Source organism: Molossus molossus, unplaced genomic scaffold (genome assembly GCF_014108415.1).
Source record: "Molossus molossus isolate mMolMol1 unplaced genomic scaffold, mMolMol1.p scaffold_m16_p_11, whole genome shotgun sequence".
Taxonomy (NCBI): domain Eukaryota; kingdom Metazoa; phylum Chordata; class Mammalia; order Chiroptera; family Molossidae; genus Molossus; species Molossus molossus.
The window spans coordinates 54347730-54636087 of NW_023425346.1; the positions used below are offsets into that span (position 1 = coordinate 54347730).

Below are 288358 nucleotides of genomic sequence, written 5' to 3' on the forward strand. Positions count from 1 at the left end.
AATAAGGTTATTTGTGTTGGATTCCAAATCTAAGGGAAACAAAGGGGATCATTATAGGTGGTGTGATGAAGTTAGTGGCAGGTCTGCAGCTTCCCGGGGCCGGGAACCTGCATCGAGGGTGGGGACATGGACACTGTCCCGGGGGCTGCAGGTGGAGGGCAGGAAGGAACAGTAGAGGTGCACACACCACATAGCAAGTACTGCCAGCAACATGGCCCAGGCCTCTGAGTCCTGGGTCCCAAGTCAACGTCAGGGGAGGAGAAGAGCCTGAGACACCTTGACACTATCTCCCTGTTACTTTTTGAGGGACAAAGAAGTGAAGGGGGTGCTTCCAAAAGTGGCAGAGGGGTGGTGGAGAGGGGAAGTAAAAGTGGGCAACTAGAGAGCAGAGGGAGGAAAGTCCAGGAGAGCAGGTTGGAAGTCTGTCTCATATCCCTGTCCCAACTCTCAGACCCTCTGCTCCTTTTGATGGAGTGCCTGATGTCAGCATATTCCTGGAAGCCCTTAAAGTGTTACACTCCAATTGTCTGAGGTTTCCAATGATGACAAATTAGAAAAACTCTCAGGCTGCAGTCTGGCACCTAAATCCGAGTTGGGGGAGGGGGCACTACTGGAAGCACAACTGGGGAGGAGAGACTAGCCTCTCCCACTATTTCTACCGTTAAAACTGCTGGGTGTGGATGAGGGTGGATGGGGAACTATGGCCTGGAGCTTTGGAGTGCTTCGGAAACTGGGAAGTGGGATGTCTCTCCTGGCTCCTTAGCTAAGGGCCACCAGCAGCGCTCTGGGTGTTCAGCCTTTCCTGTCCTTACCTGGAAGGCTTGGGTCTTGCCCAAAGACAGAGTGGAGGGACAAGCAGGGCAACAAGCTCTAAGGGGAGCTCACCGACCAGGTCTAGGCTGGTGTAGGAGGACAACAGCGTCTGTCCCCAGCCTGGCTGGCCAACAGGGGCCCTACACGTGTAAGATGTGATTCTATTTGACTGTCCAAATCAAAACGCATTAATTGGGGGCCCAGAGAGTTCAAGGCGCATAACTGTCTTAATTAAATCTGCTATAGACAGACAAATCTCTTCTCTTGCACACAGAGCTTTGGGAGATTGCACAAGGTCTGGCAGAAGCCAGGCTTGGGGGATGCTGTGTGTTTTTTGTTTTTTAAAGGAGTGTGAATGAGGCAGAGAGTGGAGTTTCCACGACCTCAGAAAACAGCTTAACTGAAACCAAAACATGAGATAGCAGGGGGGTGCATAAAAGCTAGGGGACAACCTGAGTTCACAGAACAGCTTCCTCAGGAACACACGCTGGCATGGGACCTTCAGTGGAAGGTCAAGGAGGGAAAGGGAGGACCTGGTTTGTTTGGGGGACTGAGGTGCACATCCCAGTTGCCCTCAGCCCTGAACTTTCTTTCCCAATCCTTTCATCTTTCTCAGCCACTGTATTTGACTTCCAGGCACTCAGAGAGCAGCGCAGGAGCACACGTCCTTAATGCTGCCAGTTTAGGGGACAAGGGTACAATGAGTGCCCCAGCACGTGGTCCCTGCTACGGGGGCTAGGAGCCTGGTGGTGTCAAGAGGTGGGAGCAGGAGCTTAGCCAGGAGCAGGTGGGAAGGAAAGTTGTCTGAAACCCTCCGAGAAAGCAGGAAACGGGGACTATACACTCACAGCTCAGGGTTCCTACCCTCTTCAGCCAAATGCCAACATCCGGCAGGCCAGGCTGCTCTCGAGAAGGGAGCCGAGGGTAAGCACTCCGGTATCCTTAGCCCGCGGATGCCGCAGCAGCGAGGTTGGGGAAGTGGTGGCGCTCAGGAAGGTGGCAGAACGCGGTTCTCCGCCCGCACTGCACAGAGGGCTGGGTCTATCTCCAAATAACTCGGCCTCCGGAAGTCACCTGGCAGAAGGCAACTCTCGGCTGACTGGGACTCACCGCCTGAAAACGAGACGCACTAAAGAAAATTCATCAATTTTCTAACTGAAAGTGTAAAGGAGAAGTTCTGCATATATGTAAACAAAAAATAAGAGCGCACAGGTTTGGGCGTGTTCCTGGGAACTTCCGTTCCGGTTTCTTCCTCCCCTCTTGGTTTGCAAACTTGAATTCTCATCATTTTTTATTGACTAGCTTCTGACCCCAACAACAATCTGATTTAAAAATATTCTTCATTTCGTTAGGTTGATAATAGCAAACACTAGCTATGTTGTATTTGGTATAGAATTTAAGTTCTGGGAAATTTTATCATAACGCTTTTCTAAAAAGCCCTTTAAAAGATGTGTTTACTTTCATACAACAGAAATGACAAAATATATATCACTATGACTGGAGAGAGAAACATGCTTAGATAGCCTTTACAGTCCTGAGACTTTGTATAGTCTCCAATTCTGCGGACACTAACGAATGGGCTATTTGCAGTCATTATTCATGAAAGGTCTTTTATATTTTTAAATTGAGGTATGGTTCCCAGGTGGAAAAATTTTTTACAACTAAAGCCATACTTTCAAGAGGATCAGTAAATAAAGGCAAACATTAAGAATGCATTATAGTATAGAAGTCTCTACTGAATACAACAAATATCACTGCAATCTAGGAGTGGAAGTAAAAATGTAGTGAAAATTAATTAAAATGCCAACTATTAGGGACGCACTACATATGGACTTTATCACATCCGAAAGGAAAAATCTTTAGATACCCCCTCTTATATACCTGTATTGTGAGGCTTGAATTGTTGTCAACATTTTCCTCCTCTGAAATAACAACAGTTCACCCTTCAAAACTCTTAACTACAGAACGACAATGATGATTGCTCTCCAGCCAAAGGACTTTTGAAACAAACAACGTCTTTCACACGCTCACACTTGCACACCACACACAGTCACACACACAGTCGCCGGTTTTTTAAAAAACGTTGCTTCTGAATGAGAGATAGATGAGGAGGGAGGGAGGAAAAGAGAGGAGAGAGAGAGAGAGAGAAGAGGGAGCAAGACTGGGAAATTCGAGTTTAGGTAACCAACAAACCCAATTACTAGGCTTTATTGATACTAAAAGGAAAAGTTGCCCTCGTAAAATTTCTCTAAGCTTATTAATTATTTAAATCAGTCCCAGGGCTGGACGAGCGACGCCACAGGCACCCGCTATCGGCTCCTGGAGGTGAGCAGACGGCGTCCGCTCGGTACTGGGCACTGGGCACCCGGGGCCGATACCGGCGCAGCGCGCGAAGGTGAGCCACTTGGCAGGGGAGTCGGGCCTGGCTCGCTTGGAGAAAGCTCCGCGTGGCCTACGGGTATTGGAATTTAGAAACAAACAGGTCACAGCCAATGACAAGGATGTAGGTGAACAGGCCAGGCGGACAGCGAGCGTCGGAAATCAGCGGGAAGGCTACATTGCTCCCTCCAGGGCTCGCGACAAACCGGTCGCCCTGCAAGAGTGTGGCCACTGTCCACTGGGCGGAGGACCGCTCAGGCGTCCAGGACTCGCTCCTGTTTTGTGTGGGGCTGGGAACTTTGTAACTGAGTGGACCCCAGGTGAATTTACACCTTTCTGGGTCGTTGTCCCTTTCAATAGCTGACAGTCCCAAAATGTGTGTGTGTGTGTGGTGGGGCGTGGGCGCCCGTGTAAACAGTGGATTTATTTAAAATAAACCCCCAATCTACCTACTGAAGTACTCTAAGCCCGACGTGGGGGCTCTCGAGTCCTGAAGTAGCGCCGGAGCAGCGCGAGGTGATGCCTAGTTCAGCAGAGCTTGACCGCAGGGCCTGGAGGCCAGGCACCGTGGGGTGGGGCAAGACTCAGCCCCAGGACACTGTTGTCACAGCCACCTGGGCCTTAGCCCGAGGGTCAAACCTTGACGGACTAAGAGGGTGTGGCGGGGCTTCGTGAGACCGAGAGAACAGGCGAGTCGCAAGCCTAGGAAGACCTTTATGTTCCCCGCCACTCCGGACGGGTTTAACCGCCGAACAGACCAACAACCTGCTTCGTCTTCGGTCCCAGTAAGTGCCTGCGACCTTGGGTCCCACCGCAGGCTTTCTCGCTCTCTCGGGCGCGGTTCTAGGCTAGCGCTGGCCCAGAGTCGCAAAGCGGCTTAAGCTCGGGCCGCTTCGGACCCGGCTTTTTGGGCTCTCTGGTCGCTGCTAGGGTTGGGCGCAGAATTCGTCAGGCAGGCTGGCCTGTCTGGAGTTTGGGGTGCGGATGAGGTGCCGTGGCCTGGATTTCCAGGTGTACTTTTTACTGCAAGGGGTTGGGGCAAACTGAGGGCGCCGACGTTTTGTCTGCCCCGCACATTTTTGTGTTGGATGGTCTGGTTGTGTCCTAGGTCAGGGACCTGCCCATCCCCCGCCGCATGCTTCTCCCAAAGACTGGAGGCTACGCGGAAGGGTCGGCTCCGGGACTCAGCGGACTGAACAGGAGCCGCGGGGTTGGGCCGCAGCCCACGCGGTGGCGCTGTCGGGAGAAGACGCCTCTGCTCGGGTCTGGGACCCCGGCAGTGACCCGGGCTCGGGGGTGACAGAGCCGTGACGACGAGTCGAGGCCGTGGGGTTCCTCGGCACCATCTTGGGCCCGGGGATTGGAGATGGGACTGGTCCCTCTCCACCTTGCTCAGTGTTTCCTGACAGAAAACGCAGCGGATCTGGAGCGTGACTCCGGTTCCTACCCGGTCGCCCGAGTTGGGGGCGGGGAGGCAGCGGCCGCTTCTTTGGCGTTTCGTTTTCTTTCCCACTTTGCCTCCTTATTCTGGCCGTTTAAAAGTCGATCTCTATTTGTAAAAAACTAGTTTAGCAGTCATTCTGTCGGTGCGCTGCTGCAGAAGGAGATCTAGCTATTAAACTCCTGACACTTGAAAGATTGAAGGGACCCGGGAGTCCCGTGGGCGTTATTCTGTGTCGCTGGAGTTGTGCTCGGAGCCCGCAGGCACTCCGCCTTCCCGGGCCTCGCAGCCCGCGGCCGCGGCGAAGCACTTCCACACCTTAGACCCAAAGGCTCCCCTAGCTCCGAAACCTGTCCCTTCCTTTCCTCGCTCAGGCAGGCAGTGCTCATCCTCGACGCTCTCTCATCCCCTCCATCTGGGACTCCGAAGACCGACCCTTCGCGCGTCCCCTCTCGCCCTCTGGGCCTCTGCCTTGTCTGTTCCCCTGACTCCCTGGGTCCTTTGGCCTCCTGAGTGCTCGGCTCACAGTCTAACTGGGATTAATTGCCCACCACCCCCTCCCCAATTAATCGTCTGCCTGGGATTGATCTCTGTCCAGGCCGCAGGGCTCGTTCTTTTGAAGACAGGAGGAGGACCTCCACCGCCCCTACCTTAGGCGGCCCGACGGCTTCTCACCGCTCCGCCCCCGCCCAGGCCCGCTGAGCCGCTGCGGGAGCCAGGAGTAATTTATCTTTGCCTGGCGCGGGTTGGGATTTGTCCAGCTCTGATGCCAACGAGGAAAGCGTGCGGATAACGAAGTAAGTGTCCCCCGCCCCCTGCGCTCAGGTCAGTCCCCAGACACCCCACCGCAGTCTGGGAAAGGGCTCGAGCCCACCCTAGTCGATCTGGCCTTTTAGGCTTGTTCTCCTCGGGTCCTTCTGGCCCCAGGCCCTCGTCCACTTGGCGCATCCAATTGCCAATCCAGGCCCCGCGCAGTTAAGTGGTCTGCGAAAATGTTGGTCGCCCAACTCTCCCCAGACAGTTCTCGGCGGAAATTGGCTTCAGAGCTGGCGTTGGGTTCGTGTGAATGAAATAGTTCCCTCCCGCCCTTCTCTTGCCCCCCTTCCGTCCCCCCCCCCCCCAGCAGAGCAAGCCCTGGGCGGGGTGGTGGTGTGGGAGTGGGGTAGAGACAGGCGGGTGTGGGTACCTAGGAACCGTCGAAGGGTTTTGATGCTGACGGATCTCATACTCCCCCTCCCCTCCCCACCCCAACCAGCGTGCTTGCGGGAGTAGTGGGGAAACGCGGCACAACTTTCCTGTGTTCTCTAAGAGGCAGCACAGGGCCGGGAGGGCCTCTTTGCCTGATGACCCGACTTGAAATCTAGAGAGCCTGGTTACGGATGCTGGACCTCCAGAGGCCCACGTGGCTTAGCAGAGAGCAGGAGTCGTACGCTTGGCACTGGCGCCTTTTGCCCGGACGTTTGGGCCTAGGCCGTCGGGTTCGGGCACTGGGGAAAGAAGGATGGCCAGAGTCGTGAGCTACCACGGCTAAACTTCAGTGTCAGGAGACAGAAATCAAGAAATGTTGTCATTAAAAAATGCAGGCCATAAAAGAAAGGAGAAGGCCTGAAAAGAGCTAGAGAGAAAAGGGGAGAACGTGGAAATAAGAAAAAACATGCATATTTAAGCCCAGCGTATAAAGATCCGTTGATTTTTTAAAATAACAAATCTCAGTGATTATGAAAGACTGGCGACCTTTGACTAAATGACATGAAAAAAATTGGGGGTGGAAGGAGGGGGGACTGAGTAGATTTCAGACAAAAACGTCAGTGAGAAGCAAGCTGAGAGATAAAAATGTCCCTCCTAATGTGAACTTTATGCTTTGAGTACTGCAGCAAACTGTCAGATAATGCACAAAAAAATGCATTTTGGGTCAAATAAAATTTTTCAAAGTAATTGAAACCAATTCTTTCCTTTACTATGATTTTGTTTTTAAACTGTTCGGAAATAAATCACTTGAGGAATACGAAATGAAACCAAACAAAACTTTTGAATCATCATAATTTATTTACTGTTTTAAAAAGTAGAAAATCCTAGTGAAAGGTAAAAATATTATTTAAAATTTCTTATTGTCAAAATTAAACATGCTGAAAATAATTGCTCACTTCGGCTGAAATGAGGTCAATATGAAAATTGTGCAGTAAAAAGCTTATGCAATTGGAAACATAAAAGCTTTTATTAGGGACAGAAAAAAACACACACGGGGCATATATCACAAAACTTCTTAAGAGAGTACTCCTTTTTAAAATCAAAATAAATTTGTAAAATGTGTTACTAAATATAAGTCTACATTCAAAATACATTTCTGGTAATAATTCATACTATTCAACATTTCCCTCTGTGTTAAATGTAATTTCAAATATTTTGAGCTCTTTTGCCTAAAATAATAGATTTGTTCACTATCAAAAACGGACAGGAACCTCCAATAAAGAGAAAATCAATGAATTTAAAGGGTGTGCAATCTGAAAAAACAAACTAGCCACAATGTACATTTAATTGTACTTAATTGTATATTTTATTTAAATCGCCCTTCTCGGAGGTTTAATAATTTAGAATCAATAGTTCCCTTCAAAAACATAATAAAATATTTACACTTTATAAAATATTAACCGATTAACAATACGGCTGTGTTGTTTATGAAAGTGTAACTGAAGTACTATAATCGTGCTGTTGACATAGCCTGTGAGGCTAGAGAAGTGATCCTTCGAAAAATGTAAATGATCTTCAAACAGTGGTGTTTATAAAATAGCTCATTAATGACTTAAGACTGAATAGCTCCAACCATTCGCATCATCAGATATAATAATAGTGACGAATCAGACAGGAAAGATCCTGGCTAAACCACTTGCATTTTTTCCCCCCAGAAGTACTGCAGACCTAATACCACCAATTCTTCTAAGTTCCCTGGACATTGATCCGGAGGAGGATTCTGCAGTTCAATACCAAGGTAAGGAAAGAAATAGCATTATTATCGTTGTTGAGATAGTAAGAAGAAATGCGCCTTTCCCCATTTTGAAAACGGGCTCAAACTTTGACAGTGGAGGGTGGTTTCTGCAACATCCCCTTCCCATTCCGATGTGATAGCATATATAAAGAAGAAAGTTTGTCGATCAAACTTACAGTTTGTTTCTTTGCAGCCAAAAAACCCTTTCAGCTACCACGAGTTGATTTACTTGAGCCACTTTTTTTCTCACAGACTTGAATTGTACATTTTCTCTAACTGGTTCATGGGGGGTGAGGGGGCGGGAGCAGGAGGGGGTTTCAGGAATAAAATTCAGAGAAAAGAAAATGCTGTCTAAAACTCCCTGGGTGGCTCCCCGAAGGTTTACTGTTCGGCGGTCTTCCTTTCTCCGCTGGGCTTCGATCGCCTCCGGAGTCACCCGGCTTTTTTGAAACTTGGTAGGAAGCGCCTGGGTGCGGGGTTCTCCGGAATCTGGGCGCTGAGACTCAGGCCAGGGGCAAGTTTCACTACTAGGACCCTTTCTGCTCCAGAGGACCCCCCGCCTCCCAGGCCCCTACTTTTTAGGGGATGGCCACGCACACGCCGCCCACCGGATGGGTCCGATGAGTGGACTTCGGCTTGGCCCAGGACTAGGCTGACACGACTTCCCGCTGCGGTTGCACCCGTTCAGAATTTCCAGAACTGCCCCATGAAAGCGTTTCCCGAAACCGAATTTAGTTTGGCCCTCTGGCGCCGCCGTACAGTCAACACTTCTTAAGGGGGACCCGCGGCTCTGGCTGTGAGGTGGTGGGGAGTCCTCAGGGTCCTGGGGATAAGGAAGGAGAGCGAAGGTGTGCAGGAGGGACTGGAGGTTCGGCCAGCTGAGGGGGCTTCACCGGCCTCAAGGCAAGCGGGGACGCGTCCACATTTTCCGCCCCAGATCGCGACCGCAAGTGTCAGCCGGCGCACTAGGCGTCTTGCGGGGGCCGCGGTTCCTGTCCACGTGCTTTTCTTTAAGGAGGTCGCGCGCCCAAGTGGGACCCCACGGACAAAAGCGCGGTCGGAGCCTGGCCTGCTCGGCGAATGCCCGTGCCACCTTAAATGAACACCGCGGCCGGAGCCGGGCTACGGCCCGCTGCTGCCGCGGGAGTCGGCAAAAGTTTGTGGCTCAGTTGCGTCTTCACTGGACCTGCTGGAGACGCCCCCACGCGGCCCCCCAGGGACAGAGAGGCTAGGTCCTCACCGCACAACTCTGCCGGCGCTCGCAGCCCAGGGACTGAGCCGTTTGGGGTCCCAGGAGTCCCAGCCCCGCAGCCGAAGGACAGGCAGTCCCACCGCCCTCGCCGCCACCTCGGCACGGCCTCCAGGCGGCTCAGGCTGCACTGCTGGAGATGTCGCCGGCGCTGCGAGCGCTCCAGGGACTTCATCCAGGGATGCTGCCCGCTCTGCGCCCCGCACACAGCTCTCTCTCCTGTGCCACCCAAAGATCCGCAGGCAGTGCTGGTGCTCCTGCTATTTGGGGCACCCGGGCTATTGTTCTGGACCCGCGATCGTGCCAGCTCTAAGGGAGAAGCGGCCTTCCCCGCGCGTGCAGCGGTGCGGCGGTGCGGCGGGCCCGGACGGCCAGCTTCGCGCGGAGGGGGAGCTCGCAGGCACCGAGAAAAGTTGTTCCGAGGGGCGGAGGCGGTGGGTGGTGGGCGGAGGCGGTGGGTGGGGGAGGCGATAGCCCTCCTATCTCCAGAGTCGAAAGTACTCGGCGCAGTTAGCAGAGCCCGGAGCCTAGGCAGCCGAGGCTGCGTCCTGCGCGCGCGCGCGGGTCTGAGCCTCGGGAAGACCAGGCAACCTAGCGCCAGCCTTGTCGCTGTCGCCCCAGCGCCGGGACGAGTGCGCCTAGGGGTGGGCGAGGCGACCGCACCCTGGACCCGCCGCGAGGAGGAAGAGGAGGAGCAGACCTCGGGCCCCGGCGCCCGCTGGCACCCGGGAGCACCGACCGCTCGCGCGGCACTCGGTTCTCTGTCATAGGTCTTCCATATCCCCCCGCGCGCGGTCCTCGCCACACCGCTTTCCCACCGCAGACTCTCCTTTTCCTCCTTCTCCCTCTTCCCTGCCTCCCACCCGCCTCTCGCCAGTCCCTCTACCTCCTCCGCAGCCCCGCCGCTGTTGGGTCGCCCGGCTCACAGCGATTGATTGATTGATGTTTAATTTCCTGCCAGGCGGGGCCCCCCTCCCCCGACAACCTCCCCAGCCCTCCTCCCCGCCCCCCACTCTCCTTCTTCACTGCGGTGGACCAGTCTGGCTTGGGTTTAGATCTTTCCCCCCCAACTCCCATCCCGAAATAATACAGAGATTTCCCCTACCCCCACCCAAAATTATTATTTTGAAGGCGCTAGATCTGGGGACGGAAAGGGGGAGGGGGAGAAATCGGAAACCGAGGACAACCCAAAAGGACTCACTTTGCCTGATGACTCAACGCAACTAATAATCATCTCCCTCTCAGTGTGTCTCTCTCTGCGGCTTGTCAGTGAGTCTGGCTCCGGCTGCTGGCGGCGGCGGCCTAGAGGGGAGAGGCTGGAGGTGACAGCTTGGGCGGCCGCCGCGTTCTCTCCAGCGCGCGGTCCGGGGTCCCTGCGCCTTCTCGGCTCTGGGTGGCACCGGCCGTACGACTCCGGCTGCGCCTCCTCGCGAGCTAGCAGCCTTGCGAAGCGGCAGCCCCGACCTGCCTCCTCTGCCTTCCAGTTCTCAGCCCTTTCTCTCCAGAACGGGTCTCCTTCCCGAAGGTGTGAAGAAGGGCTTTTTTCTGCCTCCTCTCTTCTCCCCTCCTCTGCTGTCCCCTCCCCCGCTCGCTCGAGTGCCCCTTTGGAGGAGCCCTCCTTTCCCTCTACTCCTCCCCCTCCCCCTTCCCCCCCAATCATCATCATCATAACAACCATCTCCGCACTAGAAGACACCCTGACCCAGGACCGTAAACGTTAGGACCTGGGGAAGAGGAAAGGGGAAGAAGTAAAGAGAAAGGAAGACTAGGCGAACACTGCAAAGCAAAGCACCAGAAACTTTCCACCCTGGATTCTCTACTTTTGCTCCATGGACAGAGCCCCAGCCAGCCAAGTTACAGACAGACCGTGAGCAGTAAGTACGTAGGGCGAGGGCTTCCGCGCTGCGCTCGGGAGTTAGGGGAAACCCCGGGTCCGGCTAAATTCTCTCCCTGCAGCTTTCACCGTCCGGGGCAGCCGAGCCGGGGGAGTGCGGGCAAAATCTTTGCCCACGGTCCTCCGGTTCTGTCTTGCGTCTCTTGCATCTCTTCTCTCACCTCCTCACTGCCACCCCCACCTTTTCTTCTTGAGCCGTGGAGAAGCAGCTTCTCCCCTGGCGAGAGCGCCGGAGAGGATTCCCAGCGCACTTTGTTGTGCCGGGCTCCTGCTTCTCCGGGATGTTAGTGACAGAGTGAGTGCCTTTTCATCAGGTGTTTCCCCGTCCTCTGCCGCCCCCCAGAAATCCAGGGGTGCTGAGATCTGCGGGTTCCACGAGGAGAGCGCTGCCAGCCAAGCGACCCAGAGGAAAACTTTTAGGAGATATTTAAAAATTGGGTTTGATAAAGGCTACTGCTGCACCAAATGATTTAAATGCTTTTTTTATTTTTTGTTTTTTGGGTTTTATGCTGAAGAGCTTAAAAAACCACTTAGGATCATATGAAGATAAGAACGTCCCAAAATAAAAACAAGTGTAGCCCCCGCCCTTGTGATGAAGGTTATTCTGGAGGTTATTCTGATGAATACCTCCAAATAGTTCTGGATGCTTATTACTGTGAATTAGCGTCGATTTTGTGCAAAGTATGTGTGTGCCTCAAGACCAGCTAAATAAAGGTAAAACGCAGGGATTCAACGGGTCCTTTTGCCAGGCCTTTGGCTCATGCCCCGCCATTAACAGCGCATTCATCTTGTGGTTCATTTGGTTTCTTGTAGACTTGTGTTCATCCCTCACCCCTTCCTTGAGTCAGTGAGATGTTCTTTTATGAAGTTCACGTCTTCCACAACCCAGACCCCCAGACGGTGAAGCTGTCGCACCCGGGAATAGTTCAGGCCAACCTGTTCCAATGGACCTGCCACTTCTGGGTGCTCCTGGGTGCGGGGCTCCGACGTTGTCACTGAGGGCTAATTCCTGGGGTCAGCGACTGGGTAGAGTCGCAGCACTCCACGCTTTGGGCTTCCTTTGGGCAGCTCGGTGTAAGGTTGGGACCGTCTTCTCGGCTCGGGCCCCTCGGGCAGCGTGGGAGGAAGTTTGTGTGGCTGTGGTGCGTCGCTTTGCCACTGGCCTGAACGTCTATCACGTGTGTGAGCGGTTTTCCCTCTTTTTTTCTTCCCTCCCCTTTCCCTCCCCCCCACCCCCTCCCTAGGTCCCTGCGCGTTTTATTGCGACCTGCCGGTGGGAACTTTGTCTCCGAGTCGGAGCAGCATGGAGCGGCGGAGCGAAAGCCCGTGTCTGCGGGACAGCCCCGACCGGCGCAGCGGCAGCCCCGACGTCAAGGGGCCTCCCCCGGTGAAGGTGGCTCGGCTGGAGCAGAACGGCAGCCCCATGGGAGCCCGCGGGAGGCCCAACGGCGCCGTGGCCAAGGCCGTGGGAGGTAACAGCCCCCAGCAAGGAGGCGCGCGCAGCCCGCGGCCCGGTGATAATGGCCCGGGTGTCAGAGTTCAGGTTGATTAGGCTCTGCGCGGTGTAGGATTACAGGAAGTGAATTCCAGGTTGCCAAATAATGCCCCCGTCGCCTCTCATCTGTAACTGGTAGCTTCATCTCGAGTTAAAACAAGAAAGTGGTTTACCCAGAGGGTGGCATTTTTTGGGCACTTTGCCACTGTGTGCTGAGGTGTTGGCAGGTTTATGTCACAGCCAGCTAACTGTTTCTAGATTTTCCTAGAGAGCTTTTTAGTGATTTAACTCTTTTGCATTGACTCAGAGTATCTGGTGTAGGGATGAAGTTCAGGTGCGTTCGCTTTTGTGGACTAGTTAATTCAATGATCGGTCTAGTACAGGAGCAAGAAGGTTGTTACTTTGTAGTTAGGATAGTGCTTTGAGACAAATGACTAACAACTGGGAATATTTCCTGCCACATTTCAAGTGTGAAATAAAGAATCATGAATCTATCAGGCCCTTAGAGGCTTTAATGCTACTGTTTCCTGAAGAGTTTAAAGTCATATGGGTTTGTAACTTTGTTAGAAATTATAGCACAACAGGTAAAAATAGCATAGTAGCCTTATTGGCTGCTATGCTGTTTTCCTCCCCAAGAATTTAATATTATTTAAAGATAATCTTTTATAGTTTCTCTTTTTTCCTACTTAAACAACTACTTTCTTTTAAAGTGGTTAGGAAAAGCAATTTTATAAAATGAAATGCAAGAAATTGAAACATTATTCAAATGTTTATATACCTTTTGCCAGTTTTTAAAAATTTTTTTAGAAATAAACTGTATAATTCTACATGGTATGCAGTTAAATTGTGTTTGGGATAAATCACTAGTTTAACTTTTTTTGCCTCTAAAGTTTTTCTTTGTCCTAAAAATTTCAGCAGTAGCCTATTTAATTCTTTACATTAGCCTGCCTGTAATGATACAAAACCCTAGCGAAATAGTGATAAGCTCCAACCCCACGTTCTAAATAGCCTAGTATGTGTTTTGAAGTAAATACTTAACATGTCCACTTCCTTTTAAAGAATTAAAAACCGGCATTTTATAAAGTAACACGCTTTTATTTTAACTTATTTTCCTATTACTGTCTTTATGGTAGACATTCAGGATGATTTGCTTTAGTTCTATATATTAATCATCGCCCTTGAGAATCACTCATTCTACCAGTTTTTAAAGCTTTAAGAAATTACTTGGCTATAGAGTGTAGCTTATATATCTTTCTTTTTAGGGGCTTGAAGACAGACTTTAGTGAAGCAAAAGAAAACTTGCTAGTTCTTTTAAAAATGGTATTTATTAATGTGGTATCTTGAAACTGGAGCAATAACTTTAGAAGTTTCATATCCTTTTTTAGTATATGCATGTAAGAAAGAAAAATATAGAGTGAATATGTTGGAACTAAATGTGAGATGATATGATATGTACTAATAATGTTTGATTAAAATACCTTTAGAAATCCTTGAAGGAGATGTGTTCTTAAAGTGGCCTTACACATAAAGAAAATACTTAGACTTGAAAGTTTGATTTCTTCCTGAAAACCTAATAAAATTCACTAAATTGAGAAAAATTTCTAAGTCTATTAGAATATAATTGTTAACAATCTTGCTTCCCTAAAACAAGTTTTATTTATATCATACTGAACTAGGAAAGAAACTGCTCAGTTTTGATGACCAGGGCTATCTTTAGTGTGAAATAGTTGCTTTTCATATTTTCTGGGACTATAATTCACATTTGACTACTTATGATAAATTTGATATAAACTAAAATTATTAAGTCTCGGTAATGAATAATAGATTTGTTTCAACAAACTACTTTTGCCACTTTTTTGTAGCTTTAACCTCATTTAGTAATAGCAAAGGTCTTATTAGCTGCTTCCCAAACTGAAAATAAAGATGACATTATATTGTTTCAACAATTACCATTTATAATACTTAATAGTAAAGTGGTTAAAATAGTTTACACATGGTGGATTTTTAAAGATTTTTTTTTAAAAGAAATGTTTTACTCTATATAGCATAATAGGTTGGAAAGATTTTAATTTAGAAAGCTTTAAAATGTAACAACTGAGAACATAAAATTTTGATAATACAAAGTTTTCTTATTGAATGTAAATGATTACATTGGGGATTTAAGTTTATATACAGTAGTTTCCAAACATGCATTGAAATATTAATAATTTTATTTTTTGATAACTTTTAATCATGCATAGATTGGAGAAAAGCAAAGCTTTTAAAAGTGCACATTCTAAAATTTAAAAAATGTTTAAAATATATTTCTAGTTAGCAGTTTTTCATACTTGACTTTTTTTTGGAACATAGGGTAAATAAAAAATAGATTATATTCCTATCACCCTACCTCTTTTTGTTTAAATTTTCTTTATGAAGCAATATAATAGGCATAGACAACTACAAAAATATTTATAGCTCTGCATTTTAATGACCTTTTCAGACATATTACAGTCTTACAAATGTTGAAAAGATTGCTGTAATAATGACCATAATAATGTGTTTTAAAATTAGATCTCAAAATTTGGGAGGATGAATTTGTTAATCTTTAGTGATTTTAGGGGGCGCTCCCCCCTAAAAATAGCAGAAATTATTAAGTGAATTGGTTGCTCGATAAAATGGCAGTTTATCTTACTGTTTTTGTTAAACAGTGAGTGGAATAAATGTTTCTGAATGCATTGGTTGCAATAGTAAATTTTTTTGCTGTTCTACTTTTTTTAGAGAGAGGGTTTATTTTAGTGTCTGGATTTAACTCGTTGAGGTGGCAGATACACTGTCATAGTCTTCCAGGTTGAGTTTTAATAGGGGACTTAAAAGTTAGTGCATTGTTTACAATGTGGTTAGTTTTAGACAACTATAAGAAAGAGGTCAAATTTGCTTTATCTTTCCAACACTTTCTAGGATGTTTTTGCTCTTATCTAAGCAGAGCTTTAAAGCATGTATGTAATATAATATAAGTGCTCAGATGTGTATGACAGTCAACTTTTATAGGAGGTCCTCGGGGGAAAAAAAAGGCTAATATCTCTTTAAAAAACATATGAAGGCTGGGAGAGAGTTTAGAGCAAGCAAGAGCACTGTGGTGTTGACAGCTTTATATCCCTGCTGGGTAACATTCACTTACTAGAATTGGCGTCCCCTGTCAGCTAGTAATTCACTCCATAAGGATTTTGAAAAAGGATGATTAATGGTGGGGAAATTTATATTTGTAAAATTGGTGATTAAAATTTACAGATCTATTTGAAGATTTAGAAAAAGAAAAGATTATTAAAGATGACGAAAATAAGAATCAGATGATTCTTTTTACCACCATTAGCATAAGTACCTAAAATGTTCTGCTACATGTAATACTTCAGCCATGCAACCTACAGCATAAAATGAAAGTGATGCCAATCAAGTTTCCAGAGGAAGCAAGGCGTTCTGCTTTTCTCCTGGACTGCTGAAAGTCACTGGCCATTTGTGCTCTAATAGCAATAAATTATTGTGCTTCATTCATTGTTAACAGGAGCAGTTTCATTTTTTAATGTTTGGTTTAATGAAGAACTTTCAGACAGCTTTATTTAAACTGAATGAACAGTACTTGAGTATACCAGATGGTGTATTTGCTGATAGGAGGCATTAAACATCAGAAATCTTTTAGATATTTTTCATTTTACTGTGAATTTTGATGATTTTATTCGTGTTAAATGTTCTAGAGTTTAGGGGAAAATGTTTAAACACTGGGAATATCTTTTAGAGATCTTTGCTTTGGGGGGGGCAGCGAGTTACTTTAAAAAATAATTTAATTTTGTTAAAGAATCATCTGTTAAAGTTATCTTATGATTAGTTGACCAGAGGTAGACCTATTCTTCTTGCTATCAGGCTGCCCTTAAGAGAATGTAACTGTCTTGTTGCAAGGAGGAAAAAAAAAAGTATTTAATACACATTGATGTATCCATATAGGAAAGCAAATGTGATCATGATTGTTGGGCAGGGCCTCGTTTAGAGCTGAATATTGTCTACAACAACAGTTAGTCTAATTGTCTACATGTGGAACTTTTCCTTTTCCATTGAAAGTGAAGACATGCAGTTCAGGTTAGGTATAGTGAGCGTATTAGCAGTTGTAGAGAGACATTTTCCTTTTTGAAAGGAGTGCAGATATGAAAGAGTATAGAATACATATTGAAATGTATTAAATATTTGGAAATTTAGGAACATAGTGTCAACAAGGGAAAAATGGAGAAAACATTAAATTCATTTTAGCCAAGGGGTAAACACTATTATGTTTGTAGGGAAGACTCATGCTATTTCTTCAAAAGAGAAGAGATTGTATTTCTCTCTTCCACTCCACTTTTGTTTTTTTAAAAGAAGGGTTTAAGATCTTATAAATAGAATGAACTTAGGCTTTGGGGTCATCCAACAATCTAGCATGTCCTCTGTAGTTTTGCTGAGGTAGAAAAATAGCCCTTCTCTAAAGTGTTTTTAGTCCTTGGCCTGTTATTAAAATAAAGATATACTTGGTTAAAAAAAATATATGCAATGGAACATACACATTAAACAGAACATAGGGTATCCACCCCTCAAAGTCCTGAGCATAATTTGATGTTTCGAGTAATTTTGGAAGCCTTATGTTCCATCAGCAGAAACCCACTGACCATTACACATTCAAGATCATCCGTAGTGAGATGTGTGTGCGTGCTGAAACTGCATCGATGTCCCTTAAGGCATTTCGGTTCTTAGCCCCTGCAGAAAATAACATTATCATCCTTTCCCAGGGGTTGTGACTAGCAGAATCAGTCTCTACATCTTAGGTAGCCTGTGTTAAGTCTTCTTTCCTTTTTTGAACATATCTGTGGAGAAGGAAACAGACTGATCATCATTTATTAGATATCTAAGAATGTGAACGGATTATTTTAAGAATATGGAAATCTGTTTTATTGCAGGTAATTATTTGGTATATCTGGTAAGCAGTAAGTTTGGTGGTTACACTTTGATAATTTAAAACCCTTCTTTTAAAAAAAATAATGTAGTGTAGAAAGAGTTTATATGCATATATCAAAAAAGACATTAAATTAATAGGGCTAGGTGAATTTCAAATTTTATTATTTTCTTTGGTCTTTTTAGAGATTTTAGGTTTCTGTTGAGATGAAACTGACCCGTTTTCTCACCATTAAAAAAGTTTCTTACAACTAATAATTTCACATTTGGTGCATACAATATGTATATAGTTTGTTATATTTCAGGAAGCCAAACTTTATCCTACATAGCGTGTAAATATATAAAAAGTTCTTTATATTCTTTTATCTAATAAGTAGTCTTCTTAAAAACCTATAGAACTACGGTATGGTAACATAGACGTTTTTACTATCTTCCTTATATGAATGCTGAGATACAATGGCATTTTGGAACATATTTAAAGATGAAGCACTTGACAAAAGTTGTATGTGTAACAGTTTGTCAGTGAAAAGTGACAAGTGGGAAATGACAAATGAAATGTTGGCATCATCACTCTTTATTTTGATAAAAATGTCTCAATTTGCAGTGATATAATACTGTTTCATATTATTTCATGAGTTGTGTGAGATGCATAAGGGAAATTTAGATTTTGTGAACGGAAAATTAGCAGCCCAAACTCTCTTTTCAGAGGCTTTGGCAGCAAATTCCTCCTCCCCCAGCTCCCCAAGAATAAGAACAGCAGTGAAATGTTGGATCTAACCCATACATTTTAACTCATTATTCTGAGAAAGAAAGAAGAGAAAGAAAAGGAAGGAAGGAAGGAAGGAAGGAAGGAAGGAAGGAAGGAAGGAAGGAAGGAAGGAAGGAAGGAAGGAAAGGGAATGGTTTCACATAGGAGACCTTCATGCTTAGCTGGAAAAATGAATAAGAGAATTTGTCTTTTAGTTTTCATTCTTTGTAGCAATTTTAACACGAGTGATTTCTTTCTGCTGGCTTGGCTTGTATGGGCCTTTCTCACTTCCAATCACCACTGCTCTTTGGCATTTATTTAAGTTGCCAGTAAGGAGAGCTGTGCATTCCTTTTATCTTAAAGTGCAATAGAGATTTGAAAATGTCTATGTGTTAAAAATGGATTTTTATATACAAAGGATTCATCATCCTACTACTTACGGGTAATATGATAGATATTTCAAAGTCAAAGTAGACGGCCCTGAGTGGAATTGAGGTAGGAGTTAAAACAAAAGCCAGTTGAGGACTTACAGATTTCCAAAAAAGCACAGACGCAGCCTCTGTAGTGTGTTATTTTCCATTTTCTGAGGTCACATTGCTTCCCTTATTGTCAGTGATCAACCAAACATTTATTTTCTTCTTTTACATGAAAAAAGCCCCACAAGCACGTCATGCTGCACAGTGTTTATGTAAAAATGTTCCATGGTGGAGTTTCAGAATCATGGAATACTATATAGTTTTCTTTTGTTTTAAAGGATGGTATTGTTTTGCTGTTTACTAGCAAGGGACTTAAACACTGTGATAAAATCAGTATCATGAGTGGCAGGGAAAGGTTACATCAGAAATGATTTTTTACAACTGGTGTCTTTTGCTTCTCATTTGCAAAGTTTTACTTATTCCAGATTTTTAAAAATGTAGATAAAAATTACTATATATGGAGCAAAAGTGCCTTAGATATACCATTATGTCAATTGGGTTTATGGCATATATTTTTTCCATTTTAAGTGATGTGTATATGTAAAGTAAATTAGAGAGTGTAATAGTTACTAGTTTGACAAATGCTTAAAATAAAGAAAAAAGCATTAATAGAAATTTCAAGAATTTGAACCTTGAAATGAAGTTATCCACAAATTATGCCAGTCTTATACTGTAGTAAGAATAATCTTTACTTGTGGTTATGACACCTTAGGACAATAAAACTCTGCGGGAAGTCCTATATTTCAATTTTAATTGCTCCCGGTATTATTACCATTTGCTAGTGTGTAAGGCAAATTTGGTTCTGGCCTTAACTAGTTGCCTTATCATTAGGACGGAGTTCTATCTTACCACAGTTATTAAACTAGCATGACATAACAACAAAGATAAAGTGAAGGGGAAATACTGCAAGCTACTATTTATGAAAAGGGATGCATTTCCCATCAGACTGCTTGGTGTTTCCTGGTGGTTGCACAGTTATAGAGATGTTAGTGACTTTCTTTGTTTTGTTGAAGATTTGCACAGGTATGAAACATATTCATAGAGACTCTAGTTAGAGCAAATGTTTTCCAAAGCACTGATCTGACACAGATGATTTATATTGTTTATAGGAACAATTTGAATTTCATCGTATTAAGCACAGACATCTTTTTCTTTTTAAATATCTTTGATTTGTTTTTGTATTTGGTTGGAAAGTCAAGTGTATCAGGTTTTTTATTTTTATTTTTAAATAACTGAATAAGATTGATTTTCAAATTTTCTTATTATTTCTTGTATTAAAATTACACTTTGATTGAATTTGTTCCAATTATTTATACATGTAAAGAAAGGCAAAACTGATAGCTTAGTAGGAAAATGCATTCATCTCAAAACTCTTCAAAGAGCAGTGTTTTCAAAACATTTTTTTTTTTTTTTTTTTTGGTTAACAGAACCAGAACTTTTCTTTGTCGTAACCCAAAGATGCTAAGAGAGCAGCATGATAAATGTCTCTCTAAGTGTTGTAGTAAAAGAAAATGACTTGCCTTCTGAGGCAGGGGAGAGATTATGTTGTTTTGGACCCATTTCCCAAGCAGTGATCGAAAACAGATTACAATAACAATTATACAGTCAGGAGATGCAATATCCATTTCTGTTTTAATTGAGTGAAAGAATAATAAAAACATCATTAAGAAAAATGAGGTGGACCTGTCACACAATGTACACATTTTTAGCCTTGAAGAAGATGCAGAATGACTGAAGTGCTTTTCACTCACTTTGTTGTGTTTATTAGCTAAGATCGGTTTTGGGGAAGGACCATTTGGTTCTTGCCCCTCCCTGGGAAGTTCAGAGAGGAGCCCTTGGAAGGTGGTTGCTTAGGAGACATTAAAAGCGCTCACTGATTTTTGTCTTCATATACAGTTTGAGACGGGATATCACTTTTCTTATGTTCTACCTGAGGGGTAACTGTCTCCTTTTTTATTTTTTAACCTATGGGAATGGAAGTCAAAAGTACTCAATGTTCCTCTTGTTATAGAGCCCTGCCAAGGAAAGGGTTAGGTGTGGTCCCTGCGCCTGCTGTTCTTCCTCTGGAAGTCATAACCAGGCTGAAGGGGAGGGAGAGGTGAAGGTGAACACTAAGCACCCTTATTACTTCTCGGCAAACATGGGGTTGTGTGGGACCCCGCGTTTCCACGCGCACCTATCACAGGACACTCACTCAGGTACATAGACTCTCACCTGAGGAGCACAGGCTCTGGGCTCCATCTGCAATCACCGGAACCACTGCATGGATCACCCTTCCCTTTGCGGAGCCTCCAGCCCTCATTCCCCAGGGATGAGCTTTCAGCAACTTGGAGGCAGCCAGCCGGCAGCAGCCAAAATCAGTGGCTAGTGTTCTTTCATTGAGGCTGTATTTCTTACTCTGTCCATAGAAACTGTGAGCTCCTGAAACTTGGGTGATGACAGTGGAGTTCGCCCAGATAGTGGAGTTCACCTCGCTCATGGTGGGGTTCCCCAAACCGCAAATAATACGGGCGGTCAGGGCAGCAGCAGCCCAAGGTTGCTGCTGTTGACAGAGTCATTGGAGAATATTTCTGTCATCTGTAGCTAAGAGTTGTCTTGGGTCAGCATTTTAAAACCTTTCTGAGGGTGACAAAAGGAAAAGAAAAGATAGTCAGGAAACCCTTCCCAAACCGTCCCAAGTATAACCCACTTCGGAGTGGGGTTTCTGTCAAACAGCTTACAAAAAATTCAGTTCAGAGAGTCTAGTTAATAGTGCTTTCATTAAAATACTTTTGTCAGCAAAGCGTTTTTCAGTTTTAACATTTACATAACCTAACAGCATTGACGAATGCCACGAGCTTTAAGGGTCTTTTATTGGTTCTGTTTTTTCTGGACTTTATAATTTAAACCTAAACATTAATTCTGGGTGGAACTTGGCATAACGTCTTCTTGCCTTGGAGGGAATTTTTGTTGTACAATAAAAATAAAGTTTTTTTTTTTTTTTTTCATACAGTCACCTTCTCCGTGTCTCCCCCACCTCCAAGTAAATAGCAGTTAAATAGTCAAGGTTTTAAAAGGGCTTATTTAATTCAAAAAAGGAGTGATTATTTTAGGGGAATTTAACAGTTTTCCATTAGTTCACATTACAAACTAGTGCTTTTGATATTAACAAAAAAGATCTGTGAGGCTGACAATGCAATGAAAATATTTTTCCTATCTCTTCTTTTTACTCATATACTAAAGTCACATGGTAAACTTTTTAATAAAATTATGTTTTTGATGACCTGTGAAACTCATAAATCAGTTACTTGTCTTCTTTATTAGAAGCTGAGAGACATAAAAATTATTTTATGTCATCTGAAATTACAACATTGACTGAAGGAAAGAGGTTGGAATCTCACTTTTAAGTAATAAAGTGACTATATTTCCCAGTATTAGTTATTTGGAAAAACATAAGCTAGGATTCTTAACATGATCTTTTCTGTGGATCAATATTATGTTAAATTATTATAGGAATCTGATTACAAGGTAATTGTGAAATTAAGAAACAAGTGAAGAAACTCGGTAATGATAAATTGTCATCATTTGATAACCAGAAGGTGCTGAGAATTCAAGTGGAAGTATATGCCTGGAGAAAAGCATTCATGGAGAATGGGGGACTCCTGAAGCTTTGCCTGGCTGTCAACTTACGACACTCCATTCAGACACGATTTTGTCCTATAGATTTGGCAGATGTGGTATTAGAAGACCAAACACCCTTTATTATTATTGAGGGTGTATAAGAGGAGCAAATTGTTCTCTGGAAGGGAAGTTATTACACATTTAAGACCCAAGTAAATGTACTTTACAAGGGTAAATAAGGTGATCCTGATTTTTTTTTTTTTCTTTTCAAATGAATCTCCAGGTAACATTCAGGGAAACTAACTCCATTTACAGGCTCATTCATATAGTAAGTTTGAGCCTTAAGCACATTTTTACAGCTAACTTATAAATCTCCCAAACTGGAGCTTACCACTGAACGCCTGCCAATACTGTCACAAATGGTCATTAGTTCCCAAGAGAGTTTAAGGAGAAAAAGAACTATCGGAAAATGCCGCGACTTTAGTAAGAACCATTTCGTTGCACGTGGATTTTGTTGCCGCCATGGCAAAACTGTCTGGGGGCCCACCTGCACGTTCGGGATTGATACTGCACGTTCTCCCATGGAAATGTATAGAATTCCAATTAGCACAGGGTCAGAGTATAAATGTACCTCTTTTCACACTGTTCCAAGTGGTTAGTGGAAAACAAGCTGCAAAGTAATTCCCTTGGCCCCCCAATAAAAAGATTTATAGCAAAATAATTCTCAGCTTCATAATGGGACTGTTGTAGGTTGGTGTTTGATATTTATAAGACTGAAATACAGACCATGTACCCAAACTAAGCATTTATTGTAAACAAGTTAACTGCCAAGAGCTTATATTCTGTCAAACATAATTATATCGAAGATTGATGTATAGCTTGAAAGCAAGTTTGAGGGAGACAGTGCTTTCTCACCAAGGAGAGCTGAGATACAGCTCCCTTCTTCCTCTGATAGGACTCCTACAGTTGGCTTGCTCTCAGTCAGCCTCTGAACGCAGGCTTGTTCTTTGACAGCATATCTGTTTGTGAGCCTACTTCTGTTACCAAATTACCAAAATAAAGAAATGAACGTACAGTCATGGAAACTGTTAGGTATAGTTTCTTTTACCATCTTTATCCAGATCTGGGCTGGGATGGAGCTGAGATAAAACAGCCTCTCTCACCTGGGACAGGCGAAGCCCCCTTGGTGGCCCCAAACCTGGAGTTCACACACAAACCTATGTTGTACCCCAGAGGAAACTCCTTTCTCCTCTAATATGGAGTTTGAAAGAGAGTCTTTGACCTGTCTTTCTGTTATTTTGAGTTGAGCTTGTGAGATTAGACCTATTTTGAAACTATTGCTTTTTGGGGAGAGGGGGAGAATTTACACTAATATGCTTTATTTTGTGGCTCAGAAATTATTATAGAATTAAATAATTTATGAATCCAGAGACTCTAAGGGGAGTGAAATTTTTTTAAAATCGACATGTTTTATATCTGGGATTACCCCAAATTTAAAATGGTGTGGTACTTTTTTAAGGCTTTTTTTTTTTTTTTTGCTTTAAGGAAGATAAAAATTTTTTAAAAAAATATTTAGATTTATTACCTTTTTTTTTTAGGAGACAGACTTTGGTGACACTTCTCAAAGACAGTTAAAAGTGGAATAACATTCCTCCTCCTTTGGCTGGGTGGTATCCTTTGGATAGTATTAAGGATGAATATAAGATTTTCATTGGATTTATATGGCTTAAGTGGTCTCTTAGTTTTTTTTAATACTAAATTTAGTATTTTCTTTTGGAAATTATATAAATTATAAAGTGGATGTCTTAAAATGAAAAAAATAATACACTAGTTTTGTCTTTTCTGTTTTTCTTATTTAAGTAATTGCTATAAATTACACAGGTACATATATACTTAAAATATCTTGTCTGGGGTGTAGTCCATCGGTGGGGACTTGATTTCCACACTCTCAAGCCGGGTTTTATTAACTTCATCTCAGTCACAACAATAATATCCTATGTATTGCAATCCCGAGGTCTCAGTGCACCCTCAGGGAACTGCAGAACACACACTATGATTTTCACTTTCTCGCTCTCTCTTCCTGTTCTTGTCTTTTTCTCCTCTTAGTGTGTGCCATTTCGAGAGCTCGGTTGCTATTGCATCTCGGTGGAGGCATTTGTTGGGCACACGAACGAGAGTGGCTTTTAGTGGCTGGGAGAGGGTGGCGCCGCCGCCTCTCAGCCTGGCTTTGCGAAATCTGCATTCACTCCCACAGTGACAGTTTTTACACATCTATTAAGTATCTGTACATGTTTTGCGATTTGAACCCTAAACATAGATGGTAAGATTTCCTTTTGTAAGGGAGAAAGCCTTTTATTCTTCACTATAAAAATTTTACCTTTTCAGGGTTTTATTTGATAAAAACCTCTCCACTCTAGTATGATTTCCTTTGGGACTTTGCACCAGTGTTTGATCTCAATTTTTAATAATTTTGGTGAGTTAAACTCCCCAAAGAAAACATGCTTGTGCTATGAAATATTCCCACTAGAAGTCTGGGTAGTCTTGTCTTATTGAGAGCCGAGTGCTTGATTCCTTGATTAATTCCTTGCTAGAGAACCTCAGTACAGTTAACCTTTCCTTAACACTACACTTGAGAAATTAATCGAGCGTTTTTCATTTTAATTGTTAAATTAGATAAAATAACATTTAGGTGGAGCTCAAAACCTGAGGTGATGAAGCAAATGATTGGATAAAGACCATTTTATTAACTCCTTTTTGACTTACGGGACTCTGGTTTGCAAATTGCTTTTCCAGAGAGGAAGGTGAAAACGAGGCAAGTGGCAACTGCATCTTCACTGAAACCTTATTTAAAAGATTGTCTTCTGAGAATCCTCCAGAAAATGGCTTTTTTTTTTTTTTTAACTTAATGGAGGACGGAAATCCTGATATTGATAAATTATGGTATAGTCCGTTTAACACGCCACTGAATCTCAACACTTATTAACATATGCATTTGTTTGTAACCCACTGTGAAAAGACCTCAAGAATTCAATGTTGAACTAGGGGTTACTTAAACAATATGCTACATGTTTGAATTCTTCTGTGATATATACACTGGCCTAGTCCACGTTTTCCCTTAAAACAAAATTTATTTATTTTTGCATCTGGGATCAGTAAACATTTGGTCTCTCTCTCTGTGGTTATTAAATTTAGAAAACATGCTGCAGTCCTTCCAAGTTGATGCTGGGTGGGATGGCAGGTGAGACCCGCAGGGCCCCAGGGTGCGCACAGGCACAGGGCGCTGTGCTGCTGGCCGCCTGAGCTGTACACCAGTCCTGTACACCAGTCCCCTGCGGTGCCTTCCAGGTGAGGAACCAACAGTTTCTCTCGCCAGTGGCCGAGCACAGCCCTGTGGTCTGGTGCTCTTCCCCTAGAGAACGTGGGGCAGGCTCCTGAATCCACTTGTGTGGATCATGGCTTGGAAGGGTGTCCTTGTCTGCTGATGCTGAATGCAGTGCAGGAGGCCCACAGTGGGCCGGCACTACCTATTAATGGTGGTTATTAATGTCCAACGAGAATTAGCATTTTGTTAAACTGAGCCAACATTTATTTTGGGCCTGCAATAGGTCAGGCTCAGGAGTGGGAGGAGAGTGGGGACTGAAGAAGACTTCTCTAAGTCCACCTATGCTGGGAAAAAGGCGGCCCTCTCTCCCTCACTGGGCCTTTCTGCCATCAGGGAATGTAGTTCCTTGGGTCGGGCTTGCTATGGCCCAGTTCCCAGGTGGAGCTCAGACACACACTGCGCCTCCTGTGTGCCCGTGAAATCCTGTTCGCACATTGCCAGGCCAGCTTGATCCTGCCACCACATTTCTGGAACTGAAGAGTATTGAGAGACCTGGAGTTTATCCTTCAGGGCTGACTTTAGGTTGAATTGGGATCACTCAGTTTGGGGACAGGCCTGGCATGACATTTCTGGAATACAGGATCATCTTTCTGCTCCACTGCTTTCTCCTCAGTTTGAGCCTTTGGGGTAATAAGTGAGAAGAGGACTGGAGGTCACCCCGCCAACCCCACCCTTAGTCTGTTTTTGTTCTTATTTTCCAAAGTTAAGATCTACCTCAGGGGCTGCAAAGTAGCATCTGATTGCAGTAGAGGGAACCATGAGAATAAAATATTTTTTGACGATCTTATTCCTTCCACATCCCACCTCCCGACTGGGGGAGCCTTGTTGTTGAAACTTGAGTTGGAGCTCTAATCTTGAGATACAATCAACTGGGTCATGGATGAACATGAAATCCAATCTCTGCATATATGGCTCAGTTTGTCCCTTAGAGTGATTTTAAGCAAAATGTGCCTTCTCCATAATTGACTGTTTCTCCACCTGTGAATGACCCAGGTCTTCAGCTGTCTCACTTCTGTCTGGGCTCCTGCCTCCTCCTCAGTGAGAGTTAAAGACAGGACCACAACAGAAACAAATGAACCGATCCCTCATTGAATGCGTAGTTCACAAGCAAAGGATGCAGAGGAACTTTGGAAAGTGGAGCAGTTTAGGGGAGCCTAGAGGATCTCTGGTCCACCTGTGGGTGGCTCCCTTGCCCCCCCAGAATTGTTACTCTTCCCCATCCCAAGACTGATTGTAACAAGTCTTTCTTAATTTCATTACCTGAAATTCTTTTCATTAGAAGTTAGTGTGGGACACCATGTGCTTCTTTTACAATGAAAATGTATCTAAGGAGATTAAGGCCTGACAGACAAGGTTGAGCATTTTTTATCTCTGGAATTTTTGAGCTCAGCCCGGGGGAATGGGCCCTTGGAGTAGAATGGAAGAATTTGGAGCCTCTGGCTCCCCGCTCAGGAGGTTGGGTGCCTGGGAGGACAGCAGGGGCCAGAGAGAGGAGAGGGAGACAGATATGGTTTGAAATCTTGCCTGGGACCCCAGGGAGGAGGTGAGGGCCTCTAACCTTATTCTTTTTGTTTGTTTCTGGTTACAATTCTTGGTGCTCAAATTTGCTTTTATTGCTTTAGGGTGGAAAGAAGTGTCTATAGATTAATACTGGCTAGTTATTTATCTTGTTATCTGTATGAATGTGATTGTGTGTGTTGGGGGGGGGGAGAAAATATGTGGTTTTAGAGCAATTAAGTGGTTGTTTTATTTTTCTAGTAAATTTGCAACAAGAAATGATAGTTGCCACCCCTCACCCCTTTCCCTCCCAGTCCCCCGGAAGACCCTGTATTCTACACTTGGTGAAGTTGGTGGGATTTGTGTTTCATTGGTGCTATGATTTGTTGATTGTGGTGATTGCTGAGCATGGAGCTTTACTCCAGGTTCAGTCTTATACAAAGAATTGGCATGAGCAGCTGTGCCCTGGAGCCGTGGTAATCTTCAGTTGGCCCGGGACCTTCTCCGTGCCAGAACCAGATCTACTGGCAGCCACAGGGAAGGGAGTGGGCCTGTTGCCTTCCTTCTTTAAACGGTTGGCTTCAGGAGCCCTTTGAAAGAGGGGAGGAGAAGGGCCAGCCTCCTATCATCTCAGAGTGGCTCCTGTCATTTGGGGGTGGCCCAAGAATGAGGGTGGGCCCAGGATCCAAAGGGGCTGGGTAGGAGGCTGGAGACCGTATTCACCCACATTACAGTATGACCCTGTGTTAGGAACTGTGTCTGGTTCCTCCTCTGGGCCTCGCACTGCCTGATGTGGAAGGCCCCAAGGAGGTGAATTCACTGATAAGCAATGCATGTGACCCATTGGACAGAGCAAGTGTGATGGGTCCTTTGCTAAAAGCCCAAGCCTTTAGACTTCTGTGGGTGTGAGTTTGGGAGTGTTATTTTTGACCCCCAAGAAAACAGAATGCTTGGAGTTTAGAGTTTTCTAACCTGAACTGCTCTTCCTTTGCCTCACTGGGTTTCTCTGGGCATGTCACTTAATTTCTCGCAGTTTTAATTTCCTCGTTCATTAAATGAGAATAAGAATAACCCTCTCACAGGGTACATGTGGAGAGAAAGTGAAGGTAGGAAGGTATGTTAGAGTACTTGCTGCGTTCAGCAGTGCTCTGCAAAGGAGGGGTGGTTTGTGTCCTCCCTGTGCGGAAGGCCTGGAATCCTGGCTCCCAGGCCCGGCGGCCGGGCTTTCTGTCATCCCTCACTGTGACGTCAGACGCCGCAGGACTGAGGAATGCTTGTTCCTCTGGCCGCTTTCATCGCAGTGTGGTGGTGTTTCTGGGAAGCTGGGATTGTTCTTCAGAATGAAGAAAAGGTCTTTCCCTTTTAAAGGAGTAGGATTAATCTAGTTAGGAATAAAACAATAGCTTACAGTTTGCTTGCTGATACAGAGAAGACCTGGTGCTCAGTTTTGGAGTTTCACCCACAGCACGCCTGTCCTCAGGTCTCCTAAGATCGGCAACACAGGGACCGGATAACTGAGGAGCATGCAGGAATGCTCAGGACAGTCGTTCAGTTGTCTTAGTTACCATTTTCTGATGAATTTATCCTGTGTCAGAAAAACATATGCTGGTGTTTGGCAGATTGCTTAGAGCAGCTCTGTCTGATGAAAAGAAAATGCGAGACACATGTATAATTTTACATATTCTAGTAGCTTCATTTTAAAAAACGTTCACGAAACAAGTGAAAATAATTTAATAATATTTTATTTAACTCAGTGTATTCAGAATATTATTTCAACATCAGTTAATTAAAAAAAAACTATTCAGGGTACATTTAGTTTTCTTTCTTTTTTGGTTTTAAATCATTGAAATTAAGTATGTGTTTTATACTCGCAGCACATCTCGGTTCAGGATGAGCCATGTTGCCAGTGCTCTGTGTCCACGTGTGGCGAGTGGCTACTGTACTGGACAGGCAGTTTCAAAGTATGGTGCTTTGCCATTTTTTGCTATAGGCCATATTGAACATTTTAGGCCTTTATTCTTTGCATCTTATAAAATCAGGACACTCAGTGATTACTAGTAACATTTCTATGATGGAGAAATGCTTTTTAGTAAGTATCACGAGCACTGATTATGGGACTCTGAAAAAAAAAAATTATCGGTCTCTTTTTTTTCCTCTCTAAAATTGCATTAATACTGCTTTTCAAAGAAGAAAAACAAATAGGTTCCATTGTGTGAGGGCTTTGTGTCAGACAGCTTAACTAGGTTCCATTGTTCAATCCTTACAACTCTGTGAAGGAGATATTATTATTTGCATTTTGCCTAGGAGGGATTTGAGCCTCAGGGTGGCCAAATAAGAATCTGAGGTCATTCCCTCAGGTAAGGATGCCAGGGTTAGGACTTGAATCAAGAGTTGCCTGCCCCTGATGGGAATTTAGTCACCACCATCTGTAACCACCTCCCTCCACACCTCTGTTCTCATGGCTGTGGTGGTGAAGATCAGGTTAACTCTTTATAATTACATACAGTTCAGAAATCATGTCATAATGAAATGACAATTTGAGCAGCATAACTAATGACAGTTGGGAAAGCGTTTTTCTAGTAGAGAGAGTCTCATGCTTATCTTGCCTCTGTGACAACAGAATTTACCATTTATCCCAATTGTCAGAACAACGCGTAATTTTTGCAGATGGCTGAGGCTCTGTGCCTGTCCTCTACATTGAACTACCTGCGTACCTCCCACAATTGTAAAAGGCTTAGTGAGGCTTCAATCAAAAGGTTCAAAGTTCTGCACTTGCTCATCTGGAATGGGTCTGCGCTAGGATCAGAACAGTGATGCCACAAGCTGCCGGTATAGGGCTAGAACAAGAGTTTCTTTTTTCTTCGTAATTATTTCTAAATTTATTGTAAATGCATTTTAGTTTTACATTGCCATTCTTTTATTGGGGCTTATCTTCAATTATTCCCGGTCTTAAATTATTTTTTGAAGTCCTTTCCAAACACTCTCCCTGTATTTTCATCCATTGTCACATTTGTCTTTCTTGTTTTTTTCTTTTTCTCTCTTTTCGCCTGGGGAGAGTAAGGGGAACCAAATGGATAAATGTATCTTTTTTGGCATATATTTCTACACATCCTTTTATTGTTTTCCTCCTCAATGGAGTTTCTCTTTTTATAGCCCTTAAGAACCCATTAATTTTCTTCTCCCCCACACTTGACCTTAATTGTACTTTTGTAACAATTGCATTTCATCGTAAACATTTCATAATTGTTTAGGCTGATGAAATTCTAGTAAAGAGGTCTATTTTTCTAGGGATTAAATATAAGCTGTTTATGGTATTTTTTGGTATCTTATATATATGAGCTTTCAGAACAAACCTATTTACCATAGGTCAATCTTCTGGTTAATATTGCTTTATTTTATAAAAGACCTCAAAGTCCCTTTTTCCCCCCATCTTTTTTGAAAAGTAGGTGATACATCTGAGGGATGGGTGTTTGCTTTTTGACTGTAAGGAGTTATGGTTATCATTTCACGTAGCAATAGCTTCGTTCGATCACTGAACTAAAATGTTTAGGAAAGATTTCAGTCATTGACACTTTCGAAATATAAGGCCCTACCTGGGGTAGACCCCTGTACTTTAATGTTGCATTTCATATCTAACTCATTGAACCGTTCATATTGTTTTTAAGAATGAATAGGGTCTTGAGTTTTTTCAATTGACCATACACTTCAGGAGGATTTATGGTTCCGAAGTAATGGAGATGTAATAGCTGATGGAGCAACTGCATTCATTTAAAGGTCTTATCTGTGATTCCCAGATGTGTGACACTCAGGTGTTGGCATTGGGAACTGCACATGGATTTTGAGCATCGAAACTTATGTACACACAGGTATTAGTGATGAAGTAGCTTATGGCACCACTGACTACATGGCACTGTATATGCGTATATTTAAATCATTAAAAATAGAAATCCACCTGCTCCCTCAGACAGATTATATCTTAGTATGTAAGAGTTAAAAGGTCTAAATGGGGGCTATTCCCTGCTGGGAAGGACTGTCAGGAACGGGTCCTATAAATGTCATTATGCTTACTTAGGAAGATTTTATAGCACCTGCAACTGCATCAAGGGCGGAGCCACATCGGATTTGTCACTTGTGTCCCTGGTGCCGCGGGGATACCTGGCACACAGTAGGTGTTCAGGGAATAAAAATGAATACATGAATGACCACAGAGATCATTTGGAGGAAATCTAATTTTTAGTATTTATTACATGTCTTATATACATTTGGGAATAAACTAGGCATAAAGAAATAAGCATTTGATATGCTTATCAGTACTGGTCACAATTAAAAAAAATACTTTGCACGGCACCATGTGGTCAGGCTAAATTCTCTTCTTTGTCTAAAGCAGTCTGCTCCACTCTTATTTCCTATTTTCCATAAACCTATACTGTAGGTAGTGTATTTGCTATAAACAATAATGCTGCTTTGTTGTTCCTAAGAGTGAGCACTGAGTCAATGGCTGTCCCAGGTATGATATGGTATGACTTGTTAGAGTGTTGTGCAGGCTTAATAATAACTACCATGATCTTTAATGATAACAGTTCTTAATGAGTATTATTATTGTTAATAATGATTATATTTAATAATTACACCCAATACTTATTATCTTTAATAATAATAATTAGCACATGGGAACCAGTTGTACCATTGTATTATCTTTAGAACAAAAATCTAAATCTGTGACCTGGTAGTTTGCAGAGTGTCTACTCCCACCCTCTTCTTTCCAGATCAGAGTGAGTCAGGAGGCTTCTGGGGTCTGGGCAACAAGGAGTGACCTCTAGAAAAACGCCTATGCATTCTGTGTGTCCTTTTACACAGAGGTGTGATTTTTATTGTGCAGTGCCTTCACAGTGACCAGCGCCCCTCCCCTCCCCCATCTCTCTGTCTGCCCATCCATCCCCCATAACTTTTGACTTTTCTTGCACAAAGAGAAAACCTAGATCATTATTCCATAACACACTAATTTGTGCAAACTGCATAGGACAGAGTCCATGTTTATTACTTATATGTTGGTAAAACTTTGATCTTCTTATGCCTTGCCTTGGCTATGTTTAGATTTAAGTGCCTGTACAACTTTTTTTTTTTTTTGAAAAAAATAAAAAAACAGTTTATAAAAAATCTTTGGCGAATTAAACATTTTTTAGCTTTTCACACTTTGATACAAAGCAGAGAAATATTTCAGTGACAACAGATTTCAACAGATTTCAACTAGACTAATTTGCTTTATTCTTTAGGGTAGTTTACTTCTTTTCTCTGAAAACACAAGAAGAGACAAACCCTTTCCAGTGGTAATGGGTGTGAATGTATGAAATAATAACTTAAAAAAACACAGTTTTTTATTTTGATGTATATTGTGATGTAAGCTAAACATCAGTTAGGACTTTCATGAACAGGCTAATTGATGACCTATTTATCAGGATTTAGAAAAATAAAATATGCAGGACAAACTTCTTTTAAATGCCTTTTTGACTTTTTCTTAGCATAGATAGCATAGACCCTGAAGTCAAACCTGCCATCCTACTAGGTAATTACAACATTTTCAGACAAAAGCAGATCCGATCTGAAAATACTAGCTCTGATCTGACAATACTGATTGATAGTTAATGATAAAACCATAGACACGAAGGGTGCAAGGGTCCAGAAGGTCGCCTTGACCTCAGCTCTGTGCCACCTGTACAGTCGAGGTCTCTCAGTCAGAATTCCTCTGATTGGTGCACTCTACTTCTTAATGACTAGAATCTGAGGGCTTCAGCCATGGCCCAGGGCAATTCTGCTGCAGTCTGATAGTAATAATGGAGGGGGAAAAATCCACAGCTTTCCCATTAGGCCCATCTGACTAAGAGGCTTGTTTAATCTAAACCACTGTCGATCACAGATGAGTGACTTTTATAACTGTCTCTTCCCTTCTCATCATGGTGACTGAGATTTGCTTTGTAATGTTTGTGTTTTGCTCTTAAATTTTGTCCCTTCAGGTTTGATGATTCCTGTCTTTTGTGTGGTGGAGCAGTTGGACGGCTCTCTTGAATATGACAACAGAGAAGAACACGCCGAGTTCGTCCTGGTTAGAAAAGACGTGCTTTTTAGCCAGCTGGTGGAGACCGCGCTGCTAGCCCTGGGGTACTCGCACAGCTCCGCCGCACAGGCACAAGGTATTGATGCGTCTCTCTCTCCTCCTCATGCCTTTTGTCTGTCCTGATTGGAGGAATAATGTGTTCCTTGAAATGATTTTCCAAACAAGGGTTGGAGGAGGATGGTCACTGCATCTTTCCCAAACAGTGAGCAGCAGAGTATTTTTTGCAGAGTTTGTTTTCTGGTTGCTTTAGGGAATATTTGACCAGCACCTCTAGAGCCACCAAAATCATCACCTTGCATTGAAAGTGATCATCACAGGTGTTTTTATTTTTTTATATATTGATAAGTCTGTCATTTCCTCTAAGTTGCCAAATTGCTATTTTTTGAGCTGGTGCTGAGATGTTTATTCTTAACTTACCAAACTTTAATATACAATTTATAAGCATTTGGTTTTTACAATAGATTTACTCAAGCTTCTGCACTTCATAATCAGCATTTAATTAAATAGAAAAAAAAAAAAAATGGATGCATCTTACCGTACTTCTTTATCTTTGAAAACGGCTCTGTAGTTTTGATGTAATCCATTCATGAAACAAACAAACAAGAAAACAGAACTCAGTGTTTTTGTGATCAATTCTTCTTACCTATTTAATGAGATATTAAAATTGCATCATTATTTCAGCGTGTTTTGTGCAGTGCTGGGGAGCTCATTGTGAGCTTGGGTTGCTGCGTTCTACAGCACAGCCCATTGTTCTTTCTGCCAAAGAACTGACAAAACAAATAACAACAAAAATACTCCCCAAACCTTGAAGAGTGGAAAACATTTTTTGACCCAATGGAATGATTTTTCCTGTTTTTCAGCTGAAATGATTGAATTATATAGTTTATGATAATAGTTATAGCTGGAGGAGAGAAACATGTGACTTCCAGGTTTTGTTTCATGTATTAATTTTCTATGTATATTCCTGTAAATTACCACCTTAACATGTGTGTGTGTGTCAAGGATCTTTGCTCCTCTTTTAATGGATTCCCCTTTACATCATTCCTGAGAACGGTCAGTTAGAGCACCTTTTTATTCAGATAAGGAAACCAGGAGAGATGAAGCGATTTATGCAAAGTAACAATATGGTGACCAAAGACATGGGATTGAAATGATCAAGCTCTGGACTTTGATTCTGTAAGCAGATCATTGCTTTAAAAAATGCTATAATTAAGTATTTAAATTATATCTTAGTTCTATCAAGAAAGCAATCCATCTGAAACCAGGGAGTCAGGAGTGTTTTCCCAGGGCAGGTAGTGCTCCCCAGATGACTGAGTCCACGTGCGTTCCGAGCCTTGCGCTGGCCCATCCGGTGCCTGTGCAGCTGAATCGCCTGTCCACTGCTTTCAAAGCAGCGTAATAAAGGATGATTCACTTCCTTTCTCTGAGGACTTTCCTTCTTGTGTGAAGGATTCCAGATTTGATCTCAAGCAAATTGCACACTGGCACCATTGCTTTTATTTTGTGCTATGTGCTTACACGAAATAAAAGAACCCCCCTCCCCTTTCCCCCGTAAACTTTTCATGCCATTTTAGGGAGATTTTTCTCTGAATGTAAAGGTCATTGTATCCCACTGCTTGCATCCTGGTGCGCCAGCTTCCTGTTTGACAGGGCTATCCATCTCAGTTAGCACCGCTGCTCAACGCGCCTGAGCTCACATGTGGAGCACAGAGCACTAAGTGGCCAAGATTTGATTCTTGGCACAGGCTCAGGGAAGGGGCGCTCAGGAAGTGTGCACGAGGGAGCCACACTGTTCCATTCAGTGATGTGGACCGAGAGCTCTGCACACCCAAGTGAGATGCACGAGCAAGCCATTTCGTCCACAGTGGAGGATTACACAGTGGAAAAACTAAAAGCGAATATTTGCTTCCTTAAAGTTTTTGAAAACCGTGGTTAAAAAACACTAAATATTACACTTTTAAAATGTTGAGTTAACGTTCTGAAGGCGCTCTAGATCACAGATATACTTTATTTTGTATGCAAGCAAAGGTTCTATCGCTAGATCCTATCCTGTAATCTCACAGAGGAAAACAGAAATCACAGTTTGTTTATTTTGTTTTAAATTAGGCCACTGATCTCTGATTTGGGTAAATAGAAAAAACTTAAAATTGTTTACTTTGAAATGAATGCATTAGATCTTTGTTGTCATTGAGATCATCAAATGTGTGCAGTTTGCTGCATGTGTTTTGGAACAAACAGAATGCACGATGAGACAGGTGGTTCACGTGCTGGCCGAACAGCAGAGTGGGGGGAAGCTAGAAGCCGTAGAACAGAATATGACTACATATCCAAGGCCTGAGGTCTCACGTCTCTGGTTTTCTGTTGTGTTTTGTGTTGGCTTTGTTTGTTAGTGTTTAGGTAATTCTTCCAACGTGGGGAAGTCATGGGCAAATCCATTTGCAGCATAGAAACTGAGTCTACCTGAACCTCTTCTTCCTAGGCTGGAAGTTGGGCAGTGCCAAGCTGCAAGGATAGCAGACTGCTTGAGACTATTTTAAAAACTGAGGCTCTTGAAACATGAGTTTTCATTTTGACATGACCAGAAAACAGTTTCAATAATTGAATTGGAATAGTATTCAGATTGCCTTTGAAAAAGAAAATATATTAGCAGTGTCATTATTTAGGAGTGATACTCAAGTCCTGATAACTGGGCCGTGGACCCATGTTCTTGTGAATGTGGGATAGTCCATTTCTCCCCCACCCCCACCCCCAGATTGTAATCAGGCATTTATATGTAGTCTAATTTTGTGGAACTGTTGTTGGGGACAGAATAAAAAGAAACTGATAATGGATTTTATTTATTCTTCTATATTTATTTACTTTGTTTTTATTGTTGACACTATTATAGATGTCCCCATCCCCACTCTTTACACCCCCTCCCTGTTTCCAGGATTCTCTGAGAGGGCATTTCCTCCAGGTGAGCGGAAGAGATTCGATTAATAAAGACTATTTGCTTCTAAAGGATGATAGAAGTTTCACTAAAATGGAATTCAGGGATTTCTAACTCCCACGCCTAACCCCCTTTTTAATAGTAACCTCTTTATTTTAAACCAGATATTGACCCAAGAGAGATAAAGGCACAAGGTACTGTCATAAATCTTGGGCACTATGCTTCCAGCTCACCCAAATCCTGCACTTCCCAGCACACACACCAGGAACTGTGACTGGCGAGGAGAGAGGTGCAGGATTCATCTATCTGCTGTTTTGCATATGAAAATGCTGAAAGATGGCAGGCTTTTTGCTGTTCCCAGAATAGGTAGGCTAAGCTGTAATGAACAGGAAGTACATTTTATGTTACACTGTAGACTGTGAGTCCATGTCTCTGAATCAAAGTCTTCTCGTCTCTTGGAAGAGGAGTGAACCCAGGGTACTGCTTTGCAGAGCCCCCCACCTCCCTTCTCAACTCAATGCATCACTCCCTTTCTTCTTCTTTCTTCTTTTCTTTTCATCCTCTCAGTTCTGCTCCATAAGGCTTTTGGTAACAGCCATAGACCTCTCCACTTTCTGAGAGGGTTCTTGATCCTACTGCGTAAGTAGCCATTGGTACTTGCCAGCGTGGATGGACTTGGGAAGCTGGAGGGAGGGCACTGGGTTTCCTCACTGTGCACGTTTGACTTAATTTGTACGTGGGCACCTTATCGTCCCCCTGATTTCTATAAAATTTAGAATAACTTTTAAATTTTATTTCAAAACAAATATGCCTAACAGTAAATAAGCAAAAATCTTTTTGGTGGCTTATTTTTGGGATCATGAGTATACAAAAATTATGGGTTTAAGAGGAGATATACTAGTCACCATAATTTCTTATTTATGTTGAAATAGTTAAATTTAAATAAAATTTAAATGAAAACAATTAAATTTATGCAGTTATTTAAAATATCTTTTAAAAAAGAAACAAAAATGCATTTACTATAATGTTATGTGAATCCATCAGGGTGCCTGATATAGTCTTAATTATATAAGATTTTACATATATGCATAGAAAAAAAGACAGGAAATATTTTATGTCAACAGGGTGGGTGGGGGGATTAAGTAGGATTTTTCTCCTTTTTCTAATCAGAAAATGATATTTAAGTATGAAATTCTACTTCCTCCATGAATTCTTCTCTGAGAAAGCAGGAAGTTATTTCCATCTTATTCCCAAATTTGGTTATCAGTTAACTTTTCTACTAGTTTATCTGTAATGTGAGACATGTACACAGTACAGATGCATTTCTGTTGCTTCAGATAAGATGAAAAAAGAGTCAGTAGGTTACTAATGAGCCCCTATGACATGTAAACCAAGGGATTTCAGAGTTTTAACAGTGCTAGTTAACATTAATTGAGCAATTACTCTATGTCAGACACTATTCTAGAGATTTACAATTACTAAGTCATTGAATTCTCACAACAGCTCTTGACGTAAATTGTTTCACATTCCACAGATGAGGAAACTGAGGCAAATAAAGAGGGGAAGTAACTTTCCCAGTGGTGCAAGGCTAGTGGGCGAAAGAGCTGAGCTCTAAGCCCAGTGATCCACTTCCAGAGTCAGGTCCTTCACCGCACGGCTGACCTGTGAGAGCCATGATCCCTGGGAGTTCAGAGTTGGGGGAGGAGTCAATTTTTATATAATGCTTGGCTTCTACTTTTTGACCTAAGCCCCAAAATGAAGGGCTTTTGTGTATGTGCTGCTGAAGCAAGCACAAATTAGAACTTTTTTGGATTGGGTGCTTACTGAATACTTAGTAATTGTATTTATTTGATAATGATAAATTACACATATTTCATTTCCATGCTGAAATACATAGAGATACTTTTTCAAGGTGAGACAGACCTCATTAAAAACAAATATGTAAACAAAAAATCAAACCTCACAGAATTATTGTCTATTGAAGGTAGAGTAAATCAAATATACAATTCTTGCTTAGGAGGTCAAAGTGATTTCCTGATATGAAAATAAAGCATGTTGCTTAGTGATTCTGATCTCCAAAATAATTAATTCAGCAGTATTAAGTGCCTCCCAAGTGCCGGTCACTATTGTAAGTTCTGGGGATAAAAAACAAACAAAAATCTTGCATTGCCCTGGCCAGTTTGGCTCAATGGTTAGAGTGTTGGCCCACAGACCAAAGAGTCACGGGTTTGATTCTAGTCAAGGGCATGTACCTCAGTTGTGGTTTGGTTCCCGGCTCTGTTGGGGTCGTGCAGGAGGCAACCAATCGGTGTGTCTCTCTCACATCAGTGTTTCTCTCTCCCTCTCTCTCCCCCTCCCACTCTATCTGAAGATAGATGGGGAAAAAAATCTTGCATTCATGGAGCTTACATTTGGTTGTTTAGTGACACATGAAGAGTTCAGTGTGTAGAGACTTTTGACCCTCTGAGTTCAGAAATATTGAATACTGAGGTTCACAGAATAAAAATACATATAAAATTTGTTTATAATTTTGGTACTGATTTATAATTAAATGTTCATTTTATTCCTGAAAAATACTTAAGAATTCTTTGTCCTCTTGTTACTTTTCAAAAGTATAGACGATAAGATAGGAAATATGTATTAACATTTCTAGGAAATCCTTGCTTTGCCTCATTGAAGGAAAGTTATTATTACCCTTTCTGTCCATTGTTGTCTCCAAGTTAAAAATAGGCCTGCCACCCTAGCTGGTTTGGCTCAGTGATTAGAGTGTCGGCCTGTAGACCAGAGAGTCCCAGGTTCGGTTCCCTCTAAGGGCACGTACCTTGGTTGCAGTTTGTCCTGGGCCCCAGTTGGGGTCGTGTGGGTGACAGCCACTCTATGTGTCTCTCTCACATCGATGTTTTTCTCTTTCTCTTCCTCCCTCTCTCCCTCCTGCTCTATCTGAAGATAAATGCAAAAATGTCCTCTGGTGAGGATAAAAAAAAATAAAAATAGCACTGTTACCCTGGCCAGTTTGGCTCAGTGATTAGAGTGTCAGACTGCAGACCAAAGGGTCTCAGGTTCAATTCCTGGTCAAGGGCAGGTACCTGGGTTGCAGGTTCGATCCCAGTCCTGGCTGAGGATGTGCAGAAGGCAACTAATTGATGTGTCACTCTCACATTAATGTTCCTGTCTCTCTACCCCTCCCTCTCTCACTCTTATCTAGAAAATCAGTGGAAAAATATCCTTGGGTGAGGATTAAAAAACAAGTAAATAAAAGTAGGCCCGTCATTGCCTTTGATATTCATTGGTGAAACTCTTCTGCTCTTAGAGGACCATATCTTCAGATTATTCCTTAAGAATTGCGATCTTCAAAATAGTGAATTCAGCAGTATAAATGCCTACCTTGTGCCAGTCACTGTTCTAGGTTCTGGGGATAAAGAACTGAAAAAAATAAATCTTGCTTTTATGGACTTCCAAGCACTTGTGGGAGGCCTCCATTCAGTGTTGAGAGAATGAATAAATAAACTTGATATTATTTATTACCCTGGAGAAATAGTATATGCCTTCCAAAAAGTACCAGTTTAATTTCTTTAAAAAAAAATGGTTTTATTTATTTTCTAGAGAGGGAGGAAGGGAGAGTTAGAAACATTGATGAGAGAGAAACATTGATTGGCTGCCTCCTGCATGCCCCCCAGTAGGGATCGAGCTGAAACCCAGGCATGTGCTCTGACCAGGAATCAAACTGGGACCTCTCACTCCATGGGATAATGCTCAGTCCACTGAGCCACACCGGCTGGGCCAGTTTACTTTCTTTAATCATTAGATTTGCACTCAAGAACAGGAAACGATTTTATTCCCTTGCCTTATTACAGAGCGATACATAACACAATGTGAAGTCTATAAGAATTCAGTAAATGTTTGTTGACTGAATGAAAACAGTTTGCTAAACTTTATCCATGAAGAATTTTTTTCTTGACGTCACTGTGGAATTGGCCCTCGTTTATGAATTTGCAATTTTTATCAGAATTGAAATATAATTTAACTCTTTATTGATCATCTATTACCATTTCCATCACACGATTATTCCATGTCATCATTCTGTACTCAATGGCTATGCTTATGGTGGCAAAGTACTCTAATAATAACTTTAGAATCATAAGAGGCAATAATTCAGAAGGTACTTATGAGATAGCTGGGATCCATATTCTTCTGATCAAAACTTAGAGATATTTTGTCAGTGTTTATCTTGACTTCATCCGTTAAAAGGCGTTGTATGTAGGGAGAATAGTTTCTAGTTCATAGAAACACCAATAAGAATAAATAGATAGCTCTGGCCGGAGTGGCTCAGTTGGTTGGAGCATCTTCCAGTACACCAAAAGGTGGCAGGTTCGATTCACAGGGCACATACCCACGTTGCTGGTTTGATCCGCCGTTGGGTGTGTTTGGGAGGCAACAGATGGATGTTTCTCTCTCACATCGATGCTTTTCCCTCTTTCTTCCTTCCTCTCTCTGAAACAGCAATTAAAAAAACTTAAAAAAAAAAACACAAATAAATTGAATAAGATTTAAAACCAAAGTAATAAAGATATTTATATTAAAAAGGAGTGGCTTAATTATTTCTTACTTATTATTTTATATAGTATTAATTTATTATAAACTCTCCAGTAAACTTGCTTTTTACAACATTTTCTTTTTGAATTTTTTTTATTTTTATTTTTTAAATTTTTTTATCCTCACCCGAGGACATTTTTCCATTTTTTGTTCAGATAGAGTGGGAGGGAGAGAGAGAGAGAGAGAAATATCGATGTGAAAGGGACACATCGAGTGGTCACCACCCGCACGACCAACCAGGGCCAGGGGCAAACTGCAACCGAGGTACGCACTCCTAGTAGGAACCGAACCCGGGTCTCTATGGACTGCAGGCCGACACTCTAACCACTGAGCCAAACTGGCCAGGGCTTTTTTACAACATTTTATTGGGAGGAACTTTAGATAGAAGTTACTTTTAAAATAAATTTTAACATTAGAAATGGATATACTTTTATTTTAAATTGTTCAGTGCTTGAAATGCTCTGTTCTTAAATTAATTCACTAAAATGTTTTATTATGGAAACATGCAAAATATTTAAAGTAGAGACTAGTGTATTAAAGGCTCATGAACTTATCCTCTAGGGTTGACAATAAACAAGTTATGGTCAATCTTATTTCGTCACCGCCTCCAGCCATTTCTCACCTATGCCCCAATGCATTGTTTTAAAGCTCATTCTAGACCTCATTTTTATCTGCACATATTTTACTAAGTATCTCTTAAAGATAAAGCTTACTTTATTTTTATTTGTTTATCTATTTTATCCTCACCCAAGGATGTTTTTATTGACTTTTTAGAGAGGGAGGGAGGGAGAGAAACATCCACTGGTTGCCTCCCGAAGGCTCCTCAATTTGGGATTGAACGCGAAAGCTAGGTATCTGCCCTGATTGAGAATCGAACCTGCAACCTTTTTAGTGTATGGGATGATGCTCCAACCAACGGAGCCACCTGGCCAGGTTAAAATATGGCTTATTTTAAAAAAACCACAATGCCATCATGATTCTTAGAAACAAAAATAGTTTCTTTTTTTTTTTTTAATCCTCATTCGAGGACATTTTTCCATTTTTTGTACAGACAGAGTGGGAGGGAGAGAGAGGAAGAGAGAGAGAGGGAAACATCGATGTGAAAGGGACACATCGAGTGGTCGCCACCCGCACGACCAACCAGGGCCGGGGACAAACTGCAACAGAGGTACATGCCCTTAGCGGGAACCGAACCCGGGTCTCTCCGGACCGCAGGCCGACGCTCTAACCGCAGAGCCAAACTGGCCAGGGCCAAAAATAGTTTCTTAAGATCATGATATATCCAGTCAAGGTTCTAAGTTTTGCAATTGTTTTATAAATTTTTTTAATGTTTACTAAATCAGGAGCCAAACATGTAAATATTGTACTTAGTTCATGTATCTATTACACCTTTGAATCTATGGGTTTCCCATTCTCTTAAAAAAATTTTTTTGAACTTATGTTTACTGCAAATTAATGCAAAATTATTTTTGTTTTGCTAAACATAATGGCAGTTATAATCCTATAAATACTGCAAATACTGTGGTCTGAAACAAACAATTAGTAAGCTCAATCATAACCTTGGAAAGGAGTTCAGAAAAATCACACTGTTTTTCTGAGGTAGGATGGTTAGAAGACCTATGTTGTCTGGAGCTGAGTTTTTAATGCTCTGAAAGTTTGACATTCTCCCTATTGTCAATGTTTAAAATGATCCCTTGCCTTGTCACTTTGGCATGCGCTCTCTCTCTCTCTCTCTTTCACTTTTCCTTCTTTAATTAAGCGCTCATGTTTGGGACACTCTTGGCAGTTTTTTCTTTATAAGGGCAATGTTGAAAAAAGGTGCATATTTAGAAATTTTAGGCCTTGGAGCAAACTTTTAACAAACAAGCTGCTTTAAAAAAAATTCTGTGGCTCTCAAAAGAGAGCTAAAAAAGCTACCCAAAATTGCTGCTAACCATGTTTCAGCCCTCATTAGAGCCGGATGGGCCAAAATGTGGAACACGGCTGGGTCGACACAAATCTCCAGCAGGCCCTGTATCCTTCCCTCCTTCACCGCACACGCCAACATTCAGATTTGTGTGTGAGCACGTATTGTCTGTTCATTCACACACCACACCACCCGAAACACTGCTGCCAAGGGAAGAAGAAGGCTTAATCTTACTTCTTTGTCTAATAAATACTTAAGGAAATATCAATACAAATAAATGTTTATAATTCTGTGGTTTTTATATTTGTTTATATTCTTTTTTTTTTTTTATCCTCACCCGAGGACATTTTTTCATTTTTTTTTGTTCAGCTAGAGTGGGAGGGAGAGAGAGAGAGAGAAACATCGATGTGAAAGGGACACATCGAGTGGCTGCCACCCGCACAACCCAACCAGGGCCGGGGACAAACTGCAACCGAGGTACGTGCCCTTAGCGGGAACCGAACCCGGGTCTCTCTGGACCGCAGGCTGACGCTCTAACCGCTGAGCCAAACCGGCCAGGGCTTGTTTATATTCTTAACACATATAGATATGTAATCATGGCTCACAGGAGGGTCAGCTGATGGAATTTTTGTCTCCATAACTTTTTGGAGGGTGAAGACCCTATCTGACTTGATATGCTGGATGCCTGGTAGTTAAGTAGGAGTATTTAATCAAAACTGCTAAGGGCAGTGAACAAAAATATTAATCTGATCTCACTTTACCTCTGGCCTTGCAATTTCTACCTACCCATTAAAAAAAAAAAAATCACATCATTGGAAATAATTCATTAAAAAAATATAGCTCATTATTTCTTCCACGATGAGAGAAGTGTTTAGCAATGTTTTCAGTTAGATGTTTTGTTTGAGGCAATTGGCCATGGTGGTAATTAGCTTTGGTATATTTTTTAAGCTGCTTAAAATCCTTCTCGGAGTTTAGGCATGCATGCCTATGACTTGGAGGGGACTGATCATTTAAGTGCTATGTTTTGTCATTCATATAGAATAATCCAGGTTAAACAGCTTGACTCATAGTGACATGCAACTTTTATTTACTATTTAGAGTCTGTCCTATTAAAAATGTATAGCTTTGTGGAGCAGTAGAAAATGGACAATCTAAAATTGGTGATGCTCTGATATAACTGTCTTTCACTAGTGTATAGATTTTAAATGCAAGGTAGAGTAAAATGCTGCAGACCTTGGTCTTTTGTGTTTTAAGAAGATGTAGTACAGATTCCATTCAAGGAACTCATTTGGTAAAAAAAAAGCACATTCATTAAAACACTTATAAATGCTACAATAGGGAGTGCTGTTACCTTTCTGGTAGATTCTTTATATGTAAAGCACTCCATTGATACAACTCTCAGTCTTGGTGGTATACCATCATATTCCAACTCTAAATAAAGTCCATGTTGACATTCACGATAGTAAAAATATTCTTGGCCATAGAGCATTTCGTAATATTAAAATGTTGTTTTTTTAAAACTCGACGCTTAAAAAAAAGTATGAATAAGAGCTTTGTCATCTAAATCTTATCATTTGAGTTACTTTGTGAAATTGTAAAATTTCACAATTGTACTTCTTTCCCTTTTTATTTTAGTGTATATTTTACGTTTATATTTTGTCCAAATTTTCTCAGATATATTATTGTATTTTAAAATTCTTATGGGATCTTAATGCCATAATAACTCATCTGCATCCTATCAGTTAGTAGGAGGTTATTACTTATTTGTGTAGCTTGGCATACGGAAGGGAAACCTGAGATGCCGGGGGCCTCTCCTGCGTGTGTTGTGACACAGGACAAGCTCAGGGGTGAAAAGCCAGGACTCAGCTGCCGTTTGTTCCCTCATGGGCACCTCGGTTTGAGGTGTTAGATAGACTTCACGTGATTGTGACGAGCGTCTCAAACCTAGTGCTTTGAAAAGCAGAGTTTTATTCTGTTTTTTTTTTATGGTAGCTTTGAGAGCGCTCAGGAGTCAGCCAAGGCTCCAGAGTGCATTCCTTTTGTTTGCTCAGAAGTAGTACTTGGCCAGAAGTAGTACTTTGTGTGTCAGTGAGAAAAATAAAAGCCACAAAGGTTTTCCTCTATCTGTCTGCTTCTATTTGGTTTGGAGAAATGAGTATCTGTCACCCGGGACAGAACAGCAAATCTGCCCTCTGGTTTACACGCTCCTTGCTCAGGTTGAGAGGATCGCTGTAGGGTATATGCAAATGACAGCACCCAGGTTTCTCCCCTCCGCCAGGCAGGGAGATACATCAGACTTCTTTCTGTCAATTTTATAAATCAAAGGAGAAGCTGGAAAGCTCACTGCTCAGTCAAAAGTCTGTCCCCAATGATAATCTCCCAGATAAAATCTGGGCCCACCATCCTGGGAGGAGGTAAGGCAGTCTGTTCTAGATCAAGAGCTCTGACCAGTTTTAACAATTTCAGATGATGTTTTTTAAAAAATATATGCTCCAGAACCACAGTGATAAATAACAGTGTGAAATGTCATGTTTTATTATTATGAATACAGTGATTCCTTGGGATGGAGGGGAGGATTCTTTGCAAGGGGGCCTGGTTTAGATCCTTTGCAACAGAAGATATGTCAAAATTATTTGGAAAGAAAACACTTTAGCCTTTTGGGCACTGTTGGAAGAAATGTGGTTGAGTTTTATTGTTCCATTTTATGGAGAAGAAAACTACAAAGGAAAATTGTAAAGATTACACCTTAATTCTCTGGTTCTCCCACACATCATTTTATTTACTCATTTAACAAATATTTATTGAGTGCCTAGTGTGTGTCAGGCATTGTTCTAGGCGTTGGGGACACAGCAAAGGACCAAATATATAGTGCCGCTGCCCTCAAGATACTTACATTCCAGTAGGGGACATAGAAGATAAATCATAGATCTGTAATAAGATGTTAGGTAGGACCTGGCATTATATTATGCATATATTGGCCCTGTTCTCTCCATCTTTTCTAAATTTGGCAAATATAGGCTTCTATGAAGTAGCTGCTTAGCCAGAACAAAGTTGAAGGTTTTGAGGATTAAAAATATATGATGTAGGCACTTAAAAGGTTAAGTTTTGGCTTTCTGAAAAATTTACCTGTGTTGACTAACTCAGGTTTGGAATAGGGTAGATGTAACATCAGAATTAGCGTATATTAAGCCGTGGTTTAGATTTTAAAAAGGCCACTGAAATTTTTACATAATAAGCTATGGCTATATTTAATAGAATTAATATTAATTGATTAATATTAAGAACAAATATTTATTTAGTGCCTAGCAGGCATTGTTCTAGGTGCTTAACATTCAATCCTCATCATAACCCCATGGAGCATATACTATTATTGTCCACATTTTACCAATGATTAAACTGAGGTAAACAGCTTTTTGACTGACTCCAGAGAATATGTACTTAACCGGTGTCCCATTTAGTGGCAGTGTATTTCTAGTCTGTCAATTTCATGTACAGTTCAAACTAATAGTAACTATATTTTATAGACATAAACCAAAAACTGACATTTTGGAATTGGCAACTGAATATATATATATACACACACACACACATATATGTATATATATGTATGTATATATATGTGTATATATGTATATAAATATATATATAAAAATATACTAAAAATATATGCATATATATATAAATATATATATAAATATATATATATATATATATTTTTTTTTTGGTATGTGCCCCTAGCGGGAACTGAACCTGGGACTCTCTGGTCCGCAGGCCGATGCTCCAACTGCTGAGCCAAACTGGCCAGGGCTGAACATCTATATTTTTAAACTGAGTGGGGAGTTTGTTTTGAGTTTAAATAACAAAATTGAACTTGTTGTTTCGAGATGACATTTTATGAGAGCTTATTTTATTAGACCCCATTTTTGTATGTCTAAGATCCTTATAAATTAAAAAACCCATTTCTAATTAAAAAAATTAATGTTTGTTAGTTATAGAAAACTTAAAAAATACAGAAAAAATGAAAAGAAAACAAAACCCCCCATGGACCAGCCACCTAGAGATAACAGTAGGCAACATTATAGGTCATTCTTTTTTTCTTTATTGATTTTAGAAAGAGGAAGGGAGAGGGAGAGAGAGATAGAAACATTGACGAGAGAGAACCAATTGGCCGCCTCCTGCATGTCCCCCACTGGGGATCGGGTCCACAACCTGGGCATGTGCCCTGACCAGGAATCGAATTAGCGACCTCTTGATGCACAGGTCAGTGCTCAGTGAGTCACACTGGCTGGGCTAGGCCATTCTTTTTTAGTTAGAGTTTTAGGTATTCTTTTACATTGTTGAGGTCATATATAGGCAATATATATTTTTTTTACTTAATATTATGATGTATAATTCACATATTCTTTATAATCATCCTCTAATACTACATAATAGTGAAGCTTTTGGTTTTCAAATCAAATGTGAAACATTAGCTTTCTATCTAGAAAGATTTAGGAGGGACCAATAAATTAGCAGGTCAGACTCTGTGCCTAGCCCACAATGCACACTCAGAGTGACTTACTCCAACATTTGTGTGAGTGTATTTCTTCCAGTTGGTTTATTGCAGGTGAAAGGCCAATTATTGTTATTATTATTTTTAATTTGACATTGACCTGCTTTCTTTCTTATTCTGCCTGTGGTAAAGAGTTAAGTCCTTTAATGTGGGAGAAGAATAAAAAGACATTGTGTCATTCAGGAAACTTTAGTTAATTGATTTCATATTTTGTTTTTATAATAGTTTTATTCTTACCCACATTTTGGTCTTTCTCCTGTTTAAAGGACACATAACACAGCATTGTGCGGGCTAGTTACTTAGTGCTTACTAGTTTCACAATGACAGTTCCATGTTAAAGATGTCCCAGAAATTAGCAACTGATGACAGTTTGGCTGTATTTTAGCCTCTGGTTTTTGCTATGTGCAATAGCATGGAGATTTTATGAAAGAATCACTGGGGAAAACTCTTAGGGAAGGTTTTTCCTGTGTTTAAATTGATTGAGGACAGCCCACTAATGGGTAGGGAGTTTGTCAAACAAATCATAAAAGCTCCTGCTTGAAGAGGTAATGGGTTGTAATCCCTTTTGGTGGTTTGTTTGTCCCTGACCTTGGATCCTCTGGGTATGGAAAGAGATGAGCATCTCTCTGTCTCCCTTCTGTATTTTAGAGTTCTGAGATTGCCCCAATAGCATAGCAGGTGTGAGATGGACCTAGTTAGAACTCAGATGTACTTGGCCGCTCATCCTGCACCCTTTCCCAGTATGGTCATTGGCACCATTCCCGTTGTCTCCCTTCTGCGCGCTTTCTGGCGTCATTCAGCTCCGCTGAGGTCTGTCCTTCGAGGTAGGGATCATTCTTTTCCTGTGTAATTATGTTAGTGGCCGTTGGATAGAGAGAAATATTTTCTTTTAATAACTATTCAGGTGGGTTTTATAACAGACATAGCAAGGATTGGTCAGGATTTCTGTAACTCGGATGATCTATTAACATACACTCATGTTACTAAAGATAATCAATTTATAATGAAAGACGAGTTTAAATTATGAAACCAATGTTTTATCAAGTACACACATCAGAGATATGTAACATATTAAGTTATAATTTGCTACTATGTTCCTTTTTTACTTGTAACCCCCAGTGGATATTAAAATGTACCCATTTGCAGTTTAAACTCATGGAATTAGGATCAACAATTGCTTATCTGTGTTACTAAGGGTAAATATCCTGTTGTGACTTATGATAAGATTATGAATTTGTTGTGGACTCTAGGCAGATATTAATTTAACCAGGTAAATTAAAAAAAAAAAAAAAAAGACCCACTCTGTTGTAAATCAGGGGCATTAAAAGACTTGTAGGAATGGAATATTTTCCCAGGGGACTGAGGTGTCATTTAGTACTTAACAAGGGATCTTGGTGGCACCGTCTAGAAGTTTACTAAAATTACCAATTTATCACCCACTTAAGGACCCATCAATAGTATATTTTCCTCTTCTCTCCCCCATTGGAATGCCTAAGTATTAGTAAGGTGCAGTCTTATGTTTTGATTTGTGTTTAGTCCTTAAACAAAAAAAGAATGGCTTATCTATGGTTGCCAGTTATGATGCTGGTGAACACAGAGCTTTCCATGTGCCAGGCACTGTTCATTGTTATCTGTGTTAACTCCCTAAGTGCTCACAAACCATGTGTGACATAGGTACAGTTATCTGTATTGTACAGCTGAGGAAACTGAGGCACAGAGAGGTTAAATAAGTTACGCAAGGACACACAGCAAGTGAATGATGGAATCAGATTCAAATGTTCAAACCCAGTTATTTTTCTTGAAGCAATGGCTTACCACTATACCCTTGCTTCTCTATGGCATGACCAGGTATTAGTGTGATAGTGGGTTATTATTAAGAATATAAATAAAGGCACCTATACGGCCTGACCTAATATAACTAGACCAGCTTATTAAAATGCTACATATTTCCCCCTATTTATTTATTTATTTCTTCTGGGAGTAGATTGGGGGAAGAGAACTTCAAAGACATTACGAGTGCACTCTACTTAATCTGAAATATTTTGATGCTTGTGGAAAAGTGAGATGATTTAATTTCACATATAATTGCATGAGGAATTATAAATTATGTTTTCTAAAATACCTATGACACTAAACCACAAAATGAACAGACAAAACTGATTTGTTCTCTGACAAATCAAGATATATGGCTGCGTTTTTATTAGGAGCCCGCTGGCGGGTGGCGGGGATGGAGCACTGGGTGTGCTACAGTCTGACAGGAGCTTCCCAGGCGACACTGCTCGGCAGGGCATCCCCAGGTCATTTCCACCCATACGCACAGTGTTTTAAAACAGGCTGTTATGCAAAGCCCAGGTTGAACTCCTAAAGTCATAGAATACAGATGTAGTTTTCTAATAGAACTTCTTTAGCATGCACTTACCCTTCAGAAAGGACTTGTTTTATCCTGTGGGGAGAATGGACCATTTTCAGGGCACTGGGGGGGGAGCATTTAGAAAAGTCTCTCTTAAGTACATTTAATAGTTTCCTGGAAGGTATGTGTTGACTTCTTCTGGAGGGTAATTTATTCATAGGAAGACTGAGCAAGAATTCTTTTTTCTTCCCACTGGACTGAAAACAGAGTATGTTTAGGTCTCCGTGGTGGTGGAAGGCTAAAACTCAAAATTTGGATGTTGTGAGTTTAAGCACTTCTCAAAGGACCTGTGTCCCCAAGCTGCCACAGTCATTTGCTTGTCCTGAATTTTAAAAAGGCTTTACATGTGTGGAACCAAAATAGTTCTGTTTGTAGCACTAGGGATTCTGGGAAAGGGAAACCTTCGTCTGTCTTCTGAGTGATAATGGGTTGCTTGCCAGTGGCCTTGGTTTTGCTGGGTGGAGATAGAGTTTTCACCCGAGTTTGCCAGAATTGCTCACCTGGTCCCCTTTGTGATCCATGATGGCTGATTTGTGATGGGTGGATAGGAATAGGGGTAAAGACCAGTTTTTGAGGTCAAATTGAAAAGCAGAACTCCCTAAGGCAGATACTGGTCTGTTTTGCCTCAAGCTATAGCCTGATACATTCAGACACACAGGAGGGGTTAGTCCATACAATAGGGACTTTCAATGCTTTATGTAATTTTTTGTTGTTGTTGTTGTTGTTAATCCTCACCTGAGAATATTTTTACATTGATTTTACAGAGAGAGTGGAAGGGAGGGCGGGAGGGAGAGAGAGAGAGAGAGAGAGAGAGAGAAACACTAGTGTGAAAGAGACACATCAATTGGTTGCCTCCTGCACTACCCCAACTGGGGTTGCGGATTGAACCCACAACCCAGGTACATGCCCTTGACCTGAATCGAACCTGTGACCCTTTGTTCTGCAGGCTGAGGCTCTAACTGCTGAGCCAAACTGGCCAGGACTGTTTTCTTCTCAGGTACATTTTCTATTATGTGTAACAAGAAGTTGGTTGAAAATGGTTATCCAATTTAGATGTTAGAATTTTTATTTATTTAAAAAAATTTTTTTTCCTTTATTGATTTTAGAGAGGAAGTGAGAGGTAGAGAGAGATGGAAACATCAATGAGAGGGAACATTGATTGGCTGCCTCCTGCATGCCCCACACTGGGGATCAGGCCCACAACCTGGGCATGTGCCCTGCCCGGGAATCGAACCGGCGACCTCTCGGTGCATGGGTCGATGCTCAACCACTGAGCCACACTGGACTAGATGTTAGAATTTTTAAACAAACCGAATCAAACAAAAATAGTATTGTACAACATTGTGAGGACGTAGTACTAAACCAGGCTAAGATTTGAAAGTAAAAGTCGCTGATAAAGATTCACAGTTGTACGTTAGTTTTTTAAAAACATATTTAATTTCCGACGTAATGAATATACATGGTTGAAAGCATGTTGATTTGCTAGTTTCTTTTCTCTAAGGCACTGTAGGGAATGGCTCATGGTGAACAGTTGATTGTCATGGCTTAGCTCATCTGTCAGTTCAGCCGGAAGCTGTCTAATGCAGTGGAAGGGCCTCAGGTCTCCAATTCGGTGTCTTCTAGAATCTTGTTCTAGACAGGAGACTAGAGTGTGGTGGTTAGTTGTGGATTTAGGAGTCTAACTGCTGGCCTTTTAAAAAAAGTTTTTTATTTATTGATTTTAGAGAGAGAGAGGAAGGAAGGAAGAAGAGAGGCAGACAGAGAGAAAGAGAAACATTGATTTGTTGTTCCACGTCTTTATGCATTCATTGATTTCTTCTTATATGTGCCCTGACCTGGGATTGAAACCTGCAAGCTTGGCTTATTAGGATGATGCTCTAACAACAGAGCTATCCGGACAGCACTGACTGCTGGGCTTGTAATCTTGGTACTACTACTTCCCAGCTCTGTGCCTCTCTGCCTCAGTTTCCTCATAAAATAGGGGTAACAATAATACCTTCCTCCTCGGATTGTTAGAAATATTGAATGAAACAAGTCATGTAAAGTGTATTAAACAGGGTAAGGGTTGGGTACATGTTAATTACTGTTATAATTACTATTGTTATTACTCTGTAGAAGCCAGATATAATATGTTAATTTCTTTTGTTTTCTGTAGCTTTCAATTAAAAAAACCCTTCATTCTGAAATACTGGATGAGAATTACCAGTATTGTTTTCTTAATCTCTTTCGTTTCTTATGATATAAGAATAATCAATCCTCTGATATTCATGTCTTTTGATCAACAAAATCCAGAGTTAATATATTCTGTAAAATATTGTCTCTTTCCATTTTTTTCCCAAGTATTTAATATATATTTCATATATTCTGACACTATAAGGAAACTTCCCGCTAAAAATTATCTGGTTGAAATCGTGTATTTAAAAAATGTAGTAGCTTTCATTAATGACAAAAGAAAATTTAATGTTCACCCATGGCTTTGTAATCAAACGAGGAGCTAGCTCTTTAGTCAGATGACAAATAGTTCGCATCTGTGCAGTCTTCTTCTTCTGGTGGGTGCTAAATAGCCAGTTACCCAAGTACAGGTGCCACCTGACTACAGCGAAGCCATCTTACTAGCATCACTTTTTTTTCACAATTGTGCTGAAACACAGGTAATTTTTGCTTCCATTCCTCCTCCAAAATAGTTGCTTATATCTTTTCTCTTTTCTGACGCAATTCCACTTGTGGAACTGCCTCAAAGCCGGTGTGGGACTGTGTGGAGCGGAAGGAATGTAAATGTTTCCCCCTGGGGGCACGTTGTCAGCAGGTATTTGTATCCTGGCTAATTTGAATGTAATGTCACCTTTGAATCCTGGCTCCTTCTTTCCCTTCCCCTCCCCGGAGCATCTCACGGGATACAGGTTCAGGCGAATCCTGCTGCTGTGGTACACTTCAACCTGGCTAAATGATCATGGCTTGAAAAAAAAGTAAAATAGTGGCATTTGTGTGACTAAAGAGCCTAATTGATAAAGACATTAGGTTCTGTTATATTATATTCAGTTACATTGTTACTGCATAATGCAATTAGCTTGCAAACAGGGTAATAAATGAAATGGTGGTTAACTCCAAAGCAGTAGTTTTTTATTCTGATTTACCGACTTCTTTTCCCTCACCCTGCAGTCTTTTCCGTTCTTACTATTTCTCTCCCTTCGCTTAGTATTTAAAATATTTCTGTCTCCCCATCCCTGCCCTTTATTGAGCAGTATTCTATTCTTAAAAAAAGAAAATTAAGCACGAATTACTTGTGGGAAAACATACCATTTGAAGACCTTATTTCTGCCAGCTAGTACATGTGTGGTCCCACTGTGTTTTGGTGTGTGTTTATTTTAGTATTAGAATTACCAACTGAAAGCTAATAATACTCTAAGAAAAGTATAATTATGAAGGTAAATCTGTATCAAAAATTGCATGGTGTACCTCAAAGTCAAGTATAATTATTAGTGGATAGTCTATTTGATAATTATCCATTCATAGATTTGTACATAAAGTAGTGCTTTTAAAATTGTGTATTTTAAAAATTTATTTATTTTCCCACAAAGTATAATCCACTAGATCATAGGCAAAATAACCCAGTTTGTTGTAAAAGAATAATGACACCTATATGGAAATAACTGAAACACACTAAAATAGAAATACAGTGTTACTTCTGCCAAATATTATAGTGTGACTGCTGCCAAGTGTTGGTGCCCACTCCCTCTGGATCCAGTTGTCCTATTTTTAACTTTCCCAGGTACTCACCCCTGACCAGGCCTGTGCATATGACAGCCACCTTTTGACGCTGTGGCCATTTACAGTAGCAGTGGGGGCAGTGGTGATGCTACATGTTGTCAGGCAGGCTCAGGAGGGCTGGGAGCAGTAGGTGGGGCTGGGCCCAGGGGCTGCCCTCAGAGGCCTTGGAGAGCAGACAGAAGCATCATGTCAAGAAGAGGAGGGGCTGGACCAGCTCAGTGCTGGGCTCGCTCAAAGTACAGTGCAAGCAGCACAGGTCTGGTTTCTAATTATAAAGGTTTGCATGACCACAGCAGACCTGGGGAGGGGGGGCATTAGAGAGGTGATGGGCCACTGGGCATCCAGCAAACACAGTCTCATTGGGAATATGAGGGACTCATTCATTTAATCAAATTTCTCATGACTGAAGTATTCACCTTCCCATCAATTTAAATAACTTATCTACAGTTTTTTTTAATGTGATTTTGATATCCATTGATGTTATTTTCTTAACTTTCACTCATTTGTTTTTTAACCAGCACACATCATTAGTATTAAATGCTTGTTAAAGCAATATTATTTTTAATTATAGTATACATAGTAGCTAATAAATTGAAACAATACTATATAGTACTTTCAGTGATTCATATAGCTACTTATTAGCAACCCTTCTCAGAGACTTATAGTAGTGTTGATGATTTAGTTGCTATTTCAATTAATTATATATATTACAGTTACTTAGTTTTAGCTCATTTTGAACAGATATTTATTTGAGACCTTGGCTGTTGGGCTGTTGACAAACTTTGAACTATTCCATTACTGAAGATATCTACAAGTCTTTGGGAACTTACAGTCATGGGCCGTGTACTTGTCATGAGCCTGTTCTGTGGAGGAGGACAGCATGTGCCTCATTTCAGGCCCTATATTTTAATATGTAAATTTTATGGCTCTCATTCTTATTTGAGTTACTTTGTTTTTTAGATTGTATTCAAATAGCACCATCTCTCATCCTGTAGATTTTTCCTCCTTTTCTTATTCCCAGCTTTTTGCAATCTGACCTGGATGTGAATGCTTGCTAAGAATTGCTGTAGGGTGGCCTCTAGTGAGGGAGAAGACCGCTGTCCTGCCCTGTCACTGCTTCCTCTCCGCAGCATCCTGCTCCGCCGCCCCTCCCTCACACGGGCCAGGGATCATTCCTGGAGGGACAGGTGTGTGCCAGCCATCCCGGTGACACCCCGCTCATGCTGGACTCATTCTGTTTCGTGATCCCCTGGGAGAGGAGTGACCAGCCACAGGCTTTCCTTAAGCAGAAGCTACATGGTATTTCCAAAGGAAAGGCTTTTGCAGACTGGGGCTTGTGACAGGCAGGAGGAGGCTGGCACAAGAGTCTTGAGTGAGCGCTTTGACACACCGAGTAACAGCCCATTATCACTTGAGCTGGTGTCAAAACAATGCAGCAGTTGAGCTGCAGCTCAGCGTACTCCTGCTGTCACACATGCTCCCTAGTAAGTCATTAGAGTGTTGGCGTGGACTCTTTCCGGGATCAGCAGAGATGCCTTAGGAGAGGGGGCAGTGTTTATTCATCATCTGCTGTGCGTTGGGCGCTGTGCCGCGGGTGGGGGTGGGGCCTCCACATCAGAATAACAAGGTCCTGCCCTCACGGTGCTCCTTGCCTGATGACTGTCATGAAGAGAACACAGGGGAGGGGCAAACAAAAATTGCTTTGAGCTTTAACAGGAAGAAATCTCATCAGGTTGGAGGGATCCATTTAGACCAGTGAGGGAGGAGATGTGTGGAAGGGGCCTTGACAAGTCTGTAGGACTTTGATGGGCAGAGGTGAGGTGAGAGAGACATTGGCAGGGAGTTCTGCTTGGCTGGTATGCAGGGTATGTTTAAGAGGCATCAGTGTCAAGACTGTTGTAAAGAGCCTTGGATGTCAGGCTAAAGAGTTAATATTTGACTTTGTGGCCTCCTGTTTGAGGCTCCACAGAAAGGTTTTGAGTCCGGGGAGTGATATGTTGAGACTGTGTCATTGTATAGGTGATGTTAGTTTAGATGTTAATCAGTTAAGATTGCAAATGACTATATATATGTATAGCAGAAACTACAACAGTGGTTTAACCAAGTAGGGGTTTTATTTGTCTCATGTAGGTGACCAAAACTAATCAGTCCAATAAAAATACTAATTGACCAATACAAATACTAATACAGTGTTTGTCAGTGCCTCTGGGGACATGGGCTCTGGCTCTCTCCCTGGCTTCTCGTCTTATGGCTGCTGTACCTCCAGAGCTTTAGTTCAGATTCCAGGCAGAAGGTGGAGAAAGGGCCAAAGGCCAAACACCTCTTCTCATGAAGCTCTGTCTTTATTATTCTGGAAGGGACATTGTCCCCCAAGACGTTGTCATTGATCTCAGTATCGAGTCTAGAGAGCCTGGGAAATCAACTCTTTTATTTGATACAATGATGCTCAGAAAAAAGATTGGGATTCTTGCCTTGGCCGGTTTGGTTCAGCGGTTAGAGCGTCGGCCTGCGGTCCAGAGAGACCTGGGTTCGGTTGTAGTTTGTCTCCGGTCCTGGTTGGGTCATGCGAAAGGCAGCCACTCGATGTGTCCCTTTTACATCGATGTTTCTCTCTCTCTCTCTCTCTCTCTCTCTCTCTCTCTCTCTCTCTCTCCCTCCTTCCCTCCCACTCTAAAAAAAAAAAAAAAGACTGGGATTCTTTAGGAAGAAAGGGCAGAGTGAATATTGGGTAGAAAAGTAGCTGTGTTGGCTGCAGTGTGTGTGTGTCTATCGTGGGAAATCAGGGGAGACGGAGAGCAGAGGGGCAGAAAGCGAACCTCGCCAGCAAGGGCTTCTGATTAGATTCAGAGAGAACAACTAGTTTCCATTTTAGGTTTGTTTAATGAAAGAACATGGGACAATGAGTTAGAAAACTAGGCTCTAAATCTGGCATCATTGTTAAGCACGCATGCATTTGAAGAAGTCACTTCTGGGAACCTCAGATTTCTCATCTGTAAAACTGGGGACCTCGAAACACGTAAGCCAAAATGCGATGCGAAGAAATGATTGCGTAGGTGCTTTTGAATACTGTTGTCAGATTAAACACTACACCATACAAATAAACATACAGACTATAAGAAAATACAAATTTTATTTTAAAATGTTTTCTTCTAATTTGAGGAACTAAAGAGCTTACAAAAGTATTTTATGTATTAATTTAGAAAATATTTTAAAAAACAGCACTACTACTTCGCACCGGTGTTTTCTGTTACCTACTGCACTTGCGTTTGGTTACTGTCTGGGAAGCGGGAGGTAACAGACTCACTCTGGAGCCCCTGCTCCAACAGGATTATTTATAATGTGACTACTTATTACACTCTTTTCCTGATAAACAGCTCAGTTATGTTCTCCATGTATTTTCCAGTTCCATCTGTGGCAGCTCATACCATACGAAGTGAAGATACAGTTTCTGTTTTTCATCAGTGACTTGTCCCCTTTAGGGGAGGTGTTGCCTCTTTTGCTATATCTCTTATTTCTTCCTCTAACTACCATGATAAAGCACATTTAACTAGCTCACAAATGGTTACATTGTTTTGAGTATGGAGGGAGATACAAAGAAATATAAAACGTGGCCCCTCCCCTTGGGGACCTGTTACCCAGTTGGGAAGAGAGGACAAAGACACAGAGAGCATCCAGGGACCAGCACAAAAGAAAATACTTGTGCTGAATCGGGCTCTCATCTTTGGGCGCTGCTCATGTTAGTACGGGCATGCACCTATACGAGGGGTCCTTTTGCCTGTCCAGGGCTATCCTGTCTCCTTGCTCACTCAAGCACTGACTCATCTATTTGGGGACCATGCTTCATCATTTGTCCCCAGAGTTATTGCATGTTCTATTTCTCCTTCTCCATTGGCTCTTTCTTTTTGGTCTACAGAAATGCTCAATCAAGACAACCCCAAATGAAAGCAGAAACTCTCAATATTTATTCCCTGAGTCAGGCTACCGCCATGTTTTACTTTTTTCCTTATTTAAACATATTTAGCCCTTGCTGGGTAGCTCAGTTGGTTAGAGCGTTGTTCCACTCTGCCAAGGTTGTGGGTTCTAGCCCTGGTCAGGGCATATATAAGAATTAATCACTGAATGCATAAATAAGTGGAACAACAAATCGATGTTTCTCTCTCTCTCCCCCCTCTTCCTCTTTCCCTAAAAATAAATAAATAAAAAATTTAAATGTATTCAAAGTTTGCATTATTCCATCCTTACAATCTAGCTCCCATCCATCGCAAATCGCCTTTTCTCTTTGAGATCAATAGTGTTTTTCTAGTGACCACATGCAGGGGCCCTGCAATATGGCCTAAGTCTTCCTTTTTCAGCCCGTTCCAACCATGGGACTGCTTGCTTTTTCTACCCTCATTCAGAGGTGAATTTCTCATTGTTCCTCAGCTGCACCATATTTTTTTCATGGATTCCTGTCCTTTTGCATTTTGTGAGGTGCTTGTCCCCTCTGCAGTTCTCCCCCAACACTGAGACCCAGTTAGAGTTGGACTTGCCATCCTAGGGGGCTCATCCCACTGTCCTTCGCCAGGCAGTCTTCGTTGTGTTTTCCTCGGTGCTCCTGTAGCACTAAGCTTTGCAACAACATTGAACACAATGGATTATAGTCTATCTGTTTACTTGTCTGTTTTTCGCCTGGTCTGTGAGTCATTCCAGTCTAGGGAGCAGGTCCTGTCTGCACCTACTGCTTGCCATATCGTCTGTGTAGCAAAGCTCACGGCTGAAGTACTGGCTTCAGAGTTGCAGTGCAGGAGTTCGTTCACTCTACTGCTTGGTTGTGACAGTGAGTAAGTGTGTAAACCTCCATGAACCTGTTTCTCTGTCATTAAAAGTAATACCTGCCTTCATTATGTTGTGAGGATAAAGTGACATCCAGCTAATGTTCTTAACATAGTGCCTGGAACCTGGTAGATATTCACATTAAAAAACTATTTTTTTTTTTTTTTTTACAAATATATTAAGAAAATCATTCTTCTTTGACTTCTTGTTTGAGTATAAAAATAAGCAAGGAAACCTGAAGGTGGTTGTGTCATTCATACATATCTGGATAATGAATTCTACTCTACTCATTAAAGATGGAGTAAAGTTTTAAGTGAGACTGAGATGACAAAGATGGGAAGAAAAACCGCGTGTTTGCAGACATAGAGTGCCGGGGAAGGGAGTCTTTCCATGGGTGGCAAGGAAGCATTGTAGAGAAGGGAAGGCGAATGCATGTGGCAGAGCAGGGCAAATAATTCAATGTCATTTGAATTTGATACATAGTATGTGGCCCAAATGAGATCTTTATCCTAAGAAGAGAGAAACTACCCACGATCAATAAATGCGATTTATTAGCAATTGCTATTTGGTCTGCTTTAATTAGAAAAAAAGTCTCCAGGCATCTAAGACCACTAATGGAGCTTTAGAAGTAAGAGGCAAAAAGGACTTTTATGGCTTCTTAAAAAAAACTTTTTATTTTTGTATTTGCAGAGGTGAATGCAAATGTTTCACCAGATCCTAAGCGTATGTTCTGATCTACTTTTACACTTATTAACTGCTTAGTTATAGTAGGAAAATTCATCATAGGTTTTAACACTTGCTTTTATGATAGCCTCATGATGTCATTCCTGTGTAGTGCGTTGCATTAAAAAATAGAGTGACCACCCTGAGCTGTTGGTTAAATAATGGAGCATTCATTCTTCTTGAACTGTAGCCCAAAATATTCCATGGTTAAAGTTATAGCAACTTTTGTGGGGAGGTCAGTTTTTCAGAGTTGTAATCTCACTTCAAGATTGGTGATGGATAAAGATGATAATTGCCAGAATTCTTTATTCTATTCTTTGGGAAGATGCTAAATTTACAGATTATACAGGAAAATATTGAGTTTTAATAAATGAGGCATTAAGAGGGTCCTATTCTGATTGTCAAACTATCTGCCCCGCGGAGCCGGTGATCAGTAATGGCAGTTTGACTCAAATACCATTGAGATGAGAATACTCCGCCCAAGGAACAATGACTCGTTTTACAATGTGGCAGCAAAATTCAGCAGGGTTGATCTCAGCTGCCTCAAATATCATTAAACTAATCTCAGAGCCTAGGATTAGGTTTGGCTGACCAAGAGTCCTTTCAGGTCAGAGTTCAAGGAGTCCTGGTTTAGTTTCAGGGAGCAAGGAAGACAACCTGCTCTTGATATTTCTTTTAAACAAAGGTTTTGTTCTATAGTGTTTTGAAACTCTCTCAAATAGCTTTAACTACTAAACTAACCCTTGGAGAGAGGCAATCTCATTATTTCTATAACAGTCTGTTTGCACAGATTATTAATGACTCTGGCCTATGGAGTGTATACAAACCAAAAAAAAAAAAAAAGAAAAGAAAAGGTGGTAAAAGGGGATGTGGCAGTGATGGAGAGAGAGGGCATGCTGACAAACTTCCTCCCTCCCTCATTCTTTGTGCACTTGCAATTAAACCCAGTCTTAGCAGAAGTATCATTACATGGTGAAGATGAACTAGAGACTCTTTTGAAGTTGAATTTCTTAACATTACCCCCTGCAGTAGAAAGGGCATTCACTCTGCGACCCATCTTTAAAGACAAAACAATGCCAAACAGCATGCATATTCTGAGCAAAATTCCTCTTTCATAAAAACTTGACATTTGTTGCAGGTGGTGTTATGACACCATGGCATAGACAAATCTAGTCTTGATTTTTAAAGTAAGGTTTTGAAAATGTAAAGTAGGCACAGTTGTAGGGCACAGATTAATTTAGCCATGATAAATGTGTTAATTCACCATCTTGTCCATGGAAAAAGCTATTTCTCAGGGAAATGGCATTAACTATGCAATGTTTTATAGCCAGATATTTCTCTAAAATGTTGGGAGTTTGCACATGATCTAAATTCAGCTTTCTAAGTATTATTTTAATTAATACCCTTTGTATATCAATACATTTAATGTAAATTTACTCCCCTCCAGTGCAGTGTAGATCACTATTGAATAACAGAGCCGAGCAGTGTATAGGGCTGGCTGTAAAGAGAAAAACTGGAATGGACCATTGGGATTATAGTTAAGTCATAAAACATAATTAAAGATCATCTCTTTCTGCTCCCCACCATATTCAGGAATCTCCACGAATTGTTGGGTATTATCTAGACTGCACTTGGCTTCTTCTACGGCTGGGGGACTCATTTTTTTGTGAGGCTTTAGATGTCACCAGTTGGTCTGGTTTTATCATTCCTGAGGATTATAATGGACATAGTCTTCAGACAAAGTATACTTCGTAGGACAACTCAGGTATTTGGAAAGTAAGGACCATGCTCTAAGACTTTTTATAGACTTAACCAACCACAGAAGTCTGTTTGTACCTCTGATCCCTTTTCTGTCCTTTTACGCTCTGTATCGCCCTTGTATCTGGATGCTCTCTGGCTGTGTGTGACCCCTTAAAGTAGCTCATGTCCTCACCTTACATGTGACCTTTGTTCTCCGTAAATGCATTAATTATTTTTGCATTTCCATAATACTGGCTCATATTGTTACCTTATTATACTCAAGTTGAGGATTTTTTGTTTGTTTTCCCACAAATATTTAGATAAGGTAAAAATTTATATATATATATATATATACAGGGTGGGGCAAAAGTAGATTTACAGTTGTGAGTATGTGAAACAGTTTATTAATTATTGTATTATTTTTCATATGGACAATTGTAACACCCTGCATATGTATATATACATACGTGTGTGTATACATATAAAAAGACTTTAATGTATTCATTCTTGTTAAATTTTATTTCATGTTATCTAGTCAAGTGTTAATAACCCACTAATATAATTTTTTAAATGAATTTTATTTATTTATTTATTTATTTATTTATTTTTGGTATGTGCCCCAGTGGGAACCAAACCCAGGACTCTCTGGTCCACAGGCTGACGCTCCAACCGCTGAGCCAAACTGCCCAGGGCTTCATTGATTTTTTTAGAGAGAGAGGAAGGAAGAGAGAGAGAGAAATATTGATGTGAGAGAGAAACATCTATCAGCTGCCTCCTGCATGCCTCCTACTGGGGATCGAACCACAACCTGTGCATGTGCCCTGACCGAGAATTGAACCAGGACCACTCAGTTTATGGGATGATGTTCAGTCAACTGAGCCATACCGGCCAGGCTCACTAATGTAATTTTGAATCTAAATTATGTTATCAACTACATTGGCTTTTGTGAACTCTACAGATTTTATAAGTATCTTTATCCAAATCAATGGGAAAATGTTGAATGAGCAGAGAGAATGCTGGGTAATAACCTGGAACACCACCCTGAAGGCTGACTGTTTACTTTGAGATTAGTCCTTATTCGACAAAGCACAAATAATCTACCTGCACTGTCTATCATGTCCACTAAGGTGTAATGAAAGATTTTCTCAAATATTTCTGCCATACCTGTACCCTGTTTCAAAAGGACATGATCTCAGTTTGGCATTACACTTTCTTTGTGGACTGAACATTTGCTTTTCAAATTTTGAACTTTGAGTTAAAATTTGACTTGTTCTGGAATTCTTTTGTTTTTTTTTCATGAATATGAGTGTGTGTGTGTGTGTGTGTGTGTGTGTGTGAGACACTTCTACAAATGTCCTAGTGCCTGGGACCTGAATTCCTGGGCCAGGATACTTATGCTCATGCCCAGCAGCCTGATGTCCTTTTATTACTTTATTTCCTGTATTCGCGTTGAGGGCTTTCTCAGCTATTGTTCTAGCATCTCCAGTTTGAAACTTCTTTTGCTTTAGCAGATGGAGATAGGTGGGCAGCTGTGTAGTTTTGCCTTTCATGATATCATCTCCTTTAAACAGTTGTCCTGTCTTTTCATAGATCATCATTTGGTCCTTGACTTCCCTTAAAACCTTTGTTAAAATGAGCAGGGTTCTCTGTCTCAGGTCTTTCAGAACTGTGGCCCCTTTGTTAAATAAGATTCTTAGAGATTCCTGCTATTTCTCTGCTCCAATTTTCACAATTTTTATGAAATCTTAAAAATTTAAGCTCATGGGAGAACCGTGTAAGTAGCCACACAGAGGTTTTTCAGTACCATGCCCAAATCTGGTTCATTCCTTCCTAGGGCATCTGACTTTAGGAGAGTTATTTAATATCTCTATACTTCATCTATAAAATGGGTTAAAGCCCTGGCCGGTTTGGTTCAGCGGTTAGAGCGTTGGCCTGCGGTCCAGAGAGATCCGGGTTTGGTTCCTGTTAAGGGCACGTACCTTGGTTGCAGTTTGTCCCCGGCCCTGGTTGGGTTGTGCGGGAGGCAGCCACTCGATGTGTTCCTTTCACATCGATGTTTCTCTCTCTCTCTCTCTCCCACCCTATCTGAATAAAAAATAGAAAAATATCCTTGGGTGAGGCAAAAATAAATAAATAAAATAAAATGGGTTAAAAGCCCTCCTTACTTTAGGACTGTTTTAAGGATTAAGTGAGATACTATTTTAATGACCAAAATGTGACATTGTGCTCAGTGAATGTCAGTCTCATTATGACTCTTTCTCATGGTGATACTCACTCATATTCTTTCACATTTTTGTAATCATACAACTGTTTTCACAGCCTCATGCTAATCTCTTAAACTGTCTCCTCCAAAACAACTGTATTCATAGAATCACACCTATATTTTCTTTCCTCTTTTTGATGTCTGCTTTTCGAAACTGTAGACATACCTCTTCTAAGAATGCTATTGTGTAACTATTGAAAGCTTCAGGAGACGCAGGCTTTTGTACCTTCAGGACTCCTATGGCTTCATATCTCTCAAGTCTGTTCTTCCGATTTAAGCTTAGCAAAGTTCACCTTCAGAAAGGTGTTCATTATGTCTTCCGTGGTGAGTACCATAAGCCAGATGACTTAAGACTGCCTACAGCGCTCAAGATGCTAAGCTCTCAGAGGGCTCTGTGCAAACCTCTGTTCTTTGCGGGGGTGGGTGGGTGGGGGGGTTGTCAGCTGAAGGTGTTGATGTTTCACCGGGTTCTCACAAAGAACCGTACATCGTGAAAATGAAACATATTATTAGCATGTAGAGCTTGGGATTTAATGGGCTTAGGGAAAAATAAGTGAGAATTGTGGAAACATAATCACGAAAATAAAGGGTTTCACTCTGCTTACATTTTAACTTTCTACCTCGTCATTAGGTGTGTTAATTTTAAATACTCTGCCTGTTTTTTTATATGCAGTCTGCAGAGAATAAGAAATAGTACTAACCATAGACTATGCAGTATTCATCTAATGAAGCATTCCTAAATTTTTGGAATTCCTAAGTAAGAAAGATTTGAGAGAGTTTGGCCCTGAGAGCTTTTTTTTTTTTCTTTCTTTCTTCATTTTTTCCTTTTTAAGAATAACTAGAAATAAGCATGTGGAGTTTGATTTCTTTACCATGAATAATTGTACTAAAATATTTCTAGGCCATGTTCTAAGTTTGTAGTTATATGTGTGAATGTTCAGAGAACACTTTTGAGGAAATTTCTCTTCTCTGAAAAAATAATAGTGATGGAGTTACCCCCCACCCCAAATGTGGCTCCCCTCTCCCCTCCATGATTCTGTTTTCCCTCTGGCCTCCCTCCCCTCCCCTCAGTAACATGTCCTATTCTGTGCCCCCCCTCCCCCCCCGGCCCCCACATGGGTTGTGAGGTGTTTATAGGAGTGTAGTTTCCTATCATCGAGACCTGGTCCAGGGAGTCCTTTGGTGGCACTCCAGAATCCTCATTTATGGGTGAGGGTCTCATGTCCCCAAGTTTTGAGAACCACTGCTATAGTCCAATTGTCATTGGCTTCTGTTATGTCAGATGAAACTAACATTATGCAGTGTTTCTTCTGAAGTGCTTTGTTGTGGAAGAACAGGCTGCTGGTGGGCCAGAACAGATTGTCTCCATGTAAATGGGGAGTCAAGGGACATGATTTTATGGGCTCACACCTATCTCTCAGCCAAAGACATTTCAGGTTAGTCGTGTGCCTGCACTGGTAAAGGAATATAGTCTCATTTGAACTGGGACAACCCTAGTTCTGGGTACATTCTGTGGTATTATATTTGCCAACTCTCATTCAGCCCATGCATTTATAATTACTCAACTGCTTCCATGCATTGAGTCAGTGCAGAAAAGCCGCTTCTTTGTAGAACCTTATTAAGATTTCAGCTGCTAACAGATTTTATTTTACAGTTCCAGCTTTCATGATATTAAGATATGGAGATTTGGGCTTCTGGGAGGGGTTATTTACAAGTTTAAAGCTCTTAGCTCTGTGAGCATCACAGTTATTTTAAGGGCATAACCAAAAAGGGGGTGGGGGTGGGAAAGGTTAGGCCAGTATTCTAATCAACGAAATATAATAATTTGCAGGCAAAAATATAGAATGCCAAATGACTTAATAAAATTATTTGTTTGGAATTTGCATGATTTTATTTAAAATGCCATTTAATTTAAAGCAGTGTTTTTATAAATGGTATTTATTTAGAGAGCCTAAAGTGACTCACACAGCATTAAAGCAATATTCACAGTGTTCATATTTTTTAAATGAATATACCTTCTTTAATGCTAAGTATACATGGTAAATGAATAATCTCTGGCTTAAATGACATATTTTTCTTTTGTGGTTGCATCCAAAATTATACTGAGCCATTTTATATCCTGTATTGCTCTTTCCTATGGTATTTTAAAACTTTCTTTTAAATAATGTGCACTATTTTAATTAAGGTGAGTAACCATTAACTACAAGTTATTGGTTATGTCAATTAGAGCTGCCACTTATATTTTGTCTTCTGTCTATTAACATGATAATCATTCCTTAGGCAGTCCGCGAGGGGAGGGAGGGAGCGAAACCAGAGCACGCAGGTCCCCGTCAGGAATCAGGAGCTAGCTTTTGAGATGGTCGTTTTTGTGTGGAAGTTCTTGCTCCTGTTTTGTCATGGTGCCTACATGGCTTTCACTGAGTAGGCACTGGCTGCCTGTCCAGTTGAGCCATCCTCGTCAGTGTTTGGGAAGGGGAAGTCTTACCAGCTCAGCTTCTCAGTACAGCGTTCCCAGGTGCTTCTTCCCCTCACTTTGCCTTCCCTGGCATCTGCAGGGCGATCCTTGACTGTTTGCTGATTTGTCCTTCGTGTTCTGGTATTACCTGCTGTTTCTGTAGCCAGGCGATAAGGAACCTGTTGTTGACAGAGGTTGTCTTCTCATTCCTTGGGTCTCCCTGTGGTTTGGTATCCTGCCAGCCCAGAAGGCACTAAGTCGATGTTGGCTAAATAAATGATGAAGAATAGGTGATTTCTGCTAACTGGTCAGATTGATTTAACTTGTGGGTGTTTCTATCCAGTCACTTTGAATGTCAGGCCTCTCTTGGTTAATATTCTTTTAGGCAACATTGTAAGTGTATTTCTATCTAAAGGTCTCTAAATTGAAGGGTTTCTCATCTGAAAATAGTCAAGAATTTATAAAAGAATAGAAATTTCTGAATGCAAGTAGCTTCCTTTTTGTGTGTAGGTTGCTTTGCTTAATAATTTGCTAGGAAAGTACAGCAATTTTATAGTAATAAAGTGCCCATTGTAGAAAATTTGAAAATACAAAGCAGTGTGAAGGATAAAGTAAAATTCTCCTTTGACATCACCTGTAGTGTTGAAGATATTTTTTGTCTTAAAAATTTTACTGATAGCCCGGGCTGCTGTGGCTCAATTGGTTGGGCACCATCCAGTGCACGGAGAGGTTACTGGTTCAATTGCCGGTTGATTCCTGGTCAGGGCACATGCCCGGGGTTGCAGGCTTGATCCCCAGTAGGGGTGTGTGTGCAGGAGGCAGCCGATTCATGTTTCTCTCTCACATCTATGTTTCTCTCTCCCTCTCCCTTCCTCTCTCTCTAAAAATCAATAAAGAATCTTAAAAAAAAATTTACTGATAAGGTCTTTTCCACATTTCTCATAATCTCTTTTTCCTTCACATAGGCAATGGAATATATCTCTATATAACAATTTTTTTTTACTTAATATAACACGTTTTTATGACATTAATTTTTAATGACTTTCTAATGGTTGATGGTATGAGTATACCATAATTTATTTAACCATACCATTTGTTTTGACATTTAGAGTTTTAGGTTGTTTAGAGTTTTTTATTTTTACAGATAACTCTTTAACAAATATCTTTGTACTTGATTATCGTTCTGTGTGTATGCTTAATTGAGGTTATAGCCAATAATTTTTAAAATGTTGGATTCCATTTCCAATTGACTAATTTATGATTAATTTTTACTAATATCTAAGATGTTGCATTGACAAAGTTTAGGTTTTAAGTTGAACTTACAGTTTTCTTGTTATTACAGTTAATCTGGAATTAGAAAATCCCTGTTTCGTTAGAATTTGGGCTGGTGAAGAGCTTCATTGTCATGATTAAGGGTCAAACTGAAGAATTTATAAAGTATGCCCGAAATTACAAGACATCTGAGTATTCTGAAATAATAGCAGTCATTTAAAATCTGCATTGATAATCTAAATGTTTTATTATGAAATATGCAATGCTTACACAGAAATATAAACAATGTATAATTTAACACTAAAAAATACAACCACCTCCCTCCCCCCAAACAAGAAGAAGATCCTTCTACTCACTGCACTGCTTAGGAAATAGAACATTCCCAGTACCTTTGAAACTCCTCCCTCGTGTGTTCCTCATGTGCGGCTTTTTGTTTTGTTTTTGCCAAAGAGCTCAGTGGTACTACGTTGAGGAGGATTTGGAAATATCTGATTTTTTTCCACGTCACCGCTGCTTCCTGCTGTCCAGTCTACAGTCCCTTCTTACCTGCCTCGTTGCCACAGCCTCCTAAATGGCTTCTCTGCTTTTTGCTTCAGATCCGCTGTAGTTTAGACACCCAGTAGCTTGAGTGATGGCTTAAATACATTAACTGAATAATGCCATTCATCTGCCAAAACCCTTCCCCAGTTTTCGGTTTAATTTAGAGTAAAATGCAAATACTTGCTGTGACCTGCGAAGCTCTGTCTAATCTGTCCTGGCCTGCCTCCTTAACCACTTACCCCCCATCCCTGCTTCCAGCACACTGGCCTGCTTTCTGGTTCTCAGTCCGGGCCAGCCTTTCCCGCTGCATGCCCAGCACACATTCTTTCCCCAAATTTTGCTCAGCAAGGCGTCCCTTGGGCCATTTTCCCTGACTATCTGATTATTCTTTCTCAAAGCATCCTATCATTTTCATGCCTAACATTTGTTAAACTTTTATTGCTTGTTGGTTAGACCTAGTAGACTCTAAGTTTCATGAGTGTAGGCACCATGCCTATCTTGTTCATCACCTTCCCCTTCTAGTACTTGGGTAGCCACTCTGTAAATGTTAAAACAAATGAATGAGTGAAAAAATGCATTTGGAAGAGAATAGTAATATTACACAGCTTTTATATTTGAAAGCAAAATCTGGTATTCTGGGTCCAACAGAATACAGTTGATTCAGTCAATTGTTTCAGACCTTCATCCCACACACCCTGCCACCCCCTGCTTTGACCTGCATAGCTGTTATTTTTAATTCTGTCTGACCTGGTTATTAGATGTGACCAGTTTAGGTTAAATAGTCCATTAGAGATTTATTATCTTAAGTGCTTATCTCCGGTATTTAAAATAGAAAGATTTAGGCAACATAACCTCGTAGAAGGGATCTTGATATAGTGGAAAGAATGTGGGCTTTGGAGTCATAAAAACCAGAGTTTAAATTGCTTGTTCACTGTGTAATCTTGGGAAGTTACTTAACCTTTTTGTCCCCTGGTGTTCTCATCTGCAGAATGTGATAAAATCTATCTCATAGGTTTGTTGTGAAGATCAAAGGGGATAGTATATATTAAATCCTAACACTGCGCTTGCCACAAAACAGGCACTTATATTATTATTATCATTATTATGTGAAGCTCTGTGCCTATGGTAAATTGCTTAATATTTTTCTGTTATTATTTCTTAATCTGTAAAATGAGGATAATTTTTATTTATAAGAATATTTTGAGGATTAAATTACGTCATATATTTTATACTTATACATTATTACACATTTTATAATACACAGTCAGTTTGCACATAGTTATAATTGTTATGCATAATGTAACAATGCGTAAGTGAGCTGAAGTAGGATCCCTACAGCAACTCTGCCTGGCTCAGACTTGACCTTCAATACATGGGTGAGGGTGGTTAATATAAAGAACATAATGAAAGAGTCAGGATCAAGTTACTTTCTGGCAGTTTGGAGTCTTTAAATCCTGTTGATTCATTCAGTACATTTAACTGTGAACCTGTTTTATGCCAGGTGCTCAGCTCAGTGATGGAGCTACAAGGATGACTGAGATGGAGCTCTACTGAGCAGCCTACAGTTGAGTGGGGAAAGGGGATGTCAGTGAACTGTATAGTTATTTAACCTCCTGGATAAATGCAAATGCAGCGAGATTAATTCTGTTGGAAGAAATAGAAAAAGTGCTATTTTCTCTGGAATATTGTTTTCATCGGACCCCAATACTAAGCTGGAGTTCTCCAGAGGGTAAGAGGTGCCATGATGGGGGGTAAAACTATGAACTTTGGAGTCAGGTAAACTGGGCTTCTAGTCTCTGCCATTTAGTTAGTATATTTGTGGCCTCCGGCAAGTTATCTTGCCCAATCTAAAATGGAGACACTCATAACTGTGTCATAGGATTTTTGCAAAAATTAATACAATGAGAAAGTGTTAAACTCATGGGAAGAACTTATAAAAGTGTTATTTTGCAATCACCTGGAATTTTGTCCTTTTCTCTGTCTACAAGAAATTATAAAATAGCCTCCACTCCCAAGAATTCATCTACAGCTTTACCTGCTCAAACATGCTTTTTTTTTAACTTGGCTAAATCTTATCTATATCTTTGTCTTTAAAAGTTCAAAGACTGGCTATCCATCAGCCTTCCAACTCCGTTTGCTGGAACATTTACTCAGCTCATAGGAGTTTCACCTTCACCTGCTGCCAGAGAAAATAATGTCCTCCTTTTCTAAAATTCTAAAACAAGACATTAGCCATTTGAAACTCTTTGTTATTGTGTTTACTCCTATAACATCAACAACAATAACAGCTTACTTTTGGTTAGTAGTTTAGACTTTCCATGAGCAGTTTATTCTTTCCAGAGACCCCGAATTCATAGTAGTTCATTTAATGACCCCAAACGCCCTGGAGACAGAGGACACTACCGTCTGGTCACCGGGAGGAGATGGAGAGGCACTGAGAGTTGGGTGACTGGTCTTCTGATTCTAATCCAGTTCTTTTTACTTTTATATCATACAGGCCTTTCTGTTACACCTGTTTTCTGTTTTTCTTTCCAAGGTTGCCAGCATTCACTTTTTTGTTTTACTCTAGACTACAATAGTCTGTTTAGTTTCTATATGGCCCACATTATGCAACAGTCTCTTTTGACCTAGATTCTGTATCTCTGGGAAAGCTCTTGTCTGCCTTTTGTTGATATTGATAGATTGGTATTTCTGAACGTTTCTCAGTGGTCTATAGTGGCTTCAAGAAGCTGTGAAGCAACTTCAAGATCTTATATTCTTGTGCAAACCACAAGGCAGTCCCTATTCCTGGGCCCTCATTTCACCAGCTTGCCAAGGTACGGAATATACTGAAGATACGGCTTCTGTGAGGTGAAACCATTTTACTTGTAACATCCATGTGCTCCCTAGCACCCTGCTAAGCATCTTCTGTTTTTCTAAAGCAACAGAAACCAGATTTTTAAAAATCATGGCTATCTTGAGACTTTCATGTTAACTTCATTAAAAAAAAATGATCTGATATACTTACAGAGGTGTGTTTATTCTTCTTTTCCAGATTTTTTGTTTATTACTTTACTCACATTTATTTTTGCTGATTCACCCAGGCTTGAATTGAGTGACTTAGATGACAAATTCCTTGAAAATTAGGAGCACTGTCACTTTAAATTATTTTGTGAGCAGCATAAGTCATTGTTGAGATAAGGGTGACACTTGATATAACGTTTTTCTCTATTAGACAGATCGTAGGTTTACAAATAGTTATTAGTCTTGGAATTTCTGCTAGCTACAGCCTATATTCCAAATTTGGGGTGTGTTTTCATTTACTTGTCTTCACAAAATATAAAAATACTAAATTCAAATTCAAACTGATTTAAAATTGTACCATAGAGGATTGTGAAGACCTATTAAAAGATATAAGATGTTGTTTTATCATTTGCGATCTCTTCCTACTCCTTTTCCTTTCCTCTGTTATCTTTGTTTCAGTAAATAGCCATTCAGGAAGGTGGTTTGTACAAAAAGAATGAAAATAAAGGCGTGAAGGAAAATGTATGCACTACCATCTTCTTGGCTTCCCTCTGAGATTTTATGTATGCTCGGCTTCAAAAACCAGTTTAAAAATAAAAAAGATGAGGGCGGTTGCAATCTGCTTCATTTTATGCAGATTAGGTATGGCCCTCAGGCACCTGCCAAATTGCTAATATGGCCTTCCGTTGGGTCTGATTAGTGTGAATCCAGATCTTCTTTTCCATTAAAACAGGAATGTGTTTGCTGGGAATAAGTTAACAACAGAGGTGATATTTTCACTAATAACCATGGGTCAGGTCACACTTGGGCAGTTTCTCAGTGTGGACGAGGCAGACTAGCCCAGGCAATGATGATTTCCTCTGCTCTCACTTGGCTTCTCCCTGGGGACTTTGAGGTTTCCAGAGATTAGTGGGACTGTGACTTCCCTTTGTGCTGTGGCGACTTTGAAAGGTCATTTTCCTCTGCATTCCAAATGCAAATGTTATTGTCATTTTTGTAAAACACATCTGTAGGCCTTCCATTTGCAAAAGCAAATACCTTAAATGGTCCAGAATGAATGTTTGGATAAGGATATCCACTCTGGGCAATTTTATTGCAACAGTTATTTTGAATGCCTTGGGGTGAAGCATTAATTGTCTTCCAAAAAAGATAATAGAGACAGCAAATATGGAAATCTCAAGCATCTCTTATGACTCTATTAGAGCAGATTTTAAGAAAATATTTTGATTCTAATAATTGCATTTTATGGGAAAATAGTAAAAGGTTTGTATGAACCCAGCAGGAGCTGGATGTTCAGGGAGACAAAGTTGGGTCCCTTCCTCCAGGTTTGGGTGAATAAACTGTTATAGTCTAAATCCAGCCCTTTTTGAAAATTGCTAGATATTTAATATGAGCCATATGTCATGTGAAGTCATTTTGCAACCCAAATTATTTCTTGCCAACAAGGAGCAAGAAACATACTAAACAGTTGACATCGTCTACGTTGTCATGAATAGAGCAGCGAGAGAAGTTTCTGTGCGTCAAATACCGTAACCAGTCCTTTACGTGGGTTTGCTTTACGTGGAGTGGTTTGTGGATGAATACAAGAGTGTGGTTTATTATGAGCATGTTATATGTACCACCCAACCCAATATTTTGTGTCATCAAATAATTAGGTAGGTAGCAGAGGCAAAAAGTGCAGAGCTCTTGCTTCTTATTTATTTTACTTGGCAAAATACAACAAAATGCTAAAATTGTATGTCATATAGATGTGATTGGGGGAGAAATTTGCAGTCATTTTTGGACTTATAGTTCTTAGAATGTAATAATGTTTCAATATTATATTATTCAAGCACGATTGTTGGGGCTCTACTAAGTGGCAGTCACTAGGCTAGGACACTAAGGTGAATGAAATAGTTCCTGATTGATTACAACTGGTTTTGAGATGTTTTAAGTGTTCGAAGAACCACAGATTGATACATAAACATCCACAGGCATTTTAATATAAATAAGTTTAACTTAATGTGAATCATACTAAAACATTTAAATCAGAATGGAGAAATTAGCAGCTTATTCTTTGTTTCTGGTGTGAATTAATTTTAATGTGATATTAGATAATGTGATATTAGATAATTTATTATCTAATTCATATTAAATAATAAAGCTAACTACTTTCTTCTAGTTTAGCAACATAGCAATACCATGAGAAGCATATAAGAAATGCCCAGGTTCTTGCTGGATCATTATAAAATGAATGTGGTAATACTTTATTGAACAACTATAAATGAGTATGAGAAGAAAATTTGGGCCTGTTGAGGTACATGCAACTCATCATCATATAAAGATCAGATATGAAGAAAATAAGTCTTGTTGTAATCTGTGTTCCTCTCATGTATTGTAGACTATATATGTTAAAACAACAAATAACAAAAAGTGAAATAAACTGAAAATTTTTTTTTTTTGACTTAGTGACTAGAGTGACCACATGTTTTTGAGATTTGTCTTTCCTCTTTTTAGAGGGGGAAAGTTGATGGTGGCATGATAATAGAATCAAACACCACTCAAGTTATTTCAAAGATGTTTGAATTAAAAAAAAAAAATCTGGTATAACCCTTGGGGCTCCTCTCCAGTCTTTTTTCTAATGGAACACAATAGAAATTTATAGTATTGGCTCTCATATAATTTACCTGTCTGCTCATCTTCCTTACCAGTTTTTATTTTTGAAAGCCCTGAATAGAAAGTAAGTCTTGTTTACATTTTCAGGGTCTCATATGTCAGTGATGCCTAGGAAATTTCTTCATATTTTATAATTAGAGAACTTTGAGATTTCAGTACCCTGATCTTAATTTTTGGCATCATACTTCCTGAATGAATTAGATTTATTTACTTATGTGGGTTATGCTAGGGGCTTTATTTGGCTACGTACAAATATATCTTTAAGGAAATGAAATTACTTATTTAGGAAGGCATATAAACAATTTATTTCTTCTATTTGGTGTGATGGAAATGCAAGATTGATCTGAGAGAACCTTACTTGTTTAAATAATTGTGTTATAGTGTTTCATTAACATAAAAGAATCCCTGGGAAAGTCACACTTAGCTAATACTTTGAATAATGAACACAATTGTGTTTACTCAGGTAGTAGTCCATTTAGAAGTCTGTGGGCAGCTGCGTGGCTATTTGAGTAAGAAGTGCAGTTGGCAGAATGATACTCAGTTAATAAAATCCTGATTGAGCTGTTTCCTTTTGTGGTCGATATGAAAGCCATTGTTGTTTTGCTCACCAACTGGCAGGCCTTCAGTTATCCTGAATTTAGAAGTTGTTTACTATACTCTGAAAGTTTAAAAATGAGCTCTCGCAGAGAAGCAAAGAGCTGGGTTCTTGCCTTTTTTTTTTTTTTATAGAAAAGTAGAATTTTAATGAAAGAAAAGTCAATCTACTAATTCAATGTTGAGTTTATTTTCGGTTTTGAAGGCTTAAGTGTTTTTGACATGAGAGTGATCAAAACTTTCAGTACTGGGTCCCAGAGTATTCGGACAGTGTTGTGATGTAGATGTCAGAGCAGCGAGGGGTAGATGATCGGTACAGCTCTGGGGATGGCGTGGATTCCGTGAGAAGGTTTGGTTTGCGGTTTCGTCTCCTCAGGCCTTTTTCTGTGCCCTCGGCAGCTGTCTGGAGTATCTCTTGTGCTGGTCTTCCTGGATGTCCAGGGTGCCAAGAGTATGGGAGCTGTTTTCTATTTGTTGGAGGCTAGCAGGGTGCTGGGGACAGAGTCTGGAGAGCATCAAATGAACCTGCAAAGTGAGCTGGTGTTGCCCATGGGCCATGGCAGAGTGCTCCTCCCTCCCTCCTTCCCTCCCTCCCTCTTTCCCTCCTTCCATCTGCCAGGCACTGTGCTCTTGTGGAACTTCCAGTCTAGTGAGGAATAGACATGAGCATTCACAGATGCTGAAGGTCTCTGTGCTGCGTTGCCGAGAGAGCAGGTGGTGAGATGCCTCTCGGCTGTTGGCCTCCTACAGGTGATGGTGGAGGCGCAGAGAGATGGAGGGACTTGCCCCAGTTATGAGATAGAGGAAACTTCCGAGCCCATGTTCTTCTGACTACATCAGATGACTTGCCGTGTTAGCCAGTGACATTTTAGAAGCTTCACATTTTTTGCTTAAGTAAAGGAAACTTTCCCTTAAAAACATTCTAAAAAATGTTATGCTTACCTTTCTGTGTTATGATTTATGAATGCCAGCATATGTTTACCCAGCGCTTTATAATTTTCAGTGCAGTTTAGCTTATGTATTTTATTATACTTACCATTATGTGAGTCAGATGGGAGGGATTTTTTTGTTTGTTTGTTCGTTTTTGGTGGTGTTGGTGTTGCTCTGTTTTTGCTTTTATTTTTATTAAAAATTTTATTTTTCAATTACAGTTTATATTTAATATTATTTTATATTAGTATAGTATAGTGGGTAGACAATCATGTACTTTACAGGTAGTTCCCCTGGTATTTCAAGTACCCACCTGGCACCGTGTTTGGTTATTTCAGTATTATTGACTCTATTCCCTGTGCTGTGCTTGACATCCCTGTGACTATTTTGTGACTACCAATTTGTTGTTCTTGATCCTTTTACCCTTCTTCACCCAATCCCCCCAAATACCGCCCCCCGCAACCATCAGTCTGCTCTTTGTGTATATGAGTCTGTTTCTATTTAGTTTGTTTATTTATTTTGCTCATTAGATTCCACATGTAAATATAATCATATAGTATTTGTCTTTTTCTGTCTGACTTATTTCACTTAGCTTAATACCCTCTAGGTCCATTCATGATGTTGCAAATGGTAAAATCTTTCTTTCTCTTTCTTTCTTTCTTTCTCTCTCTCTCCCTCCCCCCTCTTTCTTTATTTCCTTTCTCTCTTTCGAGTAATATTCTGTTGTATATATGTACCACCTCTTTTTAATCCATTCATCTATTGATGGACACTTGGATTGCTTCCATATCTTGTAAATAATGCTGCAATGAACTTTGTTTTTGCTTTTAAATACCTATTTTATAAAAGAGAAAATAGGGGCCCGGAGAGGTGAAGTGAGTTGCCCGCAAGGGCAGAGCTGTAGCATTGAAGACCAGACCTAGATACCGTGATCCCATCTGCTGCTGTTTTAAAGTGGCTTTCTTGTTACTTGATCGTCACATGCTCACTGTGTCTTAGGCATCCTCATGCTTATTAGTGAGGGTTGTGTAAAACAGCTAAACTGACATGATTCTTGCCCTCTGGAAGTTTGTAGTCTAAATAAGGTTAAAGAGTTTCTGAAGTTTATGCATACAAAGGAAACCATTTTTTTTTTCTGGCCTTTACCTATTCAGTTTATATAAAATCCTGCAAACTAATGAAAATATCTAATTCAGTGACAGTGCTCTCCTAACCCCATTTGTCTTCTCATATGACCTAACTTTTCCTTTCTCTTTGCTTATCCTACTTGACGCAATGAGAATATTAGCTGGTAAGTTGGAAAAAATGGCATCTGGGAATCTTTGGTCTCCTGCCCTTCTTCTGAAGAAATTAAACGGATTGATGTCCATGCTCCAGGTCCTCATTGTTACCAGGCAGCCTGGGCAGTGCTTGTCACAGCTGGCTGTCCTCCCTGTCTCCTGGGTCTGTCTCTCCTTTGAGCTTTTGTTTCAGAAGCCAGGTTGGGTGGGGAGCAGAGCGTGGCTGCAGACATGACTAGGGATGAACTGGGAACACATTCACGTAATGTGACCACTTTCAACAGCAAAATCCTCACTAAAGATTCCTGGAATGGGGAGAAGAATAATTCATTTCTGACGTTCCCCTACCCTCCAGATCATCTCCAACTACTTAGCTACCAAGGATAGCCAGGCATCTTGTCAGGAATAATTGCTAAGTCTCTATCACAGTTCAGTTGCCCATTGATTCTATATGGCATTTTTTCTGACATGGCTAAATATTTTAGGGGACTCAAATAGACCATTCTCATTATTCATCACCAATTATGTAGTGACTGCAGATCTACCTTAGAGTCAATTCAAGAAACATTTGTCTAATGAGAGAGCCCCTCCTATGTATCAGGCCCTTAGCATCTTAATTATAGCCATTAAAATGGTAATGCCATATTTAAAAGTTAGGTACCAAAACAAACAAAACAGGATGCAAGATACTTCATTAATAAATTTCATACTGATTACATGTTGGAATGATACTTTGGGTATATTGAGTTAAATACAATTTATCATTAAATTTTTTTTAAACTTGAAAAAGTTGGGTTTGCTGCCTTTAAATATAACATTTAAAAATGGAAATAGCCCTGGCCGGTTTGGCTCAGCGGTTAGAGCGTCGGCCTGCGGTCCGGAGAGACCCGGTTCGGTTCCCGCTAAGGGCACGTACTTCGGTTGCAGTTTGTCCCCGGCCCTGGTTGGTCGTGCGGGTGGCAGCCACTAGATGTGTCTCTCTCTCTCCCTTCCTCTCTCTCCCTCCCACTCTATCTGTACAAGAAATGGAAAAATGTCCTCGGGTGAGGATTAAAAAAAAAAAAAAAAGGAAATAAAAAGAACTGCCAGAATTTTTTTGAATGTAAAATATCTGACAGGAAGATGTACTGGAAGTGAAAATTATTAAAATGTTCTTAAAGAACCAAAAAATAAAATAAACAAAAAAAAACCAAAACCCCACTAAACCAAAAGCAGTTACCATTTTGTAATAGTTACAGCCATATTTGCATCCCTGTCTTATAGTTTCTTAACAAATTACTGTGAAATCAGGGTAGTTGAAACATGAATAAAAATGTACAACATAAATAAGTATACTTTTTGCCTTCATATTATATGGCAACATTTTCTTTGATAATCGACATGCCATTATAACATTGCTCTTAAGGTCGTGTATTATGTAATCCTACATTACTGTAGGGAACAGAATGAGCCTGGAGGATGCTTCTGGAATATGTAATTGGCAGCATGCAGTTGATAGGGTTTCCAAGGGTGTTGAGCCTGAGATGAAGCACCTGGAAAGCTAGGTCCTCAGGAAAACTGGTTGCATCACTGCAGCTCCCATCTGAAAAGAACACACGTAATTCATTAGGATGGGAACTATGTGTGTAACTGTATTTTTAGAACTTCAGTGGCTACTACTAACCCCAGGTGGTGCAGAAACTCAGGCTAGAATAGCATCTGCTGGACTGTAGCAAAGTCTGTTTAAAGAGAATACTTTCCCCCTGTGAAGGTACTTCAGGGGGACAAATACTAAAGGGAAATCTTTTCATGTAAATGTATTTCGGAATAGAAAAGAGGAAAAAGGGAGGTTTGTTTGTGTTACCTGCTAGAATTAATGCTTTAATCCCAGACTTTTAGATAATGATGAAACTATTAGACCGAGAACAATAATAAAATATGTACCAGATGAAATAGTTTTTACCCATGACAGGAGCTTAGAACTGATCCCAAATAATTTTTATACCCCCCCCTTTTTTTTCTCATTTGTCTTATTCTCCCATGTAATGATTTTAAATGGCACTCTTATGAAATAAATAACCAAACACCAACCATATTTTTTTCATATCCTGACCAATATTTTGGCTGTTTTTCAGAAGAATCGGAATTTTCAAAATTAAATAAAGGTTTCTAAAATACCAGCTTCAGAAAGTTTTATTTAATTTGTGGAATAATTTTGTTCACTCACTCACTCTCTTTTTTTTTTTTTTTTCAACAGGGTCTTTATTAATTTAGTCTAGTTACTTAGTGCTTATATTAAATAATCTAATAAAACTCAGAGTTATAACATAACGTTTCCCAAATGTGAAGCAGCATCTATTACATGAGACAAAATCTTTGTGCTGCAAAATGTAAAAACCATGTATAGAATTACTAGGCACCAAAGCGTACTGTACATGTTTTTTCAGTAGAACATTTCTATAGCGTAAGGGGGTAGTCGGCTGGAGAAAAGATTGACAGACAGCTGTATATCACTATAGTTTATTCAGAAAGTGGTCTGATTTTATATTTCAGTTTGTTTTTACTACTAATGATGTTCCTGGTGATATATTTTCCTGAAAGATATAGATATGATTTAAGAATAAATGTTAGTATTCTTAAAGAGTAAAAAACTACCTCATTTGTGCTTGTCAATAGTAGCCAAATTGATGCAGATAGTGGAGCTGCCTGTGGAGATAGTACATTCACTGTCTGTGTGTGTGTGTGTACGCATGCGTGCACGTGCGTTGATTTTAGATAATTTATATAACAATATAGCCTCAACATTTATTCTGAATCATTGAATTATTTATTTTTGTCTGGTGTTTTCTTTTGTATTGTTATCAATACCAGATTAAGTGTATTGTAGGTTTCCAGACAAGTACGTTGTGAGGTTTTATTAATTTGTGTAAGTTATAATGGCACTTATATAATGTAAAATGCTGGAAGAATGCTATTTTGTTTTCCATTTACTTTCCCCCAGAGCAGGACATTTGAAATATAGATAGATTTTATAATCAAAGTAGAAGGTGTAGCAGACTCACAGAAAGCTGTATTGGGGCTAAGCTGTGCATTGAAAAGGAAAATATGTACACTTCAAAAATCACTTTTGTTTTGCCTTTTAACTCTTTTCTCATTGAAAAGTCTTTCCCACCACAGGCTTAACAATAATAACTACAATTTATACCTTTATGCTGCTACAATTTGATGATATACCACAGTCGGCCACAGGTTAGAAACAGGCCGAATTATTATATACTGCTGGATAGTGATTTCCCATAAGCTGATTTATGGATAAATAATCCTATGTTGTTATTATATAGGATAGACAGTTTTTAATTTCTTTAACAAAGCATAGCTGTACAACAGAAAATTATATGCTGCAGCATAGGGACACGGCCACTCTGAGGAGGATAAACAGGTGCAATCATGTCATGAGTTCTTCTATTTTTACAAGGGTCCTCATCAGCAGTCGGTGTATTGTGGAAATAATACCAGGGACCAGAAGCCCCAAGGCTTAGTTACTCTGAGGCTGGGTTTTTATTGATACTCTTTTGCTGAGATCTTTCCCAGGGAGTAATGAGATATGGAAACCCCAGCCTTTAGATATTAAAGCTAATGTCTCATTTTTTTCCCAGGCTGAGTTTTCACTTTGCTTTGAAAATCAATGGTAAAATGTACCTGGAATAAAAGAAAATTATTCATTGAATGGCATTATAAAAATACTGCTGATATCTTGAAGGGTTCCTATATCTGTCTCACAGATTGGTTGGTGGATTTTATTCTACAATATATCCATCTTATCACTATCTATCTCTTTGCCACTGCACACCGTGAGAATTACTTTTGTGTATTTTACAGGGTATCTGGTGAAGTAAATGTTTCTCATATTTGAAGTACAGGGGATAAATGCTATCATTTTGGTTTATTTTAAGAGCGGTTTCACTTAGCTATGTGTTCAGCAACAATAAGCTTCTCTTCTTAGTTGTGAGCTCCATAATGTCAGGGATAGGGTGTATTGGGTTATCTGTGCATCTTTGTAATTTATGCTGGACACAAGAGAAAAATCTGTTGAATGAATAATTGCTGCTTAATACAAGCTCTTCTGATGTCCTATTGATTATGTTGTATTATGACCACATTTTATTTAATTCTCAGAAGTGATCAGCTTTCTAAAAAAGTTAAATATTGATGAACCATGTGTATTATTACCACTCTTATTTTTACATAGAGGTAAATAATACTAATGATATGAATTATGCATTTACTGAGAAGAGTGTTTGATTTCTCTGAGATAGATTACAAACTGAAAAAATAACAAAAGCATATTAACACACACACAACAAAAACTATTGATATTTCTTTTTATGAAATGTCAACTCTTTGACAGAATACTGCATTGAGAGAGTGAAAACTGGTTTCCGTTATTGCATCTTTTTAATTTTAGACAACGATCGCCTCCATTCCCAACCTAATTTTATGTCACTAATGGGAAATTTACCTACAATTGCATTTTGTCATTTGGTCTAAAGGCATTGCACAGAGAGCAGATTGGGTCTCTGTATTTTAGTGCACAGATTTGTTGGGTATAAACAATTTTATTTATATTGTGCTCAATTCAGTCATGTTAACATTTGTATGAATTTCAACCCCAAAATAAAGGCCCATAATTTGAGACTCAAAGACCTTGAAACTGCATCTGTAATAGTCCTCAACACCAGGCATTTTCTAAATGTTTGCAGATGATAAATTCCTTAGAAATGGGAAATACGATTTTGGAAACAATGTTTATTTCTGAAATGGCACTGTTGTGGGAGACAGTTTTTTTCCAGAGAAGTTCCAAGTATAGCTGGCTTTTCTGGGCTGGTTACCTCTTTGTTCATTGGTCTCATTTGCTCCTTTGTTAAACATTAAACGTCAAGACACTGCCTGATATGTGACCGTGGATGAGCTATGGTCCAGCCTTCATGGGCCTGTTGTGTGTTTGTGGATTGGCACGTGGGCAGAACTAAGTGGAAAGGGTATTATTGGTCCCATAGTTAGAAAAATTGTCAGCTGAAGCTCAGGGTCTAGTCTTCACTAACCCACTAGTGTCCTTGAGAAGTGGCTCATCTCTGATCTTCAGTTCACTTCCACTTAGAATGCCAACCCTTTGCTGTGCTCATGAGCACGAACTAATGAATGGAGAGAAACACTTTGCAAACTGTAAAGTAACGTAAAGGGATATTGTGATAAAGTTGTCTCTTACAAGAGACACAAACCAACCAAGACAAGTTATTGTGTAACTGTGTAGAGAAAGGATTATTTTAGGATGGATTGTTCAGGGTTAGAATTATTCTTGGGGCAGAATTTGAAGAAGGTATATGATTTCTAAGAGTGCATATTGGAGATCAGTACTCCAGAGAGAATGAGGGTGTGATATATATTCAGAAAAGCAATGGGAATTGGTATCTATTGAGCATTTACTGTGTGCCTGGCTGGGATCGAGGGTGTGTGTGTGTGCGCGCGCGCATGTAAGTACTATCTAATTTAATTATAAATAGTTTTTCTCATTTTCCAGATTGGGGTTACCAGACCTGTTCGTAGAGTGAGCACACTGGAGATGATATCTGTATATTTACAGTCAGGCTGCCTTTACTGGGATTTCCCCAGTGCTGTCTCCAGTGGCCACACAGCCTGCTGTCCTTCCTTTGTCCTCCTTCACGGCACCATGCAGTTGGTGGGGTTGGTGGCCCTCCTTACAGAGAGCCAGGAAGAAGCTGATACATTTGTAATTAGACACCCCTAACTATATTATTGCAGTTCTGTTTTCTTCCCTCAAAATGCTTCCTTCGGTTAATCCACCTGTATTCCAGTATAGGTTGATTTTTCTAAATTACATCTACACCCGAAAACTTTCAAGGATCTACTTTCCCCTGACGTTTACTGAGCACTTACTATGTGCCAACTCCAGTGCTAAATTCTAATTCTTATTTAAAGCCTCATGACAGCCCTAAAGGGTCAGTGTGGTTATTATCTCTATTTTACATATAAGGAAAACTGAGACTCTGTGAGACTAAGCAACCTGTTCCAGAGGCTCACAGATGAAAGCAGATGAGATGGGACCTAAACTGACCTGTCTCCAGGCTGTACTCCTGACCTCTGACCTGTACACTGTGCTGTTGGGTCAGGCATTCAAGGACTTGAAGACCTGGAACCAAGCTCCTTCTCCCAGTGTTTTCTTCTGATGTACCTCACACACGAACCAGTGTCACTTACGGGGTACTGAGAAGAGCAAGAATATGGTAGCTGAAGGGAATCTGGACTCTTCCTTCAGGTTAACCCAACCCTTTGGAACCTCCGTTTCCCATGGCAAGTGTTCACACTGGAAATCTGGGGAGAAGGTAGATGGAGAAATTGGGGGTGCACTTTCCATGCATTCGGTGGTGCAGAAAAATGAGAGACTGAGGGGAAAGGGGTTGCTGGAGTGTTGGTCAGAGAAGGGAGACCTGAGTCACTTCTGTGTGAAAGGAAAGGAGTCCTGAGGAGTCAGGATGGAAGACATGGGGGGGGGGACTAGGAGGAGGGACACGATTGAGGAGTAGCCCTCCTTTGTGATTTATGGTAACAAGGGCCTTGGACAGGCACCTCACCGCATTAAAGATTGAAAGATAATGAAGTCATAAAAATATCCTGAGTCGATTTTTAAAAAATAAATGGGCTATATCTTCTTTCTAAGAAATATTAAAAACATCTAAATAGTGACTGTAAGTAATTGTTAAGATTAATTATGTCCAGGCTCTGTGCTAACGACTTTACATTTAATCTGCACTATATTCCTATGGGTCAGTACTTTTATTCCATTTTGCAGATGAGAAGATTGAGGTATGGAGAAATGAAGTAACTTGCTAAGCCTACATAGTTAGTAGGTTGGGGAGCCTGGACGTGAACAGGGGCAGTTTGAGTTGGAAGCTGTGTTCTTAGTCCCTTTGGGTACTGCTTCCCGATTTGACTTTCTCAGTTAACACTTGACTCCTAGTCCAAGTAATATTTTTGTCTTTTTTTTTTTTTTTTTTGGTATGTGTCCCTAGCGGGAACCGAACCCAGGACTCTCTGGTCCACAGGCCAATGCTCCAACCGCTGAGCCAAACTGGCCAGGGCATATTTTTGTCTTTTTTATATCAGAGGAGGAGGACTGCAGCAAAGGAATGTGCTTCCAGAGGGTTAATACAGTAGTCAGAGACCCTGTTGGGAGGAAAGTCTTACTGCAGGGAGTCACTCCAGGTACCTGCCTGGCTGGAGGAGAGCAGCCTTCTGGACGTAGCTCTCCGAGCAGATCTTGCACCTGCAGACCCTGGTGCATAGTTGAGCAAAAGACATGCCTTCCAAGACTGTGCAGGTTAGTAGATAGGGTGCAAAAAGGAAGGAGCACACACCACGCCCACTGCCTGAAAATAGCTCTCTTCCGTCAGCAGCTCTCTCCAAGAGGTAGAAGCCAACCTGCGGCAGCTGCTCTCGGTGGAGGTATTAAGTGTTGTGGAGACACCTGTGTGTGTCTAATTCCAGCCCAAACAAGTCTCCTTCTGGCTCATCAGTGTGGGGACAGAATTTACCTAAAGGGAGGTTACTATTTTCAGTAGAGTGATTTGTCTATCATTTCCTGTATAGAGATTCCTCCTCCTTCACCTTTTTTTGAGGTAAAATTTACCTACAACAAAATGTATGCATACTGTTTGGTTTTTATGAAATTTGATAATTTTTATACCTATGCAACCACCAGCCAAAACAAGAAAATTCTCTTATGTCTCTTTCCGGTCATTTGTCCCTGCCATCCAAAGGCAACCAATTTCTGAGTTGCAGCTCCATAGATTAGTCTTGCCTGTTTTTGCATTTACATATATGAAATCACACAAATATTCTGTTGTTTCTGGCTGCACTGTGGTATATTCTCATAGTGGCACACTACTCAACAAAAAAGGAATGGACAATGCCACACAACAGATGCATTTTCTCTAGGGCTGTACATCTAAGTTTGCAGGATTCGTTTGCTTCATATTATCTTTGCATTCTTAGTAGCCTAAGTGACCCACAAAACCGGCTTCTTCTACTTGCCTCTCATAGTGCACAATTGCCAACTGCATTTTTAAATCTCCCTCCAACCTCTGATAATGAAACATCATGTCTTTAGAACATGGTCAATTTATACTCAACTAATGGGCTATCACGATGATGATTTTTAAAGGAATTTAAAATTGTGGAGTGGTTTTTGGAAAAAGGAACTACATTAGACATGTTACATGATATCCTTTTGGTATTTTCAAACATCAGAAGGAGTAAAAGAAGCAAGGAAGCAGACCCAGCCCCTGGTGGGTGGCTGTCCAGCGGGCCCTGGATGTTCATTTCATGACTACCACATGCTGTGTGCTGTGCACTTTTCATTGTCATGAGAGTGAATGTTAGGAAAACTATCCCCACAAGAAAACAGCTTTTCTTGGCAAGTGAAATATGACTTAAGGAGCCAGAGCTGGAGACATACGGTACTATGAATGAGAGCTGTGTTACTTTATTGGATCCGAGTCCAGGCACTATTTATACTGCAGCATATTCAGCACCAGATTGTTAAATCTTAATACTGAAACAGTGCATCATTTTAATATTTTTGTTCTGTTGATTCCCTGTTTTCAAGCATTATGTCAAGCATTGCGCTTTCATTTCTCTCATTTTGGACAGGACATGGCCTGACCAGAGAGTTCATTTTCTGTGATTGAAATTTCACCCTATAGGTATAAAGCATCATTTTGTAAAGCTTTTAAAAGTTCACTTGGGTATGTAGGTGTCCTTTCTCTTTGATGATAAAAATATATTTTTTGAAAGAACAGTGTAGTTGGACTTACCTATATTGTCAAAAATAAAAATGCTGTTTTTCTTCTATCACTAACACATGCTGTGTGTGTGTGTGTGTGTGTGTGTGTGTGTGTGTGTGACAATATCCGACATCCTGGGGACCATTCAGTTTTTTATAGCACACAAATAAAATGTTTGTTAGTCTGTGTTGTTTGTGAAATGAGTTTCTCCTTATTTTTCTCCATCTATGTTATATATGCCCAGATAAGATGGGTCCATCTGAAGAATAAGTTAGCATTTTCACAACTTATTGTTGCAGAAGCTGTCTCGTGAATCTTCCTGTGACAATGGTTTCCTGAAATCGCTGCTCTACGTAGCCAACGTTTGACCAGGATTTTGATTCTCTCTCCATTGTCATGTGTTTGCCATACGCCGCAGGAACCCACAGGGAAAGGGTACCATTGTCGCTCTGGAAAGAGCTGAGGAGTTAGGAAAAAAGGAAGTTGAAGGCATGTGTTAGTTCTTTTCTGGGGTCAGTCACCGTGCTGTTGGAGAATGAGCCCTCTGCCTGGTGGAGTGTGACTGGCCGTGAGCTCCCCCAGCTCCCCCAGCTCCCCCAGCTCCCCCAGCTCCCCGCGCTGTCCACGGGGTCCCACCCCTCCAGAATGCGACGCGGTGTGTGCCGAGCCCCTCACAGGACTTTTCCTGTACAATTCAAAACCAAATCTTATATTTACTTAAGGCTTGCTTTGCCTTTTTTTTTGGTCTATGAAATCAGCAGTCTGGTATATTTAGCATCAGTCTTAAGTTAGAGTGTGAATCAAGACTTTGGGGGAAGGAAGTGTCCTTATGGTTTTCTAAGTAATTTAAGAAACAGGAAAACATAAAATAACTGATTGTCCGTGATTGAACCTCATCCCTTTATTCTCATCTTCCTGTCTAGTTAACTCACTCAATTGTCAGCCAGAAAGAAAAAGAAATAGGTTATTGCACTGGGCTATAAAATTTCTCTGCGTGGGCCTTGAATGTTGACTGTTGAGTGACCTTCCTAACATTGAACAAACAGTGAGAAGGTCTAATAAATAGCAGATATGTGTTTATTATGTTTTTCTTCCCTGCGCAGGAATAATCAAGCTGGGGCGGTGGAGCCCTCTCCCCCTCAGCTCTGTGACGGATGCGCCCGACGCGACAGTGGCCGACATGCTGCAAGACGTCTATCATGTCGTGACGCTGAAAATCCAGTTGCAGAGGTGGGTGTCTGAGCGCGGCCCTGTGCTCCAGCAGCGTCGCAGCTCATCCAGGGTCCTGGGGGCACCCGCGCGGCCCGTCTCTTAGTTTCTAGACTTGGGGTGAAGTGAAGAAAAGGAGCAAGAGAAGGGCAGGAGGGGCGTCGCCAGGCATCTTTATAGTCCACATTCCAACTGTTTTATGTTTTGTTTTCAGAAGCAGTGAAGTGGTAACCTAGGGGAAGCTTGATAAATCATTAAAAATCTGCAGCCCATAAAGGGGAACTTTCCACAGCCCCTTCTTTAATGGGTCCTCTGCTTAAATGCTTAGCACATAGTATTTGAAGAAGAAACACCTCTGCTGTTTCAGTTGTGTTGTGAGGGATGAGTGTCCGGCCCGCGGAGCAGACTCACTAGGAAGGTGCCGGCAGGGGACACCTATGTCTCCCTCTCTGAGGACCAGCAGAGGCCCTGGGAATCGTTTCTGCCCCCCCGCCCCCCAGCATCCAGAACAGATTATTCCTCTTTTAAAGAATCTCTGCAGAGTCCGGGATTGTGAATGCCTACAAGTCATGTGATTTAAACCTTGTCCTTTAGTGTAAAGGTTTCGAATTTGCCCCTTTCAGAGAATTTGTACTTCAATAGGAACACAACATTTGTATCCTTGTCTGGGAATGCTTGGTGTCTTCTCTTAAAAGTTACTTTTCGGTTAGGAAAATCACATCTCTGAATTCTTTGGCAAAAGGTTGAGACTTTAAACTTCAGATCTGATGGAACATTTTTCTACATTTAACCTTAGGAGTGTCCGATAATTAAATTTGTACTGTGGACGTGTATCATCACACTGCCATGCCATTTCCATCAGCAGATTAGAGAAATCTCATTTTTTAAAATTAGCCATTTTTTTTTTCTGTAGCCACAGTGACGATTTTTCTCAGGCTAGTGTGACAACCAACTTAAGGTGACCATTGGGCGCTGTCAAGGTCCCGGAGAAGCAGTGTTTTGCTCCCTTCCCCTCATTTGGGGCGCACATCGATCCTGTTCTTTAGCAGTTTTCCTCGGGCCGACATGGGACCGGGGTGAGGGCTGCACCCCACCCCTGTGCAGTCAGGCTCTTCGTGCAGGTTTGCGTGTTGCTCACTCCTGCTGTTTTCCAGTTGCTCGAAGTTGGAAGACTTGCCCGCCGAGCAGTGGAACCACGCCACAGTCCGCAATGCCTTAAAGGAACTGCTCAAAGAGATGAACCAGAGCACATTAGCCAAAGAATGCCCTCTCTCCCAGGTCAGTATCTCCAGGAGGGTTCTGGGAACGGCCGCTGGTGGGCTCGCTGGCAGGAGGGCACACCCGCTCAGACAGCTGTATTTTATTTACGGCGTCACACTACATTTTAGGTGGAAAAAATACGAGATCGTGGTGCTTTTTGTTGTAGCACAGAAGATACCAGTTACTGAAAGCTTTGATGCAATGGGAGTGTATTAAAACCTTTTACATGGACAATCTTTAGCTTTCCACTTGCATTACAAGAAGTAGGTATCAGTGTCTCCATTTTAGGGATCAAGAAATCCAGGGAGAAGCACTTTACCTGCCTAAGCTTACTGAGCTGGTTAAGGGACTGGCTGAGACCCTAATCCAGAGCTCACCTGCCCAAGCTCAGGTTCCACATCATTACGTTCCTTGATCAAACCCAACTTTATTTATTTATATGTATTTATTGAGCCTTTCCTTCATCTAGCAGAGAGAGATGATCTTTGCATTGTACCCATTTGCAGAGATTTTGTAGTGAATTCACCAGGCGGAAATGCGTCGGGACAAACGTGACACTCCATTTTCAGTGAGCTGGTCATGAGCAAGTTAGGAGCCTGTGCTTGTGACAGCTTCCACCCTGGCCACTTCGGTACCCACCCGGAGGGAAGTGTGCAGGTGCCAGGGCTGTGGCCAGCGTTTTGATTTATTCCATTGTGATTGCTCATGAAGTTGTAAAAATAAATATTTTGAATTATTCTCATCATATACAATTTAGGAAAAACACTTTCAGTCATTTATCCTGAATTTCACCATTAATCACAATGAATTGTCTTTTGGATTTATTTACATAGAAGTCAAAATGGGTTTTGCCTGGAAGTGGACAAGCTCCTGACTTCATATCACCAGTTCAGAATTTTACCCAAGGCTTTCAAGGGCTGTGGAAATTTGGTTCAAACTGATCTATTGTGGTGATCAGGTTTGATTATAACTACAAAATGTGACTAGAGAAAGGGCTTAGTGGAAAGAACCCAAATCAGATGCTGGGAGCCGTGAGGTCTAATGTCAGGTTTTTTATGCTGGCCGTGTGGTCCCGGACAAGGTGTCCACTCTCCGAGCCTCGTTAAGCTCGTCTGTAAATGGGACGATTGTGTTTATATTTTTCATAGTTTACAGGGTTGTCTTGAGGTTCAGATGCGAGCATCTTATTCCTACCGTAAAACACCTTCCTCTCCCACTCTCTGTGCTCATCGCTTGCCCAGCTAGCTGCCCGACCTAAACAGATTCTTCTCTGCCACTCTCATGTTTGGTCCTATGGGTTCCTCACCTCCACATCTAAAATCCTCCTCCTCTGTGCCGTTGCCTTGTCCAGATTGCCATCACCTCGCATCTGAAATACGTTCAGTTGTCATGCGTCACGATGTTCCTCTTGTCCCTGCTTCTCCAGCCCGAATGGATGCCATCTCCTCTCCTGTAACCCTCCAGTGCCCCCCACCCCCCCGGCTGTAGGAAGTACGGACTCCACAGGCTGTGGCCTTTAAGAACCATCACGGTGACACTGTCCAGCCTGAGTTCCCACCAGAGCCACCTTCTCTTGCACCTGCACCCACTGTGTGCTCCAGACACATGGAATTCATTATTTGGAACATTTGCCATTGTTTAAGCTTTTCCAAAATATTCCTGAGGTGGGAGAAATCTAACTAGTACCCTTGTACCCTTAGTACTATAAATTTGACAAAGTGGTTCTTGAATTATTTAAAAATTCATGCCAAGTTTATAGTCTACTCACTATACCTGTGTTTTTGATATTTTACAAAATGCCATGAAAATCACTTTACCTGTTAAATTATTAAGCACCCCGCTTGCTCATGAAACTGGCCCTTTAGGGAGATGCAGCATGTTAATCTCTGTCCTTGGCGGCCCTTGCACACAATGCTGATGGCCCTGGAGTCCTTCAGCTCGATGCCTGCTTGCTTTGGCTGGTGATTCCCCAGCACGCACGGCTCTCCTACCCGATGAAGTCATCTTTCAAGTTCCAGCTGCAAGTCACTGCTGGCGAAGTGCTCTGACCTCCGGGTTAAAGTGGCTGCTGCTTCTGCTCTTCATAGCCTTCTGTACACACCTCTTGCACAGCACTTACCACAGCCTGTTGTCATGTTATCTGTCTGTTCCTGTCACTCGATGGATTGCCCACGATAGCAGAAGCCGACTCTGGTTCTTCTGTGTGTTCTCCACGTTCGGCACAGTGTCTGTCTTCCACGGAGTTGTTGCTCTAATACAGGATTTCTCAACCTTGGTCCTAGTAACCTGGGCTGGATCAGTCTGCGTGGTGGGGGCTGTTCTGTGCATTGTAGGATGTCAGCAGCATCCCTGTCCTTCACCCACTAGATGCCAATAGCGCCACCATCTCCCCTCCCCCCAGTTGTGACAACCAAAATGTCTCCAGACATCACCAATTGTCCTGAGGGGAGCAAAGTCACTTTCAGTTGAGAACCACTGCTCTAACATGTTTAAAGGGTTACAAATAAAAATGTTTTAGAAAGTGCTGTAAAAATGTAAAGTTTTATTAATGTCACAGTGTTCTTGGCAGCTCTAAAATGTTTTGAACCAGAAACAGTGACTACAACACCTTGGTAGTTGATGCGCAGCACAGTTTTAGTCAAAGGGCTTGGTTCTGTTGTTAGATTTTGGAGAGATTTGATTTAGGCTTCCGGTATGCTTGTGATTGTGCGACATCATGGCGTGGTCCTCAGCCAGCATGGGCATGTAACGTGGACCCCATTATTAGTCCTTCAGTTACTGCCCTCCAGCACTCCTAGTCATTCACCTGCATCACACAGCTAGGTTGCATTTTGGTGTGGAGACAAGCACACTTACTTTGTGGGTGGTTGCAGTAGAAGAGGTGCATACGTTTTTTGAAGTTCAAACTACCTAATGTGAAGAAGAATGCATTTTTGTTCTACGAAGGTGAAACACCAATTCAACAGTGTATTCCACCAGCATTACTGGTTAAGAGTCAGGCACTTGACAATGGGCTGGGATATAGTGGTGAAGATGAGTGACTTAAGTCTTCAAGCTGGGGAGAAGAGGGTGAAGCACCCGATGCTAGTTACTGCGTAGGAGAGAGGTAGGTTATTGGGCTATTCAAAGAGACTCAGCTCATGAGCATAAGATGTCTGTTTTTATTTATTTACTTTTAAAATACGTTTTTATTGATTTTTTTTAGAGAGAGAGGAAGGGAGAGAGAGAAACATTCATTGGCTGCCTCCTGCATGCCCCACCTACTGGGGATCGAGCCTGCAACCCGGCATGTGCCAGGTAGGGAATCGGACTGGGACCTCTCAGTCCATGGGACAGTGCTCAATCCACTGAGCCATACTGGCCGGGCAAAGGTGTCTGTTTTTAAAATAATTCTTCCTATTACCTCAAATAAAACCATATTAGATAGTTTCTGACTCAAATTGCGCAATTGCATAAAGGAATGATTTCATAGCTAGTGTATGCTTTCTTGAATATCCCAGTGGGTTGCAGTTCGAAAGAGCACCCTTGATAGCAAAGGAAGAGTGGAAAAGTTTATACGAGGGTGACAATTGTAGCCTGAGGCATACATACATATTTAGAGGAAGGGAAGTCATGGTTTAGTTATTCTCTGTCTGGCCACGTACTTGGAAAGTATAGGTTGTGTTTGTGTGTCTGTGTATTTATTTTTGATTTCACCTTTCAAAATGTGTTTAAGTGCAGACAGGCCCTTCTTTTTCCTCTGATGTCCCCTGAGTCACCACTTCCAGCCCCTTCAGCCACAAGGTCAGCCCCAAGCAGCCTCATTTATCATACCTTAGGCACAGGTCTCCCTTATTAACTCGTCTTACCCCACTGTTCCACTTTGGAAACGTTATGAACACATCTTTTTGTGGCTCACTTATTCTTAATTGAGGAAGAGTTAAACAATAACACCCCAGTTCGCAGGGTTTTGATCCATTAAAATTAGTAGAGCTAACAGTACCTGCCTTGTTGACCTCACAGGTTATTGTGATGATCAAATGGAATGGCTAAAAAGACCATCATGCTAACTGAAAGTTGCATTCAAAGAACAAATAATTTGTAAATGAAGGCACCTTCCAATGTCCTTCTGCCCCCATATGTTCTCTGTGACTTCTAGATACGCTTAAAATTTTGGGGGTTTTTTTTTTGTGGTAAAATATACATGACATGAAGTTTATCTTTTAAACCATTTTAAGCTTATGATTTAGTGTCATTAATTACATTCACATTGTTGTGCAACCACCACCCCTGTCTACTTCCAAACTCTTCACCATCCCAAACAGAAAGTCTGTAACCTTTAGGTCAGATTCCCCATCCCCCTCTTCTCCACAGCCCCATTGTAACCTCTATTTTCCATGTCCATGAATATGCTTCTTTTGGTACCTCATAAAGTGAAATCACAGACTATTTGTCCTTTTGTGTTGGCTTATTGCAAGCATGTAGATATGTTTCCAAAGCTCTGTCCCATGTCCCTACTTGAGGTCTTGCTGTTAAATATTTGAGGAACAAAATGACTGACTGAAGTTATTCAACTGTGAAAATGTCACTAGATTTTCAGTATGATGGTGAAATTGTATTTGTGGTCTTTTTTAGAAGTAGACTGTAAGGTCACTATTTCTGTCATCCCAAGCAAGCCTTGTCCATTTGGGGATCATTAAAGGACTAACTTAATGGACAATATGCCAAAATAATCGGGCAGCGAAATCAGGCAGCCAGGTGGGTCAGTAGAAGAAAACAAATTAATCATGTCTCATCCACAGACACGTGGATGATAACTGCTGGACCAGTCTTGTGCTAACCAGTTGCCAGTTGTCTGTTTAATTTAATCTTAAGTTCATGTATGAAGTAAGGATGCACCCTGTCTCATGTTAACCAGTTACCAGCTGTCCCTTTAAGTTATTTTCATGCCTGGTTATTTTAGTTCATGGCCCAACCTCATGAAATCGGGTTGAAGGAGGCTCCACAGTGATGGCCTGAAAGGATCCCTAACTGGGTGGTTGAGACAACTGGATGAAATGGATGCATGGAGGGGAGAGAGCTGCCGTTCACTGAGCCCCCATCTTGTGTTAGCACTTTTCCACAAATCTCCCCTGAACCCTTCCAGCCCTCGGAGGAGGCGTCAGTATCCCCGTTTCACAGACGAGGGGCTACCATGAGATAAGCCAGCCATCCAGCCGCTGTTCAGGCAGGCTCTCCGGTGGTCTTTATGCCCCACAGCCCAGAGGAAGTGTTTCTTTCAACTGGAATGGTGGAAGTTTTCAGTTCTGATAGGATAGCTCAGAAATGGGGCTAGAAAGGGATAGTGGAAGGCTGCCAAATGACAGAAAATGAATTTTTCATGACAAAGTAACTCCTCCAAATCAGGTTTTTTTCTTTACCGTACTTAATTGAAGCATCATTATAATCTCATGTTCGGTATGTTATTTAGCATATCGTAGAGCGGAATGAAGAAGCCAGAAATGAGCATGCATGCATGCATGTATTATTTATTGCCTGCTTCATGCGTTATCCTTTGTGTTAACATGGAAAAGGAGGCCATGAGATGCAGCTCCTCCCCCCACCCTGACACTCTTCTTGCTAAACAGGGCATTTTTACTTGCAGAATGTCTAACCATTCACTTTGGTTTTAAATGCTCTTTTTTATAGCAACTGTATTATGTGTCTGCAGGTTGGCTACTCTTCCTATAACGTTTCGGTTCAAACAAATCTTACTAAGCCAAGGGGAAGGCGGAGAAGAATATACAATTATTGTATCTTTTTTGGGTGGGGGGGTGAAGAAAGGATACGCAGATCTCTGTCTTTCTAAGTCTATTGTACACACTTAATTCATGTTTATTGTTTTGCTTTTCCTATTAAGTTTTAAATGACTTTTAGATTCCTTAGTTTTCTCTGATTGTGAACTCAGTTAACTCATAGAAGGGGCCTGAGTCACACTGTTGTTTTGTTTTCTGTCACCTTGTTTCTTGCTTTGTCTAAAGAATTGGTCGCAGGATCTAGCGTTGAGCTTGTGCTAGCACACGGAGGTGATGGGGAACATCTCCTTCCTTTCATTAACCAGCTTCCCTTCCTAGGAGACCCATGCAATGATGTGTCTCTGTGGTGCTTTCCACTGCTGTTGGACTTGGGGCAAGATGTTTCAGTCTGAGCTTCTGGGCCCTCGGTTTGAAAATTGGAACCATACTTATAATCACAGGTGACAGCTACTCTCTGGCCTAGTAAAAAACAAACAAGTGAGTTTGTAATTTGTCTGAGGAACCTAAAAGAAAATTTCTTTTTAGATAAGGCAATCTACTTACGGCTAATAAGTATGAAGAACAGTATTAAAATATGCTCTACAGTTCGGCGTAGACTGTACACCTTAGAGCAAATTCAAATGAGCTAGTAAACGTTGGAATAGCTAATTCTGATATATTTTGATTTCTCAAATATTTTATTTACTTAAATATATATATTTTTATTTTTAGAGAGAGAGGAAGGGAGAGGGACAGAGAGAGAAACATCAGTCAGTTGCCCCTCGTATGCACTCTGACCAGGGATGGAACCCCCAACCTGGGCACGTGCCCTGACTGGGAATCCAAGTGGTGACCTTTTGGTGCACGGGATGCCGCTCAGCCAACTGAACTGGATTGACCAGGGCCTTATTTTATTAAAAAACAACAACAACAAACTTACAAATATAAGTGGCAAATGATGTGTCAGAGTGAGTGCAAATGAGGAAACTTCAATTTTATGCTCCCATCTAGAATCTTCATATTTAAAATCTCATGATTAATCACAAAGATGTCTGAAGCTTCCAGAACATTTCTGTAGTTGGGAAGACGTGCTAAGCCTTCCAATTGATTTTAATCCATAGTATTGTTTTCATAAAATGGCTGTGTCTGTAACACTGTCCATGTGGTCTTAGTGGCTGTGACTAAGTATCTGAAGAGCTGCCTTGGTTTCCCTTGGTGTGTGTGTCCTCCCCATTTCTTCTCACAGCCTACACCATGCGGAGCGACATGAGCTTAGTACATGCAAAGCCACTGTAATGTAACCTTCCATGTCCCTTTGTTTAAGTATTACAAATAACGATACATGTATCTTTGGGGTTGTGTCAGCATGGCTTTATATTGACAGGGACATTCTGGATTGAAAAGGATCCTGTTCATGTATCAAAAAGGTATGCGGATCCTGAAAGTTCTGTGGTTGCTGTACAATGATTGGAAAACATAAAAGAGCAGCATAAACTATGAAATTATATACGTAGTTGAAAAAGCAGTAAATGGAAATTAGATCTTTTTGGCAGGGTAGGAGGTGGGAGAGATTTTGATCATTACTCATTCCATTTGCAGCAACTGTATCTCATCAGGTCGAACATGCTACTGATTGTAAGATGCGTCCCAGTTTCAGTGACTAAATTAAAGTATTTAAAAAATGTGGCTGGAAAGTGGATGAAATGTAGTAAATGCAGATTCTCTGTGCCCAGGACCTCTGGAGATTATTACCCCTCTGAGAGTAAAGGTCAGCATGGGCTGCGTCTGTGTTAGCCCCTGTCAATTTTGTTTATAAGGAATTGTTTTGGTTTTTAAAAAATTGACATTAAGATGACCTTGTAGTGTGTGTCCAGATTATTCTAGTGAGGCCTAGTAGTTCCAACTCTGGCTATGAGAATACAGCAGTCTAATTTAGGGTTAGGGGTCATGTTGGAAACTAAAATAATAAGACATCACATGACCTTGCATTTAAAATGGCCCCGAGATGTACCGCTTCTATTTTTATTTTTATTTATATATTTATTTATTATTTATTTATTTTATCCTCACCCGAGGACATTTTTTGATATTTTGTTCAGATAGAGTGGGAGGGAGAGAGAGAGAGAAACATCGATGTGAAAGGGACACATCGAATGGCTGCCACCCGCACGACCAACCAGGGCCGGGGACAGACTGCAACCGAGGTACGTGCCCTTAGTGGGAACCGAACCTGGGTCTCTCTGGACCGCAGGCCGACGCTCTAACCGCTGAGCCAAAGCGGCCAGGGCCCGCTTCTGTTTTTAAAGCTCTCAAGTTGAATTATAAAAATGTGTATCAGTAGAACTTTTTTGAGTGTCAGCTATGTAAAAACCCGGAGAGAATGAATTTAAACCATATTTGTCACAAATTTGAAGAGATCTTTCTAGTGACTATTCTCAATATCTAGGAAACTCTATTTACTATCCATAGTTCCTTATGGCCCAGTTCATAATTTTACCCTATTTATTTTTGGTTCTGTGATCAGTAGAGATAAAAACTAATTTACAATAATCTGGGGAAGAGAACAGATTTGATTGAATCTCTGGGTAGCGACCTCCGTTTTGAATGAATATGAGTGTGACTGTCGCCCAGGACCTGACAGGAGAGCCACTGGACGCCAGGTATTCGTGTCCTTGCCACGTAGATCGACACTGGCCTTGTGCTGTGTAAGACGATGCATCTGGAGGGAAGACTAAGTAGGAAGGCCAGGAGCGAGGGACACGTGGGTGACCGGGCCAGAGCAGTACGGGTTTGTGGTCTGGTCTTGAGGGCCAGGGAGAGCTGAGATGCAGCTCCAGGCAGTGCTTGAGACACGTTCCCCTTTAGTCTTTGTAGTCTGCAGTTGGAAACGGAACAGAAACATCTGAAAGGCATTATTTGGATGACGGATGCTGGAGCTTCTGATCTCACCTTTTGCTCTGGATGTTAAATCACTTTGCAATAGAAGGTTTTGCTCTGACTCCCACGATGGCTAAAGAGCCTGTGCCTTTCCAGAGATCACATTCATACAAACAATGTAGAGAGATGACAGGTACATTTGCCATTATTCACATACACCAGCGTGGCTGGTGCGTCTATTACTAGGCTGCTTTCATGTTAAATTTTTCTTTATTATGACATTTCAGTTTGGCATTTTAAAATTTCATCTCTGTCCCTTTTCATCTGTTAGATTTCAGTGACTCAGATATCCCACATCAGAACTGCGTTAGACATGAGGGAGAAAAAAATGGAAACGGATATTGTCACTGTCCTCCAGGGTCTCAGACGAGGACAGAGAGAACAGCTCAGCTAGCCAGAGACTCCTTTACCCCCCTGTTAATAGTACACAAAGCAGACCCTGCCTCCAGAAGCTTAGGGTTCCACTGATCCTCCAAGGAGCCGGCGAGCCTCCGAAAGCCCCGTGCTACACTCAGGTGATACTGGCTCTTCGCGTTCCTGGGGTTGTGTTCAGATCCTTAGATTAAAAGAGTTCTTATTATCTCTCCTTGGAGAACAGAATTGTCATTTAGAGATCAGTAACTGGGGGAGGATAGCCATCTGCTATGTAGAAAGGGCCAAAGAGGTTTCTGTGAATTGAATTAGGACCCCCTCCCCCACCAGTACTGCTTACTGATTAAAAAAGAGGGAGACTGTGGGCCCACAGAGGGAATTGTTTCCAGTGGGCGGCTGTGCAGGACTGTTTGCTGGCGTTTCAAACTCCTGGTAAATAACTTGCCATCACCTTGATTTATTGTTATCCTTTTAATCTCAGCTGCTCTGTAGAAATGCTATTAGAAGTTCTAAAAGTTTGCTCTACTGCTGCGTATCTGGGGGACCTTTTTAAAAGAAAGATGAGATTTCAAGGCAGGATATAAAACCTTACGTGGGTCATTTGGATCTCTTGAATTGTTTATGTCCATTTGTTTTTAGACAGAACTTGCAGCAATAAAATCTATTTATAAAACATACGCATATACTATCACAGTCATTCAGGTATAAGTTAACATCTGCCGCAAAGGCTGGTCCAGACATGCCATATTGACTGAAAACATGTCTGTAGAAAATTTAATTCGAGGTGTGTGATTATAATTTTAATTTTTCAGTGGTAAATCAGGTTATGCTCCCCTTCTCTTTTTTTTCTACCAAAATTGCAAACAAATCAACTGAGGGATGCAGCCGAGGGGCGCAGCTGAGGGGCAGAGGGAGAGAGGAGGAAGAAGGAATCAAGTGCTCAGCACTCAGAAAATTTTAGCTTAGATTCATTTTTGGTTGCAACGCAGTACAAGTGTTATGCTTGGTTTCCCTGCTCTAAAATAGCACTGTTAATTTTTTCATTTGGTGAATTTTCACACAAGTGCTAATCACACGTTTCTATAAATTATATTAATTTAACTTATTTCCCTAAATGTTGTTCTGCAGTGTGTAGCACGGATGTTCTCTGAGTCTTGGCTCTCTCAGCCTGTTGCAGTTGGAAACGGAACAGACACATCTGAAAGGCATTATTTGGATGACGGATGCTGGAGCGTCTAATCTCACCTTTTGCTCTGGTTCCTAAATCACAACTGTTTTTTCCTGTGCATCTCATGTATGTGCACTGCCCCCCCATCTTTGACACTGTCCCTGGGTTGGTGTTTTGGAGAAACCATTGTGATCATATAAGTTAAGGGGATAGTAAATTTAGGTAATCATACTTAATGTTTAATAGTTTAGGTTGCAGGAGGGTGACTCCTTCAGATTTAAAAGACAAAGGAGATCGGTGTGGCCATCGTGGGCCCTTTCTTGTCCCTAAACAGGAGTACTCATATTTATGAAACGTAACTGTTCTTTTCTTTACAGAGTATGATTTCATCCATTGTAAATAGCACATATTATGCCAACGTGTCAGCAACCAAGTGCCAGGAGTTTGGGCGATGGTATAAGAAGTATAAGAAAATTAAAGGTAAACTTTTTATTTTCGAAGCCTATTTTCAGTTTCTTAGGCCGATGAGTTTTTGAGTCTCTGGAATTGATTCTGATTTTGGGTATAATTTTAAAATATAATTTTATGTAATTTTTATAAAGATAAACTTCTTAATATTTTCATCAAGAGATCCAAATTGGCTTCCTTAAAACTAAGATGGTATTAGAAGCAAAAGTAAAATTCTTAGCATAATATATGAAGATTATAGTTTTCCTAAGATGTGCTTGTGGAGGTGGAGATCTTTCAAAATGTTTTGAAATGGTTTATTTCACATAGGCATGTTTACTTGAAGAGCTAATCAATGAATCATTTCCACCAATCCATTCATGGAAATGTAAAAGCAGTCATTCTAGGTTAAATCAGCACTTGTTTAAGTACCAATTACATATTAGGACTATTGTGGAATCAGGAAGTCTTGGGTCAGAAATGGAGCTTTGCAGTTGTTTTTATTTGGAGACAATTCTAGAGCATTGGTTACAACAAAGGGACTTGTGCTCAGATCTTTGTCTTCCATGTGCTAGCTGTGTGAGCTCCAACAAATTGTTTAACTTCACCAAGAGTCATTCTCCTTGTCTGAAAATTGAAATAATAAAAGTATCTAAGCCACTGCCTAACTGTGAGGACTAAATAAGTTAATACTAGCACAAAGCAATCTCTTAAGTAATAGCTATCATACTATAACAATACTTAATAGTAGTAGTTGTACTAGTAGTAATATCTTATATATGGAATTATGTCTGGTCCCGAACATACAATTCTCTTACATAATAAATGTCTTGCGATTTAGACCATCCAGTCCTTTAAATGTACTTGTGATGTTTTGCCTCTGCAAATATGTCGATGTTGGAAAAATTATGTTCTCACCCCAGTTCAAATGCTGTTCAGTTCAAATGCTACCAGTCTCTGTGGAGATTTGGGGAATTTTTGGTAACCAAAGAGGTTGATGTTCATAGGCATTTGTCCCTAATTTGCATAATTATGACATCATTTATCACATTTATTTATAAGTCCTCATAGCCTTGCTGTCAATTCACTGCCCCCATCTGAGGGCCCGGTGACATTTATGGTGGGTAGGTAAAAGTAAAGGATGGGTTTATTTGTTTTACTACCAGCAGGTTTCCTGTGGTGATTCAGTGTGAAGTAATGCTCGCTGGTTGTTGAGTATCTGGGAGCTGTTTACAAAGTTGCCTTTTGAGGAAATGAGCTTCACATTCATTGGTGGCACATTTCTGATTACAAAGGAATGGGAGCATTTTATGATAGACACTTTATAAAGAAAGTCAAGATGTTGAACTACCCAGGAGAAAGTCAATTCACTGAAAATTGAGTTAAGATCTCTTTCTTTGCAACATCTTCTAAAATTCTTAGGACCCTCTAGATTCTGGTTTGGGCACTTGCTTTAGAATATTATTAGTATTAACTCTTATGTGGGAGCTGATGAATAAACTCCTCTTTATAAGGCATGATTGTGTGGTTCAGAGGGTTTCTTTTCTGTAAGTGTTGTCTCCAGGATTTTCTTTTAAAATAAGATTGTTAAAGTGCTTGAACATACCCTCTTTGGCTAAAAATCAAAAGAATCACTCAGCTTCAAGGTCATTTGTTAAATCCCATTTGCTTGCTATTGTAAGAGACAGGAAGAGAGTGTCCTCTTGTAGTAGTCTGGAGTGTAATTCCGGATTCAGAAAGACTGGAAACTCTTCACTCTAGTGTTTTCAGAATTGCCACTACAGAATGTGTGTGTCAGTGTGTATCTGTTCACACACACATTAACACTTATGGCTTCTACTTTTCTCTTTCCTTTCGTAGAAATCCAATTCTTCAAGTTCTTTTTTTTTTTTCAAGATAGTAAATGCACAGTTAAATCTTTAAGTGCCGTAAAAGCAGACTGAGACCTTGATTTCAATCAGGAGGTCAAGGATCCCCACACCTGAAGAGGCTGCCAGACACCGTGTACACACGCTGTTCAAAGGGATGGAGCTAGTCATCCCTGTCGGAAAGTGTGTGTGTGCGTGTGTGTCGGTAGGAGGAGAAAAGGGAAGGTTAAGGTATGTGTGAAGTAAACACAAGCTGCCGTAAAACAGTTCAAGTGGTGTTGATTCATCAACCAAGGGAGTGGGAGGAAAAACAAAGCTTCATGACAGGTATAGTGGTGTGCAGAAAATCAACACCCAGAGAAGTGTTTTATTAACTTTCGACCCCCAGAGAACAGCCAGTGTGGGACCTACCCAGGCTCGCTTCCTTTGATAGAAGCTTTGTGCTATGAATAGGTGTTGCTGTAGGAGTTCCTATCTAGTAGAATCCATTTCTCATGAAAACGTAATGATTTTGTTTGTAAAATTTCTGTGTGTGTCCATCCATTTTCAAAATGAAAAAAAAGAAGGAAATGAGTAGCTGAAAAACCAGAATTCTACATTAGGGCTCTTCCTGAGAGCTCAGAGCCAGAGTTCCATGTCCCTCCTTCTGGTCTGCCTCCCTTCGACCCCTCCCACGTGGCTTTCAGCCTGAAGTTACCTATTGACATGTACCATGGCCGATAGTCAGTATAGAAGAAAACCTTAAGCTAACTTACTGATGTTCCAAACTAAACACAGGCTACATTGTTAAATATGTTTCCTATTATCTGCTAATGTCTGTTTTAATAAAACAGTGGGAACTAAATGGTTGCTTCTTAATCAAAACCATGATTTCCTAAACATAAGCTATGTGATTCTGTTACAAATTGCCACATATAGATCTCCTAGGTCAAAATTTTTTTCTCTTCTCATAGAAATAAATAAACAGTAAAATAATTATATACTCTGAAAGATCAAAGTAAATATGACTAAAACCTGGCAAAAATAAAAGTCTACTGGAAGAATTAAAAAAAAAAAAAGATCAGATTGCAAATTCTATAGTTAATGCTTAAATAAATATGAGAAAAATGAACAATCAATAATTTGATATCATTAAAAACATATGTATAAACTATATACAAATGGAATTGTCTAAATTTTGAAGTAAACATTTTAATGTGCATTTTTTGAATTTGTTGTTCTTAAAGCTAAACTATTTACACTTATTTCTTAAAAAGTCCTAAGTTGGTTTGGCTTAGCATGTTAACTTTATTTTCCCCAGTGATCACAGTGAAGCACATTCTGTTTACCTTTTCTCTTTAATTTCAAAGACAATCACGGTTGACACAGACATATTTGAGTTAACATTAGTGTTAATTCAGGGTAGATGGGGAGACAAAATTTGTATACTGTGATTTCAAGGTCCAAAACCATGAACCTGTGTCCTAACAGTTCTTGGTATTGAAGAAAATGAAGTGGTAGATGGGGGGGTGGGGGGGGTGGGTAGGTTGGTTTAGACAGCATTTTTTAATTTTTATTGCTGTTCATCTCATACTATAATTGTTTCGGGCCTACATTTTTACAATGTAGAGCTCATAAGCTTCAAAGTATAAGAAAAAAATGCATATTTTTTGTAAAAGTAGAAAAAAGACCACTATTGACAGTTGTTTAATGTGTAGGAGTTTCAGTATTGCATACAAGGATAGTCGACAAGGACATAAAAATATTCACGCTATTATAACATTATTTTCAAGAATTCATTGGACTGTGAGATTTACTCAGTTTTTCTTTTATGAGTTCTATACATTTCAATAAAACACTTATTTTTTAACCTAATTCTTCTTTCGTATTATTTTTTGACAAAAACTTTTCCTGCCATTTCTGTGAGACTCGGTGGAATTGTGCCTGTCATAGCATTCGAGATGATACTCTGACGGCGGTCTACTTGGCCGGGGATTTAATAAGAATGAGATAGTGCCTTAACAGAGAAGGGCTCGTATATTTTAAGTATTTGCTAATTAAAAGTTAATAAATTAAAAGAAAATAATTTTATATCTGAAGTGCTTTTCATCTGGCACCAAAGCAGAGTGAGCTGTTGTCTTTGGTTAGGTCGATCTCAAGGATTTAATATGTAACAAGAATTAAGGGGTCATTGAAAGTTCACATAAATACTAGTGGATATTATGACATTATTTGTGTCATAAAATAATACCACTAGAATGAATGGACCTAACCAAACCCCATAGTTTGTTCAAAAAGCAAAATTATCCCCATCACTTTCTTTTTCTCAGTCATTGCTCAAGAACCCCCTGATTGCTAGTTGTCTTAATTTTATTTGTTTATTTGAGCTTATTTTGCAAAATATTAAAATGCTGGGAGAAATGAGGATTTTGAAAATCAGTGCTACTTCCCCAAGCCTGGTTTATTCTAGTAATCAGTATTTTATCTGACCCTGTCTGATCTAGTCTTGCAAGATCAAACGTCCAGGCCAGCAAGCAGACAGTAAACACAGCCCGTGAAGGGTTTCAGTAAACACAAAGATTAGATGTTGAATGAAAATTAAACTCCTTGAACTAGTCCTCTGTACTAAAGTGGTTAAGTGGGTTGTGATTAAAAGAAATAAGTAATTATGATCATTATAGCTGAAATGATATAATGTTACCACATTTAAAGCACCTCTTGTACCCCAAAATGATTGTGTCATTTACAAAGTGGTGCCTCGCAGTTGAATAGAGAAATCAATGTCCTCTGCCCCGGTTCCATAAGGCAGCCCTTGCTTAGCCATGGTGGCATCGGTGGTCAGGACAATGCCTTTAATCAACTGCCGGTACTTCTGCCTCTGCTGTTGTTTAGCTCTGATGAGGTACAAGTAACTTACTGTTGTCTACCTAATTCTTCCAAGTTATGAAACAAATTTGCTTTCAGCTTTGGATCTCAATCAAGGTGTTTGGCAAGGAGGTTTGTCTGTCCTCTGCTTCTATGGTACCTTGCTTAAAGCAATGCCAACATCAAATCCTTGAATTTTATATAAATATTGGATTCTTGAAAATTGAAACATCACTCTCACAATCAACCACTTTTTATCTCACTGCTTTTCCAACATTTGGAAGAGCCTTGTACATTTCCACTGTGACAGTCACTGGTGAACATGGGTGCTCGTCCGTCAGTCACCTTACCCTCCCTGGCCTCCTTATTAGCAGCTTGTCGGTAGTGTCAGCGCGGAACGTGGAGAATGCCCTGGACCCTAAGCTCAGATGTGGGCTGACTTCTTACTTGGATCTCAAGAAGCTCATTTCTGCTGTACTGGCAGCTGCTTCTTCAGCCTGAATATGTTTATTCATTAATGTCGAAGTAAAAATAATTATTTGTCAACAAGTAGTTTATAGATTAAAAGAAACAAACTTGCTCTCTGCTCATATTTATACTATTTATAAGCCATTTTAGACATGTTTAAAAAGGATAGAAAAGGAAAAAGGATTTGCTTTCCTAACTTCCTCCTTTCCCCATCCATCCATCCATCCATCCATCCATCCATCCATCCTCTATACTTACTATTTGAAAGAAGTATAAGACACAGATCCTGGTTTCAGAAAGTCTACATTCTGTATGAAATAATTGATAATATAACACATACTTTGTCATTTTAAAATAAATTTGAGCATCTGTTTTATATACCAGGCAGGATTCTAAATGGGGACCATTACATAGTCCCTCCTTGCAAGAAAATTACAGTCACAATTAAATAACTAATTTTAATTAACCAAGTGTTTAGTGGGTGCCTCTGCTGTAGGCCACATTCAGTGTTAGAAGCGGTGAGAGGTATCCAGAAACACATAAGATGTGGTTCCTACCTCTAGTTGTGTCACGCTCAACCTAGCAGGTGAAGCAGCCCTATAAATACATACATATATAAATATATATATATATATAGCAGTGATATAAACTAGTGGAATGGTAGCACGGAGAAAGGTCCATAAATTCTACTTGCTGAGAGTCATGTTTGGGGGGGAGCAGGAATTTTAGAAGAAGTAGCCCATGATTTACACCCTAAGGAGAGGTAAAGTTTTGCAACGAGGAAAAGAGAAGGAAGACTGTTTCAGGCAACTGCAAGTTCATTATATAAATTCAGAGGTGCAAAAGAGCATGGTGTGTTTAGAAAATGATGATGCTGGCCCCGATTGTCTAGAATGGCAGTGCATTTATCACGATACATCATTGAACAGATGAGCAGAATGGCTAAGATTTTTAATTGGTGAGAAGGAATAGAATGTGGGCTCAGTGGTGGCACCAAACATTGGTGAACATGCAGAAATGTTTGGCACCTGTCTACGGGGAGCCCCTCTGTATTATAGTGATGAAAAATAAGGTGGAGAGGTGGTGAACACACCTTAGGGAACTCTGAAAGCCCAGTGGAGGCATTTCGAGAATCATTGAAGGATTTTAGCATGGAAGTGACATTATGAAAATTGTCGTTAAAAAAATTATTCTAGAATCCATCTAAAACTGTGTATGATTTGAGCTGTGTGTGGCAGGAGGGGAGGCAGCTGGGAGGGAGAAGAAGCAACATGCACACCCTGGAGGAAGTGGACAGGTAGGATCTCCTGCGGTGATCTGTAGGAGTGAGGGAGGCGAGGTTGACTTTGGGTGGCAGCAGAGGAAGGGAGAAGTGACCAATGTGATATATGTCTGGGAAAGAGAAAGAGAAATCAGAGGAGAAGCCGAGGTTTTGAGCTTGAGTGACTTTTGATGGTCTTGACAGAAATAGAACAACATATATTGGGAGGAAGTTGCTGATACTTAGGGAGAGGTGGTGAACCAGGTAGAGCTATCCATCGAGCTGTTCAAGACAGAGTGCCAGCTGACCAGAAGACAGGACTAGAGAATATTTTGGGGAGCTCAGTGTTTGGATGTGATCGTTAAAATGATACCAAAGGACCATTCTGAAAGGAGAGGGTGTGATCAGGAGGGGTTTGGGAGCGGTGAGAGGAAAAGGACCATGGTTTAAGAAGAAGACATGCTTAGGAAGAAAGGGAGGTTTCATGGAAGGCAAGAGAAGATGGGTTACTAGTGGAGAAATGGTATTAAGGGTGCCAGGAGGAGAAGGAGAAGAGGTCATTGTAGACTTTTAGCTTTGGCAAAAAGGAGACCATATTGACCTGGAGAGAGCTACTGTCTGCCACGCGAGAATGAAGGTAGCATTTATGCATCCAAGAAGGGAAGGAGGCAAGAAAGTGAGAGCAGAGGTTGGCTTAGGAAATGATACGAAGCACCTAGCTGCAGCACTAGGGTTAAGGAGAACACACACTCTTCCCAACTTCGTACTGTGGTCCTCGGGAGGGAGACGATGGAGCCAGACTCTGAAGAGGAAGAGGGGGATGAGCTAAAGTTCACAGACTAGGAAGGGGTGGGATCTGAGGCACAGATGATGCTTTGCCTTTGAAAGAAAAAGCAGCAGCTATGCCTTCAGAACCTGGAGGAAAAGGAAAGGAGATAAGGAGACAGGCTTTGAAGATGGAGTGAGCGGTAAAGACAGATGTAGCTCACGCCATCTGGCGTTGGTCGGGGTGATGTGACGGTGGAGCAGTGGAGAGAGCGGTTGGGTCTGGCCTTGGTAGAGGAGGATACGGAAATAGATTCTGGATCAGCCATGTTTGGGAAACAGAGAGAGAAGAAGGGAGTTGAAGTGACAGTTCAGGATTTATAGTGACACAGGTCTCTTTAATGCTTAGCATTTAGCTACAGTGTGCCTTTGATTTCCCATAGTTGCAGATTTCTGCTTGTCCTGCCCAAAAACACAATTAAAAGTTCAAAACCAAAGATAGATCTGGTGGTGGCTGATGAAGAATGTAGAGCTGTGAAATGAGAATTTTTATATGTAGACCAGGAAATGTCCTGCTTATTTAAAATCCGGTATGATTGTAGTGCTGTCCTCTAATTTCGGTTGAAATCAGAGAATTCTCTTGGTTTCTTGATCAATTAAATAAAAATTATTTTCTCCAGGCAATTTATGATAAAAGCTGAAAAGCACTTCAGTTTGCACGGTGCTCGAAGCTCTTCGATGCAAGTGCTGTGTCAGATGCTAGACTAACATGGCAGTTGCCTGTGGTGGACAGTTTAGCTGTTTGATGATAGATCTTCATTTTAACCTTTGCAAGAGTCTGAGATTATCTGACCTTGGAGTCCTGAACTCCCAAGGGGATGGACATGAATCTAGAATCATCTGGAATACCAGCCAGGCCATGAGTGCTAACATTGGGCCTTTCAAACTATCAACTTTCTAAGTTCTATGTTCCAGAGTAGTTTTGATTCTTGAATGATCCCTACTAAACCAAAAGCTCTTTGAAAAAACATCTGGTGGACTCATCTATTCTGTGATTTCCTCAGAGACCTGTGAATATAGGACTTTGAACATTGTAGGTACTTAGTAACTAGTAATAAAATTAAATTATATAGATGTGCTTATTTGAACATACATGCACTTAGAACAGTTTTATTTTTGCACATACTGTATTGTGACTTATCTTATTTACTCTCTGATTTCTCAGTTGAGAGAAAAAAGAAAATACTTGGTTGTTTAAATCATTTACAAATGTCCTTAGCAAATTAGTAATTGGTTAGAATCATTCTCTTTTTCTACTAATTAGTTATTGAGCTAAAGATTTAGTAATAGTCAATTCTACTGAAAGAGACAGTAACAGCTTTATTGAGTAAAAATTAGGAATCATTTATGTAGCCTAAGAAAAACATCCCTTTGAGGTTTTTCCAGCTAGTTTATTGAGTATTTTTCTTAAAAAATGGCTGAAGACATTTAAATTCTGTAAAATCAGAGAAAAAAAGAATGAATCATGGGTTGATTGTTTCCTTGGTTAGTTTTTCTTCAATAGATTGAACTAAAGAATTAATACACATAGAATGCTAACAGTCAAAGGCAGAACGCTCCTGAATGATAATACTAAGTTTCTGAAATGTGTTTTGTCTATCGTGTGAATTCACATTTGAAATGATAGTTTCAGATTAAAATAAAGATGAAGAATATAGGTACTATTAGATATAAGTAGCTTTATCCTATACAGAAAGTTATGGGAATACTTGAAATGATCAGTGATTATTCAGACTATGATAAAACATTATTTAAAACCCAGAGGGACATAATGTTCAGATGCAGTACTGGTAAAGGTGGATAATGCTCACTTTTTCCATGGAACATAATGGGGTCCTATGAGCTTTTATTGCCAAAAAACAGAGGTGTCCAGATTCAGGTTGCTTTATGGTAGACATATATGTTTTTGTGGATCTTAATATGATGGAAAAAGGAAGTTGATAATAAGGGGAAAATACACCTAAGACCAGTCACACAGTATTATCACAGTGCCGGCTGGTACACTTCACTTATGGGGCTGGAAGCATTTTCCTTCCAAACCTTGTTTTATTAGGAGTTAACAAGTTGGCTCTGAATATCTTGCTCCAGGCAGAGACTTTGCAAGCAAGTTCTCAACCCAGAGACAGATTCTCTTTAACAAATTTAGAGAAAAAAAATCTTTAGGTTTTGTAGTCCTAAAAGACTTAGCTTTTTTTTCCCCCCTTTTCTTTTGCCCTTCAGCCCTTTCAGATGCTTAATATTTTCTTTAATTATTTTTAGTGAACTCGTCTGGTAATAGTTCTTCCATTCAATGGTGTGGGATTTATGTCTGTTATATGTGGGATATTAGCTTTAGCTCTTGAAATCGTGTCTGTCTCTGTGTTAACAGAGAATGTTTTTATATATCAAATTGACTTTGTACCTACCATTATTGAATAGGGGAGAGTACATCAGCAGTGTTTTCTGTTAGTGGACAGATTCAGTATTGGCAGATGGGATACTGTTCTGGGTTTTCAGGGAATTTAGTGTTGTATTTACATTTTTAAAAGAACCCAACTCTGTGAAAGACTTTGGGTGAACAGTAGGGTTGTTTAGCATTAATGTGTGGTCCAGAGAGAGGAGTCATCATAACTATCAGGTAGAACCATATGAAGTTGCCATTTTTGCAGGTCAAACTGTCGAATGTCACCCATTTCATGAATTTCTTGTGATTGCTCAAGATTCTCAGATTATGACCATGTTATGTGAGTGTGCATACCCGTTTTATTTCTTGTTGGCTACCTGTTTCAAAGAAGCACTTCATATTTACCAAGTTTATAATGAATAATTGCTCAGGTTTTCTGTTGTGGAATTCATGTCTTCATCAGTCAGGTGGGAATTCATGTTGATGACACTCATTTTGGGACAAAGATTTTTTGGCCACAAGAAAAAAAAAAAAGGGATAGGGAGGGATTCATGGGAAGAAATATGATGAGTGTGAATTTATATTAGATGACTGGAATGAACTGATAATAAATGACAAGATAGTGCTCCAAAGGGACTGTATTTTATTATCAAATAGAAAGGCATCTTATTTTTATTTTATTTATTTTATACTCACCCGAGGATACTTTTTCTATCTATCTTCAGAGAGGGAGGGAGGGAAAGAAAGGGAGAGAGAAACATCGATGTGATAGAGCCACATTGACTGGTTGCCTCCCGCTGACCCGACCAGGGCCGGGGCTGAGCCACAACCGAGGTACGTGCCCTCGGTTGGAACGAAACCTGTGACTCAATGGTCCGCAGGCTGATGCTCTAACCGCTGAGCAAAACTGACCAGGGCTAGAACAGCATTTTAAATCATAGGTAGATATTACATCTCTGTGTACCAAACAGCTCAATTGTCTGAAACAAATCTGTAGGTGGGGTTTTTTTTGAAGCTAATATTATTCAGTGTTGTATCTATCTCTAGGGGCTGACATCATTCCTAGCATGCCACAGTTGATGAATAAATATTTATCATATGGATTAAAACAATAAGCAAATGTGAATGATCTTATTTTATTGATTTGCCAATTCAGTTTTTGAGGAATCATTGATTTCATCACTTTTTAGAACTGACCAGCTTCTTGAGTCTGTCACCTCAGGGAGGCTCACAGGACATTAGTGGAGACGTGAAGTGGGACATTCACGTGGTGCATCCATGTGTCAGGCCACCCATGCGCACACACACATACAGATAGACAGCAGGACCTGACTGTGGGAACGCTGATTAGTCCTGACTCAAACCCTAAAATTAATAATAGTCACATGCTCCAAGTTGGGCCGTTAACGTAATCAGTGGAACAAAAGCTTTAAGGTCATGAAGACATAGGCTTGAATTCTGATTCTTCCTTTAATAGGTTTGTGAGATTACTTTTTCTGAGCTTCTCCTTCAATAAAGTGGGCAGAATCATCTCTGTGTCATACAGTCGTACGAAGTAACTGATGATAATGTGTAAGGAGTTTAGCTCAGTGCCTCGGCTATTATGTATGTAGCAGGGCCTGATGTTATCTGCAGTGTCAACATCTTTTAAAAGAGGCATATTAGCATGATATGAAAATTTCAGCACTTATAATAACAGCATTTTTCTCTAAAGGAAATCCATTAAAAAGTACTTGTGAAACGTTTAGGCCCTAAGAACTTGACTTTGGGTTATGCAGAGAAAGAGAATAAAGGTAGTTTTCACTGGTTATGTGGTTTGTATATTGTGCTTATGAGGCTAGAGCTTAGCCCTGAACCTTTTGAATATTCCTAAATATTTATCTACATTTAGACAGCTCTTGACCTTGAACAAGTTGTCTGACTTCACTGGTATTAGACAGGATCACTGTGTTGAAAATTTGACACCAAGCCCTGGCTGATTTTGCTCAGCGGTTAGAGCATCAGCCCCCGTCTGAAGAGTCTCAGGTTTGATTCCCAGTCAAGGACATGTACCTGGGTTGTAGGTTCAGTCACCGGCCCTAGTCAGGTTCTTGCAGGAGGCAACCATTCCATGTGAGAGAAACACATCGATGTTTTTCTCTCTTTCTCTCTCTCCCTTCCACTCTTTCTAAAAATCAGTGGAAAAATATCCTCGGGTAAGGATTAACAACAGCAACAAAAACAATACAATTGGACCCCAAGGTTTTGGGGCTAGGGCTAGGGGAGCAGGGGACTTTGGATGGAAGTTTGGAACCAAGGCAGTGATGTGCTCATAGATCCTTTCTCTGTGCTCAGAAGTTTGGGTACCCATTTGAAATGATCAGTTTCACTGGCAGTTTTTCTACCAAGATTACCAGAGGCAAGCCTATGTCTTATCTTTGTAGAATCACGCCCAGAATACTTTCTGCGGCCAAGAGTCATGGATAAATTTACCATTCTTTGACAGTGTGGCTTATATTGTTCCATCTGGGGTTCCAGGAGATATTACAGGAGGATACGAGAGTGTCATCGCACTCATTCATACTAATCTGTTTGCGTTTTCATGAGCACCTTAATGATTAAGGAAGAATCCATAGACTGGGAATTCTAGAACTTTCTCAGTGCAAAACTTTCTACCCAATTCATTGTTTTTCACTAATTATAACTGTGGGCAGACCCCAGGGGTTATTTCACAACTGAAGTGTCTTAAGGTTTGCATTGCAACCCTAGGGTCTTAGTTCTGGAAAAGTCTTCAGTCTTTACATAGTGGATAGATAAACTTGCGAGGGCAATACGACAACGACCACTACTACCACTGTATAAACTACCAATATGCTTGTTGCTGTGTGGAGTTTTACAAAGAGAGATGTCTTAGGAAAGTCTTAACCTCTTGCCAAAGAGTCAAAAAGCAGAAGCAGGTGTTCTGAGAAAGGGAATTGTTTGAAAATCCTAGCAGCAATACTCTCTAAGATGCTAGTAGGTAAGTAACCTGGAAGGTTGATTCAAAACCAGTTTACAGGTCATCCTCTTCATTTTATAGGCAATCCCAAAATCACCCAACTAGTTACAACTCAGGCCTTAAAAGTGCCAGTTTGCCCCTCCCCACCTGTCCTGCCAATTGACAGGTTGGAAGCCCCTGTGCCTCTCAGATGCGTGTCCTGTTGCTGCTCACAAATCCTCTGAAAGTACACCTGAGGGCACTTAGTCACTGGAATATGTATTTTTGATGATGATTATTTTTTTAAAGTTAGAACATGTTGATATTTACTTGTTCTCTAAAAAAATAAAAGCAAGCCATTAAGCATTTGCTTTTAAAAAATACTGTAGGACGCTTTCCTTTCTTCTCCTGGTGGATGTAAACGGGACACTGTACAGGCTGTAGCTCAGAGGTCGGCAGGCTTGGGCCCGGCCGCCGCAGTAAGCGAATCACCACCAGGCAAGTCACAGGCATTTTTCGGTTTTCCAGTGCATATAACAGTTACGTTTACACTGTGCTGTAGTTTATTAAGTGTGCAATAGCATCATGTCTCAAAGAACAATATACATATCTTTAAAAAATGTTTTATTGCTAAAAGTTGCTAACCATTAACTGAGTCTTCAGCAAGTCATATCGTTTTGCTGGTGGAGGTCTGGCCTTGATGTTGATGCCTAGTGATTGAGCCCAGATCACCACAACACATATAATAACAATGAGAAAGTTTGAAATATTGTGAAAATGACCGAAATGTGACACGGAGTGAGCAAGTGCTGTTGGGACAATGGCGCCAGTAGGCTTGCTTGTCACAGGGCTGCCGCACACTATCGACTTGCAGAAAGAGCTGCATCTGTGAAGCGCAGTGAAGCCAAGTGTAGCAAAGCGAGGTTGCCTGCACCGTGAAAGCATATTTTATTCTTAAGTTTCCCCCCATTTTTTCATTCTTAATAATTTTTGAAATGTAAAGCTGTGTTTGTGTAGCAGTCCTGTAAATTTAATATCGAGTTGTGAGACTGTCATTTTACTTTCCATCTATTCTTCTGCCTCCTAATTCATAAGTCAGAGAATGAGCTATGAAGCCTCAGTTGGAGAAGAGGAATAGCAACATTTCCCTGCTCGTACCAAGAAGCACGTGATTCTGTATTGATGATGAGCTCTTTTGAACTGTAGGGATTCGTTTTTAAACTTGGTCTGATGTAACTTGGCATAGTTTCTTGAAACCAAAGAACAGATTGCCGTTCTTTTGATGACCTCTAGGAAATAGCAGATATTGGCCACAATGTCCTGATCAGGAGAGTTTGAAATGAGAAACCTTAGCTGTTAATCATAATTATACAGATATTTTTTCTGAAATTTATAAATTTACTTTAACATAGATCTTTTACATAGACCATGTAAATTTTACTCTTACAATTCTGAGATAATAAGCATCTGGTATAATCTCAAAAGACAATAAGTAAAAGCAAAGGTAATATAGACATTGATTCTTAAACTTCAGTGTACATAAGAATTATTGGAACTCGAAGAGATTCGGAATTGGCCCCATGAGTTTATATTTCTAATAGTCTTCCAGGTGACATGGATATTAATGGTGAAAGGACCATATTCTGAGTATCTCTGAAACAGCAGAGACCTCAAATGTACAACGTTCATTCATCTCTCTAAACACACACACACACACACACACACACACACACACACACACGACAAGACAAATACAATAGTAGTGGTAAACAATGCATAGTGCCAGGTATTGTTCTAAGTGTCACCAAATAGTAACTCATTTAATCCACACAATAATCCTTCATGGTAGGTACAATTATTAGCCCACATTAAAGAAACAGAGATAGCTGAGGCACAGGGAAGTAAAGTGACCTGCCCAAGGTTACACATCTACCAAGTGGTAGAGCTGAGATTTAAATCCCAGCAGTGGAGCTTAGGAGTCTCTACTTATAATTATTATATCATACATTTTCCCTAACAGATGAAAATATATTTACCCAAAATTTCAGTAAAGAAATTACCCAAAAGTGTCAGATAGGAATGTAAGATACGATGTGTCACACATATACAATAATGAAAATGTTCTTGCAACCACCCAGAATATAAATATCAGGGATTTGCAATAATTAAAATAAATACTTGACTTCCTGGATGTACTATAAATTGCTTGAAATAAAATGAGGTTTTTGAAACAAATATTTTCTAATTGTAATGCAGTTAAATCTCTTGGGAGGAGTGAAACCTTCTGAGGCATGAACAGCTTGCCATAGCCAGCAGTCGTGGGCGTTGAATAGCTAGTGGTCTGGTCAGATGGTGCTCTTGGTTAGACCATCACCTGTGAACTTGGGAAGGTTCAGGAGGCCCTGGAATTCTAATAAAGGGCTATAAAGGCCTCTCCTACTTTGGAGTTAAATAGAATCCCAGATGCTCAGAGGGTGGTTAGATAATGGTTTCTCATTCCCTGTAGTTTTCACTGAGTCCCATAAAGCTCATAGGACTCAGAAAGCTCACAGGTCCTCCTGGACCTGTGAGTGTCTCAGTGACCTTAGCAGATTCCTGATCTGTGTTGTGTGCCCTGGACTGGAATTCTTCCCCAAAGTTTAGAATAGCTACAGAAAGCCCATCAGCTACTGAAAGTGTGTCAGCCCCACTTGTTCAATAGTTCTTCAAGCCACATCCTGTCTGCGGACTTGCACTTGGAGCTGGGGACAGCATTCCTTCCCAGTCCCTCTCCACTCCATAGATCACCTTCAGGACTTCAGCAGCAGCAGTCGAATAAAATTCACAGTGAATTGAGTTTCGCTCCTACTATAAAGCCCTGGAAGCACTTGTGTTTCTAATGTCTCTTCAGTAAGTAAGCATTTTGGCTTCATGGAGAATATGCTCTGTTGTAATGTGGACGTTGCTCCCGTCATCAGGCAGGACTGCCTTTAGTCTTCACTTCTTTTTCTGATCCAAGGCTGCATGTTGCAGAGGTAAGATGACCCTTCAGAGCCCAGGTGTTGTCTTTGGTCGTGATTTAGTGTACGACAGACTTAACAGGATGTTTTCTGTCAGAGTGGAAAAAGCAAAGCACAGAATCAGGCACTTCTGCTTGGTCTGCATTTTCATTCATTGTTTACTTTCAAATAATTTTAAAAGAAAGGGAGGAAGACGTGGAGGCAGAGAGAAAAGAAGAGAAGGAAGAAAGGGTGGAAGGGAGGGAGAGAAAGAGGGAGGAAGGATAGAAAGAAAAAGAAATAGAAATAATGAATATCCAAATTCAGTTTTTACATGGAGTCTGGCACATTGTGACGTTCCTCTGATTTTTTTTTTAAACATTGTTATTTCACCTGCTGTGACTGAAGAGGCTAAATATTATTCTGATATTACTTTTTGTAAGAGTGGCAGCAGAAAAAAGAGAAAAGTTTTTTAAATTTGGCAAAATCTGTGCAAACCATTACTGAAGTTGTGCATTGCTTTGGTCGGTGGAAATGCAGCCTGTTGATGAGCTCTTTTTTAGGCATTTATAAAGTTGGGATGATGATCCCCGTCCCCCCTTCATTTTTAGGAGCAAGGAACTTGGCTTTTATTGGTAGAACTGTCAGGGGCTGGAAAACATTGACAAAAATCCTTTGCTTGACCGAACTTTAGACAGGCTCCCGAACCTTCTCCCAGGCCCATGTGTGCACTTCCTGGTCCATTCAGTTTTAGCAAGAACCCTGCTAAGTCAGTTTGGCCAGAACCCCCTATATGCTTGGTAGCTGATCGCCCTGATATCTCCCCTCCACTCTTCCCTAGGTGATGTCTCATTACCTGGCCTGCCTTCAGCAAAGAATCCTGTTGGGTCAGTTTAGCCAGAATCCCCCTTACTTTTGATATTTCCTCTTAGTAATTTTCCATCCACTGACCCTTACCCTGTCCTTGACTATGGACTCCCACTCGTCCATGCTGTGTTTTGAGCTGGGCCCAGACTCTCTCCCCACTGTACAGTCCCGTCGTCGTGTCCGTCTGTCTGTGGCAGTGGTCCTGGATAAGGTCTGTCTTACCATCTTTGACGAGTGTTGCTGGATATTTTTTTCTTTAACAACACAGGGGGTATCTTTAGTCTTATAGGCACAGATTTAAGACTGGCTGTCCTTGGGCAGCATCTGGTTTTCAGAAATGTTTTATTTGGCTTTTATTGCATTTTGAAAATGGAATTAGTTGTCCGCACTTAAAAATTAAGAGCTATTATGTAAAAATCCAGATTTTTCATTTTCTTGGAAAAAAAAATCTGAGGAATTGACAATACGAGGAAGACAGAAACTGGCTGATGCACGCTGGGGCTGCTTCTTTGGGCTGGGCAGACGCCCCCGTGCTCGCCTCGTCCCCTGCAGCGGCCTGCTCCGGCTGTCCTGGCCTGTGTGGAGGCATTCGCACTGTGATTCCTCACTGTGGTTTACCAAGCAGTTCCTGCTTCATGGTGTTCCCACGTTGCTAAGGGTACTTCTTCCCGCACTGTTCTTAACTCTATGAACTTATAAGGATCTGGGAACTCGTAAGAATTACTGTGTATCATCTTAAAGGAATAAGGATTGACATTATTCTGATTCATATTACACCAATTCATGTAGGTTTCATGGAACTCTGATATTCAGGCTTAACTCTGTGCCTCATTCTGACTAGATATGTGAATGGAGTGTTATTTTATTGATGATGTGATTTAGATATATCTTGAGAAAGTAACTCACTCAAATGTAATTAAGTCATCGGAAAATGAACATGCTAAAATTTAGGGAAATTAGGTTTTGGTCAAAGAATCACGCTATGGGAGAATGGATCTATGTTTTTTAAGTAGAAAAAGAAACGGATAAAACTTTCGCTTAAGTACCTGAAAACATAATTTACTATTTGAATGTATCTTTACTTTGGCTGAATTAAAAAGCAAATAAACAAATAAAAGTGAATAAAATGTCCTCCCGAGGCCAAACATTTCTGCCTGTAAAGCACAGCTTTGCTCTGGAAGCTTCTCTGGTCTCTCCTGCCTCTCTCAGGGAGGAAACTGTACTAGTGATGTGTGTGGGTTAGATTTCCTTATTTGAAGGCTCTTAACTATTTGCTTGGTTTGGTTTTAAGAATGTATTCCTTAAAGTTTAATTAATACAATGACTGAAAAATGCTTGCTTTTAAGAGGATAAGATTAAAATCATTTGTTCACCTTGAACCTCATGCAGGAAAGGTGAATGCAACCCAAATGAATTACACTGGAAGGATTAACTTAAACCTGGAACACTTAGAGAAGTTTGAAGTAAACTTTTGACTTATTTGGGGTTCATAAGAAAGTTAGACAGTCATTCTGTTTTTTTAAAAGCAAAAACTGCTATATATGTCTGAATATAATGTGAACCCGAGATATGGGTGTATATTTCCCCATTGAGAAGTTTTGAATTTATAAAACCTCTAGACATGCAGATAAAATGGTCTAATTTCTACTTACATTTGTATGTATTAATTTACTTTCTCATATGTATTTTAAAATCACATATTGCATAAAATATTAATTTAGAACTATGACTTCTCCCCACCTTTAGAGTTCATTAACTAGTTATTCAAATTCTTCACTAGCTTCTTCAGCCAAAGTAAAGACATCACTGTTTTGAGTCATCTTAGGCAGTCTCGCAGCACACGTCACTTCTGCCCAGACTTCTGGGGACCCAGTGCTTTCTCGATTCAAACATTATTCCGTCGCTGTTAACCATTTGCCAAACTGTAGGCACCATGATAATGGTACAGAAGAGGGGGACATTTAAAAATTGTTTCCTCTAGGTGAATACTTTGGATTTTCCAGCTTGTAGCCCCCAGAGTAGTGTTTCTTGAAGTTATCTTGTGGGCTTTTGCACAATCATATCCAACATTTGCAATTTTAAGAAATAATTATCAAATCTGTTTGGAATTTTTGTTTAAGAAACAGATTTTGTAGATTACATCTATAAGCATTTAGAGCTATTAACGACGGAGGTTTTTTTTTAGCCTAATGTGTTTTCTCCAAATAAACCTTTGTTTTACGTAATCAAGTAACACAGAGATTTAGATAAGGATTTGACTATGAGGTGACTCACTCTTTCTTGAGAAATATTCTTGGGAAAAGAAAAAAAATCTGCCTCATGTTTGAACATATAGGATACTGTCTTTTTCTTCTCCCTTTCTAGGCTCTTCCTTAAATTTTTACTGAAGTGCAATAGAATGTAGAAAGGTAGATAACGTGGAAGGGGAAACATTTAATGGCAGGTCATGGTGAGCTTTCTTATCCTAGTGTTTATTACAATCATTAAAATATCAATTCTTAAATATTTCCATAACAAAGATAGCGAGTAGAGAAAAGGATATACTATGTATTAGACATTTTCTATGATTGTTTCCATAGTTGTATAATAGTAGTTATGTGGATTTTATTAGGTGGTGTAGTTAATTTGGCGGAGATGTTGTTCTTATCATTTCCTGATGACCATGAGCTCCAGAGACCATTAACCGCGAACTGCAGAGGATGAAAACAGCTAGTGTTTTGTAACAAAGGGTGATGAAGGAAATGCTAGAGCTTGGAAATATGGGAGGATTTAGAATTTATATATAATGGCTAGTGGTTTCTGGCTTGGCTATTCAATAAAATTCTCACTTTTAAGAATTTTGAAAATTGAAGTGGCAAATATTACTACTTTCATATTACTTATGAAAAATATTCTAACATTTCACAGGAAAAGATAACTTTCTTTTACTTTGGGGCTTCCAGTTTTATATAAAAAATGTCTATGTCAATTATTTACCAAAAATGTGATAAAACTGTTATATGTTATATATATATATTAGTAATAAACTATGCCAGTGAAAATAATGATAATTACCAATTTATCTCTTAACAGTGGAAAGAGTGGAACGAGAAAACCTTTCAGACTATTGTGTTCTGGGCCAGCGTCCAATGCATTTACCAAATATGAATCAGCTGGCATCCTTGGGGAAAACCAACGAACAGTCTCCTCATAGCCAAATCCACCACAGTACTCCAATCCGAAACCAAGTGCCCGCGTTACAACCCATCATGAGCCCTGGGCTTCTTTCTCCCCAGCTTAGTCCACAGCTTGTCAGGCAACAAATAGCCATGGCCCATTTGATAAACCAACAGATCGCTGTCAGCCGCCTCCTGGCTCACCAGCACCCTCAAGCCATCAACCAGCAGTTCCTGAACCATCCACCCATTCCCAGAGCAGTTAAGCCAGAGCCAACCAACTCTTCTGTGGAAGTCTCTCCAGATATCTACCAGCAAGTCAGAGATGAACTGAAGAGGGCCAGTGTGTCCCAGGCTGTCTTTGCAAGAGTGGCATTCAACCGCACACAGGTACGGTTATCATTGAACATGACAACTCAACTAGTCGTTAAGAATAATACTAGAGATGGAATTGGGACACATTTTCTTTTTTAATCTCTTAAATTTTTTTTATGGAGCTCAGATCACATAGAATGAGATTAATTAATAATGCTTAGTTTATGCACTACTATCATGATTGATTCATGCATAGCTATAACTAATTAGTCGATATTAGCAATGTAATAAACATATCTGAACTCACCAACTCAGGATGTTACTGGTGACTTGGTCTATGTGTTCCTCTCCTCCCTCACCTTCTTATCTGCTTTTCTTCAGATGTAACCCTGATCTTGAATTTTGTGGTTAATGTTACTTTTTCTTTTAAAATTTATTTTTATTGTTGAAAGTATTATAGATGTCTCTCCTTCCCCCCCCCCCGTTGACACTCCCCCACCACCACCCTCACCACACTGTTGTCTGTGTCCATTGGTTGTGCATATGGTTCCTTGGTTTATCTCTTCCCACCCCCCAGCCCCCGCCTTCTGAGGTTTGTCAGTCTGTTCCCTACTTCCATATCTCTGGATCTATTTTGTTTTTCATCTTATTTTGTTACTTTGTTTTTAAATTTATAAAAAGAATATTATTATACGTTATAATTTCTATAATTAATTTATAAGCCTTTCAAAATTTGCAAGTTAGATTTAAGATATTGATAAAGTGGCGATAGATAATTTATTCATATTTTTAATGTTCTAGGGGAATTTTATGCCAATATAATATTAAATGCTAAAAAGACAAATAGCTTATTAATGTATGTCTTATTTATTGAGAGTGCTTATGAGTAAGACATTCTTTTCCATCAGTGGTTCTTAGACTTCAGGTGTATCAGCGGCACCTGGAAGGCTGTTAAAACACAGATTGCTGGGCCTCATCCTCGTTTCTGATTCAATAGGTTTGGGGGTGGGACCCAGAAGTTTGCATTCCTAATAAGGTGATGCTGATGCTACTGGTCTGGGGGCCATACTTTGAAAACCACTAATCTAACCCTTATTTGAGTAACAAAAAAGTGAAATTGCTAATCTCAAGGAGCTAAGGACCTTGTAGTGACAAAAAAATGAATGTGCCCAAATACGTAAAGTAGAATGTGAAGTGTGGTGAATAGTATAGGAACGTGTACAGTGGTTGTAGGAGGTGCTCAGGAGGAGATGGGGATGAGGAAGACTTACAGCAGAATGACTAGGAATGAATATTGTTTAAGAGGACAGTGGGTTTAAGGTTAGCCACCTGCAAAATGCGAGGCAGGAATCGAAGCTCTGTGCAAGTGCAAAAATAAAGAAGACCATGGGCCAGCATATACATAAACAACTGGCTTGAGTAATAGGTTGCTGGGGAGTTAGACTTTGAAGGATAAGTAAAATTAAACAGGCAAAGATGTAGAAGAAGGATGTTTTAGTTATACTAAAGGAATTCATGAGAAAAGAGTTGAGTTAAAAACATGGGAATAGTTGGTAGTTGATAGCAAAGCTAGATATTAACCTTTGATCTGGAGGAACAAATCAAAAAAGCTCTTTGGGCCTTACTAAGAACTTTGAACTTTCTTTAATAGGCACTGGAAACCACTGAGAATTTTATGTAGGAAGGTACTATAATCCAATAATCAGAACTGGATTTTAGGAAGATTTCTTTTCCCCTCATCATAGCAAAAGGTAGGGCCAGCATTTAGAAGGCTGCCCCATGTCCACTGCAGTGAGTAAGAGTTGGGAATTTGGCTGATGGCAAGGCAGTAGTGAAGAACCACTGGAGAAGTCAAGTGGACAGAAAACGCAACCACTTGAATGGGTGGAGAGAAAAGAAGAAAAGATCACGCCAAGGTGTGGCCTGGTGATTGGGAATAAAGCTATAATTAGAGAATCAGGAGGATATTGAAAGCGATGGTTGGGGTGGAGTTAAAGTGATCATTTTGGATTGGGCCATTTTGACTTGGAGGTGCAGGCAGATTTCTCACGTGAAGAGGTGTAGCAGTCAATGAAAATGTGAGCTTAGTGCTGAGAAGAGCAGTCGGGGCTGGAGAAAGAGATTTGACATTTATTTACAGAGCCTGGGATTGAAAGAGTCGGGGGAATGAAGGGAAGAAACCATCACCACTACCCCCACCAGGAAGAGACAGAGAAACGCCAGGAGAGACAGGGTTAGGTAGAGACAGAAAAATGGGGAGGTGGGTAGAAGACATGAGTAGGGTTCCCAGGAGGTTTGTTTATTGTGGAAACCTAAGAAGTCTGGGATGGAGAAGCTTGAAACCATGCCATGAAATTGGGTGATTGGTTGGTAGAGATCTTTGCAAACATTGAAGTATAATTTCATTAGAGTAGTGAGGGCAGGAGCCAGAATTCAGGAGTCGAGGAGTGATTAACTATTGAGGATGCAGAAACAGGGCTGCAAGTGACTGTTTCCAAAATTTGGTGTCGAAAGGGAGGCCCGAAGTGGGCCGACGGTTTGAACGGGATAGGGAGTCCGTTTAAGACAGAAGGATTTGTGAGGCAGTTTGGGCCTCAGCTGGGGTGAAACAGCACGCACTGGTGATAGAACCACCGCTGTGGTTTGGTACGAGTGTTCAGCAATGCTGCAACAGCGGGAGCGGGAGCGGGGAAGAAACACAGTGGGATTGTTTGAGGTTTCGTGCTGACAGATTAAGGATGGCAGGAGACCCAGAGAGGTGCAATTGCTTGCTCCCTTGACTCTTAGCGAATTTATACATTCTGTTATTGACAGAGTCTGTTTACATCATTTGAAAATGAGTGCGGAGGTTCGCCGAGGTCTGCACATGTTCCAAACATCGCTCCGTCACTTTTCTCTTGTGGCTCAAAGTCCTCAGGCAGCATTCAGTGCTCCGCGATTATATGGACTGTGGTTATACAAACTCTGGCCCTTTGGAGCATGCCTGTTGAATACTGTTGCAAAATACAAAGTAGAAGGATGCATCGTTTAGTCTGTATTTGCAGTTCTGCGTGTGTGTGTGTGCGTGCGTGCGCGCGCATGTGTGCGTGCGTGCGCGTGTGCGCTTTCATCTATCATTCATGTGCATGAATAGGCATTTCATGGCTAGCCAACATTTTATTGTCTGGTTCTATATACAGCTCCTTTGGCTAAGGATAAAATTGAAAGCATGGTTGTATTACTTTGGATTTAAAACTAAATACAGTATACCTTTTGTCCAAATAGCATGAAGCATGAGAGAAGACTCACAATGAGGCTAGACAAAAGACAGACCGTGCTGGTGTGAGAGAATGCCCTGCCAAGGCCCTGGAGGTCTGTCTTCTCCTGCACAGTCCTTTTTGTCTATTTTTATGGATTAATGATTTTTCTTTGGCATTGCCATCTTTCAAGTGCCAAGTTATAAAAGGTCTAATTGAAGCATGGAACACATTTTATTTTTTTCCTCCTGCCATTAAATTTGTAAGATGGCTACACCCAGAAAGAAACATTCACTTTCAATCAACATGAGCTGGAGTTCATGGGCCAGCCTTGAGGATATCAAATGGAAACTGCATAGGAATGTATGAGTATTTCCTTTTAAAATTCTGCTTTTAATTTGGGAAAGCTTTTCATCCCTCTGGGATCATAACCTGTTGTGTATAAAGCCCAACCTAATCAAGGTAGATGGTATTGACAGAATGACATAGTTTGAACTTAAGCCGGAGGTCAGCAGGCAGATTGTTTTCGCTGTGTATACTGTAGTCACTAATAGCAAGGTTGGACAGCTGGGTTTCACCAGCAGCATTGTTAGGTGGGAAAATGGCGTACTATGCCCTATGAAACCAACCATGGATTTTCCAAATGTTTGGCTTTTTTGAGTGGAATTAGACATTTATGGGTGATATAATAATTTGCCAGCTATAATCAAATAAAAATTAACTTTTATAGATAATAACAAATGAATTTGTTAATCTTTGGACAGAAAAGAATCTCAACAGTTTTTTAATCAAAGCAAACAGAATCGGCACTGTTAGTTTAGATGGACACCTAAACCCAGTATCAGTCTTGTACTCAGTTGCTTTACTGATATGTAGCATATCCTCAGTCCGCTGAGTATTTTCCCAAATGTAGTTCATGATGTCCATTACTCATTTATTATCAGATGAAATGAGAAGAAGTTTATCACCTTACAGTTTGTGTTCCTGGATTTGTGCTTGATGATTGGACCAAGAACAAATCTAGCGGGGTGTGTGTGTGTGTAGAACAAAGTCACATGCATAACATTCACAATGAGGCTAGAATTACATATATATTCAATATATACCACTATATCTCTCTCTTTATATATATTTATAAATCAGCCTAGTTTCCATGCTTAAGACTCACAGATGAAAAACTTAAACTCGGAACAAACAGCATTTGAAGATGTCAGTTCTCCAAAGAGAAACTAAATTTAATTACTTTGTATATCTGATCCATTACCATTGTAAGTATGTTATTTGGTGATATAAACTAACATCATTAAGGAATAAAATATATTTCTAAGAGGTTGCTTTTAATATATTTTTATTCTGATACAGTTTTTTGTTTTTTTTTAATCCTCACCCGAGGACATTTTTCCATTTTTTGTTCAGGTAGAGTGGGAAGGAGAGAGAGGAACAGAGAGAGAGAGAGAGACATCGATGCGAAAGGAACACATCGAGTGGCTGCCACCCGCACAACCGACCAGGGCTGGGGACAAACTGCAACCGAGGTACGCGCCCTTAGCGGGAACTGAACCCGGGTCTCTCAGGAACCGCAGGCCGACGCTCTACTGAGCCAAACCGGCCAGGGCTATTCTGATACAGTTTTTCAAAATCATTATGTACATTTGTTGAATAAAACGATGCACACCTCATGACAAGATCTTGATTCTGGCATCAGAGGCAGACAACCTTTTACCAATCTTTATTGTTTATTATTTTTTCCTATAATTTTCTGTTGGTTGGTTACTGTAAACATATACTGTCCAAGCTAGGAACATAAGTCACTTGTTCTGGGCAAGGGCAACAGCACATTCGAGGCTGTGCAGTGCCAGGATAGTGGACCTTCAGTATGGGCAGGGGCTGATGTTCTAGATGCAGGCTGCAGGCTGCATGGGGCACATGTTCTAGATGCAGGCTGCAGGCTGCATGGGGCACATGTTCTAGATGCAGGCTGCAGGTTGCACAGGGCTGATGTTCTAGACGCAGGCTGCAGGCTGCATGGGGCACATGTTCTAGATGCAGGCTGCATGGGGCACATGTTCTAGATGCAGGCTGTGGGTTGCATAGGGCTGATGTTCTAGATGCAGGCTGCAGGCTGCATGGGGCACATGTTCTAGATGCAGGCTGCAGGTTGCACAGGGCTGATGTTCTAGACGCAGGCTGCAGGCTGCATGGGGCACATGTTCTAGATGCAGGCTGCATGGGGCACATGTTCTAGATGCAGGCTGTGGGTTGCATAGGGCTGATGTTCTAGATGCAGGCTGCAGGCTGCATGGGGCACATGTTCTAGATGCAGGCTGCAGCAGAGCGTCACATCTATCTGTGCCATAGAAAGGCAGAGCCTATTTTTGTCATCATAACCTTATATAAAACATATTCTTATATCAACAATACATAATCACTTTCTTCTTTACAATCTTTTGAAAAAAAAGGCTAGCCCTACTTTTCATGTCTGAAAACTTTTATGACTATTGGGAACGAATGAGAATGGTAAGGTAAACGTGATAAGATACTTTCTGACCTGGTTATTAATATTCAGGCATCTGCCCTGGCTGGTTTGGTTCAGTGGTTAGAGCATCGGCCCACAAACCAGAGTTCCATGTTGGGTTCCCGCTAAGGGCAAATATGTTGGTTGCAGTTTGTCCCCGGTTGGGGTCGTGTGGGTGGCAACCACTCAGTGTGTCTCTCTTACATCAATGTTTCTCTCTCTCTCTCTTCCTCCCACTCTATCTGAAGATAAATGCAAAAAATGTCCTTAGGTGAGGATAAAAAAAAACATTCAGGCAATCCTATGGTGCACATCTGAGCATTTCTGTTCTTGATGCTTTACTAACTCCCCCCCCCCCCCCCCCCCGGCACACTTTTACTTTGAAAACTCTGTAACTGCTGTTTGGCTCTTTATTCAAAGGATTTTCTTCAGACTACTGGATTTTGCTTTGCCCATACTGGCAAAGAGATGGAAATGCTAACCGATGTCTGATAGGTGCAGCAGGATGAAAGCCCAGCTCCCTTGCCTCCTGTAGCAGGAACAGCTCCGAAGTGTGACTTCCACTCCCAAGCTCTGCAGAGTCGGGCGAGGCTGGGACCTTGCTGGGGTTTCTTCCCTTCCCTGTCCTGCTTCTCCTGTCCCTCACCAGTTTCCCTCAAGACACTTCCTTAATAAATCGCCTGCATAGGAATCTTTACCTCAGGATGTGCTTTTTATCCCATGTGAGGGGTCAGTGCCATGGCTAGCTTAGGTGACAGTTGATTATGTCACAGGGTAGACGTTTGAATGAAACCTGCCTTCAGTTTTATGCCCACTGCCTTCACAAATCCAAAGCAAGATGTTACTATGGAAATAGTATAGAAGCTTTTACTCTACCACTTTCTTTTGAAAAATATTATCATTATTATTTTAAACTGAGTCCCCCAAATTCAGTTGACTGATATTACCATCATATTTACTTATGGATATTAAATTGTTGAAGGGTAAGGGGGGGAAAGAGAGAGAGAAAGAATGAGACAGAAACAGACATTAGTTTTTTTTTACCATGAGAGCTTACAAACTTGACTTAAATGAAACCATTGTTACTGAGCCTGAATGGTAAATTCTGTGATTTAATGTGAGTTGCAGGGTAGCTTGCCTCCTTGGCCCTGCCCCTTCTCCAGTGTCGGTCAGTGGTATGCGTAGGACTAATAATTCTCAGAAGTATAATAGGACCAGTGCTCTGTCAGGTTTTATTTTTATTTTTTTATTTTATTTTATTTTTTTTATCCTCACCCGAGGACATTTTTCCATTTTTTGTTCAGGTAGAGTGGGAGGGAGAGAGAGGAACAGAGAGAGAAACATCGATGTGAAAGGGACACATCGAGTGGCTGCCACCCGCACAACCGACCAGGGCCGGGGACAAACTGCAGCAGAGGTACGCGCCCTTAGCGGGAACCGAACCTGGGTCTCTCAGGACCGCAGGCCGACGCTCTAACCGCTGAGCCAAACCGGCCAGGGCTAGGTTTTATTTTTATTTTTGCAAATTTATTTTCCCTTGCTTATATCCTGAATTTGTTTTAATGTTGACATACTTTCACTTACTGGACCTATGGACATGGAATAAATTGCTTAGCTACTTACTGTGCTTACATCTTTGCATTTTGACAGTTGGATTATGAATCCAAACCTTACGTGTTCTTTTGCCCCTTGTCCCTTTATGGACTTAAACCATTAATCAGAGGCTTATGACAGTATTTTACCAGACTTAATATTTTCAAGGAATGGCTGTAGGATGTCCACTGACCTAGGATAAGCACAGTTTCATAAAATATGTACAGTGAATCTTCCTTAATAGATAAACTATTCTCTAATTTATTTAAAAATCCAATGACCTACATATTCATATATTCAGAAATCCCCCCCTTACTAACATTGTTTCTCCTCTGAGACCTTCCATCTGAGCAAATCTGTTAAATGAAGTAGAGGACGCTTTGATCCAAACTAGGCTAAATCCATTGGAACGGATGCCCTGCCCCAGGCGGACGGGAGCATCAGAAAGCCCGGAAAGGGGAGTAGCTGTGACCCTCGTCCCCCTCCGCACCACCGTCCCCTTGATGCGGAGTTTGGGACACATCCTTCCACAGAGAATCCGCAATGAGAGCTAGACTCTTGCGGTATCTCAGAAAGTTCAAGCTTGTTTCGTGTCTCAGGTAGGTCTCCTGAGCCAGTGCGCAGAATCGTGGTTTCAGTAGGAGCACAGACGTGCTGGGCAGACGGCGCAATTCTTCTGTAACAGTGGGCCTCTCGCTTGGGATCTTGCTCTTTCCTCGGGTCTATGAAAAAGTCACCGAGTTACCTGCTTCTCAACCTTTTGTCAAAGGCCTCGCTTGAGAAAGCGGCTGATCATGGTCTGATCTGACTGAGAAGAGGATTTTAAATATCCTTTGGGAACCCATTTGGTTGACCTGTCCTTATTTGACTACTTTTTATTTTTTATGAGACTTTGCCAAAAATCTGCTGTTTACTCATCAAAGCCACATCATTTGAAGAAACTTAAGGCCAGGGTTATAAATATAATTTATGAAGTCACTCAGCAACTGGAGAATGTTTCAACAGATTGGAAAATTAGATTGAATGATGTATCAGGAAAGTTGGCAGGAAGGTCAATGGCTAGAAATATAAATGTCTTTGTGTGAAATGACATGTATTTTGCTTCTGTGCTTTATTGGCACCATGTTTAGAGTATAAGAACACTCATCTTATTAAGGTTAAAATGTCTCTGGGCTTGTGGTACAGTTAGGAAGAGATGTGGAGCGACAACATGAAAATTTTAGCAACCAAAATATTTGGAAGTCTCGGCGTCGGCACTTTACCAGTCAGTTTTTGGGGCGACAAACTTCTCCTTTTTAAGTCTTGTGTTTGATTCATACATATTGTTACCCAAAGATAGGCATGATTAAATTATACATGCAGTTTATATTTGTAGAATATTTGACCTCCAAGATACTCAGAATATTTTCTCAGCCGATCTCTGGTCTCCATCATCATTTTTTTCTCAGTATCCAATAGAGATACGGCCCCCGGCAAGCCATACAAGAATAAAACACAATGTGAATCCGGAGGTCTTGACTCCATGGTCCAGTGAGCTGGTTATAAAATGACAAGGGGACCTGTGAGGCAGAGGAAGTCCACCCTCGGGAAGATGGCCTGTAGATATGAAATGCCGCAGATCAGGCATGAACATGTTATTGGCTTGTGGAGCAAATAATGCACCCTCTTTTGATTTCAACATTAAATTAATAAAGTAGGAAAAGATGGCCCTGCTTGCTTCATAAAACAGTCTTTCATTTCAGAAGCACTGGCTTGACTTCATAGATTGAAAGATTATAATAATATTAATATCTTCCAGAACAGCAGGGTCTCAGAGTTATTTGGTGGCTCAAGGATGGCCCTCTAGATAGTGGTCTCCCTGTGGTTCCTCAGCGTACATGGAAAGACTGTCGTTAGTTAGCACTTTCTGGGCAATTTCAGCCCAGAAGCTTGGGGGGATGCTGGTTTTGTTTGTGCTCTGGGTAAAGAGAAGTTTCAGTCAAGCTGTCAGATGTATACAACTCTCTCCCCTGCCCTCAATCCACTGGAAATAGAATCATTTATATAAAAGAAAATTTGAAAACTCTTCCCCTCCACCCCCCAGCCCTTCCATCCTTCACAAACTCGTCCCAAAGACTCCGAGGAAACCAATATGACAGCACAGGTCTGTCTGTTCCTCTCCTCCCCGCTCGTGTGCGGGGTTCTTAAAATTAGTTATGAACTTAGTATAGAAAATGCAGGTTTTACCATTTTTACCAGAAAAGACTGCTTTTTTGGTGATGGTTTTACAAACTTTTGTCACTGTTCCCTAACAAGGAGTGATCGACTCATTTCACACAGATAAGGCATCTTTGTCCCCAGTAAGGACTTTCTTTCACCCCCATGAGTGTGTGCCTGTGGAGACCTGCGTGGTAGTGTGAAGGCCTACTGTTTTATAAGGTAACCGGTCTCCCCAAATTCAGGGTGATGTTTATAATTAAAATAGAATTTTTATAGAAGAAATACCAGGAAACACTAGCTTTAGATCCCACTATTTATATACTTTTCGCCATTGCTTATTTAAAGGAATAAAATAAATACAAGAGTGTTCTTTTCACGGCCACTGATCGAAATGATGACCATTTGGCCTGCGGTTAAGTGCATGTTTGTTCAAATAAAGTGAATTAAATTTAAAGGCCAGAAATGCTGTGAGAAAAATATAACTGAATCAATTTGAAGTCAGTTGGAAATGACAAGGTTGTTTAAATTTTATCTACAAGTTATGTGCCTAAAATTGTCCCTACAGACTACAGCATTTACTTTCAAACTTCTGACAGCAGCACCCAGTAAGAAATACTTTTCGGTCTTATGAACTGCTACACACACACTCACACATGTGACCACACTTGTGTATTTTATGTCTATCTGGAATTCTATCTCATTTTTACTTATGTCTTTATTTGCATATTTCTAAAGCAATGCATTCATGAAAGAAAGAAAAAAACCTTTATGAAACAATACATAGATGAAGCACTTTGGTAGTGTCTAATCTACCTAATAGCATTTAGTTATGAAAATGTTAGTTAGGATATGCCTAGTTAATTTCTTCATCCACTAATAATCATGATCCATGTTTAAGCAGCAATGCAGATTAAGGCTTACTTTAAGTGATACAAAGTTACTTAGGGAGGAAAAGTTGTTTTTCTTTTCTGAAGTCTAAAATGAATATCTTAGTTTAGTACTAGCCTGAATATTCGTATGTTTATTCATAAATTCACTTAATATAATTTATTACATTTTCCTGTGCATTCTCCTTTATCCCACATATTTATCCTAATTCCTAAAATTTATTTTTAATATGTCCTTTCTTCTGTATTTGGGGAGACACTTGGCAAATATAAGTGGAAGGCCTTGAATATAAGAACTGTACTTTGATGTTAGTTCTGCATTTATTTATCCATTCATTTAACAAATAGTTATTTAGCATTCAGAGACTATGCTAGGCATTATAATGATAACTAATATTTATTGCACATTTAATATGTATTAATATAGTTATAACCTCTCTAGGGAACCTATGAGGGAAGTACATTATTATCTTAATTTCACGTGTGAGGAAAATTGTGCCATAGGAAGGTTGATTGTTCTAGGTCCAATTAGAGCCCAGTTTTAAACCCAGCAGTTCTGACTTCACAACTCACACTCAGAGCTCACACTCATAAGCACTTTCTTCTCAGTCATTTCTGCTGCCATAGAGCAGAAGATGAAAGGCTTCATCCCTCCTTCAGGGAGCAAAACGCAGGGAGTGAACAGACTTCCAAGGCAGTAATCCCACTGCGGTATAATAAGTACTGTGATGTGTCACATGGACTGGTGAGAACAGATGCTTTTGACCCTGGAGGCGATTGAAGTTAATGCAGAAATATTTCAGCAGGAAAAACTAATATTTTATAGCTGTTTCAGGACAGAATCAACTCGTATATTAATAGACTGCTCGACTTCTTATATCTGAATGCACTTGATACTTTTGAGATATAAATATCCATTAAGTATATGTTTTTGGTTTATTTTTATTTTTGGAAAGTACTATTTTTGCCAACAATTTGACAAAATTGCCCAAACTAGTGAATTTAGGGGGCAGTTTGCCAAGTTGTTTCAGAGAATGCTCACGGAATACCCAGGTTGTGGAACTTGGTGAGCGCACTGGCCATGCTACCAGGAACTCGAGGCGTTACAGAAACCATGGATGTGCCCGAGCCTCTAACACTGTTGATAAAACGTTTCCAAGGGAAATCTGTTCGGTTCTCTATTTGCTTTTGCTTTTGGTGTAAATGTGTTTGGAAGATTTTGACTTAGGTTGTGCCTAGCCCCACATTCCAGTACCTAAGACTTTCCAAAAACAAGGAGAGAAGGACTGAGGAGGGAAATGAGATGCAGCTGTGTATCTAATTGTATCTGCTCTTGCATAGATCAGGTAGGTAAAAAGTAGTAAGTCTCCAGGAATCTGTGTTAGGCCAAGCTCCTCCGTTCTCCAGGAATCTGTGTTAGGCCAAGCTCCTCCGTTGACGTGTCCAGGTGTGGCTTGGACAGGGGACTTTAAAAAGTACAGACTGCTTGGTTGTCCCCACTCACTTCATGTTGCATACGTTCCGTGTCCTGCTGTGTCATGTGGCACAAGCAATGCTTTATTGTACACACTAGAAACATAGCTGTCTGTGAGGGAAACGTTTCATGTAATAAATTGCATATTTGGGGTACATGGAATGTGTGTTCTATAGTAGAGTTTGCATGGCCCAGAATTTCAGTTTCCAATATTTCATTGTTTTCAGTAGGTTGAACGAAAAGATCTTAAGTATAATGGGAATCGGGCTTTTAACATGTGGTCTGTCAGGGCCTGCTGCTGACTGATCAACAAAGCTAGGACTCCTAATTCTCAGAAAAATAAAAAAATATGCATTAGGTGTCTTCTTGGTGTCCCGGATTCCTGTATATCCCCCAGTGAACCACAAAGCACGAGACGTATAGATTCTGCTCCCAACGAGTTTACTGTTTGATCGGGAGAAAGGTTTTATAGGAGCACAATATAAGATGAAAGTGTCATAAATGTGAACTAGAACTAGTGCCGTTTTCATTCAAAGGAGGGAGAAAGTATTGCCAACTGCAGTGTATATACATGTACACATAATAGATAGTCTTTTAGTGCAGTGCAGGATATGCAGCAGCCACATTTGTCTACAAATGTTATTCTTGTATGTGCGTTTATATTTGCAGAGTACATTAATTCCCTTCAGATGCTCAGTTCTATCCACCCCATTCTACAAACATGCTGCATGCATAGGCTGTCTTTCCTAATAAAGAAATATTATAATAAAAGAGAGGTTTTATTAAACTAATGCAATAACAACATTTTCTTTGAGGATTTAACACATCATTTTTAATAATAAAAATCAAATTGTCATTGTTGTGCCCTGTAAATCTTTTATTCAAATCAGACTAAATACACGGGCTTCGTGGCTAAGCAGTGCTCTGGGGGGAAGGGGGAAGGGGAGGGGGCGAGTATTTTTAGCATTACACAGATGAATTTCAGCAGTCAAGTTCATAGTGCGGTTGTAGATTATGAATATGGGGCCCAGGGAAACCTGTTTACATTCGTGAGCAGAGGGGAAAAGGCCCCTTAGGAGCGTCTAGAAGGAAATGAGATTGGCGATGAGGAGAGAACGGATTCTATTAGGTCAGCTTGCAGAATGTAGGGTGTCAGCACATGACTGTGCAGCCGATTTCTCAGCCTCAGTGAACTGCGTTGACAGCCGAAGTTTAGGCTTCCCTTTGTGTGATTAGGCCTGGAGTTTGGTGTTACCTGGTCTTCGGAGGATACCAGGTTTTGGCTCTTATGTCAGCTGGAACCAGACATTTCAGAATTGTGTGAAAATCAAGGCTAACAAATAATCATGCAGAAGGGGTGGTGAAAGGTGAGGAGTCTGTGGAGGCCTTTGTTTTCGTTGGTATTTCAGGGAAGTGGGTGATAGGCGTACTCAGGCAGGGTGCAGCGCTGCCCATGTGATTTCCAAGGCCCCTTCCATCTTTGACCCTCTGTGATTTCAGTTTGTAAATTGGGGGTCTATGTGCCTTTTAACCTTGCTTATTGTTTATGACATTGTTTTCTTTTTCTTTTTTTTATCTTCACCTGAGGACATTTTTCCATTTTTTATTCAGATTGAGTGGGAGGGAGAGAAAGGGAGAGAGAAACATCGATGTGAAAGGGACACATCGAGTGGCTGCCTCCCACATGACCCAACAAGGGCCGGGGACAAACTGCAACCCAGGTACGTGCCCTTAGCGGGAACCGAACCCGGGAGTCTCTGGACCGCAGGCCGATGCTCTAACCGCTGAGCCAAAGCGGCCAGGGCTATGACATCATTTTTTAAAAGCAATATAAAAGTATGAACTAAAACAGTATATTTTTATACTCAACACTACATAGCTAGGACTCCCAAATCAATGTTTCAACTCATACGTCTTTTCACATCTTTAAAGAGCTGTAACTGGATTTTGAAGAGAACCATCATTAAATAGCTTACATACATTGTTCATACGTCCAACAATTAATAATTAAAATATATTATGAAGGGAAAGGGCTTATTCTCTCTAACATATGCAGTCTAACCATTTCTAAAGACAGGTTAAGCACACGGCTTTACTTTGAGCATAACACTCAGCTGTCTTTGGGGTTTGTATAACATTCTGACAACTCCCTTCGTTTAGGTTGGAGCCCAACACTTGCAGACTAGTTAGTTGCTTTATATGATAGCTGAGTATTTTGGGGGATTGAGTTACTTTAAAGATATATGATAAGAAATATGTGAACACTGCAAGTTATCTTTTATACCTCTGACTTCAGCGGCCACACACAGAAATACAGTTCACAGAAATGGAAACAGTCTCTAGCTAGTTTGAGGTTTTTTCCAAAGAGAAGCACTGGGGTTTGGCTGGATCAGTTTCCTCAGTACACACCTGGTGTATATCACTTTAAAAAATAAATTATGCCTCATTAAATTACAATTAAATGGAATCACGATCATTTGTTTTTCTGGAAGGAAGATGTTTTGCATATTGAAAGCCTAATTTGTTGCAGGTGACAAAAAGGCTGAACAGATTATCTAATATCACTTCATTTGGGGGTAATGTTTGCTAGTTAGTTTGTGTATCCTCCAGTAGTTCAGAATGATATTCATGTGGACGGTGTTATTTCCACTTCAAAATGTCTCCTACCACTTTATCAGTTGTTGTACTCTTTTAATGAAACAGAAATTCCTCTTGGTATTCTGGATTAGCCATGTTCTTTTTTTTCTTCAAATGTTCGGGTACTGTCCAGTCCCCGGCCACCTCCCCCTTTGCCCGGTCTCACCATCTCTACAATCGTGTACTCTGTGTATTTAAAATCCCAGCCACGTTCAGTTCCACCTCTTCCAAGACATTGTCCCTGAGTCCTGTCATTGCAGTGATTTCCCCCTCGTCTGAGCTGAGATGGCAGTAGTTCTGTCTGGAGTTTATGCCACTTGTCGTCTTTAACATTGTCCTATAAACCCTCCTATAGTAAACTCCTTGTGGCAGAACCTGTGTCTTAATGAATCTTTTCATTTCATTCTGCACTTTGTATCAAGTCGCAAATAAGAAATGAATGAACAGACTGATCTGTCATTCTTTGGTAATAGGTATATTGAATTTGGGGGTTCTCCAGATAGTCAGTGGGAGATAGAGCCCAATCCTAGAGAATTACCAAAAGTGTGCGAGCTATGAAGAACAGCTATCTGTTAAAATTGAGTCAGTAATGACCTTGACTATTACTGTCGGTCCCTGAGTGCCTGGGGAGGTCTGAGGGGCTCAAGCTCAGTGTCCCTAAAACCTGGCCCAGGTTTAGGTTTTCTTATTGCTGTCTTAAAGATTAAGGGCCCATCACAGCAGTTTCTCACCTGTCCCAGGCAAGGTCTCAAGAGCTAATGCAGAAACTTAGAAGTAAATTTTATAGAGCCATTCATGGTAATATTTCCCAAACATTTCTGAGTATTAGCATGTATTTTGCACACTAATGATTTGGGACAAACTGCAAATTGTTGAAGAAGTATGGAAATCATAATCATTTAAATAAGAAAGCTCATCGACAGAAATTGCATATTCAGAAACTGTAAGGTCATTTGATTTATTACAAATATTCTTTAAAATACTAGAAATAGTAAGTACATTATTATTATTTTTTTTTTTAATTAGCCTGAATGATTTGCAAAGATAACCTCTATTAGCAACCAAGCTAGATGACATTATGTTAGCTCTTGTTTGGGGTTTTGAATTATTTTGCTCCTGCTGAATTTTCTGCCAACTTCATATATTCTTTGCTGGGGCTGGAAATACCATGAAGCTCACAAAATCCCCCATTAAAAGGCTGGAGAGAACGCCAAGCTGAGGTTCTTTTTTCCCGACTCCCTTCATTTTTCAGCAGCTTGTAACCCAAGAGCTATTTGTGCCTGGTGTCTTTCTACCCTGTGCAGAGGTTCGTTCTACATGTTTCCTGGTCTTACATAACCTCAGCTCCCACTGAGGAGGGACTTGTTTTACTCTCTCCCTTGAGAAGGCTCTGTTGCCTATGAGGAGGAAAATACTTCATGACTACTTTACTCAATACTTGCAATATGTTTTAATAGGATTACTGATATGGAAGTTTAATGGGCAATATCCTGGTTAATTTATTAATTTCCCTCAATTTTCACATTTTCAATATTCATGACCCGTCTATTCATAAAAGTACACCCCCCCCCCCCCGTGCCCAGGTGCCACATTCTCTGTATCTCAGGCTGCATAATGGGACTGTCCAAGTGACATCTCCTGCTTGGCGGGTTGATGATTAACATGCCAGACAATATAGTGGCAAGGGCTTTAGAAATATTTATGTGTGATAAATTATTAATTTATGCTCTATTCAAGACAGTTTCAATATGATAAATGTTTACTAATCTTGATAATTAGATGGGGCAATTGGTGGTGTATCTAAGTTATGCCATAGATTTTCTTCTGATTTTTCTCCCTCATGATAATTTTCAGCTAACTAAATAAGCTCCCTCAGCATTTATGAGCCTACAGAATTTGGACTCTATTTTTAAACATCCCAGTTTAAATAGTTAAAAGCTCAAAAATAACCAAAATGAAAAAGGCTCAACAAAACCACTAGAACTCTTCTTATGCTCACCCATTAGCCACTTGTTATTGAAAATGTCTGGGGTAAAAAGAATCTGCTTTGGGACCGTGGCTACACAGATGAGACTGTAAGTAAATAATTTAGAACAGTGTTCTCATTCTCTGGGGCAATGCATGGAGGCGGCCTGGCCACCTTGTTGGTTTGAGACTTTATCTTCAATTAGGCAAATGAAACAGAGGCAACAGTATATTCCACCAGCCTTTTAAAATACAAATACTGTGTCTCGTTCACTTCAGAAATGATGCTGGTGAGCAGTCATTTACAAGAATGCTCGGTCTTGATTTTCTTAGAGATGGATTCGCTTCCCCATGCGATCTGTCCAACGTGTAAAAAAATGCAGAGGAAGGAACTCCACAATTTCAATGTGGAAAAAAAGTAAACTAAGCAAAACAAGAGGAAAAAAAATCACTCTGAAGCAGAGTGATGTTTTTTAATTGATGAAGAATGTGAACAAACAATTTTTACCTGGTCTATTAGAACACGAGTGTTTGTTAATTCACTATTTTGTGTGCAAATTCTTAGCCATACTGTACAGCACGTGAAAATAGTTTTGTAGAAATTTACAAACTTTGCTATTGAGACATCTTAAGTATAATCATAACTAGCATAAAGAATATATCTCTGTGTAGACCCTACAGCTCTTCCAGATTTGGTAGTCTGAAATATATTAAAATGCTAAAATTACTTATGAGAGAAGAGGGGCAGGAGGAGAAAGTGGGGGAGGGCGAGGAGAAGGAGACCAACTTATCCTTTATGTGCAGAGTTCATCATTAATGAATGCTCAGGAAATATTAATCCTAGTGTCTTGTTGGTATTGGAGATTAGTATTGATTTTAAATTCACTTCCTTCATGGAGATTTTTATCTCAGAAACAAATTTATTATTAATATTTCAGGTTGCTTAGTGCCAGGCTGAAGTGACTTAGTTTTAGAAAGAGAATCAGTTATCAGTTCTTAGATTGCATACCATTTTTCTGGAAGGCAAATGTGTCACTTGTTGCTTCTAAAAGCATGATAAGAAATCTGGATTTTCTTAGACCCATTTTTCTAGTAGAGTATTTTTACATAGACATCCTACTTTGTTCTTTCCTTGGGCATGCATGCACACAGACGCACACTGGCTAACATCTCTTCTAGCTTCATTGTATGGCATATTTTATTCTCATTTGTAAAGACATCTTTAATCAAAGGAACAAGACACCCAACTTTCAGAACTGTGTGATGCACAGTGCTTGTAGGTTCTTTATAGTAAAAATTGCTTTACCTATTCTAAATTGTGGTTACCTTCTTGGAGTACAGATAACTGTGGGATACACACTCCTGTAAGTGACATTGCTTACATTGTTTTATAATGCATTACTTTATTTTCAAAGTCTGCCTAACTTATCCTGAAAATTTCTGGCCAAGCAGGAGATGAATTATTCCTCTTGCATCCAATGCCTTTTGTAGGTAAGCCATATATTACAAATCTGATAGTGTTTCTTTTGCATGAATATTCACCTCAGTGGAAATGTCCTTGGCATCGATTTTTCATGATTTGGGGTTGCCCCATCTGTTCTAAGATACAGAGGTTAACATCTCCCCTCTTTCTGGGGGGGTGATCTTAGGCCTTGACTTGATAGTGTCCTGAGAATGGATCTTAGCGGGGAGTGTAAAGAGACGCCTCTGTGTGATAATCTGACAAGTGTGTTTTTGCCCAAAGTACAAGGTTCTAACTTTGGTCTCCAGCCTTTTCTTATGTCCATACTACTTTTCTCCACTCTTGTCAACTTTTACTGTGTGTGTGTGTGTGTGTGTGTGTGTGAATTCTGTCATTAGAGCACAGAAAACCACTAATTTCTTATTTAAAGCTTTCTATTTGGATAAGTCACACATTCAGAAGGTTTCTGAGCCTACCATGGCGTTCTCCAATTGTGCTCTGGTCCTTCACGAGATGTGACTACATTTCCATTCTTCTAATGATGGGATCAGAGCTTCCCCCTGAGGGCAGCTCATAGAAATGTTTGGGTGCCCTCTGGGACGTAAGCAAGGATACCTGTTACGTATGTGGATTGAGACGCTATCAGAGGGTTAATACAAGTTATAGCCATTTACTTTGTCTTTTTTTTTTTTTTTTTTTTGCTATTAGGAACATTTATATTGAAAACAGTGGCCAGTCACATAGAAATTCAGCCAAACTTTTTTTTTTTAAGTCGATGTAAATCTCCCATGCTGTTTAAATGTCGGAACTAAATTTACCAAACTTGGCAGATTTTTCAAGCTGAGCAGGACTGCCAAGTGTTCCCAATTTCAAGCAGAGAGTTCTAACAGTTCCTGAAATACTTGTAGGAGGCACCTGGTGGTAATTGCAGCTTCACAATCCTTTCCCCAGCGCCTACCTTGCTAGCTGGCATCCCCGTACACCAATGATTATTACTGTGATGATAAAGTGTCAGAACAGAACAGTCCAAAATAAGGCACAGCCCCCGGAAGGCAAGCGCATTCCCGCCCAGCCTTCCTGCTGGAGGACCCTCAGCAATTAGACTGAGGTTCTTGACATCACAGCCAGCTGCGCACCCCCAGCAAACACGGGGGAGAGGAGGGCCAGGAGGCAGAACCCACACACCAGCACGTATGACTCGGCCTGTTTCTTTCCGTTGAATCAGGGATTGTTGTCTGAGATTCTCCGGAAGGAAGAAGACCCTCGGACAGCCTCTCAGTCTCTCTTGGTCAACCTGAGGGCCATGCAGAACTTCCTCAACCTTCCGGAGGTGGAGCGGGATCGCATATACCAGGACGAGAGAGAGCGGAGCATGAACCCCAATGTGAGCATGGTCTCGTCGGCCTCTAGCAGTCCCAGCTCCTCCCGAACCCCTCAGGTGAGATCCTTGCTCCGCTGACTTTTCACTCTTTGCCGTGGAAACATCTTGCCTTCACGGATACTGTGTTTTCCCTCGAAAACAGAGACGTAATTCAAGGATTTCTGAATCCATTGAACATGTTGGTCAGAGGATATGAAACTCTGACCACATGGAATGGGTTGTCCTTTACCATATCATGTGCCATTTTTCTTCCTTTAGGGACAGAAAGGAGTATTTCCCCAGGCTGCAGGAGAGAGGAGTGGGTGGAGGGGTAGCTGTCGATGTCTACATACAGCTGGTTAGGTATCAAGGAAGGAGGAGGGTTCGTGTTGAAGCTGCTCTCATAGCAAGCACACTGCTGTTCCTTACATCGTTTATTTATTTGGGTGGGGTAAGGAAGTTGGGGGCAGGGGACAGAGGAGTCGTCCAAGGTTTGCTTTATGCAATCCAGGAAAGACAGAATGGGAGAGGAACCTGTGAGTGACGGAAGCACATGTGGGCAGCCACTAGATCAGAAGGCCCAGGTCATTCAGCGAGCCCGTAGAAAGTAGCTGTGGAAAGGGAAGCCTTCATTATTTTGCTTCCTAGAGTGATCTCCCCCAGGACTCTAGGACTCAGCTTCCACCCCTCCCTTCTCCACAATGTAAACACATTCTGTTCTCAGCTCCTCCTGCAAATGCACACATCTGTTCATTCTGGGTGCTTCGGAGATCAGGGTCAGAGGCTCCAGTCGGCCCCCAGCCGGCGTTCTCCGTTCAGGTCCGAGCCCACTCATTCCTAGCTCCCTGCCTATTTCCCTGACACTGTTACTACTCACCGGAGTTATGATACAGCCATCTCATCTTACTGTTGCCAGGATGGTTGCAAGTTCCCTCTGAGTGATAGTTCTCAAGACACTTCACAGATACACATTCGTTCAAATTAGGAAAATGGGTACTTTGGACCCAAAGGATTTTTTGCTTAGATATTATAGCTTTTTGGTGATGGTGTTTTTTATTTTTATAAGTTTGTTTTCTGTTAAGTTCCAAGGAACTGATTAAGCATAGAAGCAACATTTTATTCTAGTAGAAATTTGTGAGCTTTTTCAAGTACATCTATTTTTTTTTCCACAAATCTTAACTTTTTATAATTTTGCACTCTGTAATAGATTTTTAATTGAAGATCATTTTCTGTCATGTACTGCCACATTGTGATACTTACACTTTAGTCTTTAGTGAATTATGAGTCTTAATTACTGTTAAACCAAAAATAAGTCTCTTGACTGCTTAGTTTGGACGAATGTAACCAAGCTTTTATATAGGATTTTTTCTTTTCTTTTTCAGTTTTGGAGCAGACGTATTAAGCTATTGAGCTGGACGAGTTGTTAATTTGTACTAATATTTACTTCTATTAAATTTGTCAATATTTTTCCTACTTTTGAAGTCCATTAAACTATTATAGGAGAATTCAGCTATGCTTCCTGGCTGTTTAACCAGACACCTCAGCAAATTCCTCCTACTTGTTAGAAAATCATTCAGGTCTGTGTGCTTTGCTTTCTGCTCCTTCATAATATTTTTCTAGCAAGATATCGTAGGCATCCTTTCAAAGACCTGATAGCTTTCAGAGCTAACCCAACCTACAAGTCTATACAGGGTCAGGATGTTGCTTTTTCAATAGCGCAGAATCCCACCTAGAAAATTCCTAGGTTAAAGGCGCCCTTTTGGGACAAGTATAACAGGACAATTAATCATTTAATTTCACAGTTTTGAGATTTATGAAAATAAATATAAAAAGTTTTTCTCTAAATATTTTCGAGAATACAGGTATGGCACTGGCATTTCACATTCTCTGGAACATTCTTGGTTTTCTGTTGGTTAAACATTGAGAAAGGGGAAGTTGTTAAAGTCATTTAAAACATTTCATGATTACCTGCTTACTCAGTGTTCTTCACAGACAGTCCCGACAGCAGAGCCGTAGCTGAGTGAAGCTGTCAGGCCAGAGCGGTGTTAGCGATACCCACCGACTCAGCCTTGGGGAGGAGTCAGCAGCGTAGGGCACAGAGGTAGCCCTTCCACAGGTGCAATGGAGATTATTTTCCAGACCCTGTCAGCACTTGATTATTGGTTTAAAACAAATTGGAGAAATTTCAGATTTGAAATTAAACCTCTAGAATCTCTTCTCATAACGCTTCAGTTGGCCAGTGTTTTTTGATGCACTTAATAATAACAAAATGACAATAAGAAGGTAGGGTGATTTTTTTTTTTTTCTCTTTAATTCTCACTTGTGGATATTTTTATATTTAGCTTCAGACAGAGTTGGGTGGGGGGAGAGAGAGAAGCATCGATGTGAGGGAGAGACATCCACTGGCTGCCACCCTCATGACCCCAACCGGGGCTGGGGACAAAGTGCAGCTGAGGTACATGCCCTTGGCTGGAATCAAACCCGGGACTCTTTTGTCCGCAGGCTGATGCTAACTGCTGACCCAAACTGGCCAGGGCAGAGTGATCATTTATTGAGCACTTATTGTGGATCCGGTATTGTGAGCACTTTGCATGAATTGGATCTTCACCATTTTACATTGTTATCCCCATTTTACAGATGAGAAAGCTGAGGTTTACAGATTGAATACCCTGTCAGTGGTCACATGGCTGAGTGATAGAGCTAGGATTGAACTCTGGTTATTCTAAGTCCAGGGCCTGGGCTCCTAACCATCTATTTTAGTGCCTTGAGGGCTTTCATTTTAGCCCCCAGGGTTCTGGAGATTTGATCAGTCAGGTAAGGTGAGATAGTCAGTAAGGCTAATATGAAACCTGAATTGAGAAAGGCAGAAATAATATGCTGAAACATGCACTTAACAAGAAAAGTACTGTGCTTTCACTAGAAATTTTGAGAAGAAAAAGGAGTTTCTTGGAAAAAAATGATGGACAATTGGATTGTTACGGGAAGACTCCAGACTCGTGGGCAAGAAGATACCTGTGGAAACAGCATCAGTATAAAGTGGAGATTATGGAGGCGGATTAGCACAGCAGTCCTGAGCCCGTGCTTTGGAGCCCGGAAGACCTGGGTTCAGAATAGAGTTGTCTCACTTGCTGTGTGTGTCCTCCAGGAGGTCCTCATCTGTAAAATGAAAATAATAATAATGTCTAACTCACTGTCTTCTTAGGAGGATTGAATGAGATAACAAAAATAAGAATACCTGCCCTGGCCAGTTTGGCTCAGCGGTTAGAGCGTTGGCCCTCTGACCAGAGAGTCCTGGGTTCGGTTCCTGCTAAGAGCATGTACCTCGGTTGTAGTTTTTCCCCAGCCCTGGTTATGGTCGTGTGGGTGGCAGCCACTTGATGTGTCTCTCTCACATCAGTGTTTTTCTCTCTCTCTCTTCTTCCCTCTCTCCCTCCCGCTCTATCTCAAGACACATGCAGAAATGTCCTCAGATGAGGATTAAAAAGAAAAAAATACCTGGCACATAAAAAGTACAGTATAAATTATTTTTTGTAGTAATTAGAATATAATTGGAGACAAGGAGGTCAAAGGAGAATGGCAAAAGTCACTGAATGCTCTTAGGAATCAAAACTTTCCTGGAAATTTAGGCCATTACCTCTGGCTTCCGGGTCACTGAGAATTGTCCCACAGTGCCCAGGCTCCATGCCCCGTCTTTCCCCAAAACCTGCACATTCTCAGCTCAGGGCACCCGCAGAGGGACAGTGGTGATGTGGGGACTGCTCTCTTGGTTTGAAATTAAGGGTGAGTGGAGACGAAAAGGAAAAACAGTCCATTTTAGACCAAATCAGCTGGCCATGCTCGTGAACCCGAGGACCGGGCGGATTCCTGCTGCCTGGGACGCCCAGCTCCCGGTACACACCAGGGCAAGTGCTCTGACCGGCTTTTGTACCAAGTAGCTCCAAACGTTTTGGGGTTATCCTAACCCCAAGAAATACAGACACCTTCTATATTGTCCTTCATTTGTCCCTGAAGCTGAGGGGAAATCATTCAATTAAAACGAGCACAGCAGAATACATAAAACCACAATATGAGTTTAAGAAAATGAAAACGCCACATCAAAGGCATTCTGAAGCCTAGTTTTATGAAATGAAATTTTGTTTCATTTCCACTGATTTCCTAGGTGAAATTAGGTGACTGTCTGGGCAGCATAACGATGATAATGATGGTAAACCATACATACTCGAATGACATACGTAAAACTTTAATAAAGAAAGAGAGCGACTCGGGAGTGCATTGAATTGAGTAATAATTTATTATTTAGAGACCTCTACCCATTTACTCATTTTTTTTTTTTTTTCTGGAAGAATTGGCTCTTCCTCCAAGGTGTGCCACTTCTGGAAAGAAAAAGGTAACTCTGAGTGTGTCCTGCTTCTTTATTAGTGAGGGGATGGCTTTCAGCTACACAGTAGCCATCCTACCTGTGAACGGGCACGGATTCTGCGGGAAGGGACAGGGTTTGCAGGACTGCATGTCCTATAGGAATGCACTGCAATTATTTCCAATCACAATTAACCTGATTAGAATAATGGACAGGAAGTGTCCCTCTGTAGCTAATGCAGTTTGGCATCAGCTGACTGAAATCCTTTGATAATTTCTGCACAGATGGCTGGGCTGAATGCAGCACTTTTTAAATTATTATTTTCATGGTCTCTTGGTAGGCCAAAACCTCGACACCGACAACAGACCTCCCCATTAAGGTGGACGGCGCCAACGTCAACATCACAGCTGCCATTTATGACGAGATCCAACAGGAGATGAAAAGGGCCAAGGTGTCTCAAGCCCTGTTTGCCAAAGTGGCTGCAAATAAAAGTCAGGTGAGTGGTTTTTAAAAGAGCAAAAGTGAGAACTGGAATTAGACTGTTCTCCTCCTCCCACCAATAAAAATACATCTGTTCCTATAATAATAATAACAATAATAATCCCTAGGGAATCTGTCATGTTCTGAGTTTTGCTCTAGAGTTTGCTTTTATTCCCACTGGAGTTCAAAATAGAGACTAAGTCAAAACCCAGATTTTTGTCTTTTAAGAATTGTTTGAAAAAGAATCAGCCTTGAATGATTTCTCTTCTAATTCTAAACACCTCTCTCTCTCTCTCTTTCTTTTTTTTTTTGTTTTTGGTATTTGAACTAAACTTTGTATGTACAAAACAGCATCTTTCTGAGACCACGTTTTAGCCACGTCTCATCGCCTCTCTTATTCCCATCAGGAGAACGACTGACTTGGTTATAATAACTGCTTTTCTCCGGCCCCAGAGACACCTTGTGATGTCAGGTGTTTCTTTTATGTATAGAATACAGTTGTTTTTCCAGGAGAAAACACACATGGGGAGTCCAGGGTGAGTGCTAAAATCTTTAGCAGAAAAACATAGACGCGTACCCAGTGCAGTATTTCAGAGTGCTAGGATTGTGGGGAGTGGGATGCTCCAGGGAAAAGGGTAGACAGATGCTTCGGTTTTTTTATTTTTCATTTCTGAAAGCAGCAACAGTTGATGGGATCTACTATCTGTTTCAAATCCTTTAAAGGGGCAACTACCACCCTACCCTAGAATGGATTAGGTCGAGGTGCCTACTTATTTATCCCTGAGATGAGCACTTACCTAATGCATGGTGGAGGAACAGAATTTGTTGAAGCATAATTTTGAGAGTCCTTTGATTCTGATCTTTATTTCCTCTGTGTCCTTTCAAAACCAGTCATTTCATCCTTATGTGTGTAAGGGGTACTAGGGTACATCATCTCCCTGACAGAGCTTCTGTTGTATGCTATAAAGAAAGGAGATCACTGAATATTGTGTTTCTGTTCACCAAGAAGGGTTGCAATAAAAATCAAGTTTTAAAAATGATATATAGTTAAATGTTATATTTAGACTAATTATATGGTTTGGGGCTTAGCCGTTTTTTACCTGTAGTTTGGCAGTAACCTGACTTAAGTTATTTTTCAGATGTTGATAAAGGGATAGAATATCAAGGCACTTTGAAGACGATGGAAATATTTGTTTCCCTTTTCAATTTTAATGTAGTAATCTTTTCATATTATTCTTATTATCTCTCATCAATGAAATCATTGAAACGCAGTTTGCTGAGATTTGATGTCCAACCGTAGTAGGAAATACATGAAAAGAAAATACCATGAAGCCTTCCTAAACTGTTAAATGCATAAAATCCCAAGTACCACATGGCAAAATATAATGAGAGTTGGAGCTGTTAAACGAATAAAGCTGTTAAATGCATAATGCCACTTGGCAAAACTACTGTGCATTTAATGGTTTTCCACTGTGTAATAAAGGACATATGTGGTGAATGTGCAGCGAGTATAAAAGCTACACAATTGATTTTGCAAACCTGCCCCTTAGTTGTGACTTGACGTAAATATCAAAGTTTCACTCAGTCCTTTTTTTTTTTTTTTTTTTTTTTTTAATAAGAAGCTTTCAAGAAAAAATGAAGACCACAGTCTGAGGACTGGATTCAAAATGCCTGTAATCTTCCTATTGACTTGGCACCATGGCTTCTGGAAATAGTGATGCCTTCAGCCTCCAAAAATAATTCAGGTGGCTGATTGGAGCTGTGCCTGCCAGTTGGCGCACACTGAGCTCCGAATCTGTGATGCCTCCTGAAGAACTCAGTAGCCCTGCTTTTGTAGGATCTGGAGGGAAATGTGGTTCTGGGAATTAGTGTGCTGAAGGGTGAGACGGAGCCTACGTGGGCACGAGGGCCTTTGCAGTTTTTCTTTTTCTCTGGGACAGTGGTCTGTCTCATTCTCATTTAGGAATGGGGAACCTTACTGTGTAGCTGACAAGACCGGCAAATCAAGTGCTAAGATTTTTTAAATGGTAATTTAACATAAGACATTTCAAAGTCAATTTAATGTGGGACATCCACTGCATTTTGTGAGTACCAGCTTCCACTTCATAAAAGAGCATATTTAGTGAAGTCAGTTGCGTGATTTGGTGCTTTGCATGTGTATGATAAGATGTATATACATGACTGATAGTGGGGCTTTGGCCAAAGTACTCAGCCTCTCTGGGCAGCAGTGGGAAGAGGTCACTCTCTTCCCCGGACCATAGGACTGAGAGAATAAAGGTTTTCCCCTCCCCACCTGTATTCCCTTTCCTCCCTTTATTATGTCTCCTTGGAGAGGTCAGACGTTCGTGCAGTGACTGAGGAGGCAGATGACTAGCAAGGCTCTCTACTCTCTTGGATGTGGAATCAGGAGAACCTTTTCCTAGGAGCGCTTGTGAAGTGGAGACGTCTTGGAACCATGAAGGCTCAGTTCAAATGTACATCGTGGCCCCTCCCCTTCCATTTCAAATATCTTTTAAAATAGAAATAAACCCTCCATTAAACCTCATTTACTCCTTGGTATCAATTGCTGTCATCAGCTATTAAGAATCATACCTAACACTGTGTGTGAGGCAAGCTTTGAATGAGAAGTAGGAAAAAAAAAAAAAGGAGAGTTTTCCAGAGATTACAGGTTCTGGGCCAAGAGGGTCCCTGAGGGCTGTACGTGTTTAAGGACCTGATGGGAGTGGGGTTCAGGAAAGGAGCTGAAAGAATGACCAGCTTTTGCAGTTTTGCATGTGGTCCTGTTGGTGGAAATATATCCCTGGAAAGTGTGTGTTTCCCTGGCATGTGCGTCACATCAGGATGCATTTTGGGTGGTAGACCACCCCTTCCTCCTAACCAGCTCTGGCTCCTTTGATCAGTCTGACATTCAGATCCATTGGCTCTCTCCTGTCTGACTCTTGCCCCTTTCTTCATGGGAGAAGCATCAAAGAAGGAAGAGCAGAAAAAATAAGTAAGAGGGAAAGTATGTTTATGTACATTTCACCTTTCACTTTTCCTTTATTTTCAATTTAGGATTAATTTTAAGGGGTGTGTGTGTGTGAATTCTGAGGGTTATCTCCCTTTTCTTTCTGCAGAATATTCAGATTGTTGGTCTTCATGGGATAGGATGCATTATGGTCAGTGATTAGTAGGAGCCATAATGTAAGGCATATAAAACATCTGCATAACTTCAGTTTGACCCTTACATACAAAGGATCACCAGGGATGAACACCCCAGAGTGCAGACTGAGTGCCACACGATCTCCTTGCCCTTGGATAGCTCCTTGCAATCTTCCTATCCCTCTTTCATTCCTTAGGATTGTGTTCTCCCCTTGCTCCCTAACTGCAGCTTTTCATGTGATCTGGAAGTGAATCCAGAGGGAGGAGGAACGGTAGCCAGCGGGCTCTCCACGGCAGTCCTCCAGGGCTAAACACATGCACAAAAACCTCAGAAGGGCACTGGGTTTGCTTTTTATTGGGGAGTTGTGGTGCCTTGCTTTCTCTATTAAGAATGTAGAGAAAAGCAGAGAGTGCAAACAGGAGAAATGGACAACCTGGCTGTGAACCTCATGCAGATGGGGCATAAAAAGGCCAACCCATGAGGCTGCTGGGATAAAAGAAAGGGAGTGAGCTGGGGGTAAACAGGGACTCATAGGGGTGTCAGAAGAGATGACACAAGGATGTCCTTGTTTTCACCCATGTTAATGACCTCTGCCAATCTTGGAGTTCTTCTCCCGACACACAAGCTACAGGAACTACCTTTAGGATCAAGGTTAGGGGAGTCCTTACTCCTGCTGCGTGCAGAAGTGACGTGGCTGGGGAAGAGGACTTTCTGGCCTCCAATACAGAATTCTGAAATCATTTCCCCCACGTAAGCTGTGTTCTCCATGGAGATTGGGGTCAGTAGTTTCTATGTTTTATATATATTGGTATCAGGTAGATTCTGTGTACTGATCTTTATTTCTTATCATTGTTATTTCTTTATTTCTTATCTTGCCCCCCCCAATATATTTTATGTTCTCACCTAGTGACTTAACAAATTGTATTCTTAGGTAGAAGGCTACTTATACTTCAGATGTAGATCACAAGCTCAGATTTTATGGACCTAGATCTTTATAGATGATTTAATTTGCTTATAGGCTAAATGATATATTAAAATATACAGGTCTCATCTGGCCAGTGTGACTCCATGGTTGAGCATCAACCCATGCACCAAGAGTTGCTGGTTCAATTCCCGGTCAGGACACATGCCCGGGTTGTGGGCACAATCCCCAGTGGGGAGCATGAAGGAGGCGGCCAATCAATGTTCTCTCTCATAGATGTTTCTCTCTCTCTTGCCCTCTCTCTTCTCTAAAATCAACAAAGGAAAAAAATACATACAGGTCTCTGTGGCAGGTCCTTTTAAAATAAGGAAAAAATAAAGGAAAAACAGACAACTTCACATAAAGAAAAATAGTGGATATTATTTGGTTTGTTTTCTTCCTTTCTTTGCTCTTTGCCATTGGAGTTGATACCACATTCAGCATATGTGCCAACAGCTTCTTTCCATTCAGTCACAGGTTACCATATGAATCGCTGCTTCTGCGTCTCTTTTTAAGAATGTCAAGGCACAATTTAGTTGTACATATTTTTAAGAAATAAATAACCTCTGTTATAGGATTAAGTATCAACATTGTCACTTTAAGAAATTTAGAAAATGAAGAAATGTATAAATGAGAAAATATGATTCACTTAGATTCCACAACCCAGAGGTAGTTGGTATTAACATTTTAGAGTCTTTCCTTGTCATGTACATGTGTATGTATGGATGTGCACGTGGGTGTTCATATCCTAGTTGTGATCCTACTGCACAACACATAATTGTAAGATAAGTTAAAACTACAGTTGTTATAAGGTCAACTCCTTATGTAGGAGAGTAAATCTACAAAGCATAGAATATTATCTTTAGCCTCATTTAGTTTCTTATCCTTTAGAAAATATTGTATAAGGATCAGAGGTTTGCCACTTTGCAGAATTTATCTTATCATATTCAGTTTCCTTTATGGAGATGACTTTATTGGGGTGCGGTTAGCTCGGGCTATTGGAAGTAGATCTTGACCCCATCTCTCTGGCATTAAAAATGACAGGATGTACTGACCCTGTGATGCCCCATATCAAATGAGTCGGCGGTCTCAATCTTACTCCTAAGAACTTTGCATTTGCCATCTTGAATTCATCACAGAAGGCAGAACGAAAGGGGCATGAGCCTTGCCTGGGCGGCTGCCCCTTGTTACTGGGCAGGTTTCTTTGGAACACAATCATTGTGAAAGCCTATCAAGGAGGACCTTCTACTCTTGTCAGCTGAGGTTATTCTACAATTTCGGGGCTGTCTACCACATTCAAACAAAGAATTAATACATTTACACTGTAATTACCATTTGAAAAAATTATTATGCCACACAGTGAAGAAATTAGATTCCTCAACATTCCCAAATGCCAAACTAAGCAGGCAGTCAACACTACGATGTTTAACTGTCAAGTTGAGCCCTTCATTCTCTTCCTTTTCTGTCAATTAGCATAATCTTAAAGGATTAGATTCTAGTGAGATTTTATCAGCAGAAATTCTCTCAAGATCTGTTTTTGTATCCACCTTATAGTGAGGGATTTTTTGCTGTGCTCCCAATTAGTTATGTCAAGGTTTCATGCCCCAAAACTAGCTTTTATGGGAGCCCTTAATTATATATCAACAGAGAGTAATCACAGAGTTCATATGCAGATCTTAAAATGTCCAGTGCAGTTAGCCATTGCTCAAGTTCATGTGCTGGTTTTAAGCACATCTTTATCTACTTCAGAAACCTTGAGTTGCATTATTTTGCCTGTTTATGACATGGCACCTTTGGAAACTTGCATACAACTCTGAAGCAAGTCAGGCTGACACATTAAAGCCACCTCTGCGAACGCTCCCAGCCCTCTTTTGAAGAGGACATTGAGCTAAAGTTAGGTTCTTACAGTTGAAGAATGTTGGTGCCTATGAGTAATTTCTGCCACTTTCCTGTAGAGATTGTTTATCATCTTCCTTTCACTGGGCCAGGACTGGGGTGAGGCAGACTAGGTCCTAGGATGTCAAATGTAAGGGGGCCTGCACCTTCAGAGCCACGCTTACCCCGAGTGCACCAGCCGCCTGCCTCCGCCTAGACGCAGCCCCGAGCCTTCAAAAAACTATCATCCTAGTTTCCCGATGTTTTGGTGTCTTTCCTCCTACACTAACATGTTTTTGAGGCAGCTTGCACAATATAGAGTACTGTGTCATAGGTGTGCTAGAATTTGGACCTGAAATCAGGGACTGGAAATATTTTTTGTTGTTTTCTGCTTCATATTTAGTCTAGAACATTTTGTTAACATCTTTCTAGGATTTAAGTGGAGAAGTACAAGATTCCCAGATTCATTCATCTTCTTGACAAACGTGGACAGCTTTTTCAAATGCATGTTCCCATGTATGCATATGGGAATATATAGTTATATAAAGTCATACCAGATTTTCATGCTACTAGACAGCAGTGTATAGCCTATGGGTCTATGGTAAGGAGGGCAGAAAGATTTTATGAAATCCCCTCTTGACTTGAGCCCTGCGTAACAGAGGTTAAGGAGTTGATCTGAAATGAAATTTTCATTACTCTCAATTACAGACTCAATCTTGACAAACACATCCATAGAAATGTGAGAGACATGCCCGGAGACCGCTGAAAATCGGTCCCCGTGAAAACACCGTTTGGAACTTAGTGTACAATTTTGAAAAATAAAGAAAGAAGCAGATCATTTTTACTTAACACATTCAAGGTATAAAATAATTAACCTTGAACTGTAACCAAATGCGCGGCGCAAGCCTCACTCGGGGCTGGATGACCCCCTCGGTGGGCCTGTGCCGCCGCCCTCGACGGGGCCCCTTGCAGTTAGCCTTTTACCCATTTCAGTTTCCTTGATTAGGTTATCTTGAATCATTAGGGGGGTTATTTATTTTAATAGACACTTATTGGATTCATGAAAAGAGAATTTGGTGACTAAGAAACAAGAGCTGAATATTATCTGGCTCATTTCACACTTCAGAAGAGTCTCAACCAGCTGAAGAGAAATCCTTTCACAGTTACAAAAGTTTGTTTGGGGACTTTATGTGCTTCCATTTAGAAAGCGAACTGTCTGTGATTAATAATATGAATTTTCTTTTGAGACGCTCAGAAAACATTTCCTTTTGGTTACATATGCTGACATTTTCTGAATTGGAAATGTGGGTGAGTAAATGGCCTTTTACATTTCTGTTGCGAGAAGCCTTGAGTCATTCTCCCGAAGAACTGTTCATTTGCCGACTTAAGCGTTCACTGGAGTTCCTAGAGGGCAAAGGTGGTGGGGGCTGCTTGCTCTTTGTAGACTGAATTCACCCCTCAGCTTTGTGTCAGACACATCGGGGGACAGTCATGACTGTGACAGGCCCTGCCTTCAGGGCTAGTACAACCCCACTTAACAGGAACAGGCCGTCATTTATCTTTTATGTTGGAGACTGAAGCAGGCTGTGAGCCTCTGTTTGTTGCTGAGCAAATCCTGGTTTGTATTTGTTCTGAAATATTATTAAAAGCTAGGAAATTTGTCACCAACATAGAACTTACTTTTTTTTTTATTTTTTAAAGGAAATAACTTGGGGAAGTTGGAATCATTACTAGTGTCCTGGGGGTGGGAAAACAGGTAACTTCGTACACTGGGACATTTCAGTACCACGGACAGGAACCTCACTCTTCCCACTTGCTTCCCTTCCCCCATTACTTAACCTTAAGTTTTGGAGCTAGGATTCACACTTATATCTGACGGACTTCAAACTCAAACACTAGCCTGTGTTACAAGACCTTGCTGGTCATTTGAAAATTCTCAGCCTTTGCTATGTAGTTTGGCAAAAATAGGATTACAGTTGTTAGAATGGAAAATAATGCAATAAATAATAAATAATAAATACACGAGTAAACTCTGTGTTTTATGTACTCACAATTGGAAACCTACTTTTGCCACACCTTGTGTGCTGTCATTCATTTATTGACTACATAAAATTTTTAAACTTAAACATTTTTTTATTAATGAAATAAATATTGTCTTTTCTCATTCATTTTAATTCAAGAAAGCTTTTAAAGTTCATCATTTGAGCCCAGCTGGTGTGGCTCAGTGGCTGAGCATCCACCTATGGACTAAGAGGTTGCTGGTTTGATTCCCAGTCAGGGCACATGGCCAGGTTTTGGGCTTAATCCCCAGTGAGGGGTGTGCAGGAGACAGCCAGTCGATGTGATGTGTCTCTCTCATCAATGTTTCTTTCCTTCTCGCTCTCCCTCTTCCTTCCTCTCTCTCTAAATATTAATAAAAATATATTTAAAAAAATTTTTAAATGCTTCATTTGAGAGAAGGGGGGTGGGGGTGGGAAGAGATTAACCAGAGAACTTATATGCATAACCCATGGACACAGACAACAGTGTGGTGAAGGCTTGGGGTGGGGGGGCAGAGTGGAGGGGGTCAATGGGGGGGGGGAAAGGGGGACATCTGTAATTCTCTCAACAATGAAGATACATTTTTTTAAAATGCTTTATTTGAACAATAACAACACAGAAAAAAACTGGCTAGAAAGATGAGAACAGATTTTTAAAAAGTGATTGATATAGTATGGTACTTAGGATATTGTCATTATTTTTTTTAATGAAAACTAAAGGATGAAGCTGATGACGTATGTACTTTACTACTACCAGGCCATTGTGAGTCCTTGGCGTTCTTGACTTTATCATAGTGTTTTCTCTATGGACTTCTTGTTAGGAAGGAAGGGGGGAGGGAGGGAAGGAGGGAAGGAGAAAAAGAAGTTAATTTCATCATATCATTTAAAAGTCTTCTGTAACTCCCAGGGTCCATAGGATTAATTTTTATTTCATTTCTTTCTTTCTTTCTTTCTTTCTTCATTTATTGTAGAGACAGAGGAAGGGATAGAGAGGGAGAGAAAAACATCAATGCGAGAGAACATCAGTTGGCCCCCTCCTGCATGTCCCCCACTGGGGATTGGACCCACAACCTGGGCATTTGTCCTGACTGGGAATCAAACCAGTGACCTCCTGGTGCATGGGTAGACGCTCAACCACTGAGCCACACCGGCCAGACAGGCCCATAGGATTACAATGAAATTTTTTGGCATGGTATTCTTTATAATCCTCCCCCCCCCCACCTCCGTTTCTAGATTGTGCTTTAGCCCCAGAAAGTTGCTTCTGATTCTAGATGTGATACTTTTATAAGTCTCTGCATGTGCTTGGAATATGCTTCTGATCACTTTCTCTCTCCACCTGGTGAAATCCATCTTTGTCCTTTAAGTTCCACCTTATATTAATATTCTCTAAGATGATTTCCTTTTCTGACTTCAATGTCATAATTACTTTCTTGCTGATAATTTCAATTAACTGTTTAAGTAAAAAGCAAAAATAAAATTAAATGATGCATGTAACAGACCAGCACATGGCATGGCACACAGTAGATGGGTACTCAGGACAAGATTATAAACTGCATTAATGCTCTGAGAGGCCTGTCACTGTTCGCATTTATGTAATGGGGTAAATTGGATCACCCTGTTTTCTTTATTCATGAATTACAGATGGGAAACAAATCTCAGAACATTGACAGGGTTGCTTCTAAAAAAAATAGTGCTCCTTTCCAGCTATAACTCTTTGAATTTGAGGCTGTAAAACATTCCTCTGTGCCAATTCTGTACACTCTAATACTTTCAGTTCAATCCTGTGAGCATTTATTGAGCAATTTTTATGTGCAAGGAACCAGTTTCCTCTGAAAGTGCTAAAATGAATAAGAAATCATCCCTTTCCCTCCACCCTCATCAGGAAGCTGGCTGTTCAGATGTGCACACAGACATGCCCATCCATAACAGTAATCATCATCAAATTGTGAAAGAGTGTAAGCAAAATGCTTGGGGATCATGCAGGGGTGAGCCACCGATTTTTACAGGAGATCAGGTGAAACCATATTGGATGAGCCTTGAAGTAAAACTTTTCACAGGGGACAGTGGGGGCCTTTCAGCCAAAGGAAGTAACATGGGGAATACTGGCTGTGCTCAGACATTTGTAATTCAGTTAGCCTCAATTTTATCAGACTAAAAAAGCTAAACTGACTATATAAATATTCAGCCAACCATTGGTTAAAACTCATAAAAGAGAATTCATACATAAGTATATACCCCACAGTCCATGCATGGAGATAGGAATATACCAAGCATGTTCCAGGACTGCAAGTAATTTACAGTAGCTGGAGCACAAGGTCAGTAGGGGAATTGATGGGTGATGAGACCATAAAAGAAAAACAGGAGTAAATTGTGGTTCTTATTGTTTTCTCTTGTAGTGCTTTTGAATTGTAAACTAGAGATGTCTTCATTTAAGTAAATCATTAATGACTACCACTTTACTAAGAGATAAACTAGGGGGTTATTAAATTCATCTTCCAAAAAGAAATAATGGCACATTTCTTCAAGTAGTTAGCATTCCTAATACATTTACAACATGATTTACTTTGTAAATTTAGATTGGCATACAACTTCTCAGGAACACGTGGATTTGTAAAGAAACCCTGTTTTGATGGGCGTGCGTGTCATCTCACCTGCATAGTCGAAATGGAAGGCTGACTTGTTTGTTCTACTGAAGGACATATATTTGTTTAAGAGGCCGAGATGGCTAAAACGAGATGGTAATAGATGTTATTTGCTTATGCACTGAATGCTTGGGAACTCTTTAACCATCCATTGCAAGGATTCAGCCTTTAAACATATATTCCTTCTCTGGGTTTAGATTTTGAAGATAAGAGAGTTGTAATTGTTTATTTCTTGGCATTATTACACTTAGACTTTCTGTATATTTTCCTGTGTAAGGTTCACATATTCCCTGTGTTTAATTTTTTTTATTTGAACAAATTTTAGACTCACAGAAATGTTGCAAAATAGTAGTTTCCATATATCCCTCACCTAACTTTTCCTAACGTTAACACCTTACATAAAAAAAAAAAAAAAAAAAAAAATTTACTGTAGTGCAATAATCAAAACCAGGAAATTATCATTATTTTAATACAATAAACTAAACTAAAAGATGTAATCTAGCCCTGGCCAGTTTGGCTCAGCGGTTAGAGCGTCGGCCTGCGGTCCAGAGAGACCCGGGTTCGGTTCCCGCTAAGGGCACATACTTCGGTTGCAGTTTGTCCCCGGCCCTGGTTGGTTGTGCGGGTGGCAGCCACTCGATGTGTCCCTTCACGTCGATGTTTCTCTCTCTCTCTCTCTCCCTCCCACTCAATCTGTACAAAAAGTGGAAAAATATCCTCGGGTGAGGATAAAAAAAAAAAAAAAAAAAAAGATGTAATCTAATTGCAGTAGTTTTCCCTCTAATGTCTATTTCCTGTGCCAGGACCCCATCCAGGAGCCACGTTGTATTTTGTTATTATTTCTCCTCAGTTTTGTGTAGTCTGGGACCATTCCTCTGTCTTGCCTTTCACTTTTGACCTTGCCATTTTTGCAGAATACTGATTTGTTTTTTTGAACATCTCTCAATCTGTGCTTGTCATGATTTGATGGAAGTTATGCATTTTGGGCAAGACTACCTCAGATTTTATTGTGTCTCCTCAGTGCATCATATCACAGGGTTCATGGTGTCGATGTGTCATCACTGGTGACATTGACCTTGATCACTTGGTCAAGGTGATTTCTTCTTTGTACTTTAACCCTAATAGTTAATCATTACCTGCTGTTTCTGACAAGTGACAAGGTAACAAATCATGGAAGGTGAAGACCGTCTTTCACACTTACGCTCTTAGAAGCTCCAGGATGGTAACCACTTGCTTAAAGGTCACCCAGCTATTCAATTAATTAATTACTTATTTATTTTTAATTTTATTTTTAATTGTTGGCAGTATTACAGATGTCCTCCATTTTCCCCTTTTGCCTCTCTCCACCCAGCCTCTGTCCCACCCCAGGCCTTCACCACACTTGTCTGTGTCCATGGGCTATGCATATATGCATCTAAGTTCTTTAGTTACTGTCGGAGCAGGAATTTAGCAGTTCGGCCTCAGGATCCAAGCTGAATGCTCTCTGTGCTTCTTAGCTACACTCAAATACTTATAATTCACTTGGCCCTCGTTTTACCAAACTAAAAAAATCTAAACTGACTGTATGACTGTTTAGCCAACTTTTGGTCAAAACTTATAACCAGATTAAAAGTTCATGGTGTCTGCTCACAGGGCTGGCCAACGCTGGAAATCAGATGAAATTCTGTATCAGCATTTCTGAAATGAAAATAATTCTCCTGGAATGTACCACACAACACACAGGGAACAACAACAAAAAACCTACTTGAGATTTTCAACAGAGAAGGGAGATTTGTTTATTAATAATTCATGAGTTCCCATTGAACATGCACGACAGAAACAGTGCTATTCAATAGAGAATACTGTCATCTGTCACTGTTTTATTTGACATTTACACTTTTTTTTTTTTTGCCTGATACTGCAAAACTTTCTTGGATGGCATGCAAAATTTATATACATGAAAAAAATTCCAGTGTGGGGACTCTTCATCTCTTCTGTGATGGGTTCACTCACGGTTACATACATGTGTGTTCCTGCAAGAGCGTGGGACTTTCATTAGCCACCAAACAAGCTGATAAGAGGTCCCATTGAGGAGACAGAGATAAGCATCCCCAATGGCCCGCTGGAAGGACCACGTGGATAAAAAGATGGAGGGCAAGCTGGGAAGTGAGGTGGAAGGATAGATATCCGGAAGGGAAGCACAACATAGGGAGAGTGAGCGGTGAGTCAGAGTGAGGAGAAAGCAAATCCTGGCTGCCATGAAGAAAACGGACCGAAGTCCATTGCCATTTCAAATGCAAAATAAGATTTGTCACCGGCACCCCGGAGCTCCACTTGGGGGGAACTGCAGCAGTTAGCAGGGCAAATCAGAGTCAGAGCACCTTGCAGTTTTGTGCTGCTGTAAGGCTCTTGACAGTCTTTCTGCTCTGTAGGTTAGTTATTATTTATAAAAATCACAGAACCAGCTGATACATTCATAAGCTAATTATTGAAGCAGCTGGGTACACATGGTGCAATATGTCCAAGGCTGTGAAGTATCACAGATTTCTTGGGGCCTGCTGTGGTGGGGGTGCGCTGTTGAAGGCTCCATCCCTTAATCTGATCAGCCAAGCAAACACTTTGTGGGGAAACGAGATTAATAACCCTCTAAATACCATGAATGTGCTTCATCTTCAAAACCGGGTTTCCTTAAACATGCTATCAGCTCAGCTCCACAGGGATTTGAGCAAGTTCTCTGGTGCCCCAAGAACAGGGTCCTCTAGGCTACCTCCCTGTGCCAGAAATTAATTTGGTTTGCTTATGTCTGCACACATGATCACACTTGTGTCTAATCCGCTCCCTAATAGCTTCAAGGTCAGGACCTTGCATGTCAGTGGGCAAATTGAGCACTACCCTTCCTCCAGACTGATGGCAGACAGCGTGGCCATGACCAGGCCTGGAGCTTGTTCTAAGTGATTGTGATGAGTGCAGATTATAGCAGCGCATATAAATCAAATGCAGCGATGAATGTTGTGTGAGACATTCGAGTGTCATAAGTGGAGATACCACTCAGCTGTCACCTGGCTCCTTTCAAGCTCGGGCTTCCCACAATGCAGTTCACTCCCCAAGTGGAACAGCAGGTGCTGTCCCCCTGAAGGTCGGGGAATCTCAGGACTTTGTCTTTTAACAGATGTAGATTTTTGTTTTTATTTTCTGTTAGATGATTGGTCTCCATGCTCTAGCCTCCCCTGGGAGATGTTAAACATACCTGTTTGAAAGATTTGAAAGAGTTCAGTTGGAGACTCACTCAGATCTGTGAAAAGACAGAGAAATAGAAGCTTATTTTTTCCACAGATGGCTTATTTTCCGTTTCAAGAATCCTTTCCTTTGTACAAAGAAACCCTTGAGGAAACACTTTGGGGCTGGGAGATTCTTAAAAATACCATTTATTTTCCGATAGAGATAAGTTTGTCTTCAATTTTCATTATCTGCCACACCTTGAAAACCAACTATTACCTGTCTCTCAACTGAGTTGAAAAAGAAATCCATGAAAATCCTGGGAAAAACATTTCCAAGCAAATGATCCGATATCTTGTTTTCATTCTTCCTAACCCTCTAAGTCTCCCCAGCTCCCAGTTTATTGCAAGAAAAGATCAGGTCTGCGCAAATGTGGCCTCTCACTTGTAAAAACAAGGCAGTGTTGTGTTACAGATTAGTTTATAAATCCCCAGTGGCTTCACAGTTCAGTGCCTACAGCTGCTGCAGATGGGCCTGGGTTTTTGTCTCTTCGCGGTGCTGCAGCCAGCAGTTGAAGGAGAAAATGGAATGATCAGGTTATTAACATGGAGGCCGCGAGGAAGAGGCTGCACAATGAGAACAGCTGGTGTTGCTGTCTTGGCTGATGCAGCGGAGATAATCAAATCTTGCCTTTTTTTTTTGGGTAAAGGCAGAAGACACAGTGGAGTGTCAGACAAACAACGGCTTATGATATTATATGGGGTTTTTAGAATGCGTGTCAGGAACTTTCATTGGCTTACAAGTTATGATAGAGAAATTTGTTGAGCTTTGGGGTTTATTCTTCACAAAGTCATTTGTGTCTCCTTATGCACCTTTTTAGAAAAATTCTTACTCTTTTGCAAGAGGCGTGATGTGGGACAGTTCTTGCTTTTAAAATTAGCGATGTAGCTTGGAAATGATGGGTTAGAAAGCTACTGGGTAAAATATTTTGACATGAGTCAGTGAGCAATGTTGACAGCATCCTCTGTATTATTTTCATATAATCTATCATTATTTGCATTACATTTTCTTCCTCGTGCAGTTGAGAGCGAGAGAACATCCGGATGCGGGAGTTGGGAGGCATACGTTCGCAGGTGTGACCCGACCCGCTGCCTGCCTTCCTGCAGGTGTGGCTGCGGCGGGGTGGTGATGGTTAGCAGGGCCTGGAGCCCGAGCCATTCAGGGATGGAGCAAATACACACTTTTTTTTTTTTCATTCTAGCTAAGGGAATTGTTTCTATTTTGTGGAATTATTGATACTCGTAAGACTATTTTCTCCCTAGAGAATTCTGTGCTATTCACACTTAGACATTTTTTCTTCTTCAGAATTTGCCATCTTGTAGTACATATTTGTTCATCTTCACTCTTTTCTTAGGAAGGAATACTGTCCAATTGGGTAATTAAAACAAATTGTATAGGCCGACACAAATTACTTTTTTTCTGAGGATCGGACACCTCAAATCTTGCCTGCGTGTCTTTTACAAAGCAAGTGTGAATTAACTGAGGATATATGTGACAGGGAAGGTGCTAAGATAATAACAGTGAAGATTCTCAGGCATTGGTGTAAACACCTAGGTGGTTCTTGGTTGGCTTTAGAGTTGCCAGGCTGTTTCAGTATCTCCCTGGGTTGGTGGGAACAGTCCTGGTGGAGAAACGTGATCACGTGGGGAGGCACTGACCGCAGTCGGCCAGCCTCTGCCGCCCTGCACTCTGCCGGGGAACTCAAGTGACCTTCTGTCTCTCTAGGGCTGGCTGTGCGAACTGCTTCGCTGGAAGGAGAACCCCAGCCCCGAAAACCGCACGCTCTGGGAGAACCTGTGCACCATCCGTCGCTTCCTGAACCTCCCCCAGCACGAGCGGGATGTGATCTACGAGGAGGAGTCCAGGCATCACCACAGCGAGCGCATGCAGCACGTGGTCCAGCTCCCCCCCGAGCCAGTGCAGGTCAGCGCCCCTTCTCCCCACCTGAGCAGGGCTGTCCACACGAGCATCGTCGGGGGTCACGGGGGTACACCACACCCACTCCCATAGGAAGGAGTCTCGTGCCTTGTCATTAAGGACAAGGACCGCTTGCCCCCTGTGTGACACAGGCCCACGCAGAGAGGGGGGACCGAGAAGTCAAATGCACAGGCAGCTCCTTTCCTGAGGGCATTTTCCTTGTGGGATTGTGAGGCAAGCGCGTTCGTGCAGAATTAAATCTCCCAATCAGAAAACTTAATTTGTAATTCTCATCAGTTCATTTTCTAAAGAAAAAACTCTGAAGTAGCCAATGAATTGATTCAAAATTCCTCAAGGAATATTTGATTAGGCTGAGGAAAAGAAATAGCCACATGAGCTGGAGAATACCATGGAACTCAGCTGAAGCGTTGAGAGAAATTATTGATAGATTCTTGGAGTTTTTAGATGAGTTTTTGCCATGTTTGGTTTCCTCTGTTTTAAAAATCGGCCTTCATTTGGATTGCATGTTTTGTTGCTTTGTTTTTTCTATCATTGAGAGAAGTATTTCTTTCTAAAAGTCATTCAGTTTAATTACTGACTCTTGTTGTAGTGTAAAATCAGTTCATTTCAGAACGAAATATTAAATAGGGGTTCCAAGGTTATACCCCTTAGAGTTTTGCCCACAGATTATTTTGGAAGATGATGAGATTTGTCCTACTGCCCACAACCAGCAACCCAGCTGCCACCAAAGAGGACCCTTCAAACTCTGTCTGAGTCTCCTTTTGTGCAGCAAGAAGAGGAAGGTTGAGGCAGGAGTGCATGGAGGTGTGCGTGTGTGTGTGTGTGTGTGTGTGCGCGTGCGTGCGTGCAGGGAATGGAGGAGGAGATGAGGGAAAGAACGGTGGGCCATGGCTTCTTGATCAAGCTGTTACAGGAGAGGTGGTGAGGAATGGGGTGAGATGTTCGATGCGGAGGCTCCCTACCTTCTTGCCCCTTGCTCCACCCTTACATGCCTGGGGGAGAAGTCAGAAGTGAATTGGTCCCTTATACCACTCTTCATCCAAATAATGATGCCTCAGTCAGTGCTTTCGTGCGCTCATTGGTCAGTTTTGAAGGTCACAGAGTGAATCATCCAAATGATGAGACACATGCATTTGTAGTTCGAAGGCCCGAGAGGCGGTCTCACGCTGTCCACAGTAAACGCAGAGTGGGCGGGAGGTGAGGGTGGGTGGGGAGAGGTGGAGCCCACTCCCCTGGCTCTGGATTGGTGCTGGGTGAGTCACTGCTCAAAGGTGAGCCCCAGGATTGCCCTTTGGGACCCACCATCCCTCTTTCCTCTCATGCCCTTTCCTGGCTGGGGCTTCATTCCAGTACCAGAATGCCTCCCAGCAGATCAGCGCACTTACAAAGAGCAGTGGTTCTCCTGTTTTGAGATTTCGTACAAATTAAAATTAAAGAGGAGTTCAATATTGGTTCACTAACACTTTATTTAGAGAAATACATTTATATGAAAAATGTAAGGGAAGCTCCCACTTATTATCCATGTATTTTATAAAATGAAGTCTTTTTAATAACAGATTAATGAAAAGGACAGCCTCAGACCAAAGATCTTACAAACTGTATAAATTCAGTCATATAAAAGCTCTCCATCACCCTTGTTTTTCTCATGTTCATGGGAACTGGTCACGGCGTCTGTGTTGAGCCAACACAAGGCCGAGGACCAGCTTCAGGGACCACTGACTGTGTGGACTTTTCATTCAGGGTTCGTCTTCGTTCAAGCCAGGAAAAGCCGAACAGGATTGAAAAACTGCTTTGTTCTAGACATTAACAGCATCCCATTTTAAATCCCATTTGTATGTTAAAGTTGGAAATTTAGAGAAGTTTGAGGTAGAAATGCTACAATCTGTTCTCCATCATAATTGAGAACGACCATGAAACTCTTCAAATACATCAGTGTTCCGCGAGCACCGTGCCTGTCTCTGAGTGACAGTGCCTGGAATGCTGCATTTTGTTTGTCAGCAAAACACAAAGTTCTGGATTAATTATTCATTATGGTCATGATATGAACAATAAAGAAAAAGAATTGGAACTCTTGAGACTGGAGAATACAGTTTGCATAGACTCCATGACTTGGGAAGGACTCTGTTCAAAAAGCTTCCAAACTACCAAACAATATCTGTAATGGTCTGAAAGTTAAGCCACTGGACTCAGGATTGGAATTCACATCCTTATACCGACTGAAATTTTAAGGAGATATAACTGTATCCATATCTTAGGAATTTTAAAATTCATGAGTAGCGTAATACTGGTTTGACGATGTTACATATTGTGTAATTAGGCAGAAAATGCACCATTATTAAATTGTTAAGTACGGGTGAAATTAGTGATTATTAAGAGCTTCTGATATATGGAGCATATTAAAATGCATGAAGTCTGCCTCACGGTGGTCATGGAAGGGTGCCATTTAAATTCCTTAAAGCAGTTAGGGCACACTGTTCCCCAATTTTTCTTCAATGGGAAGGACACGAAGCAGTGACCTTTGTGCATAATTACCCACCATATTAGTTTGGTGAGTTAGGGCCCACAGACCTGCTGGGTAGAAGGAGCCTCCCAGCACTCTCCCCTCAGTGCTTTGTGTGACTTTGGAGTCAGCCTCTGACCTCAGAGAAGAGGGGACATCTTTCCTGCTGTTTGTTTGCAAGTAGCGTACAAATTGATATTCTTCTATTGCCTGCAGCTGTGTTTCTCCTTTAAAGTCCACAAAGGGTTTTCAGATTTTAAACCCACATTTAAAAATCAGGAGATTTCACATAAAATCCGGATTTCACATAACAATCCTCCAAATCAGAAGATCCGACCGCTGGGCCCCTTGGCTGGAGCTTACCTGATACCGTCCGTGCAGGGCACGCGCTCACCTTTCTGCTGCACGACCCTCATCCCTCACACTGTGTCCACGCTCACCGTCCCTTCACTCGTTCAGTGAGGCCTCCTTCCCGCCCCCTCTGCTGTCACTCGCCCCTGTGAGGCCACCTGGCTTTTGTGACTCCAGCTCCACACCCAAGCTGCCTGCGCCTTTGCCCCTGGTTCTGATTTCTCCCATGTTAGTCGTTAGTGCTATTTACTTCTGTAATCCTAATACCTAACAGAGTCCCCTGCATGCTCACCAGGAGTGCATGCTGGTGGCATTTCCATTCAGAGATGAAGCTAGGTGGTGTTTCAGGCCTGGTCGGACTGGGGGCCACCCAGAGGTGCCGTCGGCCCGAGACGGGGGTCCTGGAAGAGGGAGGTGGTTCCTCGCCAGGAATCCCTCTCTCCAGGTGACGTGTAGCTGTGATGTCAGATGGACTCGTCTGGTTTCTCCAGTATTCTTTTTGGTGTTCTAGGTCTCTTCAGAAACCCCCCATTTGAGTACCTGCTGTGTGAAAGGAGACTCTCCAGGCTCTGCACACACTTGGCGAAGGAGCTCATAGGGAAATGGTGGTTCAATGGGGAGATAATGAGTTCTGGGGGAGCATGAAAAACCTTCCACTTTCCAGCGGTGTGTGGCCTTCCAAAGGGAGATATCCAGTATATCTCTGGTATCAACATTTCATGAAGCAGGGGAGATGATTAGGAAAAAAACATTCCTAAATAAGGCTCCTTCAGGGGATAAGGAGAAAAGGGAGGGCTTGTGAAATACTAACATGCACAATGGTGCTAGTCCGTGCACATGTAGCACCAAGAAGGCCAACGTAGGGGAAGCGACTTGGTAAGGCAAACCAAAACTGTCCACGAAAAAGATGAAACAGATTCTATTTTTTAGGCCAAAATTTGGGATCAACATTATGTCTTGTGGTTGTAGTGATTTTTTCCCTAGTGGTTATTATGACCCGAGGCCCTGTAGTGAATGGATATCCTCAACTTAGAATAAAAACGAGTTAGATCAGAGTGTTCATCATTACCAGTTTCATTTCACATTTGGAAAAACGAGCAGAGCCGTTGAGCCTAGCCTGAAGCCCAGTCGCCGGCTGAATGGAAACGCAGGCGCCCTTGGCACCCACCCCGTGCTCTGACCGTCCCTCCCCGTGCGCTCCAGCAGGGACACAGCTCATGCTCCGACTAGGTCACCGAGTGGGGTTGACTGGGGAGCATTTGCCAAATCGTTCATGTCTGTGTAGTTCATGCTTTATTGCTTTATTATATTTCCACCACAGTGTTTCCATGGGTTATTTTGTAAGTTCAGGAATTCTGAGCTTGCTGCTGTGTGGTTTCCTGACAAGTACTTGTTTTAAAATTCCATGCCGTACACCGAGGAAGAATGTGAGACCTGGTGGGTGACAGCCGACACCAGCACTGTACCCCTGCGCGGCCTGACTGCTGCCCACTCGGGACTCTCAGCCTGTTCTAACCCACCGATTCCCTGTCGTTGCCGTCAACCGGTGGTTGTCTGTGAGGGGTGATATTTGACTGTGTCTGAAGACATTTTGCGTAATTATAACTTGGGGATGCTCCCGTTATCTACTGGGTGGAAGCCAATATTCCTCAATACATAGGACAGCCTCCCCCGCACACCTTCCAAAGAGAGACTTCTCCGTCCAACGATGTCAGTAGTGCTGGGGCTGAGACACCCTGGGATAGACATACCACTGATCGCCAACAATGTAAGATAAAATATCATAGTTATCACTGAGACTGATTCTAAGTTTTTCTGATACAAATCCCAATACTACTACTAATGATGGTGATGATAATGCTTCTTCAGGTAGACCGCAGCTAGCCTTGGTGAGAATGAGGCTCCCAAAATGTGAGACTTCTGCATGTCTTATTTTCCTCAAACCTGGTGAAAAACCAAGGGAGGGTGGTTTTCATCTGCTTTAACTTATAAGAAACTGAAGCTTCGAGAAGTTAAGTAACCTGCTCAGAGTGAGACCTTAAGTCCACATCGTCTACCTTCATTATGTGACATTTACCCGCGAGTGGACAGAACTGCTAGTGGGCAGCGGCTAGCCTTCCCTGAATACTTGCTACAGCTGTCTGTGGTGTGCACACCTGTTGATGTACATCATTCAGCTTTCACTCATTCTCCTGAATAGACCTAGTTTGTGAACTATCTTTTTCATAGGATACTTAATGCAGTGAAACCAGTACCCAGGGTGTGATGTCAAAGAACCGATGTGACCGGCGTTTTCATTTGGCACCAAGCGTTTTTGGGATAGTTTGGAATGTGACTCTCCTTGCTGATGTTTCGGGGTACTTTCAATCTGTCGTTAAGCCCTGAGAATTCAGTCATGACTTTGTACTCCAGCTGTAGCTATACATAGACTTGTGAATTTGTTTCCAGAAGGACTTCTAAGAAAAGAAATATAGAAGCTTATTAGTTAATCAGTTAAAGATGTTTGTAAATTCTCTAACTAGGTTACTAGACTTTTTCCCACCTTGGATTCATTGCAAGCTCCTGTGCAAAACCTCCTGTGTGGGTGGGGCCTCTGAGTTTTGAAACTTTGCTGTAGTCCGGAGGAGAGATGCAAATGGACACTTGTCATTTTTAATGAAATATTGCAGCAACTAGGGATAAGTAGGTCCTCACTTGGAAAAACTTGGGGAATCCCTGACCATCAAGGAGGAGCCACACTAGTTTTTCTCATAGTTCTATTATGTTATCCCACATGCCTCTATTCTTCATTTCTATGCTACTAGTTAGCTTTTCAACAGGCCCAAACTTTATAATATGTCATCTGGGAACAGAGAGAAGATTTGGAGTTCATTTTCAAACGGACACTTCTGTCTTGAGTTGATCTTTTTCCAAAGTGTGATGAACATGTTTCTCTCAGTAATGATGTCAGAAAGTTGAAGGACCTCATTAGACTCGGTAGCCTATGAGTTAGACATTAGCTAAGACCCTGTTTTTTTTTTTAGGGATTTAGGCAGTTTACTTGCCTACTTTTTTAAATAGAAAGGTTCTTCAAGTTTTCCTTTTACCAGATATTCTGACAAAGACTGTCCAGCTTAAGAAATTGTGACTTCATCAGTGGAGATAGTCCAAGAACTTGAGGGAGATAGACTTCATGAAAATCCAGGTGTAGACTGTGAGTACGGGTAGGGTAAAATCAAACAGCAGCAGTTCGTGGGTTCACCCTCTCCTTTGCTGTCTCAGGCACAACATACCGCCAGCCCATGTCAGCCTCTTTCTGACATCCAGTTTTTCTTCTCACTATCATCTGATTTCTCATTTACTCTGCATCTCTGTCTACCTTGTAACTTCTGCTTACACTCACAGTTTCTCTGGATTACAAATCTGCCTCCTCAGAAGCGTGGGCTACCCCTGACCTTTGCTCTATCTCACGACTTATCTCTGTGCCGTTATCAAGGCCAGCGTCCATTGCCCAAGCCATATTTACTACTTTAAATTCTAATAAGAGGTAAATTGACTGGTCCACCTTAACCCCACCAAGGGAAGCTTTCATAACATCTCATTTCTAACCAGTAAAGTGAATGCTTACTTTGGAAAGCCCTGCCTTTTAAAGGTAGAGTTCTGTTGGGAGGAATGTGAGACTAGGATGAAGAATGAGAAGCAGAAAGCTCTGTGGCTGGAGACCACCTCTAGGTAACTTGTTCATGGGCTGCCCTTGGCCAGAAAATTAGGGCCATGTAGTCGAACATGGCTCCTCGGACCCTGCACTTGTCAGGTAGATGGTTGTGGGTATGAATAGGAAGTTTAATATAAAATTCTCGTATTAACGGAGATTTATATGATTTTTTAATATAAAGTGCTGTTGGACATGTAACCAATACTGAGGGCAATTTTAAGTTCCATGTGTATCTAAAGTTTTATGCCTTTTTATTTTATTGCGTTTTAAAAACACTTATTATGTACTTCATGTGTTCAGGCACTGTGCTATAGATACCGACAGACAGGAAATTTAGAATTTTTATAAATAAGATATATTATTATTATTGTTGTTTTCTTTATTGATTTTAGAGAGAGAAGAAGGGAGAGGGAGAGAGAGATAGAAACATCAATGAGAGAGAACATTGATTGGTGCCTCCTGCACACCCCCCCCGGGTATTGGGCCCACAACCTGGGCAGGTGCCCTGACTGGAATCAAACCGGCGACCTCTAGGTGCATGGGTCAATGCTCAACCACTGAGCCACACCGGCTGGGCTCGAAATTTGTAATTTTTTAGTAATGTTCTGGGTCTGCTTATTAGTTTCTTTAAAGTGGGGGTCAACATTATACCAGGTTTATCATTTCAGTTATTGGAATTAGCTTTCTGGTCCTCATTCTTCGTGGAGTTGTTCTAGGGCTTTTGCCAAGCTGAGCTCTCCCTGTAAGTGACGGAACCTTCCAGACTAAACATCCAGGCGTAGCAGTGACTTGGAGATGAAACGTCAAGTAGCCGGGTCCCACTTCTCCCGCCCTTTCCTGCCCTTGGGAACCTGGAGGACCGTGGTTTCTTGAGCAGCTTGCTCTCCCGTAGTCGCCATGTTTCTCTAAATAATAGTCTGATTTTGATACTTTGCATGTCCGAGAGGCAGCACATCCCTTCCGCTCACACTGGATCACCGATACGCTCATTGGTTTTTAGATCCTAGAACAGACTGTTTCACCCGGTGCTGCTCCACAGGTCAAGGGAAGAACCGGGTTAGCTGTGTCACTGGCGTCGTTCAAATACTCAACGGTACAAGTTTCTTCACTGCCCAGTGCTCACACACTAAAATCACTAATATAAATGATCTTTTTATGTCGATTTTAAAACGTTTTGGAACAACAGGGTACTCATCATATATATTTTTGTGTTCTTTTCCTTCTGATGTAAAATGAAGCCAGGTATAATATAAAACTTTCAGCACCTTGGCCTTTTCTTGATGTTCTGATAGAAAAATAAGATAAAACATATATACATAATACTTTGGAACATAAGGCTTAGCTATCCTTTCCTCCCTCCCTCCTTTCTCCCTCTCCCTCCCTTCTTTTCTTCCTTTTTTCTCTTTTTGCAACTTTTATTAATTTATTTTTGTTACAGATGTTTCTCCCTTTTCCCCCCTAGATACCCTCCTCCCGATCCCCCCCAGCATTTTCTTCCCTTCTTCCTTCTCTATTTTCTCATGCCCTGTTTTCCTTTCTTTTCAATAATCTGAAACACTTCTTTTTAACCTGAAAAAAATAGGGAGTAGTGGCTAATAAATTTTGTGAAGGGACATATGAGCAATATGGAACAAGCGGGGGAAGAGAAACAAAGTAGCTAGAGAGACAGAGATGGAGAGTGCGGTGGAATGCATCCTTTCTTCTCCGCTCCCACGGAACAACAGAACAAACAGACTAAAACTAAGGCCGATGTGGGGCCCTGCCACATTTCATCTGTGAGCGAGAAAATGCATTCCTTTAAATACTTCTGTAGATGTCTAGCAAAGTCTGGCTTTTGGCAAAGATGATTAATATTGATAGAAAAACTGGTTTCAGGCCTCAAGTTTCATACATGATTGAGAAGACTGGCCATTTTTATTCTCACATTTTTACTTATTTATTTCACAAATATTTGTTGAGCTCCTTCAGTGTGCCACATGTTATTCTAGGCACTATGTGTATAACAGTGAATAAAACAGATAAGCGTTCACACATATGTTGAGCAGTTTGTCCCTTTACTCACTTAGAATTACACTTTTCAACACGCTTCCCATTTTCCCTCTTGCTACCGGCCTTAATCTAGAATTCAAGCTGTTAGTGCAATCCATAGGCTCTTCTATTTCTTTCTGTGATTCTGACCTTGGGAGACATCTTGTGGCTTCAGTTTTTCTAGATATTTTCAGAAGGCACTGGGTAATATCTTTTAAACATGTTGAGCCTCTCAAAGATGATATTATCTTAAAAAAACAACAACAAAAAACAAGCAAGCACGGCTATTGGAAGCAAACAGACTTTCTGAGTCTATACTACAGAGTCCCAAGGATTTACATAGTCCTACACAGAGTTGCATCTGTAGATTAGTGATTGAGTGGCACTGTAAAAGATGGTTTGGATGGAAAACAGATAAGTATGTCTCTGTCACCCCTAATTGCTCCCAGACCACACAGACAAACACGGCTTTTTAAATCCTGGTCATGTTCATTCTCTCCGCCCAGGGTGACTTCTCTAAGGAGCCTACCTTATTACTTGGCACTGGAGTATGGACTCATTTATTGTTATCACTTGACCAAGCCCTTGAACCGAACCACCTGGCTCATGGGGCACGTGTTGATGAAGCTGTGTGTGGCCCTTGGAGGGTCAGGTGTGCGAACTAGTCCCTCTTACGAATGAGCTGTTGTGGCAGAAAAACACACGCTGTTCTGACCACGGGCCTGCTTCACATTTTTTGCTTACATTTTCTATCAGAGTGCTTCTCTTTCACAGGTAATTGTTGATTTGAAAGATATTCACTGTCTCTGCAGAAGAAACAGGTACACATCTGCAGAGAAGGGCTCCCCACATGATGAAGTTCTCATCATCTGACCGTTTGGTCAGAGCAGTGGTGCTAATTTCAGACTCTGGCGCATGCCTAGTCACTCAGGTCCATAGATCAGGGAGGAGACGGCAGCTGACGCAGGCCATGGGGATGGCTCTGGGTCCGTCCCCGCTGCTTCTCTGAGACTTACGGGCTGCTGGGATCGGGTGGAACGGACGCAACGGGGCCCCACACCCACCGATGCAGCCTTTTCTGTGCCATTTTGGACGCCTGATTCAAAAATATTTCAATAGAAAATGAAATACCTAAATGAAAATTAGATTTCTTTTACACCTCCCCTGCTTACCTTCCTTTTAAAACAGAGTGATGTTAATTGCCAAAGAGCTTATCCAGGTAGATGGAAACGGAGCTCGGCCAGAAGCTCAAGGAGGAGCAGGGCTAACGCGGAGGGTGCTGGGCCTGGAGACCTGGGTTTCAGCGCCAGGGCCGCCGCCGGCCTTGGCGCTCTCTGGCCCTGCAGAGGCCCCTTGCATTTTCTGGAAACAGTGATGGAAATCCCAGACCTACAGGGTTGAGGCTTCCATGAGCAGGTGACTGCATAGAAGGCACTTGAGTAACGGTAGCAGTATCTGAGCGTTATTAGTATTAATATTAAAGATAAAATAAATAATTCTACTCAAGAGTTCAGAGTTGAGCCAAGGATGGTGTCAGCAGATACCTTTATAACTAGTGAGATAGGAGAAGTGCCTTACCTCTTTTGGGCCTGTGTTGTACAATTATTTTGAATCAGATTTGAAAACTTTAGAGCTGTCTAGTTTTATCTGATCTTTCTATGTTTCCAAGCTCTTTTAAAAGCCATTGTAAGTTATTTAAAAGTGAGAACTTTTCTTCTTAGCTCTGAATAAAATCCCTGTTAGGCATAATAAAATGCACTGGATATGACACAAGTGGGTTAGTACTTTTATAAAAAATGTTTTTAGCTTGAAAAGGCAAAAAGGCCACTCAGCTTCTGGATAATCTGGGATTTCTGCGTCCTTCTCACCACGTTAGAAGCCACAGAGTTGTCCAGAGGTCACGCAGTGACAGTGGTTGACTCTCTTTGGTCCAGTATGAAGCAAGTATCCACCCCATCAGCAGCTCTGTACTGGCCTCCGATGCATTCAGACAAGGGCACAGAAATGTTCTCTGTTCTTGTGTTGCTTATAGGCTACCAGGAAAATAAATACAGACCTCTGCAAAGTAGGCCCAGTAGTATAGCTTGAGCAAAGATGTAGAATTCGCTAAGATCTAGGACACTCTTAAATGGGTCCTTCATACTGAAAATAATAATGGGTGGTTTTCATGTAAGTGACTCAGTTCCTGGCATCATACCCTGGAATTCTACCTCCTTTGCTCTCTCAAATGCAAGTAAACAGGAGTGGACGTATGTATGAAGTGTCACTGTAGAAGGGATATAGACTCAGCTCTGATCTACTAAAAACAAAAGAAGAAAGTAAAACGTTTGCAAATTTTGCTATTGATGGTAACAAATTATTTGAAGTGCAGCTCACAGCAAATGCACAAATCAGGCTCCGTGACTGGGGGCCGTTGGGTGGGGACCCTTATGATAAATATAGCCATTTGATTCTCTTTAGCCCTCACCCCAGGATATGATTTTATTGAATTTTAGAGAGAAAGAGGGAAACATCCGTTGATTGCCTCCCGTACCTGCCCTAACAAGGGAATCACACCCACAAATTTCTGGTGTATGGATCGATGCTCCAGCCAACTGAGCAACCTGGCCAGGGCAGCCATTTGATTTTAATGTTGAGAACTTGTGATGTCTTACATAATCGTAGAAACAAACATAAATACTTCTTTTAAATGCAGATCCTTCCGAAGATAATTTTTTAAAGCACATTTCATGTAGATGGCTGAGATTTTCTTAAATTTGAGTGTAGTATGACCCTGAAGTGAAAAGTTCTCAAATCGTTTAAATTTTTCTGCATGTGCTTGGTACTCCTTTAAAACTTTTTCATCCACTGTTTCAGGAACTAGACATCTTGTAAAGAATGAAAATTATTTTCTATCTCTGTTTTTGATGAACCTTTAACTAAGCAGGGAAAAAGATGGTATGGTGAAGAAAGGGGCCTGAAATGACAGGCTGAGGTCACAGGTCGGGACATGTGACCTTGGACAAGAGGTTTTGTCCCTTAGAGTTTCCTTCCACTGTTCTGTAAACTGTTCTAACACGGAGTAGGTGATCTCAGAGACTCCTGTTATCTGAAACACTCATTCTATAAGTTTGTTCATTTATTTGAGATCCCCATTTGAGTATTTTAATGAAAATGTAAAAAACAAAAAGTAAAACAAAACAAAAACACACTGCTTCTGGGAGGTTAAATGCATTTTGGAAAAACAAAATAGCAACAAAATAACAGAGTACGAACACCTTATATGGGCTCAGAGAGATCTAGTTGATTCTCTTATGATTGATAGTTATGACAATTGCAAGAGAAAGTCAGCCACTGAGTTTTAAACTATTCGTAGCCAAACGTACCTACTGTGGCTTCTCAGCTGTTTCTGCTTAGTGTGGAAATCTAATGTAGCTGAAAACTACTGCTGATTTTTATTAAGTTGAAGTCTGGAACTTCCCCTTGTAATGATAGAAAAGCACACTTTCAATTAAAGGAAAACTGCCAAAGTTCTGAAATTCATTTATTTTATTATTACTCGGTTTAACCCTAGAAATGGGAGATCAGGCAAACTAGATAGATTTGACAGTTCTAAGGTCACAAGTTCAATTTCTTCACAAGTTGTTTCTAGATCTGATTCACTGCAAATCATAGAACCTTTCACCTTTTGAATGGAGTCTTGTATAGAATTATATCTCGCGTCAGGGTCGTGCTCGTCCGTCTGGAGCTGGGAAAAGGACAGGTAGATCAGGCCAAGCGAAGGGTTTCCAGTGAGCAGGTCTGGGAAGCAGAGGAGGGATGGGTATCACTTTGTACAGCAGAGCCTGTGTGTGCTGCAGTGAGTTTACACCAGCCCCCAGGAACCCAGTTACATTTTCGGGAACTGGGAAAGGCGGTGTTACACTGTCAGTAGAATACAGCTGGCCATGTTGGGATTATTCACACTACAGAAATTGGCAAATGACCCAACTGGGCCTTTTTTCTTTAGAGAGCCAGTTGTTAAGCATTTACCAGCAGAGCACTGAATAGACCCCATTTAACTTTCTTTTCGAAGCTCTGTGGATATCCTTGTATTTATTTTTCACAAACAAAATATGCGGAAAACCATGGCATGAGAGAAAGGTCCGGTGTTCCCAGACTGACTGACGGACTGGAATTACAGCTCACTTGGTCACCTCAGTATCAAAAAGAGCTTATTTAGACAGTAATTGTTTCTACTCTTCTCCTTCATGCTTTCCTTTACCTTAAATGTATTTCTTCATGTTCAAGGAAGTCTTTTTGTGTGTCTCTTTCTGTATGTAATATACAGGGCTAACCTGAATATCTGGTTAGATTCATTTTGCAGACTCAAAACCATGTCGCATAATGAGCCCACAGTCGCTGATTTCCTGGTGCCAAACACCCAAGAGATTTGAGGACTCTAGGTAGAAGATGGGGAACAAGTTATTTTATCAGTACTTTTTAAAATATGATAAACTGAACACAGATTGTGCACTTCAAAATGAAATCAATTCTTTCTTCTTTTTTCTGTGCCCCTATTCCCCCAACCTCCACCCCACTCCAGGCCTTCCCCACACTATTATCTGTGCCCATGGGTTTGCATATATGCATATATATTTTTTGGTTAATCTCTTCCTGGCCCCTTCCACCAACCCACCACCCCCACTGAGAGCTGTTATTCTGTTAAAAGTCAATTATTTTTTGAAAAGTACTCTAAAATTAAGAAGCTAAAATTTATGACGTGAACTCTTAAAGATGAATGGACGTGGATGTGGGAAGGTTTTTCTATTTCTCTTATGATCTAAATGAAGAGAATGTGCTAAAGTGAGCATATACTCTAGACATGCAATATCTGCATGCCAGTAATTTTTAAACACTATTGTTCTCATTTCAGTTTTATGACCATGTCAACAATGTGCTCACAAGTGTGGTAACAGAAGAGTGGAGAGGAATTACGGTAGACACATGTCAAATATTTTTATGTAGGTGTAATGTAGGGGTTATACATTTGAGAGAAAAAGTATTTGAGTTTATGCTTCCTGTGAAACAAAAACCTCCCAAAGAGAGAGAGCTAAAATAGTTAAGCAGTCTGTGCAGTAAGTTAATATTGTCACTTCCTTAGTAATGAAAGGAGAGAAGCAAATTGACAAATTTGTTGGCTTGTAAAACATGATCTGGATCAGATGCACAGGTATGTTCTAGCAACTGACGATTATTTGATACATCTTCATATCAGAACTACTGATGTACCAGGGGAGATGTTTTCTTCTTATCATGCTATTTGCAAGAAACCAACCACTTCATTTGGAGCCCGTGGGACCCCTGAACTGGAGATGGCATGCCGCACTTCCATGATCTCAATGCATTCGCATGTGTGGAGCTGAGTTACAGAGGGCACTATGTGAACATGTCATGTCATCTGTGTGCTGTGTTGCCATTACTCACATATAGAATGTGCATGTAATTGGTTCCTATTTTATGTCATGTTCATCTGCATTTGCTGCATTTCAAAGACTAGTCTGAAACGTCTTGGCACAGATGGGGGAAAGCAGAGTTGCTTATAAGTCCCAGAACTACAAAGACACAGATCATACATCTGATATTAATAAATAGCTTGGATGGGGGCAGGATTAAAAATTAGATTATTTATTTAGAAAGTTGAAAGTCTCCATTTGTGATCATTACTCTGCTCTCGAAAGGAAATAGGTGCAGGGCTTTGTGTTTTGCGTATTTCCCCCATCCTCACATTTCCCTCCTCCCCCTTCCTCATGTTTTGAATTAAAATCTAAAGACAGACTGAAGAAGTGTATATATATAACTGCAAGAAGGATGTGGTAAATCATGGCAGTGGTTTGTGATCTCACAGACGTGGTGGTGGCAGGGACGTAAGACCAAAGGCGGATCCTCAGCTTGCAATGCATTTACTTGAATTCCCTCACCCTTGTAGCATATCATGGATAATAGCATAGCATGGATAATTACATTTTTACAAACGGTAGAGAAAATCATTTTGACACACACATAGTATTTTCCAGCCAGACCAGCTTTTCAATCTTTTACAGCTTTCATGCATTAAGGCTCATATTTTCTTTGTTTATTTTTAAAATATTATCATTAATAATAGGTTTGTTCTGTGGTCACCCTCTGAGTAGAAGATACTGAGGAAGACCTCTTTTTTCCCCGTTTGCCCCAAGTCAAACATCTGATACCTTTTCTTTTGTAGAAGTTTGTGCTACTCGTGTTTTTCATTAAGAAAGTATGGCAACCAAATTTTCATGGAGATTTTTAGGTGCTTTGGTCATTTTTCAGCTTATTGCTATATGTAATAGAATGAATTATGTTTAGTGGCAAATCACTGGGAAAAGAAACAGAAGAAGAAGTCTTAGAAGAAATACTGTCATCGATTTTTTTGCCATGTCCATGCAGGGAAATGGGTTCTGCTGGGCGAACCCAGGGAAGGTGGTCCCCACTCGCCACTCCGCTGCCTCAGAATTCCAGGGCACAGAAAAAAGGGGGGACAGTAGTCTCTTTTTTAACCCTTTCCGATCAGATGTGGAATTTCATTTTGAAAATGAAATCAATTCTCCCGAGGCCTTTGAAACTTTAATAATACACAATAAATAAAATCATATCTAATAACTCAACGGTTTTATTTGGCACCACCATCATCTTCGAGATGTACTGCGACTGCGGAAGCATAAATACTTGCAGCCTTTGAAAGCCCAGTTTCTATTTGCTAAATAAACTTGGCTCGCTTTAAACTCCTCTGTGTACAGTCATTAATACAATCCACTCTGACAGCATTTAATTAAAGTGCTTTTCTCTATTAAATTCATTAAAAGTTCCCCTCCATCCTGCCTCAGTGTATAACTGCTTTCCAGATGCTGAGTGGCAGGGACCTAGGAGCCTCACTTTAAATAACTTCTCATTTCTCTTTGTAAAGTGTTTATTACATTCAATTTAGAAACTGTTAAATATGGCTTAGAAGAAAAGTCAGATTCCAGGACACGTTCCTATCCCTTCAGCAATTTCTTAAAAAAACAAAACAAAACAATGTTAGTTTAGCTCCTCTGAATAAGCATTGATTATCTGCGCATATCTGCGCGTTTTTGTTGTATTTTGTCAACACTCCTAGCCGTTTTACCAGGGAGGGAATAAAGGTATGTTTTCCATATTGGGGAATTTGCATTAGTTAAGCAGATACTTGGCTTGAATAACTTTGCCTGCAGATTCAGGGAGAGTGAGCGTAACAGTCCAGTATTAATAGATTATTGACAGTTTAATGTCTTGGCACCTACTTAGCCCATGAAATATAATAACCAGGAAGCTGTCTGATATAAAAGCAGTCAATAGCATTTTTAATCAAAACCTTTCAGTTAATTGCTGCTTGACCTTAGAGATTTCCTTTAGGCAATGCCATCTTTCGTTTAGACCATAAGGGCCACATTGATTTGTCGAGTTTGTTCGGAGATGATTATTTAATACCCATTACTCCAGTATATGTGGTAAATTTTGTCTTTTCTGTATCTACCAAATGAATTGCCTTTTTGGCAGTGCTTTTCACAAATATTCCCTTTACCAGCTCTACTTTGAAAATATCTCATTAAATCTGTTCTCTCCTCAGAAATAGAAAGTTGGGAATCTTGAGGGAACACATGATCAAGTGTTTTAATATGATAATTGAGTTTTGATAGAATTCTTTGCTCAGTCTGGAATTATCATTCCAACAGAGCCCCTGACAAAGCTAAAAACGATGCTCCCAGTAAGGGTGACTGCATAGCACCCAGGCACTATGTCAGGAACACAGATGTTCTTGAAGACCCAAATGCGCGTTGGTCTCTACCAGTGTACGGGAGAGGGCTTAGAGTTAGTATCTCGCTTTTCTCTACTTCCATGATTTATTTAGTTTTATTTGAATACTCCTAAAAACAAATTTTCATAAAATCTAACTATGCTCCAAAGACAGGCAGGAAGCAGCAAAGGCAGGTTCTGGCCTTAAGTTTAAACCACTCCCTGCCCTGGCCGGTTTGACTCAGCGGTAGAGAATCGGCCTGCGGTCCAGAGAGACCCGGGTTTGGTTCCTGCTAAGGGCATGTACCTCGGTTGCAGTTTGTCCCTGGCCCTGGTTGGGTCATGCAGGTGGCAGCCACTCGATGTGTCCCTTTCATGTTGATGTTTCTCTCTCTCTCTCCCTCCCCACTCTGTCTGAACAAAAAATGGAAAAATGTCTTTGGGTGAGGATAAATAAATAAATAAACCACTCCCCTTCCTCCCTTTGGATTGTGTGGTGTTGGAACTACAGAGTTTAATGCAAAGTGAGGGCGAAAATATATGCTTTGAAGTAACATAGTTACTTTCCTTTCTAGTGGCCAGTGTCCTTCATTCTGCTCTGAGAATGATGGTGTTGGCACTTAACGTGCGTTTTGGAAAAATCCTGCAGCGCCTTCCAGGGCACCGTGGGGACGGGCGCGGCCTCCAGCGTCAGCTGGGAGCACAGCGGTGCCTGTGGCCCACGTTTGAGCGAATGCGTCCGCCGCTTACACACTGTTCTGAAGGTTTCCCGCCTTTGTCTTCTGTGGCGTCTCTCGTTATTTGTAGTTTTGCTGTCTTCCTCCAGCAGCTTTTCTCCTCGTAGAAGCTGTCTGCTGGGGGCCTTTTGAGTTCTGTCGATAGTAGAAATATTTCTGCAGATTGGGGGGGAGGAGAGGGAAGCAAACCAATGGATATGTCAGTTTTTAATCCCTGACAACAGTAACACCCTAAACATATGTCTGAATGGCAGTGATTTTCAATTAGATAATTTTGCCTGCATCACTATGTGATATTATTCGCCTATTCAAAGTATATGTGTGAATCTAATAAGTATCACAAACTATTGTAATTCAGCTCTTTCTGGTAGCAAGCATGCTTGTCAACGAGCGCCTGAGTGAGCCTGTCACTCTCTCCTCCTGGGAGCTGCTCCACATCTTCTAAGTTTAGGAAGACTTCGGGCCGCATAGCATGGCTCTTACCGGTATAGAGCTATTCTGGACGTTTTAGGATAAATTTCAAGTTTCACATACTCACTTGGATCGCATTGCTTGACCCTGTACTCAGTGCCAAGTGTGTGGAGATGAATATAACACAGAATCTACCCCTAAAGAGCTCACGGGTGTGTGGAGAGACAGGTGCGAGGGCAGGTGACATATCACAGCCTGTGAGTGGGACAGAAGAAGCAGAGCACAAAGGAGGGCCACACACACACGGACCTGGTGTCAGGAGGACCTAGAGGGCTTCCAGGAAGTGGAGCTGCTCAGGGTCGCCTGCAGGATTCCCCATTGGAGTGTTTTGGGCCCAGGGGACAGCAGAGGCAGGTCGCTGAGCCTTCTTGGAAGCCTAAGAGGCCTCAACCCGTCTTAAGGCCAGTGAAGGCCTTTGGAAAGATGCTCTTTTGGCCGTGGCATGAGGCCTGTTGGGAGGAAGTCATAGTAACTCAGGCAAGAAATTCTAAAGGTCTGAATGAGTGTATGTGGGAGTGATTCTGGAGAGGTAAACATGACCCAAGCACTGTTTAAACGGAATGATCTGCAGCACAGGGGTTGACTAGATGTGGGAGTTCAGATGAGGGGTGAGAGGCAGCAAGAACTCAGATCCTGACGGGCACCTTGAGTGAAGGGGTCTTGGAACACCAATCAGAGTGAAATGATACTTCCCTGCTGATGTCATTTGTAGATATGTTTTGTACTGAATTTTCAGCCATTAAATCCATCAGGAAGTAAATTTACATCAGAAAGTGTAATACGTTGGCAGTTCTGGTTTCTAGCCTACACAGGGTAAGCAATGCAGGTTGGGACAATAGTAGGTTTACAGTTGTGAGAACGTGAAACTGTATTCTTGTATTATTATTTATCAATGAGTATGTTATTTTCCATGCGAACAACTGTAAACCGGCTGTTGCCCCACCTGCTATGCTTAGAAAAGCCAAGACGACGTGACACAGAGACAGAATCGGACTGGCTTTGCACATCTGAGCAGACAAAGATGCTGCAGGACTGGCCCATGAGAACACGGGTTCATCTGCAGCATGGAGACGACTCTTTCATGTGGGGAAGGGAATCACCCATCTAGTCTCTTTGCCCCGGGAGTTAGGAACAGAATTTCTCTTCCCACTGACCATCTTTGCTATGCTGGGAGAAGGACATTCATTTTCTTGAGGAAACCACAGTCTAAATAAAAGTGCTGGCCCTCAAGAGACATGAAAAAATGCTCAACATCACTAATCAGCAGAGAGGTGCACATTAAAATGACTAGAAGGTATCACCTCACACCTGCCAGAATGGCCGCCACCAACCAATCATCAAACAAGTGCTGGCGAGGGTGTGGAGAAAAGGGGACTCTAGTGCACTGCTGGTGGGAATGCAGACTGGTGCTGCCACTATGGAAAACAATATGGTGTTTCCTCAAAAACTTAAAAATTGAACTGCCATTTGACCCAGTGATCCCACTTCTGGGAATATAGCCTAAGGAGCCTGAAACATCAATCAGAAAGAATATATGTACACCCATGTTCATAGCAGCACTATTTACAATAGCTAAGATCTGGAAACAGCCCAAGGGTCCATCAGTAGATGAGTGGATTAAACAGTGGTGGTACATGTACACAATGGAGTACTATGAAGCTGTAAGAAAGAAAGATCTCTTATACTTTGAGATGACATAGAGGGACCTGGAGAGTATTATACTAAGTGAAATGAGCCAATCAGAGAAAGACAAATATCACATGATCTCCCTTATTTGTGGAATATAATGAAAAATACAAGCTGATGAACAAAATAGACCTAGAGACACAGAAGTAGGGTTCAGACTGACAAACCTCAGAAGACGGGGATGGGGAGAGGGAAGAGACAAACCACAGAACTTATATGCATGTATGCGTAACCATGGACATAGACAACAATGCTGGGGGGAGGCGGGGATCGGGAGGAGGATGTCAGTGGGGGGAAAAGGAGAAACATCTGTAACAAAAATAAATTAATAACAATTGCAAAAAACAAAAACAAAATAAAAGTGCTGGCCCTGCCTGCTTTCCATCTCACCCGGTGTGCTTGCCACAAACGTTAGAAGCAACAGACCTCCCGTACCTGGTTTCATTCAGTAAGATTGTTGATGTAGAGGATGTAAAGCCAGCGTCCTACAATAAACTAAAAGTATCTGAGCCCGGGCTGGTTTGGTTCAGCGGTTAGAGCGTCGGCCCGTGGACCAGAGAGTCCTGGGTTCAGTTCCCGCTAAGGGCACGCACCTCGGCTGCAGTTTGTCCCCGGCCCTATGGGGTTGTGTGAGTGGCAGCCAGTTGATGTGTTTCTCTCACATCAATGTTTCTCTCTCTTCCTCCATCTCTCCTTCCCAATCTATCTGAAGATAAATGCAAAAATGTCCTCGGGTGAGGATAAAAAAAAAAGTAGCTGAGAATTTAAAAGACTATTCTAGAATTAGCCTTTGGGACATTTTACCTCACATCATTTCATTTCTCCATCTTCTTTTTGTCTTGAAAGACAATAATACCAAGAAGTTGGTTTCTGATGAAATTAAATGAAGTTGAGAACTAAGGCTGAGTTGGATAAACTCTCATTTGACACCTTTTCGTGGCGAAGCCACAAGGAATCTTTGCTGCCACGCCCTGGAGATTAGTGGCCTCCACCTCACAGGCTGAGGAGAAAACCCTCCTTTGATCATTTGCCTTTGTTTACCCAGTTTCGACCTTAGGTTATAATACACCATAATATGTCAATGGTGTGGTAATGCGAGGTGTTTTGTCTTCCCCAGAGTGGTTGATTATAATGCGCTGCTTAAGATTCGCTTTCTATAAAAGGAATATTTGTACTTTTATGTGTTTTATTCGCACAGTGCAGTTTTCTCAAGTCCTGTTATTAAGTGGTTACATCCAGAAAGCAAAAAATACGCTGAGGTGGTATTTTATTGGCGAACATCTAATATTTTCACTAACCGTAACTGTCAGATTGTTCCGGCTTCTGCATGCCCCACTGTAAAAGCCTTACAGGAAACGTGGCCCGTCCTGGGACCCTAGGGAGCCCCACGTGACGCCTCAAACTCTTCCTCTTTTTCCACCCCAAGTAAAGTATCTACTCCAAACACCCTTTCTTCTTCAATAATTTAATGCTCCTCTTTAAGAAGCTGGAAGACAACAAAACTACAGTATCACTAGTGCCATCGCAGTTATGATTGTTCATCTTGAGCGAGTCCTGGCTGGGTTCTGTAGGAAGTCTCTTTGTCTGTGCGAGCCAGTTTCGAGGAAATTGGGTCTGTGCTTTTTAAACATGGGATTAACATTTGGGAGACAAACTTCTCCATGGTGTGTTCTAATTTTTCTCACTTCTTTGTCTTCACTTTTAACCCCCAACTTGAAACATTGAATAGTATCCTGTGCCATTTTTAATGTTATCTTTACATTTTAATTGGAAGTTATTTATTCCAAATGAATTTGTGTTCAAAACTTACATTTAAATAGAACATATTTTTGATTTTTCTTCATTTGCCAGCTAAGCAGAAGTAAGGGAATGTTTGGTACAGGAGACTCGGGGAGTTGGATTTGGGGGCCAGAGCCCAATTTCTTGCATTCATTTCCCCCTTTGAAGAATCAAAGGGACAGTACTAGTCTACATTTTGTTGAGTACATTTAAGATACAATTACGTCTGAAAGATAGTAAAGTGCTTTGATAATATTCTAATTCTATGATTTAAATAATTACAGAAATTTGACTACTGCGTCACATTATGTAATCTGTGTGTAAATCAGGAAGGGGAGTAATGCTTTGTTTCAGTGAAGCTTGCATAATTTACTGAGATCCTGTGGCTTAAATCAGACATAATTATTTTTCCGCATATTATCCTTGTCTGTAGGTCTTTTTTACTAGATAGGCATTTTCAAGTTATTTTTTTGTCACTGGATTTATAAATAGTAAGATATTTGGAAGTGGTTTGAGTTCTGACTCTAGTGCTTTATCTTAGGAATCATTTTTAAGTCTTCATTGACACCGTTCTTGGCTGGCTACATGATGTCTGTTCTTAGGAAGATGTATCTCTTCCCTACCTCCGTTTAACTTAAACTTAAGTGTTTTCAGTTAACAGGAACCAAAATTCTGCCCTGGTTAAATTTACTGGATGAAATTAATTTATCTGACGTAGTCTCTGTATTCTGTTCTTTTAATCTTACCTTGAATCTGTTCTAAAAATTCAAATTTTAGAGCTCACTGAGTCATGCATCACTGGCATTTGTCGTTGTTTTCATGTGGGTCACATTTTACTATACTTGAGGATTATTTAGCCAACTGGATTAACTGTTTAAGAATTCCAATGGATCAATCTTATTGTGATCTCTTTCCACATCTTTCTCTCTTGGTCTTTGCTATTGATGTGCTATTTTGTATTTTCAGGTTGGTTCTCTTAATACATTATGAACTCCTGGTATTCAAGCCATCCTGTCCTTTTACTCTCTTTGTTTAGTTACCTGATTAACTTGAACTAGGCTTTCTTTTTTCATTCATGCTGGTGCAAATGCCACTTTTTTCTTGATCATACTAATGAAGCAAGTCATGCATTTGTTTTAAAATCAGAATTCCTGAGTTAACTCAGCCCTCGCCAGGTCCATGTTACTCTTTGCTCATTTAAACACAAATATGAAGTCTTTAAAGACATTTTATTGTTACTTGTACCTTAAAGCTGGTTGTGAAAAGATAGGCCTTCTCTGCGAATGTTTGGGCTAAGCTTTCTGATGTGAGAAGACATGTGAAGGGTGGTGGAGGTGTATAGGACTGGGGGGGGGGGGGGCGGCATATAAGTGCTTCTGGGTATCAGGTGAAGGGAATTGGGGTGGGTAGGGTGGGAGATGGTTTGTCCTAGGCAGAGGGATATATGGTCAAGGCCTGGACCATCATGAAGAGTCTGCTCCTCCTGAATCATCTCATGGATTCGTTCTGTCCTGTCTCTAGAATAGTTTTGGTCATGCTATCAGTGATGCTAATGAAGGGAAAGGTATAAATGCCATTAGAGTCAATACGGGGTGGGCAAAAGTGGGTTTATAATTATGAGTATGCAAAACAAAGTTTATTCTTGTATTATTTATTAATTTTTGTATTATTTTCTATACATACAGCTGTAAACCTACTTTTGCCCACCCTGTATATGTGCATTGCAGAAGCAGCTCACCCAGCTACCTACCTATTCGGTGTTTGTGGATTGTGGCCACTCCCAGTAGTCACATTAATGACTGCAACCTACCCTCCTTATTTTGTACCCAAACCATACCAAAGTTGTTGGCATAAGTTGTTCTCAGTTTGTTACCAAAGAGGAAATGATATAAGCCAAAGGCTGTTTTTAAGAACTGTGCTTCCTCCAACACCCAAGTTGATTCTAACAGATTATTGTGTCACAGTGCTTTCATGCTTTTATCTTTGTCCAAAGTGTTTATTTTGAGAACCAATTATTAAACTGCATTAAAAACATACATGATGTCCCAATACCATCTTGGTTACAATATTAAAGGAAACTCAGACTAAGGCTGGATGAAATTGAACACATATTTCCATGTCAGACTTCCTACTATTTTGCTTGTTTGTATTGATTTCTCTCGACATGGTCTTTTATTGAGCACTGCTCTTTTTTCTTATTCTCTCTCTCCTTTTTTAATTTTTAAAAAAATCCCCTTTCTATAGCTGTATGTGCTAAGAGCAATTGTAAAAAGAGACCAACTTATATTAAACCTGCCTGGAGTCAAAATGTAATCTAACACCTGTAGTCTGCAATTTGTCATCACTCCATGGATACTTATTTTTTTTTTTTTTAATAACAGATTTCCTGAGTTGTGACCTTAGGATACTGTATAATCCAAAAAAAGCAACAAAACTAAACCATGGTTTTTAATAAGTCTTATAATGTTAGGATGTGAAATTACAACCATAAGAGCCAACTCAAGTAAGATCACTTGGAGTTAGAAATAGTGCTGAGCTGTGTTTGTTGGAAAATGTTTTGCTTGTGAAAATGTCTTTGAGTGATCAAGAGGCCAGTCATAATGCATGTGTAATCTCTCTCATACTTGTTCTCTAAGGTCTTTCTGGTGACTTGGTTCAGATAAGGATGTTTTAAATGATGGGGTCCATTTTGAATGTAACAATAAAGTGCTTGATTTTCATTAGGAAAAAGGGCTATATGTTGAATGTGATTCATGGATTTCAGAGTTTTCCAACTTTCTGGTGTCAGGGCCGCATTCCACTTTTACTATTGAGGACTCTAATAATGTAGCATACTGTCAATATTTACCATATTAGAAATTCATTCTGAGAAAACTTTTAAATTTTTATTAATTTAAAAACAGTGATAAAGTATGTGCATGTATGGAAATAATATGTTTTTATGAAAAATAACTTTTTAAAACAAAGAAATGAGAAGAGCATGATTGTTTTATATATTTTTTGCAAATATTTTAAATATCTGGCTTAACTGGATTCTCATAATTGCTTCTGCATTCAGTCTGCCACAGTGTGTGGTTTTGGTTGAAATAGATGAAGAAAATCAGCCTCACACAGACATGCAGTTGAAAAAGGAAGGAATATACAAATAGCCTTTCCAGGCACTATTCTTCTTTGATGCTATTGCAAAACTCTACAAGTGGTTTCTTAAAGGATATTTGCAAATTAGAATCTAAAATCATATTGATGAACTTTTCATACTTATTGACTTTATAATGCATTCATTTGCCTTGCACTTTGAATGAATCTTTTACCGATTTATGATGTTGTGATGTCATGGCTTGGTCATTTGGAAAATCTTGACATACTGGGTTAGGCAGAGTTCTAAAATTTAGCTCATTATATGCCATATTTTTAAAAACTGTTCAATCACCACAAATGTTATCAGGAAAGTTTTAAGATTTGCAGAGCTGTTAATCTTATAATGGCAGCTACAAGTTTTTAAAAATTTGAAATTTTACTTGAAAGATCCAAATTTATCATTGGCAACAAATACTTTCAGATATTTTCCTTGAAGTAACGCTTACTTCATTTTTAAGAATATGTCTGCCAAATACCCAAGTCTGAATAACCATAGCTTGTCTGTTAGTTGTTCCTTCCAGTAAAAATGATGCTCTTTCTCGTGCAAACCATCTTACCCCTTCGTTCGTGTATCTGCAGAAGGGCTTCCCATTTCCCCACACAGAATAACCTTACAAAGGTGTCCTCGAGGATTGGAACTTAATATAATGGATGATATATGACCGCATCATTGAAAGCCTTCTTACATGAGAGTGGCGTTCTGACTGTGGTGGCCGCGGAGTGCAGCTGGAGTGCCGTTGACGGCACTGACCTGATGGGTGCCCACAGGCCAGCAGTGTCCCCCACTGCTCTTCACCGTCGGCATGATGAGGGAGGCACATAACGTCTCAGTTCTGCCATGGAAATAGTTTTGAGGTTATAGACCTCTTAGTAGGGTATCGGGATCCCCTTGGGGGTCAATGGACCACACTTTGAGAACCACTGATCAAGGATGTCTTCCCAAGGGGACCCCAGGCTGTGCATATAGAAGGTGTCACCTTCAATAGGACTATGACTGTGAGGTATAATTTCATGTGACAGATGCATAAAAGCCAACTCCCATGTGCTAGGTCACATGTTAAAGATCAAAGATATATGCACTATCTCCCGTAATCTGTGTTTCACTGCATGGAAGACATTACAGAATGCACACACCAGCTCAGAGAAAGTTGCTTACTCAGACTTACGAGACTAGTAAACAGATGTGCTTGTGGGGTAAGGACTGGATTCAAAATCAGGACTTTGTGACCCCAAAGCTCTCATTCAGAGCTCCTATAGCAGTGTCATTTTATGGGTTCTACAATGCCATGGAAATTTTTTTTTTTTAACACAAGAAATGGTAAAATATATACACACACACACACACACACACACACATTTGCTGTCATATACGCACTAAATGTAAGTTTCTATGATGAGTAAAGGTTTTTTTTACTTTTAAAACATAGTTTTGTTTAAAAAGTAGTAAAAAAAAAAACAACAAAAAAAAAACAATAAGTTGTGCAGAACAAGAATAATAACTGGTCTGAAAGCAGAGAGGACGTGGAATTAATTTAGTGCAGCAGAACAAAGATGAGCTGAGCAATGACTGTGTGCCAGGTGTCTGGTGTGCCAGTACATAGCTCACAGTCCAGTAGTTGAGGTAGATATATAGTATCCACATTCATTATTAGTCATTAATGCAAAGTTCTCCCCATTGAATTTTTGAGCCAAAATTAATAGTCTTAAATGATGATTTTGAAAAAAGGGGAATATTAGGGTATAGCACTAGGTTGTTGAAACTTAAGACAAATCTCATATTATATATAGTATTTTGTTTAAATAGCAGAATTTATTCAGTCATTTACTTAACAAAGTCTCATTGAGTTATGCAGTGGGCCTTTCAACAAGTTGTTCCCGTCTGTTAAATATATGTTCCTCGGGACTTTTAGTAGAAATATGCTTTCCTCTTTTGGGTCAACTATTTTACATTCTATTGTCATAGATGAAGTAAGATCTAACAAGTCCAAATAATTCTGATACTCAAAATAAATGCCGGTAAAATCATCGTCTTGTTTGTGTTCTCATCTCCTGTTGAGTGTCACCACTGAGGACCTGAGGCTCTGGAGAGGCCCCCTCCTTGGTGAGGCTTGTCATGGAGAGGCGGAAGCAGCCACCTGGGCAACTTCTGCTTTAAGCTGTTACCACACTGAATCAGCCACCCTCTACAGTCACCTCCTTAATAATTTCTCATTTTCTCTCTATAAAAAGACCACAAAGTCTTGGCTTATTATAAGTAATCCATTTCACCCCATAATGATACAGTGAATTATATACTTTCCTCAACTTAATCATTCAAGATCTCACTTCCTCCCCTGCAGGCAAAAACCATTATATTTTACACATGACTTCCAGCTGGTTTTCATTGAGACCTTCAAAATGTATTTGAACGTGGAGAGGTTTAAGAAGAGCTGCCTTATCTTTCTTAGTCAAATTTTGTCATGGTACCATTTTGTCCCTGTGTTTTCAAAATGTTCAGATAAACAACATGTCCATATTATGACTGTGCTTTGTCACTGGGCTAGGAGGTTTTGGGTTTCATTTTGCAGTTGATGTCTCTTTTGAATATATTTACAATGTCTTTTTCTTTGTCACATCTTCATGTCTATTTATGTATATGTATGTCATATTTCAGCAAATAAATAAGAAGGAACTTGGACTTGAACTTTCTTTTTGTTCAAGTCCTACCTAGAACCTATTCATCAACATTTGATTGTTGAAGATAGGACTCCTTATTAGAAAGCTTTGTAAATTAACAGGTTCACTTATTATGGACAATCCATAAATATTTGATGAGTGGACAGTTTTTTATTATTTTAACCCAAGGTTGATTGTTTTAAACATAATTCCTTTTAGACATGCTAAGCACATCTGATGAAGATGGTAGCCATCAGCCAAATGAAATTGACCATTCTCTTGAGGAGAGAAGTGCCAATGCATCCTTCTGGTTGTGTTGATGGTAGTGTTGCTACTTGTGGAATGCCACTGAAAGTCCAGTAATATATTATAAGCTGAGTTTTTCTTTTTCTTTTTTTTTTTTTTTATAATGAATTTTTATTTATTTTTTTGTTATAGATATTTTACCTTTTTACCCCATTGGCACCCCCCACCCCACCCCCCCTCCACCCTGTCCCCGGCTTAGTTGTCCATGTCCATTGGTCATGCATACATGCATATAAGTTCTGTGGTTTATCTCTTCCCACCCTCCCCGCCCCCCATCCCCTCTTCTGAGGGATGTCAGTCTGTGCCCTACTTCCATGTTTCTGGGTCTACTGTATTCCTCAGACTGTTATGTTCATTATATTCCGTATATAAGTGAGATCATGTGGTATTTGTCTTTTTCTGCTTGGCTTCTTTCACTTAGGATAATACTTTCCAGGTCCCTCCATGTCGTCTCAAAGGATAAGAGATCTTTCTTTCTTACCGCTGCATAGTACTCCATTGTGTATATGTACCACAGCTTTTTTATCCATTCGTCTACTGGTGGACACTTGGGCTGTTTCCAGATCTTAGCTATTGTAAATAGTGCTGCTATGAACATGGGGGTACATATATTCTTCCTGATTGGTGTTTCAGGCTTCTTAGGGTATATTCCCAGCAGTGGGATCACTGGGTCAAATGGAAGTTCAATTTTTAATTTTTTGAGGTAGCACCATATTGTTTTCCATAGCGGCTGCACCAGTCTGCATTCCCACCAGCAGTGTATTAGAGTCCCCTTTTCTCCACACCCTCGCCAACACTTGTTGTTTGATGATGAGTTTTTCTTAATATGTGGATATATGAATATTTCTCTTTTCTCTAGTAATAGTGTCAGTTTCGTGTCCTATTATATATTTGGCTAGATCAGATTATGATTGCAGTTTATTGTGAGGACGGTCCATCACCCTGACGGTACACTGCCAAGGCCCGACCTGCTCTGGCCAAGGCTGCCTGTCTGCTGTCCTTTCTCTCGAGTGTAGGGCCATCCAACACTACTTTCTGTGCCCATGGAAACCGGCTCTCCGGTGCTGTCCAAGCACTTGACATGTGGCTAATGTGACAGAGGAACTGAGTTTTTTCTTTTTCAATTTCAATTAATTTAAATGTAAATAGACACATGGGCTAGGAGCTGCTGTGCTGGGTGGCAAAGCTCTAACATGCTGCCTTCCTTGATGCTCTTCAAACCCAGCGAATATATTCTTGCCTCCCCGCCTTTTCGCCTGCTACTTCCTTTGTCCGGCCTCGTGGCTGTTCCCACTTCCTGCAGGCCCCTGCTCACATGCTCCCTCCTGAGGGAGGGTCCCCGCAGCACCACGTCTGCAGTGCCTTCCTGTCCCCAGTTCTCCTTATGCGGTGCTCTATTTCGGCCCGTGGTATTTATTACCAGCTGATAGTTCATTCACGGTCTGTCCCCTGTGCTGTAGGGACCGGTCAATTTTCCTATGTAAGTCTGCTCCTAGAAGGGAGGAGAACATAATGTTTAAGGGCACAGGGTTTAAAGCAGACAGGCATGTTCTAGAACCCCAGTTCTGCCACTTAAAAGCTCTGAAGCCCTAAATTGTCTAAACTCTTCCAAACTCCAGTTTTACCATAAAATGGGGTAAAAATACCTACCTCCAGGATTACTGTGTAAATAAAACAAATTAAAATATACTTACAGCATTTAGGCCAGTTTTGGGCTCATAATAAGCTTTGCTATGAATGCTACCACCTGTTACTACCATTATTGTTGTTGTTGTTATTTTTATTGAAACTACTTAGAAAGTTCAGTGCTATTAATTCCAACTGTCCTATTGAAAAATCAACACTAGAAGCTATGGAAAAGAGATTTTTAAATAACTCTTTTAAAACTCTCTTTGTAGAATGATCAGAAATGAATTGTTCACTAGACTAAGTTCAATTATGATGAAGAAAAATCCAAACCAAAATAGAGCTAGTATAAAGTATCAGGCTTCAGTTTATGAAGGTCAAGGGTAAGGCGGATGGCTATCTTTACAGAATGATATATTCTGTTATTTAGTAAAATCATGTGGAAGATGACTTTAGGAAGAGAAAAAGCTCAACTACTAGGCCCATTTTGAATAAGGAGACAAAGGTTGAGGCTGGAAAGTCTGTAGATTTGGGAAGTTTTACATATATATCTGGGAGGATGCTTCATTAAACAACTTAAAAATAGCAGAAACCACCCTGGTGGTGTTTTTCAGTGGTTAGAGCATTGCCCCCCACACACACACCAAATGGTTGTGAGTTCGATTCCAGATCAAGGGCACATACCAGGGTTGCAGGATTGACCTCTGGCCTTGGTTGGGGCGTGTGCAGAAGGCAAGCAATTGATGTGTCTCTCTCACATTGATGTTTCTCTCTCTCTCTCCCCTCCCTCCCTCTCTCTCTCTCTATTGAAAAAATATTCTCGGGTGAAGATTAAAAAATCTGGGTGTGTGAAGAACTTGGTAGGAAAGAGCGTATCTCTGTTCAGTTGGCAGGGTAGTCTCTAGCTTGTTGAAATAATTTAAAAATTTTGTAATTAAAAAAAACAGACACCAGATCAGCCAGAAATATATGCCTGAATAGTCAGGTGGGCTGAGGAACAGGATGGCCCATAGGTCCATCCAGCAGGAACCAGTGACGTGGCCCCAGACTCCAGTTAATGGGGCGCTTGCTTAGGACAGAGACCAAACTCCACTTACTCTCGTTAACTAACAAGGAATTTTGAACGTCTCTGAGAAATTCAGATAGAAAAACTAAAATTCAATTAAGTGGGAGTTCAGAAAGCTGTCTTACGAAGACAAGGCTAAAAGAATTAACATTATTTAGTCAAGATGTGAGAAAGTGAAGAGAAGTTCCTGCCATTTAAATGGAAGATTTTAAGATTTTAAGAGAGGGTCGGACTGATCTTCCCGTCTTGGAAAGAGCACAAGCACTAGGCTGCTCTCCTGTGGTCAGAGTCTTTAACCCGCAAGAAGAAAGTACTAAGCGACCTTAAAAACTCCTTGATCATCATAATAATAAGCTACTGCAGTGGTGGCTACTGAGGAAATTGATGCAATCCTTTTTACTAAAAATTATCCAGAGATAATAAACAACTCTCTACCTGTAGTAATTAGAACATTTGCAGGGAAAGAAGGTAGTAGGGACAGATAACTTGGGGAATCTTTCATCTCAGGTCGTAGACACACTGTGGTTGAAAGGGGGTTGTCACCAAAGAAAGTGTAACCAAAAAACCTCAGCCCTGCCGGTGTTGGTCGGGTGTTGGCCCCTGTACCAAAAGATTGCTGGTTGGATTCCTAGTCAGGGCACATGCCCGGGTTGTGTGTTCAGTTGATGTTTTGCTCTCACATCAATGTTTCCCCCCCCCCCTCTAAAAAATAAACAAACAAAATTAATAATAATTAATTAAAAAAGCCCAGGCACACCTTTTTGGTGACTTGTAAGACAGTTTCACCTTAGAGCTGTTCATTTTGTCATTCTCTTTTTTTTCCTTCTCTGTTCAAAGATGCTAGGAATACCACTTAACCTTGTTCATGTAAATAGTGCCGCGCTGCCCAACTCGCTCTAGACTGTTGTCTGACCAGGAACAAGATACTTTATGTTGTAGATTATTTCTTTTGCTGTTACTTCTCTGAGAAGCATCTTTCTCTTCTGTGATGGGGTGTCCTTGTTCCTTGGACATCTGCTTTCTCCCACCCTCAGCTCCCTGTGTTTATAATTTCCAGTGCAGAGGTTTTTCTGGTGCTCCACGTTTTCAGGCTTTCTTGGTCCAAGTAGCACCTTCATGAGGCCCTGGGAGGAGCAGGAATGTCAAGTCGGTGTGAATCTTAGAACTGCCGGGCACAGGGTACGCGCTCAGGAAGTGGCAGCTGTTCTGCCTGTCGTTTCTCCATTTCACGTGTGGCTTCTCGTGGGCGTGTGCCACCACTGCCCGGTCCTGATGAAGCAGGGAGGTGACGTGGGCCCACTGGCTGGACTGAAGGAGAGGAACAGACCTTGTCCTGCAGAAAGATTGTGGTAACTTCCAAGTATAGTTTTGGAAAATCTCTTTAAATCTAACCAGTGCACAATGGAAAACCCCTAAAGAACCAATCTAATTATTTAATTAAATGGAACCGTTATGCTGACTTTTACAACAGAAGGCAGGCACAATTTAGAAAATGGGGCATTTTAATTCTCCTTTGTTTTCCAATTAACACAATTGCTCTAATAAGAGGTACTCGTGCTTGAGTATATGATCTTTGAGTATGTATATTCCATACATTTCCGTCTCTCTCTTCCTCGCTCTCAGCAGAAACCCAAATCCTCACCTGTTGACATCGAGGTTCATTCATTAGAAGGCTCGGGCTGCCCAGATTTTGACCTCAGAGCAAATGTCTTCCTGCCATCAAAGCTGCCGTGAGCCGCCCGGGCCCACCATGCAGCCCCGCGTTCCTGCTGGCTATAATTAGGGTGTGGAAGTAACGGCGCTCGCACTTTTCTGCTGATGCCAGCTTACCACGGCAGACCACACGAGTGCCCTTAGTGGAAAGTGATAAAGAAAATGCCAGGAACATTCGTTTTAATTGGTCAATATCACAGGGACCTTTGGTGCCCCAGTTTTATGGTTCTCTGTTTCAAATTTCTTTTTCTACCAGCTGTCAGCTTATTATGAGATATTCGTATTTGCGTTTGATTATCCTTTTTATTATGACTTTGATTCTTACTTGATTATCAAGTATTATTTGAAAAGTTTCATCCTCTCTTGTTTATCATCATCATAGGTAACAATCGCATCTGCCCTAGTATTTATTAAATTCTATGTACAAGAGTGGTATTTTCACATCACTGAGAAGTTATTTTTTCATCAGCTGGTCCCTAAGACTAGGATAAATGGCAGAGATTTTTTTTTTTAATGCTTGCTTTGATGTTGATGTTTTATAGCTAAAAAGAAAATGGCTCATATGGTTAGTGTGTGGTGGTGATTGTGATGGTGGAAGGGATGGTGGGGAGCAGGGGTTCTATCCTGTAACTAGACGTGTTTTCTTCAGCACTGATTTGGACTGATTTCCCCTGAACTCAGGAAAATATTTAATTTGTTACTCTAACATGGAAGTGATGGTATAAAATACGAGAGAATGGTGAGAGGAGAAATGTGTGTGTGTTTTTAAAAAGTAAACTCATTGTGTTTTCCGGGAAGTTAGGCAGATCTGCGTAGACGACATGTGGTCTTTGCCTTTGGAGCAGACAGAGAACCTGCTGGTGGGGCCCGTCAGTGCACCTTTCGGTCCAGCCGTTGCCGCCGCTGTTGGAGGTGGGGGCAGCCCTGAGCGTCCTCCACAGGGTTTGTGTCCCTCTGCCCGCTACCTGCGGCGCTTATGCAGGCTGGTGACGAGAGCACAGGCAAGCTGTTTCTACAGGCTCCTCCTTAGTGCTTTCTTTCATCTGATTGAAGAAGCTCATAAATACATATTAAAAAGGAAAATTATTTCATGCAGAGAGATGTTAAGAAGCAATTATGAAGATCAAGAATAAGCTTGCCACCCTGGCTGGTTTGACTCAGGGGTTAGAGAGTTGTCCTGTGCATCAGAAGGGTCATGGGTTCGATTTCTAGTTAGGGCACATACCCAGGTTGTGGGATTGATCCCCAGCTCAGGGCCTGTATGGAAGGCAACCAATCAATGTTTCTTTCTCTTCCTCTCCCTTCCTCTCTGTCTAGAATCAATGAAAATCATATCCTCGGGTGAGAATTAAAAACAAAACCAAAAAAGAATAAGCTTGCCTAACTACAGTTTTTTGTTTTTTGTTTAAATAAGTGGGGCAGCCCTGGCCAGTTTGGCTCAGCAGTTGGAGTATCAGCCTGTATACCAGGGGGTTGCGGGTTTGATTCCCAGTTATGGGCATGTACCTGGGTTGCAGATTTGATCGCCAGGCCTAGTGGTGGGTTGTGTGGGAAGCAACCAATCAGTGTGTCTCTCTCACATCAATAATTTCTCTATGTTATTTCCTTCTCTCCGTTGCACTTTGTCTAAAAAGCAATGGAAAAATATCCTCGGGTGAGGATTTTTAAAAAAGTAAAAATAAATGGGGCATAGATAGAGATAAAATAGAAATTTAAATTCATTGCAACTAGAACAACCTTGATATTAAGGATGAAGATACAAAAAGTAGAAAATGTGTGCAAAACAGGATTAATAATTTATAGTGATATTGAGAAAGTCCATCTATATGAGTATAAAAGTCCTTTGAAATTTATAATTTAAGAAAAACTTTTTCTTTAAATATTTGGAAGTTCTTATTTAAAAATATATTTAAGAATCAAAATCAGAGCTAAGTGAAACTAAAGAAAATGTCCTAATTTTATGAAGGATTAATTTTTCTGGCTCAAATATCAACTATCCCTCTAAGAGTGATTATGAGACTGACGATAACAATGACTGTCATTCATTGGATGTTTGCCCTAAGCCAGAAGTGGGTAAACTATGGCCCATGGACCAAGTTCAGTTTGCCACCTGCTTTTGTAAATAAAATTTTATTGGAGCATAGCCATGTTTATTCATATATATATTACTTATGGCTGCTTTCATGTTATAAAGACAAAGTTGAGTCATTCAGCAGAGACTGTACGGCCCAGCAAAGCCTAAAATATTCACTATCTGGCCCTTTGCTGAAAAAGTTTGTCAGCCTCTGATTTCAGGTAAGCACTGTTCTTTCCATACAGTATGTCATTTACTCCTTCCAACACCCCTAGGAAGTTATTGTCTTATCCTTTTATAGATGATGAAATTGAGGTTCAGAGATCTTCAGTGTCTTGCACAGGACACCAGCTAAGTGGAAGAGTCTAGACTTGAACCCATGAGCTGTCATTGTAGAGCCTGAACTTTCCTCTGGCTTTGTTTCTGTCATTGGCTGTCAGAGAGGCGGCAGGCATATAATGCTGGCTAGCCACAAGGAAGATTGTAGCCAACGGCACTATTAACCTCTTGTTTTGTAGATGTGACTCTGAATCTCCGGGAAGTGCTTCTAGCCTCACTCCAGTGCTGCATAGACGATGCGTATCAGGACAGACGATGATGGCTTTGAAAAGGGAAAATTGCCAGTCACATGTTAATTATTTTATTTTATTTTATTTTAATTATCAGGTTCTTCATAGACAGCAGTCTCAGCCTACCAAGGAGAGTTCCCCTCCCAGGGAAGAAGCACCTCCCCCACCTCCTCCGACTGAAGACAGTTGTGCCAAAAAGCCCCGGTCTCGCACAAAGATCTCCTTGGAAGCCCTGGGGATCCTCCAAAGTTTCATTCACGATGTGGGCCTGTACCCCGATCAGGAGGCCATCCACACTCTTTCCGCCCAGCTGGATCTCCCCAAACACACCATCATCAAGTTCTTCCAGAACCAGCGGTACCACGTGAAACACCACGGGAAGCTCAAGGAGCACCTGGGCTCCGCGGTGGACGTGGCGGAGTACAAGGACGAGGAGCTGCTGACCGAGTCGGAGGAGAACGACAGCGAGGAGGGCTCGGAGGAGATGTACAAGGTGGAGGCGGAGGAGGAGAGCGCGGAGAAGAGCAAGGCGGCGCCTGCTGACATCGACCAGAGATAATGTGAACTCCTACCTGGCAAAGCAATACATCGGTCCAAGGATTTTCTGTTTGAGTTTCTTTTAAAAAATTGTTTTTGCTTTATTTTATTTTTGTCTTTTTGGGGGGTCTGTTTTGTTTTTCTTACCTTTTTTGACATTTCTTTGTTGCACAGGATACACCTGTAGACTGAATAAGTTCAGTATTTCCGAATCAGACGCCGCCTTGGCAAAGACACTCAAGTGTTACACTTTTACAGCTGACTGGATCAGAGGACTGTAATCACAGGAGACTGCCTTCTTCATTCTTGCACTTACGAAGCGACATCAGGCAAGTTCCAGGATGAAAACACCTACGAGATACATGAAGGAAGCTACAAGTGTGTGTATATGTATATGTATATATCTATATATTTACATATATATATTAAAATTGCATGGGACAGAGAACTTTACAATCTGAAAGAATAGACTGTGAAATGAGTTCTTAAAGAAGAGACTTGTTTATGTATTAAAAAAAAAAACCACTTCACAGTGAGTCGCTTTGGCTTTTTGATAAACTTTGGCCTGCTCTCAGGGTGGGGTGACTATTTTTGAATTTCTATTTATTTTCTGTGTTTGTCCCTGATTTTTTTTTTTTTTTTTTTTTTTTTTAATTCTCTGGCTTCCTATCTGGCAGCTTGATGGGTAATTTTTGAGGTATGTATTTAACAAAATAAATCAACACTGCCAAAAAAAGAAAGAAGAAGAAAGTGAAAAAAATCAGGGCACCTTAAACAATACAAGTCAAATTACTCTTAAAGACACAAGGCACACTTAAAACAACTCGATATGTTCCGTTATTCAACTTGTCATTACTTTAGTGAACAGATGTATTTCTGTGGAATTCCAAATGAGTAAAACTGAAATTCAGTAGAGAGAAAACTTGTACATTAGTGCAGTCTTGATAAAATGACATTTTGACGTTGGACATATGGAATTTATAGTATGAGCCACATTTTGTTGTGAAATTTATTTACCTTCTCGTGGCTTCAAATCTTAAAAAATGAATAAGCCTGCTCATTTAAAAGTTGTTTGTTGCTGTTTTCTTTGTTTTTCGTTTTTAATAGAAAATAGTTTAATGTAATGTTAAGTTAGAAAAAAAAAGTTGCTGCCCAGTTAAAGGGGCTCCCTCTCAAATAACTCTCCAACCTTCCATCTCCCAGAAGACATTTCTCATTTGTTTCACTTCGGGCTTCCTCTTCTTCGCACACATTCCATCCACCTGACCAAACGTCCTCAGCCCCTGCTCTCCCAGGCCTCGTCCCTCCCCTGGTGTGACAGCCCTTCCAAGAACCTGTTTTTGAATCATTGCGCAGCTCCAGGCAGTAGAGTAAGCGAAGCAGTCGCGCTGGGATCACTACTCGGCACCCGCGGAAGTGTTTTCCGTTCCCTGCCTCGCAGTTCCCTCCCGCACCGCAGAACGGGGGCCTGGCTGTGCGGTGGATGAGCGTCACCGCTGCATTCTGCCCGAGCCTCCCAGCCTCCCAGAGCGTGCTGTCATGTAGTAGCGTTACTTTGCATTCTACTTACAGTAATTGCAGGAGGGGACCTCACCTCCAGGACCGGCCTGGGAACCGAACCCATGCTTCAACGTGGCCGGCAAGCAGTCCCACACGCTCGGATTCTTTTGAGTCATGCTGTCATGCAACCTTCTCAAAGACCTCATGCAATATCACTTTGAAAGTTATTTTCTGTTTACTACACAACCATTGTAATATAACTGTTAATACTATTTATATATTTGAAAGGTATAAAAGGTAGGAGTTAAAAAAAAAAAACCTCTATGTGTAGATATTAACTCAGAACTTACAATATACAGGGAGAAGACATGTTGCAATACAAGCTAATTCTAGCTGCTCAGTAACCTCTGGAGTTTTTAAAGGGACATTTTCCTGTACTTTTTCCAATGATGATGTTGAAAAAATTATCTTGATACGAGCATCATATACCTTTGCGAAAGGATGGTGGTTTGCAGTTCCGCCCTGGGCCCAGCCTTCCTCCTCCTGCAGTCGCTGCCGCTTTAATCAGAAAGGCCGCGGCTGCTGTTTCCTGATCTCCGAGTTACTCTTTCCAAATTGTCTTCTTACACTGTTGCTGAAGGTCACTCTGTACACACAATGGAAACTGATTTTGCCAAGCTCTTACAAGGTGGTTCATCTATCGATGGCATCCGCATTTGGTATCTTTTACACTTCAACCAAAAATTTATTAGGTATTTTTCAATGCTAAGTCTTGCCTTTTATTTTTTAATTTCACTGCCAAGTTTGCAGTGGTTCTAAGTGAATCTGTGGGCATTTTAGCCTGTGGTCTTGCCAGATCTTTGCGAATTACAATGCATATATGTCTATTTATTCAATATCTGTCATATAATATCTATTTGGAAGAAGAAACTTTCTCTTGTAGTGCCTCTTGACAAAGCACAATTTCCCGCCTTTTTTTTTTTTTTTTTTTTTTGTGAAATGAAAAACAAATTGTGTTTTATTGCGGTATCAACAATGTGAATAAGGATTAACATATTGTAAATGTTCTTTTTTCCATGTAAATCAACTATCTTTGTTATCACTAAGTGATAATTAATTTTTAACTTATGTGCATTGTTAGGCTGTTAGAATTTTTTGGTTGTTAAAATAAAACGCATTCAATAAATATGACGTTGTTTGGCGAGTGTTTTATTGGGCATTGCCTTCTTTCCCATTTCACGTTCATCTAGAGTGAGACCTGGCAGGTGCCAGGAAAATCCACATTCCCTCATCTCAGAAATAAGACAGTGGTACTCCCCGTTAGAGATGTTGGATTCCTGAATGACACACGGACTTAGTTGTACATGTGCACGTATGTTCATCTCTGTGTGTTTATAAACGCATGCCTGCTCATGTCCTGGGCTGGCAACCGGGAGAGTCATTTACCCAAATGTTTTGTTGTATACAAGCAAAACTCAAATGTGTAAAGATGTATTTATGGGCTTGCTTCTTTATTTTTCTAGTGACTATTTTCTGTTTATAATTAAAAAACCACAAATGACTGCGTGTCAGGAAACTTTTGGAGCACATATGTCCATGGTTAATGGACATAATAAAAGTCTTTTATATTTAGAGCTGGGGTGCCGTAATGTGTGCACAGAGGAATGCCGAGAGGATGAATGTATCTGAGAAATGTGTGAAAATGATTTTTTAGAAAGTGCTTACAATGGAAAAAATTGCTCAAAAGACTAAAGTTAATAAGGAGGAAGCAAGTGCTTGGCTTCAGAACTGGCAAAGAGAAAGTCAATTAAGAAGTGATTTTGTTTTCTTTTGATATTGTAAATTGTCTTTTCTGTGTTTTCTTTTTCTTTTGGTGGATATATAGATGTGATTCCGCACCCCCCCCCCCTTTCTTCCTTGGTTTCTCTTGCCTTTTTTCCATGGATTATACAGATAGGCTTTAAGGACGGTTTGTAGAAACGGTGTTTGCAGAGAGGCAGACAGCCCCAAGCACAGAGCACTGAGGCTCTTAAAGAAAAACGAGGGGCTCAGTACAGGGTGAAGCACATTACTTGTGCAAATGGAAATGAAACGGGTGCTTGGGATAAAGACATGGAAGGCAAGCATGTGCGAGATAATCTGACTTATAGCACAAATAGCTTCCACATGCATGAGATTGTGTTTTTTGGGGTCAAACTTCGTAAGCCGTGACAGACCCAAAAGTGGGAGGCTCCGCTCACAGATGGGTGGGCTTCTGCCTAGGAGGAGGTCTCTGCTGCACAACTTCTAGCTCCAACACAGCGCAGGGAGAAGTATCGCGCCTGTGCACCGGCATTATGGCATCTCCAGCCAATGCTCTAGGGTTGAGTTTTTGTCTGTCTTTGTTTTTCCTTAGAGGAGATCTTTTCCTTTGTACTGTTATTTCCCTTTCTGAAGAGTTTGAAACAGATCAAAAAGTCCCCACCTTTCTTTCTAAAGGGAAATCATGGCATAATCAGACAGTAAACATTTATTAAACATGCACTCTGTGCCAGACAATTTGCTAGGAACTGAGGTGACAAGGGAAAATATATGGTTTGATGCTCTTCCTTCCAGAAGCATATAACTTGTTGGGAAGGTACAATATAAATCCAGGAAAAGCGAAATAGCCCTACAACAGTTGTCTCCGGACAGAGATTTATTTGTCCAGTGAGTGGTACAAACATGTGCCATGAATTTCGAGAAGGAAATGATCATTTCTGAGCTAGAAGGGTCTTGAAAGGTAGATAAGTTAGGAATGGCTGCGTGTAATTAAAACAATGCCAATTGATAATGACCCAGACAAGGTAACAGTTTACCTGTTCCTACATAAGAATTGCTGAGGTACACTGGCTTCGTGAAGTTGCCAAGGACTTGTACTTCTTCCAGCTGTCACCTCCCCTTCCCTGTGTCCCTGTGGTCCCTCTTCCCCCAGCAGAAATGGTTGCTGAGCTCTCACCGTCACACCCACCTTCCAGACCCCGGGATGGGAAGAAGAGTAAAGAGTGGCATTCTTCCTTTCTTTTATAGAGACTTCTTCAAGTCCTACACCTGAATGCAAGGTAGACTGGTAACTGTTTCCAGCTTTTCCATTAATTCCAGGGAGAAATGGATATTTGGTGGGCAACTAACAACCAGTGCCAGAGAAGGTATAAAGAAGGACATTGAGCCCTGCCTGGTTTGCTCAGTGGTCAGAGCGTTGGCAGACCGAAGGGTCGTGGGTTCGATTCTGGTCAAGTGTGCATGTCTGGGTTGCAGGTTTGATTCCTGGCCCTAGTCAGGGTCATGCAGGAGGCAATCCATCTCTATCATATTGAGGTTTCTCTCTCCCTCCCTCCCTTCCACTCTCTTAAAACAAAAAGGAAAAATATCCTCAAGTGAGGATTAACAACGAAAAAAGGACATCAAAAGGCACATTTGCCCTGCTGTTACTGCTCGTACATTGCACCTCTTTCTCCTCCCCACCCTAAGTTCTTTTCCTGGCCAAGTTTAAGAATTAGTCTAAGATCACTTCTTCCAGGAAGCCCTTCCTGATCTGCTTGCCAGTGTGGTTACACATCCATCTATGCTCACATAGTCCCCAGTATATTCCACCATCGCAGGACTTAATGGTGCACCATGCTTGTGGATGCTCAGCGGGACGTGCGACGTCTTTCTCCGCATTCCCCCCGCAGAGGGCAGGGCGGGCAGGCGCAGGGGGCAGGGGCTCTGTGGAGGTAGGTATGATAGGGTTTCCTCTGGGTGGGCATGCTCAGGACCAGCATGTTGAGTCAGACACAGCAGTGAAGAATGAAGGGTGCAATGAGGGACGGGAGAGTTGGAACCCTGCTGAGTAAACATTGTTGGGAAATAGTAGAATCAGGATCTAAAGCCGGGTCTGTATGACTCCAACGTTTGCATTTCCACCACCTCTCTTTTATATCCTAGAATGTTCCAGAAAGGCTGTATGAACTGAATTGAACATGAATTTATTGGCCAACATATTTTTTATGAGATGACTTTTGAACTTTTCTTAACACACTTTTTTTTTTTTTTTTATAATGTCTGAGTCTGGCATTTCTGCTGGAGTTCTGTTCTAACAGAACAATGTATTTTGAAAAACATGCTTTACTGCTAAAACTATCTCAGAAGAACCTAGAAGTAGCTTCTTCAGTGACATTTTAAAAGGCTTAAAGTGTTACCTTCACATATGGAGAAATAATTACAGAAATATTCCATTAGCACTGTAATAAATAGTGCAGAGCAATGATTAATTAAAGAGAGAGCTGTAATTTATTCGCTAACACGCGTAATCCCATTTTAACACCAAACAGCAGAGACCGGGAGTCTCGGGAGGCGCAGGCCCGGGAACCCTCCTCCGCCTTAGGAAAAAGTAAGGAGAACATTCTTTAGAGCCCAAATCTGTCTCAAGTTGATTATGAAGAGGCAGAATCTTAGTATCTATTTCTCATCGGGTTTGCAGTTGACGTGATTTTTCCGATCCCCAGCTTCCTCATCAACGCAAGGGCTCATAATTCATGCATCTCAGAAGTGTTGTTACGGTTAAAGAACTAGGTAGAAGCATCCAGAACTACCCTTCCTGCCTTTCTTCATTCCGAGAGAAAAAGTAAAACAGGGCAATAAAATGCTATAAGTGAAATCGTACAGTTCAGATGCGTTTTAGACCGTCGGAAGCATTTGGGCTGAAGGGCTGCTAAGCTGTTTCCTGCTTTTCTCCATCCTTCCTCCCTCTCTTTCTTACTCTCTCTTTCACCACGGGTCTTCCCTCCCTCCCTCCCTCCCTCCTCCTTGTCAAGGCCTGTAATGTGGTTTTGTTTCTTAACAAGACAGAAGGTGAATGAGCGGTTCCAGTGGCCTTCTGAAGTCTTCAAAATCAGACGCTTAAACACAGAGAGCACCCCGCCGTTGTTCTCCTGCTTCACCCCAGCTCGTTTGCAGTATGTTTGGCAGGTTTCTGTCTTTTCTCTGTACCACCGCGATGCTCGGATGCTGCAGGGTTCCCCCTTTCCCGGGTCCGCACCCCTTCCGTGCACTGTCATGACACTACATGTGCCCGTGTGCCAACCACACTCCAGCTTCTATCTGCAGCTAGACCTTTACCACGTCTCCAAACTGGCAAGTTCTCGTGCCCGTGAACACCTTCACCTGGATGGCACTCTCCACATGTCCCCAAATGACCTTCTGTTCTTCTTCCCCGGCTTGGTTCAACCCCGCTGGGGCAACGCGAACTCTCCAGTTGCCCAGACCGAAAACTGTGTTTCTGTTATTCGTTTCAACCTGTCAGCAACGTCCTTTCGGCTCACCTTAGAAATACGTTGGCAAGCTTACAACCTCTCACCTTTGATACTGCTGCCACTGGTCATCATGTCTCACCTGATCTGACCCCTGACCCTCTCTCACATCCTTCCCTTTCGCTCCCCCTGCTTCCCGGGCTCCGGTCATCCCAGCCTCCGAGCTGTCCCGGAGCACACAGGCCCACTCTGGCCCAAGGCCCCGCCCTTCCATCTCTCTGCTGTCAGGACAGTTGTCCCTCCAGAGAGCACACGGCCGCTCCCTGTGCCCCTGGGCTGCTCCGACATCACCTCCTCAGTGAGAACTACTCAGATGAACCTTATTTAAAATTGCCTTCTGGATCCCTTTTATTCTACTCTAGTCTAGTTCTTTTCTCAGCTTATAACATACTCTATAATTTACTTATTTTTTATGTTTTTTTTTTTTTTGTCAGTTTCTTCACCCCAATGAAAACACCAGGAGGGCCCAAAGTCTATTTTAACCAATAAATATTTAAGTGGGGTACATTTCATAGCAGTTTTCATGTAGTTGAATTTCTTTTTAAGTTTCCCAACTTCAGCCAGGATTAAGGATTTAAATTTCCTTATAGAGATGAACTTCACCTACATATTTCTTTAGTGTGTAACCAATTTGCCTGAGGCTCAGAACCTCCAAGGCTGACATTCGTAAGGCCCCATTCAGGTAGTTCCGAGTCTGTGAGTCAGTGCTGTCTTGGAAGATAGAATCACTGAACCATGAACTTTTTGTCTAGCACATCCTGTCACTCAAAGCAGAGATTCCTTTTCAGGGTGGAGGTCTCCTTGGCTGGAGGCCATGTGGCCTTTGTCCCTCCATGACTAGGACCTTATGACTTTCAAACTCAGCTCACTCCAGGTTTGGTCCTCTCTCTTGTACCTGAACGATTACTGATGCCATCCAAGGCTACACTGGCTCTTCTAGTAACCACTCACACATTTGGTCTCACATTGGATTTTAAAAAATACTTAAAAAAAATTAATTCTAGAGAGAGAGGAATGGAGAAGGAAAAAGAGAGTGAAAGAGAGAGAGAGAGAGAGAGAGAGAGAGAGGAAAAAGAGAGAGAGAGACATCGATGTGAGAGAGAAACATCCACCGGTTGCCTCCCACACACACCCCGACCGAGGACTTGCAACCTAGGCATGTGCCCTGACCCCGGAATTGAACCTGAAACCTTTCATGTGTGGGACAACGCTCCAAAAAACCAAGCCACAGCAGCCAGGGCTCACGTTGGACTTGAACCACTAAATCCTTAAGTCCTTAGGTTTCTTTTAGTAATCGTGTGATGGAGCTACTTAGAGCATATGTCATTTCAGACCACATGCACAGACACACAGCTTGGATCAAGGGAAGTGATCATCTTATGTCCTCAAACTGATCAGGCCACATTACAGCATTGTTGTCAGTTCCTGACGCCATGTTTTGGAAAAAAGATCGGTAAATTGAGGTCCATTCAGAAGACAGAGGGTGACTTGGAAGGTGAAGGAGCTGACAAGCTTATTTTCTATTAATTTATTTTATTTAAACATTTTCAAATTTCTCCACCAACAAACCAACTATCTAAATGTTTATTGTATTGAAGTCACTGTGAGGAAAACAAAGTTAGGATATTTATTTGACAACAACAGAATTCTAGCCCCTTAAACCAGAAAAGGAATTTACTAAGAGATAGTAAAGTGCTCAGAGAATTTCCGGGAAAGTCGGAAATCAGGCGTGGGGTTTAGGGTCAATGTCCAAGTCCACGCTAGTGCAGGCCACACTGCTGCCCCACAGGACACAGGTGTCAGGACTCGGCCCCTCGATCCTGGGTGCAGGTGCCACCTGTGGAACCTCTACCTCTGCTGCCTGGAAAGGGGAGCAGCCCTGCCCTGGCCGTTCATGGGCTGGAAGCCACACTCCAGAGGGGCACACTCTCCTTCCGCGTCCTGCGGCAGAAAGGTCTCCTGCAGGCCCCACTGACAGAGGGAGCCTAAGTCCCATGTCAATAAGGTTGGAAAAGCGAATTTCTGCCTTCTGTCTTGGGAAATGCGGATTCAGAGGCAGGAAATTCCCCGAGCACAGGAGATGGTCCGGTGCTCAGGGCCCGAAGCCACCACAATGGGATTACTAGACAGTGAGCACTTCGCAGAAAGCTGGTGTCTTATTCAAACAACATGGTGTGTGGTTTGACATCAGAAAGATCTGGTGTGAGTCCTGACTACTCCACTTCTTAGCTTTCTGTGACGTTGGGCCACTGCTGAACCTGGATCTCAGTTTCCAGATCTGTGAAAAGAGAAAAATAATGCCTACCTGGTAGTTCTTTGTGTGTGTGAGAGTCATGGTTCCAGCATCTAGAGCACAGAGCCTGCCTGCAAATGAGAGTGTGTCCCTCGTCACAGCTGTCATCCATCACCAGGGACGGTGCCTGCTGCAAGGTGTCCAATTGCTTTTTATTTTTTATTCTCACTCTCTACCCACTACCCTTTGACAAACATGACCTTGTTCCCTGTATCTATGGGTCTGTTTCTGTTTGTTTGTTTGTTTATTATTTTGTTTACATTCCACATATAAGTGAAATCATACAATAAATCTTTTTCGTCTGACTTATTTTTCTTAGCATGATGCCCTCTAGATCCAACATGTTGTTGCAAGTGGCAAAGTGTTACATTGTGGGAATGTTTGAGGAAGTCACGGGGTTTCCCTTCAAGAAAAATATGTCAGTGGGTAGGTAACATGTACACCCCGAATACTAAAACCTGAAGTGGGACGACTTAGATCCACTGTGGATGCAGAGGGAAGGGCAGGGCCCTCCAAGGTAGTGCTGTCTGCTTCATTAGCAGAAACAAGGACTGACTTCATTATACTTAGTCCCGATCTCTTACTCCTGTAAGTGTGACGCAGGGTGAACTTGATCAAGGGTAAATCTCCATCAGTCATTCTTCATTCTTCTGTATTCAGTTGCACACCACTAAAATTTCCCCATGGCAGGCCCACTCATTAGATTACAACTGATTATATAATTATATTATAACTATATTACAACTATGTTATAATTATAACTAATTCTGTGGTGGACAAGCACCACGTTCGGGTGAAGAACATCAGAATAATGGTTAAAACATAAGAGAACCTTCTCTACATCAAAGGCAGTTCACAGAGAGCACTGCTTTGAAAGCCTCCAGTCTGAAATAGGGGGACACTGGGGTTTCCACCGATTATGCATCAATATTCTTACATATGTCCGAAGTTGCTTTGTGCAGATGGTCTTGAGGCCCTCCCTGTCTGGTGGCTGTGAGGAGGACAACTGCCTTGGGCATTGTGGGAGGACTTTGCAATCTTAAGCACCAGCATAGAACAGCACACTGGTGCCAAGCCCTCATCAGCAAGTACAACTTTCCACTCTTTACTACTTTCAGAAATTCTGTTTTGGAAACATAGAACATAGACAATGGGGACTTCCTGGACCAGTAATAGCCCCCCGTCAGACTTGGGGTTGAATAGACTTGTTGTTATGTTCATATTGACAAATAAATACATTCAACAAACAATACAATACGTCAGAGAAAGAACCTTGAACCGTCTCTAAGTTGGGAGGGCATAATCTTAGAACAGAGCATGGTCCTACCTAGGTGAGGAAAGTTAACCAATTTGCAATGAAATGTATGTGTCTTGCTCTTTTTCTTCTCCTTTCTCTGGGGAGCAGTAAAAATCTGTCACAACCCAGAGTTAATTGCAGGATGACATTTGAGAATTGCTGCTCTGAGGAATAGGAGTGTTTCCTATCCCAGGTGCTCTGTCTTCTGGGTAAATCAAACACCAGAAGATCTACACTCAAGCCAGAATTAGCTGAGCTTTCTCAGAATCGACTCTACTGTGCTTTGCTGGTACCAAGGTTTGTTATAAGAAACCACGGCCACAGGGACCTTGCATTTGCTGTTAACTGTGGATGCAGCTGTTGCCTGTAATTCCCTCAGTGGCTCCCAAGTGACATTCCAGTAGAGAACTTCTTTTAGAGTTGAAAGTAAAGAAGGTCATTGTCTCTCCAGTGGAAGACATGTTATTATTATTATTATTTTTCTGATAATGAGAACAATTACACTTCCTTTTTGCCCTGGCTACTAGGAAGCTCAGAGTCAACTCGAACGTGTTTTCCTAGCTGCTGAATTAACCGTGCGCTTCTAAATGGATAAGAGGTGACACCTGAAATTTCCCATGAAGCTGTATTTGGAGAGTAGCTCTTAGTAGGAAGTCATTAAAAAATTAAACAATAGCCCAGCTGCTGTGGCTCAGTGGTTGAGTGTCGACCCATGCACCAAGAGGTTGCCAGTTCGATTCCCGGTCAGGACACATGCCCAGGTTGTGGGCCAGATCCCCAGTGGGGGGTGTGCAAGAGGCAGCCAGTCGATGTTCTCTCTCATCAATGTTTCTGTCTCTCTCCCTCTCCCTTCCTCTCTCTAAAGTCAATAGAGAAAAAAAAAATTAAACAATAAAATGTCTTCACACAGTCAGATTCATCCTTCTGAAGAGACCAAGGCCTCTCCCCGGTTCCGGTTCAAGGCTACCCCATGTGACTGACGTGCAGGTTGTTCACAGCACACGTGCCCTGTGTCCAGGTGAAGGAGTAAGTAGAGGCTGATCGAGTCACATGCTACAGCGTGGAGTCTGCTTCTGTCCGGAGAGAGGGGCCCCTTTTTCTCATTAGCACCAAGGTGCAGAAGGGGCCTGCACGCCTCTGCTCGCATTCATGCAAAATGCATTTGTTTGTATCCTGTTTCAGCATCTTCTCCTCTGATGTCAGAATGCCACCTCCGACCTCATGATCTGTGAACAGGGAGCTCTCCTAGGCTGGGCGGGCTTTCTGTGGGGGGGAGGCCAAGCTGCAGCTCGGCTTCAGTGGACCTTGGGTAAGCAACAGAGCTTCGCCTGAGTAAAATTCCCGCTCTCTTCTTCCCCTCCAGGCTTCGGTGCAGAGGCCAAGACAAGAAACAAGAGCGCTATCAAAAGCCATGAAAATTGTTAGTCAGAACTTTTGACTGATCGGCGCCTCCAGTTCCCCCAACGTGCCAGATGTACAGCTTTTTGCTGGATGTAGTTGCATATGTGTCCTTTGCATAAAGCCTCCCTGGCTAAGCCTCCATCCCTAACGATTATATATTCTGAATAAAAGTGAAGCATCTCAGCATTTGCAAAAATTCAAGATTTATCAACATATTGAGCTTTTACTAAGTCATGAATTCTTGATTTGTATTCATAGTGCTTTTACATATTCATAGCCCTCTTTAGCCAAAGATCTTCAATATTCATTTACTATGGCGTGGTAAGTATATATTATTCAACTCCATTTACCAATGGGGTAAACTGATGCCCGACTGCAGGCCGGATCGGAGAAGCCGAATAAAGAGCAGGATGCTCGAGCCCTTCAAAGCTCCAGCTGTCTCCCTCCAGAAATAAAGGCCCACGGCCTGCTTGTGATTCTCACCTCTGAGCATCGGGGATTCAGGATTTTTCCTTCTGTATTTGTTGGAATGTCTGGGATAGAGTTTTCTCTTAAAGCACATGGGACAAAAGAATAGCCCAGGGAAATGAAAAATAGTCTTTTTCCAAATTGCTTCAAATCCATGATGCCAAAGGTTAATTGACCAGATTAGTTTCTCCTACATTTGGAGAACAGATAAAGAGAATCATTCACTTGCTCCAATAACTAATTAATGGCATTGATTGGACTGGAAGGATCCTGTCTCTCCCACTTTTATTAGAAAGACAGAGGTCAATTTTCTTAATACCTTCCTTTAATACTATCTATTCCTTTCGTTTCTAAATAATTTATCGAGGATTCTAACAACATATTTACTAAGTACTGCTTTCAGGGGAGTTTAAAACATAAGAAAAATATTTCTGGCCAGATTTAGAGAATTATAAGGGAAGAAATTAGAATGATCCCATGAGAGTAACCATCTCTATTACATATCACAAAGGAATGTCAAGACTTATGATTATTTTTGAAGCTATACAAATAATGTATTAAACATATTTCTGTATGGAGATTGCATTTTGCAACTAAATTTTTTTTTAAAGAATGCCTTGGGTAATATTGACAGGAAGGCTATCTCAAAAGGTTAATTATTGGGAAAAGTGACCATCTAACTCCCTAAAGTGTCAACTTGAATGCTGGTTGTCAAAAGGTTCATTCTCTATTTACTTCACCTAAAACAAACAAAGTCAATGTAATTATTCAAGATTTCAACTACACAAATGTCTGTTTTTATCAAAACGTGTTGCTCTTTAGAGACAGAGAGGACGATGCATAGCATTTTGTTGAGTTTTATGCACAAGAAGCACATGATGTAAATAGAACTCACAATAACCTAGAACAGAACTCTCCAATAGAATTTTCTGCAATAATGGAAATGTTCTACATCTGTGTTGTCCAATCTGGTAGCCCCTCACACATGTGTAGAGTTGCCAGATTTAGCAAAACCAAAACAAAACAAAATTTTAAAAAGCAGGACACCCAGTTAAATTGGAATTTCAAATAAACAACAAATGTCCCATGACATATTTGGCTTCATAAATGTTATCTAGTGTTATTGTTATTGAAAATTATTATTAAATCATCTTATTTATGTGTGACTGGAAAAGAATCTATAAAGAAAAAGTGCAAAAGGCAGCAAAATAGTTCTTCGAGGTGCTAATAGAAAACTGTGAAATCAAGTTGTACAACTTGGAATATAATGGACCTTATTTTTTTCTGGACTCTGTTGGCTTTCACTATTTAGTAGCCAAAACCATGGCTAGAGACTAAGATGCATCTTTAACTTATTTCCTTCAGCGCTCAACTATAATTTGCATCTCCAGGATACCTCAATTTTATTTTATTTTTTCTTTATTGATTTTTAGAGAGAGAGGAAGGGAGAGGGAGAGAGAGAGAAAAAAAAAAAAAACATTGATGAGAGAGAACATCAGTTGGCTGCCTTCTACATGCCCCGCACTGGGGATCAGGCCCACATCCTGGGCATGTGCCCTGACCAGGAATTGAACCGGCAACCTCTAGGTGCATGGGTTGACACTCAACCACTGAGCCACACCAGCTGGGCCAGGATACCTCAATTTATGCAACAGGTATTTCCCCTGAAAACTTGCTCTAAGTCAGTTTTACCTGAATCAAATAACTCAGTATTTAAAGGAATATTGAGAGGAGAAAATATGTGTATATGCATGCCCATGCGCACACACACACACACACACACACAATGACAAACTATCATATAGAACAAATCATCAACCCCATCATTTAAAACATTTTTGATAGGCATATTTAATTTTCTTGAAGTATGGCATTTCCATGAATAGCTGGGCAGGGGCCATATGGCACATGTGAAGTGTTTCACTAGATGAAGTCATTGAAGGGCCTATTTAAGGAGGCGTGGTTAGTGTTAAAAGAACCAAGAAGGGATGTTGGGCACTGAGGGGTTAGCAACATTGGGAGCTGTTACCACGGGTGGGTCTGAGGGGCCAGGAGGTGGAAAGGTAAGGGGGACTATACGACCAGATTCATGGCTTCAGAGTATTGAAGTCCTACAGAACCACAGAGAGGCAGGGCATAAAACTCTAGTCCCATCTCTTTCCAACATGTTTCAGTATCCTTTCAGTTCTTCCCATTGTCCCAAACCAATGGGAAGCCAGAGAGCACAGAGGCCGAGGCATGGAGAGAGGCCAGTCTCCCGGGCACAGAGCAGGGAGAGAAGGCAGAGGGAGGGACTGAGGGGCACGCAGAGAATAACCAGCACAGAGAGTACACACACGTTATCTTTTTTTTACAACTCAAGTCACATGCTCATGCACATTATGGAAATAAATAAACTAGCTCTGTATTCTTCTTCTGTATGAGTTTTCATCACTGAGTTAGTTTGGAAAATTTTATGCAAAATGTATTCAGTCTTTGAATGTTTAGTCAGTTTTGTTCATATAAGGGGAGCCGAATGTTGGAGTCCAATTATTCTATGGAACACAGACAAGAATTCTGCCCTGAAGTTGTGTTGTGTGTGATATGAGTATTAACCACACTAACAGCAATTATTTTCACATGTTGTAATGTATCAAGATAACAACAGTTCCCAGGCTCACGTGCATAACTCTCTATTCAGGAGAACCAGATGGTTAAAATGAAGATAATTCTCACAGTAATTGGTGCTAGCATGTAAGATTTTATTGGGGGATAAGGGAATATCTAATTTGTTTATGAAAGTTTGTATTACTGAATGCTGCCATCTTTTTCATTGTATAGTAAGGCAGTATTTTAAAAAATTAACCAATTCTTTTCTTTGTCAAGAACTACTATAGATATTAGATTTTTTTTTTTAAAGGGAAGGGACCTTTTTAAGATGTAAGCCATCAAACAAGATTTCCCCTGGTAAAACAGAATATTTATTCTGTTTATCTGCTCCCACAAACACACTTCGTGTTTTATTAGGTTTTTCTTTGTAAATCATGACTCCAAATTGTCCTAAAAATGCCCCTTCCCTGGGAAAATGTACTTATTTATTTATTTAGAGTGCAGTGATTAGATGCAGAGAGACCAGGGTATGAGCTCTGCAACAATTTCTTTAACCTCTCAGTATATTTATTTACTCATCTTTGAAGTGATCATAATCATAGTATCTGTCTCATTGTGTTGTGAGGAATTAATGTTATTATTAATATATTCCTGGCACATGGTATATGTTCAACGAATGTTAGCAATCATCGTTAGAGAAAATGATCATTCACTTTGTAAATGTGTTTGGGTAGAAAGGATCTACATGTGTAGAGTGGACAGGGCAACAGAATAGCTTTTTGAGGTGGCGACGGGCAACCGGAAATCAGATCCTGCAGTTGGAGAGGATGGACTTTGAGAGATTCCCTACTCTAGCCACCAAAGCCAGAAAAGTGAAGCAGATCAGCCATGGTCTTTAAGCTGAAATCCAGGGCCTTTCTTCTCACTGCAAGGCTCTTTGCAGTCTTACACCATGGTGCCGTTCACGAGCAAGCTGGAGCCCAGGGAAGCCAGCGTGCCGACTCTTAGGTTTCTAGGAATGACGTGAGCTAACTGCTAAACAAAGCCACTGTTAAAATTCAAATTATATAAGCTTATCATTAAATTGATTATGTTAAAATAAATATTATAAATATTCAAAACTTATTACCTCAAAATTATTTGCCAACAATTTACTATTGTTTATACTCTTGAGGTTATTTACATCTGTGTAGGGTGGAAGTATTACATAATGCTGTCTACGGTGCGTCTCTTTCCCACTCCACATTGGTAATGTCATGTTAATGGCTTGACATGGGCTGTGGTGGCAGTATTTATACTGGACAAATTGCCAAATTCTACAAATTGGTCTCCTGCTATTTCTTTTCTTTCTTTCTTTTTGGTAAGCTGGTTGTTAAATATTTACCAGTACACCACTGGTTGGATATTGATCCTTTTTGTTAGTAAAAAGTAGGATAGTAGGTATTAAATTGAACCAAACTTGTTAGAAAGATATGCTGGACAGATGATTTCAGGGCAGTAAAAAGCACAGAATAGGAAATTGATTTTAGTTGTTAATGAATTCTAATGAACAGCAACACTGGAATACTGAGCTCCTGATGTAAATTGATTCCTCATAAAGGGCTGTTTAGATCAATGGGTGAGATACTGATGGGAAATCAAAGTTTTTGTTGTTGTTGTTGTATGTATGTATGTATGTATGTATGTATGTATGTATGTATGTATTTATTTATTTATTTGACAGAACTCCCCTGAAACAGTGTGCACCAGAAAGAGGTGATAAAGAAAGTGTGCAATGACTACAAATGAAGTTCCCCAACACCATTTACTCTTCTTGTTGTTCTTGTGAAAGGATAATTCACAGAAAGCATGTGCTAACTACAAGGAGAAAAGCAAGACAATGCCACGTTTGCTGAGGCTATCGGTACTCAGGCCCAGAGCAGAAGACCTCAGGGGAGGCCTTGTAGTTTCTCACCCTCACCGACTCCTTCTTCCTGAAGAAAGGTCCTTCCCTTCCCATGTTTTAACTAGCCAGGAATATGAGACCCTTAATTGAATGTTATGTCAATTAGTGAGACCCTTAGTTGAATGCTACCTTGTTTGTTTTTATTTACATTCTATCATTCCCAGGAAAGCAGTGGTTGAACAGTGTCTTCAAATCTCTGATAATCTCCTTTGGTAGAATAGGATATCTGAGAACAATTCAGAGATGGTAAATGGTGTATGTGTGTGTGTGTGTGTTTCTGTTAACATACATTTTTTGGTTAATCCACAACTTATTTCTTAAATGTCTTTCTTCAAATGTTTTGTCTATAAATTGAGTGAGGTCAGGGTGGGAACTTGAAACATTAATTAGAATTGTGGAACAGACCACAGGACAGATGTGCCTGATAGGTGGATATGGAAAGGCTAGTGATTTAAAACAACTGGGTGACTCGAGAGCTGTCACTGAGGGGCTACACAGAGTTGATGAGATCTGGCTGCAGCAGCAGGACTTCAGCCACGAGATGGGTGCAGAGGCAGGAGGACAGGCAGGCTCTGGTGAAGGCAGGGCTGGGTTGGAGGTATTGATAATGCCAGCCTACATCCTACAGGCTGACTTTTCAGTTTAGAAATCTCAGTGAAGTATGAAAACTCTTTGTACCTCAGTTTCCACAACTGTATAATGGGAATACTAATTTTGTAGTGAGAATTAATTGAGTTAATACATGTAAAGTACTTTTGAAAATCATTAGCTACTATTATAATTATTATTATTTGTTTCTTGACAGGTACCATGCTAGGTATTTTCATGACATCAAGTTTTCTCAATGTTATGAATTAAAAAATGTTGTGTTCTGGTCCAACATGTAAGAAACTTGGAAGTCACCAGACTAATCTTCGCAACAAGAAAAAAGCTAAACAATATATAAACCAATCACTTTTCTTACACTCCTCAGAAAATTGAGGTCACAGGACAAACTACCACCCCTCCCCAAAACAAAACAAAACAGAACAAAACAAAACAGGAAATTGAGGAGAATACAGAAAATTATAGTTCGGATGAGCTTACTGAAAACAAAGGCCACTGGTAACTGGTAGAAACACTATAATGGGTAATTGATGAATTGCAGGAGACTAAATGTGGACTAAAGAGTTAAAAACTCCTGGAGGCCCAGACTTTAAGAACAGAGAACACATTTTTGTGGATTTTACATCTAAGAGCTCCACCAGGTTCTCAAAATGAAAATGGGAAAAATATTCCCTTGTGCTTCCACCAGAGGGAGGAGGGAAAACCCTTTTGAAATATGCCCAGAGCATTCTTCATATGAAAGGCCTTCCCTCCAAGGGAAAGTAGTTTACGACCCTATTTGACCAGGGGGACAGAGCAATTCTAGCTCCCATATTCTTTCTGTCTTACATGATGGAGAAAAAAAAAATAATAAGTCTAAGAAATGCTTTTAAATGTCACAGCTCAGGGACTCAAGCCCACTAAAAAAACTGAGATTTAGTCATAGAAGAATAGAAAAACTTCTCCTTTCTAATATCTTAACATCAATATCAACAGGACTCTGCTATAGTAACAGTAGATGATCAATGAGGGAGCTGCAAGACACAGACTCTGTTCAAGAAAGAGTTCTTTTAGGACCCAAGGTACAACAGAGACAAGGAAAGCAACAATAAAGAAGCAGAGGAAACTAAAGCCTCTGGCACCCAATGCCACAGCAAGCATTACAAGCAAGTTGCTAGCTAAATTAACATAAAACTCCACATTAAATACTTATTTGCCTCAGTTCCTATTACCAGATACATTATATCCTGTTTTCAACAGAAATGTACAAAACATGCCAAAGACAAGGGAGAAAAACACAGTCTAAGAGACAAAAGAGTCATCAGAACCAGACCTGGATATGACACAAGTTTTGGAATGATCAGCTAGGCAATTTAAAATAGCTATGATGAGCTCTGCCAGTGTGACTCAGTGGATTGCGCATCATCTCATAGACTGAGAAGTCCCGGTTCGATTCCTGGACAGGGCACATGCCCGGGTTGTAGTCTGGATCCCCAGTAGGGGTTGTGTAAGAGACAGCTGATTGATGTTTCTCTCTCACATTGATTTTTCTATCTCTCTTTCCCATTCTCTCTTTAAAAAAAAAAATCGATAAAAAATATTTTGAGAAGTAAAATAGCTATGATGATAATGTTAGCATTCTAATGGAAAAGTAAACAACATTTAGAAGCAAATAGGTAATACTAACAGAGACATGGGAACTCTAACCAAGAAAAATGCTACAAATAAAAAATGCTATCGCAGAAATAAAGAATGTCTTTGATGGGGTTCATCAATAGACAATATAGGCCACAAAAAAGAAATCCGTGAGCTTGAAGATAGGACAACAGAAACTTTGCAAAGTAAAATGCAAAGGGAAAACAAAAAGACTGGAATAGAATATCAGAAACACAATTATAGGAGGTATTACATACCAGAAAGAGAAAGAAAAGAGAAAAAGAAATAATAGAAGTGATGACAGTTGAGAATTTTTCAAAGCTCTTGACAGACTCAAAGCCACAAATACAGGAAATCAGAAAACACCAAGCAAGATAAATACCAACATTTTTGTATCTAGGCATATTATATTAAAACTTCAGAAAACCAAAGGAAAAAGAAAATCTTGAAAGGAAGAAGACAATTAAAAACTCCCCATCTAGCCCTGGCCGGTTTGGCTCAGCGGTTAGAGCGTCGGCCTGCGGTCCGGAGAGACCCGGGTTCGGTTCCCGCTGAGGGCACGTACTTCGGTTGCAGTTTGTCCCTGGCCCTGGTTGGTCGTGTGGGTGGCAGCCACTCGATGTGTCCCTTCACGTCGATGTTTCTCTCTCTCTCTCCCTCCCTCTCTATCTGTACAAAAAATGGAAAAATATCCTCGGGGAGGATAAAAAAAAAAAAAAAAAAAAAAAAAAAAAAAAAACTCCCCATCTATAAAGGGATAAGAATAAGAATCACATCAGACTTACCATGAAAGCAAGAAGAGAATAGAGTGAAATATTTAAAGTGTTAAAAGAAAAAACACTCTATCAAACTAGAATTCTGTATTTAATGAAATTATTCTTCAAGGAGAAATAGAGACTTTCTCAGACAAAAACTGAGAAATTTGTTACCAGTTGAACCACTTTGCAAGAAATGCTAAAATAAGTTTTTCAGGGAGATGAAAATGATATATATCAGAAATGCAGATCTACAAAAAGAAAGAAATACTACCAGAGAAGAAATAAATAAAAGTAAAATAATTTTTTTATTGTTCTGAATAGATATCTGTTTGTTCAAAACAATAACAGCAACGATGTTTGAGTGATTATAGCTCATGGTTAAATGAACAACAGTGATGTTACAAGGATGGAGGGTAGGAAATGGGAGTACTCTTGTTATAAGTTGCTTCACTAACTGTGAAGGCATACAGTGTTGCTTGAACATAAATTAAGATTAGTTGTAAATGTATATTACAAATTCTAGGGTGGTAACTAAATTTTAAAAAATATAATTGTTATGCTAAGAGGAGAATTGTATAAAATGTTCAAATAAAAACAGAGAAGACAAAAAGAGGGTAAGATAAAAAAGAAACAAACAATGACAATGAACAGAAAACAGTTAATCCAAGTATATCAGTAATTCAATTAAATGTCCAATAAATGAATTAAATAATACCATAGAAAAGATCAGTATAACTAAGAGCTAATTTTTGAAACAATAAACTAAATAGACAAACCTTTAGCTAGATTGCCAAATGTCAGAACTAATAAATGAATTCAGCAAAATTATAGGATGCAAAATCAACATAGAAAAACACAGTTGCACTTCTATGCATTGACAACAGGTTATCTGAAAAGAAATTTAAGAAAATAATTCCATTTATAATAGCATCAAAAAGGTTAAAATACCAATCAATTTAACAAAGAAGATGAGAAAGACTTGTACACTGAAAACTACAAACATTGATTAAACAAAACAGATACAAATAAATAGAAAGGCATCTCATGTTTATGAACTGGAAGAATTAATATTGTTACAATGTCTAAACTACCCAAAGTGATCTACAGATTCAGTGCAACCCTTATTAAAATCCCCATGACATTTTTTTTTATAAAGAATAAAAAAAGGGGGGACGGGAAAAATGGCGGCAGAGTGAATGGAGCTACACAGACCATCTCCCAGGACCAAACTGGATTTACAACGAAAATAAAGGCAAATCGTCAGGAAGGGGAAACCGAAAGACACCTTGGAAGACCACATAACCAGGGACACCGACTCAATCCTGGTAGGCTTGCGAGGATGGGAGAGGGGGCCGGGAGCCCACGGTCCTCAACAGCCTGAGCGGGGACCAGGGGACTCGGCTGGAAGCTGCTGCTGCCGCCTCGGCTGCAACCCCGCCTGAGTCCTGCGAACTCTACGGCCTGCTAAGCCCTCGGCTGGTGCCGCACGGACTCGCTGGGACCAGGAGACTCTGCTGGAAGCTGCTGCCACCTCGGCAGAGTCCCCCTACAGCAGCTTAGTCCTGGGGCTTCTGCTGAGTGCAACACCCTCGGCTGGTGCCACAGCCTTGGCTGCCCTTGGCTGGAAGCAGCGCCCTCGGGTTAAAAGTCCCAGGCGGCTCCAGACACAGAGTCTAGACAGAGGCTAAATTGGCAGCAGCCACTCACCTTGGGCTCCGGCAGAGGGAAGGCAGACTGGACAGGAACTGTGTGGGGACACTTGGGTTTTGGAGGGTGCTAAGAGCTTTCGCTGAGTGCAGCCACGCAGGACTGTGGTCATTTTACTCCTTCCCAGGGCCCTGGGGAGAGGCAGAGGCCCCTCCCTCAGAGATTCGACTCCACCTGGTGGTCACTGAAATGCTAATTGAGGCCCATTAACAACCAGCAGCTGCCCCACCCTCGGGAAATCCTCTTACACTGAGCACCTGAGGGAGTTTTTCAGGCAATTCAGAAACCAAGGGTCTTCAGGTGACCTCTACTAATAGCCTCCAGGTAAAAAAACTAGAGGATAACTACCATTCCCTGGGCTAGCAACACTAACCAGAAAAGCTAAGACTTGATGGTGGTGTTTAAAGTGGGTCCTCCCTGGCTCATCCAAACCCAGGAGAGGGAGCCACAAACAGCAGAACACCAACACCCACAGGGAAAATTTGGCAGACTCCAAAGCCCACTATGATAGCCAAAATGGCAAAACACAGAAACAAAAGCCAAATGAAAGAACAAGAGACCTCTACAGAAGATGAGATAAATGAGGAGCAGTTAAGCAAGTTAACAGAACTAGAATTTAGAGCCATGATGTTGAGGAAGATCAACAGCATGTGTAAGGATATGAGCACCATGAGTAAAGACATAGAAATGTTGAAAATCAACCAGTTGGAAATTAAAAACCAACAGGAAGAAATGAATAATGACATATCAGAAATGAAAAACACATTAGAAGGTCTAAAAAGCAGAGTAGGGGAAGCTGAGGACCGGATTAGTGAATTAGAAGACAGGCTAGAAAAAATCAACCAATCAGAAAACCAAAAGGAAAAAACGATTACAAAACAGGAAGACAGCTTAAGAGAACTCTGGGACAACTGGAAACAGAATAATATTTGCATTATAGGAGTCCCTGAAGAAGAAGAAGAAAATAAGCAAGGGTTAGAGAATATATTCAAAGAAATAGTGACAGAAAACTTCCCTAATTTGGTGAAGGAAGAAGGCATTCAAGTTCAAGAAGCACAGAGAGCCCCAAGTAAGAAGAACCCAAACAGGCCCACACCAAGACACATAGTAATCAAACTGCCAAAAATTAAAGTCAAAGAGAGCATTATAAAAGCAGCAAGAGATAAGCAACAGGTTACCTACAAAGGAAACCCCATTAAGGCTCTCAGCTGATTTCTCACAAGAAACACTACAGGCCAGAAGGAAATGGCATGAAGTAATCAAGGTCATGAAAAACAAGGATCTGAATCCAAGAGTACTCTACCCAGAAAGGCTATCATTCAAAATAGAAGGTCAAATAAAGAGCTTCCCAGACAAAAAAAGGCTAAGGGAATACATTAGCACCAAACCAGCACTGCAAGAAATGTTAAAAGGACTGCTGTAATTACCAGGAGAAATGGGAAGAAAAATAGAACCACACTAAATAAAAATGGCAATAAATAAGTACATATCAATAATCACCTTAAATGTAAATGGACTGAATGCTCCCATAAAAAGACACAGAGTAGCTGATTGGATAAGAAAGCATGACTCATCTATATGTTGTTTACAAGAGACCCACCTCACAACAAAAGACTCACATAGATTAAAAGTGAAGGGATGGAAAAAAATCTTCCAAGCAAACGGAAAAGAAAAAAAAGCTGGGGTAGCAATACTCATATCTGATAAAATAGATTTCAGAATGAAGGCCATAATTAGAGACAAAGAAGTCCACTACATAATATTGAAAGGTCTATCCAACAGGAAGGTATAACCTTGATTAACATATATGTACCCAATATAGGAGCACCAAAATATATTTAAAAACTTCTGGAGGACTTTAAAGGAGAAATTGATAGCAATACAATCATAGCAGGGGACTTCAACACCACGCTGACATCACCGGATAGATCCTCTAGACCAAAAATTAGGAAGGAAACAGAGACTCTAAATGAAGCACTAGACCAAATGGATTTAATAGATATCTAACAGAGAACTACAGAAGCCAAAACTACAGAATTCACATTCTTCTCAAGTGCACATGGGACATTCTCAAAGATGGACCACATGTTAGGGCACAAACTAAGTCTCTACAAGTTCAAGAAGATTGAAATCATATCAAGCATCTTCTCAGATCACAATGGCATGAAACTAGAAATCAATTGCAAGAACATACAAAGACACAGGGAAGCTAAATAGCATGTTATTAAACAATAAATGGGTCACCAAGGAGATCAAGGAAGAAATAAAAAACTTCCTGGAAACCAATGAAAATGAACACACAACACAAAATCTATGGGATGCAGAGAAAGCAGTTCTGAGAGGGAGGTTCATAGCACTATAGGCCTACCTCAAAAAAGAAGAAAAATCTCTAATAGACTATCTAACCTCACAATTTAAAGAACTAGAGAGCAAACAAAAAGAAAACCCCAGAGCAAGTAGAAGGAAGAAAATAATAAAGATCAGAGCAGAAATAAATGACATAGAGACCAAAAAAGCAATTTAAAGGATCAATAAAACAAAGAGCTGGTTTTTTGAAAAGATAAACAAGATTGATGGACCCTTAGCTACACTCACTAAGAAACAAAGAGAGAGAACCCAAATATACAAAATCAGAAATGAAAGAGGAGAGATAACAACTGACACCACAGAAATACAAAAGATCGTTAACAACTACTATGAACAATTATATGGCAACAAATTCGACAATCTAAGCGAAATGGACAAATTTCTAGAAACACATAGTCTCCCAAAACTGGATCAGGAAGAGATAGAAAACTTGAACAGACCAATAACAACAGAAGAAATGGAAGATGTAATCAAGACTCTTCCAGCAAACAAAAGCCCAGGCCCGGATGGCTTCACGGGGGAGTTTTACAGAACATTCAAAGAAGAACTAATACCCATTCTCCTCAAACTATTTCAAAAAATTCAAGAAGAAGGAAGACTTCCAAACTCGTTTTATGAAGCCAGCATAATTCTAATTCCAAAACCAGAAAAAGACACAACAAAGAAAGAAAACTACAGACCAATATCCCTGATGAACATAGATGCCAAAATCCTGAACAAAATACTAGCAAATCAGATCCAGCAATACACCAAAAAAATTATCCACCATGACCAAGTGGGATTCATCCCAGGGATGCAAGGCTGGTACAATATTCGCAAATCCATAAATGTGATACACCACATAAATAAAATGAAGAATAAAAACCAAATGATATTATCAATAGATGCTGAAAAAGCCTTTGACAAAATCCAGCATCCATTTCTGACAAAAATGCTCAGCAGTGTGGGAATAGAGGGATCATATCTAGACATAATAAAGGCCATATATGAAAGACATACAGCCAACATCATACTCAATGGGCAAAAACTAAAAGCATTTCCCTTAAGAACAGGAACAAGGCAAGGATGCCCACTTTTGCCACTCCTATTTAACATAGTACTGGAAGTCTTAGCCACAGCAATCAGACAGGAAGAAAAAATAAAAGGGATCCAAATTGGAAAAGAGGAAGTAAAATTGTCATTATTTGCAGATGACACGATACTATACATAGAAAACCCCAAAGACTCCATCAAAAGTTTACTAGACTTAATAAATGAATTTGGCAAAGTAGCAGGATACAAAATTAACGTCAAGAAATCGATGGCATTCTTATACACCAATGATGAACTCACAGAAAGAGAAACTAAGCAAACAATCCCATTTACCATTGCGGCAAAAAAATTAAGATACCTAGGAATAAACTTAACCAAAGAAATAAAGGACCTATTCGCAGAAAACTACAGGTCTTTGAAAAAAGAAATAGAGCAAGATGTAAAAAAGTGGAAGCACATACCCTGTTCATGGATTGGGAGAATTAACATAATTAAAATGTCCATATTACCCAAAGCAATCTATAGATTCAATGCAATCCCCATCAAAATACCAATGGCATACTTCACAGAATTAGAACAATTATTTCAAAAGTTCATATGGAACCAAAAAAGGCCTCAAATAGCCACAGCAATCTTGAAAAGGAAGAACAAAGTTGGAGGGATCACAATACCAGATTTCAGGTTATACTACAAAGCCACTGTAATCAAAACAGCCTGGTACTGGCACAAGAACAGGCATATAGACCAGTGGAACAGAACAGAGAACCCAGAAATGGACCCAAGGCAATATGCTCAATTAATATTTGACAAAGGTGGCAAGAGCATACAGTGGAGTAAGGACAGCCTCTTTAATAAATGGTGCTGGGAAAATTGGACAGCTACTTGCAGAAAAATGAAACTAGACCATCAACTTACACACTACACGAGAATAAACTTAAAATGGATAAAAGACTTAAATGTGACTCATGAATCCATAAAAATCCTAGAATAGACTGTAGGCAACAAAATTTCAGACATCATACGCAGCAGAATTTTTACTGACACATCACCTAAGGCAATAGAAACAAAGGAGAAAATGAACACATGGGACTATATCAAACTCAAAAGCTTCTGCACAGCAAAAGATACAATCATGAAAATGGAAAGGCTACCCACTGTATGGGAGAGCATAATTGCCAATGATATATCAGATAAGGGGTTAATTTTCAATACATATAGAGTGCTCATACAACTCCACAAAAGGAAGACAAAGAATCTAATTTAAAAATGGGCAGAGGAACTAAATAGACACCTCTCCAAACAGGACATACAAATTGCTAAGAAACATATGAAGAAATGCTCAACAGCACTAATCATCAGAGAGATGCAAATTAAAACAACAATGAGGTATCACCTCACACCTGTCAGAATGGCCGCCATCAACAAATCATCAAACAACAAGTGTTGGTGAGGGTGTGGAGAAAAGGGGACTCTAGTGCACTGCTGGTGGGAATGCAGACTGGTGCAGCCACTATGGAAAACAACATGGTGTTACCTCAAAAAATTAAAAAGTGAACTTCCATTTGACCCAGTGATTCCACTTCTAGGAATATACCCTAAGAAGCCTAAAACACCAATCAGAAAGAATATATGTACCCCCATGTTTGTAGCCACACTATTTACAATAGCTAAGATCTGGAAACAGCCCAAGTGTCCTTCAGTAGACGAATGGATAAAAAAGTACATATACACAATGGAGTACTACGCAACTGTAAGAAAGAAAGATCTTTTATCCTTTGAGACTACATGGAGGGACCTGGAAAGTATCTTCCTAAGTGAAACAAGCCAAACAGAGAAAGACAAGTTTCATATGATCTCACTTACTTGTGGAATATAATGAACATAACAGTCTGAGGAATGGGGTAGTCCCAGAGACGCGGAAGTGGGGTACAGCCTGACAATCCCCTAAAGAGGGGGGTGGTGAAGAGATAAACCACAGAACTTATATGCATGTGTGCATGAACAGTGGACATGGACAACAAACTGGGGAAAGGGCAGGAAGGGATGGTGAGGGGGAAATCAGTGGGGGGAAAAGGAGAAACATCTGTAACAAAAATTAATTAATAAAAAAAAAAAAAGAATAAAAAAAAATTCTAAAATTTGTATAGAAGAACAAAAGACCCCAAATAGCCAAAGTAATTTTGAACAAGATAAAAAAGTTGGAGGTATCATCACACTTTTTTCTTAATCCTCACCGGAGGATATTTTTTCATTGATTTTTTTTTAAATAGAGAGGAAGGGAGGAACAGAGAGAGAGAGAGAGAAACATGGACGTGAGAGAGACACATTGATTGGTTGCCTCCCACATGACTCTGACGGGGCCAGGGATTGAACCTGCAACCAATGTACGTGCCCTTGTCCAGGAATCGAACCCACAATAGTAATCAAAATAGTATAGTATTATCATAAAAGTAGACAGATAGACCAATGGGACAGAATATAGAACCCAGTAATAAACTCACACATAAACTGTCTACTGATCCTTGCTAAGGATCCCAAGAATATACAACAGGAAAAGAATATTCTCTTCAATAAACAATGTTGGGAAAACTACATATCTACATGGAAAAGAATGAAATAGAATTCTTAACTTAAAGGTTACACAGAATCAATGTAAATGGATTAAAGATTTAAACATAAGCCCTGGCCGGTTTGGCTCAGCGGTTGGAGTGAGGGCCTGCGGACCAGAGTCCTGGGTTCAGTTCCCGCTAGGAGCAAGTACCAAAAAAAAAAAAAAAAAAAAAAAAGATTTAAACATAAGACCTAAAACCATAAAACTTCTAGAAAAAAAAAACAAAAACAAAACATTGGCCTTGGCGCGAATTTCTTGGATATGATGCCAAAAGCACAGGCAACAAAAGCAAAAATGGACAAGTGGCTTTACATCCATCTAAACAGCATCTACACAGCAAAGGAAACTATTAACAAAATGAAAAGGCAACCTATAGTATGGGAGAAAATATTTGGAAATCATATATTTGATAAAGGGTTAATATCCCAAAAATAGACAAAACCCCTTCAACCCGATAGCCAAAACACAAATAACCCAATTTAAAAAATGGGCAAAGAACCGAGCAGACATTTCTCCAGAGAATACATACACATGGCCAACAGGGAAATGAAAAGGCACACAGCATCACTGATCAGCAGGGAAGTGTGAATTAAAACCACAATGAGATATCAGCTCACATTTGTTAAGATGGCTATTATGAAAAAAACCAAAGACAACAAACGTTAGATGTGGAGAAAAGGGAATCCTTGTACACCGTTGTGGGAAAGTAAATTGGTGCAGCCAATATAGATAACAGTATGGAGTTTTCTTTAAAAATAAAATATAGAACTAGCATATGATTCATCAATTACACCTCTGGGTATATATCTAAAGGAAATAAAATTATTACCTCAAAGAGATATCTGTATTTATATGTTCATTGCAGCATTATTCACAGTAGCTAAGGCGTGGAAGCAGCCTAAAAGTCCATCAATACATTCGTGAATAAAAAAATATGTATATACAAATACACATAATGGAGTATTATGAATGAAAATGAAGGAAATCCTGACATTTGCAGCAACATGAATGAACCTGGAGGACATTATGCTAAGTAAGCCAGACACAGAAGGACAAATACTGTAGATACTTGCATGGTGACTCAAACACAGTTAAACTCATATAAGCAGAGAATGGAATGGTTGGTGCAGGGCATGGGGGAAGCAAAACCAAAGTTACTGATCAAAGGGTAACAAAAGTGAGTTACACAAGATGAATAAGTCCTAGAGATCTGTGCAGCTTAGTGCCTGTAGTTAAAAATATTGTGTTGTATACCTAAACCTTTGCAAGAGGGTTGTTTTCATGTTAAGCAGTCTTATTACAAATAAGAATGCTAACAATAATAATAGTAAGTATGCCACAGGGAGAAAACGGTGGGTGGTGATGGATAGGTTGTTGGCCTATACCATGGTGATGGTTTCTCAGGTGTATGAGTTAGAGATAGTACTGTGCATTACATATGACATTTTTCATGTGTGAATCAGACCTCAATAAAATGGTTTTAAAAAGAAGTCAAAGGAGATCTAAATAAATGGAGATATATTCCATGTAAGATATATATCTTACATGGGTAAGAAGGACTCAATATTATCAAGGTGCCAGTTCTTTCCAACTTGATCTATAGATTCAGTACAATCCCAGTCAGAATTCTAGAAAGTTATTTTGTAGATATTGATTAACTGATTTTAATACTGTGTTGGCTATTTTAGCTCTTTTTCCTTACATATAATTAAAATCAGGCCAATGCCCCAACCGCTGAGCCAAACCGGCCAGGGCTGGTCTACTGATTTTTGACTAAGGAGCAAAGTCAAGTCAATGGAGAAAGGGTAGTGTTTTCAACAAGTGGTCCTGGAACATTAGAAACTGACGTGCAAAAAAATAAATGTAGACACAGATGTTACACTTTTTTACAAAAATTAACTCAGATGATAAACTTAAATGTAAACATAAAACTATAAACTTTCAGAAGATGACATAGGAGCAAATTTAGGTGACCTTAGGTTTGGTGATGAGTTTTTACATAGAACAACAAAAACGTGATGCATGAAAGAAAAAAAAGGAAGTTGAACTTTATTCAAGTTAAAACCTCCTGCTCTGCGGAAGATACTGTTAAGAGAATGGAAAGACAAACCACAGACTGGGAGAACATATTTGCAAAACAAATATCAATAAAGACTTGTAATCAGCCTGGCTGGTGTGGTTCAGTTGTTGAGTGTTGACTCATGCACCAGGAGGTCTCCAGTTCGATTCCCGGTCAGGGCACATGCCCAGGTTGTGGGCCTGATCCCCAGTGGGGGGCATGCAGGAGGCGGCTAATCAATGTTCTTTCTCATCAATGTTTCTATCTCTCTCTCCCTTCCTCTCTCTCTAAAATCAATAAAGAAAAAAAAAAAAAGATTGGTCATCAAAATATAAAAATTATTCTTAAAACTTAACAATAGGAAAACAAATAAATAGAAAATAGGCAAAAGAGTTGATGAGACACTTTATCAAAGAAAATATAGGTGTGGCAAATAAGCATATGAAGACATGTTCAACATCATGTGTAGTTAGAGAAATACAAATTAATAAAACAATGAGATACCACTACACATCTATTAGAATGGCTAAAATCTGAAACACTGGCCAAATGTTGGCAAGGGTGGGTAGCAACAAGAACTTTCATTCATTGCTGATGGGAGCGCAAAACAGCACAGCCACTTTGGAAGACAGTTTGGCAGTTTCTTACAAAGGTAAACATAATCCTACCATATGCCTACTCCTAGGTATTTACCCAATTGAGTTGAAAACTTACGTCCACACAAAAACTTACACATAAATGTTTGTAGCAGCTTGATTCATAATTGCCAAAACTTGGAAGCAGCCAAGATGCCCTTTCATAGGTGAATGGATAAACAAACTGTGGTACATCCATACAATGAAATCTTATTCAGTGATAAAAAGAAATTGGCTATTAAGTCATGAAAACACATGTAGAAAGTTTAAATGGTTATTGCTAAGTAAAAGAAATCCGTTTGAAAAGGATATACTATTCCAACCATGTGACATTCTGAAAAAGGCAAAATAATAAAGACTGCAAAGTGAGCAGTGGTTGTCAAGGGTCCAGAGGAAATGGGGTAGGAAGACTAGGTGAAGACATTTTTAACACAGTGGATTATTCTGTTTGATAATGAAATCGTGAATATATGACATTATACATCTGCAAAACCTACCAAACCTACAATACAAGGAGCAAACCATAATGTAACACATCAATGCATGATGTTAATAAAAGAGAAACTATGTTTGGGGCAGGGTATGTAGGAACCTTTTGCTATCTACTAAATTTTTTTGTAAATCTAAGAGTCTCTAAAAACAGAGACTATTAAAGTTTCTTTTTAATGTGTTCATTTTCTTTTTAAAAACATTTTTTTTTCCTTTATTGATTTTAGAGAGAGAGGAAGGGAGAGGGAGAGAGAGAGAGAAAAACATCGATGAGAGAGAACATTGATTGGCCGCCTCCTGCATGCCCCACACTGGGGATGGGGCCCACATCCTGAGCATGTGCCCTGACCAGGAATCAAACCAGTGACCTCTTGGTGCATGGATCGATGCTCAACCACTGAGCCACACTGGCCAAGCTGTACATTTCTTTATCTCCATGATTTAGTATTTGAATTAGGAACACTTCATTCATTTAACAAATATTCTTTGAGTGTTACTATATGCCAGGCATGACTTAGGCTGAGGGATACAAAGTACTGTAAACAGACTATACTGGTCTCATGGAGCCTTTATTCTCAAGGGGGCAAATAGGCAAATAATAGATTTTTTTAAAATGAGGTATTTATAGGTTCTTGATCTCTACTACAGCGTGTACTTGCTCCTGTCCTGAGTGTGTACTGTGAGGAGCCTCCCAGGGGACTGCCTCCTTGGCGTCGCTGTGCACGTGCCCTGCCGTGTCCTTGGAGCTGGGGTGAGCAGATGTCCAGGATCCCCTTCCATGCAGAGAAGAATTATGTGCATGAGTTGTTGCTGAATTCAGTTTCCATGCGAAGAAGAATGCACATTTCACGTTGTTTTGAATATTGAATGACAAAAAGGAAGAGAAAATAAACCTTACAAAAATAACCCCATGATATTAGTGCTAAGGATTTTAATTCACCAAAACAAGGAAATTCCAAATTAAGGCCAAATATTTAGGACCACACTGCCTTTTCAACCGCACCGATGTGAGTGCTACCAACCAGGATTCTTTCTTCACCTGGTGTTTTCTTGGCTTGTCATTTTGACACTCTGCAACGCAGCCACTGCTCAGGGAGGAGTGATCCCAGCCTCTCAGCTTGGCCTCTCTGTTTTCTTTCCTAGGACTGGTATTTAGAAGAATTTTTGCTAAGCAACTTCAAACAGAAGGGTTTGCTTGTTTCAACTTGGTCTGAAAGTTGATCTTTATTAAACGTTGTGGCATTGCAAAGCAAAGAGCAGAATTGATTTCAATAGCATTTTAAAAATGTCTTCACTCTAAATTCAAATCAAAGAAAGCCAAGGAGTGAACCCCCAAAGAAAGGAGGCTATCAGGGAAATTGTGGAGGGAGTATAACTCACCCCCTGAACTCTGCCCCGGTGTGTGCTGGAGTACATCAGGAATTGCTCTACCAAAAAGAAATCAAGGGAGCTTCATCCCTGTTATTACAGTTTCTCCCTCTGACTGGCTAAAGGCACTCACTAGCTTTCTCCAAGCTTGAAGTCAGTCGCTTTGAAACTTGACTGCATTCAGACTCACAAAGGGGACTTGAAAACACCCCAATATCCAGGCCACGATCTAGACCTGTTGTATCTTCATTTCTCAAGTTCCCAAAGGGGTGCCAATGGGCAGCGAGGTCTGAGAACTGGTACTCTAAGTAACTAGTTCATAAGCCTCCTCCTAGGCAGCCATTCGCCAGCACCAAAGTCACTGTTCTTCGTCAGAGAAGGCCGAGTGAATGCATGTAATTGGTCAGGGTTTTCCTACCTTTCCAGAGGATGGCAAAAGAAAGTTGAAGAAGGCTCAAGAGAGTTCTGACACTGTCAGTTAAAATCAAACAAACTTTAATATACAACTTAGTATACGAAAGGCAGAAAGTGTGCCATTGGGTTTTTCTTTTCTTTTTTAAAAATATTTTTTCTTTATTGATTTTAGAGAGAGCGAAAGGGAGAGGGAGAGAGATGGAAACATGGATCAGAGAGAACATTGATTGGCCGCCTCCTGCACGCTCCCCACTGGGGATGGAGCCCACAACCTGGGCATGTGCCCTGACTGGGAATCGAACCAGTGACCACTTGGTGCGTGGGTTGATGCTCAATCATTGAACCACAGCGGCCAGGCATGGGTTTTTCTTTTCAGCAAGAATGTACATCAGTCATACTAGACGAAATAAATTAAGAGGCTATGGGAGATTATTATGTAAGTGAAATAAGCCAATCAGAGAAAGACAAAAATCACACGATTCCACTTATTTGTGGAATCTAATGAACAAAATGAATTGACCAACAAAATAAGTCCCAGGCATGGAGGCATAGAACAGACTGCCATACCTTGGGGGGAGTGGAGGAGAACAGATAAACTTAAGATCTTATATACTTATATGAATAGTCCACGGACAGACAATGGTGTGGGGAAGGCCTGGGTGGGGTAAGGGAGGGAGATAAAGGGGGGTAAAATGGGGAACATCTGTAATCTGTCAGCAATAAAAATAGATATTTTAAAATAAACAAACAAATAAATAAAGAGGCTGTGGAGATGAGGAATTAAAATTCATCCTGTAACGTTATTGAGCAAGCCAAGAATGACAATGTTTGAACATGCGTTCGTTGCAGGTATGATTTCTTACAGGTGGGCAAGGTGGCGTGGGGAGGCAGAAGGGCACCTTGCTGACGGGGACTTTTGTGCTGGCTGCTGACAAGTTCAGGGGGAAAGTCCAGGAAAAAGAAATTGCTGAGTTTTTCTCATTGAGAAGTGAATGAAAGTAAATGAGAGAATATTTGCATAAATAGTACTTTTCTAGTATTTAGTGGTGGACTACCAGGGGGTATATTACTATTGATGATGATAAAAGGAAAAGGTGTAGTATTAGCACCTTGAATTTGTGTCACGCTTGGTATTAGCACTTGTGTAAAGAGAGGGAGATAGTTTTTACCATATTAATAGGTGGTAACTGGGCACAGAGACTATTCGGGCCTTTTCCAGGGTGACATGTTAGTAGAATAACTGAGTCTGACTTTAAGTTCATTGTGTCCACAGAATCATTGGTGAGTACTGGTTACATCGAAGACTACTTTGGAGTAAAGTGCTTTTGACTAACAGACACATTGCTTTTGATACCCTCACCTAGGAGACCAGCACCAATAGCTCTCTCAAAGTGATATTTTGATTTTGTGCTTGGGGAAGATGATGAATGAGGAGAATTGAGTGCTTTTCTGGTCTTTTTTGGATAATCTGTATTTAAAACTCATACATTCTCCAAACCCAGGATTATTTAATCAGAATTACAGGCATAATTGATGATAACTCTTTTATGTCTCCAGACAAAAATGTCCCCAGGAGGAAAAAGTAACTTGAATGGAGTTGGAGACAGGATGCCGGACTCAGTCCAACTCACTAGATTACTTTTATCTGTCCCCCAGGTCAACACCCTGGCCATGTGGCTAGGGGATCAGGATAGTGAAACAATGACACATTAGATTGTCCCCTGTTGGAAATCTAGTGCTGCCTTTTGCTGGCTGCAGTGCCACCAGCAAATTCTGATGTCCTCTGAGCATCGGCTTCTCCATCTGTGAAATGAAGAATTTACAGCAAGTTTTGTGCACTGAGTGCCCAGTGCCCCCTGGGTCTGGCATATTGGTTGAATAGACGCTCAACCAATGACAAGTGTTCTTGTCATTTAGTTGGATTGTTTGTACCTATTTAAACAATCTCCCATCAAATTGTATTGCCAATAGATGCAATATTTCTATGCAACAGCTAAATAGGCCCAGACTTGGCCTGATGTCTTGAATCACCAGAGACCTAGAAGTGTAAGATATTTGTTGTGAAACTGCATCTATGATACATTTCATTTTGAAGCCCTTTATCATACAGGAAAATGGTGATTTGATTAATGTCTGTAGCTGGCTTGAAGTCAAAACCAACCCTCTGGGTGCTCTTAAGTATATATAAATTATCAAATGATGTTGAAAGTAACCTCTGACTGGCTCATGAAGAGTTTAAAAATGAAGTCAACATACCTTTTTTAAATGATTTTTTATAGGGGGTTACAATTCACCCTATAACATCAGGGATCCTCATGTTTAGCCTGGATGAGCCTCAGCGACTCTATGTAGAGTTGTGACAGTTGAGAGAGGACAATGGGCATCAGGCAAATTAAATGTCTCTCCAACTACAGGACCATACATTTCAATTTCTTAAAAATAAATCTTGTTATTATGTTGTGAATAACACATTGTATTGTATTTTCTGGGGGTGGGTTAAAATGTAAATTTGGAAAGGGCAAACATTCAGAATTCACTGTAAATTTTGTAATTCTGGCATTTGTATTACATCAGAGGCCTCAACAGATGAAAATGGACAAAGCCACTGAGTCTGAGTCAAGTGTACCTTCATGATGTAAATTATAGGAATCTTTTTTTTAAGGATTTATTCCAAGGAGGCAACTGTCTTCCCTTAATGTTCGTCTTTCAGTGATGTTCAGAACAGGAAAATTTGTGGCATACTCCATGGTTAGGATACATTTCAGGAAAAAGTAATAATAGTTATAATAATCACACGTTCTTACAAGTACCAGTCATTGGGCTAAGTGCCTTCCTTATGGCACTTATGGAGCCCCACACTGGTCATTCTTCAATTGTATTTTATGGTGAAACATGTAATCCAGAGAATGTAACTTTGAGAATAAAAATGGAAAGATCTCTCTTTTTAAATTCTTGGTTACTTAAAAACTCAGCATTCTTATTTCCCCCCTTTCTGCTGCTTTACTTGATGGCTTTGCATGATGTACTGTTTCCACGGTTTCTCTACCTGTTCTAAAAATCCAGACATGGGACTCAAGAGGAAGTCAGTTTCTGCCTTCCTGCCACCTCACCTGCCTTGAATAATGACCAATTGGCTGTATTTAAACAATGGAAACATACTTTGTGTATTTCATTGAAGCATATACACGTTTAAACACTGTGTGAAATTTCATGTCCTTGTGTGTCCTATTTTTACATTTACTTTAAAACTTCCCAGTCTTCGAGGTATTTTTATGGTCAGGCACATACGCATGCAATGGCTGTGCGACCACCCTTGGATTATGTATTGCATCTAATAAAATTAGATTTTCTGCTCACCCCTGGGCAACCTTTGGAAATAAGACAATAGTCTCAGTTGTTTGTTTCCTGGAGAAATGTTAATGATTAACTTGAAAAACGAAAGAATTTCTTTTATCCCACTGCCTAATTTTTCATAATTCCATACAATTGCTGTGTACCTTATCTTCGTGTAATATATCCCGTGCAAGATGTTAACTTCTATAACACGGGTGTACATATAGTTTTGGCTAAGGAGAAAGCACTACTGTACCCAAAGACTTGAGTTCTTTCCAGTTGGGGTGATTTTTTTTTTTTTTTTTTTTTAATATTAAGCCTTGTCCGCAGCCAGAAATATTGAATTCAGTCTTTGCTTTAATGGTTGTTAGATAAAGCATCAATCTGATTTATTTGGATACTAACTACCTTTTGCCTGAATCCACAGAGCAACTAATGTTTTCCACATGTGCTGAACAAATCTTTATTGGTGTACTCCAGCACGATGTGACCTAGTAAGGAATTGTGAATTGTTATGAGTGAGCCAAGAGTTCGCAGCATCTGAGGACTGTTATTCAGGACGAGTTTAGGAGGGCAACTCGATGCAAAACTTGGGAGATGACCTACTGCCCTGTGGTAGATGAAGCGTTTGACCTTCAGTCATGGTTGCTTGCAGGGTATTTAGCGGGGGGTAGAGTTGTTATTTGGACTAGAGAGAGGGGTCTCTGGACTAACCCAGGGTCCTCCAGAGCAGGCTGGGCTGAAGAGAGAAGCCAGTTTACTTGCCTGATGGCTTGATGTCTGTGTGTCTGGACTGGCACAAGGCTAGAGGCATAGCTCCGAGCCTTGTATCTGTACTGCCTCTTTGAATTTGCTTAACAGCACTATAAGGTAGGTACCAGTATTCGCTCCTAAACTGAAGAACAGAGAAGTTAAATGTCTTATCCTTGTTTGCTGCCTCTGTAGCCTTATTTGCCACAGAGGTAGCAAATAAAGGAGCAGAACTATGAATGCTGGCGATTGGACTTCAGGTACCCCTTTGTTTAGGGTCAGCTCTTTATAATTCCTCAGGGAGGCTGTATGATAGAACGTAAAGGGCATGGGATTAATGTGTAGACAGCCTTGAGTTTGAATTGCAGTTCTTCAGTTAATGTGTGGGTGTGTATGAGTCCATTATTTAAGCTTTCTAGGTTTCAGTGTCATCATCTATCAAATGGGTTTGCTGGGAGATTTAAATGAGATTAATCCTTATTCATAGCCAGCCTGACAACTATTAAGTGTTCAGAATTGCCAGTTCACATCCTTTCAGCCTACTGGCTGATATTCCACCAGGACCTTAGCTAAGGGTCTCCCCATATGGCCCTTACTTGCTGTGATGGGAATGGCATCCCAGTCACGCTGCTCAGCTGCCATTACTCCAATAGATGCTTCTCAAATTTGGAGCCTTGGCCAAAGTTCCAACATTTTTATTTCCATTCAAGCAGAGGTAAATCCACCCAGACAACCTTCTTCTAAGTGCCGAGGGCTGCGTCTGTTTCAGACCAAAAATAATACCTTGTGATTAGAAATGTTTCAGTAACATGATGTGTGTGTTTTATTGAAGCAAAGGTTACAATTATTAGCAACACCAGGAATTTCAGACATTTAAACACAGTCTTGACTTCTTCAGAGCAAACCACATCCCTGTGCAATTATTAGTTTATCTAAATACCTTCCATCCAAACCCTAAACCGAGCCGACCTCTGTGGGAGGTGGTCCCTCTGAGAACAGACTCTCGTCCCTGTTGTCAGCATCAGGCAGACAACCCTGAAACTCCACTGGTGGTCACTATGAAGGTGACTCGGTTCTATTAGCTATTAATTTGCTACCTGGCTTGGGTAACTTCCTACTCACTACCAATTTGGCTAGGTTATCCCGGCGCCCTGTTAGAAGCTGAACTTAGAGATGTAAAAGAATTAAAAATAGGGTTTTCTTTCCCTTGGTGTCCACTCCTGTCATAGGAGCTCTTTACTGTGTCCATTTCAGCCCGTCTCTCACGACCCCGCATCTGGGCAAGAGAAGAAAACACAGACAAATGGAAAAACAGCCTCTCCTTTAAAGCCTCAAGATCTTACCTTCAGCCATGGGCTAAATACTTTTGTTGTTATTTTTGCTTATTTGTTTTATTTTAATAATAGTTTTTAATAGAAAAAAAAAAGGACGCCTTCTAAATTTCTGGTATGTAATCCAAACGGGTGGACTTATTGTGTTCCTAGAGAAGGTAAGTTAGGTGCCTATTGAAAAGGGCACACCCGCCAATTGATTCTCACAGTTAATTACTATAAGAGTGATGATCTCTACCTACAGACAAGGGACCTTGCAAGACTCGCAGAGAGTAAGACATGTACATGATTGTACATAGGTAGGTGGTAGGGCCAGGCTTTCGACCACGGTCCATGCCGTTCAAAGCCTATAGTTCTCTAGCTGCCGCCTGCTGCTGAAATTTGGAAAAGGCAAAGAGGCAAGTCCTCACCCTGAACCACAGGCCCCAAATATGTGTCACCACGGTGATGGATTCTGACGGGCTGACGTTTGCTGCTGCTTTTGCTTTAAACCCGTTTATTCTCACTTAAAAATTAAACATGTAATTTTAATGTAGTTGTTTTTTTTAATATGTTTTTGTTGATTTTTTAAGAGAGAGAGTAAGGGGGAAGGAGAAAGAGATAAAAACATTGATGTGAGAGAGAAACATTGCTCTGCTCCCTCCTGCACGCCCCCTACTGGGGACTGAGCCCGAGACCCCTGAATGTGCCCTGACCAGGAATCGAACAGGGACCTCTCAGTCCATGGGAAGATGCTCAATCCACTGAGCCACACCGGCCAGGCAAAATAAAGGTTTTCATTTTAGAAAGATTACCCAGGCAAAACTGGAGGCTAGACAACCAGCGAGAGACCACTGCAATGATCCTAGTTAGGACAAGGAGAGCCTTAACTAAGTTTTTGTGGTAAAGGGGAGAAGAGGTAGAAGTGAGCAATTCTAAGGACTTAGAATCCACGGGGCTTGGTGACTGATGGGCTGTGGAGTGGGAAGTGGCTTCTGGGAGGAATCCTGGATGGCTTCAGATTCCCGGATTGGATGATGTTGGCACCTTCACTGAGGTGGAGGGCAGGGAAGGAGGAGCTGTTGTAGGAGGATGGTCAGGACTTTGGGACTGTTGCGTTTGAGGGTCCCTGGGACCCCCAAGTAGAGCCAGTGGTCTGAGAAGCAGTTTGATGGAAGAAGCTCAATGTCACATGTAGATGTAATCTAAGCACAAGTATCAGTTGACAAAAGGGGAATAGGTGACGTGTTCGGCAAGATGAGGGTGAGGAAAAAAGGACCTGGTCACTCATGGCTGTTTTTAAGAGAAAGGATGTTAATTCTCACCTGCTTTCTTTCTTTAAAAACCACTGCGTTGTGAGGTGGGGCATGTACAGAAGCCTCATAATCAAACAGCAGAGATCCCGTCCAGTCATCAGATGCTGGTTAACGCATTCGTTACCATCGCAAGGTTTTGGTTTTTGTTTTTTGAATTTAAATTTTTAGCCAAAATGTACCAAACTAATTCAAAATGAAAACAAAAAATTTATTTATTACTCTTATCACCCAACCTCACTCAACCTCTTCTATCACAACACCTGCAATAAGGCTGAGAGGCCACGTCATAAGACACCTGGGGCTTTACGTCAGATGTCATTCCTTGGCACTTATTTGTCCAATTTTCCCACTAAATATTTATTTATTTATTTATTTATTTATTTATTTATTTATTTATTTATTTATTTATTTATTTTTATCCTCACCCGAGGACATTTTTCATTTTTTGTTCAGATAGAGTGGGAGAGAGAGGAAGAGAGAGAGAGAGAAACATCGATGTGAAGGGACACATCGAGTGGCTGCCACCCACACGACTAACCAGGGCCAGGGACAAACTGCAACCGAGGTACATGCCCTTAGCGGGAACCGAACCCGGGTCTCTCTGGACCACAGGCCGACGCTCTAACCGCTGAGCAAAACCGGCCAGGGCCCCACTAAATATTTATTGAGTACCCCCTATGTGTCAAGTGCTATTCAGGCCCTGGTGATGTACAAGACAGACAAGTTCCCCTGATCCCATGGAGCTTACATGATAATGAAGGGAGATTGTCAGAAAACATGGACACAGATAAGGAAGTAGATCTCAGCATGTCCATGGAAACGTTGCCTACCCCTATGTTAGCTCATGAGTCTGATTTAAAAGAAAACAATGTTGATAGAATTTTCACAGGCACGCAAGTAGTAGTGAATTTCTGGGCCCTTTCCATCGTCACATTTTCTGGAATCTGTTGATCTTTCAGGTGAACTCCCATGTGTCTTTCATTTTTTTTTGTTGTGGTTTCTGATTAGATTCCCTTTAACTCCTCCGCTGAACTGCCTCTGGATCAGAGAGTAAGAAAACAAGCTGTAAGACTGCTCCAGGCCCGGGAGGGAGGCTCCGGCCTCCGTCGGCACCCGCGTGGGCGGGAAAGCGCTCTACCAGGAATGCCCTCCGTGGGCACTGGCAGCCCGAGTGGGAGCCCTGAACACAGAGTGGACTGGACTTGCTCACCCAGGTTACTTAAGCAGTCTCTTCCTTAGTAACACGCAAATGAAGTCCTTTAAAAACAAAGCTTTTCAAAGCACAAAATCAGGTGATCACGCATTGAAGCAGTCAGACCAGTCAAAACAGCACTTGATGAATGAGTAATTCGAGAGCTTCTTTATAAAAGTGACGGGTTTTTAAATGGCCACCATATGGGGGCAGGCAGGTGGCTGGCAAAGGTTTCCGTCCTGCGTTTGCTAGACAGGCTGCCCTCCAGCGTGCTGTCAATGAAGGGCACTGACTCAAAGTGATTCCTGAAGCCTCTTGCCAGGCTGTGTCTTGACAGAGGACACTCCTGCCTGAGCAGGGGCAGGTGCTGGGACGGGCTGAGCCCCAAGCTCGCCCGCAGTTACGCTGTCAGCCTCTTTCAGCTCTAATGCTTCGTGACAACTGCCTACCTGGACTAGGATGATGGCAGAAAACCTCTGCAAAATTGATGGGGGATTTCACACAGCAGAGTGGCTTCTTGTGTTCTGTGAGGCAGAACGCTCTGATTCTGTTTGCCAGTGGGAGACAGAAGGTTAGGGTCAGGACCTGGGCAATGGTGAAGATTTGCAAATCCAAATTTGCTGTTGACTTGACCTCCTCCCTGGCTCTGCGTGTCACAAACATTTGTTTTCTCTCCAGTGCATGAGCCTCGGCAGCTCTTAAAAAATGCTACCAAAAGATTATCTTTGAACTGGATTCCACATGACATTAAGTAACATGGAAGGCTGACAATAAATGATATAATGAGCTGATGCTTCCACTCTGGATCAAGTAGGATGAAATCCTGCACTGTCCTTGGTTGTCTGGATCAAGCGGAATGTTCTGCGTGAATTATATAGCCGACTAAAGCTTACTCAGCTGCTCATAGTTAACCATTTATGTGGTGCCACTTAGCATCCCTCTTCTGTGTGGATCAAAACCACACTGCATCCCAAACCTCTGTTGTAATTTGGCTCATCAGAATGATGAAAACGAAGTGAAATGGACTTAATTGTTTTGTTTCCTGGCCTTTAGGAATGATAAAGATACAACTCACCTAAGATACCATGAAGAACTACGACATAATCAGAGCAGTAAAATAGGAAACCCTAATGATGAGATCAAGTGAAATAATGCTTGTAAAGTGCTTATCAACATGCTTCAATAAATGTTAGCTTTCATCATTTATTATAATACCTTTTTTAATTACTATGACTTTGGCATTTCTGGCATTGTTCAGATGCTGGTATTTTCTCTTCCTGTCTCCTTTGTGACTGCAGAGCCAGGAAGGGGCAGCAAGAGGGTTCATTGGTGTGTATGTTTCTGTTAGAACCTGCCTGAGCAACCGTGTGAATGTGTGCACCGTGCTGAGACATGGACCTGCTGACTAGGTAGTTTTCTCTTAGAAACTGGAAATTGCTCCTAACTGGTTGTTTTAACTTTCAACATTTCAACACTTTTAGTGTAAAATATACCTCTGCTGTGTCTTGAATACAGATCTCTAAAACATATAAAACTTTAGGCTGTTTACAATGTTATCTAATTGATAGAAATACTTTATTATTCTACCATAAAATAAAAAATAAACTTCAATGAAAACATAGGCCTTGAGTAGACATTTTATTTATTTATTTCATTTGTAAAGTGTTTCAATTACAGTTGTTATATTAGTTTTGGGTGTGCAGCATAGTGATTAGGCATTTATTGAGGAAACATTTTAAAGCAAAAAAATGTCCACTTCTTTCTTTGTCTTTCCTCTCTGGAAACTGGGCATCCTGGGACTGTCTATGCCACAGGCCTTGTTGCATCTGTCAGAGAATTATCTTTTTATTTTATTTTTTTTTTAATCCTCACCCGAGGGCAGCATTTATCTTCAGACAGAGCAGGAAAGAGAGAGGGAGGAAGAGACAGAGAGACATCGATGTGAGAGACACATGACCGGCTGCCACCCACACAAACCCATGGGGCCGGAGACAAACTGCAACCAAGTATGTGCCCTTAGCGGGAACCAAACCCGGGACTCTCTGGTCTGCGGGCAGACGCTCTAACCACTGAGAAAACCGGCCAGGGCGAGAATAATTTTTAAATAGGCAGCAGTGAACCCATTTTGATGGTGAAGGTATTTTGAAAAGATTAAAAAAAATTCAAAGACATGGATATCAAAAATTTTCCTGTAAGGTCGACAGCTTTCAGTACTAATCTTGTACTTATTTTATAAAACAAACCCTTTAGTAGCATTTATTATATATGCCAGGTCCAATTCTATGCATTTTCCAAATGCCGAGTCATTTGACCTCTGAGCTACGAGAGAGAGTACCACTGTGACCCCGGACTCACAGATGATGGAACTGAGGCCAGGACAAGACAAACCCTGAGTCTGTGTCGCTAGTCACCACACTGCCTCCATGTTCAGTGCTTCAGGGACAGCCATGCTGTGTTTCAAAGAACAAGTTTTGAGGCTGGTTTTTCCCATACGAATTTGGGTATCTTATTAGATGTCAGAGAAGTTTTAATTTTGTAGTTTTCTCTTAAAAATTGGAAATCACTCCTAATTGGTTGTTTTAACTTGGAACATTTCAACTTCTTCTTCTTCTTTTTTTTTTTATCCTCACCCGAGGACATTTTTTCCATTTTTTGTTTAGGTAGAGTGGGAGGGAGAGAGAGGAACAGAGAGAGAGAGAGAGAGAGAGAGAGAAACATCGATGTGTGTGAAAGGAACACATCAAGTGGCTGCCACCCGCACGACTGACCAGGGTCGGGGACAAACTGCAACCGACGTACGTGCCCTTAGCGGGAACCGAACCCGGGTCTCTCCGGACCGCAGGCCGACTCTCTAACCGCTGAGCCAAACCAGCCAGGGCCATTTCAACTTCTTTGACTGTAAATTTCTTGTTCTTTACTATAAGAGGCTTTTTCATATTCCTCCCCTAGTCTCACTGCCTCAGGTAATTTAAAAATTCAATAAATGAGAGATGGCAGCCTGGACACATGCCCACGACGGCCATGTACCGCTGGGAACCCTGCGGGACCTACTCAGGTTGTAGGAAACGCAACCTCCCGAGGTCTGGCTCAGGACCGGGAGGAAGGAGCTGCAGGTACAGAGCAGCGAGGTTTCTAGTCCATGGGGGTGGGAGCCGTGCTGTGGGAGCCCAGGCAGGGGAGAGCAGATTCTGCGGCCACTGAAGGGGCCCCGCTCCTGGTGCAGAGGCCGCAGCTGGCTGATGACCCTTCATGACCAGACTCCCAGAGAAGAAACTGCACCCTTCTCTCTCACAGCGGAGGGTCTAGCACAGCCTCTGCCTGGAAGCTGGAGCTGCATGGTACTGATGACCTGCCCGGAGCTGCGCGGTACTGATGACCTGCTCGGAGATGCGCAGTACTGATGGACCTGGCTCCAAGCTGCACGGTACTGATGACCTGCCCGGAGCTGCATGGTACTGATGACCTGCCCGGAGCTGCGCGGTACTGATGACCTGCTCGGAGATGCGCAGTACTGATGGACCTGGCTCCAAGCTGCACGGTACTGATGGACCTGCATTGTACGAATGGATCCACTCTGTGACCTAAACTGACAGGACCAAACAGGCGCTCTCAGTCACTGGAAGAAGACAGGCCCAGCGACCACGTATGGAGAAGGAGTTAAAGAAGGAGGGAATTTAGACACACAAAGAGGATTGAGACTGCCTTAGTGGTATGTCAGCAGAGAAGGGAACAGTAAAATCATACGTTTCAAATTAAAACAATTCACTAGTGGAAGGGAAAGACGATTCCATACCACTGAAAACAAAATCAGTGATCTGTAAGGTTAAATGGAGGAACAACTTCAAATACGTGGCAAAAAAATGAAGTGAAAGAAATGAAAATCGTGATTGTAAAGATGGGATAAGAAATAAGAAGGGCAATCCAGGAGCTGTACTAAGCAAACAATAACCATTATTGAGGGAGAAAAGGGAAGCAATGGAAAGGAAGATCAAGCACATGTGCAGGACATACGTGTGTGTGTGTGTGTGTGTGTGTGTGTGTGTGACTGAATCCCTGAGCTGAGGGAATGCTTGAATTTTCAGATTGAAAGGTCTCATCAAATCTCAGGAAGCATTAAAATGAACAATACTCTCTTGTAAGCATATTATTCTCCCGTGTCTCCTCTGCATTATTACCTGCTTCAGATGGGTACGCTGAAGAAGGAAGATTTTCTTTTCTGCTTTGCAAAATAATAATAATAATAATAATAATAATAATAATATAATATAATATAATGATAATAATAATGCAGTTAGTTCCATTGCAAAGCACTTTTTCACGAGGTAGGATTACAACAAGGGCTAAAATAGATTCAATCTCTGCCTTGGAGCTCAGAGTCCAGTGGGATAGACCAATAAGTATTAAATAGGAGAAACCCAGGGAGCTGTGGCCACAAGGCGAGAACCACCTCGCTCAGACTAGAGGGAGTGCCCTCTGCACTGAGACCTGGAGGAGGTCAGTTAGCCAGAAAAGAACATTTTCCAGGAGAGGTAAGGGAGGGCACGTTGGAGGAACCGGAAGAAATCTTGCTGGCAAGATTCAGGGAAATGAGTTGGGGGAGGAGGCAGAGCGAGATTAGGAAGAGTTACGCTGGGGCCAAATGAATTATCAACCGCTTTCTGAGTTTTGGGCACTATTCTGGGTGTTTTAATCCTCTTGATGGCCAAATGATATAAGGCACATCCCCATTTTCCAGATGAGGAAATTGAGGCAAGGAGAGATTAACTAACTTGCCCAAGGTCACCCAGCTAGTTAAATGGTGGAGCCAGGCAGTCTGGCTCCAGAGACCACACCCTAAAAATGTTGACAGAGGAAGGATTTTATTTTTCGGTACTAGTTGACCTTAGGAACCGTATCTAGTGGTTTCAGACATAAGAGGATAGTCTTGGCTAAGCCACCCCACTGCAGTAGCTGACACACATGCGCTCTTGTCGCATCTGTGGACTTATCTGAGTGCTCATAAACCATGGGCAAATGATCCCCAGGCTGTCTTTAAGATAATTAGAAACAAATGGAAAATAGTTCTCCTATATTATCAAGAGCATATCAGCAAAACTTGTGTCTCAAAATGTGCATTCAATTTCTAATATTAAAAAACATAGTTAAAGCCATATGTTGGATATTATCACGCATCTTTGTGAAATTAGTAGGGGACCCATTTGAATAACCATTTTGTTTAGATCAAACTTACTGGAGGTTTTTTCTTAAGTCTTTCCTCTCCTTTTTTCCCCCCCGACCTCTCTGTAAATCTAAATATGAAAGAAAACTTACGTGTATAAAATGTGTGGGTGTGTGCATATGTGTGTGTCATATGTGGGTGCCTGCAATGGGTATGAATTGTCAAAAGCTGGAGTCTTAGATTTGGAAAATTGTTATTTGGAGGCATGGGTGAAGGGAGGGAAAGCCAACAATTGTTCAAGAACATACGTTGCTGATAATTCATACATGGTAGATCCAAAAGGGCTCTTCCTTTCCTCCCTTCCTTCCTTCCTTCCTTCCTTCCTTCCTTCCTTCCTTCCTTCCTTCCTTCCTCCCTCCCTCCCTCCCTCCCTCCCTCCCTCCCTCTCTCTCTCTCTCTCTCTCTCTCTCTCTTTCTTTCTTTCTTTTTCTTTCTTTCTTTCTCTTTCTTTCTTTCTTTCTTTCTTTCTTCTTTCTTGCCTGAAACTTTGGTGGTGGGGGTGCTGGTCTACTTTGTCTAATCTTACTGTTATTCCCCTAAATGCCTAGTGACCATATCATGTGACTCTAGAGAAAGCCTTTAAAACTGCCAATCAAGGCTAGAAAAATTTAATCATTGTTGTTTTGCTAATTTCCCCATTTAAGGTGATCATACAGAAGTACACATGGAATAACCCTGGCCAGTTTGGCTCAGCGGTCAGAGCGTCGGCCTGCGGTCCCCAGAGACCCTGGTTCGGTTCCCGGTAAAAGCACGTACCTCAGTTGCAGTTTGTCCCAGGCCCTGGTTGGGTTGTGCGGGTGGCAACTACTCGATGTGTCCCTTTCACGTCGATGTTTCTCTCTCTCTTTTCCTCTCCTTCCCTCCCACTCTATCTGAACAAAAAATGAAAAATGTCCTCGGGTGAGGATAAAAAAAAAAAAAAAAAAAAAAGTAAACATGGAATAGACTGGGTTTTCTGAAATGAGCAGTCCCTTGAAAGATATGCCTTCAATATTGTCTTCTATTTTTAGAGAATGAGAGTCACAAAAGGAGTTCCACTGGTTTATCTGAGAATACAAAATGTTAATCATTTATACCAGCCAGTGAGCCATCTACATGTTGTGCAGACATTAATTCACAGTGGGCCCTAATGAATGCTGGGAAGAAAATCCATCAATATCATCAGCCAGAATGTTAGAGGGCAAGAGTCCTGCGGATTCCTGCAAATTAAAAAAAATCATGTTTCGTAACAAATTAGTTAGATTTCCATAGAAGACATAAGCAAAGAAGTCGATGGCTTATAAAAATAAAAACGGATAGAAGCGTATGTTTGATCACTCACACTGAAAAGGCCTTGTAAAACTGGGTTTAGCCAAGGTAAGAAAAACAAACATCAGGAATAAACATGGAATCAGTTGATTTAGTCTGCCTTAAGTAAAATTGAACAACAACAAAATCTCTTGATTGTAGGAGCTGAATCAGCAAATAGAAGAAAAATCTCCCAAAGAATCAACCCTATATTTACAACCCACTTGAGGTTTTTCACTCTGACAGACTAGTCACTAAGTATAGACAGTCCTCCCACTGTTGGTTTGTACAACTTTAAATTGGTCTCTTTCTTTGGTCTGGGCCCCAGGAATTATTCTAGGTTAAGACTGTGTCATTTTGTGCTTTTTAATTGATGCTTCATCTATAACAAAGAGGCTAAGATTTTCCATGAGAAGCTTTCCCATGCTAAAACCTGACCTCATTGGCTAATAGGGGCAAAAATAAAGAAGGCCAGTGGGATTCAATGCCATTTGCTTTGGTAAATATGTATGGTATCTGCTTTGTGTGAGACACTCAGCTATATCAAGATAAGCAAACCGTGTTCCTACCTTCAGGGCTGTGTACATTCTGGCAAGAAGATAAGATGGGTGAATATCCCAGTTGGAGACAAGCAGGGCTAGAAAAGAAACAGGTCAGAAAAATAAAAAACAAAGTATTGTCTGTGTTAAAAAAAAAAAAAAAAGGGAGGAAGAGCCCTTCCAGACCAGGGAATCAGGAAGATGGTGGAAAGGAAGGGACTTGGAGAGGCAGGATTGGAGATGAAAAGTTCTGAGGGAGAGGAGCACAGTGCTAACACTCGGAGAAGGAAACTATTGGTGGCTCACAGTGACGGGGCCAGAAAGGAATGGGTTGGAACCATTGCTTCAGAGCCTCAAATCCATGCAGAAATAGTTTCAGTGGACTTTTAAGAGTTGAGCTGTAGAGAAAGTAGGCTAGCTAAAACTATCCACCTTGGTTCACGAAGACAGCTGTCACAGAAGAGTACAGCACCAACAGCCAACAAGTACAGTAGTCCCCCCTTATCTGCAGTTTTGCTTCGTATGGTTTCAGTTACCCATGGTTCAAAAATATTAAATGGAAAATTCCAGGAAGAAACAATTCATAAGTTTCAAAGCATGCGTCGTTCTGAGTAGCATGATAAAATCTCATGCCATTCTGCTCCATCCCTCCTGGGATGTGAATCATCCCTTTGTCCAGTGTCGCCACACTTTAGATGCTCCCCACCTGTTAGTCATTTAGTGGCCATCTCGGTCATCAGATCTACTATTGTGGTATCACAGTGCTCGTGTTCATGTCACCCTTTTTTCACTTAATAATGCCATATTCACAGAACTCTTTTTCAGTATATTGTTATAATTGTTTTATTTTATTAGTTATAATTGTTAATCTCCTGCTGTGCCTAATTTATAAGCGAGGCTTTATCATAGGTATGCATGTATAGGGGAAAACACAGTGTGTATATAAGGTTCAGTACTATCAGTGGTTTCAGGCATCTGCTGGGGGTCTTGGAATGTGTCTCCCACAGATATGAGGAACTACTGTGTTTTTAAAAGAATAGCAAGTTTTGCTTATCTTCCAAAGGTGAATTAAAGAGATCTGATCCATAATCCCAGCCACTGTTCTCCTACTTTGGTTTCTCTCCTCGAATTCCTCATCTTCAAGCTTTTAGAACCTCCTATCACCACTCCTCCTACTCTTTCCCCAGCTGTTGATAAGAGTTTTATTCCCTCTCCATTCTATCTCGGCCTACATCTTTCTTCATAACATGTAATCTCTCTCCTGAGTCTCTTCCCTCCTTCGGCCCCTCTGTCCTGCCAATCTTTGCTCATTTTAGGGTGGAAGTGTAATCCAGTGCTAGTTTTCTTTTGTTCTCAAGTTGAAGGAGCGCACAAGAGGACTGAGACAGTGACAATGGAGGGAAAGTGGTATATTGGGAAACCTTTAGCGGTAGAACAAACAATAGGCTTTAGCAGCAGATAATGAAAAGGAGGAGGAGTCAAAGGCAGCACTAGAATTTTAAGTGAATGATAAGTGGTTGGCAGGTGGATAGGAAACTCTGGGAGAAGAAGAGTTGAGGGAAGGTGATGATTTCAGTCTCTGTGGTTGGCATATTAAACCTGAAATTGGTTGAGATGAATACTACAGACAATAGAATTTCAAGAGGGGAGGACATGTTTCCAAGTAAAATGCTTACATAAAAGTTTAAGAGTTAAGTTTTCACAAAGAGATGGGGCATTTAGGATGGGCAAGATTTGAAAAGATGAGTAAAGTTATTGTGAAATGCCAATCTATGATATTTTGGCTTTATCCTACAATCAATGATAAGTCACAAAGTTTTTTGAGCTATGGAGGAACTTATAAACAGATTTCTATTTAAATAAATAAAAAAATAGGTTGGAATGAGGAGAGATGGAAGTTAGGTAAAATGGAAGAAGATTTTTGCAGTAATTAAAGGGTGAGGGACTATGAAACGTAGGTTGGTAAGAGAGGGAATGGAAAGCAAGAAACAAATATGAGAGATGTTTAAGGAGGAGTGAATTAGTTAAGAGTGTGGTTTAAGCTTGAGAAGACCTAGGTAAAGTTCATGCTCTGATTTCATCACTGTGTGTTCTTGGGTAAACATAGTCATTCAGTACCTCCTGAGCCTCAATCTCCTTACCTGTAAGATGAATATGAATAGCATAGTATCTCAGTATACGGTTATAAAGATTAAAAAATGTAAACCACTTAAAATTCCTTGCATAATGTCATAAAACTGGTTAAGAATGCTTTTTATTGTACTAGAAACATAATCCTCAGCAACAGTAATGATTGTGTAGAGTGGAAGAATCAACAGAACCAGGTCCTAATTGAATATGAGTGAATGGAAGGAGTCATTGATGATACATGTTGAACTTTGCTTATTGGAAGTGAGACCATAGACACAGGAAAGTCAGAAGGGGAGCTGGTAATGACAATGAGGCTAGTCCTGCCATGTTGAATGGAGGAGGTGGCCCTGCCCTCTGGAACTGAGGAAATGCCACCCTCCTGTCCTCTCGGTCCATGGTGGTAATGGTCATAGCTTATGAACAGCCTTCGGGGTTATTCTTTCCTTTCTGTAACATGAACACTTGTTGACTGCTAAATAGTTGTATCAGCCCATTTCCTGCTGGTAGAATCCCAAAGGTCTGACAGCATTCTTTCATTTTGTCCTGGTTCTGTCCCCTTTAGTCCAGGCTGGCACTGTTTCTGCTGAGATGGTTGATTAGATCCACAAGTCACATGCCTAACCTCTTCAGCAAGTGGTTGTCCGGACACACCCTTGGAGTTTCACCAGAGCATGCTGTCATTGTTTGCAACATGGATAGACTGAGCATTTTTCAAATCTTCAAGTTGTGCCTCTTCATTGTATATCTCTCCTCTTCCATTTTACTGTAAACAGCAAGGAGAAACCAGGTTGTGCCTTTATTTTTATTTATTTTTCAATTTTGTAGTGATTTTTTTATATTGAATTTATAGGGGTGACATTGGTTTGAGAATAACTTTGCTTAGAAATCTCTTCACCCAGATATCCAAGTTCATCACTTGTAAGTTCTGCTTTCCATTCCACAGAACCCAATCCAGCCAAGTCCTCCACGGCTTTGTATTACGGACCACATTTCCTCCGGTTGCTTCCTTTCCACCTGAGACTTTACTAAAAGCACCTTGAACTTTCACATTTCTAGCAACCTTCTCATCAAGGCATTCTAGGCCTTTTCTCTCGTGTACCTCAAAACTCTTCCAGCCTCTACTCATTACCTAATTGCACAGCATGTGTCACAACAGCCCCCTACTTCCTGTACCAAAGTCTATGTTAATTTGACAGTGTTGCCAGAACAACGCACCACACACTGGGTGCCTTAAACAATAGAAATCTATTGTCTTACAGCTCTGAAGGTTAGAAATCTGACGTTGGGGTGTTGGTAGGGTTGTTTCCGTCAGGGCCGTGAGTGAGGGAGCTGTTCCCAGACTCCCTCCTTGGCTTATAGATAACCCAATTCTCTTTGTGCCTCTTCGTGTGGCATCCTCCTTACTATGATATGGATCTGGGTCCCCATTTCCCCTTTTCATAAAGACAGTGCTCATTTTGGATTAGGGCCCACATTAATAATCTCGTTTTAACTTGACTACCTCTGTAAAAACCCTATCTCCAAGTAAGGTCACATTCTGAGGTACTGGGGGTTGAGACTTCAAAATAGTTTTTTTTTTTTTGAAGAACACAATTTAACTCATAACAGCTGAATTATGAGAGTTGAATCAAGGATATTTTATATCCAAATTATTCACATGGGGATTTTCTAAGTTAGTTTTGTGATTTCAGAGGATTACAGTTTGTGACATTTCTTGTCTGTTGTGATGAGAGCCTTCAAGTCCAGGGGAAAGCAGGCGAAGAGATAATGTTATGCCTTTTGTTGATGATAGTAGCTTAATGGGGGTGGAGGAGCAATGAAATGGTAATACTGATTCATTTTCCAGCCTTGCCATGTAGGGATCTCTTGGCTCCCAACAAAACGAGCTTCCTTTGATGAACTGCTTTTCCATTTTAGTCTTTTTTCCTGCCAGAGTCGAAGCCCCTTCTGCATGGAGCTCTGAATGAGGATATAGAATTTAATTACAAGACTGTCTAGTGATCTGCTTCAGATTCCTTCATGTGCAAAAATCATCATTTGTTAATGGCTATTTTAGAGTTTGTATTAGATGATCTTATAGAAATGACAAAATTGGCTCTTTATGGTAGAACAACTGAATGTTGCCTGATTTTAAAGGTTCTAACCTATAGGCAACTCCTAAAATTCCAACGTATTTGTACTCTAGTAATGATATTAGAAATATTAACTTCTGAAGCATTTTTTTCCCTCATGTCATTATGTTATCCTCTATGGATTCAAAATACTCCAGATTTCTGTACTATAAATTTAGTTGTTTTTTTCCTTTGTTTTTGACCCCCGCCTTTTGCCCCCTTTTATGTTATTTTTTGCTGTGATATACTTCTTGTTCTATGCAAAAATGAGGCACTTGACCAGAAATATTCAAATCTATGCGCATACACACGGAGCAGAGCCTGCTTATTATCTATGAAATCTGGATCAGACGCTTCCTGATTGTCTGCAACATTTTGTCAGACTCTCCGTGAGTCCTGTCACCTGGCACAGCGCCCTCCCTCGTGGAAGGCCTTCCCAAGCCCGTGTCTGGTTTGTCAGCTCCTACCTTCTGACTGACAGAGCCGACTTACTCTGCGCTGATCGTCACCCCTTCACCATGCCAAGGAAACAGATGGAATGAAAGAAATAGGAATCAATACGATTAAAAAAAGTTTAATTTTCTTGGTCTTCCCACAGTATGCCACCTTCGTGCTAAAGCTAGAGTTTTCGGAGGAATGCATATAGCTCCTTTAAAGCAAACTAGAGGTTCGGAAGCCTCTTGATTGCTTTGGAGTCTGCTTTGCCACAGCTTGACTGTTTTCTCCTCTTTCTTTTTCTTTCTTTATAATTAAAGTATTTATTCTGAGGATAAATTTTCCCTCACATTCACTTTTGTTTTGACTGCCTGTTAGTTGTGAAGGATGAGAGCTATAAAAGGGCCCCAAATCTCTGTGTCACTATATCCGCTGAGGTTGTGAAGTGTAATAGAAAGAACACAGACTTTGAAATCAAACAGTCCATTGTTCAAGTCACAGCTCCATTATTTACAGACTCTGTGATCTTTGCAATTTGTTGAGCCTTTTGGAGCGTCAATTTCATCATTTTTTATAATATCAGTTTTGCTGTGTTGTTGGTAGTTTTGAGGGGAAGGCCAGGGAGCATCTTGAAGAGAGCCTGATACCTTGTCGGCACCCACAGATGGTAGCCATTATTGTTATTTACCTGTGGACTAAAACACGGGGCCAGAGGCAGAGAACCATGACCATGGAGAACCTTTAAAAGAAGTGGTCATGAGATTTGCTACCTTTTCAGCTGGAATAGATAGTAAACCTATTGTCACAACTTAAGAGACTGATAGTAAAGTTTTAGGCACATGCTAAAATATTTTATAGCTTTTAATGGCCTATGGGGTTTTGTGCTTGGAACCAGTTTTCTAATGTTATTCAAATTATACCCATAGACATAGAAGCCCGATGCTTTCAGTGGGGTGCAAGCAAAAATATCTAACCGCGTATAAATGCCCGTTGACTGATACCATCATAAAACTCTCTGCAGAAATGTGTTGTGACTAATTTTGTTAGACTGTTTGTTTCACTAATATTAGCTGAAATGGTAGAGAAGACAAGAATAAGGTTTGGTGAAAGATAGATGAAGCCCATGCTAGTGGGAAGGAAAGATTTAATCAGTAATATACTATTACAATAGGGAAGAGCTCCATCATGAACTAACCAACTTCAATGTGTACAGAGGTGACGGGAATTTTGAAGAGAGAATGGGGAGTAGAAAGGGGGTGAGCGAGAGCTCAGCAGAGTAGGGGGAATGAAAAGTTGCAAAGGGTTGGTCAGTGTTCATGCTGGCTGGCTCAGCTGGGCCTGTGAGCTGGCAATGATCAGTTAGGGTTCTATCCTTCCACAGAGTCTGAGATACATGGGCCCTTTCCTTCCTGATGGTCACTTTTTAAAGGAATGGCTTTCAGGTCCTTGAGAAAGATGTTCCTTAGTTATAAGAGATGCATATATGTACATCTCAAAGGGACAGAGGACGGACTTGCAATGGGGAGCTCCTTTTCGTAAATGCTCTAACGAAGAGTGAGTGATCAGGGACCTGTTCACAGGCCTTGGCTGGAACAAGCAGTAACTTCTTTTGGCAGCTTGAGCTTTCTGTGGCAGGCACTTTAAGGACTATGATATGGCCTTGAACTGTTAGGAACTATATTTGTGCTTGTTTTTCAATGTGGGGAGAGGGGGATGAATGAAATCATTTGTATTGAAAGTCTGTAGTTTCACTAGCCAAGGCTGAGGCCTAGTCAAAAAGAGCACTCAGAGGAGTCTGTCTAGAGTTTGGTCAAGGAGAAAATCTTTGTCATTTCAAGTCAAATATGCTGATCTACAAAAGCCGTTGTAAATAAAAGTCAATCGTTATCCAATGAACAACTTGGACCACCAGTTACCAGGCCCTGTGCTAGGGTCTGACAGGCATGGTACCTGCCCTCATAGAACTTATAGTCTAAAGGGGAAGACAGATTAAAAAAAACAAAACACCACAAATTAATTATAAATATAATTTATTTTTTACATCTGTGACCAAAGGTAGGCCAAAGGAAACCATAATCTATCTTTTTTTTTTGGCTTCTTGCCTTCATGGAAATTCTAAAAACTGATGAAATTGAGGAGGCTATTAAGTTAAATACTCTTATAGTCTACTGATTGAAGGCTACATTGGTACACTTATTTCTTGGCAACTATTTTGGCAGTATATGGGAAAAAATATATACTCATCTCTATAAATAAATTACTCATCTCTAATTTTTTTTATAGGAGCAATTTCTAGAAGTGAAAATGGTATCTAAAAGGCATGAGTATATTTTATATATGTGTATGTGTGTGTGTGTGTTTGTGTGTGTTATTCTAGTATTCTTTAAATGGTGAATAATTAGAAAGAGTCTAAATGACAAATATAATGGATTATTAAGTAATCAAAGTGTATGTTATATGTTTTATTATAAAAATATATATTTTTATATTATTTATTAGATATGCTTAAAAAAGAAATTTAGCTACATTTTATTGTCTATTTCTCTGTATATATGTGTGTGGTGTTAAAGTGCTTTTAATTATCTTCTTTAAATTTTTTCATGTTATTTATTTTTTTTACAAGAAACGTGTTGTATCGTGGGACATAATCATTGTAAAACTGTAAAATTTCTTCAAATATTGTTGCTTAAATAAAATTTCATTGTCTGCTCAAAGTGCTTTTTAAACTATAAGACACAATAAAATTAAAGGAGATTCCTGTGATTGTCATTGGAATTATTGTTTATGTGTTTAGTGCGCTGCATGTAGAGTCATAAAAATTCAGGTCTATGTTTGACTTATACTCAGGTTTTCTCTTGTCTTGTCCATTTTTGAAAGGAAGAGTGCAATTCTATACTATTGTAATTAAACAACTACTTTATATTCCTCAGAAATACAATATTGCATGAAATTCAATGTAGAAACAGTTTGATGTGGTAAAATACAACCTATACTTAAACTGCATTTGGGTGAATGTGAACAATCAGAAAGTCAGTCAATGGTAAACTGTCAGGGTTTTCCTTTTCTTCCTTCCAATTCTTCCCTTCCTTCCTTCCTTCCTTCCTTCCTTCCTTCCTTCCTTCCTTCCTTCCTTCCTTCCTTCCTTCCTCCCTCCCTCCCTCCCTCCCTCCCTCCCTCCCTTCCTTCCTTCCCCCCTCCCTCCCTTCTCCCTCCCTCCCTTACTCTCTCTCTCTCTCTCTCTTCCTTCCTTCCTTGTTTAAGTTGCTTCTCTGTTTGGATACTGCAAGGTTTTCAAAATATTTAAGAGATGTATCTGAATATTATCTGCCCTTTGTGATCTTCAGAATCACAAATTCTTCCTGCTGAGATGCCTAATTAAAGAACGCCATTCTCTGTGTAGGGAAGCAGGGTCACTTATCTCAATCCCTTGCAAATGTGCCTTGTCTCAAAGTTTCCTTTTCTCTCAAGAGCCTCTCTGTCTCACTCCAACATTCTGCTCTTTGAGTCCTCATTCTTTTGAGGCTCTTTGGTCTTCATGTTGCATCTTGTGGCTACACTATGAATAGCTATTCTGTGAACCTTTCCTTAGCTGCTGATGGCTCAGCTGTGCACAAGTTAGGGTTGTATGAGATATTAAAGGGTGGACAGCATCTTCAGAATGGTTCATGGACCCTGGCATAAGTAACAATGAACACGTGAGGAGGGAGTAGGGAGTAGGGAGTTGGGTACCACAGGAATCTTCACTGGGTGGCAGGTGTTAAGAGACCTGTAGAGGTGGATGAGGATTTTTATTATTATCTTACTAGGCTTTATGTTGGGTGGTTGAGCTTCCATAGAAATACTTACAATGCTCACTGCTTGAATCAAGGTTAAATAGACAAATGCATAGTAATGTCCCTGGCCCCTTAGTTAAAGCTCTCTTAGGTGCTTTCTAACAACCTGCCACGTTGTTTTGATTTTCCTGGGTTTATAATATCAATGGCTATTGAATTCATGTAGGAATTTCAATTGAGATAGTGTCTGCTAAATATTTACAATATACGCTAAAAAGAAGGACTTACATATTGCTTCTGATCTTCAAATAAATATCTTTGATAAAAATGTAAAAACATAGTCCCAATTACAATAAAAAAATATAAAAGTACCCATAAAAAAACCCAAAGACTTGACTTGTATACAAAAAAAAAAAAGGAAAGGTTTAAAAAAAAAAATAATCAGACTGCAAGATATGGGTGCTAATTTGTCAATATAGGATATGAAAAAAGGAGCTCACACTAACAATTATAATGAAGAAATTGAAGATTTTTTCTATTAAAAGACAAAACAGTTTAAAGAGGAATATACAATAATTAGTAAGCTTCATTGAGCTTGTTATATTAATAGCATTCAGTACAAATGTAAATCCATTTATTGAACATACATTTGTTTGCCACTATTGTATGCTAGTCACCATGTGAAGTATATGAGGATGCAAAGTTGAATTGCACGCATGACCTGTGTTAAGGATACACAGAAGAAAGACAAAGTGAAGACACAAGTAGAAGACAACCATCTACAGGCATTCATACCTTTGGACGTTCTAGCCAACCAATTATGTAAGATTATTGAGGTCATTGTGTTTATCTGATAATAGTTACATTTCATGTGATTGTCATTTCATGGTGGAGTGTTATTGTAGAAATGGAATAAAAGAGTGAATTAATGAATCAGGATGCAGAGGATAAAAATATTTCAAATGCATCATCTTCTCCAGCTCAGATGACCACAGGGAGAACATAATGCTTAAGAATTCTCTGGCAAGCAATCTCAAGACATAGACAGAAAAGGAGAAAAATGAATGAAAAAACTAAGTAAAATAGGTGGAAGATGGCCTGGCCGGTGTGGCTCAGTGGTTTAGCATCGACCCATGCACCAGAATGTTGCTGGTTTGATTCCCAGTCAGGACACATGCCCAGGTTGTGGGCCCAATCCCCAGTGGAGGGCATGCAGGAGGCAGCCAATCGATGTTCTCTCTCATCAATGTTTCTGTCTTACTCTCCCTTTCCCTTCCTCTCTCTCTCAAATCAATATAGAAAAATATAAATGAAGAATAAGTGAAAGATAGAAAATTAAAGAGTGACAAGAGAAAGAAAAGTAGGAGCTATATGACTGGAGATGGGAAGGGGAATTTAAGGTTGTGAGTAGTATCTCAAATAGCACTGGGTTTTGTGGCCTCATTGTTTCAAGACTAAGGAAGTAGTTTCAATAAGGTTTCCTGTTTTCTAGATTTCTAAGATATTTCAAAACATCTCACTCTAAGTAAACATAACACATTAACCATAGAATACATTGTTACAAGGTTGTTGTGGTATTTGGCTTTCAATCACCTTTAAGTGTAGAAGACATTTAAAATTAAATAATCCATGAAGTCATCTAGGAAATAAGAACACATGTGATTACCATGCATTTATTAGGGAGCCACATATTCCTTGCTGTTTCAACCCAGTGTGACTACATGTACAGAAGTCTTTTGTAATAATTCAGCTGTAAAACTATGCCTCATTTAGAATGTATTAGAAATATACCTCTCTTACTGCTCACTTAAAATGAAAGACAGTGTCAGAAAATTATCTTTTCTTCTGAGTTTATTAAGAAATTGAGTATAAATGATGCCAATTGCAATTAAATTTCTTCAATTTTATTATATTGTACTCTGTGTGAGTAGTTAAAGAAGACATGGTATAAAATGTATACATTATACAAGGATAATTTGAGGAATATGGTGGAATGCCTATTCACAGGCCCAGGATCCCATTTGACCCTGGGATCAGAGTCAAGTTCTAAAGATTTGTGTTGTGTAGCTATGAGACCTTGTGGTGTAACACATGGTGTAATCTCCTCTTGTTGTGCATTGTGTGTTGGAAATTATTTGTGAAAGAATTCTTCAGTTTTGCAGCTCTCTTTGTCTGGGCTCTGCACAGAGCATCTATACTGTATGATTGTTTTCACTTTGTTTATCTTGTGCAGCTGTTTGCTATAGAAACATAAGGAAGGGTTTTGAAAACAATTGATTTTTAAAGGAGATTGGGGGTTAGGAATGCTTTGGAGATGTTCATTAGTCTTCCTATTTGAATTTAAAGCAGCTCTGAACAGCCAGTTCATTGTTAGGTGTTGTGATTATGAATGGGGCACCTCTGTGTGAAACTATCAAGTTCTTCTTACAAGACCTTCCAAGCAGAAAATAACCTTTCATTTCCTGGCCTTTACCTCCCAGAAGGAGGGGAGAAGGGTTGTAAATAGACCCAAGTTTATGCAAACCCAAGAATATATAGTGTAATTGGGTCTTTACACTGGCCAGATTTAACTACTGGAAGAGTAGTTTTCTGGCCAAATCATTTAGAGTTCATCAGCAGGCTGCTCTTCTGGAAATGTAGATGATCTAGCCATATCCTTTGTTTTAATTTTCCTGCAGTATTAGTGCAGAAAGCATAAAATGTAAACAACAATGAAATGGATGGGCAGATTAGAAGTGTCATTGTTTAATTGATACTCTCACCTCAGTCTCTTTTTTTCTGAATATACCTGGATTATTTAGTTCTACTGACGTTATTTCTTGGAGGGACTTTCTCATAATGATTGTGCTTCTGAGTCTTGCTGCTTGTATTTAATTGAGTTTACATTCTGTCATCTATTAACTTCCTCTGTTTGTTGAAACTGTAAGAAAAGGACTGTATAAGTGCAGTAAATTCTATATTTTGCAGTAAATGCGATATATTTAGGAAAAGTTACTAGGACCAATAAACATGGCTGGAATGATCCAGTTTAGTAGTCATTTAAAGAGATGTTAGTTTTTCACTATTTTTGTGAAGTATAACTTATGTACAATAAAATATACAGATGTGAATTCTGGAGTTTGAAGAGTTAGACAAATGTATACTCATGTAACAACCAGCCCATTAAAATGTAGAATCTTCTCATCCTCCATTAAGTTCTCTTATGACCCTTTCCCAGCAATTTTTATTTTCTCTTCCAACTACCCCAAGTCACCATTTCTTAATTCTATTCCAGATTGTTTTGCTTCTTCTGACTTTAGATAAATGGAATTATACTTGTCTGACTTCTTTTTTTTTTTTTTAACATGATTTTGAGATTTATGTTGTTGCATGTATCAATTATCTGTTTCTTTGTATTGCCGAATAGTAGTCTATTGCATGAATATATTCATTTAACTTGTTGAGGGAATTCCGGGTTATTTCTAGTCTGGGCTATTATGAATAAAGTTGATATGAATATTCTTGTACAGTCTTTTATAGGACTAAGTTTTCATTTCTTCTGAGTAAATACCTATAATTCTATAAGTAGAATTGCTGGGTTATAGGATTAGATTAGTTTAATTTTTAGGAAACGAAAGAGTTTTCCAAAGTGGCTGTACCATTTTTCACTCCTACCTCAAGAATTTGTGAGAATACCAGTTATTTCTCATCATCACTGACACTTGGTAATATAACGTGTTTAAATTTTAGCCATTACAGTGGTCGAATAGTAGGCTCTAACTATAGGTTTAATCCACACTGGTAACTAATGATGTTGAACACTTTTTATGTGTATGTTGGTCATTTTTATATTTTCGTTCATGAAGTGTCTTTTTCCTACTCTTCTTATCTGGTTGTCCATTTTATCACAGTTATAGAAGTCCTTTAAATATTCTGGATACAGACCTGTTTTGAATGTTTTACCTAGTCTGTGGCTGACCTGTTCATTTTACTACTACTTTTTGGTTTTCATGAAGTCAAATTTATCAAGTTTTTGCTTTATGATTCATACTTTCTTAGTCATCTATAAAAATGTATATCTACCTTAATTTTTACCTTTTACGTTAGGTTAATGATTAATCTCTAAATAATTTGTCTATATAGTTTAAAGTAGAAGTCAAGATTCTTTCCCCCCCCTCCCCCCATCAGATATGTAGTTGTTTCAGCACCACTTGCTGAGAAAACTTTCCTTGCTTTGGCATGTTAAAAAAAATCACCATATAAGGGCAGGTCTATTTCTATTACTATTCCATTATGTATTTGCCTATTCTTACCTCAATGTCACACTTATGATATTACAGCTTTATAGCAAGTCTTCAAATTAGTATAAGTCCTCCAACTTTTACTTTTTCATGACCATTTTGGCTATTCTAGTCCTTTTCATTTTTAACATAAAATTTAAAACCAGCTTGTCAATTTCTTTAAAAAAAGAAACTTGTTAAGATTTCTTAATTAAAACCACTTTTTAGAGCAGTTTATGATTCACAGCAAAATTGAGAGAAAGTGCAGACATTTTCCATATACCCCTTTGGGCTCACACAGTCAAAGACTCCCCCATTATCATTATCCTCCATCAGGTCAGAGTAGTAGTTACAATAGATGAACCCACATTGACAAATCATAATCACCCAAAGTCCATAGTTCACAATGGAGTTACACATTTATAGATTTGAACAAATGTATAATGACATGTATCCATCAGTATGGTATCATAGAAAGTATTTTTATTGCCCTAAAATTTTTCTGTACTCTGTATATTTATCTCTTCCTCCTCCCCAATCTCTGGCAACCACTAATCTTTTTACTATCTCCATAGCTTCATCTTTTCTTGAATGTCATATAGTTGAAATTCTCTCATTTAGGAATATGCATTCAAATACCTGTATGTCTTATCATAGCTTGGTAGCTCATTTCATTTTAGTGCTGAATAATCAATCAATTGTCTGATTGTATCACAGCTTATTCATTCATTCACTTACTGAGAGACATTTTGGTTGCCCCTAAATTTTGGAAATTATGAATAAGGCTGCTATAAACATATATGCATGATTTTGTATGGGGCACAATTTCTGAATTGTATGGTAAGAATATACAGTGACCCTTGAACAATGCAAAGGTTAGGGAGCATCGGCCCCCAATGCAGTTGAAAATCTGTGCATAACTTTTAACTCCCCCCAAACTTAACTACTAGTAGCTTACTGTTGACTGGAAGCCTTACCAATAATATAAATAGTTAATTAATACATATTCTGTATGTTATATGTATTATACGGAGTTGAGCAAAAGTAGGTTTATAATTTGTTTGTTTTTTTGTATGGAAAATAATACAATAATTAATAAATAACCATACAAGAATAACCTGTTTGACGTACGCACAACTGTAAACCTACTTTTGTCCCACCATATACACTATATTCTTACAAAAAAGTAAGCTAGAGAAAAGAAAACGTTATTTAGAATATCATAAGGAAGAGAAAATATGTTTATAGTACTGTACATATTTATTGAAAAAAACAACAAAACAAAACCCTATAAGTGGATCTGGGCAGTTCAAACCTGTGTTGTTCAGGGTCAACTGCATTTGGTCTTGTAAAAACCTTCCAGATTGTCTCCCAAGGTGGCTCTACCATATTTCCTTTTCACCAGAAGTAAATGAGAGTTTCCTTTGTGCCACATCCTGCCATTCTAATAAATATGCAGTGGTATCTCATTATTGTTGTAATATGCATTTCCCTGGTGACATGTTATGTGGAGTATCTTTTTTTGTACTTATTTGCCATCTGTATATCTTCTTTGGCGAGGTGTCTGTTAAAACCTCTGGCCCATTTTGTAATTGCATTTTTTGTAATTGTATTTTTTTTTATTATTATTGTTGAGTTTTAACAGTTCTTTGTATGCCTTTATTCAGGCATGTCTTTTGTAGATATTTTCTCACAGTCTATAACTTGTCTTATCATTCTTTTGACATTGTCTTTCATAGAAGATTTTAATTTTAATAAAATCCAGATGATCAATTATTTCTTCCATGTATCATACCTTTGTTATTGTATCTAAAGGGTCAATACCATTCCCAGTCATCAGGTTTTCTCTTATGTTATCTTTTAATACTTTTAAAGTTTTATGTTTTACATTTAAATCTTTGATCTATATTTTAGTGTTTTTTTTGGTGGTTATAAGATCTGTGTCTAGAGTTCTTTTTTTCGTTTTGCACACAGCTATCCAGTTGTTCCAGCCCATTTTTTTGCAAAGATTATCTTTGCCCAATTGTATTGCCTTTGTTCTTTTGTCAAACATTAGTTGCTATACATATGTGGGTCTACTTCTGTACTGTCTATGCTATTTCATTGATCTATTTGTCTGTTCTGCTAATACTACGCATTTGATTAATAAAATTATAGTAAATGTCAATGTTGAGTAATGTCAGTTTTTCAACTTTTTTTTTTAGAGTAACATTGATTTTAATATTTAAAAATAAATTGAAAGATAACAAGAGTCTTTTTTTTTCTTTTCACATTCAACCATTCCATATTAGTTTCAGATGCACAGCATAGTGATCAGACAACCACACACTCCACAAAGTCCTCCAACTTTGCTCTTGTCTTTCAACATTGTGTTGGCTATTCTGGGTCTTTTGCCTCTTTATATGAACTTTAGAATCAGTTTGTTGATACCCAAAAAAATAACTTTCTGGGATTTTGATTGAGATGGCAGTTTACAGGTCAAGTTGGGAACAAAGGACATCATGAAAATAACAAGTCTTTCCATTCATGAACAAGGAATATCTCTCTAGTTCTTTGATATAATTTACCAGAGTTTTGTAATTTTTCTCAAATAGATTTTTTACATATTTTGTTAGATTTATACCTAAATATTTTATTTTGGAGGTTGCTAATGTAAATGGTATTGTATTTTTAATTTAAAATTTCACTGTTTATTGCTGGTATATAGAAAAGCAGTGGAATTTTGTATATTAATCTTATATCCTGCAACCTTGATGTATTATTAGTTCCACAAATATTTTTGTAAAATCTTTTAGATTCTCTACTAAGATGATTTTGCCATCTGAGAACAAAAATATTTTATTTCTTTTATCACTATCTCTATACTATTGACTTCCTTTTCTTGTCTTATTACATTAGCTAAAACTTCCATTATAATGTTTTAAAAAAGAGTAGTAAGTCCTGTTAAGATTTTGATTACAATTATATGAATTTAAAAATCAATTTGGTAAGAAGCTACATCTAAACAATGCTGTTTATTCCAAACAATGAACATGAATAATTTCTCCTCTTATTTTTTAAATCTATCTCAGCATTGTTTGGTAATTTTCAGTGTAAATGTTTTGGATAACTTGCATTAAATTATCTCTAGATATTTTGTTTTATTTATTTATTTATCTATCTATTTATTTATTTATAGATGTTATTGCAGATGGTATTTTAAAAATTTATTTTTAAGTTATTGCAAATATATAGAAATCCAATGAATTTTTATTTATTGACTTATATCCTGCTAAAATACTAAGTTTTCTTATAAGGTTTAATAGATTTGAAGGGGTTATTTAGAAATTTTTATGTATATAATTATGTTGCCTACAAATAACAATAATTTTACTTCTTCCAATATAATGTTTATGCATTTTATTTTTTTCTCTTATCTAATTGCATTGTCAAAGACCTCTAGCACAATGTTGAACAAAAGTAGTGAGAATGGATATCTTTACCAAGTTTCTGATTTTAGAAGGGGAAAGTTATTTCTTTAATCATTAAGTGCACTGTTAGCTGTAGGTTTTCCATAGATGACCTTTATCAGACTGATAAAATTTACGTCTGTAACTAGTTTTCTAAGAGTTTTAATTATGAATGGTTGTTAAAATTTGCATTAACTTTTTTACGTCTATTAAGATAATTCATTTTTTGAGTGTTGTATCAACTTTGCATTCTTAAATTAAATTCCACTTGGTTATTCTTTATTAGTATATATAGATGATTAATAAATATTATCAGTTATATTATATAAATATAATGTACATATGTATAACTATGTATATTATATATATACACACACGCATATGTAAATTATAGGTAATATGTATGTAATATATGTATGTATATAATAGATACATATGTATATTACATATTTATAAGTATAATATATACTTATATTTTATTTATAAGTATAATATATACTTATATTTTATATATAAGTATAATATATACAAGTATATTATATGTATTTGATTTGCTAATGTTTTAAAGTCATTTTTGCATCAATTTTCATAAAAGATAATGGTCAATAATTTTTTTTCTAGTAATGTCCTTGTCTAGTTTTGGTATAAGGATTATGGTGCCTTTATAAAATGATTTAAGACCCGGTCCCTTATTTTCTCATTTCTAAAAGAGTTTGTATAACATCAGTATTATTTGTTTTCTTTGTTTAAAGGTTTTCAGTTATAAGTTTGACTTCTTTATTAGATATAGAACTATATAGAATTTTAGTATTCTTGCATAAATTTTGGTATTTTTATACTTTAAGAAAATCATATATTTCATTTAGATTGTTGAATTTATTGGCATAATGTTGTTTATAATTAGTATCTTTTTAGTACCTGGTGGATCTTTTTATTGCCAATATATATATATTTTTTCTTCTCTGTCTTTTTTCTTCCCTCTCTCCCTCCCTCCCTCCCTCCCTCTCTTCCTTCCTTCTTTTTTTCCTCTTTCTTTTTGATTATTCAAGCTAGAGCTTTATCTTGTTTAGAATTTCTTGACTTTTTAAAATCTTATGTTGATACTTTTCGTGAATCAAAATAAAAAATTAAATTAATTAAAAATTAAAAATTTAAAAATTAAATTAATTTTTGTTTTATTTCCCCCCAATCTATTCTCACCTCTTTTTCTCTGGCGCCAATCACATGTATTAGACTCCTTGAAATCCTCTCTTTGGCTTTGATGCAATGTTCAATTTTTCCTCATTTGTTTTTCTCTCTGGGATTTATTTTCTTTTGAAGTTCACTGGTGCATTCTTTGTTTTGTTAAACCAATTGTTAATTTCACTCAAAATATTTTATATTAAACATTGAATTAGTTATAGTATTTCTGTTTTCAGATTGCTCCTGAAATTCCCCATTGTTACATCTTCCTTCAAAGCATAATCTTCCTTTTCCAAACCCTCTTTTTAATATAACCTGGATCAATTAATCTAAAAACGCTTGTTTTAAGGAAGATTAGCAAAATTGATAAGTCTTTAACCAGACTGAACATGAAAAAAAAAAAGGACCCAAAGTACCCAAATCAGAAATTAAAGAGGACATCATTACAGACCTCGAAGAAATTAAAATAATTATAAATAAATTTTATAAAGAATCTATGGCCATATATTGGATAAATTAGAGGCAATGGACAAATTTATTAACAGACAAAAATTTCCAAAGCCTACTTAAGGAGAAAGGTAACATGAAGAATTCTACATTTATTTCAAAAATTGAGTTAATAGTTAAAAACCTTTTAACAAAGAATACTCCTGGCCCAGATGGCTTCACTGGTGAATTCTGCCAAATATTTAAAGAAGTAATACCACTCCTACACAAACCTTTCCTTAAATACAAGAAGTGGGAATACTTTCCAACTTATTCTATGAGTCTTGCACAGTCTCTGACAAGAAATATGTTGTACCACTTATTTGTGGAATCTAATGAACAAAATAAACTGAAGAACAAAATAGATCCAGAGACATGGAAATAATGAACAGACTGACAAACCTCAGAGGGAAGGGGGGCTAGCAGGGTGGGGCGGGGGGGGGGGGAGAGCGGGAAGAAATAAACCAAAGAATTTATATGCATAACCAATGGACACAGAAAATAGTGCGGTGAAGGCAGTGTGGGGGGGAGTGGGAAGGTAGGGGTCAATGGGGGGAAAAAAGGAGGAACATCTGTAATACTTTCAACAATAAAGATAAATTTAAAAAAAGGAATATATTATAATTATTATCTTTATTTTTCTGCATGTAATGTGTCTTTTATTTTTCTGACTACCTTCAAGGTTTTCTCTTTATCTTTGATTTTCAGCTGCTTAAATATTATATGCCCAGATGTATGATGTTTTTTTTTCTTCTGGTGGTGCTGTTAGTGGTATATATCATGCTTAGTGTTCTCCTAGCTTCACTGATCTATAGTTGAAAATTTTCTATCATTTTTGGAAAATCTTGGCATATTTATTAAAACATTTTTCATGCTCCATTCTTCTTTTCTAACACTGGGATTCCAATTACACATGTGTTAGAACTATTGATATTGTCCTTTAAGTCTTAGGTTCTTTGTTTTGTGTTTTTCATTATTTTTTCCTTTAATGTTTTAGGTTAGGGGATTTCTATTGACCAATCTTTGATTTCACTCACTTTTTCCTAAGCTCAACAGGGTTGAATCTACTAAAAAGCTGATTGAAGGCATGTTTTATCTCTTCTCATGATTTTTATTTGCAGTATTTTTCTGTATCTTTCTTTTTTTATATATTTTTTAATCTTTATTGTTGAATGTATTACAGATGTTCCTCATTTTTCCCCCATTGGCCCCTTCCTCCACATTCCCACCCCCCCTCCTGCCTTTTCTCACACTGTTGTCTGTGTCCATTGGTTATGCATATAAGTTCTTTGATTTATTTCTTCCCACGCCCCCCAACCCCCTTCCCTTTCAGGTTTGTCAGTCTAGCAACCAATTTGTACTTTATTCCTTCACCCTTTTCACCCATTCCCCCAACCCCCCTTCCATCTGGCAACCAACAAAATAGTCTCTGTATTTTTTAGACTGTTTCTGTTCTGCCTGTTCATTTTGTTTGTAGATTCCATTGTCAATAGGTATGTATTCATTGCCATTTCGTTTGTTCATACATTTTATCTTTTTCTTCAAAAAGACCCTTCATCATTTCATATAATAATGGTTTGGTAGTGATGAACTCCTTTAGCTTTTTCTTGTCTGAGAAACTCTTTATAAGGCCATCGATTCTAAATAACAGCTTTGCAGGATAGAGTAATCTTGGTTGTAGCTTCTTGCTTTTCATCACTCTGAATGTTTCTTGCCACTCCCTTCTGGCCTGCAAAGTTTCTTTTGAGAAATCAGCTGACAGTCTTATGGGAACTCCCTTGTAAGTAACTAACTGCTTTCCTCTTGCTGCTTTTATGATTCTCTCTTTGTCTTGAACCTTTTGCATTTTGATGATGATGTGTCTTGGTGTGGGCCTCTTGGGGTTCATTTTGTTTGGGACTCTCTGTGCTTCCTGGACTTGTATGTCTGTTTCCTTCACCAAGTTAGGGAAGTTTTCTGCCACTATTGTTTCAAATAGGTTTTCTATTTTTTGTTCTCTCTCTTCTCCTTCTGGCACCCCCAAGATGCAAATGTTGGCACGCTTGAATTTGGCCCAGAGGCTCCTTACACTACCCTCATTTTTTTTGGATTCTTTTTTCTTTTTGCTGTTCTGATTGGGAGTTTTTTGCTTCCTTGTATTCCAAATCAATGGTTTGCTTCTTGGCTTTACCTATTGTACTATTGAATCTGTGTAAATTATTCTTTATTTCAGTTAGTGCCTCCTTCACTTCTGACTGGTCCTTTTTTATGCTCTTGAGGCCCTCACTAAGTTCTCACTAAGTTCATTGAGCATCTTTATAAGTAATATTTTGAACTCAGCATCTATTAATTTGCTTAACTCCATTTCATTTAGTTCTTTCCCTGGGGTTTTGTTTTGTTTTTTCATTTGGGACCTGTTTCTTTGTCTCTTCATTTTGGCTGCCTCCCTGTGTTTGTTTCTATGTATTACTTAACAAGAGGTATGGAGCTAGCTGAAACCAGATGCTGCTTGTTGAAAAGAATTTAGGAAAACCTGAAGCAGGAACCAAGACAGGCCAATCCTATGGTTAAGCAACTGGCAACAGCTTGGGTGGGCCTGAAAGTTGGGTGGGGCGGGGCCTCAGGGAGTCACCAGGGCGGGGCTACTAGTGTGAGCCAGGTTGCTGGAGTCCCAGATATGGCGGCTGTCTGCCGCCCCAGGGAAGGGCTCACCAAAGGAACAAAGGTCTCTGACAGCACGTTTGTCCCAGAGAAAGCCCCCTCTCCAGCCCTTGCTGCAATGCCAAACAGCTCAGTTCTTCCCTGTATGTCTCTGGCGCCCCTCGAGCTGCCTCCCCTCCAAGCTTAGAGGGAGTGAGTCCGATAAGTCCGTGCGCGGGCCCTTTAAGAGGAGTTGCCTGGGGCTCCAGCTGCCTCAGCCTCCCTGAGCCTCAGTTCCTGCTGGTTTTTCCAGCCAGAAGTTATGAGGACTTCTCTACCTGGCACTGGAACCCTGAGCTGGGTGGCTGGTGTGGGACAGGGACCCCTCAGTCCTCTTGGAGGACCTTCCCGGCTGAGGTGTCCTCCTGATTTTTATCCGCCACACGTGGGTATGGGGCCAGCCCGTCTGCCTCCCCCCCTCCTACCAGTCTCGATGCAGCTGCTACTTTAATTCCGTAGTTGTAGGACTTCCATTCAGCTTGATTTCAGGCAGTTTTGAATGATGGTTGTTCTGTAGTTTAGTTGTAACTTTGCTGTGGTTGTGGGAAGACGTGATACCGCGTCATCTTGACCAGAAGTCCTGTATCTTTCTTTTAGTTTCCATTTCTCTGCTGAAAATTTCTATCTGGTCATGCAGGTTGTCCACATTTTCTTCTACAGTTTTTAACAAAATAAGTATAGTTATTTTAAGTTCCTTGTCAGATTGTTTCTACAAGTGTGTCATATCTGAGTCTTGTTCTGTTGTATCTTTATCTCTTAACAGTGATTTTTAAATGTGGCTTACAATTTTTGGTTATTGAAATCAGACATTATATATAGAATAGGATAGACTCTGGCAAATAGTATTTATGCTTGAGAAATGGGCATGTCTTTTAAAAAATTATGTCTTTATTGTTGGGTTGGAGTGGGTTGAGCCAGTCTGGTCAGGAATTGAACTGAGTTTGATGTATTTCATTTTTGCTGTGGTATCCTCATTTCACTATAGTCTTCAAATTCTTCTAGGGCTATCTCGTAGGAGCTTAAGGGTTTCTCCATCTTTCTTTCTCTCTTAGTTCTTTTTTTTCTTTTTCTTGAATTCTTTGAGGTGACACTAGCTAAAAAATTATACATATTTTCGGTGCACAATTCCACAACACATCGTCAGTACACTGTATTGTATGTTCACTCCCCAGGTCAGTCTCCTTCCATTTATCCCCCTAGACCCTCCTCCATCTCCTCCCACCCACCTCCCCCCTGCACTCCCCACACTGGTGTTTGTGACCATGAATTTTTTTTTAAGTTTTTCTCAGTGATCATGTTCTATTTCAACTTTTGGCTTTCCCTGTGAGCAAGAACCCTCTCTCCACGCTGTGGCCACACCTCCAATGCTAGACTGCTTTTACTTGACACTTGACACTTGATAGCTTGGTGTTTAGAACTGAGATAAAGGGGAATTTCCTGTTGTTCTTTTTAATTCTCAATCGTAGGCAGGTCCTGTGTCCCTGGGTCTCAGGAATGGAGCTTGCAAAATGATCCTGACCCCTCTTCACGTTGTATCTACTCTCTGCTTTGTACCTTTGGTAGGTCTTGTGGGGGAGAATTTCCTGCTGCTCCCTCAGTTGCATGAATTTCTAATGCTCTGAGTCCTGAATGCTTTCCTCTTTCCCCACCAGGAGTTTAGTTTTTTTCTCCTGTTCCCTTCTCCTAGCTGTAGTGTGACTTCACTTGGTGGTGGTGGTGGTGGGGTGTCCCAGGGTTTCCTGCTTTTTCTCCAGAGCCTTAAGGCTTTTAGTCCATAAGTGAGGTAGGAAACAAAAATCTGGGTGTAAGTGTTTTCTTTCCTGCAGTGAAGCCTACTTATTATGGAATTTAACTCCTTTCATGACACACTGAGCATGAGTTTATGTGTTTAATAAATGATCGTGTTCAACTTAACATTGAATTATCATGTTCTTATTGGTAGTACTATTGATTTTTCACTTGCTTCTTTAACATTTCATATTGTTGTTCAGTTTTTCATGTGTGTCTATCTTTCTGTCTCTTGAACACACAGTCTCCCCCTCCCTCCCTGCTGCAGGATGTCACCAGACACTGTCCCCTAGGCCTTCAGTGTTCCTTCCACTCCCCTTCTCCCCAATTATCCTCCTGTCCTGAATCTTCAGAAATTAGCAGAGCTCTTTGCACATAGTGGATGTTTAATACATGCTTATTGGATGAATAAATATATAATTATCCAGCCAAACTGGAGCAGTTGTAAAAATTTGTGTTTAGAAGCAAAAGTATCCTTATGAAGGAAATCTCGCTTGGAACCCCCATGCATAAACAAGAGACAGCGGGCACTCTGGCTGCAGCTTGGACAGAGGGTGCTGGCAGAAATGGGGTGGCTACACAGAAAGCTAAGAGCTCAGTATTCCTGCTGGTTCCTTAGTTAAACTCCAAAGTCCCTCCCTTGGACCCTGAGGTTCCCACAGACTCCCTGGAATGCATCCGGAGCACCTCTGCTCCAGGCAGTTATTCTAGGAGAAAGATGGAAGAGGAGGGTTCTGTGATACATCCCAGGTGACTCAATAGTGAATTCAAGAAGCTTTCTCTGCGTTTATCAAAGTCAGGGCTGCTACCATTTTCAGGCATACTTCTATCCTGACTTTTTAGTCATAAAATGTTTATTTAAAAGTCAATAGAGAAGACCCCTTCCCGTTTGCCAACTCTTGTTTTATCTCTTCTTGGTCAGAAGTACTTACAGGGCAAATTCATAAAATGATTATTGAGCGTTATTTCTTCTGCATTCAAAACAAGGCAAATACCTTGTGAAATGGCATTGTTTTGGGAAGTAATATACATATTGTAGCATTTCATTAAATCCTTTTCAATTTTGCTCTCCACTCTGTGAAGGGTACTGACAGTTGATTTAAAATATGTATTACTTTAGCGGGTGGGAGTACATAAAATCACTAAATCAAATTTGCCATGAATGTCAACTCCAAAAAATTCAACCTGTGGACAGTCACCAACTACAAAAGGCCAGCACACACCCATATATTTTCTCTTCTTAAGTTTGTGCTAAGTGGATAATTTTTCTTTCTTTAAGCATGACTGTGAAGTTTCCATTGGAATCATCTCTCATTTTTAGTGGCTGCTTCTTTGTGCATCAGAGGGACCAGAGTGAATGTTATGGAAAAAGAAGTGTTAAAAACCTTCTCTTTTTAAAAGGTACAAGGAAATCAAAAGTGTATTTTACAGTAAAAATAATCAATGGGCTTCTTGTGTCTTTTTGTGTATTTTGCCTGAGCCAGCACATTTTACTTCTGACAAGAGTCCTTGGCAGTACTTTGTTCTGTCAAAAAAGGATGCCAATATTCACATATTGACAAATTGTGAAATATCCTTTTTATCCCTGCTTTCTTCCTATGCCACTGCCTCCCTTCTTACCTTTATAATGTCTGACATTTCTTCGCACAGGATGCCAGGTGAATGAATGTGCTTGTAAAAATCAACAAAGAGAGAAAAGCTGATTTCTCCTCCATGTTTCTTAGCTGCAGGTATGAAAAGAGATCAACATACACCAGGGCTTGCAGACTTGCCCTTAACAATGCACCTGCTAAGACGAGAATGTTAATTCCATTCAAGCAGCTATGGGTCAGCGTCGCTCTGCTGAAAAGGTACTAACACACTCATTTTTCAGTAAAATTCAAGCTTTATTTTGAGGACTTCCCATGCTCTGGACACCATGGTAGGTACTTAGGTTATGGAACAGCCTCTGCCCTCAGGGCACCTGTAATTTGCTGCTGGGAGAAAGGAACAGGCAGATAAACCATCACAGTGCATGCGATGTGCACTATGAACAGAAAACTACTGGGTAGGATTACTCCAGGGTGTGTAGGACCCCAGGCACAGATTTGTTCAGGGACCCAGTCTATATAAACAATTTGATTAAAAAACATATAGCCCTGGCCAGTTTGGCTCAGCGGTTGGAGCCTCAGCCTGTGGACCAGAGAGTCCTGGGTTCGGTTCCTGCTAGGGGCACGTACCCAAAAAAAAAAAAAAAAAAAAAAAAATCACGGGTCCATATGAGGTTTATTGATTTACTGATGAAGATCTAGAATAGTGGGGACAGAAGAAGTACTTAGTCCAATCGGTGCACTGAGGATTCTTTGTAGTGTTCAGACACAATTTCTTTGTGTGCCATTTCTGACTGATCTGAGGAGAAGGTAGACAGCTACATTGTTATCCATGGCTACTGGGGACTCTTTATATTTTAACAATACAGATCTTTTGACCTCTGCAGTTTCCTAACACCAACAATTTAATGCTGGTCACAACAGTTATCACGATGCTCTATCAACTCCCAGGCCACCTGTGAATATTGACTTCCAAATGTGGTTCTATGATTTGTTGATGATGACAACAAATTCAAGTCTTATCTAGAGTGTGCAGGAAAATGTGAATGATAACTCATTTTCTGAACATGATGAATTTATTATTTAGGATTTCATAATATAAACATAGAACTACACATCTTCCAAACATGTCTCTTTTTAGACCACAATCACTGCATTTCTAGAAGATGATCTCTTTCAATGTTGATTAGACTTCTGTGTATCTCCACCAATGAATAAAAGGAGCTAGGGGCTCACAAGTGAGCAAAAAGAGTGATCCAATTAGAACCAGGAATGTCTGTTCCTCATGTTCCTCATTCAGCAGCCTAAAACACCATCATGTTAACACATTAATCAGAAGCAAAAGAGAACATTGATGAGAAGATCCTGTTTGCATTACAAAGCAAAGACAGCCCCCAGAGGAGATAGCTCCAGCCACTCTTGGAGGACTGTCTGATACACAGTATAAAGCTTTGGGTGTGGGATGACCTCTTTCGGTGCCAGCAGTGGGGAGCACGTAGAATAAAGGATGCCCGCTGCTACCTCCACCACTTTCAGGTCCTATAGACCAGAGGCAGCACCCTGGTTAGAATGTAGATGAGTGACAACAGAAACAAGAGCCCACACAGAGGGCTAACGCACAAGGATTGGTGTGGACTGGCAGAATTTCAGAGCTCTGAGCTTGTCCTGGGTCCCATGTTAATGAGAATCATCCCAAATCAGCATGTCGGCACCATTCTGGCTGCTAAATTGCGTGCTTTCCTGTGAAAGAAGCTGCTCTCGTCAATAGGAGCATTTTGCTCACCAGGCCACCTTCCTGCAAACAAAGCCCAGGCACGGGGGCCCTCCAGAATTTCTTAGGACATGTAGTCAGCCCCACCTATGGGATAGTGATGAAGAGAGTGCCTTGGAGGGAAGAAATTGGAACTAGGGCTCTTGCACATCCAGGTCCGGTCTGAGGGCATCTACCTAGCTGATACCGCTGGCCCTAGCTCATTCTGTGTGCTGGAAGGTGATTTGGAAAGTTTCAAGGAAGGCACTGCACAGTTCAAGGCCCTTGGCAGAACAGGGCCTGGCACATGAGCCTATTTGTCTGGATCTATAGGTTGGGTACCGATTGATTCGAGGTAAAGATGAACGCATCCAATTAGCCTGGAGGACAAGTAGACCAGGCAGGCATTCCGAAGGGCTTCTGTTTCAGTTGTGTCTTTTTTTTTTTTTTTTGCAAGTGATTAAAAAAAATTAATTACTGTTGACATTCAATATTATTTTCTATTAATTTCAGTTGTACAGCATGATAGTTACGTATTTATATAACTTATGATGTGATCCACTCGATAAGTCTAATACCCACTTGGCGCCATACAAGGTTATTACAGTAGTATTGACTATTTTCTTTCCCTGTGCTGTACCTAAAAGGATAATATGACATGGGGTAGCTAGAAAAGGGAGGGAGAAAATTGCAAGAAGAAAGGAACATTTAAGGACAGAGATTGTGAAACCTGAGTTATTTTGGGAAGCTCTGAATAAATTATTATAGCTGGAGTGAAGACATCAGGTAGACCCTCCTTATTCCAAGTGTTATCTGTACTGGCTCACCATGACAACAGTATCACCTGGGAGCTTGCTAGAATGCAAAAATTTGGGTCCCACCCTAGAACTACTGATAGGATTTATATTTTAACAAGATCCCTCTCCCCTTTTGTCCATATGAAATTTGATATTTGAGAAGCTTCTAGGTTCCGGAAAATAGGCATACACTGGTGGGCAGAGTCAGATGCTAGCTAGAGTTTGGAGTTTACTCTGTAGATAAGGAGAACCAATTATATTTCAAGCAAAGGACTAAAATGATCATATTTAAGTTTTAGAGCAGCCAGGTAGCTGCAGTGTTGAAGAACTGCGAAGGGTAGACTGTGGGAATGCGCTGAAGAAGAAGTCGACTCCCAGGTTACACTAGACAAGAGCAGAGGCTGAATTCAGGCAGTGGGATGGGAGGTAAAAGAAAAAATTTCAAAACATCTTGGCTTGAGCATGAGGCACATTAAAGAGACTAGGATGATAAACAGTGATCTGATCTTAGTGACTGGACAGATAGCAGTAGGAAGGGGTGCTAGGATGAAGAGAATTTTTGAAAGAAGATGATGAGTATGCTCTAACATCCATTCCACAGTGAAGGGTTGTGTGGGTGGTTTCCAGGTTGGGCTGTTACAAATAATGCTGCTAACATTGCTGTACATGTATTTTGGTAAATATATGTCCATCTTGTAGAGGGATGTATACCTGGAATTCCAGGTCATAGGATAATATATGTTCAGATTATTAGTTACCATCAATTTTCCTAGAGGTTGTACCAATTTTTACTACTATCAATAGAATACAGGTGTTCAAGTTTTGATATATTCTCATCAACACAGCACTGTCTATTTTTCTCAAATAGCCATGCTGCTAATTTTGCAGTGGCATTGAATTATCTCGATGATTTGTGAAGTTGATCACCTTTTTCTGTATTTATTGACCATTTGGATACTATCCTCTTTGAAGTTTCTGTTCAAGTCTTTTGTTCACTATCTATTAGAGTGTCTACCTTTTTTCTTACAGGGCCTGGACTGTTGAATTTTAAAAATCCTAGTCTTCTGTGACTTAGGGCATGTACTTTGCAGCTAAATATAATGTATCAAAGACTAGTGGAAGAGACAAGCAACCTGGCTGAGATCAGGCCTTTGAAACAAAAGCTAACTGATAATCTCAAATATGACAAAAATAACAACAATACTAATAAATGGTAGAAACTGCAATTTAACATGTACCGACTCTATATAAGACAGTGCTATTTTTTGAGAAAAACATTTTAACACAATGAAAAGATGTAGGGGGAATGTTGATGGTTAGAAGAGATAAAAACAATCAAATTTATTCCTAGAAAAACAGTTACATATGAACATATCCAAAAGAGAATATGTGATTATTTAAATCTCAATGTTAATTTAAAAAATGTCACTGTTATTAAAAAAAACCCCACAGATAAACAGCCTCATTTAAGTTTTAAAATAATGAATGAACCCGTGTTGTCCCCAATTTACTAATTATCTTCTTGCATCATAGCTTAATTGTTCCCTAATGAATGCCTTGCTATTTTCAAATACTGATTAATAGCATTAAAAAATTCATAATTTTCTGACTTCTTTGTGTAGATTGGTTTAGATACACAGACTCCAGTTACACATTCTGGGTGGGGACCCCCAAAATCTAATAAGGACATTGTTAATAAAACTATTACCCAATCCATGCGAATTCTGGGAAGAGATGCAGGAAAGAATTACAAACTCAGTGAATAAAAAACAAAACCTCCATGTTTACATGTTTACCCTTGTACTTTTTTAAGTTAAAAGCTAATGAAAAAAGAGACAAAAACTTTGTTACGTAAGCTTTTCCAGTTCCTGAAATACTTGATATGGTTGCTCATTGTGCCGGCGGGCCACCCCTGCTGAAAGGCTACCTTACTTTGTGTTTACAGATCTATCTCCTCCTCGTTGTATAAGAGCTAGTTTTTTTTTTTTTTTCTTGAAAATTATACACACATAATTGTACGGACCTGGATTCCTGTCCTCTAATCTGTTTGAGTGTCTAGGTTTGCATGGGACCCACTTATGCTGGTTTATCCTCAAATCTTAGAGGGTCCCAAAGTTAGAGTGTAAAGGGTAGAACCAGATAACTCACATTCACCATGATTTGGAAGGGGGCTGAGCACATTAGGAACATAGGCTCTGCTTCTTTGGGCTAGGCACACATTCTGACCTTGGCCTTGACCTCATTAGCACATGGTTCAAATCACTGAATTCCCATTGCTGACAGGCTAATTGGTTGACTGATGATGATTCACTTAGGATGGCTATTTGGTGGCCTCAGGTTGGAACTTATTAGCCCCCTGGAGAAGAAAATAATTCTTGAAACTAGATGATCTCTTTTTATTTTTTGACATTATCACCTGTCCTTCCCAGAGAGCACTGCTCAGTATCATCTTTGAAGTCCAGCAGACGCTGGTTTGAATGCTTCCTCTGCCATCCACTCAGCAGTGTGACCTGGGACAAGTCATTCACAGAAACTGGGCCTCAAAGGCTCTGCCTATTGGAGGAAATTATAAGTTAGTTAATAGGTGCATAACACTTGGTACAGTGTTTGTTATGTGGTGAACACTGAAAAAATGGTGGATGGAAAATTATTTTTATTGTTGTTGTTATTATTATTATTTTGCAATGACATTATAGACCCTTAAAGGTGAAAGAAAGCACAAAGATTATGTGAAGAAAGAACCTGAGGCCCAGAGACATGAACTGACTTTTTCAAGGTCACAAGGTTTGGAAATAACAGAACTAGGACTAGAACAAGATTTCTTGACTCCTGGACCAAAAACCTTCCCACCTGGGCATGCTCTCTGATGTAACTTGACTGAGGTCTTCCATAGTGACAAGCAACATCCAAAGCTTATGCTATTAAATAAAGAAGATACATCAGACAAGTCAAGTGCTAAAACAGTCTCCTGCAGGGAGATGGAAAGATGGGGTTAGATTAGATGAAAGATCAAAGAGAAGTCTGCCTTGTGGGGCCCCAAACACAAGGATGCTCAATAATAGAGATGGGGTGATTTTAATAGCTCCTTATAGAGATCATTCATTCATTTCATTGCCAATGGCCACCATCTGATCACACCTAATTATCTTTCTGCTGTTTCTGCTTTTCTTTCTCTCCTCATTTTCTCCCTCTCTCTCTCCCCTCCCTTCCTCCCTCCCTCCCTTCCTTTCAAATTTTGTTGGAGATATCATGGTACTCATTTCTACATTGGTTCCTTCCCTGGGGACAGCTGAGTTGTACCTTCTCTCTCCAGTAAAACAAAGTTAACACTTCTTCCAGTTTCTAATGCCCCAGCACAATAGTAGATACAGATTAATGCATTTAGCCTGGGCTTAGATCCTGAGAGGTTCTAGCTGGCACTTAAAGTTAAGAAATTGTCTGTCATGGATGCTGAATGACAAAATGTCAGATACGGAGTGTAAGACTGTGATGAACTCATGATTTCAGAGAGATGTGAAGCACCGATATTTGACTTATATTTCTTATATCACCAATATAAACATTGTAGACAATTGATACTTGTGAAACTATGCATACTAGTGTACTAAAATAGATTATTTCTTTTCATGAGTTAACTTATATTATTGATACACATATTCTTTAGCCTTGGGAATCTCCATTGAAATACAGATTAAAATACATTTTCCTCTTTCCCCAGTAAATTCCAAATGAACACAGAGGTTCTTGGTCTCTTCCACCCTCACAAACTGGTATACTGATCAATTTCTAAATATATAGATAGAGCTGCACAAATATGAACAAAAGCTATTTATTTTATTTATGTATCAATAACTTTAAATGCTACCTTCTATGTACCAGACACTGTTCTAAACACTTTTTAAATATAAACTTATGTAATGCACATTAGAAATTGGTGAGAGGGTACTCTGATCATGCCCATTATACAGATGATAAATCAGAGGTGCCCAGAGAATAAATCATATACCAAAGTTACAACTCATAAGTGGGAGAAGCAGTATTTAAAGTTAGCAGTCTGGCTCCAGGGTCTCTGCTCCTAAAGATGAGAAACCTGAGACAGAAAGAGGTCAAGCAAACTGGTCGAGGTTAAACAAGTAAGGGACAAAGCCAGGGGCATGAGCCTGTGTTTCACTCCAGCCCAGTACACTTGACCACTGCCTCATGCTTCTGTTACCTAATCTCTCTGCTCTCATGAGCAATATGCTTCTGCTAAGCTAAAAGACAAATTATGTTCCTCATTCCGCCAACATTTATTTATTGCCCCATTCATCTTAAGAGCTAGATGTGTTGACCCTGGGAACCGAATTCATCAATAAGATTTGGGCCTGCCTTCTGAGAGTTCCCAGTCTACAGAAAACACTGGATCGAAGAAGTTTAGCAGGAGGCATGGCAGGCGTGTGTCACAAAGGGGCAAACATAAAGGGGCAGAGGTAACTTTGACTGAAAGAGAAAAGGGGAGGAGACTTCAGAGGGCTGATATCTCCGCTTGACTTTGAAGGATGAGCAGTAATATTTGTACAATATTTCTGATATTTCCTAACCCACCTCCTCACCCCTCCCCTTTAATCTAGGGCACTCTGCACTTCTGCTTCAAGGAAATGATGTGGTAAATAAAAAAAAATAAAAAAAGGAAAAAGAGTGTCCTCCTGGTGTCTGATTTTCAGAACCTTGGCCCTTAAAAACAACAGACTTCAAGAATGAGAAAGGTTCCCAAGATTACCTCCTCTCCCTAACCCTAACACCATTCTGCCACCCTAAATGTACTTGCCACAAAAATGCCTCGTGCAGAGAGGAGGGAGAGGAAAGTAGTAGAGAGGAAGAGTGTGAAAAGGAAAGTTGGGGGAAGGAGAAGGAAGAGACACGAGGTCTGACTGGTGCTCCTAGTCTGAGCCCTGGGAAGGCCAAACGACTCTGCAGAATCTAAGAGCAGAGAAATCATCTGTTTCTTGGTGCAAGCTCCTTGGGGATAAAAGGCTCAGGGGGACAATGTCTGTGGCAGATGGGGCCTAAAAACGTCATCAAAAGAATATCCTGACCTCAGTGTAGCGTGGGAAGAGCACTGCCATTTCCTGGCTCCCAGGAAAGGCCCGGAGGTGGTGGAGAATCCCGGCCGAGGGGACATGGGACCGGAATAAGACTGTTGCTGGAGCAGCTATGAATGAGGACTGAGCACGAGGACCATGTGAAATGAGAAATGCTGTGTGAACGGATGGCACTGAGCCCTGCCTCTCTCCCTTCTCCCATCAACGATTGGTACTGTTTAGACTCTTAGAACTCAGCAGGACCTCAGGGAAAGGGGAGCCCCCCAAACTAAAATGACATTTAGTTTCCAGAAACCCAGCGGAGTCAGGCTGGGGGAGTTGAAACGGGGATTAAGATGTCTAGTCAGATAAGGACAGTAATGTTTCTTGCACGGCAAGGTTCATGCGTTGACATCCATACCGGCTATAGACAGACTTTCCCCCTTTCTCCCTGTTCGGCCATCTATTCATTTATTGAACAATACTTCATGGATGCCAGGCTCTGGCACAAATGGATGTCAGAACGTGATCTTGGATGTGAGATACTTCGAGGAGTAAAATTTTAAAATGGGCACTACAAGGAAAAAAATCTTTTGTATGAACTTAACACCATTACCTTGATGTTTAAACTCTCCTACTTTAAGGGTAAACCTTTGACATTTTTGAGTCTTCTGGGAGAAAACCAGAAGTTAATAGCACTTGTTAAAAGAAAGCAAAGTTTCCTTCCTTGTACTACTTGACTGTTATTTATTAATCTACTCTTACCAAGTGTTAACTTGCAAAATTAACAATGCAGTGTATTAATAAAGGAAGGAACAAAAATGTTAAAAACTGAGTGCTTGAAACGCTAGTGGAAAATTTTTTTATTGGAATCATTAACTGGATTGCCATTAAAACCGATATGGTTCTAACCATGTTTACAATTTACTTCTGACGAACAAGCTTTTCCTTGTGAGGATTCGGAAAACTGACCGGTGTTCAATTCAGATCCTGTGACTCTGATCAATATTCCGCGTCCCTCTTTATGCACCCGAACTTCAGTATTCATAGAGAACACCCTCGTCTGCTGCCCCTAAAGCCAATGCCTTGAAATTCTCTCCATCTCTAAGCACAGAGACCACTTCCTGGGCTCCGGCTCAGCATGCTCTGTGTCTCAGCTACCAAGCTGCGCTCCGAGTTAACGAGTTAACGTCTCGGGTTCCCCATAAGCAGACCTTGAGATGAGGGCTTGCTAAAGGGTAGGAAGTGGAGAAGTGGGACCAGGAGGAAAGACAATGAGGGACGGCATGACATTCTCTAAAGTCCCACAGGGAATATCTTTGGCTCAATTATGCGGGGGAGGTCTGGAGACAACTCAGACCTTTTTCACCAACAATTTTGAAAGAATTAAGTCTCAGTTCCCAAAGGCTTCCATTGGAAGGCAATGAATTAATTTCTCTCCCATGCCTACAGAATGGTATCAGTTGTATACCATCCTTGGGATAATTGAGAAAATAGTCATTTAAATTTTGTTGTGTGCTATGTGGTTCAGATGGGGAGCCCTGGTTGAGAAAGTCTGCTGGTGTTCTGATCAGGGGTCAGAGGAGCTAATGTGTTTTGTACTCCATTTCTATCAGTCATTGGTTACAGGCTGCCATCCAAACACACCAGTGTCTAAACTCTTGGGGCTATTTCTGCCAGAGACGAAGTGAGTTCTCATGTAGGCAGCATTCATGGGAAGGGACGTGGATGGGCTGTTGGGGTGAAAGCACACTGGGCATCATCATCTATGAAGATGGCAAAGGGCTTCAGAGGGAACACTGAGGGCATCTGCTCAAGTCTGTCTCGCTGCCACAGAATCATTCATGTTACACACTCACTTTACTCCACAGATTTTTCAGAACACAGTGGATCATAGTTTCTAGAAAATTAAAACGACCTTCAAGAAGAAGGTTAGTGGGATGGGCTACAGCCTCTCCTCTTGTAGATGGATATTAATATCCTACTTACCCACCCATTCTAGATCACCCTTACCCTGGGCCAGCACCTCTGCAGATCTGGTGGCTTGCCTACTGGGTAGTTCAGGTATGCATCCCTGTGGGGGCTGGAGCCTGATTACTGTGCCTTTGCCATGATTTCCTGTTTGTAATTGAAACTAGGCAAAAGACCACCAAGAGATGCCTGAGAACGTTCTCTGAGTTCCAGATGGCCTTCTTCCTGCCCAGTTATATAGCTGCAACTAGACCTTCTCCTTATAATCAGGATCATTACCCCTGGAAGTACAGCAACTCCTTGATTTGTCTGTCTATTGACACCAGGGTTCCAAAATGACCTGAAAGTTGTAGCTTGAGGTTTAGTGGAATCCTTGTTGTTTCCCCTGGTGGAAAAGTTCCTCTGATTCCCATCTGGAAACCATGTCCTCTAGATACACTGAACCCAGTGTTGCAAAGGCGAAAGTACACATTCCTCGAAAGGGCACCTGACATGATGGTGGGAGGGGTCCACTGCTACTTTATAGCTTGGTTCTTGGACCCATGTATTCTACTTATTGGGGGCACAACACTGCATAATGGCTATTGGTTCAAGGAAGATATGTCAGTCTAAAGAATGGAGCCCTAATTCCATAGGATATCATTTCTAAGCTGGCTTTAATTGCATCTTTAAGAAGTCATTCTTAAGTTCTATAAGGTAAACAGCTTTGAAATAATATGGTGTATGGTAGGACCAGTGGAATCTGTGATCAAGTGTCCACTCCTGCATCTTCTTTGCTATAAAATAGGTCCTTTGATCTAAAGCAATGCCATATGGGGTCCCAGATGTGTAAATCTGACTCTGAGATCCCTCAGATAGTGGTGCTGGCTAAGGTCTTCTGATAGACAATGCAATCCCATGTCCATAATATGTGTCCATCCTGGTCCAAACAAATTATTGTATTATTATTTTTTTCTGTAGTAGAAGTGATTAGTTATAATAAATTTTGCCATGAAGAGGCTGGTTGGTCACTTCAGGGGACAGTACCTTATCATGAGTGTAGCATTAATCTCTGCTGTTGACAGGGTAAACATTCAGTAGCAACTACAGCTAGATGAGCCTTGGGGGTAGAAGTCCATGTTATTAGATCCATACAGAGTCTCCATCTCTATGGCTATTCAATTTCTAGTCCATCCTTGGGTCACTGTTGAAGTCCTGGAATGGTCTGGGCAGAGGCTGGCTAACATCTTTCAGATGAATCTTCCCATCTACTTCATTAGGTCGTGCCTACCCTACAGTCGATATCTCTGGTGGGCATTTATGTGTGAAACTAAGCTCCACAGACTTGGTGTTTACTTCCACAGGCGTACGTGTATATCCACATTTCTTTTACCAGACTTCTTTTCCTCTTATCTTCCAGTTTTACTCCTGGCTAATCTATTTGCCACTTCTTGGAGCTCAGGTGTGATTTACCTTAGGCTACTTTTTCTCTCCACACAGTGAGTGGCCATGTGTACTGCTCAAAGTTCTGCCCAGTGGAAGGTTTTCCCCTTACCACAGTCTTTCAGGACCACCCATCAGTGAGTAAGAAAGTCAAGACATTCCTGGAATAAGACCATAGATGTGATCATGTGCGTTGATGTCTATTCCAAGAGAATGAGAGCTGCTTCTAACGTTACACATGTATGAGTGTTGGAAATAATTCATTAATCAGCTTCATAGCTGCATATCAACTATCAGAAGTAGTGCTTATCTGTTATAGTGAACATAGTTACATTTACAGCTTAGTTACATTTACAGTAGTTCCCTGTCATCTACCATAATCCATTTAATTTGGTGGGTACCAGACAGGTGAATTAAGATAGACGTATTAGAAAGCACCTTGCCAGAATTTGTTACATCTTTGAGGGCAGCACTAATCTCTGCCAATAATGCTTCTGACTTTTAATCCTGCTGGATTGGAGGGTGTGGAGCAGTTTTGGGATGTTTCACCTAGACATTTCTCCCATGAAACTCTCTCTCTCTTTTTTTTTTTTTTTATCCTCACCCGAGGACATTTTCCCATTTTTTTGTTCAGGTAGAGTGGGAGGGAGAGAGGGGAACAGAGAGAGAGAGAGAGAACCATCGATGTGAAAGGAACACATCGAGTGGCTGCCACCCGCACGACCGACCAGGGCTGGGGACAAACTGCAACCGAGGTACGCGCCCTTAGCGGGAACCGAACCCGGGTCTCTCAGGACCACAGGCCGACGCTCTAACTGCTGAGCCAAACTGGCCAGGGCTCTCCCATGACACTCTTTACTCCACAGATCAACGAATTGATCTGAGGATTCTTTAAACTGTTAAACATACTACTAAACATACTAAATAAACTCTTAAATATACTAATTTTGACATTTCCATTTTATATAATGTGAGACATCATTTTTTTCAACCTTCCGGGAACTATTTTATCAGTGTATTAAGATTGGCTTTAGGTGTCTTTGGAGGATGTTGAAGCCTGAACCATGGAGGAGTGCTTTCATATCAACAAACTCTCCCTTACGAGGCCTTATGTTCTGCTCACCACTGCCTGTTCATCTTAGGGCCTCACGATCCTCCTTGAGCAAGCTCTTTTGGTCCCTACCAACACAGACTAAGTTCTACAGCACTTTTGGTGAGTAATTCATTCTCTTCTTAGGCAGGAACTGTATTTTTCCAGATCACCCATGATAAGACTAGACCCCGGTCATGGGTTTAGTAGCCCACAGGAAGGTAGAGGTGGATTTTGAAGGGACCAAGTATCCAATCCAACTTTACAGATGAAGATCTTATCAATTGTCACATTCTAGGGATTATTATCCCTTTATTTGTGTTTGTTTTGGGTCAGGAGCACCAAGATGGTCATATATCTATTCCTAAGAAACAATAATACGTAGTGTAAGCACACTGCTCTTCAGCCACACCCAAATACCTACAACAGTGATATTTCTGTTGCTATTTGGTCTGCAGATGACCCGAGTCCAGAATCCTATCTTGAGAGTCTATTATCTAGGACCAAATCTAGTACCAGGTGACTTAAATTAAATTCTCCAGAAGCAGAACCTGAGGCAGAGCCATGTGGAAGTGATTTATTAGAAAATGTTTCTAGGAAAAATTGATATGGAAGCGGGGGCATGTGACCAGGAAGGAAAGGGGGCCGAAGGAGGGTGTGTTATTAAGCAAAGTTGGCAACTATTTCAGCCCCCCATTGGGACCTCAGAAGATAGTGTAAGTAACAGGTCAAAGTGTTCTGTTAGGAACAAGGGAGTTGGAGCATTATCCTGCCATAAGCAGTCAATGTCTAGGACCACACCTGAGGTGACATGAATCCTGGCACTTCTGGCTCTGTGTGCAAGCAGCCAAACAGAGTCTGGCAGCCAGGGCAGCCCTCCCACAAGGAGAAGCAGGTTCTGGCTGTGGGCAGCAAGCGCACATTGTGAGCTGTTGTGCATAAGCATTCTAAATAAACCAGAGGGGATGTGGGAGGAGCACTGGCAGCATCTGCTATCATCATCCATTGATGAGGCTTTATTAGAAGGTCCACATACCACTCGGGTAGCATTCCCACAGAGGAGAGATTACATTTGTTAGCTTTTCATGTACTTCCCCCCGCGCCATTTATATTATTCGAGTTGACCACCTTTACAATAAACTTAAGTGTGTACTAGTTTTTTTCTTAGTCAAATTTTGTTGCAATGAGTCTGCGTGAAATTAGTGTCCTACACAGAATCATTGTGGACCGATTAAGAACAGAACTGAGCCTCATCTGCTGCCTCGTGAATTGCTGAATGAAAATGCTCTGAGAAAGCTGGGAGAGAAGGGTCAGGCTGCAAGGCCGTCTCTTCTCTCCTTTACATGGTTGTTTGGTAAAGAGTTGACAGTGAAGGTATGGCATTCTATTTGAGGTTTTAAAATTCTTAGGTTGTAAATATTGGATTCAAGTGATGTTTTTTTGTTATGTAAAAACCATGCTTGTAATATGAAGACAGTATCTCTTGTATTTTTAAAAAATCCTCACTGAGGATATGTTTATACTGATTTGAGAGAGAGAGAGAGAGATCGATTCAAGAGAGACACATCAATCAGTTGCCCCCGGTAGGCACCTAGACTGAGTATTGAACCCACAACCTAGGTATGTGCCCTAACAGGGAATCGAACCCATACATTTTTGGTGCATAGAATGATGCTGCAGCCAACTGAGCCACCCAGGCAGGGCTAGTACCTTTCGTGTTTTGAGTTTTGATTTAAATAGCATGTTTCCTTAAAAGAGAGACACACCAATATTCTGAAGACGTAGAATGAAAAGATTTCAGCCTATTACTTGAAATGAGACTTTGGGTGTAGCTGAAGAGCAGTGTGCTTACTTACACTATGTATTATTGTTTCTTAGGAATATATATATGACCATCTTGGTGCTCCTGACCCAAAACAAACACAAATAAAAGGACAAACTGATGACTGGATGTCAATTTGTACCAACTCATTTTTCTTCTATTATTTTATTTTGATATTTAAATAAGCATTGGGTAGAAATTTCAAATACCATACCTTTGTGCTGGATAAAGAAGGTTTTCATTCTGATCTGGCTCAGTGAGTGGTCTCTTGGGTCGAAGCAAAACCATCTGCTACTTCTGTCTTGATTTTCACAGTCGAATGTACACCTTGCTACATAAATATAATCTATGCATGGATTCTTAATAAAATGACACCCTATTTACTTAATGGAAATTCAGAAGGTGACAGGTAAATGGCCAGTCATGAGATCAAAAGAGGGTTTTTCATTTGCTCTAAAGCTCTTTTTCTTATCTAGAACTTGGCTTTTTAATTTACTTATAAAGAAATGTATTGAAATTGATTTTTTGTGTATGTACTAATCCAGAAGCAGAAAATGGAAGGTATCAATGGTTGCTTTTAAAATAAGTATTTATCACATGCTATTTCTATCTCTTTTACTTCCTACTCAGGTTTTTAAGAACTCCACAAAGATGCATCCACACCAATAAACTATAGAAGGAAAAACCCTGAGGAAAATTTATTATCTTGGAAAACATGCTTCTCCCTATCAAACTGAGCTTTTTTTTTTTTTTTAACCAGTGTTTTGCAGGCAGTATACATATTATTAGCAACAATAATTTTTTAGTAATTACATAATTTTTCACTTAAGGTAACTATTTGAAATTATGATTTAATCTATGTGGTAATTTTAAAAAGTATTTTAATGTATAAAATGATATACTTAGCTAATACATTCTCTTAGATTATTTCTATATTAGATGACTAGATTTTGATCACTTACATAAATGACCAGAACATTTCATTTGACCTTTTGTCCTTGCTCCCCAAGTTTTCTAGCTCAAATAGTATTATTTAGATCCCTAGTTTATAACCAATGTCACACTAATAAATTTAATAAAATATAAATAAACAAATAATGCTAGTTTAACCCTCCATGGGCAAACTAATCCTTTCAAAATAATTCTCACTCTATTTTTGTTTTCTTTTTTCTAACTCTTCCATTGGCTCTTTTTGAGAGTTCTCAGAAATTCCCATGTACCCAGTAAACATGAGGTTATTCTTAGTATATTAACAGTTATTATCATGGGAGATGAATGATTTTAATATTAATAAAAATAATTTCCACTCACTGCTGGAATAAATTAGTTTATTTTAAAATATTGGTTCAATGATTGATATTTATAGAATGTTCTTTTTTTTTTAAAAAAAAAAGGCAACTCTGTATGGAGTCAGGCAATTTTTGGCCTCTATGCCTACCCTTCAGAATAAGAACCCAGATGTCATTCTGAACATCAAATGGAAACCCAATCTCTTAAGCCTAAATAATAACCCCAAATATTAATGGTCTATTATCTGAATCATAGCCCTTAAAAAGAATTAACAAATAATATCTTCCAAAGACTTCCCTGAGGTAGGTAAATGTTTTCTTGCTTAGTGTTTTCGAGACTACATTTCAGGTTACTTGCCAAAGCTAAAAGGTCATTGCTCCTGCTGCCAAGAGTCCCAAGCATCTCTGGTGGCTAATCCAGTTCTTAGATGGTTATAATTAGAGCTTGATATAAACTCTGCCTAATTTTGCATTTGGTTCAAATTAACAATGAAATTTCTTGACCCATTTAACTTATTTTACAGTTAATAGAATTGTAGAGTTGGAAAGGTCCTTCAAAATGATCTAGCTCAAATTCTTTATTTTATAGACACTAAAAAACCAAAGCTCAGTGATGTAAAACCCTGCTCGGGTCTCAATCTTGTCACCGCTGGACTGGCCTGCAAAGGTCTGATGGCCATGGCTCAATATGTAAACCTCCCAGTAGTTCAACAGATGTTCCAAGAGATGGCATTAGATTAGTAGAGTAGTGAGTCATAGAGACAAAAGGGAGAGAAAATATTCTATAAAGAGAAAGAATTTGAGGGGGTTTGTTTTATTCTGTCATTTAGCACAAGCTTCTTTCTGTGCTAAATGACACCATGCCCAAGAAAGCCTATGTTCTATTTCTTAGAAAAATGCCTTGGCTCAGAGCCATCCCCATAGTCCTCCTTAGATACCCAAAATGGGCAAGGAATACTTGCTTGAAAGAATATTTGTAATATTTCCCTTGAAAAGTCAAGGGTGGTAGGAGGCAAGGGGAAGGGAGAGGTTCTGAAGGGAACTATGAGTGCAGATGCACCAGAGACGGGGCAGATCCACATGGAGATGAGGGCTGGCTTCCCAAATATGGCATGCTCCGCGCGTTCGAGACACGCCCTCTGTGAAGCCACATAGCACTCCAGAGCTCTCCCTGACTTTCTGTAATAATGTTTTAAGTAACTTCCAAACTTCTGAACTCTAGGGCTCCTTCCAGTTGCCTACTTGGAAGATCTACTTTAACATCTATGAGGTATCTCAAAAGAAGATGTTTAAAACTCAACTTCTCATCTCTGAAACCTACTTGTCTCAATGTCTTTCCAAACCCAGGAAATGACAACTCCTTTCTTCTACATTAGGCCAGAAATCTTGCAGTTATCCTTTAATCTTTTCTTTTCACTCCTCATTACCAAGTTATCACTGAATCCTATTGATCCATATCCTCGTTCCTGAGGGATCTTGAGCACTGGTGACCTTGCTCTTTTCAGACGATGGCTGCTGTTTTGTTTGCCCATTTACTATAAAAATGGGGAGAAAGAGTACCAAGAGTGGCCCTGGTGCATTGTTTACCAAGCAAATCCTTCCCTTCCTACATTGTGTAATGAATCAAGTTGCCTCCTCTTGATAATCATGGTCAATGTTCAATACCAGGGTGGTATCAACTTTCCTTAAATGCTGGTCACTTCACTCAAGGAGCTGAAAGTAACAGAATGGGAACCATAGCTTAAACTTTTAAAGATTTTTGAAATATATCCTGGTAGAAATAGTCTACATAGTCTCTACCTCCAGGGCCCAGAGTTGTGGGATGGGAAGCAACATTCCCCAAATGGGTCACCAGCACTGATGCTAAGCAGAGCTACTTCTGCTTCTATCCTTTGGTTCCCAAACCTGTTTATTCTATTTATTGCAGATAAAACACCATATAATGACTATTGATTTAGGATGTATGGTGTATCCAGAAGGTTGGTACTTCAAAATTATAGGATATTGTCTTCAAGCTTAAGCGTTAGTCGTGCCTTCAAAAAGATGTTCTAGCTTCTGCTTCTGGCAAGATGAAGTAACAAATAAATATTTACCTTCCTTCTGAAACAAACAAAATACATGAAATAACAGTTTTTAAAACACTGATGTCAAGCAACAAAGGAAAATGATCCCTGAGAGGCAGGAAACAAACATGATGAGCAATATAATTCCCCCTACTTAGTACCTTGAGAGAGTTATCTAGGTCATGGCACAGGGAGGGGACCTGGCAGATAGGTCTGCAAACTCTCTGAGTGGAAGCAGTGGAGCTAAGAGTCCAGTCAGAGCAAGGCAGATAGAATTCATAGGACAGGAGACGCAGGGAAGGGGGCCGGCCTTACAGAGAGAGCACTGTGGAGATCTTCAGAGGATCCCTTTTGAGTACTGAGCAGAGTAGTATGCAGAGCATGCATATGCTGGGAAAAGAACCATCACAAAGTATCAGAGAGAAGAATGTCTGGTGCTGTGAATAGTACTTGCTCACCCCAGCCAGATGGAAAAAAAACCCTTCATTAATAGGGAATTAAATAGAGCACTCAAGAAGGTATTGTTTTAGTAGTGGGAAATTAGTTGTAGACTGAGCACTACTCTGGCCTGCTAACAAGTCATAAAAGCAAGCCTAGAAAAGATCTAACTGTTTCTTAGCAACTTAACTGCACCCTAGAACAAAGCTCAAGATAACTTATAGGAATTCAAAATGACCCAAATTCAAAATTAATGCACTTTACAACAAAGGAGATGCAATTGTGGGCACATAGCATTGGAGTCCAGTATTCCTGTCATGTTCCACTTTATCAGCAAGCTGCTACCTATTAGACTTGTGGAACAATATTTTTGTCTTTTTTTTCTGTCCTTCTTTTCTCCCTCCTTCCCTTCCTTCCTCCCTTCTTCCTTCCTTTCTTATACCTTATTGAGGTATAATTGACATACTATAAATTATACATGTTTAAAATATACAATTGATAAATTTATACATATGTATACAACCATGAAAATATTATCACAATCAAAATAATCAGCAAGAAAATCATATCCAAAAGTTTCTTCATGCCACTTTGTTATTCTTCCTTCCTACCCCTCCCTGCCCCAGAAACAATCACCTCTATGCTGTCACTATAGATTAGTTTGTATTACCTGGAATTTTATATAAAGGGAACCACGTGGTATGTGTTCTTTTTGTCTGTCTTCTTATATACAGCATAATTATTTTTAGACTTATCTGTGTTCTTCCTTGTATCAAAAGCTCATTCTTTTTTATTGCTGAGTAATATATTATATAGATATACCACAATGTATCAATTCACCTCCTGGTAGCCATTTCAGTGGTTTCTAGTTCTGTTTACTTTGGCTTTAGTTTGCCAGTTTCTTGAGATGGAAGTTGAAATGATGGATTTGAAGCCTATTGTCTTTTCTTGTTTGAGTATGTAGTGTTGTGCATCTCACTCTAAATATTTCTCTAGTGGCATTCATCTAATATGATGTGTTTTAGAAATTTTAATCCAGTTTAAACACTTTCTAATTTCCCCTTTGATTTCTTCTTTGACCCATGAATTATTTAGAAATATATTTCTTAACTTCCAAATGTTTGTGTACCACATTTTCTTCTGAATATATAGTGATTGAATCCCTTGTTTACTGCCCACATATTTTGCCCCTGGTGTTCTGTTAACCAGCTTTGTAATTTCCTCTTTATTCAGGACCTTGTGGCTGCTGGTCCAACTTGACCACACATTATGATGATGGGGCTGATGCTGCTCCTGCTGTATACGCCTCCACCGGCCTCTATTCTTTCAGGACCCTCTTATCCCCGTTGTCAGTAAACTCAGTTCTGTAACACGATCTTCCGTTTCTGGTGCTGACCCTGAAGAGAAGAGCCACCCCTGAGCTTCTCATTGATATGTGGCTGCTCTGACAAGGGCATTCTTTATCGTTTTAATAAATAGAATATTCTTCAGGGGTCCCCATGAAACTTAGTGGACTTGGGTGCTCTGACCTTCACAAGAATTTTCTCTCTGGGATTCCCACTTCTCTGAGTCTTTCAGTCCCTTTACTTACTGAGGACCATCTATTCCTCCAAACAGTCATGACCCATCAGAGAGAGTTTTTTGCATTGCCTATCAGAGTATTTGCCAGGGTTTTAAATTCTGTACAATAGAAGGTCGTTCTATATCGACTAATCCTCACTTATCCCATTTCATCTTCCACATCCTCAGGGGCAAGTTGTAGAATCTGTGTCTTACGATGTTGGCAGCTCCTTTGGGGCACAGTCTCTTTGCTCTCTTAGCAGGCCCAACACATTTTGAATGTGGTTCTGCTGTGACTTAATTCAAGTTGTTGTACTGGGGCCAGGAGGGTAAGAGGGCAAATCATGAGGAGGGTGCACACAGAGGCCTCTGCATTGCCTTCTATCAAGAAGGGAACACTAGCCTTTAACATGGGAGAGTGAGCTATTCTGTAATCCAGAGTGCTCAGGGGGATACGGTGATTTAAGATGTGAGAGCATCAATTCTGATGTCCTCATCAAGTGTCAGAATTCCACTCCTTTCTGACTAGGGCGCTGGTCTTGGCAAAGCTCTTTTCTAGCACTGAGAATTCAACCTTCTCTCCTGTTTTGCTACCCTTATAAGTCATGAGCCTGATCATCAGCTTTTTACGGCCTCCTGCTGTAGGAGATGGGAGTCTCTTTGTATGCTTCTAAGGAGGTCTTCTGGCTTTCCCACTTTATCTTAAGTGTAAATACTCCAGTCTTTCATGATCTTTCTCCAATATCCTCGTAAATCTCAGCAATAGCTGTCAGATTCCATAGCCCTTATAATTATTCCATCCAAACTCTCAAATGCCTGACATTTTCACTTTTTTTCATCAGTGTATTTTCTTCCTCTGGTATTCAATTCCAGTTGACCACTGTGAAAGTTTCCTCAACTGCATGGCTGTTGCATACTGAGGACTTTCAGTATTTCACCTACCACCAGTGGTGGGTTTTTAGGGCCAGGAGATCAGCAAGTGATTCAGCTTCAAAATCATTTTAAAATCTACTTTTAAAGAATATTCCAGGAGACATCTTTTGCTGGTTTCATTCCTCAGGAAACAATGAGGTATAGTTTTGCACACAGGTGGGTTACTAGAGAGTGTTCTTGAGAACCATGTTTGTGACAGAGGGAAGGAAGTGGGATAGGCTGTAGGAGAAGTTGAACTGAGATGTAGGTACAGCAGAAACCTCAGTTAATTACACAGGTGAGCCTAGGTTTTGTGTGGAGAACCTGAGCTATGAGCCCTTGCTGGGCACCACTCCAGGCAGGAAAGTGAAAGAGACACTTGGTCTTGAAGTGTCATATCTGGACAGCATCCACTGTAAACATTTTAGGACTATTGGCCCAAGTAGAGACTGCTTAATATTGACAATTACCATGAAATCAATACTCTTTGTGTTAATCAGCTATAAATTCAGACATCACTCATCCAATTTATTTTATACTCAAAGATATAATAAAAGACTTAAAATTGTACATTTGGAGGCCAAATGCCTTGGTGAAATAGAATACGTCTTCCATTTCTCCATCATCCCTGTGTAGAATCTACAGTGAGCAATGAAATGATATTGGAATGCATTGATTTATCATAACGCAAACACTCTGGAGCCTCATGAACTTGTATTGAATAACTTATTGTAGTAGTTTGGTTTTTCTAGTGATCAGTCTATGCTTGTGGGTTCCCAGTTTCTAAAATTCTAACTCATCATGGATCTAAGAACAAGTAGATCTTTATTTTATTTTGAATATTTTTTCACTTTTTCTTTTCTAAAATTTCTCATAGGTAATTGATCATAATCCCATTTATGTCAACAAATTCTTTTGATGTTTAATATTAGTGCCAGACTTTTCTTCCTCTCTTTTCTTTCTATCGCCCCAGTCAAGTGTACTCTACTAAAAGGCTTCCCCATCCTGCAGTTAGGCCAAGCTCCTCACTGCACAACACAATTTTCAACAGTGGGATTTTCATCTCACCATGCCTACTTAATATTTGGAAAACTAAAAGGAAAGAGATGGAAGCCATCACTTTATTGGGATATTGAAAAATGATGCATTGTAAACTTAGTGGTAAATGCGCAACTTAACTTCTTTTATTTTAGGATGAACACTTTCAGTAAAGCACAGATTATTTTAATGGTATTCAGAAATACCAATGGTAAGCCTAGCACTCATAAGAGGACTCATCCTCAAAGGCATATACATACAACTGAGCAGCGGTCTTGAGAAATTTTCCCAAATGAGCATACTAAGAGATAATTTGTATTCTACTTTTGTTTGGCTGTAGAAATCATTATTAGCTCTTATTGACACTTGAATTAAGACATGAATGTAAGAGTGATTATTTTTCTGGAATGTTTGGGTAACACTTTATAAGAAACAAAGTGGCTAATTAACTAGAACATTTGATATGAAAAAGCTCAGCAGGTTATACATTTTATAAAGTGACACTACCAAAAAAGGATTATTTATCAAATTCTGAAAATGCACTGCTTTTCCTACCATTTCTTCCAAAGTGCTGGGGGGATTGAACATTATTTTGTACACCAAATAGGTCCAAGAGAATAATCAGCCTAGCATCATGACACCTATTTCAACATACTATGTATTGGTTAATATTTCTAAAAGTTAGAGCTACAAATTGTGAGTGTTGTACCACTGTAATTATTTTTTCATCCTTAATTATTGGCTTTGTCAAGAGCTCTCACAGACACCTAGATCACCTGATCTTTCTAGTTACAGCGAATAAGACTGTGGAGTTCCCAGTCTTGTTCTAACACAGAAGGGAAATTTGAGTTTCTTCTTCCTTTATTCTGATTTTAGTCTGATAGGAACTAAAAAACCTCTTCAGTTAGATGAATGTGTCTTGCACACAGCTGTGAAAATTTTCACACATCAGGAGAAATCAGCAATATGTACTGCTGAAAGCGGAAAAAAACAGTCACTGCTAAGCGAAGCTTAAAGGAAACACACCTCAATGTTTGTGCAGGCAAATGAGTGAATGCAGACCCTGGGGTCCCAAACACACATTCTGATGGATTATTATGCACGATTTGTCCATCCTGACAAAATGATTAACCATTTTGCATCTGTGAATCCATGACCTCAAACAGATGAAAGGTAAATATAGCTATGTTGACAAATGGCTTGGTTGTAAAATTCTGGTAAAAACAAAGGAATTGAAAAGGGGGAAAAATCTGTATGGAATAAATTTATGTCAATTTTCTTATCAACCACCAGGACAACCATCTTCTTTCTTCAAAGAATGATGCTATGGCATTAATTATTAATTATATGTGATGGTAAGTGGGGAAGACATTGGGGGAAAAATTTTAGGGTGAAAGAGATGGATGATAAGAAGTAAAGCGAGGCTCAGTCTCAAGTTGAAAGAGTTTTAAATAACCCACCTAATCACCAGCAAAGTGGGTGAACATGAAATGACCCTGGACTTAATATCTAAGGCGCCCTTCTCGTATGTTCTGGCTTTGAAAAATCCTGTAGGTCTTCATACTATACCTTTCTCACCTCAGAGAGGAAAAACATGGGCTACAAAAAGCTAGGCTGACATTCCTCAAAGAGATGCTATTGACGAGATGAATAATTTCCAAAAAAAATAATCAAAAAAGAGTATGAGGAATACTTGGAATAGGTCTTTTATAGATCTCTATGAACATCAGCAACATTGATAGCTAGAAGGCAATTATACACAAGGGTGCTATAGAAGAACTGAAGGCAATTGTAAATGTCAGAGCTGATAGCAGACCTCATCTACAAGACCATTTGTATGGAACTAATCCAAATATTTCCAAGCACATTCCAGCAATGTATAATCAGCCTCCCTGACCATAGACCCCAAGGTAAATGCTGGCGGGCACACTGGATCTCCTTGTAAATTCACTCAAGTTGTTCAGTATATATTTCTACTTCAATGATTCAAAAAAGGGATGGATACGTTTTTGAAAATACTTTTTAAAAACCCTCAGAGCAGAGACTAGCTCCCTTCTCTCACCTTCTCTTCCTCCTGAACCCCAATACTGTGTACCACTGCAATTTACTAAGGGTTAACTTGTAGTCGTAACAATTCTTCTACTACAAAGTGGTTGAGTCCTATTCTGTGCATCTATACATAGTTATAAAATGAAGGTATAATAGGTAAAAATTAAACTGATCAGAGAAAAATTCCATTGCCTTAGAAATGAGGAGGGAGTACGAAAGACTGAGGCCTTCTCGTGAGTAATCAAGAAGGCAAATCCATTCCAATTTGGGGGCTTCACTTTTAATGTCAGGTACAGTAGGACTTACGCTCTCTTCAGTGGAGTTGGAAAGGGAGGCTGAGGGGAGGGAGAGAGGCTTGGAGGAGCATCTGCTCCGACAGGCACTTGAAAGTACCCATGCCCTAGTAAGGGGGGCATCTGAGCAGATGACAGACGCACATGGCTGATTGAAGGGAGGTGGGTAACCAGAAACAGGTCCGACACTGGCAGCTCAGCTAGAGGCCCTCTGCTCTCGGGCGGTCTGCTTTCCGGCCGCTGCAGCCCGATTCAGGATTTGAAGAAAAGCCATTTCCCAGGTGGCAATAACCAGAGATCCCAGAATGGACTGGGTGCTCAGACAAACATTTCAATTGTAAAGCTCTACCTCTAATTTAACTCCTTAATTTTAACATAGACAACACGAGTTTCTAAGCCAATTTCTTTTTCTTTTTTTTTAATTTGAAAAAACGTATTTGAAAAATTAGCCAAATGCCTCCAAAGTTCCACTTTGGAGAGAAAAAAAGTTATTCCTCACAATTAATGTTATTAATAATTACTTAGTTGTGAGGTCTCAATGCCTGCTTATTTAAAAGGATTTGGAATCTTCCAAATACATACTCTTCTGTGTTAAAAATAATAGCTAGAGAATATTTTGCCACTAGTATGTGGGTGGTAGGAGGAAGTGGAAAAAATAAAACTTCACAATGCCTCATGATTTATTAATGAGTTTCATCTTCTTTTTGGAATGTGGACCACTAATTACATGTGTGTCTAATCACTCACTGGTGGGAGGGATGTTTTCAGCCATCAGCTGAAGAGACAGATACACTCCATTATTTGCAAAAGGGAAACTTTACAACTGACACTCCTTAAGCCATTCTCAACCCTCCACATTTGCAGACAAGCTGGCAAACAAAAGCTGTCCTGAGACTTTCCATCTGGGCCCCCTAACTTTGATTAGCAATTGAAAGCAGGTTTGTTTGTTTGTTTATTTTGTTGTTTTTGAATTTAAGACTTACCCACAGCTTTCTGCTAAAGATGATGTATGGTTACTTTGCTGGGTGAAATGGCCCAAAGTAGCCCATTGCTATGCTGTTGCCATCCAAGTGGTAAAGGTAAACAAAAGAAAACAAAAAAAACCCACCCAGGATTTCTAATTAGAATCCATTAATTAAATAATATACTCATTCAGTAAATGTGAAATTAATAAAGTAAGGACTGCATAGATCATTTCGGCATTTACGTTTTGTAAGGACCCCCAAGAAGTAGTGTATTCTTCAGATGGCCCTTGCTTTGCTTCATGGTTAAGAATCTCTAAAAGGGGTCATTTAAAAAGAATACCTGCTCAGGTAGCGTGCTGAAATGTGCAGATTATGTTTTGTTGAGTTGTAGACTTGACACCTGTGTGGTTTTGTGAACCAATGTCACCCCAAGAAATTCCAT

General features: G+C 40.5%; 1 protein-coding gene across 3 annotated transcripts; it reads left to right on the forward strand.

The window, feature by feature from the left end:
• The first annotated feature begins 3843 nt into the window (after positions 1–3843).
• SATB2 (SATB homeobox 2) lies at positions 3844–194779 on the forward strand. 3 transcript variants are annotated; one of them, XM_036254224.1, is made up of 12 exons: positions 3844–3848; positions 7540–7619; positions 12004–12231; positions 32919–33095; positions 85388–85514; positions 86648–86771; positions 97361–97463; positions 116953–117425; positions 136544–136756; positions 141376–141531; positions 157155–157352; positions 191649–194779. In XM_036254224.1, exons 3-12 carry the CDS (start codon positions 12063–12065, stop codon positions 192108–192110), a joined length of 2202 nt encoding a protein of 733 aa, XP_036110117.1. In that variant the 5' UTR covers positions 3844–3848; positions 7540–7619; positions 12004–12062; the 3' UTR covers positions 192111–194779. The 3 variants fall into 3 exon arrangements, with proteins under 3 accessions (XP_036110117.1, XP_036110118.1, XP_036110119.1); XM_036254225.1 differs by lacking the exons at positions 3844–3848; positions 7540–7619 and adding an exon at positions 9979–10739 and having other exon boundaries at positions 191649–194778; XM_036254226.1 differs by lacking the exons at positions 3844–3848; positions 7540–7619; positions 85388–85514; positions 86648–86771; positions 97361–97463 and having other exon boundaries at positions 12018–12231; positions 191649–192320.
• The last annotated feature ends 93579 nt before the right edge of the window (positions 194780–288358 follow it).

Excerpts from the sequence above, each read along its gene's own strand:
- SATB2 (XM_036254224.1), top strand. The coding sequence starts at position 12,063 with ATGGAGCGGCGGAGCGAAAGCCCGTGTCTGCGGGACAGCCCCGACCGG. Across the intron at positions 33,096-85,387 it reads CTCCGCCGCACAGGCACAAG|GAATAATCAAGCTGGGGCGG; the intron begins GTATTGATGCGT and ends TTCCCTGCGCAG. Across the intron at positions 157,353-191,648 it reads TCCCCCCCGAGCCAGTGCAG|GTTCTTCATAGACAGCAGTC; the intron begins GTCAGCGCCCCT and ends TTTAATTATCAG.